Here is a 288,358-nt window from a genome sequence, read left to right on the forward strand (position 1 = left end):
ATCCATGTACATGTATCTGCAATCACTCATGACAAGATGACATCAAATCTAGAAATCTCCTAGTCTACCATGATGCATTGTCGTTCACTTTGGGATGCAGGTAACTATGAGAGACGACAAGGCTATGAAACTGCACAAGGCAGATTTCAAGTAGGATGCAGGCTCTGGGCACTGATGGTGAAAATGGCGCAGAGGTCACTAGGAGGCTAAGATGGACAATTCGGATTAGTCGTGACTATCTGCGGGATCTGGCTCGGTTGGAGGGAAGATCTGTGCAATTATTTTAGGGAGGCAGTATAGGTAGCAGAGGGGATCTGGTATAAAAAACTACACAATTTTTATGGGGATTTGGTAGCATGCTGCGAGAGTTCTGCTGGAAAAAACTGCACAATTTTTTTGGGGAACTGTCAGCGGGCTGTAGAAGTGCTTCTGGCAAAAACTACGCAATTTTTCTGGGGAGCTAGAAGCGGGTTGTGGGAGTGTTGCTGGAAAAAACTACACAATACTGGGAGCTTGGCCTATTGGACATCCTTGCACAGTTTCTGAGATGAGCCAGATGTTGGGCAGCTGGGGAACTGCTCATGAAAATTGCTCAATTTTCTGGGAAAGTGGCAAGTCAGCTGACTGGGTGACTGGCTGGAAAAACTGCCCAATTTTTTGAGGGAGACGATGATGGACACATGGTGTCTATTCATCATGTCTACGTGGTTTCTTTAGTTAGTGGAGCGGGCATTCTTTACATTTTTTGCACAATTTTTTGGGGGAGTGAGTCCCAGGGTCACTGTCTGGTCAAACTCTTTGGTTGACCAGCTGGAGGCTCGATTGATGTGTTTGCAGGCAATGCAGATTGAAGTGGATTGCTGAGAAACTTTTGCATTGTTCTGGGTGACAGTCAGTCGAGTCAATTTTAGGGTTGTGCAGTGCAAACTTCCTGAGAGGCAGCCTCAAGCTCTGTGCAATTCTAGGTAGTAGTACATAATCACTAAGAGCTAAAGGTGTGCAATGCAGCTTAGCAGATGTTTGACTATTGGAGGATGGTTTGGTCGACAAAGATTCAACAAAATGACCAAGTGTGTTAATGAGTGACTTCATGCATGAATGACCTCACGAACACACACTCAACATGACTTGACGACAAGACACCTCGAACCAACAAGACAATATACACTTAGTGTGACTAGCCGACGGTGTGAGTGACAAGCGCGACACTTGCGATAGATCATTGAACGATTGTGACAACACTTGCATGACAGTGCATACAAATTCGTGTGTGAGTGCACCGGATGTTTACGTAACATTTACACATGAAGGCAAACCTTGTGCATGGCCAGAACATGACTGCAAGCATGACATTGTGACCAACATGAAAAAATATGTCTATTGAACAGTCAAGCGAGGAGGGTGCAAAGACTCAACATGAGCTCACGGGATGAGCCCGAGTGCTTGCAAACATCAAGGAAAAACCCAAGGAAGGCTCCAAAATTGGATGCAAGCCAAAATTTTGGAGGGTGTTGCAGCCGCTACAACAGGGAGGTTCTAGAATCAAACAAAGACAAATATATGTAAACTTTCCTAGTTTATACCAGAAAACACAAAGGATGATAGATGACCTACCTCACTCTGATGCTAACATCTGTTGGAGTCGTCCTTGATTATTTAACTTCCAAGTTCAATCTCCTCTTCACCGTTATGGATGAAAACCTGCATGGAAGATCACATGCAGACAAAAAACGCACACATAGAAAAATTCATTCCAATATAAATCATGTAATAGATCAAGGAGTATTACACTAAATGAACAATCATTGACACATTTATTGAAGGCAAACACATAATGTATTATTAATAGATGGTAAAGGGAGCATTGCAACCACTTAAGCCTTGATGTTGGAAGCCTCCTTTAGGTGAGTTTTGAAGTCCTAGCCTTAGCCTTCAAGCACTCCTTTCTCCTTAGGAAAATGGGCAGCAATTGGGCATAGTTCAGCATTATGAAGGAAAGCAATCATAAGCCAACCCTTAGTGGATAGTAGGGATCTCATTTATAGGGAAGGAGAGGGAGTTGAGGATCCATGAAAGGAGGGATGAGTTCCACATCTCAAGGGAAAGATCCATGGGAGTAGGATCTAGGGCCAAGAATGGGAGGTCTCATTCCAATCCTCATCTACCTGAAACCACATCATTGTTCTCGAGCTTTCTAGTAAGGGAAGCTTCTCCTCCATTTTGGGAAAAACTACCTGAAAAGGACCAGTGCAGATTTTCCTGGTAAAAGTAGTGCTAGCAGCACTAGTCACTAGTTATGCAAAAGGTTACCAGCACAAATTTTCCTAATAAAAGTAGTGTTGATCTTTCAAAACAAGGTTTTTGACAAGCTCTTTAGAATTCTTTCCAAGCAAGTTTTATTCTTTTCTTCAGGAATTCTTCTGAACATGTTTCATGGTGAATACACTGACAACTTTTGACATTTTGCAACATTTGTGACATTAACGACACAAAGTTCAATGCTTCAAGATACGAGACAAGGAGTGTGACAAAATAATGTATAACAATAAATAATCAAGGGTTTTATTGAAAAGGGCTTATAAAGTTCTTTATAAAAATAGGGTTTTATTATTTGAAGATAAGTTTTGAAGAAAGATGGATTTCCCAAAATTCTAGCCCTAGTTCCTACCATTTACAAGGAAGGATTATGATGTGCAGGCCATTAAGATGGAGACCATGTTGAAGGCTCATGATTTTTGGGATCGTGTCCAATTTGGGTTTTTAAAACCTAAGGATGAAGCAACATAACTAGTTCTCATTAATGCAGAGAGGGAAATACGGAAGAAAGACAAAAATAAGAATGCACAATTGTTGCAGTTTATTCAACAAGGAGTGGACCGAATGTTTCAAGTGGAAGCACCCTAGGGCTTTGGGTTAGAACCCCAACCATCTCATAAATCCAATTCCTGCCTAAGAGGAGGTTATAATCCATGTGGCATCAATGATTTCTACCTCAATGTTTACTACCTTTCCCCCAACACAAATAGGAAAGGTCAGGATAATCCCGTGAGGCCTATGAGAATGTCCATCAAATGTTGTCAAAAGAGTGGGTGAAGGAACAACTGAAGGTGATCCAATGGCCTTCCAACATGACATAGAAATCACGCATGTGGAAGCTCCCTCATCTATAACTGTCCAAAAAATATTGGTTTTTCGGTATGTAGACTTTATCTAGAAATCCAAATGGTGAGGAATTGTCTTTTTGACATTCAACATATCAAAAGTGAGCACTAAAGAATTCCTTGGATATACTGCACCAATTGTCGAAAGCAAAGCATTTCTCTGAGCAAGGTGCGACTAGAGTACTTCAATGCAGACATAACACAAGGACTTTGAGCCAGATCTTCTACAATCGAGTAGTTCTGGGCTGCCCTAGCATTAGGATTAATAGTTGAGCACTTTGTGGAACCTTTCAATATCTGAGGTATAGACTCAACAAGGGGTCGCTCAATATGAAGTGGTTCAGTGGCTTCGAGAATAGATTTAGCCTTAAATGTTTCTAATTAACCATAATCGTATGCTCGCGTAGTGATGTCGATATGAGAGCTCATCATATAATCATTTGATGAGTTTTCCCCTTCTTGATTGCCCCTAGAGGAGGTATTAGAATTCGCGCCAGCAAGTAATAGTTGCCCTTGGGAAAAAGGGTTAGTCAAAATAGCTTGGGAGCTAGAGGACCCTTTCTGTACTAATAAGTGCTAAGCGTCTTGCATCTTGGGGAAAAGGTGAGTTAGATGATCTCCATTGCATAACTTGCATGGAAACTTTACCTTTTTCTTGGGCTCTTTCCTACCCTCTCCGGCACCATTACTGGGTTTGTTTGCATTTCCTTTGCCTTCTTGGTTCTTCTTCATACCTCGTCCTTTCCTCTACTCATCAGATTGTTGATTTCCTTTGGGGTTAGAGGTCTGGACGACATTTATAAAGGCAGGTTGGGAAGGTGTAGGTGTAGACGATGCTGCCTGGTTAGAAGAAGCAGTTTGTAGAGACAACTTTTGTAATTGATTCAATAAGTTCACTACGTTAATATCAATCGATCCGACTATACCATCAGCGTGGGGGCCTAGCTTCGGTTTGGCTAAATCAACCTTAGATCTAGGAGCATCAAGTAGAATTTTCTGAAGAGTCCCAGATTGAGAATATATCAGTTCTAATTGCTGGGCTCAAAAAATAGCCTGCTCTTCCGAATAAACATCGGAAAGAGACACATCCTTTGAGATCTCAGGTTGTAATGATTTGAGAAACCATTTGAGAAGGAACTCTGGTGGGATTTTAGCTTTGATAAGCCTTTTCCTCCTCCTCCATTCCTGGATGTGATCCGAAATGTGAGTTGCGGTGTCTTGCTAAAAGTTAGCTAGAAGTTCAGTTCCGGCTTCATATCGGACAGGCAACTGAAAATGGTTCAAAAATATATTAGCCAAATCACAGAAAGAAGTATAGGTGCCCCCTGGCAACTCTATATACCATTTGGCTGCATTTTTGGTTAGGGTGCATTGAAATAACCTCAACCTGATCAAATCATCTATCAGGGAGTTGGATGAGCACCATAAGTGAAATGTGGTTACGTGGTTTCCCAAATATTCACCACTCTTTCATTCGAATTTTTGGATATTCAAGGGAAGTTTAGCTGGGACCAGAGGCCAAGCAGAATTGTACCGAATCGGATCATTTGTAAATTTAGTTAAGTCTGGCAAGTTCAGCATGGCCAGAAAAGGAAGTCGTGGGGGACCTTGGGAATTCCATCCAGAATGAGTGGGGTTCCAAAAGGTCTGAAAAGAATGGCTTGGATTTTGAAAAACACTAGGTTTCCCGAAGTAACTCATAGAGCGTACTGAACCAAAAGGTGGACCTTATGGTCCAGCAGAATTCAACGTTTGACCAACTCCTGCCGAAAATCCTTCGTAACTAGTAAAGTTACCCCCTAACGAAGTATTGAAAGGAGCTGACAACCCCTAATAAGGATTCCATGCGTTAGCAAAGGGTGGAAAATTCTGAAACAAATTAACTGAAGAATACGGCACATTCCCTTGTTTGCCGAAAAATTGATTCTTAGCTCCTATCCCACTAACCGCAATGTTTGTCCAACTCTGGAAGGGGTTACTACCTTGGCTTGTAAAAGAAAAAGGCATTGACCCTACTGTCTGATTGGAATGTGGTATATGACCACTTCCAAATGGGAAACCCTAAAAAGAAGTCGATCCACTCAGCATGGATGTAGTTGCGGTTGATGGTATATTCAAGGGAACTGAAGGAATCCTGTGAGATGGCATTCCATAAGGGAAAAATCCAAAACTGGATGCAGTAGTTTGAGAACTTCCACTCGTTAACAGAATGCAAGTAGGCCCAAATATAGTCGTGTCGGGAGTAATACAAGGGATAGAAATAGTTCCTCCTCCTTGTATAGATATGGGAGTCTACATGCTCGCAACACTTGTTGTAGATGCCATGCTTCCAGCAGTGGTCATCGAAGGAATAGATGTATGTAAACCTAGGCTCAAAGGCCTATGAGTCGGAGTTCCAACATACAATAGAATGTCTGGATGATCAGGAGGAAAAGGAGAATTCAGAGCCACAGCCGACTCTAAAAGCTCTTCAAGTTCGATATTATCTTCCAATTGAAAAAGTACTCAAGAAAGAACTGGTTTGTTCCTCTCTAACTCTCTACTAGTGCCAGGTCTATCTTGTGAATCAATGACCCCAAGCGGAGGATTAATATCCGATGTGCCTGCTGCCACTAGTTGAAAACCACTTGCAGAATCGCTCCTACGCCTTCTAGGGTAAGGCTCAGGACTCGTAGGTGATAGCCCACAAAGTCTCCTAGACCGTCAAGATGGTCAATTAGCCACTTTGAATTATTTAAAAGATCTACTTAAAGACTTAAAAAATTATAGAGCTAGGCCGACTAGGAGCAAAGAAAACTCACTAAAAAGTCCCTAAAGGTATCAGCAATCAAACAACTCTCAAGTATTTCCACTCTAGGTGATTAAGACCAGACACCAAAATACAAGAAAGTTAATAATAAGGGCCTTTCGAAAATAGGCTAGGGTAATTATGCCCCAAGCCTACTAGTAAAGGTAATAGAGGTAGTTATGCTAACCTCCAAATAACAGCCTTTTCCGGTGCAATCCCCCAAGCTTCACAAGGGTGCCCTCCAAAAGTACTGTTGAATGTGATACAACGTCAACCTCAAGTGCCACAGGATTCCCCTCCACAGCCACCTATGTCGTCCCTAGGATAGGCAACTATGGTCACCAACTCATATCAGAATCCGAGCAGAACATTCATGAGGTGGGATCTAACACGTAAGAGAGGGGGTATCTCTCATCCTTATCTTCACTCGCCCTCGTGATTTACTCCCAGTTACGAAGCTTTCTTGTTCTTCCTAATGCTATTGGATTTCTCTCATTAATCAAACTTCTACCTTTTGTAATTTTGAGCAGCCTTGGAGAGTTAACTCTCCTCTTGCCTAATTCAAGGCCCTAATAAACCTAAACTTGTTGGTGTATTCTGATGATAATACAAAAGTTCTAGTTTATTTTAATTAATCGCTTGATTTTAATGGTTGTTCTTTAAGTCAAGGGTATAGATGGGAGTGAAACCAATGATGTGTGTATGACGCAACAGAAATCAATGAAAAACTAACTACATGAATGCAATCATTTTTTCTTCAATGAAAAGAGATCTCTATATGGGTTCTACGAAACTTCTAAAAAGCAAAGTACTTTTTCTCTTCTTTTCTTGAAACACACTTCACACACCCAAAAAATAAAAAACTATGAATTCTTTAACAATGCAAGATATAATGGAGATGAAAGATCCTAAATCACTCAAAAAGAAAAAGCAATTGTTTATAACTAACAATGAGCCAACTAAAGTACTGAAGAGGATACAAATTTTGAACAAAAAATTCTCTCCAAACAAGAAGGACAAATTGAAAAAGATTGCAATTCGCTTTCAACAACAAAAAGAAACCAAAAACCAAACTTGGCAAAAGAAAAACAAAAACAAAGTTTTTTGAGATCTTTTCTTTTTAAAGAAACAACCAAAAACAACTTTTTGAAAACACCAAAATGCTACTAAACCTCAAAGAGAAAAAAGAGAGCACAAGGAGTCTTTGCAAGTTACAAACTCGAAAATGAACGAAAACTTGAGCAAAAAGACTTCAACTTGTACAAAACGACTCAAATAGCAGCAAAAAGTTTGAAAAACTAACCAAGAAGCCAGGAAAGAAATACTTCCAAATTCGTCAAAAATACTTTCAAAAAGAAAGAAAAGCTACGAGGCCACAAAATGAAGGAAAGCAAAGCAATTTATCTAAAATCCGAGATTGACACTGAAACTGAAAACAATTTCGTGTTCTGGAGGACCAGAACAATCAAGAACTTCTAAACGAAGTCTTGTGTGCCAAAACACTAATTACAAACTCGCTCAAAAATCAAACCTAGGCCAAATTTTTTCAATGAGGAAGAGACTTCGAAACAGTAAGCTTGTAGAATAATTAAGTTCTTCAGACAGAAATTGACCACACAGAGACCAAAAAGACCAAGCAACAAATCTATATGGGTAGAGAGATTTGAAAAAACAATGCAAAAATTTGCATACATGACTGTATTCAAACACAGAAGGGTGCACATGCACTTCTGACAAATTAAACTCGCGTATACGCGGGTTCACTTTACAGAAACGGGCATGTATACGCTACTATAAACAAAGTAAAAAGCGTATACAAAGCTTTGCAAGAAAAATAAAAACAAAGTCTGATCCAAAAAATCAGACTTAAAGCCTGAGACTCTAGTAGACCAAATAAGACGGTAAAAGCAAGCAAACCAAAGACTAAGCCCTGATTGGTAATGAACAACCCAAACTAGGAATAACAAGATTTTATCCCCAATGGAGTCGCTAATTCTATTTCGGGTGGAAGCACCCGAGGGCTTTCGGTTAGAACCCCAACAGAGCAAAAGAAAACTACAACAACAAACACTCATACAACTCAAGCAAAATGCTTATATAATCAAACTATGTAAGAGCGACCGTACTCGAATTTCCTTCGTTTGAGTAGGTCCCGCAGGGTTCATACCCTCTGCAACTCTCGATGTTTTTCAAACCTGAAAATCATTCAATTCAAACATACATAAAAGTATAGAAGTAAAGCATATTCATGAAATTGACTTTATATCATATAAAAAAATGATTGATCATACATCAAAACATCATTCATATATGAATTAAAACATAATTTGATGCATAAACATAGTTAATTTCAGAAACAAGACAACATTTCTTTTATTGCAGTAAGCTATAAATAACATGGAGAGAATTCACCTGAGTCTTCTTCTTCTGGCTCCAAGCGGAACTGTCCTCCAGATTCGTCCTATCCCAGCCTTCAACAATCTTCTTCCATCACCAACACCATGATATCTCAAGCAAAAGGGAGAATATCTATAATCAAGGAAACAAGGGTTTCCTGAAGCTTGGGGAAGTGCATGAGGCATAGGGATTCATCAGACTCAGTCAGGGATAATCTCAGTATAATAACTCTATCTCTTCTCCTCTTTAAGGCCTGCCCATAGAAGTCTATTTATACTTCTCCCAATTAGTTTTTTAGTTGGGAAATAGTTGGACCACAGGAAATAGGAGGTAATCAATAGGTAAAACCCGTAAACTCCACCCATAATTAAGGAAAATTAAATTTTTTAAGTGTTTTAATACATATATGTGGGTTGGGTATTGACTGACCTGCGTGTACATGCTTTTAGCTCAGGGAAAAGTAGCATACAGAGAATAAAACACTATTTTTAATATATTTGGACCAAGTCTCGAAGGAGGGGTTTCTCTAGGCCATAAACAAAGCATCACAAATACCAAGAGTGGTAAATGGCACTATAACACCGAGTAGTGTTCCTCACATCTTTAGCAAAGGAAGAATGGGAGACCCTGGTGACAAGCTATAAAGGTATGGTCAAAGTAAATATTGTTAAGTTGCATAATACTAGGAGAGATTTTGAAAATCTACAAATGAGGGAGACAAAGGACATTGATTATTTCATGAATTAGGCCATAACTGTCGTAAATTTGTTAAAAATTTATGGTGATGAAATTAAATATCAAACAGTGGTTAAGAAGGTCCTCAGATATTTGTCTACCAAATTTGATGTTCTGATAGCAACCATAGAAGAAGCAAACCATTTGTCATCATTAACAGTTGATGAATTGATGGGATCACTTCTATCACAGAGGCAAGGATAGATAGAAATAAGGATTCCACTTTAAAAAACGCTTTCAAAAGCCAAGTTTCTATTTCAAGAGACAAAGGTCGAGGTAGAAGTAGATCGAGAGGCATAGGACAAGGTAGAAGACATGGTGGTCAGAGCGATGGCCGAGAAGAGCATGAACATGAAAGTGGAAGCAAAAACAGAAGCTTTAACAATAATTAAAGAGTTGACAAATCAAAAGTGAGATGTTATTATTGCAATAAATTTGGTCATTATTCCCGTGATTGCAAGAAGAGGATATATGATCAAGGAAACTAAAGAGATAATGTCACTACAGAGAGTACTATCTCTATGTTCCTAGCTTGTCATACCATGCATGAACCTTCTAATAATGTGTGGCTATTAGACAGTGGTTGTAGTAACCACATGATAGGCAAAAAGAAGTTGGTTGCAAATTTGGATCAATCTGTGAAGAAAAAGGTAAATTTGGGGACTGATAAGGCTGTGGATGTAGATGGAAAAGGAGTGTTCAACATTCTGAACAAGTAGGGGGATATGAAGACAATCTCAGAGGTATATTATTTTCCTGGTCTCAAACATAATTTAATGAGTGTTGGTCAATTGACGTAGAATGGATACCAAGTTATCTTTCAAGGACATGAGTGTGTTATATATGACAAGTCCCCAAGCAAGCAACTGATAGAAAAGGTGTAGATGACAAGGAAGATACTCTTTCCCCTAATTATGAATTACAGTGATCAGGTTAGTCTTTTTACAGTTGCATGTTCTAATGATTATTGGTTATGGCACTTTCATTTTGGATACATTCACTTTTCTAGTTTAAGACTGTTGGAGTAGAAACAAATGGTGAGAGGATTACCTCCCATCAAAGAACCTATTAGTACTTGTGAGTGTTGTATCTTGGGAAAGCAATACCGTGAATATTTTCCAAAGGGAGTTGCATACAGAGAAAAACAACCTCTTGAGCTAGTGCATACAGAGTTGTGTGGACCTATGAGGACACAGTTGATTGGTGGAAGTTGTTACTTCCACACTTGTATTGATGACTATAGCAGTAAGACTTGGGTTTACTTCTTGAAGCAGAAGTTTGAAATTTTTGCAAAGTTCAAGGAATTCAAAGCCTTAGTAGATAACTAAAGTGATTGACAGATCAAGGTATTGAGGTTGGATCGTGGTGGAGAATATGATTCAAAGGCATTCCATGATTACTGCAAACAACATGGAATCAGAAGACAAATTACAACTAGGTACACATGCAACAAAATGGTGTAGAAAAGAGAAAGAACATAACCATTATGAACATGGAAAGGAGCATGTTGAGAGGAAGAAACTTGTCTAATGAGTATTGGGTAGAAGCAATTGCATGTTTTGTTTATGTGATAAAACTATCTCCTATAAAGAGTGTGATGAATAGAGTACCAAAAGAAGCATGGTCAAGTATGTCTTGCAGTGTATCTCATCTCAGAGTGTTTGGATGTGTAGCCTATGCACATGTGCCTAAGTAGCTAAGAAGAAAATTGGATGATAAAAGTGAGAAATGCATATTTACTGGTTATAGTGAGTAATCAAAAGCTTACAAATTGTATAACCCTGTCACCAAGAAGACCATAATTAACAGAGATGTTGTGCTTAAAGAACAAGAGTCATGGAATGGGGCTGTAGAAAAAGCAGTTGATGCACAAGAACCATTGATGGAAGAGGATGATGTAGCAAACTATGAGTAGCAGGGATCAAAAGAACATACACCAAATAAATTCACACCAGCTAGGGCTCCAAGATTTTATGAGCAACATGGATCTTCAAGCAAATCAATAGATCGAGAATCTCCCAACAATCAATTAGGTGATGAATCAAGCAATGGTAAGGGAAAGATGAGAAGTCTGAAATATATTTATGATGATTTGGATGTTAATTCAAATTTTGCATTGTTGTCATTCCAACCTTCTTCGTTTGAAGAAACAATTAGAGATGAAAATTGGATGCAGGCCATGGATCAAGAAATTGAAGTTATTGAAAATAATGATACATGGGATTTGGTTGATTTGCCAAAGGACAAACATATCATTGGTGTGAAATGGGTGTACAAGACAAAGTTGAATGAAAAAGGTGAAATTAACAGATTTAAAGCAAGATTTGTAGCAAAAGGATTCTCACAGCAACCGAGAATAGATTTTGGAGAAATGTTTGCTCTGGTAAACAAATTGGATACTGTAAGAGCAATTCTAGCCACAACAACTCATAAAAAGTGGAAAGTATATCAGATGGATGTGAAATAAGCCTTCTTGAATGGAATTCTAAAAGAAGAAATTTATGTGTAGTAGTCTCTAGGTTAATATATGAAGTTTAAGGTAAAGAAGATAAATTTTACAAGTTGAAGAAAGAACTCTTTGGACTGAAGCAAGCACCTAGAGCTTGGTATAGCATAATTGATAGCTACATGATCAAGAATGGATTTTGCAGAAGCAACATTGAGCCTACCTTGTACACAACGGTAAATGAGCATGGACATATTTTGATTATTTGCTTATATGTTGATGACATGATTTATACATGTGACTTTGAATTGGATGAATTTAAAGCAACCATGATGAAAGAATTTGAGATGAAAGATCTTGGTCTCATGAAATATTTTCTTGGCATAGAAGTTGAGCAATCTAGATATATATAAATATAGATATATAAACAAATAAATTTTTTCAAAATAAATATGTTAGAAATTTGGTAAAAATATTGAGGATGGAAAATTGCAAACCTATCCCTACATCAGTTGCAACAGGTACAAAGTTAAGCAAGGATGATGAAGGATCATATGTCAATCCAACTCTATTGAAAAGATTGGTTGGTAGCCTCATGTATCTCACGGATACAACACCAAATATTATGTAAGGAGTGGATTTGATTTCCAAATTTATGGAGACTCCAAAAAATACACATTGGAGAGTAGGAAATCTTTTTTTTGAGATACATAACAAGAACTAGAGATTGTGGCATAATGTATGCAAGCACAGAAAAGAAGGATTTGATTGGATACACTGACATTGGTTTTGGAGGTAGTTTGGATGATACAAAGAGCACTTCTGGTTATATGTTCCATCTTGGTTCATGTGTGATTTCATGGGCATCTAAGAAGCAACCCATTATGACACTTTCGTCAGCAGAAGCAGAATACGTAGTAACAACTGTTGGTGAAATAGAAGAAAAATAGGAAAGAATTACACACATTCAGTTATATATTGACCACGAAAACACCATAACTAACTGGAAACCAAACACACACATAGACACAGGATTTACGTGGTAAAACCTCGACAATGTGTCAAGGAAACATCCACGGGGCAAGGGATTGGAATATATTAAATCAACAATGATTCTCCTCACTTACATTTCATGGGCATTCACCAGTTTTATATCATCGACCTCCGTTACATAACTGACAATTCGGTATAAAACTGACTAATTACATTTTACCCAAAATTACTAATTCGTTGTCAAACTAACAAACTCCACCTTGACAACAATTTTCCTAATCCCTTGCCCATGCCCATTCATCATCTTTTCTGCAAGCCAAGAGAAGCTAAACACCACCACAGCTTCTCTATTGTAAATGGCTTTGTGAACATGTCTGCACAATTCTCTCGCGTATGGACCTTTTGAAGAGCTACTTTTCCGCCATCGATCACATGTCTCAGAAAATGATACCTTACATCAATGTGCTTGGTTCTGCTGTGATAAGCAGGATTTGTAGCCAAGTGAATAGCGCTTTGACTGTCACAAAGTACATTCACTTTCTCCTGTGTCCTTCCAATCTCATCGAGCAGACCCTTTAACCAAATTGCTTTTTTACTGGCATCTGAAGCAGCTATATATTCAGCTTCGGTAGTGGACAATGCAACTGTTTCTTGAAGCTTTGACATCCAACTAATTGCTCCACCTGCAAGAGTAAAGACATAACTTGTAGTAGATCTTCTTTTGTTCAAATCACCTGCATAGTCAGCATATACATATCCGCAGACCAATCCTTCACTACCATTAAAGACCATGCAATGGTCACTTGTGCCTCTTAGATATCGAAGCACCCATTTCACTACTTGCCAATGTTCTTTAACTGGATTTTCCATGAACCTACTGACAACCCCAACTGCATGTGAAATGTCAGGTCTTGTAGATACCATCGCATACATTAAGTTGCCTACAGCATTTGCATATGGTACATGAGACATATACTACTTTTCTTCATCAGCTCTAGGACTCAAAACCGAAGAAAGCTTAAAATGGGAAGCTAGCGGAACATTAACAGGTTTCACATTATTCATAGAGAACTTTTCAAGTACTTTCTCCACATACTTCTACTGTGATAACCAAAGCTTACCATTTTTCCTGTCTCTGTGTATCTCCATGCCCAAGATATGTTTTGCTGCTCCAAGATCCTTCATATCAAACGTCCTAGAGAGTTGAGCCTTTAACCTGTTGATCTCTTCCATGCTTTTGCTTGCAATAAGCATATCGTCAACATACAAAGCTAAGATAATGAATATGCCATTGAAACTTTTGAAGTATACACAATGATCATACTCACTTCTTATAAAATTCTGGCTCACCATGAAGGAATCAAACTTCTTGTACCATTGTCTGGGAGACTGCCTCAGACCATACAATGATTTCCTAAGCTTGCAAACTAATCTTCTGTTGCGACCTCGTACAAAACCTTCTGGTTGTTCCATATATATCTCTTCATTCAAATCACCATGTAGAAAAGTTGTTTTAACATCTAACTGTTCTAACTCAATATTAAGCAACGCAGTTAGTGCCAACACAGTACGAATAGAAACAAGTTTTACAACTGGAGAAAAAATCTCATGAAAGTCTATACCTTCAACCTGAGAAATCCCTTTTGCTACCAGTCTCGCCTTATACCTTTCGATACTTCCATCAACTTTCTGTTTCAGCTTGAAGACCCATTTGCATCCAACAACACTTCTCCCTTCAGGAAGCTCTACAAGATCCCAGGTATTGTTATTGGCTAAGGAGTCCATTTCTTCTTCCAGAGCCATTTTCCATTTCTCACTATCTGCATCATCTACTGCTTCTTGATAACAAGAAGGTTCCCCATCTTCAGTAATCAAAGCAAAAGATGAAGCAGCATCTTCATACCTTTTGGGAGTTTTCCTTTCCCTTGTAGACCTTCTTAGTGCGATTGGTTGCTGAACTGGTTCAGAAACTTGCACTGGTTCAGAAGCTTCAACAGCTTCCTTTGTGTCTTAAACACTTTTTTCTCCAGAAGTCTCTCCTTCCTTTCGATTGTCACCGAAAGGTCTAGCCTCCAACTAAACCCGTTGATTCGACGATACCTGTTCCTGTTCAATTCAACATTTGATTTTAACAGAGAGGATTCATCAAATGTTACATCTCTACTAATGACTATCTTATGCAATGTAGGATCCCACAACCTATATCCTTTCACTACCTAGTCATACCCAACAATGACATAACATTTCGACTTTGGATCTAATTTTGAACGCTGATTTTTCGGAATAAGAGAATAAGCATCACAACCAAATATCCTCAAATGTGAATAGTCACAAGACTGACCTGTCCAAACTTCTTCAGGAAATTTACAATCAATTGCTATTAAAGGTGATTTGTTAACTAAATAACAAGCAGTAGATACTACTTCTACCCACAACTCCTTTTGCAAGTTAGCATTGCTGATCATGCTTCTGGCTCCTTCCATAAGAGTCTGATTCATACGCTCAGCAACACCATTTTGCTGAGGAGTATAAACAGCAGTTTTGTGTCTAACAATTCCCTCATCCTTACAGTATTGTTCAAATTCAACTGAAGTGAACTCACCACCATTTTCAGTTCTTAGACATTTAAAAGATTTGTCTGTTCTTTTCTCTACCATTACTTTAAATTGTTTAAAGACATTTAATACAATAGCATTCCTTTTTAGCATATAGACCCAAACTTTACGAGAGTAATCATCAATAAACGTTAAAAAATACAGTGCACCTCCATATGACACAATAGGGGATGGTCCCCACAGATCAGAATGAATATAGTCTAAAACATCTTTACTATTATGATTTCCAACTTTAAATCTCTGTTTACATTGTTTTCCATACACACAATGTTTACAGAAATCTAACTTCAAGGATTTCAGATCGGGAAGAGATTTACGTTTCATCAGTATCTGAAGACCTTTCTCACTCATATGACCCAATCGTTGATGCCATAGATGAGTACCTGCTTCTTCCTTTTCTGATGCAACCGCTGCTTCACTGACCTGAGTACTTCCTTTTAACCTGTAAAGATTTCCGACCTTTTCTGCCTTCATAACCACAAGGGCTCCTTTAAAGACTTTCAAGATGCCATCCTGACCTGTAAACTTATAACCATCTGAATCCAACACTCCCAAAGAAATCAATTTTTTCTTCAAATCAAGTACATGTCTAACACTAGTTAATGTTCTAACTGTGTTATCATACATCTTAATCCTGATATCTCCCATCCCAACAGTCTGACATGACACATTGTTACCCATAAACACAGAACTACCGTTTACATTTTTATACGAAGTAAACCAATTTCTATGTGGGCACATGTGATGCGAAGCACCAGAGTCTAACAGCCAGCTATCTAAACCCTGAGAGACATTACATTCAGGTGAAGTTTCATCTATCATACATAATTCTTCAGCAGATAAAACTTCGTCTATCATACCTGAATCGACCTGATTCGCTTCCTTCTTCGGGTTTTTGGATTCCTTTCGTTTCCAACAATCCTTCTTCAAGTGTCCAATTTTACCGCAGTTCCAACATTTTGCCTTACACTTCTTTCCCTTCGATTTCGATCTGGAAGACCCCCTTGGTTTTTCTCCTCTTTCCTTTGAGCGTCCTCTAGCGACCATGGCTTCTGATGCAGCTGTTTCAGTGCTATATTTCCTTCGTACTTCTTTAGACAGGAGAGCTCCCACGACTAATTCAAACTTCAAAGAATCAGCAGTGCTCAAGCTGATTGAAGTTACGAAGTGATCCCATGATTCAGGCAGAGAACACAGCAAGGTTATGGATTTATCTTCTTCCTGTATTTTAACTTCCATATCTGTTAATTGACATATTAGTATATTAAAAACATTCAAATGTTCTGCAACGTTTGAACCTTCTTTCATTCGAAGACTGTATAACTATCTTTTCAGATAAATTCTGTTGGTTAATGACTTTGTCATATAGTGGTTTTCAAGTTTTTCCCACAATCTTGAAGCTGTAGTCTCTTCAACAATATTGAAGAGAACTTCATCCGCTAAGCATAATCGGATGGTACTGAGAGCTCGGGCATCCAAGTCCTCCCAGTCTGACGTAGTCATGGTAGTAGGTTTCTTAGTTGCCCCATCCAATGCCTTGTGCAATCCTTGTTACACAAGTAAATCCCTAACCTTCAGTTTCCAAAGAGAAAAATTGCTCTTTCCGGTGAATTTCTCCACCTCGAATTTCGCATTCGACATCTTGGCCATTTTGTTCTTCTCCTAGTGTTTCAGTCTTTGTTCTTCTCCTAGGGTTTCAGTCTTTTCAGCAAAGGTTTATATTTCCTTATTTTCCAATGAAAGTTTTTCCTTCAACTAAGGTGTATATTTCCTTATTTCTCCAAAAAAAAAAATCAATTTAGATAGAAACACCTTCTTCTTTTTTTAAACTTCTTTTCTCCTTTCCTTCAAAAAAAAAAAATTGTCTTCTTTTTCTTCAATTTCACACATTCACCCGTTTATTAAAAAAATTTCTGAAACAAGATTTGTCTCAAAACTTTAAAAAAAAACCCGGATCCAACACGCAGGTCTAGTAGCACTGCTGGCAGCAACTGTGGCAGCAAACACGACGAGGTTTTGGCAGCACGCAGGTTCTCTCTGTAGCGGATCAAACAGGCTCAGTACGCACTTCCTCTGCAGACTCTGCACGCAGGAATGCAGGCAAACCACCTTTCCTTTACGCAGAGGGAGATCTGGCACTTCCACGCAGGCAACAGCTCTGCCTCTTCAGCGTCTGGCACCACTTCCACGCAGCAGCACGCAGGAAGATTCACGCAGGCAGATTCCGGCAAGGTCCACGCAGCCTCACGCAGACAAATTCTGGTAGGGTCTCACGCAAGTTCCCAGCACGCAGGAAGATTCACGCAGGCTCTGTGCCTCACGCAGGTCCTCACACAGCAAAAAAAAACACGCAGCTACAATCGCAGGTAGACTCTGGACTCTCACGCAGGCAAATTCACGCCGGTTCTGGATTGCCTCTTCTTCACATAGATTCTGGATAGTACACAGGTTCCAGTTTGCTCCTCAGCCTTCTGACAGGATTTTCCACAGCGCTCTGGTTTTCACACGCTCGCTGGCTCTTCAACCTCACGCTCTGATACCACTTGTTGGTAAAATAGAAGAAAAATAGGAAAGAATTACACACATTCAGTTATATATTGACCAAGAAAACACCATAACTAACTGGAAACCAAACACACACATAGACACAGGGTTTACGTGGTAAAACCTCGACAATGTGTCAAGGAAACATCCACGGGGCAAGGGATTGGAATATATTAAATCAACAATGATTCTCCTCACTTACATTTCATGGGCATTCACCAATTTTATATCATCGACCTCCTTTACATAACTGACAATTCGGTATAAAACTGACTAGTTACATTTTACCCAAAATTACTAATTCGTTGTCAAACTAACAACAACATCAACAACATGTCGAGCAGTATGGTTCAGAAGAGTATTTGATGGACTCAAGCAAAAACAACAAGGATCAACAACAATATATTGTGACAACACCTCAACGATCGCACTATCCAAGAATAGTTTGTTTCATCAAAAGAACAAGCATATTGATACTAGATATCACTTTATGAGAGAACTTGTGAGCAATGGAGAAGTTCACTTGAAGCCTTGTAAATCTAGTGATCAATTGGTGGATATATTAACTAAGTCATTAGCAAAAGATGTGTTTGAGTTTCATCGAAGAAACTTGGGTATCGTAAGCCTAACTGAGACATAGACCAGCGAGCATGTTTGAATTATTATGAGTCTGTCTTATTTTAGCAATCGTAATTAAGGGCGAGTGTTAAAATAAGCTAATTACTCACGCATGAAGAGTTGGCTAAATTTTGAGATTCGAGTTAAGTCAAGTCAAGTCAAGTCATAGTCCAATTTAGTGTGTGGTTACATATCAAGTTATTTAGGTGAGTTGTTAGTCGAAAAAGATTTAGATACCCCTCACCAGTTCATTGAATCATCATATTTTCGTGTGATCAATAAAAGAGTCGCAAGATCTCATAAATTACCTAAATTAAAATTCTCCGAAGCCATTCAATACAATATCCCATAAATCTTTTGTACCTAATTTAATTTTAATGTCAATAACCCAAAAATCATAATTTTTACTATTACATATAAAAATTTAATTAAAACAACCTAGATTCAAACCAGAATCCTCATTATGATTTAGGACGAAAACTTGAGATTCTTTCTTACTCGCTTCCTTTGTGACAGCTCTCTCTTCAAGTTAATACAATTTTTGGACTCTTTGGAATAGCGGTTTAGGTTGCTAGATGGTGTTTCACAAGCCACTGGTAGCCCTCACGCTTTAATACAGTGAACGAGGCAGCTGTAACTCAAACCCTTTTGGATATGGGGGCGGCTCCACCTGAAAACCCTGATGTACTGCCGTCCCTAGCGGATCACGGGCAGCAATCAAATCGAGCACAACCTAAAGCTGATAATGGCTCAATAGACATACGCAACCCACACCGTTAGAATGGATCTCCAAAATATCAAAGAAAATGTGGCGTGGATTTAATTTTTTGAATGATGTAATAAATAAAACGGCCCGGCATGTTTTTCCAACTCCTCTTCCGCACTTTGAATGACCAAACCAATGTGTGGATACGATCAATCGGAATTTTATTAGTAAAGTGAAGCACTGACAGGACGGTGACAGCACATATGATGAGCATGTGTTTGGTCAAGTTGAAGGAAGGTGACTTTTTGTTTTTTCTGGATTTTTAATACCGACAATCTGATTACAAATCTTTAAATAAACTCCATAAAGTTTTGCAAAATTACTTTATAAATTGATATATAACTATTCTTTTTAACTTTAGTCTTTAACAGATTTGGTTTCTCATCATACTAAATCTATTTTTACACTTAGAAAATATAATTTAAATCACAATCATACTAAAAATAATATTATTTTTGTCCAGCACGAAAAAAGTTATATAGATATTTTGTATTAACCAAAAAACAGAAATATGTACATCATTTTATAGATATGGCATCTGTTCTGGTAGGAGAAGAATAAAACCATAGACCTCATGGTGACGGATACAAAAAACTGGTACATAGAGTTTGAAATATAACATCCGACATATCTTCAAATAGATTTAATGGGCCAATGTATAGTATGAAAAACCACATATGTGTAAGACATAAATAGAGAAACAAAAATCTTATCTGATTGGCATTACAAAATAGTGAATTAGTGAATTGTGTACCTGTCATTTCAAAAAAAATCTAAAGTATCATTTCATTAAAAGATAATGAAAGAAGTGGTTTCATAAAACAAGTTTAAGTTAATTTTTAGGATAGGTGAATTTGCGATACGAGAATAACATGATATAAAGTTGAACATGTATTTTGTTGGGCAAAAATAAAGTATCTAGTAAAGCAGTTTTTTTTTTCTATATTTTTATCATAGATACATTTGATCACATTAAGTGAATTTTATATGTACATGGTTTTAATAAAAAATTTATAAAATTAAATTTTATTTTAAAAGTATATATCAAAAATATTTTAAAATTTTAATATATATATATATAATTTTAATTATTATTAATATAATTTAAAATATTAAAAAATAATTATTGTTATTAACATAATTTAAAATATTAATTTATGATAAAAATTATAATTAATTAAAAATAAAGATGAAAACATTATAATGCGAGTTTTTCTAACACAATGTTTAATATGTATTCATGCATTGAGATTTATCGATATATAAAATTATTTAAAAGAATAGAATAAAATCTATAATGTTAAAAATTAATAGAAATAATTAAATAAAATTATAAATATAAGATAAATAATTAAATAAAATTTATAATTTTAATAATAAATAGAAAAAAATTAAATGGTTAAAAGTGTAATTGTTATGATGATGATGGTGGTTACTATTTTCAAACTTTAATAGAGTTTATGGGAAAGATGATGATGATTAACGTGTACTAAGACCAATGTGAACTAACGAATCTCAAGAAATGAGAGTATAATTTTCATTTTTCAAAATCTTGTTTCTGTGATCAAGGAGTAGGGAAAGAAGCATTCCAAGATCGCTATAGTTGGGTTGGCTTAATAAGTCAAGAAGATTGGAGGTGTGGCTGATGATAGGGAAATGAGAGTGAGTGTGGGCAAGAGCTGGGTAGCCTAAAAGGAAGTGATTTTCATCTTCCACCTTCTTAGTATCACAAATCTAACAAATTCTATCGTCCCAAGGAGTCTTGCGACTAGACCACCACCCGGTCTCACTCCGAAACTCATGAGAGTTAGTTCTAATCCTAGTGATGTTGATTTTCTTCCTAGTACTAGTCAACATAGAGAGATAATTTTGGTTATCAAGGGTGGGGTTGATCACCTCCTTATAGTATCTTAGCCATCCCACATCTTGTCCTTAAAACTAGAGGTAATGATATCTTTGACAGTGTCCTTGCTTCCCATGATGATCTCCTCCTTAATACCACAAAGGTTGAGCCAAGATTGAGCATCCTAATGCTACCCGCGCTTGAGGCACAGGTAGGGGCTTTGACTAAATTTAGAAGAAATTTTTGGGAGCCTCTTAGATTCCATATTTTGAAGCTTCTTCTTATACATCAAATATCTAAATATAGCCACACTTTTAATGGGGGACAAGCCAATTTCGATCAAGAGGATAGGATGGGGAGTTTTTCCCTTGATCTTGAGGTTATAAGTTATGAATTTATTTTGTATCATCGCAATCTTTCTCCACAACTCCCTAGATATACTACACCCTGAAACTTCACATTTGTATAAGATAACAGGGGTGACGAGAGTCTCAAACAGGAACCCTTTTTTACTCCAAATGTAAAGATCGGCTGACTTACAATTGTTTTCAAGCTCATAATAAGCTTTCCAACCTCCAATAATTCTTTTCTCGATGTTATAATTCCCATTGAGCTAATGAGGAGAGTTAATACACAAATATTTATAAGAAGAAACATGCTCAAGACAATGGTTATCATAGACGAAACTACCATGGGTGATATTTTTGGATTTAATGATCATGACTTTAGTCTTGTCGGTATTAATTGTCATACCCATCTTGGAGTAGTAGACATGAAGAGTCTTAAGTTGCTTGTCTAGGTCATCATGGCTCCTTGCAAGAAGAACGATATCATCAGCATAAAGGAGAAGAGTAATGATAATACCAGCGAGCTCAGTGCCTTTGCAGCCTGCAGTTTCCAGACACTCCTCTAGTTTATCGATGTAAATACCAAAAAGGGTAGGGGAAAGGGGACAACCTTGCTTAACCTTGATATTACATTTAATATCTTTAGACCACCCTTCGTTGGTCTTAAGCTTGGCAATGACAGTCTCGTAGAGGTGGATCACAACAATCCTCAGTTCAGGAGGAACCATGATCTCTTCAAGCCTCTCCCAAAGCTTATCTCGGGGGACAATGTCAAAAGCTTTTCTAAAGTCCACAAAAAACATAAGAGATCGGTTTTACTATTGTGACATTCCTCTGCGATGATCCTAAGGGTGACAAGGTGGTCGATGGTCGAGTGATGTCTCCTAAAACCAACTTTCCCTTTAGCTATTTTACCCTGGTTCTCAAGCCAAAGGCTAAGATTTTTTTCCAGAATGAGCCCATAAAGCTTGGCTAGGATGTGGCTAATCATAATGGTCCTGTAGTTAGAGGGAACACTTTTGTCCCCATTTTTGAAGATAGGCACAATAAGGCTTTGCATCCAAAGCTTAGGGAAGCCATGCTTTACAACTAAATTGAGAAGCTTGTGAAGATGAGGAATGAGGATATATTTTCCCATTTTAAAGATCTCATCTTGGTAATCTTCAATATCTTTGGCCTTCCCATTAGCGAGTTTATTAATCCCAGACTCAACGTCTTCATGGTTCATGAGGCACAATACTTGCTAAGGTTTTGCAAATGGGGTAGCAAGCTAAGTGGGCTTGATTGTGGGGAAAAACTCCACAGTTAAGCGCGCTTGAGCCAGAGGCGATCTTGGATGGGTGACCTTCTGTGAAGTCCTGAAAGCCCCCAAAGTGATGCTTGACACTATGTGATTTATTTCATCAGTTACTAATGATGGTGGAAAAAGTAGTAAAATGATAATAAATTTGATCAATGCTATTATTATAAGTCTACCTAAATCCCTTAGAAAATTTACTTCTATCGAAGTGTTTTTATTCCTACATGTGGGTGGTATGTATATCAAGATTGAAAAATAAAGACAAATATAGACATAGATATAAAATTGATAGTGGCGGAATATCAAATTATAAGAAAGATCCTCGGATCAAAGATCTCAATTCAAACTAAATATCCTTTAGTTATGTGAAGGATAAATCTAAAATATTCATATATTAAATCATGGTGAAAAAACGTGGGTAGAAACGGCGAGAATTTGATCGGAGCAGATACATGACATGTGGTCATGTGAGATTAGAGTTTTCGTGTCTTAACCGGCATATATTAAATGTGTGGTCGTTGTGCTGTAACAGAGCATACTCCGAGTCGAGTCTAGGCACCCTAATTCATAGCCTGGAATCTTACTTTTCTTCTTCGCATCCTCAAATCCGGTAGTGAGAGTAACAGTGGTTTACATGAATGAAGAAAATGAAGATTAGCACTGCATTCTTTGTAGTCATAACATTGTGGTCGCAGCTTTCCTGGACAGCTGATGCTTCTTGTTACGCTGCTATTTACAGCTTTGGAGATTCCCTCGCTGATACAGGAAATTTGCTAGCCTCAACGATATCAAATGTTTCAAAAGTAGGATCTGGTAGTCTGCCATATGGCGAAACATATTTTCGCAAACCGACGGGCCGCTTTTCTGACGGACGATTAATCGTCGATTATATCGGTATGTTCTTTAAGCCTTCTAAAAGATTATGGAAAATTTATTCAAGCTTTACATATTCATGAATGACTGGAATTTGTACAGCAAATGCTTCTGGTTTGCCGCTCTTAGATCCATATCTCGGCAATAGGACTTCGACTTTCAAATGCGGAGTCAACTTCGCAGTGGGCGGAGCCACGGCTTTAGACCTTGATTTCTTTTCATCTAAGAATATTGCGTTCTTTGGGCCTGCATTTTCTCTGGACACGCAGATCCAGTGGTTTTTATCTCAAAGACCGAAATTTTGTGCAACCTACAGAGGAAAAGGTACTTATTCGTTAATTGTTTCCATTTGTCTTATGAAATAATTTCATGTGTTGTCTCATTAACCTCCAACTGCACTTCGACTCAATTTCTGACTCTTTATTTGATTTCTTTTTTGTATTATGCAGACTGTAACGAGCATTTTGCAAATGCATTGTTTCTGATGGGGGAGATCGGCGGAAACGACTATAATTATGCATTCTTGCAGCAACGGTCGATGAAAGAAGTCCAAACCTTTGTCCCTTTAGTCGTGGATAAGATCATAAACGCGCTGCAAGTAAGCGATTTTATGCCTTTCATTTCATAGAAAGCTTAAGCTAAATTAAGCTTAAGTAACAGTATTTGTTAATTATTTTACATTCTGATTTCTCTCCACCGCAATCTACTAAATCTAAGCTAAATTAAGGTCAAAGAATAAAGATTAATATTTTAAACTTTATGTTCCCTCTACGCTAATCTGATCTACATTATTATTTTTGCGGCAGACATTGATTACAGTAGGCGGCGCAAGGAAGATTTTAGTGCAGAACAACTTGCCGATTGGCTGTTCTGCAGCATATTTAACACAATTTGCAACAGGACTTGGAGAACCACTGGACAAAATGGGGTGTATGCCGAGGTTTAATGCTTTTGCACAAAAGGGAAACAATCTTCTTAGGGCGCGAGTTGCGGAATTGCAAGCTCAGCATTCGGATGTTAAATTCGTGTTTGCAGACTATTACAACGCAGCTCTCAGAGTCCTACAGTCTCCCCAATCCTTCGGTACGAAATACTTTTGATATGCTTTTACACTTTTGGGAGAAATTAGTTTTCTTTTACATTGAGCAGTCCTACAGTCTCCCCAATCCTTCGGCAGGAAATACTTTTGATATGCTTTTAAAATTTTGGGAGAAATTAGTTTTCTTTTACATTGACCAAAAATTTAGAATCTCCATTTCTTTTTTAATTATGACTGACACTGAATTGTGCAGGATTGCAGACGAATGTTTTACAGGTATGTTGTGGAGCAGGCGGGCCGTACAATTTCAATATCAGTACACGGTGTGGCGAGGGAGGAGCTGTTTCGTGTGCAAATCCTCAGCAACATTTCAACTGGGACGGGCTTCATTTAACAGACGCTGCTTACGGCAAGATAGCCAATTTATTTTTGGACGGAACATTCACTAGTCCGCCACTGAACACGTTATGCTCAAGGTAATAAAGTCGACCCTAAACCAACCAGATTACATAGAATGCACTTTGATTGCCCTCAGTTGTAACGCTATTAAATTAAATTAATATTTATTTCCAAGTATATACTAAATTAGAAGAAATTCATTTAATTAAAGATTTAGCTTCAAATATTTTAACAAAAGATTAAGGTTCTTGTATACTGGTTCCACCCCTGTCCCATATGAACTAACTTTTCATGGTATCGGGTTGGGGGATATTGACATCACGCCTGGCGGGGGCAAGCTCACTATATTGCCGCGTGACAACTGTCACTTGTCATACATGTGACGGCTCTGAAAGCTTGCCACATGACAAGTGTGCATCTATTGTATGGGGATCCTATGGTTGATGGCCGAGCTTTGCGAGCGACCACATACCTTTGATGTATGGCAAAAATGTCATATTTTGTGCATACGAAAATCATTTTCAAATTTGATAGAAATTAGATCGAAATTTCGAATATGAATGGAATAATTTATATTAAAAATTTATTAAATAGTGTGAAATAACAACATTTAGGTGGAACTAGTGACCCATCGTCAACGCGAACTTTAGAGTGATGATATGTCAGGAGAGCTTCGGGGAGAATTAAATTGAGAAGTGAAGTAACCGTAACCCTTAGAATAAAGGAAAAATTAGATGCAAATATAATTAAAGAACAATTAATGATTAAGAGCAACATAACAAAATGAAAGAGGGTTCGGTAAGAGGAAAAAAATAATTAAGAAAAGGAAGAAATATTATTATGGAAGAAATATTAAATAAATTATAACTAAAAGAAAAAGATAAATGGAGGCCAGGAAAAGAACGAACATATCAAAATGATACCAAGAATGGTTAGGGGAAGAAAGAGAGAAGAGATATAAAGAAATTGGGAGAAAGGAAAATCAAAATTCACTACAAGGAAAAAGGTAGGGAGGGGAATGGTGTTAGAACTAAGGTAAAAATAGGAAGGGAAGAAAATATTATTATTTATGAGCTAATGAATGATAAGTTTTTAAGATTGGCTTAGTTTATAGCCATTTTCATGATTAGAGTTATTGGGATGCTTTTCAATTTCAATGGATTCTCAAATGATATGAGAGGAATAAAAAACTTTAGAAGCAAAGATTTTGGTTTGTTCAAAGTAGATAAGTTGTTTGGGGTTGTGAGAATGCTTGACAATAACCAATTTAGAAGTGTGGTTGTGACAAGTGTCATCAATATGTTCTTTGATGTGGGCACTAAATGATCTCCCATATTGTTTGATGTAAGATTCTCCATAGTGCAGGGAATTTGGTAAACCCCAAGGCCAACTATCGGATCATGTTTGTCTGTAGAAGATACTAACATATGACTTTTGAGAGTTTTAAATGGTTTAAAAATAGTTTTAATTCTTCTTAGTTAGAACCTTGGAGATCAGATTGGTGGTTCCTTGGATGTAAGGAAGAGAGATGAGAGTTTGTGGGGAGGAGTTAGAGTTAGTAGTATTAGGGTTGCTACAAATATAGTTGTCATTGATGTCAAAGATAAGGGGAACATTAAAGAAATTTTAAGGTCTAAAATGGGCCTCAGATGGAATATTATAAAATAATAGTGTAAATATTAAAATAAGATTAGATTACATCATCAAATTTTGCACAGAGAAACAAAAAAAGTTACTTTTTCAACTTATCTCCATACGGTTTTACTCAAATTTCGAGCGGGAGCACCCATTGGATGTAGAGTTTAATTTAGCATCCAAGGAGTACCCATGTCGCATACTTTCGATGGACCCTACTACATAAAAAATGAGAAATACATGAAAAACGTGATTGCAATCACATTTTCATCTGTTTCTCATTTTTCGTGTAGAAAGGTCCATCGAAAGTATGCAACATTGGTACTCCTTGGACGAGGAATTAAATTCCACATCCAATGAGTGCTCCCGTTCGAAATTTGAGTAAAATCGTAAGGAGATAGGTTGAAAATACGAGTTGAAAAAGTAGTTTTTTTTTTAAACTGAAAAATGGTGAATCATCCCCATGGTTGACATCATCATCTTGAATCCTATTGGTTCTTATAAAGCTGATTTTATTTGTACATTTTTATTTTCAGAACCATTTTTTACCTCAAAGTTTCTCTAATGACTACACTACCGAGATAAATATTGCAAGATGGAGATTGATGGAAATATTGTTTTTGAGCTTTTGATGTCCAATTTGGATACCCTATATTTGAAGAACTTTTTACTCTAAATACTTAGCTCAAATGGGAGCATAAGATATATAGTTGAATAGTTTATTCTGAGACCTTTCCAGCGGTATATGACACTCCTTTTAATTCTGTGGGAATGAGGAGATATGAAATATTATGTCACATCGACCTAGCTAGTTTTACAAGTTGGTCACATGAGTGAACATAGAAACACTACAAATAAAGTATAGATGAGTGCATTTAAATATCATCCAAGTAAGAAGATATCTGATATGTGAAAAATAAGTTAAGGAATACTCTTGGGGTTTTAAAAGTGGAACAAAAATGTGATTTGTGGAGTGGACACGCCATCTTGTTATTCTCTATAACTTTTCTTCTAGGATGTTTTGGACCATGAAATTTTGAGGACATAAAGGGTATATTTTTTTGTACATTTAAAAATTATAAGAATGTTTTCACTATACTTTCAGAGACGTGCTCTAAGGAAGTTAGGGTTTCTGAATGCTTTTGAAATCTACTTCAAACATGTCATACTGGTATTTTCACTATAAAGTTTCTCTTGGGATGTTTCACATCGTGAAACTTTGAGGAGATAGAGGTGAGATCTTGTTAAAATTGGAAACTAGGGACAAACTCCACATGGGTCATCTTATTTATGACAGCTGATATTTTTCTTGGATTCCTATCTCTGAGAGGTGTAGGATTGATCTAAAGATCATTCGATTCTGACATGTACAAATGAAGTTATGAATTTATTTTGATTATGATCAAATTTTCAAGGTCGAGCCAACAAACTTATGTAGGCTCAGAAGCCCAACACTCACATCTATTCATCCTCAACATTGCATATAAATAGAAGGTGACTTAGCCTCATTTGGACACACTCATCTTCACACTTCTCTCTCTCTCTCCTCATTGATTGGGTACGGATTTCTAGGCCTCTCTCTCTCCACACGTCTGAAATTTCAGGAGGCCGAATTTCTGGATAGTTTGACCAGCGTTGATTGTAGGTAGGGTTGACCACAGGTGGGTTGTTTGATTGAACTTTGACTAGGATGAATTTGACTATTTTAAGGGTTGTTTTATATTGCTGTTTGGAGGTCGAAATTGACCGAATTCGACCAACTTGCTGAGGGTCAAATCTTCCATGTTAAATAATGTTGACTTTTCTAGTTAGGGCTCTTTTGTTGCTATTATAAATTATCATATTTATAAATTGTAGTTTCTCTATCTGTTGAACTATTGAAGACTAAAAGAAGATTTGATCAAGGGTTTCCCCGCATTGGAGTTTGTCCCTGGCTGGTGCGACATCTTGTGTCCTCTTGTATTGGTTTTTCTTCTACTGTTTATGTTTATATTCTATCTATATTTTACTATCATGTTGATGTGATTGCTAATATGAATATTGATACTAGGCTAATAAAGAAATTGAAGTAAAATTGCTCTAAAGCATATGACATACCATTGTTGTCTAAACTTAACATGGTATTAGAGCTAAGGTGAAGACAAAGCCCAAGCAAGAGTGAAAGGGAAATCACCAAAGATAGTTGGACGAGGACAAAAGGTTCAATGGGTTCCTCATCCTACTTCCCGGATGAAGACAAGCTCCATGATAAATATGACTATCATGGATGGAAGATGTCTCTTGATTTGACCTTGGAAGAAAAAGAAGTGATGGACTATGTGCACTGGTTGTAAAATCCTTGAACCTCCTTCAAATGCACTAGTTGTTGCGAAGACAAAGTATAATAGGTTTAAATTCAAAGCAAAGAAGATTATCAGGGATTCCATTGATAAGCATCTAGTGGCCTACATCTCTGAATTGAAGACCTCCAAGGAGATCCACGACAGGTTGGTTGGTATGTTCAAGGTTAGTAATTCTAATCAAATTCTATTTCTCAAGAATAAGATGAAGGATATTAAGAAGGGCAAGGACGAGGATATTCAATCCTATTTCTTGATGATTACTGAGATCAATAATACTCTCGCTTGGAGAAATCATTCCTAATAGGGAACTTACTCTCACCACCCTTGGAGCACTCCCACTTGAGTGGTATGTATTTAGAACCACTGTCCTCAACAATGATCGAATTCCAAGGTTTGAAGAATCGATGTCGAGATGGATTCAAGAAGAAACAACAATGGTGGAGCAAGAAATTCCTTCTAATAGAAGCAACCCCGCTACATTCTTCACTCATGCCAAAAGGAGAAATAATGTAGGGTCTAAAGGTCATTTCCATGGAAATCCTAGATCTAAGGGAGGAAGGAAGGGTAGGTGCTTTGTTTGCAATAAGTTTGGCCACTATGCAAGGGAGTGTCCAAATAGAAGGGACACATTGCATGATGATGATCACAATCATTTTAGGGGCAACTTCATCAACAATGATCAAAGGAATGGCAGGCCCAATGGCAAAGGAAAAAGGAATGAGGGACATCAAGGAAATGGTCGATCCTCCAAGAAATCAAGGAACTCCAGATATGAAGAATCAATTTTTTTTAACAATAAGAAAAAATAGTACTATCTTATATCAACCCTCTCCGCTACCTCTCATTTGGACACTTTGGGAAATTGGCTGATTGATAGTGGAACCTCAAGGCACTTCATTGGATACAAGGAAGCCCTCTCTAATTTGATAGAAAAGGAGAGAAACTTGGAGATCATCCTTGGAGACGATGCCACCTATCCCATGAAGGGAGTAGGGAATGTTACCCTTTAAGTGAATCAAGGTAACACTATTCATTTGCAAGAAGTATTATATGTACCTGATCTCAAGAAGAACCTGGTGTCCATTTTAGCCATGGAGGACAAAGGATTCAAGGTGGCATTAATCGATGGAAAGGTATGTGTTTGGAAAATAAATTTTAAAGATGCTTTTACTCTTGGGTTCAGGGTTGACACTTTGTATCAATTTGGAGGAAGTCCATTGGGAGCCATGTCTTGTAACACATATCTACAATCTGAACTATGGTAGTAGAGGTTTTCCCATCTTCATTATAAGGCCCTACCCAATGTGAGACAGATGGTGACAGGTATGCCCGAGTTCAAAGTAGAGCATGAAGGTGTATGTCCAAGATGTGCTGAAGGAAAATTTACAAGGGGACAATTCCCCTCAAGTAATAGCAAGACCACAGATATATTACAATTGACCCACTCTGACATATCTGGTATGATGCCCGTAAACTCTTTGGGAGGATACTTATATTATATCACCTTTACGGATGATTATTCTCACAAGACCTGGATCTACTTCTTGAAGAAGAAGGATGAAGTGTTCACTTGGTTCCGACACTTCAAAGCCTTGATCGAAAACCAATCCGAGAAGAAAATCAAGATATTGAGGACTCATAATGGGACCGAGTATGAATCCAATGAATTCAAATATTATTGCAGAGAAGTTGACATTAAGAGGGAGACTACAACGTCATACACTTCTAAGCAGAATGGTGTGGCTGAAAGGAAGAATCGCTCTATTGTAGAAGCAGTTCGTGCCATGCTTCATAATTAAGGCCTTCCGAAGTTCCTATGGGCTGAAGCTACAAATAACACCGTGTATGTTCAAAACCGATGCCCTCATCAAGCTTTAGACTCAAATACCCTTGAAGAAATGTTCACTAGTAAGAAACCCGATGTCTCTCATTTTAGAATTTTTGGAAGTCTCGTATATTTTCATGTGCCGAAAGAGAAAAGAAGCAAATTGGGTGCATCTAGGAAGAAAGGAATCTTTGTGGGCTATAGTGAAAATTTTAACGGATATAGAATTTATGTGGCTGGTTAAAAGGAAGTTGAGATAAGTCATGATATCACCTTCGACGAAGATATGGCCCTTAGGAAGATCAAAAACCTTCCTATCCTAAGGAAGGACAAAGAAGCTAACAACGAAAATCATGGTGCAAAAGAAGACGAAACGATGCCTAATGTTGATAAACCTGTGGATCCTATTGATCCTCCTCCTCCAAAAGGAGACCCTCATGGCTTAGGGAGACTCTCAAAGATGCCGAGAGACACATTTTATCAAGGGAGATTTTTTGTTAAAGCAAGAAGCCGAACAGGTATCAAGGATATTTGACCGCCATGAGGACTATCATTCAAAATGAGCCTTCATCATTCAAAGAAGTCGTGAAGCATCAAGTATGGAAGGATTCCATGAATGAAGAATACAATTCAATTATGATGAATGATGTCTGGGATGTGTTCCCTAGACCCCATGACAAATCGGTTTTCACCTCTAAGTGGCTCTACAAAATCAATCATCGAGCTAATGGAAGTGCAGAAAAGTTCAAGGCTCGCTTTATTTCTCGAGGCATCTCTCAAGAGGAAAGTGTAGATTACGATGAGATATTTTCACCTTTTACCCAATATGCCACCATCCACTCGATCATAGCCCTTGCTGCCTCACAAGGATGGAACCTACATTAGATGGATGTCAAGACCGCTTTCTTGCATGTCTCAATCAAAGAGGAAGTCTATGTGGAACAACCCGAGGGGTTTGAGGTTCATGATCGGGAATCTCATGTATGCAGGTTGAAGAAATCCCTCTATGGATTGAAGCAAGCACCTCGAGCTTGGTATGAGAGGATTGGTAGCTATCTGATGAAGCTAGGATTCACTAGAAGTGAAGTTGATACAAACCTTTACTTTAATGTTGAAAATGATAAACCTCTCATTCTGGTACTTTATGTGGATGACCTTTTTCTGACAGGTGCAAACCTTTTCATTCACAAATGTAAGAGGGTTTTGGCTTCTGAAATTGAGATGAAGGGCCTAGGACTGATGCACTATTTCCTAGGGTTGGAGGTTTGACAAAATCCAGGTGAAATTTTCCTCTCTCAAGGAAAATATGTTGTGAAGATATTGGAAAGATTTGGGATGGTGGACTACAAGAGTGTGACTACTCTGATGGAATGTAACTTTAAGAAGTTATGTGGTAGTGCTGTTGGACCTGAATTGGGAAATGCTTATGAGTATTGTCAACTCATAGGAGCATTGATGTTCTTGGTGAACTCTCGTCCGGACATATGTTTTGCAATTAACACATTCAACCAATATATGGTTGAGCCTCATCATATACACTGGATTGGTGCTAAGAATATTCTGAGATATCTTCGAGGCATAATCACTCATGGAATGAGATACATTGCCAGAGATGTGAGGCTGCATGGTTATTTTGATGCTGATTAGGCTGGAAGTGTGGTGGGTCGCAAGAGCACTTCTCGATGCTAGTTTTCTTTGGGTTTTGCTTCGATATACTGGATGAGCAGGAAGCAGAAATCAGTTTCCTCAACCACTGTTGAGGCCAAATACATAGCTGCTAGTATGACCTCTTGTGAAGTTTTCTGGTTGAGGAAGCTCTTCAGTGAGCTATTTGGATATGTGTCAGCTACCACCGTTGTTAGTGTCGGTATCTTCATCCCTCCGTCAGAGATCAAATCCTCTTGTTGCATTTCATATTAGGTGTCCCGCCCAGTCATTTGCATTCCATTAGGTGCATAGATCATCTGATGGTAGTGGCATTCCTCCAGTTTCCCTCATGTTATCTACCTGTTGGCACATATTTGCTCATTAAAAAAAACATATACAGTCTCCTTTTTATCCTGAAAATTGCAAAGATTGTCTTTAGGGTTTCATGGTCAGTTAGGTCTAGGGTTTCATTAGGGTTTCATCAAAAAATGTGTTAAATTGTCCAATAATTTCCAGCAGGCCATGAGGAGGTTTCAACATCAATAAATTGCATCGCCAAATGTTCAAAAATGTGTTTTTCCTCAAAACTCTGTTTTGAGGAAAAAACAGAGTATTTAGCTTTAATTGTTAGAAAATCATGAAAATTTTGTTATCCTCATTGTAAATTCATTCATCTGCATCTTGGTTTCTTTCCTTAGCCCAGAAGCTCCAACACCTGCAAAAACAAGCAAGCTCAGGTCATTAAATTCATCACAAAGTGAAAAAAGTAGTGAAAAAGTTCAAAAACAGAGTTTAAAGATAAAGTCAAATCCAAAACATTATAAAAGTGGGTTTCATGAGCCAAAATTTCAAAAGCTCTTTGTTTATAAGCTATTCCTTCATGTGATAAGCTCATTTGCAAAAGAGAAGCAAGATAGAGCAAATTTGGTGAGCAAGTGAGAAATTGGGCGAAAATATCTGTAAGAATACTGGCGCGACGCACTGGGCAGGAGACGCGGCGCATACAGCCAGTGCGTCACACTGGGCCTTAGCACTCAATGCATTTTAACATGGGCGTGACACATTGGTGGGGTGTAGCACACTAGGCATGCTGCGCGGTGCATACAGCGAGGAAGCCCGAAATTTACCAAATCTGCTCCAAAATCACTCAAAACACATTCATACAAGTAGGTTGAACTTCATTCATGGTTTGTCATACAAGATTAATGGTTGTTGATGGTGCATGTTTCATGGTGCTTGTGTAAAACAATCAAACCCTACCTTTTAAAATACTTCAAAGAAACTTGCTGCTAGGGTTTCAAATCACTGTTTTGTCACCAAGTTCAATCCCTCATCTCATTTGTCCTTTGATTTCATCATTCCCTAAGTTCCCCTACCCCCCTAAGTTCATTAATTCCCTATCCCAAAATCCCTTTCCCAAATTTCCAAATGTAAACCCCAAACCCTAATCCTATACAAGAACTCCCATAATATCCCATATTTCCCTAACTAAGTCTATCCCAACAGTCCCAAATTTCCCACTAGTTTTCCCCTCTCCTAACAATCCCTTGTTTCACTGTTTTCCCTTGGTGGCAGAGATCAAGCACATCACCAAAAACAGTCCACCACAGTTTGACACATCAACTCTTATTTCTTCAAGGAAATTTGTCTACCAGCAGTTATGGCATCTGATCCTTCATATGATTATGAAGAAGAGACCCAAAGTGACTCATCCACGGAGGGACATGCACCCAGGAGGCCTCATAGAGGTGGCAGACATATCAGAGAAGAACCTACCACTCTTGTCGAGTTGCAGGCCTGCCCTCTTGCCATCTTTTGTTTCCAGCATCAGTCATGTTATGAATTTTGCGAAAAGGTTGCTAATATTCAGTTTCATCATGAGTTGGACCACTTATTTGTGTTGCATTTGCATGGTGATCAAGCCACTCTTGCTGATGTTACTTTCACATTAACACCAGAAACCATTTCATTGGCAACCGGCATACCAAACATTGGAGAACCATGGAATAAGAGACAGAAGATTGACCGGCAACACTATGAACCATACATCAAACCTGGTTTTCTGAGGTAGCTCAAGAGAGTGTTTCCTTTTCGGTTTCTCGAGGATGAGTATGCTCCTTTAATGAAACTCATCATGAAGTATTTCACCTGTGAGGGCCAGTTCTCCCGCTTGTATGCTTATCACATCAGGCTGCTGATGCATTTCACTCGGGTGTGAATGATGAACATTCCTTATTTCATATGCCGAAACATAGAGAAGATGACCACTCTTGTGCAGCACAAGACCCTTCAACAGCAGTTCAACAGTCTTTATCATTTTGCTCTCATCAAAATTGTGGTCGTTCATCAGCTTGGTTTACAGGGCATCACTTGGGATGACTTCATCTCTCATGAATTTTTCAGAGCTTCACAGGGACCTTCAGAGGTTGGGCATGAGACAGGTGGACCTTCTTATTAGCAGGGCCATGAGACCGCTAGTGTGCCGGTGTTCATCTCTTATCAGAGAGGCACTAGATGGTTGTTTGCAGCAGCGAAGCAAGTGTTATCTCCACCCGGGGTGGAAGGGGCTTCACTTACTCCATCAGCACAACAGGTTCAGGACCGAGGCAAGAGGCCTCTATAGGAGGAAGGACCATCAGGTGAGCGAGAGACTGATTTCATCCTCATTGAGGGTGATGATACTGACATGGGCCCACAAAGTGCAAACCTTAGACAGATCATCAAGGAGAAGCAGGCGGACATTGATGCCTTTTCCACCAACTTGGATAGAGCCTAGTGGACTATACAATATTTGGAGCAGAGGAACAAGCATCTTGAGGATCAGCAGGTGGTGATGGAGTTACAGAACATTCAGCAAAACCGCCAAAGTGCCCGAAGGAAGAGGGTGGAGTTCACTTCCTTGGAGCAAGAGATCAATGCCGATAGGGAGTCATGGCTCGAAAGAGTCAATATCCACTTGGAGAGGAAGCTGGAGAAGGCAATAAATGAGAAGAATATTCTTAGAAACTTGTCATATCATTACTTGTCCCGAAACTTGGTGTGCCAAGCAAGAATCAAGAATTTGAAAGCAAAGCTAAAGAGAGCATCAAAGAGGCAAAAAGAGGATGAAGGACTTCAAATCTTGGCTGAGGCTTCTTTGGCCCATCACAGCACTTGATAGAGAAGACTTAGCCCAAATTTCAAGAAATTTGGAGCAATTTTTGCATTTTTGTAAATTTTTGGCACAAAAAATAGAGTTTTCCTCCCTATGCGCCGCGCCACGTGGCGCTCACTTTTGCTATAGGGCTCCAAATCAAAAAAACTTTATATTTTTGGATTTTTCATGAAAATTTATGCTTGCCTACCTATGGTTAAGAAATTTGGGCAGGTTTTGAGCCCTCAAAAGGTCGAAAAACACTCAAAAAATGACCTCACTACCCCTATTTTGACACACAGGAAGTAGTGTTAGGAAAATGGATTTTTGGGGGGGGAATGGAGGCCAAATTGAAAAATTCCACTTGGGTTGGAAAGTAGATAGGTAAACCTTTCCAGCAAGCACACCTGAAGCTCATTTGGACATCGGGAAGGCCTCCAAAAGTGGGTCCAAACAGGCACTACGCATAGAGAATCAGGCACGACGCATAAATGAAAAATTACCAGTTTGATCAAGTTTTACTCTGTTTTTCGCCTAGCTTCGCCCAGTTTGACTTTTTCACTTTCCTAATGGAAAATTTATGATGTAATTTGATGAAAATTGATGGATTATGATGTAAATATGTTTGATTTTCACTTGTAGAGGTAGATTCATCAGTTTAGAGGTTGTTTGAAACTGAATGAATCAGTTCCCTTGTTTTTAGAGGCATGCTGTTATCTTGCCTAGTTTCTAGTTCTAAGTTTAGAATTTGTTGGATCAACTCCTAGACTCATGAGCTCGACCCCTAGAGGCAAGGAGGAGCTATGTTTTTCTATATTATGTTTTTTTTCAGTCATTAGCATGGTTGGACTCTTGAGAAAGATTTGAGCTTCATTGTACATTCATTTTCAGTATTTTGGCTAAGGAATTGAGACCAGGGTTTGTAGTACTCTTTGGAATTCATGTGGAAATTTGTATTGGTACAATGCTTCTCTTTGTAATTTTGAATTTTGTTTATGTATGCCATCATCTATCTTATTTCTTCTGAACTAAACAAACAAGAGTGTAAGTAGAATTCATTGAAAGTGCAATGCTCTATTTGAGGTTTGCTTTAGTTGTTTGATGTTTTTAGCTGTTTGGGGAGGATTCTTGATTACTCTTGCCCTCTTCAACACCTCACCTATCTTTTCCCTCCATCTCAGTAAAATTTAAGTGCCAAAATGATCGCCTACCTTGCCCCATCGAGATCTATGCAGAACTGAGCCTCAATCCCGCACCCCAAAATTTTCTTTTCCCTTGATTCCAACAAACCCCCAAAAAATCAAATCAAATCCTTGTACTTCATACCTATCCTAAAATCAGTTTTTATTTCAGTCATATCAAGCCCCATCGATTATCTTTTGCTGAGATTGACCCGGAGAGAGCCCTCTCTTGTCCTCGTAGGGCTAGCTACGAGGCTGAGCGTGGTTTGATGTTGGCCCTGGATCCTACCTTTTCAGCCTGAGGTAAATCTAGGCCCTAACATAGTGGCGACCATACTGGGGAAGAAAATTTTATTTGTTTGTTAGTGTTCTTTGTTTTATAGACTATAGATGGAGCCTAAAGTTATGCCAGGTAGCCTTCGAAACGCTCTTGCTTTGCATTAGCGAAAGTAGATAAACGTCGCTTTAGTCAATCTCCCATCTAGTCTTATAAACGGGACTTGCAAATTTCCTCAGTAAAATGTAATCAAGTTCATATCTGATTGTTGATGGTGGACAACGATCAGACGTCGGAAGGTTGAAATCATTCACCCGATGACTCCAGTGTTGAAGAATTCCAAGATTCAGAATTTTTATGGCGACTCTACCCTTTAAGAACCAGTAGCCTGAAAAATTTCTTGGTCAATTCATTGTTATCAAAATGGATTTGCTTGCTCAACAATATGCTCCCATGAGCCGAGATCACATTCCAGGTTTTCCAAATAAAATTCCGAAGGTAAATTGGCAAAGGAATTTGTTTATGTTTAAAGATGATGATAGGAAGGATGCTGCTTTACATCTGGTTAGATTTCACATGCATATTCGCAAGTTGAAGGTTGATTTTCCTGAAGATTTCTTGATGAAGATATTCATGGCCACTCTGGAAGGTGAAGCCTGATCTTGGTATGAAAGTTTGTCGCTTGATTGTATTTACTGTTTGAAGGATTTTCATACCATGTTCTTTGAAAAGTATAAAGAATCTTATCCATCCTTAACCTTAGTTCAGAACTGTTGTAGCCATGTTCATAGTTTTATTGAAAATCTTGAAAATTTTTATGAAGATGATGACTTCATGGATGATGAGATCATGGAAGCCCTGTATGAAAATCCATTTCAACAGCATAAAGAGAGTGATACTTATCAAGATGATCAGGAAAATTTGCAGTAGGATCAAGATCTTAGTACGGTGGAAGATGATGAAAGAGAAGGTTTTATTTCAGATCTGTCCATAGAAGAAGATAGCATGCATGAAAGTCAAGTTTCAATTTCAAAATGTGATAGAGTCAAGTCGGTTAATTCAGATTTAGATTCAGATCATGATGATGAGGAAGATTCAGGTCGTGATGATGAGGAAATCATTGAAACCATTCACTTTGTTACACAAGATCATAATCAGGATATAGTAGGTTTTTCTTTGGTTGAGGATGAAGGAATTTTGCATCTTGATAGTCAACAAGAAACAAATGAAATGAAACAACAGTATGAGGAAAATTTGTATACTTCTGTGCTTGAAATTAATGAAGACAGTCACTATTTGAGCAAAAGAAAACAAAAAGTATTATCTCCTCTGTCTGAAGATGAGATAGATCAACTCTTGAAAGATCATGTTACAGCTCAAGTTAACGCAGGTCTGCATTGTGCACATGGTCAAGACGGTGTTGGTGAAACTTCTTCTTCTTTTGAAAATGTTGAAAGTCTTGACATTAGCCTTATAGATCAACGAGTCGATAATATTCTCTTTCATGAAAATGATAAGGCTGTCATGTTTGATTATCTTGAAGATTGTTTTCTGTTTAAGAATGACATAGACCATGAAATTGAGGAATGTGAGTCTGAGAGACACAGTAAGCCAAAATTCACGTCAGTTACTATCAATCAGCGACCCACTGTTCTTTCAGATTAGAATGAAGGGAGTACTTGTATTTTTGCTGCTAGATCTCAAGCCAAGCTACTGCTTCAGGATTTTCAAGATCCCTTCGGCATTCCTTTGCAAGAATTAGAAAATATAAATGTTTCCTGGTTCATTATCATAAGCCTTGGTTTCAGTGGTTATTGTGAGTTGCCTACATGTACATCATTCTGCTTGCTCGGGGAAAGTGAGAACATAATTTTATTGAGTAGCCATTTTTTGGATTGGTTACATTGGAAGGCTCACTACACATGATTGTACATATTTCATCAGTAGGCAGGTGGTTGTCATCAGGATTTGAAGTTCTCAAATCTCGATGGTCTGCTGCCATTTAAAAGCTTTGTAAGTACTTGTTTCAGTTAAGTCAGTCTTGAGTCATTTTTTGTTTCAGTCAGTTTAAAGATAGTTTCAGCTGAGTGTCTAGTTTCAGCTTTTCAGAGTCTTGTTTCAGTTTTGGATTAGTCAGTTCAACTATGAGTCTTGAGTCAAAGTTTCATAGTAATTGGTTTTTGGGTGTTTTGAAGTTATTGACTCCATAGCCCAATGGATGAAAGGCACTGCCTGCTTTCCCAGAGATCTGTAGTTCTTGGCACCTCCAAGGAGCTACCATCCCCATTGGAGCCAATGTTAGTGTCGGTATCTTCATCCCTCCATTAGAGATCAAATCCTCTTGTTGCATTTCATATTAGGTGTCCCGCCCAGTCATTTGCATTCCATTAGGCACATAGATCATCTAACGGTAGTGGCATTCCTCCAGTTTCCCTCATGTTATCTACCTGCTGGCACATATTTGCTCATTAGAAAAAACATATACAGTCTCCTTTTTATCGTGAAAATTGCAAAGATTGTCTTTAGGGTTTCATGGTCAGTTCGGTCTAGGGTTTCATTAGGGTTTCGTCAAAAAATGTGTTAAATTGTCCAATAATTTCCAGCAGGCCATGAGGAGGTTTCAACATCAATAAATTGCATCGCCAAATGTTCAAAAATGTGTTTTTCCTCAAAACTCTGTTTTGAGGAAAAAAACAGAGTATTTAGCTTTAATTGTTCGAAAATCATGAAAATTTTGTTATCCTCATTGTAAATTCATTCATCTGCATCCTGGTTTCTTTCCTTAGTCTAGAAGCTCCAACGCCTGCAAAAACAAGCAATCTCAGGTCATTAAACTCATCACAAAGTGAGAAAAGCAGTGAAGAAGTTCAAAAACAGAGTTTAAAGATAAAGTCAAATCCAAAACATTATAAAAGTGGGTTTCATGAGCCAAAATTTCAAAAGCTCTTTGTTTATAGGCTATTCCTTCATGTGATAAGCTCATTTGCAAAAGCGAAGCAAGGTAGAGCAAATTTGGTGAGCGAGAAATTGGGTGAAAATATCTATAAGAATACCAGCGCGGCGCACTGGGCCTTAGCACTCAGTGCATTTTAACAAGGGCGCGGCGCACTGGGCATGCTGCGCGGTGCATACAGCCAGGAAGCCCGAAATTTACCAAATCCGCTCCAAAATCGCTCAAAACGCATTGATACAAGTAGGTTGAACTTCATTCATGGTTTGTCATACAAGATTAATGGTTGTTGATAGTGTGTGTTTCATGGTGCTTGTGTAAAACAATCAAACCCTACCTTTTAAAATACTTCAAAGAAACTTGCTGCTAGGTTTTCAAATCACTGTTTTGTCACCAAGTTCACACCCTCATCTCATTTTTCCTTTGATTTCATGATTCCCTAAGTTCCCCTACCCCCCTAAGTTCATTAATTCCCTATCCCAAAATCCCTTTCCCAAATTTCCAAATGTAAACCCCAAACCCTAATCCTATACAAGAACTCCCATAATATCCCATATTTCCCTAACTAAGTCTATCCCAACAGTCCCGAATTTCCCACTAGTTTTCCCCTCTCCTAACAATCCCTTGTTTCAATATTTTCCCTTGGTGGCAGAGATCAAGCACATCACCAAAAATAGTCCACCACAGTTTGACACATCAGCTCTTATTTCTTCAAGACAATTTGTCTACCTGCAGTTATGGCATCTGATCCTTCATATGATTATGAAGAAGAGACCTAAAGTGACTCACCCACGAAGGGACATGCACTACACCTAGGAGACCTCATAGAGGTGGCAGACATATCAGAGAAGAACCTACCACTCTTGCTGAGTTGCAGGCCTGCCCTCTTGCCATATTTTATTTCCAGCATCAGTCATGTTATGAATTTTGCAAAAAGGTTGCTAATATTCAGTTTCATCATGAGTTGGCCCGCTTATTTGTGTTGCATTTGCATGGTGATCAAGCCACTCTTGCTGATGTTACTTTCACATTAACACCAGAAACCATTTCATTGGAAACCGACATTCCAAACATTGGAGAACCATGGAATAAGAGACAGAATATTGACCGACAACACTATGAACCATACATCAAACCTGGTTTTCTGAGGCAGCTCAAGAGAGTGTTTCCTTTTCGGTTTCTCAAGGATGAGTATGCTCCTTTAATGAAACTCATCATGAAGTATTTCACTTGTGAGGGCCGGTTCTCCCGCTTGTATGCTTATCACATCATGTTGCTGATGCATTTCACTCGGGTGCGAATGATGAAAATTCCTTATTTCATATGCTGAAACATAGAGAAGATGACCACTCTTGTGCAGCACAAGACCCTTCAGTAGCAGTTCAACAGTCTTTATCATTTTGCTCTCATCAAAATTGTGGTCGTTCATCAGCTTGGTTTACAGGGAATCACTTGGGATGACTTCATCTCTCGTGAATTTTTCAGAGCTTCACAGGGACCTTCAGAGGTTGGGCATGAGACAAGTGGACCTTCTTATTAGCAAGGCCATGAAACCACTAGTGTGCCAGTGTTCATCTCTTATCAGAGAGGCACTAGACGGTTGTTTGTAGCAGCGAAGCGAGCGTTATCTCTACCTGGGGTGGAAGGGGCTTCGCTTCCTCCATCAGCACAACAGGTTCAGGACCAAGGCAAGAGGCCTCTACAGGACGAAGGACCATCAGGTGAGCGAGAGACTGACTTCATCCTCATTGAGGGTGATGATACTGACATGGGCCCACAAAGTGCAAACCTTAGACATATCATCAAGGAGCAGCAGGCGGAAATTGATGCCTTGTCTACCAACTTGGATAGAGCCCAATGGACTATACAGTATTTGGAGTAGAGGAACAAGTAGCTTGAGGATCAGCAGGTGGTGATGGAGTTACAGAACATTCGGAAAAACCACCAAAGTGCCCGAAGGAGGAGGGTGGAGTTCACTTCCTTGGAGCAAGAGATCAATGCCGATAGGGAGTCATGGCTTGAAAGAGTCAATATCCACTTGGAGAGGAAGCTAGAGAAGGCAATAAATGAGAATAATATGCTTAGAAACTTGTCATATCATTACTTGTCCCGAAACTTGGTGTGCCAAGCAAGAATCAAGAATTTGAAAGCAAAGCTAAAGAGAGCATCAAAGAGGCAAAAAGAGGATGAAGGACTTCAAATCTTAGCTGAGGCTTCCTTGGCCCATCACAGCACTTGATAGAGAAGACTTAGCCCAAATTTCAAGAAATTTGGAGCAATTTTTGCATTTTTGTAAATTTTTGGCACAAAAAACAGAGTTTTCCTCCCTATGTGCCGTGCCACATGGAGCTCGCTTTTTCTAGAGGGCTCCAAATCACAAAAACTTTGTATTTCTAGATTTTTCATGAAACTTTATGCTTTCCTATCTATGGCCAAGAAATTTGGGCAAGTTTTGATCCCTCAAAAGGTCAAAAAACACTTAAAAAATGACCTCACTGCCCCTATTTTGACACACAGGAAGCAATGTTAGGAGAATGGACTTTTGGGAGGGAAAATGGAGGCCAAATTGAAAAATTCCACTTGGGTTGGAAAGTAGACAGGCAGACCTTTCTAGAAAGCACACCTGGAGCTCATTTGGACATTGGGAAGGCCTAAAAAAGTGGGTCCAAATAGGCACTATGCATAGAGAATCAGGCGCGACGCATAGAGGAAAAATTGCCAGTTTGACCAAGTTTTGCTCTGTTTTTCGCCCAGCTTCACCTAGTTTGACTTTTTCACTTTCCTAATGGCAAATTTATGATATAATTTGATGAAAATTGATGGATTATGATGTAAATATATTTTATTTTCACTTGTAGAGGTAGATTCATCAGTTTAGAGGTTGTTTGAAACTAAATGAATCAGTTCCCTTGTTTTTAGAGGCATGCTGTTATCTTGCTTAGTTTCTATTTCTAAGTTTAGAATCAGTTGGATAAGCTCCTAGACTCATGAGCACGACCCCTAGAGGCAAGGAGGAGATATGTTTGTCTATATTATGTGGTTTTTCAGTCATTAGCATGGTTGGACTCTTGAGAAAGCTTTGAGCTTCATTGTACATTCATTTTCAGTATTTTGGCTAAGGAATTGAGACCAGGGTTTACAACACTCTTTGGAATTCATGTGGAAATTTGTATTGGTATAGTTCTTCTCTTTGTAATTGTGAATTTTTTTTATGTACGCCATCATCTATCTTATTTCTTCTGAACTAAACAAACAAGAGTGTAAGTAGAATTCATTGAAAGTGCAATGCTCTAGTTGAGGTTTGCTTTAGTTGTTTGATGTTTTCAGCTGTTTGGGGAGGATTCTTTATTGCTCTTGCCCTCTTCAATACCTCACCTATCTATTCCCTCCATCTCATTAAAATTTAAGTGCCAAAACGATCACCTACCTTGCCCCATCAAGATCTCTGCAGAACTGAGCCTCAATCCCCGCACCCCAAAATTTGCTTTTCCCTTGATTCCAAAAATAACCCCCAAAAAATCAAATCAAATCCTTGTACTTCATACCTATCCTAAAATCAGTTTTTATTTCAGTCATCTCAAGCCCCATCGATTATCTTTTGCTGAGATTGACCCGGAGAGAGCCCTCTCCTGTCCTCGTAGGGCTAGCTACGAGGCTGAGCGTGGTTTGATGTTGGCCCTGTATCCTACCATTTTAGCCTGAGGTAAATCTATGCCCTAACAATCGTGATCCTCTACGATAACCAGAGTGGGATCCAATTATCAGAGAATCATGTGTTTCATGATCGCTCCAAGCATATCTATATCAGGTACCACTTTATCCGAGATATGGTACAACAAGGAGCAATAAGGCTCCATCACATTGGGACCGATGAGAAAGTTTCCGATATTCTGACAAAGCCCCTAGGGAAGCTCATGTTCTTGGCCTTTCTAGAATGACTTTGGGTCGTGGAGAGACCCTCTTATGAGGGTCTTGTATGAGATGGACATTGAGCTCTGGGAGCTCCGGCGGGCTTGGGCTACTTCTTGGAGTGATGAGAAACCATAAGGTGAGTGGTCCAGTCTTCCCCTAGTGGTTTTTTGTGTACAAGGTGAGTGGTTCAGCCTTCTCGTACGATACCCCTTTGCGACATGTAGGAAAGATGAGTGGTTCATCCTTATCCTGTTGAGGCATCCTACCTATGTAGTCTGGGACTCATCGGAAGTACCTCTCATCTGGCCAATGAGTAGGGAAATGAGGATAGGGACCATATTGCTACCAATGGACACATCTGTACTACCATACTCCCTATGCTAGCCTGATGACTGATATTGATCCGGGATCAATTGGAACTGACTTCGGGTTAGTAAGAATGGTATGAGACACTCTCTTTTGATTGGAACTGACTTCGGGTCAGTAAGAGTGGTATGAAACACTCTCCTTTGATTGGGATTGACTTCGGGTCAGTAAAGAATGATGTGATACATTCTCGATCACTTCTTCTTCTTCATAGTTCAGCATAGCAAAGTAGTGCATTGATTTCAGAGATAGTACAGATTGGCAGATGGATTAGCAGATGGAGTGCTCCCTAGTTGAGAGGAGTGTTGAAATTGGCAACTAGTGCCAAACTCCACATGGGTCATCTTATTTATGACAGATGATATTTTTCTTAGATTCTTCTCTTCGAGAGGTGTAGGATTGATATAAATATCATCTGATTCTAACATGTACAAATGAAGGTATGAATTTATTTTGATTATGGTCAAATTGTCAAGGTCAACCAACAAACTTATGTAGGCTTAGAAGCCCAATAGTCACGTCTATTCATCCTCAACGTTGCATATAAATATAAGGTGACTTAGCCTCATTTGGACACACTCATATTCGCACTTATCTCTCTCTCCTCATTGATTGGGTATGGATTTATGGGCCTCTCTCTCTCCATGCATCTGAAATTTCAAGAGAGTGAAATTTTAGGCGACCAAAATTTCAGGGGAGCGAAATTTCAGGAGGTCAAAATTTCAGGAGGCCGAATTTCTGGATAGTTTGACCAGCATTGGCTATAGCTAGGGCTATTTGACCAGACTTTGGCTAGGCTAAATTTGACTATTTTAAGGGTTTTTTTATCTTGTTGTTTGGAGGCCAAAGTTGACTAAAGTTGACTGACTTGCTGAGGGTCGAATTTGCCTCGTTGACCAGCGTTTACTTTTCTAGTTAGGGCTCTTTTTCTGTTGTTATAAATTATCAAGTTTATAAATTGTACTATCTCTCCTTGCTAAACTATTGAAGACTAAAATAATATTTGATCAAGGGTTTCCCCACATTGGGGTTTTTCCCTCGCTGGTGCCACATCTTGTGTCCTCTTGTCTTGGCTTGTCTCTACTATTTATGTTTATGTTCTATTTGGATTTTACTATCATGTTATTGTGATTGCTAATCTGAATATTGATACTGGGCTAGTAAAGAAATTGAATTAAACTTTCTCTAAAGCATAGAACATACCATTGTTTCCTAAAATTAACATCTTTTGTACATGTGGTAAAAATTTTAGATATTGGTTCTTTATACTTTCGAATATATACTCTAAGAAAGTCAAGATTCTTGAATGCTCATGAAATCTGCTTCAAATGTGTCAACTTGGCATTCTCACCATAATTTTTCTTCTAATATTTTCATGTTGTGAAATATGAAGGAGACATTGGTGAAATATCTATGTACTCATGGTAAAAATTTTAGACTCTGGTTCACTATAATTTTGGAGATATGCCCTGTGGAAGTTAAGGTTTTTGAATAGTCCTAAAATCAACTTCAAATGTCAGTTTGAAATTTTCATTATAACTTATTTTCTAATATGCTTTATATTATGAAACTTCTAGAGACCTTTGGAAAGATATATTAGTACCTCAAGAAAAAAGGTTCAAACTTTGATTCATTATACCTTTCAAATATTCCTTGTCAAAATTAGAGTTTCTAAATGATCCTAAAATCATGTTCAAATAGGTTACCTTGAATTTTTTTTTGAAAATGATTTTCTAGAAAAAATTATATAGCTGAGGAGACATATAAAACTGCCTTATGTAAAAATTTCATAATCATATTTGTGAAATTGAATACGTGTCATATTGTACAAGTTTTTTCTTGGTAAGAGGCTTGTTGTTGCTCAAATTGTATAGGCACTATGAAAACGACTCAGGTTAGGGGTTGTGACTTTGATCCCCGACCTCTCCTTTCTTGTTGTCTCCCAACAACAGGCTATGGGGGGTAGTCCCTATGGAAATATGAAGAAGAAGGACAAGTTGGCAACCAACGGGTTTGGGAGACACGATTGGATGGCCTCTGATCCAGACTTATACAGGAACATAACATAATATAGATACAAACATAAAGACAGAGGTGCAGCAAAAATAAAACTTCATTTCATTAATATCAAAGAACTTAAATATGCTTACATACACAATGGAAATAAACTAGCTCGGGCGGTGATAACTTATCTATGAGAAGAAATGTGGTGGCTACATGCCTCTGAACTGTGTTCCAATGAGGCTCAAGGGCCTTTTTCTTATTGAACAACAAGGGAAAACCTTAAACAACCAAAGCCATAACCCCAAGAGTTGGAACACCAAGAGTTTGTGGGCCCTGTTGGGGTTAGTTGGGTAGCCAACTTCCCCGGGTCATAACTTTGTCATATGATCTCCATTTGGCACATACGATGCTTAGTTGGAGATATCTCTCTGAGTAATATAGAATTTATGACAAGTCCCTACCTATGTCTATGGGCTTGCTGAGGATCTAAAGAAAACAACATTTAGGGGGTTGAAACAACTCTGGAAGTTCAGGACTTGAAAAACTGTTATAAATAGTAAATGATACTATAATTAAGGAAACATATGAGACCAACTAGAGTTCTAGGAAGAATAGGTGGGTGGCCACCAATATCCACCTAGATCAGTCCTCCCCCCTAAGGAAGCAATTGTCCCCATTGCGTATAGAGCCTCCATGAGGTGAGGAAATTTCTGTTGAACCTAGTCCCTAGTGAACCACTTTCCTTGGTGAAGGAGTTGGTTTGCTTTGGCAACTCGATATATATGGATCCTCTGTTGATGAGTTTTTTTGATATGTGTGTCCATAATCCTGTCATTTGTGGCCTGTTCTATTTGACTTTGGTTGGGTTTTGTTGGTGTTAGCTTCTTAGCAACATCGGATGTGTCTAGAAATGGGGGAAAATATAGTCACAACCGATCCACATTGAATACTAGGTGTAGGACAAGGAATGGTGGAACGCTAATCTCAATGGAATTTTCCACAATATCCTTGGTGATGGTGTACGACCCATATCAAAGCGATAAAATTTTGCGGCGTGGCCAAACAAGGTGCTTCTTCTGCAAATGTAACCAAACTTTGTCACCCACCTGGAACCTATGTGGCACCCAATGTTCATCATGACGCTGCTTGTACTTAGCATTGGCTCAGTCCAATATTCCATGGACCTATTGAATGTGCTCAATGAAGTTGTTAGCCCTGTTAGCTTCAACCTGGACGTGAGCCAAATCTTCCTGAGTAGCTACAAATGTTATGGCCACATCAATGGGACATAGTGGCTGGAATCCCAACCCCACCTGAAAGGGACTGTGTCTAGTTGAGCTATAGAGATATTTGTTGTATCTATGTTGGAAATAGGGGAGACTTTCATCCCATGTGCGTGGATGCTTCGAGTTGTACATGTGTAGAATGTGCACGATCTTCATATTAACAACCTCTGTTTGGCCATCCGTTTGGGGGTGGAAGGCCATGGACTTAGTGAGTTTGGTATCTAGCATCGAATAGAGGTTTGACCAAAATGTAGTCAGGAAGCTGTTGCCTTGATCTGAGATAATGAACTGTGGGATCCCAAAGTGTACCAACACTCCTTCAAAGAAGAGCTTAGCAGTGTCTTTTACTGTGATACTCTTCTTGCAGACTGCTAGAATTTCCATCTTAGAGAATCTGTTGACAACCACGAAATCACAAACGTTGCCATGCTTAGTAGAAGGAAGGCCTGACATGTAATCAGGGAACATTTTTAGGATGGAAATTTATCTTAAAGTTAATAAGCATTGGTGAATCTTATTGGTCCCTAGTATGAAAATTGCAAAATGTTTGGGGATATTTTTTGAAGAAATACATAGATTTATAATAATTTTATAATATTCTATATAAAATTTTGGTGATTTTATAGGAAAAATAATTTTATATTGTAAAATTTGGGCGAATAACTTCAAGAAAAGCTGGAAATTGTCAAATATTTCTTTTGGAAAAAACATGGAAAATTAGCCCACCTGCGAATATTAGCCCCTAAAATTTTTCATACATGTAATCCATGGAGATGGATTCCCAAGGCTAACTAGGAGTAGGCATAGGAGTATACATACCTTACTTCTTGACGGTTAGTTTGGAAGTGGTGCAGGCAGCGCAAGATATGATGTAATTCCCAATGTCCTCTCGAAGGTTCGGATAATAAAAATACTTCTGCAACACTACCAATGTTTTCTCTACTCTGAAATGTCCAACGACCTGACTTTGGTGTGCTTCCTAAATCATCTTGGCACGCTTGCTTAAAGGAACACAAATGTGTCCCAGGTGGCATAACAATGCACCCTATAGGTGAAAATCAGGAATTTTCTTGCCTTCCAGGAGCATCTAGTATTTGTTGCTGAATTCTGGATCCCTCTTATAAAGATGTGGCCACCCCGAAGCCTCATGTCCACAAGAGTTAAGCACAGTGGTCAATGCCATGAATGATGGTCGGTTGAGGTAATCTGCTACATTATTGGTGTTTCCCTTATTGTACTTAATGTTCAATTGGAAATGTTGCAAGTGTGTGGACCATTTCTGATGGTGATCATTCTGCAACTTTCCTTGTGTCTGTATGAACTGCATGGGGTGAAGGTTAGTGTAGATGATTATTTATTTCCATAGAATGTAATGCTTCCGTTATCGGTAATTTTGAACAATGGAATACATATCTTTGTCATAGGTGCGATACTTTTGGACTGTGTCTGAAATTGTCTCACTGTGATATGACACTGGATGCCCTTGTTGAGTAACAATTGTACCAATAGCATAGTCAAAGGCATTTGTCTCAATCTCAAATGGTTGTTTTAGGTCTGGTAATGTGATCACTAGTACAAAGAACAGGTGATGCTTCAACACGGAAATAACCTTCTATTGGGATTCAAACCAAAAGAAATTTTCTTTCACTCTACCCTTGGTGATTTGGCTCGAAGGCCAAGTGATATGAGCAAACTCGATCATGAACCTGTGGTAGAATTTGCAAGACTTAGAAAACTGCAGAGCTCTGTTAGAGTGGTTGGGGCTAGCCAATCCCGAATAACTTATATCTTGGTTGGGTCCACATGCACACCTCGCTCATCAATGATGTACCCCGTATATTGAACCTAGGTCATACCAAAAGTGCATTTCTCCAAATTGGCACATAATTTTTGTTGTTGCAGAATTTGGAGAACTTGTCGAATATGGTGGAGGTGCTCTTCCTAACTCTAGCTAAAGATTAGGATGTTGTCCAAATACACTATCATGAATGAGTTGGTGAACGGATGAACGATGTCATCCATCAACCTCATGAAGGTTGCAGGGGCATTCGTCAAGATGAAAGGCATGACCAACCATTCAAAAAGGCCCTTATTAGATTTAAAGGCAGTCTTCCAGATATTGGAGGGTTCGATTGGTACCTGCTGATAACCGAACTTAAATTCAATATTCCTGAAACATTTGGCACCCTTGAGTTTGTCCAGAAATTTGTAAATTCATGGGATTGGATATTGTTGATGGTGTTGGACCTGCCAACATGTCAGGGGATCTCCCTGGTAATAAGCCCCAACTAGACTTTAGACCGTTTGGAGTAGGAGTCCTAGTAGTGGGTAGTAAAACTATTCCATGACTGCGATAATGCGTAGAGGTAAGAAGGATATACTTGTCGAAAGCAAGTGTGTGACCTTGCAACGAGTTAAGAGAGATACATGGGGAGGTTCTAACACACAGAAGGGGAAAATAAGTGTATCCCTTAGAAACCTATAATAGTATGCAGCCTAAAAGGAACACATAAGCGAAATGAAATCACAAACTAGAAAGAAGAATAATCGAAGATCCAAAGTGATGAGTTTAACCAGCAACACGCTTCAATAAGATTCATGTAATCACATACGGAATAGTCCATACACAAATGCGTAAGTTAAAACTACATACATTGATAAAATAACCAGAATAGTCTAACTACAATAACAACATATGCATGAAACGTGCTAGCTCTGTTACTTTATATAAAGTAAAAGTTCCATCCATACATACAAACATGACAACCACTAGCCCCAATAGTGGAACGTTATAGTCAACATCACCTACTCCTCCAAAGAGACATACTCACTCTGCACAGTGGAGAAGCCAAGGTTTGTCATAATACTCTCCAAGCCCTCTCTAAGAAATGCCTAGGAAAAGGTTGGCTCCCAAAATCCTGTTATATGAGTTATAAGGTTCTATTTATAACAAAGGATGGGGTGACCCTTAACATTCCCCTTTGTGACTCTTGGACTACCCTCATGACTCTTCAATTTCATTACATAACTCTTTACATTACATATAACTGTTTGCATTCCACTAATGACACTTGGAATTTCACTTTACATCATGTTTACAAAAATGATACATTTTCCACATATACCTATGTGGGACAAAAAATGGCTTGAGTCAGCCATATAAGACAACACTAAGACTAGGACGGTTGCAGAAATACCAACTCATCGACCTCCTCTTTGTGATCCTCGGTGATGAACTGATGCCATTCTTGGTAGTGTGCTATGGTGTCTATGTAATCTTTGATGGTGTCTTTCTAGAAATGAACTCTTGCCTCCATTGCTTCCTGGTATATTGATTTGGAACTGTTGTCCTCTAAGATAATTCTAGGTTAATTAATCATTCCAAAGCATCTTTTTTGTTTTAAGATTTTTTGGATGACCAATGTTATGTACAGTTAAAGACAGGTGCTTAAACCTTAACAATTGCTTAATTTGATGAAAAGGTTGTTTGTTTGTCTCTAAACAGTTAATTTATTTTTAGTTGAATGAATAACAAAGTTGAAAGAGTTATAAGTTATAGAATATTCAAACTGAGTATTTAGTTAATTATTTTGTAGCTAAATCTTTCACCTGTCGCACAAGTGTGGGAGGAGACACAGAAAGCTCCCTAGAGACAACCTCTGGGTTGATTGTAGACCAGTGTCTAGGACATCTTAAATAGAGGAGTGCATGAAAGGTTTTATGTGAGGGGTTTGTATTTTCAACTTATCTCCATATGATTTTACTCAAATTTCCAGTGAGAGCACCCATTGAATGTAGAATCTAATTTATCATCCAAGGAGTACCCATGTTGCATACTTTTGATGGACCCCGCTACACAAAAAATGAGAAATACATGAAAAAACGTCACTGCAATCACATTTTTCATGTATTTCTCGTTTTTCGTGTAGAAAGGTCCATCTAAAGCATGTAACATTGGTACTCCTTGGATGAGGAATTAAATTCCACATCCAACAAGTGCTCCCTTTCAAAATTTGAGTAAAATCGTAAGGAGATAAGTTGAAAATACTAGTTGAAAAAGTAGTTTTTTTTTTTTTAACTGCAAAAATGGTGAATCATCCCCCATGCTTGACATCATCATCTTGAATCCTATTGGTTCTTACAAAGCTGATTTTATTTGTACATTTTTATTTTCGGGACCATTTTTTACCTCAAAATTTCTCTAATGACTATACTACCAAGATAAAGATTGCAAGATGGAGATTGATGGAAATATTGTTTTTGAGATTTTGATGTCCAATTTGGATACCCTATCTTTAAAGAATTTTTTACTCTAAATACTTAGTTCAAATGGGAGAATAAGATATATAGTTGAATAGGTTATTCTGAGACTTTTCCAACGGTATATGACACTCATAATTCTGTGGGAATGAGGAGATATGAAATATTATGTCAGATCGACCTAGCTAGTTTTACAAGTTGGTCACATGAGTGAACATAGAAACACTGCAAATAAAGTATAGATTAAAGATAATCCAAGGAAGAAGATATCTGATATGTGAAAAATAAGTTAGGGAATACTCTTCGGGTTTTAAAAGTGGAACGAAATTGTGATTTGTGGAGTGAACACACCATCTTGGTATTTTCTTTATAACTTGTCTTCTAGGATGTTTTGGACCATGAAATTTTGAGGACAGAAAGGGTATATTTTTGTGTACATTTAAAAATTACATGAATTTGTTCACTATACTTTGAGATTCGTGCTCTAAGGAAGTTAGGGTTTCTGAATGCTTTTTAAATCTACTTCAAATATGTCATACTTGCATTTTCACTACAAAGTTTTTCTTGGGATGTTTCATACCGTGAAACTTTGAGGAGATAGAGGTGAGATCTTGTTAAAATTGGCAACTAGGGCCAAACTCCAAATGGGTCATCTTATTTATGACAACTGATATTTTTCTTGGATTCCTCTCTTTGAGAGGTGTAGGATTGATCTAAAGATCATTCGATTCTGACATGTACAAATGAAGTTATGAATTTATTTTGATTATGGTGAAAATGTCAAGGTCGGCCAACAAACTTATGTAGGCTCAGAAGCCCAACAGTCATGTCTATTCATTCTCAATGTTACATATAAATAGAAGTCAACTTAGACTCATTTGGACACACTCATCTTCACACTTCTCTCTCTCTCTCCTCATTGATTGGGTATGGATTTTTGGGCCTCTCTCTCTCCACACGTCCAAAATTTCAGGAGAGCGAAATTTCAGGAGGTTGAAATTTCAAGAGACCAAATTTCTAGACAATTTAACCATCGTTGACTATAGCTAGGGCTAATTGCAGGTGGGCTGTTTGACCAGACTTTGACTGGGATGAATTGCACTGTTTTGAGGGTTGTTTTATCTTGTTGTTTGGGGGCCGAAGTTGACTAATGTTGACCGACTTGTTGAGTGTCAAATCTTCCCTGTTAACCAGTGTTGACTTTTTTGGTTAGGGCTCTTTTGATGCTTTTATAAATGATCAGATTTATAAATTGTACTATCTCTCTCTGCTTAACTATTGAAGACTAAAAGAATATTTGATGAAGGGTTTCCCCACATTGGAGTTTGTCCCTGGCTGGTGCCACGTCTTGTGTCCTCTTGTCTTGGCTTGTATTCTACTATTTATGTTTATGTTCTATCTGCATTTTACTATTATGTTGATGTGATTGCTAATATCAATATTGATACTGGGATAATAAATAAATTGAAGTAAAATTGCTCTAAAGCATAGAACATACCATTGTTGCCTAAACTTAACATGGTATCAGAGTTGAGGTGAAGACAAAACCCAAGTAAGAGTGAAAGGGAAGTCACCAAAGACAGTTGGACAAGGAAAAAAGGTTTAATGGGTTCCTCATCCTACTTCCGGGCTGAAGACAAGCTCCTTGATAAATCTAACTATCATGGATGGAAGATGTCTCTTGATTTGACCTTGGAAGAAAAAGAAGTGATGGACTATGTGCAGGGTAAAATCCCTGAACCTCCTTCAAATGCATCGACTGCTGCGAAGACGAAGTACAATAGGCCTGAATTCAAAGCAAAGAATATTATTAGGGATTCCATTGACAAGCATATGGTGGCCTACATCTCCGAATTGAAGACCTCTAAGGAGATCTACGATAGGTTGGTCGACATGTTCAAGCTTAGTAATGCTAATCAAATTCTATTTCTCAAGAATAAGTTGAAGGATATTAAGAAGGGAAAGGACAAGGATATTCAATCCTATTTCTTGAGGATTACTGAGATCAGGAATGATCTACTCTTGATTGGAGAAGTCATTCCCGACAGGGAAGTTACTTTCACCACCCTTGGAGGACTCCCACCTGAGTGGTATGTATTTAGAGCCACCGTCCTCAACAATGATTGAATTCTAGGGTTTTAAGAATTGATGTCGAGATGCATTCAAGAAGAAACAAGAATGGTGGAGCAAGAAATTCTTTCTAATAGAAGCAACCCCGCTGCATTCTTCGCTCATGCCAAAAGGAGAAATAATGCAGGGTCTAAAGGTCATTTCCATGGAAAGCCTAGATCTAACGAAGGAAGAAATGGTAGGTGCTTTGTTTGCAATAAGTTTGGCCACTATGCAAGGGAGTGTACAAATAGAAGGGACACATCGCATGATGATGATCACAATCATTTTAGGGGCAACTTCAACAACAAAAATCAAATGAATGGAAGGTCCAATGGAAAAGGAAAAAGGAATGCGGGACATCAAGAAAATGGTCGACCCTCCAAGAAATCAAGGAACTTTAGGTATGAAGAATCAAATTTTGTTAACAATAAGAAAATGGAGTACTATCTTATGTCAACCCTTTCCACTGCCTCTCCTCCAGACACTTTGGGAAATTGACTGATTGATAGTGGTGCCTCAAGGAACTTCATCGGATACAAGGAAGCCCTCTCTAATCTTATAGAAAGGAGAAAAACTTGGAGATCATCCTTGTAGACGATGCTACCTATCCCATGAAGGGATTAGGGAATGTTTCCCTTTAAATGCATCAAGGTAAAACTATTCATTTGTAAGAAGTATTATATGTACCTGATCTCAAGAAGAACCCAGTGTCCATTTTAGCCATGGAGGACAAAGGATTCAAGGTGGCATTAATCAATGGAAAGGTACATGTTTGGAAAATAAATTTTAAAGATGCTTTTAATCTTGGGTTCAGGGTTGACACTTTGTATCAAGTTGGAGGAAGTCCATTAGGAGCCATGTATTGTGACACATATCTACAATCTAAACTATGGCATCAAAGGTTTGCCCATCTTCATTATAAGGCCCTACTCGATGTGAAACAGATGGTGATAGGTATGCTCGAGTTCAAAGTAGAGCATGAAGGTGTATGTCCGGGATGTGCCAAAGGAAAATTTACAAGGGGGCCATTCCCCTCAAGTAATAGCAAGACCACAGATATATTACAATTGACCCACTCTGACATATCTAGTATGATGCCCATAAACTCTTTGGGAGGATACTTATATTATATCACATTTACGGATGATTATTCTTGTAAGACCTGGATCTAATTCTTGAAGAAGAATGATGAAGTGTTCACCTGATTCTGACACTTCAAAGCCTTGATCGAAAACAAATCCGAGAAGAAAATCAAGATATTGAGGACTGATAATGGGACCGAGTATGAATCCAATGAATTCCAATATTTTTGCAGAGAAGATGAAATTAATAGGGAGAATACAATGTCATACACTCCTTAGCATAATGGTGTGGCTGAAAGGAAGAACTTCTCTATTGTAGAAGTAGTTCGTGCCATGCTTCACGATTAAGGCCTTCCGAAGTTCCTATGGGCTGAAGCTGTAAATAGCACCGTGTATGTTCAAAACGGATGCCCTAATGAAGCATTGGACTCAAATACTCCTAAAGAAATGTTCATTGATAAGAAACCTGTTGTCTCTCATTTTAGAATTTTTAGAAGTCCTGTATATTTTCATGTGCCGAAAGAGAAAAGAAGCAAATTGGGTGTATCTGGGAAGAAAGGAATATTTGTGGGCTATAGTGAAAATTCTAAGGGATATAGAATTTATGTGGTTGGTCAAAAGGAAGTTGAGATAAGTCATGATGTCACATTCGATGAAGATATGGCCCTTAGATATATTTCAACTAACCCACCATAAAGAAGCTAACACCGGAAATCAAGGTGTAAAAGAAGACGAAACGATGCCTAATGTTGATAAACCTATGGATCCTATTGATCCTCCTCCTCATGAGCCCTCCTCCTCCTCCAAAAGGAGACTGTCATGGCTTAGGGAGACTCTCGAAGATGTCGAGAGACACATTGCACCAAGGGGGAATTTTTGTTAAAGCAAGAAGTCGAATAGGTATCAAGGATATTTGACCGCCATGAGCACTATCATTCAAAATGAGTCTTCATCATTTGAAGAAGCCGTGACGCATAAAGTATGGAACGATGCTATGAATGAAGAATACAATTAAATGATGAAGAATTATGTCTGAGATGTGGTCCCTAGACCCCATGACAAATCGGTTGTAACCTCTAAGTGGCTTTACAAAATCAAGCATGGAGCTGATGGAAGTATAGAAAAGTTCAAGGCTCGCTTTGTTGCTCGAGGCTTCTCTCAAAAGGAAGGTGTAGATTACAATGAGATATTTTCACCTATTGCTCAATATCCCACCATCCACTTGATCACAGCCCTTGCTGCCTCGAAAGGATGGAACCTACATCAGATGGATGTCAAGACCGCTTTCTTGCATGGTTCAATCAAAGAGGAAGTCTATTGGGAACAACCCGAGGGGTTTGAGGTTCATGATTGGGAATCTCATGTATGCAGGTTGAAGAAATCCCTATATGGATTGAAGCAAGCACCTTAGGCTTGGTATGAGAGGATCGATAGCTATATGATGAAGCTGGGATTCACTAGAAGTGAAGTCAATCCGAACTTTTACTTTAAGGTTGAAAATGATAAACCTCTCATTCTGGTACTTTATGTGGGTGACCTCTTTCAAACAGGTGCAGACCCTCTCATTGACAAATGTAAGAGGGATTTGGCTTCTGAATTTGAGATGAAGGACCTAGGACCAATGCACTATTTCCTAGGGTTGGAGGTATGGAAAAAGCCAGGTGAAATTTTCCTCTCTCAAGGAAAATATGTTGTGAAGATATTGGAAAGATTTGGGATGGTGGACTGCAAGCCTGTGGCTACTCTGATGGAACTTAACTTTAAGAAGTTATGTGGTAGTTTTGTTGGACCTGAATTGGGAAATGCTTTTGAGTATCATCAACTCATAGGAGCATTGATGTTCTTGGTGAACTCCCGTCTGGACATATGTTTTGTAGTTAACACATTGAGCCAATATATGGTTGAGCCTCATCATATACATTGAATTGGTGCCAAGAATCTTCTGAGATATCTTCGAGGCACAATCACTCATGGAATGAGATACACTGTTGGAGATGTGAGGCTGCATGGTTATTCTGATGTTGATTAGGTTGGCAGTGTGGTGGATCACAAGAGCACTTATGGATGTTGTTTTTCTTTGGGTTTTGCTTTGATATCTTGGATGAGAAGGAAGCAGAAATCTGTTGCCTTGAGCACCACCAAGGCCGAATACATAGCTGCTAGTATGGCCCCCTATGAAGCTATCTGGTTGAGGAAGCTCTTCATTAAGCTGTTTGGACATGTGTTGGATACCACCGTGATGCTCTGCGACAACCATAGTGGGATCTGATTATCAGGGAATCACCTGTTTCATGATCATTCCAAGCATATCGATATCAGGTACCACTTTATTCGGGATATGGTACAACAAGGAGAAATAAGGCTCCATCACATTGGGGCTGATGAGCAGGTTGTCGCTATTATGACAAAGCCCCTAGGGAAGCTCAAGTTCTTGGCCTTCTGAGAATGACTTGGAGTTGTGGAGAGACCCTCTTATGAGGGTCCTATATGAGATGGATGTTGAGCTCTTGGAGCTTCGGGGGGCTTAGGGTACTTCTTGGAGCTATGAGCAACCATAGGGTGAGTGGTTCAGCCTTCTCCTAGTGGTTTGCTATGAACAGGGTGAGTGGTTCAGCCTTCCCCTGTGATACCCCTTGGCGACATGTAGGAAGGATGAGTGGTTCATCCTTCTCCTTCTAAGACATCCTACCCATGCAGCCTGGTACTCATGGGAAGTATCTCTCATCTGGCCAATGAGTAGGGAAATGAGGATAGGGACCATAGTACTACTCATGGACACATCATGTACTATCGTACTCCCTATGCTAGGATGATCAATATTGATATGGGATCAATTGGAACTGACTTCGGGTCAGTAAGAGTGTTATGAGACACTCTCTTTTGATTAGAACTGACTTTAAGTCAGTAAGAGTGGTATGACACACTCTCCTTTGATTGGGGCTGACTTCGGGTTAGTAGATAATGGTATGATACATTCTCGATCACTTCTTCTTCTTCATAGTTCAGCAGAGCAGAGCAGTGCATTGATGGCAGAGATAGTATAGATTGGTAGATGGATTAGCATATGGAGTTCTCCCTAGTTGAGTGGGAGTGTTAAAATTGGAAACTAGTGCCAAACTCCACATGGGTCATCTTATTTATGAAAGCTGATATTATTCTTGGATTCCTCTCTCCGAGAGGTGTAGGATTGATCTAAAGATCATCCGATTCTGACATGTACAAATGAAGTTATGAATTTATTTTGATTATGGTCAAATTGTCAAGGTCGACCAACAAACTTATGTAGGCTCAGAAGCCCAACAATCACGTCTATTCATCCTCAATGTTGCATATAAATAGAAGGTGAATTAGCCTCATTTGGACACACTCATCTTCACACTTATCTCTCTCTCTCTCCTAATTTATTGGGTACGGATTTCTGGGTCTCTCTCTCTCCACACATCCGAAATTTCAAGAGAGCAAAATTTCAGGAGGCCGAATTTCTGGACAGTTTGACTAGCATTGGCTGCAGCTAGGGCTATTTGACTAGACTTTGACTATGTTGAATTTGACTATTTTGGGGGTTGTTTTATCTTGTTGTTTGGAGGTCAAAGTTGACTAACTTGCTGGGGGTCAAATCTGCCTTGTTGATCAGCATTCATTTTTTTGGTTAGGGCTCTTTTGCTGCTATTATAAATTATCATATTTATAAATTGTACTATCTCTTTCTGCTGAAATATTGAAGACTAAAATAATATTTGATCAAGGGTTTCCCCACATTGGGTTTTTTCCATGGCTGGTGCCACATCTTGTGTCCTCTTGTCTTGGCTTGTCTTCTACTGTTTATGTTTATGTTTTATCTGCAATTTACTATCACGTTGATGTGATTACTAGTCTGAATATTGATACTGGGATAATAAAGAAATTGAAGTAAAATTGCTCTAAAGCATGAAACATACCATTTTTTCCTAAAATTAACATCTTTTGTACGTGGTAAAAAATTCAGATATTGGTTCATTATAATTTCGAATATATACTCTAAGAAAGTCAAGATTCTTGAATGCTCATGAAATCTACTTCAAATGTGTCAACTTGGCATTCTCACCATAATTTTTCTTCTAAGATTTTTATATTGTGAAATATGAAGTAGACATTGGTGAAATATCTATGTACTCATGGTAAAAGTTTCAGACTTTGGTTCACTATAATTTTGGAGATATGCCCAGTGGAAGTTAAGGTTTTTGAATAGTCCTAAAATCAACTTCAAATGTTAGTTTGAAATTTTCACTATAACTTATTTTCTAATATGTTTTAGATTTTGAAACTTCTAGAGATCTTTGGAAACATATGTTAGTACCTCAAGAAAAAATTTCAAACTTTGATTCACTATACTTTTCAAATATTCCTTGTCAAAATTAGAGTTTCTGAATGATCCTAAAATCAGGTTCAAATAGGTTAGCTTGAAAATTTTGTTGAAAATTATTTTCTAGAAAATTTTAGATAGCTAAGGAGACATATAAAAGTGCCTTATGTAAAAATTTCATAATCATATTTGTGAAATTGAATACGTGTCATATTGTACAATTTTTTTCTTGGTAAGAGGCTTGTTGTTGCTCAAATTGTATAGGCACTATGACAACAACTCAGATTATGGGTTGTCACTCTGATCCCCGACCTCTCCTTTCTAGCTGTCTCCCAACAACAAGCTATGGGGGCTAGCCCCTATGGAAATGTGAAGAAGAAGGAAAAGATGGCAACCAATGGGTCTGGGAGACACAATTGAATGGAATATGATCCAGACTAATATAAGAACACAACATAATATAGATATAAACATAAAGACAGTGGTGCAACAAAAATAAAACTTCATTTCATTAATATCAAAGAATTGAAATATGCTTACATACACAATGGAAATAAACTAGCTCAGGTGATGATAACTTATCTATGAGAAGAAATGTGGCGGCTACTATTGTAGTGTTTACTTCTCAATGATGTACGAAAAGAACCCACTTAAGATTGTGGATGACAAAAAATATCAAAAATAGAAATGACTACCAAACATTGTAGATCTACAACTATTGATAGAAACAAACGCTGCCAAAATTTTGATCTATGCTACGATCATAGTTAAATAGTGAAAGAAAGAGTAATAACCCCAAAGATCCAATGGAAACCAGAGAAGCAAAGAGTAATTTAATAATTACACCTGTGAAGAGAACAAATAAATGTTACCAGTTCCCCTCTATGGGATGGGTTCTTGGCTATCCTCAAATGTCTTCAGCTTTTGTAGGGTCTCTCTTCTCTATAATGCATAAACCCAACAAAAATATCGTGCGTGACAATGAAAATACTCAGAGTTACAATAATGAGTGCAACAATGAAAATAATCAAAAGTGAATAATCAATGGAAAACCATTTTATTTATAATAAAATATTGAGTTATCCTCGAATAATGAGCAATAATAAAATATTATTGGTCCCATTCTTGGAATAACCACTTGGAATATTTTATTATATTTTTTTAGGAGGGAAAAAGTATTTAAACTTTTATTTAGAAATAATAAATAAATAAATGATTTATTTATCATCTCAATGAATTAGTTAAGAAATAATAAACAAATAAGGATATATTTAATTATTCCTAAGGGATTTAGTCAAATTTAACAAAGAATAATAATTAATTAGTGATTAATTAATTATTCTTTGAGAAATATAAGATAAATAATGGTTTATCTGTTTATTTTTCATGATTGGGTCAAATTTGACAAGGAATAATAATAAAACAGTGGTTAAATTTATTTAATTATTCTTCATGGGTTTGACTTTAAATTGCTTAATAAAGGTGGTTTATTTGGTAATTTCTCACAGTGAAAGAAATTATACTAGGGTAAAATTGGCTTTACATGGTGTTAGAAAATTATATATTACGGAACAATGGAACACATAAAATATTGCAGAAATATAAACACAGAAAACACATAAAACAAGAGAGGCACAGATATACGTGGTTCACCCAGTTTGGGCTACATCCACGGAGAAACAGCCAGTCCTTCTTTTATTATATTATCCAGCAAACTGAGGAGATACAACCTAGAGCAAATCCGCTGTAACACCCTCTTCGCTCTTAATCTCCTCTCTCTTCCTCACTCAGAATATAGATATACATAGACACAATACAATTCCCTCATATATAGTGAGGGGTTTCCTTCTAGGGAAAAAAACCCTAAATTAAACATAACTTCTACTGTCAGATCATCTGCCTAATGAATGGCCCAGATTGACTAGAAATTACTAGACTTTTACAAGGCAATTTTACATCTATTTTTAGCTTCAGGGGTGCTGCCCTCGAACCCCCGCCAGGGGACCGCTGCCCCCCGGACCCCCTAGCCGAGGGGAATTGGCCCCCGCAAATCCCCGCAGGGGGGAAAAGTCCCCCCCGCGTGGAGGGGTGTACAATCTTCCTGAGGTATACATCCGCCTGAGACCTTTGAATACAAAAGATAATTAGGCTCCACACCCAACACATGGTATACTTCGATCCATCTAGTAAATTAGGCTAGATGATCCATTTTTTGGTGATAGCAGATTGCCCCCCAATGTACAAGTGTTAGGAGAAAATTGTATGACCCAAATACATTGTAAAGACACAATCACTTAGACAACACATGCAAGTCTAGGAGAGAGAGAGAGAGAGACCAATGAAGCTGAAGCTGAGAGAGGATAGTGACAGAGGGGGTGAGACTAATGCAAGTATCCTTTTATGTTGTGGTACCAGACCTCAATGAGGTAGGGGAGGCATAACAATACCCACTGAGATAACTTAGTACAAAAATAATGGTTCACCCAAAAATATAAAACTGAGCAATAAAGTACACGCTGACATAATAGAGCCATAAAATAATACAATGTGTCCAATATACATAATGCACTTGGTAAAAACATGAGCTAGGACTGAATACAATAATATCTGAGTACATGAGATACAAATCCATTTCCCTCAAAAAATGGGTGGGAGGGAGCGTAGAAAAACCAAAGAAGCCCTGCTGAACAAGGAAGGGCTCTGCAAAAATGAATGGACCATATGGAGGAGACGTGCATGCTATGACCACTACAATCGGTAGGAACCAAACCCATCAACTCTGTGGAACTGCATCTGAGGCTGTAGAATAGTAGGTATGCATCCAGGCATGTGGGGGGCTACTTGAAGGGCCACTCCCTCATGAGGTCTTAAAACATCTCATGCACACCCGGGAATCACTGGGACAATTTGTTGGATCACTAGACCATCAAGTGTATGGATCACAAACATGAAATGGTAAAGTCAAAGGGAAATAATGATACCATTTGCTCGATCCAAGGCGTCGAACAAGAATGGAAGCTGCAACCGAGATACACTGCCCTCTAGGCCGTTCTTCTAGAATAAATGTGCTGATGTCGACAGAATAGGGCTCATGATAGATGAGGCAATAGGATCCTCAACTAAAGCAGAAGGGAAAATAGTAATGTGACTGATGGAATGACACCAAGGATAATGGGCAAAAGGGACTGAGGGAAAAGCAAGCAACTACCCTTGTCAAAGCATAAAGTGCATGGTTGACTTGGCAAAAACTGACTCAACTCCAAAGGGGATGGGGACAGTATGATTGGAGGAAAAATTGGGAAAAATAGGATGAATGATATGCAAATATGAATGGAATACTGCGACATGATATGATGGGGCATGAAATAGATTCCAAGAATGCAAGGGTGACTCATCGCTGATGCTCTGAACAAGGGTGACTCGATGACGATGCCACACAGACTAGGCCCGGTGGGGACCATGAAAACATGAGTAAATGATGGTTAATCATGATGAAAGTTGACATATGTTATGATAAGTATTAAGAGGAGGTGGACCTCAAAGTACAAGTGTTTCTTTATGACGAAATTTATTTTTGAGAGGCGACGAAGTGAAATTTCTTGGAAAAATGGTTTCCTAGTGAAGTGTCAAACCATCAAAAACTAAGGAAGACCCATTATAGAACTCAGTGAGAGCTTTCCAATAGTGCTCACTGTTCTTCAAACTGAGCTATGGTTTGGTCGCAACGGGCAAACCAACCATTGGAATCGGGATCTGCGACTTTCAGGCAAGTGGCCTTACTTGTCTAAATATGGATTTAATGCTTCTTGGAACGATGGTTCCTGGTGAAGAATAAAGGGAAGAGGAAAACGAGAATGAACTACTAGAGGAGGTCTAGAATCATCCTCACCCACAAAGTCAAACATGGGGACTATGTGGACATAGAGTAGAATATTTGAAGATGTGGTATCAAACATATACGATATGCGATGTGCATATGGCTCACCGGAGAGCTGGTAGGACAAACTATCTAAGGAATTGGAGGATAATCGACCATACCTAGATCCAGTGGGATCTAGGCTAAGGCTTAATGGAGAAGATGGCCAGGGGAAAACCATCATGCCCCCAAGCATGGGATACTGATCTAGTATGCAAAGGTGGGGATGGTGCTCCCCTAGCACAAGGAGTTTGAGAAGTGTCATTGTGTTCCGAGTGCTCGAAAAAGGGATTCAAGCATCTTAGCCTTGCTTGGCACGAGGTCCTCCAAAGGAGATGTAGGGTCCTATGTTCCCCCCAATATGCTGTGGGCATATTGGATGTATTTAGAGTTATGGGCTCCAAACACTTATCTGATACATAATATGATTATGCATTTGATATGACGATGATGGTTCACCATTTGTTTTGTTTATGGTTGTCTTTTGTGGTGTACGTGTGATAAATGACAATCTAGAATGTTGTTTGCAATGGTATCTACATAGTGATGTTGGGCTCTAGGCACATGACTGAATGTAATGGTTTCAAATTGACATACCAATAACTTCACTCAAAGATATTTTCTAAATAGGACTTGGTTATGCACATCATACACACCATTCAACTAAATGACAAGTAGCAAGGAATCTAAACAAACATGAAGATGAAGGATGCGATGAGCAAGGGCATTGACTAACAAACCTATCATTACATCATATTCGTCTTGATTATTGGTGGCAGATCCAATGCACATGCCATTTGAAGGGACTAACGTATGCAAGGGGGTAAAAATGGGCCAGGCTGTCGAGGTTAGATTTCGAGAGAAGTGACCTCGCATCATCGGCATGGCCGATATACAGTGTGGATGATGGGTCCATCTGAAAGGTGCAAAAGACAATGGATGAGATGATGTAAACTCCCTAACTTTATGGCAGAAATAAAGACATGCAAATCAAAGGGATGTGCTGTGAGCAACATTTTTGGAGGTAGAGCGCATTGGAGGAATTAGGAAGGAGATGACCTTCGAAATCCTCTTGAAGGAATGCCCCCTTAATCAAGTGTAGGGGTAATCAGGGGTAGACATAGCTTCCATGGTGTCCTCATTAGGCTGGAATATGGGCGGACGAGAGGAAGACTGAGTACATGATGTGATGGCATTACTTGGTGCATCAACCTGAGGAATAAGGTTCACATACGTATCGTCTTGAATGGTAGATGATGTAATAGTAGATGGAGGATATACTGATGTTGAGACCTGGGATTCCGTCAAAGGAGGGTTGATTAGAAACGTGCGCAACAACCTCAGGAAGGTTTGCCGACGAGGAACTCAAGGATGACGACAGGTAAAGAATGGGGCCTATGGTGTCCATCATCTTGACATCCGGGGGAGGGATCACAATGGTAGGGCTAGAGCTTCCCTGTTCTGGTTGATTGGTGGTACCAGAATCCATAGGTAGAGGAATGGAGGCTCCACTATGAGTGGCCTTGTATTCACGAATTGGCCCAAGGCAATTGTGAAATTCATCGAGATGAGGGAAATAATGGGAATAATGACCATGAAGATCACATAGGGCACAAGGGTGATTTGTGAAAAGCATTTTGAGTTTCTTAGGTGGGACCAGTAAGTTAACATGTAATTTTGGGATATTCAATTCAGGGAACGCTTCATGAACCAAAGGTTTAAGTTGAGGAAGTTTAGGACAATTTTTGGTGGCATACCCAACAACTTGACACAAAGCGCATAGGGTGACGACTTTGGGGCCTTAGGGGCTGGAGGAGGTTGGGGAGCCTTGTCCTTTGAATCTTTCCTTTTAGCTTTGCCCCCCTAACCATATGCTTTCGCAACAGGAGCTGGTTCCTATTGAGGTTGTGATGGAACTGAAGCAGTGGCAGGGGTCATGGGGACCGGTTGAATCAGGGTCAAAGCATGATATGGTCTTGGCTGACTAAGCGAAGTGTTTGCAGGGGGATCTATGTACCATACTGGGATCCCGAGAGTCATGTTAGGAAGGACCAACGAAGCCATGACAGGTACAAAAAATACTCCTGGAGGTGGGAATAAGAAAGGTATTTGGTTGGTAGGATAATGTCTCGGTGGAATAGCTCCTGGATGGTTAAGACCTGGAGGAACAGTTCCTGGAAGGAACATAGGAGAGGTACCCATGAATGGAGGAGGTCCTGGGGGAGTGGGTCCAGAGGGTTCAGCTGGAAGAGTGACAACCAGATGCTGAGGAGCTGGCTGTTGATCAGGTGTACCGGACTGCTTAAGGGTAGCTTGTGACGCTTGTAACATGCAAAAACTCATGGAAGTAGGTTCAGAAAAGGGAGGGGGAGGACTATGGAAGGCACCCAACAATGAGGAATCCTTATAGACTCTGGGCGAGACATTGGTGCAAGGAGTTGAAGACTAGTTGTCGGACATCGATGAGATGATGGACTCGGGGGAGGTCATGGATGTCGGCTCGTAGTAAGTCAACTGATCAATGGTAACGATCTTCCCTTCATGGGGGAAGCACATCTTTCGGAACACCACAAACGCAAAAAATGACATGGCATATGTGTAACTACAACCGAAGAGGATGTTGTAATCGAAAGGGGCATCAATGACTTCGATATCAGCATGGACAGTCTTGCCTGCAAGGGTCATTGGACAATTGCGATACATGCCAAGGGGCTAGGAGGAGTTTCCATCCCATGCACGCAAAGTGATGGTGGAGGGGGACAACTCAGGTGACTTGAGCTGTTTCCAAACAACAACGGGCATCACATATGTGGATGCGCCTTCGTCAATAATGCATCTGGAGATGATGGAATTATGGACTCTAACTGGTATCTGAAAAGCAACAAGTGAAGGCAATGGGGGATGATATGATGTATCAAATAGGAATATAATCAAATGATTGTTGGAAGGATCCATTACACTTAAGGCAACTAGTAGGGCCTTCTTTTGGGAAGGGCATGACTAGAGGACTTCCCGTGTTGACATGGCGGCAGGTGATTACACAAAGTCATCTACTATACTGCATGTATGGGCAGCTCTGTTAGAAGAAGCATTATAGTGTAATGGTCCCTTTAGGATCTTGGGAATGGCCTCAAATTTGGGTTGAGGGATCTGTAAAGGACCATTTAGTGTTGTAAGAGGCTCAGCGAACACGTTGGTTTTGGACTTGGTAGCTGACGAAGTGGAGGGCTTATCATATTGACACGAATGAGTTTGTAGGTTGATATTGGAGGGGTTAACCACATCAGAGTTCATCATCTGGATCTGGTAGTCATCGGGACCAGAAGGTTTGGGAGGTGGAGTACTTAACCTAGATGTGGTTGAGAAGAAATAAATCCCTACTGAGGGAAAGGATTTGTGAGCATGGTCTGTTGAGATGGCGCAGGATTCTGAGGCGATTGTTGACCTTGAGAAGCTGCATGAGCTTCCCACATTTGGCACATCTCGGGTAAAAGAGGACACTCATGTGCATAGTGGCCATGTACACCAAAACATGCACAAGGCTTATTCATACGAATAACCTTGTTCTTCTTTGGCTAGCCACCCTGTTGATGGTTCTTGGTATTAGGTTGGTTCCCCTGGGGTTCACTAGGCTAGCTACCTTGGTTACCCTAGTTACCCTTATTACCCTTCCCCTTATTATTTTTCTTCGAATTTTTGGGATCGGTAGTACTCTACTGTGCAAATGCCTAACCGTGAAGGGGCAGTGGCTGCCGAGGCCGAGGATGAATGGGAGGTTGCGACACTAATGCTTGAGGGGATGGAGCGATTAGTTGTGCATAAGGAGGAGCAATAGTTTGGTAGATGAGTTGGGATTTAGGAAACATGTTTCTAGTTTGAGGGGCAGGCAAGTTCCCTCTGTGGACAGAGACAACCCCTCTAGCCTAGAGTGGGTCTAGTCACAGCAAGAAAAAGACAGTAGCTAATTCCTTAAATATTTATCATTGAAGAGGCCTACCTTATACGGTGTTTGATGAAGTCTTCGCCACGTCGTTTCAACTATCACTTTATTCTCATTAATGAATGATGCACCTGAAAACAACATATGAAAATGAAAAAACACATAATAGAGCACAACAACGAACTATCTACTTATAGAGTCAAGGAACCATAAGCTATCAACATACATTTCATACATGATATAGGAAATAACCATTTATTATATTAATATAAACAACAGTAAAGCTTACAAGCACGCCTTGACATCGCAAGCTTCCTTGAAGGGTCCAATCAGTATGTATCCATAAGCATTCACTCTCAAAGGTTTTCCAGAAAGACTGATGACTCCCTCTCACCCAAAAGCACAAGTGTGAAACTAAGGCACTCACCACAAGGCTTCCTTCTTACAAAACCATTTTACACTTTCAATTCACAACATGAAAGGCTATTCTCATACCTCACAAGCTATTGCTATACTATTAGCAATCCAAACTGTAAGCTATCAATCTAGCAAACCAAGAACTAGCTAACTAAGAACTAGCACTCCAAAAACTAGCTGATCATAATCATGGAGGATGGTTTTATAAGAGGAGGAGCCTCCATAAATGAGGGGAGAGGAAGCTTATCTTCAAGGGATGTTACTCAAAAGGCGGAACCACCATCTCAAATGAGGAGAGGTCAACTTCTTTGACTCAACAACTAGCTCCAGAACCACCCAGAAGTATTCTGTTTGAACTAATTCGCCATATCTGGGTCGTCACTGGTCAAAAACTAAGACTTAGAGACGATGGCGTGAGACATTAGTTCATTCTGGGCTATCGTCGTAGGCAGGGTGCTTATGACCTGTGCCGATCTTGAAACATGGCTAAAAAAGGGTCAATTTCAGGAGTAATGAACTTAGGAAAAATTCTTGAGTAACATGGAAGATTTGGACACATATTTTGGTATATGAAAAAGAGAAGATGTCATTCAGAGACTGACTCTATCCAGGATTGGGGGATTTGGGGTCAGTGACAAAATACTATGGAACAGATTCCCCCTAAAGCATGAAGGATACGAGAGTGGGAGGGGTGAAATGATTTATGAAACCATAATTGAACTGGAACACCATTGTGGAGAACCTGCAGGTGCAAGTACAACTGATATCTATAATAGTGAAAGAAGTACATGTAGTTGAGGTATGGGTGCAGCCATCCAAAAGAAAAATAGAACTAGTTTGTGGCATGGACGTAGCCTTCCAGTCGAAAAGACCATATGAAAACATAGGTATGGTCGCAGCCATCCAAAAAAACTCAGATATGGTCATAGCCATCTAATCAAAAGAGTCATGTATAAATAATCCACGCAACCTAGACTTGTGTAATCTAAACCCAGGTTCTTGAATCTCGACCTGTCCATCTTACAATTTCTAATATGTGAATAGATGTGTCGAAGTTGAACATACTAGAAAATCACTGGATTACTGGCCAATGATGTGAACCGTAACAATTATGAGAGAGACCACTAGTAATGTCAATGGTTCTCAAGGTACTGCTAGTACAATCCACAACGTGTGAAGAATGATCTGGAGTTGAACACTTGTGAAATCACTTGATCGAAGACCAATGATGCAAGTCTATTGTCGAATGAGAAGAACTTGCCATTAAGGCATGCAAGCTCCAAGGTACCCGAAAGGAGTCTCTAGATCAACTTCCTAGATAATGAGTTGATGTCGACATGAAGTGATCAGTCGCAGGAGGGCCATAAGATTTCCCACATCAACGATGTGAGACAAAGGAACAAGATGAATATGGATGAAACAGAGAATCAGAGGAGGATGTAAGGGTGCAAACTGTAGAAGGATTAAGCTCTTGAATATCGATGACACGACTCGTGAATGTGGTAGCATTTTGGTACCAAGGGATCGAAGGTCATGCAGAGACAACAGGGATTGAATGGAATGAGGCAAAATGAAGAACCCAAATCTCGGAAGGTCAGTGACGAAGTGAGGATATCCCAAACCCGACAAGAAGCAAAAATCGTCGATGTTCCAGAGCGACAAGCTACTGTAGGTAATCAACAAAATATTTCCAAATTTTCCCCCACCATTACTGGTGAGTACCCCAATTATTTTTGAAGCACAAGCTTGAAGGGATAGCATATTCTTGCAATATAAGTTTGTACTTCAGACAAATCCAACCCAGTAAAAGTTTAACGAGTACTAGGGAGGAGAAGCTCGGGTCTCATCATGGCGATGAGTCTAATGTCATCAGGGTTTAACGAGTTTGACATAGGTAAAACTCGAAGTATTTTTCATATTTATAGAGTTTGAAATAGACATGGAAAAGAAAACTCCAAAGGTCCCTTTTCATAAATTTGTCCCTCGAATTCGAAAAGGTAGAAAAAAATATCCAAGGGAACCTATTGACCATGAAAGATCAATGTATACCTTTTTCGTAAATAATCTATCCCAGCCCGAAAATGGGGTAAACATATACTGGGTAGATGACACTTCGCAACCTTTAATGAGTTCAATGTGACAAGAGCTCTGCGATCTTTTCATTTTTAAAAAGGGTCGGAAAAGAGATTGAAAGTGGAACCCCCATTTTATTTCCTTTATGAGTCAGAAGGGAAAAATACTCGGTAATATTTTCATTTTTTACGAGTCAGAAAAGAGCTTAAAGGTGACTCGTCCTGGAGGAATGAGTGGTAAAAAGAGTAGCAACTGGTTCCGGCAATGGTGAACTGCTCAAAACACATAATGGTCAAGAGGTTGGCTAATAAAACCACTCATCGCTGTGGTCTCTCAAGAAAGGAAAAACAACCAAGTGAAAGCATATGATCGGCCAAAGAGATGGTGACGATGGAATGAAACAACCAAGGCTCATCTAGCAGAAATTAGCTGATAAAAATGGCGATCATGAGGGTGAAAATTGGGTGTGGGTTCATTTTTACACAAGCTTGAACCATGGAGAACTCTGCTTGAATTCAGTTTCATGTTTACACAAGCTTGAAATGAAAAACTATGCTTGTTATAAGTTTCGCATGCCCCCAACATAATGATTCAATCGAGGTACATGCCCCCCAAGCTTCATTGCATTCAACTAGGTGGATGTAATGAAGGTTCACTTTCGAGATCCAGGAAAGACTCGACTGGGATTTTATGAGATCTCAATCAAAGACTCGATTGGGAAAAGGGAGTTGTTTCATTTTTTAACGAGGTTGACATAGTGAAAGAACTATCCTCAAGACATTTGTTTCATTTTTTAATGAGGTTGACACAAGATAAAGAACTCTCCTCAAGATACCTTGATTCATTTTTTAACGAGCTTGACACAAGACAAGGAACTATGCTCCATACTCCTTGTTTCATTTTTTAACGAGGTTGACATAGGAACAAACTATCCTCACAACCCTTGTTTCATTTTTTAACGAGGTCAACACAAGAAAAGAACTATGCTCGGAACAAATGTTCATGGGCCATACGAGAACATGACTCCCAAGAGGTCTTCACTAGATGGAAGAATCATGCTCTGGGAGGAATACATGTCATGGGGAACCAACGACAGATCAGGTTCCAATGACCCCAGTACATGATGTAGGAGACCATCTGTGTGATCATCAACAGATGCAGAGATAGAACAGGTAGCCACATAATTGACCTGTGGTGGGGAGGGTACTGCTTGCATACAAGAGCTGATAGGGGACAATGGCTGCAAAGAAGGCATCTAGTGACTAATGAACAACAATTGATAAAGATTCACAATTCTTCCGTTGTGTGGAAAACCAACCACATGGGAAAGCGTAGAAACCAGAGCTCCCATGACATAAATATAGTCACGTCCAAGGAGAATATTGAAATCTAATGCACCTTGGATGACCATCACGTCTATATATATGGTTTTGCCTCCCAAAGTAATAGGGAACTTTGGAAGGATCCCTAAGGGTTGACTAGTTCCTCCATCAAAAGCCAACAGATTCTGGGTGACAGGCACAAGCTGTGGGGAGCCCAAAGCTTTCCAAGTAGTGGAAGACATGAGGCTAACAAATGCACCCTCATCCAATAGAGTGCCAGGTACTGCCATATTATAGGCGTGTACTATGATCTGGGAAGGCACATAAAATGGGAGGTGGAAAGCAGTCAAGTGACGCCAATCGAAAGAAACGACAGAACTACTTCGTGGGGGTATCGTACGATTGCCCCCATGCTCTACAGGAATCAAAGAAGGACTCTCTTGATCAGTCGGGATAGGAGGGTCACTCTTTGATTCAGGAGAATCTGACGAGACGAGAAGAACATGAGCAGTATGATCATTATGCTCTTCTGGAACAGAATGAACAACTGGTGGTGAAACCAAGCCGACACTCTCTTCGACCAATGGTTGGTCGGGAACAGACATAACACAGTTAGGCTCAGGAAGAGTAGGATGGGAAAGAGATGAATCCAAGTCAATCTCTTGACCAATCTGGGGAGGGTCAGAGGAAAGCCTCTGATAACTAACCAGAAGGTGGGGTTGAGGAGCTGTAAGGTTTTCCAAAACTGTGGAAGCTTTATCCATGAGAGGACAAAGGTGAAGAAGATGTTCGCCTTCACATAACCTATAGGGGAATCTAATCTTCCCTTTCTTCTTACCACTGCTAGCTAAAGGTGTAACATCGACATGATCTTCAGAGGTTGATAAGGATGGTCGAATCATATCTTGAGACCATACTTCTAAGATCCTGGGAATACCAGGACAATCTCGAAGGAAATGGTCACCCTTGCACAACTTACAAGGAAATTTGACCTTCTATGGAGGATCAGAAGGTTTTTCTACTAGAGGTGCACTCAGAGCAATAGTCACATGGTTGGCCTCTCACTTATCTAACTTCTTCTTCTTCATCTTCCTCTTCTTCTTCTTAGCCTCCTGGTTACTAGATTTGGAACTTTCACCAGGCGAAGTAGAAGAGGAGGGTGAAGAAATAGGGGAAGAAGGCGAAGGGTCAACCTGAGAATCATCGTGTCATGATTCAAATGAAGGAGATGACGGAGCAGGAATTGGGATGCTCGGGACCACTGAGGTTGAAAACAACCAAACAGGTAGGCCAATGGTTAACCCAGGTAGGGACAACGTTGCTATATAAGGAGCACTAGCATTTCTAAAAGAAGGAAAAGGACCAGGATTCCCATCTGAGGGAATACCTTGACTGGTAGACTCTGGAAATGTTGCCATTGGAATTGACTTTGAAAGAAACATGAACTGTAACCAGGAATATTTCATGGGTAATTAATTTTACAACATTGAAACAAAACTTTGCCTTTTCATATTTTACGAGTCGAGAAAAGGATGAAAGGTGAATCTATCACTTTCGAAGTTTAATGAGTCTAAAAGGAAAAGTTCTTAGATGATCCTTTTACTTTTAAAGAGTCGAAAAGGAATGAAAGGGACTACTCTAGAATTCTAGGGAAGAGGTTTACCAAACAAATCGTAAAACTTCATATACACCTTGGTAATAAAATGAAATAGAAATGACCAAGGACTTTCTGTATAGCAGTAAATCTTCCCGAATGCTGTGTTTGGTGCATTATGATCTGTAAGGCGGCATAATCAACTTATTTTGGATAATAGGATGATAAGCTAGTGGGGTCTCCCAATATATACGTGATGGTACGGGGAGCACAAATCCGTACTAGCATCTATTGCATCACAAAAGGAGGAATCACCCAACCTTAGTGAGAACAATAGGAACTAGGTTTAATGACACCAAAACACGTCTCTAGCCTAAACCTCTAGATTTTTGAGTATTAGGTTCCAATACGTTTTTAAGTTCATTCAATAGATTTTAACAGTTAATCTTGAATTAAGTCTCGATTTCAAGGCCTTATCGAATGTATCTTTAACACTCCTAGAATGCAACTAGATGAGCAAAAAACCATTCCTTTCGATGAATGACTACCTAAATGAGGGTAAGGAGTTCATTTCCAAGTGAACAAAAACAATAGCAAGCAAATGCAAGAACAATAGTGCAAGCAAGTAATCCAATCAATAGGAAACACAATGCATCGATCTCCACTTATCTCGCAACTACTATGACGAAAAATGAAAGATTTGAATGTCGCTTTTCAATTCCTAATCATAAAGAATCTACTAATGCAAACAAGTTTTCATTTTTGTATAATATATGAGTACAATTTTTTTTTATCTTTGGAATAATTAACAAACAAGATAATGCAGATCTTGACTGATCAAAAAGAAGATGTAATCTATGCTTCAATAACTGTTGTTGGGAAAAGTATCCAATACGGAATGACCCTATCCCACTCTAAGGGTGATAGTTCCTTAGCAACAATCAAAGCAAAGCTATCTGAGATTACTTCTTTATAAGATGTAAAAGAGGGGATAAAGAGATCCACTAACTGATGTCTTCCGCTAATGGTTGATCCAATCTTCTCTCCTTGCTGCTTGCCCCCAGCTCCTTGCTCTTTCACTGGCCCAGCTACACCAAGATCCTGCAAAATGGCAAGAGAGGGAAACTACAAGAAGCATACATTAATAATTGATTCAAGGATTAGAATAAATCAAATACACAAGTATAACAATACACCATTGAGATACATGCATATAGAAGAACCTCAAATGCTTTATTAATGGAAGAAGTAAGGTTCAGGAAGTGATACAACCATAAGAGGCCCAATCCAGCATCACCTTCCCGGCAGAAAGAAATCTCCTCTTCACCTCCTTCAAAGCAAATCACCCAATAGTTCTAAACTCAAACCAACAACAATTCTTTACATTCACAAGATTCCAGCCTCCCTAGACCTCATGAGAGAGATCTATATATAGGATTTTTGGAGAAAGGATGAGTCAGCTTGAGGCTAGCATGAAGCTGACTAGTGTCCTCTCTCACTTCAGTTATTCTTCAGTTCTTGAGTCCACTTGGAGGTTCTTGCTTCCACTTGGAGATCTAGAACCTCTTACTCATCACCAGTCGAATTCTCTGATCCAAGTGTCATTTTGGAAGCTTCCTGGGCATTGACACCTTGAGGAATGACTGTGCCACATGTCCAAACTCGCCCAGCGCAGGTAGCCTTCTTTGCAGTTGACATTCAACGCAGGTAGACAGTGGAGCAGTTGACATTCAGCGCGGATGCTCAGTGGAGCAGTTGACATGATCCAGAATTGCCTTGTTTTTGAGTGTTTTCAGGTGGAGAACTTTTATTCAGTGCTGTGGTTTGCTGACCTTGTTCCTCTAGGGGTAGGAACAACATGTTTAGGGACTTTGGATCCCTTAGATTATGGACATTTCATGCTTCATGCTGTAAGGCACAAAAATGTCTATAACAGTTGCCCCCTAAAGTATGAGGTCGTTTATCGGGTGAAATGCTTTATCAGGAGGATCCGAAGTTCATTCAATCGTTGAGAGGTGACCTGTAATAAGATACAATACAATACATTATTTTTCATACTGCTTTCATGATCTAGCTGAGGCGGGCATTCCCATGCTCAGCTTTATAAATTCATTTTGGTACATAGAACAGACGACCGTCTGATGGTAGACTGATAATTTTGGTGAAAATTATCATCCTTTGAGTAGGATGATCATCTGCTGCAATGATGTACATGTCAAATGTCTTTATATTTCCTGAATATATATCGCAGCCCGGATGGATGAAACTAGATCTGGGGTCTTCAAACTCGTTCGATCTTCACTCTAAGTACAAGTCGATCCATGTGAGAATTGCGCTGAAGTCGAACATGGAAAGACATCGCTTGATTACCGGTCAATGATGTAAACCATTAACAAGCACGAGAGGAATCACCGATAATGATAATGACCCTCAAGGTACCGCAGTACAATTCACGTGGTGTGAATAAAGGACTTGGCGTTGAACACCACGCAAAATCTTCTGGTCGAAGGTCATTGATGTATACCTGTCGCCAGAAGTGAGAAACTTGCCATTGAGGCATGCAAGCTTCAAAGTACTGAGGGGGTTGTTCCTAGATCAACTCCTTGGATAATGAGCTGATGTTGACAAGGAGCGATCCGTCAAAGGAGGGCCTTAATGAATCCCACATCAGTGACATGGAACGGAGCTAATGATTTTAATGGAGGTGAAAACAATCTGTGAAATATGATTCAGGGTGGTGGTCATGAATGGATGAAGGATAATGTATGGCAGTGGATGGGACACGATTGACTCTTTCTGAACAACATCTCTTGAACATATAACGACACTGATGCAATGGATCGGTAGCATTACCCCAAATGTGGATGGTTTGGCGAGACCATGGTGATGAGACCGGTGAATGAAACAACCCAACCCGATGTGGTACGGAGGAAAAGTGTCATGTTCAAGAGCGACTTGCTACCATTAAAGCTTTGAGGTTCTCCCAATTTTTCCCCAGTCATTTCTGACCAGTACCTCTTTATTTTTGTCAAGCTTGAGGAGGATAACATATGCTTGTTCTATAACCTGCCCTTCGGGCAAGCCCATCGCTATGTTTTAACGAGCCTAGCGATAGGGAAACTCGTTCTCGTCTAAAGACAAGTTTGTCGCTATTTAATCATTTTGACGAGTCTAACGACAAGGAAAACTCGGTCCTTTTCATTTTTAGAGAGTCTGAAAAGGTACATAAAGTTAAATCCAAAATTCCTTTTTCGTCATCTAATCCCTTAAGTCCGAAAAAGTATAAAACAATACAGAAGGGATGAGTTTTCGATAACTTTAACGAGCTGAATAAAACAAGCGCTCGACCTTTTTGTGCAATAATCCCTCAGGTCCAAAAAGATTAAAATCTAGAGGAGGGATAGCTCTTCCGGTCCTTTAACGAGCTGGAAGGCCAAAACTCGGCAATCTTTTCATATTTTACGAGTCAGTTGAAAAGAGCTTAAAGAAGACTCGTCTTTTGAGGAACGAGTGATAAACAGGGATAGCAACTGATTCCAGGTACAGGTTGGAATTTTCCAATCATGGCAGTGTCACAAGGATGGCTAGGTGAAATCACTCTTCGTAGTTGTTCCTCAAAATGGGTAAACAATCATATGGAGGTGAACGATCGGCCAAATGAAGGTGGAGGTGGCAGGTGCAAACACGACCAAGGCTTTTATGGCTGATAAATTTACGATCACAGCGGTTATTTACCGGGATAGGTTCATTTTTTATTTAAAAATGAGCTTAAACTCTGGAGGAAACATTGCTCACTGCTTATATTTATTTTTTAACGAGCATGAAGACCGCGTTAAAACTGCTCGGATCTTGCGTTTATTTTTTAACGAGCATGAACTTTATGCTAAAAATGCTCGATTTATATGGTCAATTTTTGATTTTTTACCATTACTAGCTTTTCTCTTTTCAAGGATAGTACTGCATTCTTAATTGCTGTAACAAACTTTGTTAGAAATACATAATCATGAGATGAAAACCCTAATATTTTGCTTTGAACTACGTAAAAAGCTATTAAAAAGTGTTTTTACCTCTCATTTTACCATTTCATTTGCATTTGGTTTGTTGGAGCTCTGGAGGTGCCTCTTCCCCCTTGATTTTCACCAGCTGATTCCGGGAGATTCTACGGACGATTTTCAGCGCCGTCTGGACCAGGTAGGAGCTAAACCCTAGCTCTTTCTTTTCATGGTTTCCTTTTTCAGTTTTGTGCTTGTTTTCCAGCTTTTCTGAGCCTCAGGGGTTTTGCCAGGGCGCCCTAACTTCAGCGCAGGTTTCCCATTCGAAACCTGCGTTGAATGTCAAGCTGCCTTAAGGCAGCCTGACCTTCAACGTAGGTAGGACACTCTCTGCCTACGTTGGGCTCAGAAAACTGAGTTTTTAGCACAATTTTTGATGAATTTTCGCCAGTTTCTCATTAAACTCAGGAACTTACTCTTTCTCATGTTTGTTTTGCAGGGATCTTTGAGCAAAATGTCCCTTACATGGCGAGAACGAGAACATGAAGAGGAGGACATGATTGCCCTCCACGACCCTGTCACGGTGAACGCGCTGCGGAACTGTGGCCTGCTGAAGTTTTTCTGTATCTCTAGCATGAGAGCACAGATCACTTTGCTGCAGTATATGCTTGATGCTTGGGATCCCATTAACCAAGTATTCCAGATTAGGGGAAAATCCATCCCCTTGACCATAGAGGACATTTACTTCTTGACTGGATTGTCAAGGCGAGGTGCCCCCATTTCTTTGTCAGGTTCAGCCCGGGGGACTGACTCCGTGAGAGATTATGTCTGCCAGTATTGCAGGGAAGGTTCCCAGCTGAGCAGAGACGGCAAGGTTGTTATCCGTGAGATTACTGACAGGTCTCTCAGGTCCATTCTGTATACCATTGGCAGGATGGCCGGTAGCGCAGCTCTACATGTTGCCAACAGATCTTATGTGCAGCACGCCTTGGAGTGTCTCCAACCGAAAGTATTCAACTGGTGTGATGCGGTACTTGTTCAGATGAAAAGTCAGTTGACCAAGGTAAAGGACGGGAAGCTGAAGAACTTTGGATTTGGTTCTATTCTGACTGCCTTCGCCTTGGAGAAAATCCCACTGATGCAGCCTCAGTATATTATACTCGACTTGCCTTCTCCGACTGAGCCACACATGCAGAGGTGGGTCGATCACATGTCTAGGCATGCTGGTCAACCTCAGATCACATTCACTGATGCCTTCTTCAGGTGGTTCGAGCGCCAGGAGATGGTCTTTTCCGAGTATCCATATGTGGGTATGGATTTCCGAGGTGATCCGGATTTGGTGCTACCGGATGGCGAACAGTGGGGCGCTATTGGTAAACTCTTTGACCATATCACTGTTTACTTTTTTATTCATAATGTTGCTGTGCTTTATTCTATCAAGACTTTTAATCATACTCTTGGGTGCATGCAGATGTTGGTCCTGTTCGTCCGAGACCGCCAGTTGCTGCCCCGGCAGTGGAGCCTGCTAGGAGAGTTATTCTTCGCGACCTTGACGATACTGAGACCCTTACAGCTGTGCAGGAGCAGGTTGAGAGCCTTACTCTCGGCATTCCCGATGTGAGGATTGATGAGTTACCTTTACAGCTGCAGCGACACACTATTGGTGTGCCTAGACGATGGACTCGTCTCTTGCGCATGATTGCACAGGCCGTGACGTGCTATCATGAGCACCATTAGGCTAGGGTGCCCCCTAGCACTTTTGAGTTTTTGGGTCATATGACCGATTTTGTCTTGGTTACAGAACATTATGTATGAATGATAAACAACTTATATATATTTTGATTTTCGAGTTTTATTCTGGTGGAGTTATATGATCCATATGTACAATCTTTGATGATGTGTCCCTTTTATAAATGTTGCAAATGTCTATCTAACACATAGTTTGCTAATGAGTCAGTTAATGTGTTTAAGTTTCTGGAAATATGTTGATATTGAATTGAATCAAATTGTTTTTCCAAAATCTTAACCCTTAGGAACATGCGATAAATAGCTGGATTGCGAACAGAATATATACCATTGAGTTGTAGTATTACGAGTTGTGAGTCTAGCCTGACAATTAGTCGGCATATGCCACGTGTGATGGCATCAGAGAGTAGTTCTATCAACACGCTATACTCAGTGATGTTATTCGTTGATTGCCCAATACACACACCTCTGAAACTTACTAACTCGCCGCTTGGATCAAAAATGGCCCAGGCTGCGGAGGATAGGTTCCGCGAACTACGACTCGCTCCATCGACATATCCAACACATGTCTCCAGAAGGTTCGACATCTGCAACAAATGAAAAAGGTGGATCACATGTCTCCAGAAGGTTCGACATCTGCAACAAAAGCATGCAGGTTACTATTTAAGCATAGTAACGCTTGTGGTACAGCCCGTTACGGGGCTGCGCCAGTGGAATTCCGTCATAATCCATTAAATCGTAGGCTCCTTTTGCTAACACCCTTTTAACAATATAGGGGCCCATCCATAAGGATTTGAATTTACTTGCTCCCAATTTATCGGATTCTTGGTCATAAAGCAAGACCAAATCACCTTCTGAGAAGACACGGGGTTTGACACTTTTGTCGAATTGAGCCTTGACTCGTTTCTTATGGGCTTCGTTAGCCAAAGTGGCATCACGACGGGTTTCATACAATTGGATTAATTCCAAGAAACGAGCCTCTTCTTCTGAAGTTCCGGGGAGGAGATCAATTGCGAGTTTAAGTGACGAAATTTCGCACTGGATTGGCAAGACTGCCTCCAGGCCATACACCAGCTGAAAAGATGTGAACCCGGTTGCGTTCTTTACCGACGTTCGGTAAGCCCACAAGGCTGAGTACAGGATTAGGTGCCACCTTCTTTTATGAACCCCGATCATCCTTTGCAACATACGCTTCAGGACCTTATTGATTGCTTCAACTTGTCCATTGGCTTGCGGATAATACGGGGTAGAGCTGTCGTGAGATAGCCCTAGCTTGGCAGCTAATTCGACCATCATGTGATTGCGGAAATGCGATCCATGATCTGTAACTATAGCCTGTGGTACGCCGAACCTGGCGACTACATGATTGAAAAAGAAAAGGGCAGCTGTTTCACCAGTGTTATCCAATGTAGGCATCGCCTCGGCCCATTTGGTAAAATAGTCAACAGCGACTATAATATACCCATGCCCCCGGTCGAGGTGGGGTTACATTGCATGAAATTGATGCCCCACTTGGCGAAGGGCCCAATAGCAACTATTGGCTGTAAAGGTGCGGGTGGTCTTCTGGTTTTGCTATCAAAAATTTGACAAGCATGGCAACTTGTGACTGCGGTTATGCAATCTTTGAACATGGTTGGCCAGAAGTATCCTGCTCGTAAGATTTTTTGTGCTGTTGCATATCCAGATTGATGCCCCCCACACGCGCCTGAATGACATTCATTCAGGGCTTTTTCGGCCTCCTCATGGGTAAGGCACCTCCTCAGAACTGTATCGATACCACGACGGTAAAGTGTATCACCGACAATCATGTAGTCTTTTGCTTGGTATCGTATACGTTTTTGTTCGGAGTGAGAGGTGTTCAGCCTGAATTTTTGGGTTTGGAGATAAACTATGATATCTCCATACCACTCATCGCTCGTAGATATCAGAAACAAACTTTCGTCCACGATTGACTCTTCTGATGTCTCATCGTTGGACGACGATGGGAGATCGCATAATAATTCTGCGAAAACTAGAGCTTTCTTTGATTTGGATTTTACAAATTCCAGATCAAACCCTTGGAGGATCGCTATCCATTTTGAATATTTTCCCCCAGCAACTGTCGCGACAGTATGTAAGTCATGGGGTTGCAATCTGACAAGATGGTAGTTTTCCGAAAGAGGACATAATGTCGAAACCTTTGAATCGCTTGAACAACTGCAAGTGCTAGTTTTTCAACATAAGAATATTTAATTTCTGTATCATTCAAGTTTTTACTCAAATAATATATAGGATGTTCAATTCCATCGACTTTTTGAACTAAAACCATCGCAATGGTCGTATCTGTTGGATACCTATACCAATAGGTTTCATATTTCATGATTGGCAAGGGAAAGTCCAAATATGCTCTGCTTTGATATCACAAAGATCCCATATTTCCTAGAGAACAAAAGGTGTGTAAAGTGTTTCAATGTTGATGACCTTATTTCAATTTTGGTGGATGATCCAACAGTTTAATCTGGATCATGCCATGTTTTCAATTTTCAGTTATAGAATAGAGAAAGAAGTCTGTCCAAACTGCTTAATCTTGGCAGACAACTAGTTCAGGTAGAGAAGAAAAGGCTCCCAACAGCTTAATCTGGGACCTTGGAAGAGATAAGGGTAGAAGTAGATAGGAAAAGCAAAAGAAAAAAGCCAAAGAAAAGAAAAGGCAAGTAAGGGTCTGCAAGTCCAAGTGCACCCTCCAAGAAGAAATAAAAATGCTAGGCAAGTAGCTGGGTAAGTAGTTGGGGTTGCAGAAAGCTTATCCCTACCATTGCAGAGATGGTAACTGTGGGCATCAAAGCAAAGTCAATTAATTGACAAAGGTGTTCTTCTTCATCAAATCGCAGCAGGAAACATGACTAATTTCCCTCATTCCCCTCCAATTTCATTTCTAACATCCCCCCATCAGCTAAGATTCATGGAAGAGACTACGGTTTCATGGTGGTTCTTAATCTTTAGAAGCCACATTTCTTGTCTAAAAATCTTTTCATTTTGATCTACTCTTAAAACCAAGTTTATTTCACATAAACTTAAATGGTTTCCCCTCCACTTACCCTCTCATCCATATTAACTCTAATTCTACTATGTAAATCCCCTATATTACCTTTCCCCTATTAGTACTAACACCATGGTGTATAAACCCCAAGCATTATATAAATACCCCTCCCCTTGGCAATATAGTCAATAAGTCCTATATCAGGGATCAAAGTGGCATCTGGCCACTTGGATGAACCTACAACTCATCTACCCTCCCCTCAAGTCATTCCACTCACCAAACCATTATTTGCCAAGAGAAACCTTATAAAAACCCTTTTACCCATGAAAACCCTTTGAAACTGCCAAAATTCCCAAAAAACCCACTTTCTATTCCCTAACCAAAGTTTGTGCGTACAATTTGATTTTTGAAATACATTGGAAAAATCTTTCAAAACACGTATTTATGCCTCCGCCCGCTGCCGTATACACTGGTCATGTCACCTCCCAGATGGCCGTTGGATCAGGCCCTCCAGATCCGACGGTCAGCATCCATATCGGAGCAGATCCTCTGTCCAGGCGATACCTTCCGACGGCCGTATTTTGGGTACGTCACTCCGCTGCCACGCGCCCTCGCCACAGCGCGTCGGAGGTACAACTGATAATTACCGCCATCGTACCGTAAGCGGTGCGATACGAAACCGCTGCCGGTTTCCGGTTTCCCCATTCCGCTTGCATTACGTCCTCGCCGCGTCAGCTCCCCGTCGCCTTACGTCACCGCCACCCATGCCGCCACGTCAACTTTCGCTCCAGTCATTGGCCGATCCGTCCCGCCACCTCATCATCCCCGTGGGCGAATCAGGTCTCGCCATGTCACCCGATGACGTCATCCGACCTTGACCCCACCAATGACGTCATGCTGACGTCATCGCAAGAAGGCGCCAAATTGCTAAAAGTCTATATTATGGCCAAAAATCGCATTTTTTACGTTCTTTTCATTCATTTTTCGTTCTCTCTGCTGCATGCGGTTCACGTCTGAGCTTGCTGTCAACCTGCTAAATCGACCAGGAGACCTCCAGCGTACCAGTCCAGCCTGCATATACGACCTCTGCTCACTGTTTTACCAGGTATTCTTCATCATTTATCCTCCGTGCGCCTGCAATTCTCTATAAATCACTCCGAAAGCTTAAAGGACGTTAAAACTTATAAATTCACCAGTGGATTCCTCTGCAGAGCTTCCAATTTCCAACTACCACCTCGAAAAACACCAGCCGAGCTTTGTTCTACCTACATTCTGTTGAAAAACTAAGTTCTGTCTGCGCAATCGCGGCAGGCTCAGTTAAACCAAATTTCACCATTGAGAGAGAGGAGGAAAAGCCAAACATTGGTACTAGTTGCTATAAATAGTATTTCAACTGCTATTTTCTAGGATCCCTCTCTGTTCCTCATAATCTAACCTCCCTGGTACAGAGGCATTCCCCTGTGCTGTCCTGCTCAAAACAAAATCACTTTACACTTGATTCAAAATCCTCCTGTGTAATGGAGACACCTATAGTGCTAAATGTTCAAACTCTGAATGCTCCTCAAAAGGACTTGAAATGGCAAACCCTGGCAGATATGGATTACCAAATTTCAGAAGAAAAGCTTATAAGCAGCAAGTTCCACATTCATCTTTTGAATGAGTTGAAGGCCAAGCATGAAAATGGGACAGATATATTGGGTTTATGGGACTCTTTCCTCCCTATTTTTAAGCTCCCTCAGGTCAACCAATTCCCTGAACTAATCCACCTCTGTGCTGAACAATATGATGTTTCTTAGAGAGCTGTTGTTGACCCATCTGGTGCAGTACTTTTCTATGTTACCCCTCAAGCAATCAGAGACATGCTTTGCTTCAACCCTCAGAAGAAGTTGGTTCCTTTATCACTGATAAACCTGATAAAACAAGGGGATAAACTCACAGATGCTCAAATTGTCAAATTTAATCAATTATACATCAAAACTAACATTGTGATGGGCCCTCCAATTCTTCATGTATACCTCAATGAGCTGGGCAGAGACCTAGCAGATATGATTTCTCCCATCTTAGGGTATAGTTCAATTGAGCATATTGATGCAACTGTGCTGGTATTGATGCTTATGTTTGCTCCTGGCAAGTCACCAATCTGTTATGACTATGCCACCTACATATCAGACAAGATTCATGAGCAATTGATGAATTTAAGGAGAGATAGGATGTTCAGATACACCTCCTACATTTACCATTTGATCTTATACCATCAACATGAGAAGTTTCACTTTTCAATCAAAAGAATGGATGCCCAAGGAAATCCCAGATCAGTGGTCTACTGGTCATCTGTCTTCCACATTAGACCTGAGTCTCCATATACTTACTGTGAATTCATGGATCTGTTCATCCATCCAACTATGGCAATGCTGATGAGCTCACCTCCTCCGAGACTCACTGATGACATGCAGAGGATTCTTCAGCTGTCCAAATCTTATAGCATTGGGGACTGGTACTTCTACCAAAACCACACTGTCATCAGGATATATGGGTGTGATCTACCTCCTTTCAAATTACCCAAGTATGTGCCTATGAGGCTATTTGCCCTAGAGTACTTTAGACAATTTGGCAGAGTTGATGTGCTTCATTTTTCAGGAAAAGGCAAAAAGGCACAGTTGAAGGTCAGAAGCCAACTTGGCCATATTATCTATAATGAGAGGGAGCAAGGATGGAGGGAAGCAGAGAGAATGCTTGAGGCCCTTGGCCTGCAAACCAGTTTCGTATGGGTACCCTATGACCCTAATCATTTCATATCCACGAGGAGGCTCAAATATAAGTTATCTGCCTATGATCACCATAGCATCCCTCACATTGAAAAATATGCAAACCAAGATAAATGGAGGAGAGGGACCTTAGAAGAGCCCTTGTCACAAGAAGAGCTGAACGAGAGGGCACTAAGGAATCTAAAGAAGTTGGCTGACCTTGAGCTTTGTCCACAGGTATTCACACTTCCAACCACACAAACGGGAGCAGCTGAATCCTCCTCAACTGCCAAGCAACAAACTGCCAAGGCCACTGAGAATATATCCAGCAGAGGCAAAGAAAAGGAGATGGAGACAGAGCAGACACATCAAGAGAAGAAGCAGTCACCTTCAGTGACTCAAGAGCAGACAGACAAAGAAGAACAGCAGCAGGCAGAGCAACAACAGCAACAAGATCTGCAGCAAGGAGAAGGGCAACATGGCAGACAGCAGCCCTTACAGCAGGAAAGAAAGGTTGATACTCCAACAACCACCGAGCAACAGGCTCAACAAAGAATACCTCCTAGGCCTGAAACTACAGTTGATACCTCGGTCCTCCAAAATCCCCAAAAAGAGGACTTAAGCAGAAAAAGGGACAGAGAAACTCCCCTCACTTCATCTATCAACCAAGGAGAAAAGAGACAAAGATTAAATGATTTCTCAGAGGAAGACATAGCAATAAGACAAGCATTGGGAATGGGCCCACCCAGCAGAGAAACTTCAGCAAGTTCCTTCCAGCAGGAACAGGACAGGACTATGGGAGGGAAGGTCAGATCCTCCAGCCACAAAAAGAAGGACAAGTAAGCATCAAGCAGCAATTTATAGACATCAAGAGGAGGAGTGATCCTATCAAAGTACAACTGTACAATCACCTGCTTAACATGGCTCCTACCAATCAGCAGAGACTTATGTCTGCTTTTGATGTAGGTGAAGGCAAAATGATTATGAGCCATTTTTTGCCCACAGCACTGCAACCCCAATCTACCTCGGATTACCTCAGGACTAACCTGGAGGTCATGGCCAAAGACATACACCCAATGGATAAAATTGAGCTGCATAAACAAACTGGCGAGATGGTGTATGCCTCATTAGCAGATGAAACATTGGAAAATTATAAGCTAAAAAGCAGTCTCAATGCCACAGCCTCTCAACTAGAACTGGAGAAGGCATCATCCCAGGCAAAGGACAACAGAATAAGGTCCCTGGAAGACATAATCATTGAAATTGGGCATGATCCCAAAGATCTGTCAAGGGTACAAGGAACTCTTGAAGTTGAGGGATGCTGACTTGGCCGCCATGAGGAAGAAAATGAAACTCCCAGCCACCATGCACCCTCAGACAGATGAGGTAGCCAAACAAAGACAGGAGAAGGACACCACAGATTTATTGATTTCTATTTATAAACAACTCCTGCAGACACAAGAGAAATTAGGAGAGTCTGAGGCTACTCAAGCGGCCTTACAAGCAGCACTAAAGCAAAGACAAGAGGGTCAGACTTCTCAGCCTCCTCCTCAAGTTATCAATCTTGAGGATGCTGCTCCTATCACTGTGCCTCCACCTCAACAAACTGAACAAACAGCTACATCCACTTCAGCAGCACCTACAAGTACAGAACAGGCACAAAGCCTAGACATGCAGAAATTGAAGAATGAGATACAAGTCCTGGAAGCTCAGATGACAGAGCTGCATGAAACCAGAGATAAGCTGGCCAAGGTCAATGAAAGGCATGATAAGACAAAAAGAGAGGTGGGAGAAAAGACCAGGGAAATCAAAGCCCTTAAAGATAGGATCAAGGAGCTTGAGAATGAGCTCAAGCTAGATAAAATCATATCTGAGATCAGAGCAATGATATGGTCCAATATTGGCCAATCCATCAACAACCAATGGCCATATATCGAGACAATCCATGAGCAACTAGAGCTCATCCCAAAGGCACAGAAGGAAATCCGAACATCAAGGGCCTTATTAGGAAATATGCCTGAAGTTGCTACAAGAATGATCAATGTGCTTAACCACAAAACAAGTTCTCAGTTAGCCACCATTGGAATCACAAATAGAACTGAGACTATTCAAATGATCAAGAGGGTTCTTACTCTTAGAAATCTGGTGCAGACATTGGACAGAAGAACCCAGGATATGCAGACAGAGGTAAATAGGTTCATGGAGAAATTTCAGGTATTGCAGAGTAGAGGACTCCCTAGCTTACTGAACAGCGGAGGGAAATTATTCACCCATGAACAGTATGCTAAAAGAGTAAATGTTTTTGCCTCAGCACAGATAAATGAGAAGGCCAGCACTTCAGAAGACACAGGGCCTATTACAGGACAGGTTTTCTATAGTAAGATAGAAAATCTATTTTTTATAATGAATGAAATTAATCACTTGTTTGATGTGGCCCCAAATTTTTTCAAATATACAGAAGCTGGAGAGACAATGGAGGCCATCCTCAGGCATCAGCTCCCTACACAGGAATGGTGGACAGATGCAATACAGAGAATTTTGTAATCAGTAAGGCATTCACCAAATTTCTGTTTTATTACAAATTTTTATAAAAAGCACAGTTCAGCAAAGTCAGCATGCAGCATAAATCAAAGCTGAGCCAACTCAGCGGATGTAGCGGCCAACAAAGCAGAAATAGAAGACCACAGCTGGCAAACCCGAGAATGCACTGCGCAGCCAAAAGTAAATGCGTATTCCCAGAATTAAAACAGAGTAATGCAACCGACTCAGTGACTCTCAAAAGTCAAAACAATCCTCTGACAGACATAAAGGGCATTTACGCTGCATTCAAATTGTAATAACTCCTTGCCTACTTTCTGAACGTAATAATGAAGATATTTTCTCTCTCAGATGACTCAATGCCTGAGATATTTTGTATACGCATTTCTATAAAGTCCCCTTCGCACAAGATTGCAAGGGTTGTTGTTGATTTCTCCTGAAGAAGTTCTTATGCTGTAATCCTTTTCAGAAGTTAATAGAGCAAAGCAATGGAATTTCTCGGATTTCTGAGGTGTTGGATGCGTTCTGGTGTCTGTTGATAACTACTGGATCCCTGTGTATTTCATCATACAATAAGTCTCTGTATCTCTCTCTGTTAATTAGTTGTTTTGTTAAAATCCATATATTCTATCTGTTTTCAATACTAAGCAACAATGAAAAAGAATAGCTTTCAGGATTTATTCACTGAGTACCCTGAGTTCAATCTGCGTTGTTTATCAATGTTTTCTTCAGCTGTAATCTAGTTAAGTGTAATTCTTAAATGCTGCACTTTCAGAATACATCTATCACAGTGACCTTTGTCACAGGAATTCAAGTTTTGCTCCTGTGCAGTGTGCTCACTTTCACCCACCAGCTCAATAGAAAATTCTTAATTGCTTTCTGTTGGTCGACATACATCACCATTTGATCTAGTTTGTCTGTTTAAAATACACAATAGGCCCTGCAGTTTGAACACCACCAAACCAGCGTATCAGATCATTTCACAACTCCAGACTCCATTGCCCAATGGTATTATACTGTCTAAACACTGCATCATAAGACCTGAAAGAAATCCTTCAACCAAAACATAAACCAAAACCTGAGCATAATAGCTAGCCTAAAACACCATCATAACAGAGACAAATCATAAAGAGAGAGCCCTCTCTGGTTGCAGTTAGGCTAGGAACTGTAACCCAAAGACTGGTTAGTGGTTACCCGGCCGTATTCCCTTGGGAGTCATAGGGAACAACCTGGGTGTTAACATAATTGGCGACTCCACTGGGGAACTTCTTAGGATTTTTCAATTACTTTCTGTTTTCCAAAGCTACCATCAAACCTGAAACCAGCCAAGAGGCCTTAGAACTGTTTCTGCATCACATTAACAGCTTTAAGGAGGAGCTTGTTTCAGGAATCTTCGTCTTAGCTTTGAGAATATATAGCCATTCCAAAATCTTCATCCAGTCCTTGCAAATATAAAAACTTCCTGCAAAATCCCAAAAAACAGGTTGGAAGCTGGCTCCTAAGAAAAATCCACGGCATACTAGGGCAAATCCTGACCCTAATCCACCCATCATTGTTGATAATCCAAATACCATCCGAAGAAACATCCGGAGACAGCAAAAGCAGGAGGAGCCTGCTGATGCAAATATAAGTTCAGATCATCCCAGCCGCATTCCCACTTCTTGCAAAGTTCTTTTCCGGTCCACCCCTAGTTCCCCTAGTTCACCATCAACATCGCAAAGTCCTCCTCTCACATCTTCATCCACTGCACATACTCCTTTAACCAGTCTCCCACTAGCTACTCATCCCATTAACCCTGTTATACCAGTGATCCCTGCTGTCCCGTTTGTTCCTATTAACCCTCTGAACCTCATAAATATGGCTAACAGGTATGCACCTCTGCAGATACCAGCTAATGCTGCGGCTTTACCTCAAGATTATCAAAGCAAAATCTCATAGTTTGACTCAAATGGCTCTCTAATAGCTATCCAGCATGCTAAGAAGATGCAAGACCACTTTGAGACTTATGAAATAGATGATGACAGTGTCAGAATGAGAATTTTTGTTCAAAGCTTAACTGGGGATGTTAGAACTTGGTTCAGATCCCTGAATGCAAACTCCATTACAACTCCTGATCAGCTTTACGAAGCTTTTACTGACAGATGGGAGAAGAAGAAAGATCCTCTCCACGTACTTGGTGAATATGACACTATTAAGAGAGGTCCCCAGGAGACAGTTTTGGAATATTGTGCTAGGTTTAACAATGTATATAATGCTATCCCACAGAACTTAAGGCCCCCTCCTGATTTAGCCCTGTATAAATTCCCTGATGGTTTTGACCCTGATATGGCCTATCAGTTGAAGGAAAGAGATCCTCCAACCCTTGAAGAAGCTCAAAGGGTTGCTGTCACAGTGGAAGCTAACCTAATTGCCAAAAGAAACAGGGCAAAGTTGGAAAAAAGGACTGCCTTCAAAGAAGAACCCTCGGGCTTTGATCAAAAGCTGGATGCAATACTAAATAGCATGAAGAGATTGGGTGAAAGAGTGGAATCGGTTGAAAGAAAGTCATCATGGGAAGCACCACAAAACAACCCTCCTAGAAATCCGAATTTTAGGAGAACTCAAAACCAAAACATTGGTAGGACAAGTGCTGACCAAGACATTAGACCCCCTTTCCAAGAAAATTATGCAGAAACTTCAACATCAACTGAACCCAATGAAGACCCTGAGATTAATCTAATGGGTCTAGATGGTAAAAGCCAAGTTTTCTTAACACAAGAGGATCATGAGGATGATGAAATCAAAATATTCCAAACTAAATCAGGAGAATCCTTTGATTTTAAACAAGGATATGATAGTGCTGTCTATGAAGTTCATAAACAATACAAGCTAAGGAGTAGGACTGTAAATGTAAATCAGCCTGAAAAGATAAAGGATAAACAACAGTCTAAAGGAACCATAGTCACAGAACCTAATGACAAAACAAACTTGCCTACAGAAGAAATAGTGGTTGAAGAGGTCACCAAACTTTTGTCACCACTACATCAGCCTATGGCAACGTCGTCCTCTCACCCTGATTTAAATATTACCCCTCAAGACATGAGTGAAAGGGGCAGGTCTCAAAGTCAAGATGAAAACCAACAAGAAGATTTAATGAGCAAAGAAAGGGCTGCTATCCATAACTCCAAAACCCAAGCTGATAAACCTTTTGACCTAGGCACAGAGATTGGCAAGCTAAAGATAGCAATTCCCCTCTCAGAACTGACCAAGCATGACATCTATAAGCAACAGATTAAGAAATCCCTTCAACTCACTAATAGCAAAGATGATGTAAATGTGTTAGATGACACTCCGGAATTACTGTTTGGCCCAGAGGTAGATGGAAAAACAGTAGTTACAGGGATATTACCTTTTTATGTCAGCTTGCATATTCATGACAAAATACTGCATAATGCGATGTTTGACTCAGGTGCCTCTCATAACCTCATGCCAAAGGCAGTCATGGAAAGATTGAATTTGGATATAACAAGACCATACAAGGACCTGTTTTCCTTTGACTCCAGCCAAGTCAAGTGTTTAGGTCTAATAAAAGATTTATGTGTGTCTCTGGTTCAATACCCCAACAAAACCATTCTAATGGATGTTGTAGTCGCTGATATCCCACCTAAATATGGGATGCTGTTATCAAGATCATGGGGAGCTAAACTCCAAGGCTCCCTGCAATTAGATATGTCATATGCCACCATCTCTGTCTTTGGGCAACCAAAGAGACTCTACAGAGAAACACTCATGAAATACATGGTCAGCAGTGAGGAAAAGCCTCAAAACTTTCCTGTATATGCTGTCCATTCAGACATAGATTCGTTCATTCTCTTCAATGACAGCGCAAGCCTCTCAAACAATGATATTAGGACCAAAACACTCATGCAAGAACAAAACATTAATCAAGGAAGTACCACCCATAAAACATCGATCAGTCAAGCACTGGACACTACCCCTCCTCTAGTTGTCAAAGATTTTCAATCAAGTGATGAAACTGTCCTAGAACACAAGCTAGAGAAGAAACCCCAACTCCTGCTTACATTGCCATCCCATGAACAGATCTTTAAATCTCCTGTCAAGCAAGATATCCTGTGGGTCTTAGAATTTGATGGCTCAGTCAACAAGTTAGGGGCAGGAGCTGGAGTTTGGATACATAACAAAGAGAAAACCCATGCAGAAGGCAGAGCTTGTAGATTAAACTTTAGATGCACTAATAACATGGCAGAGTATGAAGCTCTGTTACTAGGTCTCAAGCTAGTAAAGGCATTACAAGCTCCTACGGTTTCGATCATGGGAGACTCTGATCTAGTGATTCAACAAGTGAAAGGAAGTTTTGTCACCAATGACAAAAGGTTGAGGTCTTACAGGTCTGCTGTAATTGAAATATTGGACACTTTCTCTGAGTTCCTTATCACAAAAATTTCAAGGGGCCACAATCTCCATGCACACAGTTTGGCAACATTTGCCAGCACTTTCAAATTTCCACTGGAAACCAACAACTGCTTCACAGCCGAGGTCAAGTACAGACCCTCCATTCCAAACAATGTTAAAGAATGGCAAGTATTTGAGGATGATATGCAAATAAACAATTTTCTAACCTTAGAACAAGAGTTTGCAGGATTAAATATTGACACTGACAGAGCAAGTCAATCACAAATACTTGAGTCAGCAAGTCAATCACAAATACTGTTTCAACAAATGGTTCATCCAATATCACCTAGAACAGCAAAACAATTACTGAATCCAACCATCTTCAACAACGAAAACATTCAGCAAATTCACCAAATTGACTGTGAAGAGGTGACCAGCGCTGAAGCTGAAATCATACAACTCAAAGACAATTTCCTTCCAACAGGCCTTACCCCACTAGAGGACATTTTTGATTCAAATGACATCCCTAGGAAGCCAAAAATGCAGCCATTAGATGCAGCCATTGAAGAATGCAATATTGGTACCATTGACAAGCCCAAAATAATAAAGCTGTCTGCTTCTTTGCCCCCTGAGCAAAAACCCAAGTTCATTGACCTCTTTAAAGAGTTCCAAGATGTCTTTGCATGGGGTTATGAGGATCTAAAGTCCTATGATACTTCTGTCATTCAGCATACCATTCCCCTCAAGCCTAATCAAAAACCATTCAAGCAGAAGCTGAGAAGGATCAATCCTGTACTCCTTCCTTCCATTGAGAAGGAATTGCAAAAAATGTTCAAAGCTAGCATCATAGCACCAATCAGATTCTCTGAATGGATTTCCAACTTAGTCCCTACAAGAAAAAAGACTGGTGAGATTAGACTTTGTGTAGACTTAAGGAATCTAAATCAAGTATCACTCAAAGATAACTACCCTTTACCCAAAATGGATCACATTCTCCAAAGAGTGGTGGGGGCTTCAAGGATGTCATTGCTTGATGGATTCTCAGGCTTTAATCAAATCTTGGTACACCCTGATGACCAAGACAAAACTGCATTCACAACCCCATGGGGAACTTTCAAATATGTAAAAATGCCCTTTGGATTGAAAAATGCAGGGGCAACATTTCAAAGAGCAATGGATATTGCTTTTGCAAAAGAGATTCATGACTTCCTAGTCATTTACTTAGATGATCTTACACCCTTTTCAAAATCTGACCAAGAACATCTGAAACATTTGAGACAGATTTTCCTAACATGCAGGAAATATGGTATTTCCTTAAATCCCAAGAAGTCATTATTTGGCTTGGAAGAAGGTAAACTCTTAGGACACATTATTTCAAAAGATGGCATAAGAATTGATCCAGATAGGATACAAGCTATCCTACAAATGCCCCACCCAAGGAATGTCAAGGAGTTGCAGGGATTCTTAGGAAAAATCAATTTTTTAAGAAGGTTTATCCCAAACTTAGCAGAACTAATCAGATTATTAAACAACATGTTAAGAAAGATTCAAAGGTCAAATGGACTGTTGAAGCCAAGCAAGCCTTTGAAGGTATAAAACTGGCCCTTACCCAAACCCCAGTGTTGACCAATCCTCAGTTTGACAGAGAATTCATCATCTTCTCTTTTGCCTCCCAGCATACTATTGCTGCTGTTTTATTACAGAAAGATGACCAAGGGAATGAGAAGCCTATTGCCTTCTTCAGCAGGGCTCTTAGAGATGCCCCTCTAAAATATCAAATCATGGAGAAACAAGCCTATGCTTTGGTCAAAGCCATTAAAGACTTTAGGATTTACATCCTTTATTCCCATGTTGTGGCTTATGTACCAAGTCCTATTGTCAAAGACATTCTCACCCAAGAAAACTTAGAGGGCAGAAGAGGAAAATGGATTGCCAGCATACTAGAATTTGACATTGAAATAAAACCTACAAAGCTAATAAAAGGGCAAGGCCTGGCCAAATTAATGACAGAATCAAATTTCCAAGCCCTAGATATCAATCAGCTGGACAGTGAAACAGAGCTGGCGACTCCAGAGATCAATGTAGCCTTTGAACAATCTCCTTGGTACTCTGATATCTGTTATGTGTTACAAAACCTGTGTGCTCCCCCAGGACTGTCCAGAACTAAGTGTAGGTTCTTAAAAATGAAAACATCAAGATTTTGTGTGATGGATGGAAATCTGCTTTGGAAAAACCATGAAGGTATATTGCTGCACTGTTTAATGGAAAATGAAACTAACAATATCATGCAGGAGTTTCATGCAGGACACTGTGGTGGACACTTGTACTGGAAGTCCACTGTGGATAAAATACTAAGGGCAGGGTATTACTGGCCCACCATGTTCTCAGATGTTAAGAGATTCACCACCTCATGTCATCAATGTCAAGTATTTGAGGGCAAAAGACAGTTGCTGCCACTCCCCTTAAGACCTATTGCAACAGAGAGACCTTTCCAACAATGGGGCTTGGATTTCATTGGGGAAATTCATCCTTCATCTTCGGGCCAACACAGATGGATTTTAACAGCAACAGACTACTTCGCCAAGTGGATTGAAGCTGCCCCATGCAGACAAGCAAATGATTCAATAATTATTCAGTTCTTGGAGAACAATATACTGGCTAGATTTGGCTGTCCAGACAAAATAATAACAGACAATGCTGCTGCTTTCAAATCCAAGAAAATGGTGAACTTCTGCCATAAATTTCACATTACTTTGGGCCATTCTACTGCATACTATCCCCAAGGAAATGGCCTTGCTGAATCATCAAACAAAAGCTTAATAAATATCATAAAGAAGGTGCTGGAAGAGAACAAAAAGAACTGGCATAAGAAACTAGTCAATGCTTTATGGGCAGATAGACTAACAACAAAAAGATCAATTGGGACCAGCCCATATGAGTTAGTTTATGGATTAGAAGCCAAATTTCCTTCATCACTAGGAGTGCCTGTTATGAAGCTTCTGCAAGAGAGTCAAGCAGAGCCAAATGATATGCAAAGGAGGATCAATCAGATAATCTGTTTACAGCAAACTAGAGAACAAGTTTTCAGCAGAGTTCAGATATTACAAGAAAAATTAAAAAAGGCCTTTGATAGAAGAACTAAGGCAGAATATTTCAGCATTGGTGATAAAGTCCTCAAGTGGGATGCAAGGAGAGAAGAAAAAGGAAAACATGGGAAATTTGATTCCCTTTGGAGAGGACCATTTGCTGTCCAAGCAGTGCAAGGTAACAACACTTACTTCCTAAAAAGTCTTAGTGAAACTAATTTGGATGAAGGTCCTGTGAATGGCAGGATGCTGAAGCACTATTTTGAATATCACCCATGAGTGCAACCTGACTCTTCCATTGTACATACCCAAATATATAGATTAATTTCTATTCAAGTTTGTAAAATTGCAGTTTTCTTAGTCTATTGACTGTTGACAAAAGGTAAATAGAATCAGAGGTCTTCCAAGAAAGAAGCACACAATTTTGACACATCAAAGCAGCAAATTTCAAGATTGGTATGGGCAGTCAAAGAGCAAGGCAATCTGACCTGCTGTTCTTGGTCTTTCAAAAGAAAAACCATCCCCATGTGGAGCCACTGTTGGATACCTATACCAATAGGTTTCATATTTCATGATTGGCAAGGGAAAGTCCAAATATGCTCTGCTTTGATATCACAAAGATCCCATATTTCCTAGAGAACAAAAGGTGTGTAAAGTGTTTCAATGTTGATGACCTAATTTCAATTTTGGTGGATGATCCAACAGTTTAATCTGGATCATGCCATGTTTTCAATTTTCAGTTATAGAATAGAGAAAGAAGTCTGTCCAAACTGCTTAATCTTGGCAGACAACTAGTTCAGGTAGAGAAGAAAAGGCTCCCAACAGCTTAATCTGGGACCTTGGAAGAGATAAGGGTAGAAGTAGATAGGAAAAGCAAAAGAAAAAAGCCAAAGAAAAGAAAAGGCAAGTAAGGGTCTGCAAGTCCAAGTGCACCCTCCAAGAAGAAATAAAAATGCTAGGCAAGTAGCTGGGTAAGTAGTTGGGGTTGCAGAAAGCTTATCCCTACCATTGCAGAGATGGTAACTGTGGGCATCAAAGCAAAGTCAATTAATTGACAAAGGTGTTCTTCTTCATCAAATCGCAGCAGGAAACATGACTAATTTCCCTCATTCCCCTCCAATTTCATTTCTAACATCCCCCCATCAGCTAAGATTCATGGAAGAGACTACGGTTTCATGGTGGTTCTTAATCTTTAGAAGCCACATTTCTTGTCTAAAAATCTTTTCATTTTGATCTACTCTTAAAACCAAGTTTATTTCACATAAACTTAAATGGTTTCCCCTCCACTTACCCTCTCATCCATATTAACTCTAATTCTACTATGTAAATCCCCTATATTACCTTTCCCCTATTAGTACTAACACCATGGTGTATAAACCCCAAGCATTATATAAATACCCCTCCCCTTGGCAATATAGCCAATAAGTCCTATATCAGGGATCAAAGTGGCATCTGGCCACTTGGATGAACCTACAACTCATCTACCCTCCCTTTCCTCAAGTCATTCCACTCACCAAACCATTATTTGCCAAGAGAAACCTTATAAAAACCCTTTTACCCATGAAAACCCTTTGAAACTGCCAAAATTCCCAAAAAACCCACTTTCTATTCCCTAACCAAAGTTTGTGCGTACAATTTGATTTTCGAAATACATTGGAAAAATCTTTCAAAACACGTATTTATGCCTCCGCCCGCTGCCGTATACACTGGTCATGTCACCTCCCCGATGGCCGTTGGATCAGGCCCTCCAGATCCGACGGTCAGCATCCATATCGGAGCAGATCCTCTGTCCGGGCGATACCTTCCGACGGCCGTATTTTGGGTACGTCACTCCGCTGCCACGCGCCCTCACCACAGCGCGTCGGAGGTACAACTGATAATTACCGCCACCGTACCGTAAGCGGTGCGATACGAAACCGCTGCCGGTTTCCGGTTTCCCCATTCCGCTTGCATTACGTCCTCGCCGCGTCAGCTCCCCGTCGCCTTACGTCACCGCCACCCATGCCGCCACGTCAACTTTCGCTCCAGTCATTGGCCGATCCGTCCCGCCACCTCATCATCCCCGTGGGCCAATCAGGGCTCGCCACGTCACCCGATGACGTCAGCATGACGTCATCCGACCTTGACCCCACCAATGACGTCATGCTGACGTCATCGCAAAAAGGCGCCAAATTGCTAAAAGTCTATATTATGGCCAAAAATCGCATTTTTTACGTTCTTTTCATTCATTTTTCGTTCTCTCTACTGCATGCGGTTCACGTCCGAGCTTGCTGTCAACCTGCTAAATCGACCAGGAGACCTCCAGCGTACCAGTCCAGCCTGCATATACGACCTCTGCTCACTGTTTTACCAGGTATTCTTCATCATTTATCCTCCGTGCGCCTGCAATTCTCTGTAAATCACTCCGAAAGCTTAAAGGACGTTAAAACTTATAAATTCACCTGTGGATTCCTCTGCAGAGCTTCCAATTTCCAACTACCACCTCGAAAAACACCAGCCGAGCTTTGTTCTACCTACATTCTGTTGAAAAACTAAGTTCTGACTGCGCAATCGCTGCAGGCTCAGTTAAACCAAATTTCACCATTGAGAGAGAGGAGGAAAAGCCAAACATTGGTACTAGTTGCTATAAATAGTATTCCAACTGCTATTTTCTAGGATCCCTCTCTGTTCCTCATAATCTAACCTCCCTGGTACAGAGGCATTCCCCTGTGCTGTCCTGCTCAAAACAAAATCACTTTACACTTGATTCAAAATCCTCCTGTGTAATGGAGACACCTGTAGTGCTAAATGTTCAACCTCTGAATGCTCCTCAAAAGGACTTGAAATGGCAAACCCTGGCAGATATGGATTACCAAATTTCAGAAGAAAAGCTTATAAGCAGCAAGTTCCACATTCATCTTTTGAATGAGTTGAAGGCCAAGCATGAAAATGGGACAGATATATTGGGTTTATGGGACTCTTTCCTCCCTATTTTTAAGCTCCCTCAGGTCAACCAATTCCCTGAACTAATCCACCTCTGTGCTGAACAATATGATGTTTCTTAGAGAGCTGTTGTTGACCCATCTGGTGCAGTACTTTTCTATGTTACCCCTCAAGCAATCAGAGACATGCTTTGCTTCAACCCTCAGAAGAAGTTGGTTCCTTTATCACTGATAAACCTGATAAAACAAGGGGATAAACTCACAGATGCTCAAATTGTCAAATTTAATCAATTATACATCAAAACTAACATTGTGATGGGCCCTCCAATTCTTCATGTATACCTCAATGAGCTGGGCAGAGACCTAGCAGATATGATTTCTCCCATCTTAGGGTATAGTTCAATTGAGCATATTGATGCAACTGTGCTGGTATTGATGCTTATGTTTGCTCCTGGCAAGTCACCAATCTGTTATGACTATGCCACCTACATATCAGACAAGATTCATGAGCAATTGATGAATTTAAGGAGAGATAGGATGTTCAGATACACCTCCTACATTTACCATTTGATCTTATACCATCAACATGAGAAGTTTCACTTTTCAATCAAAAGAATGGATGCCCAAGGAAATCCCAGATCAGTGGTCTACTGGTCATCTGTCTTCCACATTAGACCTGAGTCTCCATATACTTACTGTGAATTCATGGATCTGTTCATCCATCCAACTATGGCAATGCTGATGAGCTCACCTCCTCCGAGACTCACTGATGACATGCAGAGGATTCTTCAGCTGTCCAAATCTTATAGCATTGGGGACTGATACTTCTACCAAAACCACACTGTCATCAGGATATATGGGTGTGATCTACCTCCTTTCAAATTACCCAAGTATGTGCCTATGAGGCTATTTGCCCTAGAGTACTTTAGACAATTTGGCAGAGTTGATGTGCTTCATTTTTCAGGAAAAGGCAAAAAGGCACAGTTGAAGGTCAGAAGCCAACTTGGCCATATTATCTATAATGAGAGGGAGCAAGGATGGAGGGAAGCAGAGAGAATGCTTGAGGCCCTTGGCCTGCAAACCAGTTTCGTATGGGTACCCTATGACCCTAATCATTTCATATCCACGAGGAGGCTCAAATATAAGTTATCTGCCTATGATCACCATAGCATCCCTCACATTGAAAAATATGCAAACCAAGATAAATGGAGGAGAGGGACCTTAGAAGAGCCCTTGTCACAAGAAGAGCTGAACGAGAGGGCACTAAGGAATCTAAAGAAGTTGGTTGACCTTGAGCTTTGTCCACAGGTATTCACACTTCCAACCACACAAACGGGAGCAGCTGAATCCTCCTCAACTGCCAAGCAACAAACTGCCAAGGCCACTGAGAATATATCCAGCAGAGGCAAAGAAAAGGAGATGGAGACAGAGCAGACACATCAAGAGAAGAAGCAGTCACCTTCAGTGACTCAAGAGCAGACAGACAAAGAAGAACAGCAGCAGGCAGAGCAACAACAGCAACAAGATCTGCAGCAAGGAGAAGGGCAACATGGCAGACAGCAGCCCTTACAGCAGGAAAGAAAGGTTGATACTCCAACAACCACCGAGCAACAGGCTCAACAAAGAATACCTCCTAGGCCTGAAACTACAGTTGATACCTCGGTCCTCCAAACTCCCCAAAAGGAGGACTTAAGCAGAAAAAGGGACAGAGAAACTCCCCTCACTTCATCTATCAACCAAGGAGAAAAGAGACAAAGATTAAATGATTTCTCAGAGGAAGACATAGCAATAAGACAAGCATTGGGAATGGGCCCACCCAGCAGAGAAACTTCAGCAAGTTCCTTCCAGCAGGAACAGGACAGGACTATGGGAGGGGAGGTCAGCTCCTCCAGCCAGCAAAAAGAAGGACAAGTAAGCATCAAGCAGCAATTTATAGACATCAAGAGGAGGAGTGATCCTATCAAAGTACAACTGTACAATCACCTGCTTAACATGGCTCCTACCAATCAGCAGAGACTTATGTCTGCTTTTGATGTAGGTGAAGGCAAAATGATTATGAGCCATTTTTTGCCCACAGCACTGCAACCCCAATCTACCTCGGATTACCTCAGGACTAACCTGGAGGTCATGGCCAAAGACATACACCCAATGGATAAAATTGAGCTGCATAAACAAACTGGCGAGATGGTGTATGCCTCATTAGCAGATGAAACATTGGAAAATTATAAGCTAAAAAGCAGTCTCAATGCCACAGCCTCTCAACTAGAACTGGAGAAGGCATCATCCCAGGGAAAGGACAACAGAATAAGGTCCCTGGAAGACATAATCATTGAAATTGGGCATGATCCCAAAGATCTGTGAGGGGTACAAGAACTCTTGAAGTTGAGGGATGCTGACTTGGCCGCCATGAGGAAGAAAATGAAACTCCCAGCCACCATGCACCCTCAGACAGATGAGGTAGCCAAACAAAGACAGGAGAAGGACACCACAGATTTATTGATTTCTATTTATAAACAACTCCTGCAGACACAAGAGAAATTAGGAGAGTCTGAGGCTACTCAAGCGGCCTTACAAGCAGCACTAAAGCAAAGACAAGAGGGTCAGACTTCTCAGCCTCCTCCTCAAGTTATCAATCTTGAGGATGCTGCTCCTATCACTGTGCCTCCACCTCAACAAACTGAACAAACAGCTACATCCACTTCAGCAGCACCTACAAGTACAGAACAGGCACAAAGCCTAGACATGCAGAAATTGAAGAATGAGATACAAGTCCTGGAAGCTCAGATGACAGAGCTGCATGAAACCAGAGATAAGCTGGCCAAGGTCAATGAAAGGCATGATAAGACAAAAAGAGAGGTGGGAGAAAAGACCAGGGAAATCAAAGCCCTTGAAGATAGGATCAAGGAGCTTGAGAATGAGCTCAAGCTAGATAAAATCATATCTGAGATCAGAACAATGATATGGTCCAATATTGGCCAATCCATCAACAACCAATGGCCATATATCGAGACAATCCATGAGCAACTAGAGCTCATCCCAAAGGCACAGAAGGAAATCCGAACATCAAGGGCCTTATTAGGAAATATGCCTGAAGTTGCTACAAGATTGATCAATGTGCTTAACCACAAAAAAAGTTCTCAGTTAGCCACCATTGGAATCACAAATAGAACTGAGATTATTCAAATGATCAAGAGGGTTCTTACTCTTAGAAATCTGGTGCAGACATTGGACAGAAGAACCCAGGATATGCAGACAGAGGTAAATAGGTTCATGGAGAAATTTCAGGTATTGCAGAGTAGAGGACTCCCTAGCTTACTGAACAGCGGAGGGAAATTATTCACCCATGAACAGTATGCTAAAAGAGTAAATGTTTTTGCCTCAGCATAGATAAATGAGAAGGCCAGCACTTCAGAAGACACAGGGCCTATTACAGGACAGGTTTTCTATAGTAAGATAGAAAATCTATTTTTTATAATGAATGAAATTAATCACTTGTTTGATGTGGCCCCAAATTTTTTCAAATATACAGAAGCTGAAGAGACAATGGAGGCCATCCTCAGGCATCAGCTCCCTACACAGGAATGGTGGACAGATGCAATACAGAGAATTTTGTCATCAGTAAGGCATTCACCAAATTTCTGTTTTATTACAAATTTTTATAAAAAGCACAGTTCAGCAAAGTCAGCATGCAGCATAAATCAAAGCTGAGCCAACTCAGCGGATGTAGCGGCCAACAAAGCAGAAATAGAAGACCACAGCTGGCAAACCCGAGAATGCACTGCGCAGCCAAAAGTAAATGCGTATTCCCAGAATTAAAACAGAGTAATGCAACCGACTCAGTGACTCTCAAAAGTCAAAACAATCCTCTGACAGACATAAAGGGCATTTACGCTGCATTCAAATTGTAATAACTCCTTGCCTACTTTCTGAACGTAATAATGAAGATATTTTCTCTCTCAGATGACTCAATGCCTGAGATATTTTGTATACGCATTTCTATAAAGTCCCCTTCGCACAAGATTGCAAGAGTTGTTGTTGATTTCTCCTGAAGAAGTTCTTATGCTGTAATCCTTTTCAGAAGTTAATAGAGCAAAGCAATGGAATTTCTCGGATTTCTGAGGTGTTGGATGCGTTCTGGTGTCTGTTGATAACTACTGGATCCCTGTGTATTTCATCATACAATAAGTCTCTGTATCTCTCTCTGTTAATTAGTTGTTTTGTTAAAATCCATATATGTTATCTGTTTTCAATACTAAGCAACAAGGAAAAAGAATAGCTTTCAGGATTTATTCACTGAGTACCCTGAGTTCAATCTGCGTTGTTTATCAATGTTTTCTTCAGCTGTAATCTAGTTAAGTGTAATTCTTAAATGCTGCACTTTCAGAATACATCTATCACAGTGACCTTTGTCACAGGAATTCAAGTTTTGCTCCTGTGCAGTGTGCTCACTTTCACCCACCAGCTCAATAGAAAATTCTTAATTGCTTTCTGTTGGTCGACATACATCACCATTTGATCTAGTTTGTCTGTTTAAAATACACAATAGGCCCTGCAGTTTGAACACCACCAAACCAGCGTATCAGATCATTTCACAACTCCAGACTCCATTGCCCAATGGTATTATACTGTCTAAACACTGCATCATAAGACCTGAAAGAAATCCTTCAACCAAAACATAAACCAAAACCTGAGCATAATAGCTAGCCTAAAACACCATCATAACAGAGACAAATCATAAAGAGAGAGCCCTCTCTGGTTGCAGTTAGGCTAGGAACTGTAACCCAAAGACTGGTTAGTGGTTACCCCGGCCGTATTCCCTTGGGAGTCATAGGGAACAACCTGGGTGTTAACATCCGCTGCAGCCAGATACAGGTTAAAATCTCTTTGATAGTCTGGGGCGTACATTAATGATGCTTTTACTAGACAATCTTTCAGAGCATCAAAGGAAGCTTGCGCCACCTGGTCCCAAACGAAAGGTACATCCTTTTTCAAAAGACGAGTATAACCTTTAGCAAGTTCTGCGTAATTTGGAATGAACCTCCTCAGAAAGTTTTCTTTCCCTTGGAGTTTCTGAATCTGAAGCAAATTTGAAGGTGGAGGCAAATTAATGATTGCCTGAACCTTGCAGGGGTCGAGACGAATCCCATCCTTAGAGACTACAAAGCCAAGTAAACGACCAGAAATGACGCAAAACACACATTTGTGTGGATTGAGTCTTATCTTGTAGTGTCGGCAATGTAGAAATATTTCTCTTAAATGCTGCGGATGATCAGTCCGCTTTCGCGAATGAGCCGGAAGGTCGTCGAGATAGGGTTGAACAATGTTCTTGATGTCATGGAAGGCATAATTCATTGCCCTCTGAAACGTCGCCCCTGCGTTCTTTAAACCAAAGGGTAATTTTCGATAAGCGAATGTGCCCCACGGACAAATAAATGCAGTCTTTGACTAGTCCTGTGGGCGGATATTTATTTGATTATACCTGGAAAATCCATCCATGAATGAAAATATTTCACATCCGGCGCATTCATCAATTATCTGGTCGATGAAGGGTGTAGGGTAGTTGTCTTTTGGACAAGCTTGGTTTACATCCCTATAATCGACGCACACTCTAATCGTCTCTTGTTTCTTCATAACAGGGACAATATTCGATACCCAATCGGTTAGAGGAACCGGGTAGATGAATCCAGCATGGAGAAGTTTTTCAACTTCCACCTTAATGGCAGCAGCTTTCTTGGGGTGCACCTGTCGAAGCCGTTGTCTTACTGGTTTGACATCAGGATACATTTTAATTTCATGTTCAACGATACTCGAGTCAATGCCTGGCATTTCATCATATGACCAAGCAAAGACATCTCTAAATTCGCAAAAAAGAGCGTTATATATTTCCAATTCTGAAGGGGAACAACCTTTGCCGACATAAATATTCTCCACAACATTTGTTTTAGTCGAGATATTTATGGCTATAGTCTCTTCAATGTTGGATAAGTTTCGCTCGGAATCCATCGTATTTACAGTATTTGTTAGGAATTCAAAAACTGAAGGGTGATAAAGGTCACTTTGAGTATCTTCTTCATATTCCGGAAGAAGGGAACGATGGTGGTGATCATTCCATGGTGTCCCCTCAATCAACATTGATTGTAAGATTCCTTCGTCAGTCCCATGTACTTTCGACCAAGGATCTAATGGGGTACCATATTCTCTAGACCTATCTACCCAAACGCTTGATGAGCGTTGACTTGGGTTCGCCTCCCATGCTTGAAACATTGATTGCTACAATATTTCTAATGGGCTTGGGAGCAAAACAATTGCATGATCCATGTCGACCTTGTCTTTTGCGACCTTCGTGGAAGATATCATGTTGCAGGTTGCTACAAACGGTCTATTTCCTATATAAATAGGAGGTGGTAGCGCGAAAGTTCCCATCAATGTGGGGTCTTTCAATAATCCTACTCTGATATCTTGAAGCGAATGGTTGCTCTCATGGATCATGGGAATGCTTCCTGTAACTTGTGAACCATTAGGGAGGAAGTTCTGTTGGTCAACGACCGTAATCCCTCCTTCAAACGGGAATGCGATCTTCCTAAAATAAGTCGACACAACAGCTGCCATGGCATAAATCCATGGTCTACCCAGTAGGATGTTGTAGTCAAGATTTCCATCGATGACCTCAACATCAATTTCTACTGTTTTTCCTCCTAGTTCAACCTTCAAGTTATTAAGGATACCATACGGGGTATAAGTCCTTCCGTCGAAAGATTTTAATGTCGTCGAAGATCGTGACAAGGTTGGAGATCCTAAAGTTTTCCAGCAACTCATCGACATAATACATGTTGATGCTCCCTCATCAATAATTGTTCTGTGAACAGTTTTGTTGAGGGCTTTCACTTGAATAAGGAAAGCTAATTGAGTTGGTAACTGAGGATCGTATCCTTTGTGATCAAAGGACACAAGATTGGAATCCTTAGGATCAACCCCACCAATTGCTGATAACAACGCCTGCCTTTGGGATGGACAATTTTGTAGTACCTCAAGAGTCGACATAGCGGATGGCGATTGTGCCAAATCTTCCACTATGTTATAATGTTGCGCCGCTCTGGCGCGAGGATTAAATGTCGACTTGTGTACTACACCCTTTGGCGGTTTGATTGTTAATTCAGGAATTATGGGTGGGACGACTTCGGTTGAAGTTGTTGTCGAACTACTTGGTTGATCTTTACCTTTGTCGTTCGACAGTTGCGGATTCCCATAATCTTTGTTCCTTGTCGAAATCAAGGCATCATTCTGCTGTTTTGAAACCGACAACATAAGTACTTGCGACGGGGAAGCATTTCCACTGTCAACCAGATTTTGACCTGGGTTGGGAAATGGATCAGTTAACACAGCTGAGGTTTGGGAACTTTTAAAGAACCTCTTTAACTCAGCTTTGAATGGGTAATTCCTTGTGTAATGATCCTCATCATCACATATTTGACATGGATAATTTTGTTTCCCTTTCCCAGGAGGGTTTGAAGAAGTTTTTCCAGGAGATGACTCGCCCTGTTTCTTCTTCTTCCCTTTGTTTTGCTTCTTCTTGCTTCCTGGTTGATTGGTTTCTTTGCCTTTATCTACTGATACGACATTTACTTCCGAAGTAAGAATCTCTTCTTTTGCATTTTGATCCGAATTCTTACGGGCTTTTCTTGACGAAGCCTTTATCGATTTCGCGTTTGCCGTGCCAATCACGCCATCACCGGCATGAGAGTCACTATTGGATTTAGGAGGAGGAGGAATTGAAAATTCTGGTCTAGGAGCGTCAGGTATTTTGTCGTAGAGCGTGCCGGACTGAGTATAAACTAAGTCCAAAGACTGTGCACGAGCGATAACTTGCTCCTCTGTTACGACTCCCCCCTTTGCCACATCTTCCGTTATAGCCGGAAGTAACGACTTGCTAAACCATTCAGCTAATAGCTGATCGGGAACGTACGTTTTTACCATCCTTCGATGACGACGCCACTCATGTATATGATCAGATATATGGGTGGCAGTTGTCTGCTTGAAGTTTTTTAATATTTCTGTTCCTGTTTCATACCTTATTGGTAATTGAAAATGGGTTAAGAAAGTCGTGGCTAGGGAACTAAAATTGTCGAACGAGGCTCTAGGTAATTCAATATACCATTTAGCCGCTGGACCTGTCAATGTCCTCTAAAAAAGGCGAAGCCTTATCGAATCGTCATTTAGGGTGTTCGACGAATACCACAGATGAAAAGTCATCACGTGATTCGATGGGTCTTCACCTGGATTTCCATTGAATTTAGGAATGTCAAATGGAAGTTTATGAGGAATCGCTGGCCACCAAGGGGCATAAGCAATCGGATCGTTGGTTAACCGGTGTAAATCGGGTAACTCTAAAGTCGCCACGAATGGTAACTGTTGATTCAGTTTAGGCGAAGCATAACCAGGGTACGATGGAATTGCTTGAGCAGTGGGCCTTTGCATACCAGCATAATGTAATTGATGTTGGTATGACTGATACGGTTGGTGGACTTGACCACTGTAAAGTGGTTGGTTTTGACCGTTTTGGATATATGGTTGTCCACTGTTCGCAAAGATCTGCTGTTCAGAACCTTGGTACACCTGCTGGAATTGTGGTTGTTGGTATTGCACTAGCCATGGTTGTGAAGCCATGTTCTGTTGTGCTATGCTAACCATTGGACCGAGGTGTGGGGTAATTGTACCCGTTTGGACCTGTGTCGCCCCACCAGTTGGCGATTGTGGTTGTGACCCATGGTCAAGGGGCTGTTGCATTACAACCTGAGAAATCAGAGGTTGACATGCAACAGGCATCGCTTGAACTTGTGACACTGTTACAATAGCCGGTGTGGTTGGGATGTTCGTCATAGGTACACACTGTTGCATAGAATATACAACCCTTGGTTGTTGAGGTAGCATAGGTACCCAACTACTTGATGCAATTCCAGTATAACCTGAATACTGTTGTGAACTCCCGTATGGGTACCCTCCCGGAGGGGGTAATGAAAGGGCATACTGCCCCCCATACGGTAGCAATCCGGAACTCAAAGGGATTGATTGTCCTTGGGGACTGGATTGCCCAAATTGACCTCCAAATGGATCAATTTGGCGAGTCTCAACATAATAGTTGCCGGATATTACTTCGGATGAACAAACTGGAACAGACCATACTGTCGAAATAGTCCCTTGGTGGACTCCTTCTAGCTGTTGTGAGCTAGTCGGGACAGCTGGTATGCTGGCAAACATTGTCGGAGTGATGGCAGGGGCTTCTACTGTCGCTGTGTCATTTGACACAGTCCTAGATGATGACGGTTGTTCAGACATTTTAAGTCTATCCAATAGATTGCCTAGCGATTCTACAGGAACCTCCACTTGTGGTGGATTAACTTCTGATGAAGGAAATAGAGTGACCCCGACTCCAAAATGGGTTGGAGTACTTGCTTGTGGATCCTCTGCAATTTCCTCTATCGCAATCAAACCTGGTGGAAGAGGACGACCGTCAGGTCCGTAAAATATTTCTGGTGCCGAAGAAGTGGTTGTTTCGACAGCGACAGTTGTTTGAGGAACAAAACTCTCTGGACCGGTTATAGATGGAACTGGTTCAGTTATACAAGTATTTGCCCCCAGACTAGGATCAGTATTACTGTCCTTCTGTGGCTGTTGAAATTCTTCTATAGAGGCAGGGTTTCCAGAAATGTTTGGAGTAACCGGAATCTCAGATGCAGTTGGAACACTTGTTCTAACTTTTATAGGAGATTTTGAACTAGTTAAACGAGTTCGCTTTGTCCGTACTGTTTTCGATTCCGGAGACAAAGACGGTTGACTCGTAAGCCTTCGCGAACGACGGGGTTTCAATTGACTTTCTTCCACGATTGCGGATTACTCGATCAACCAAAATATTAAAAGGGGAAATTTGTGTTTCCGTATTGAATGAATTTTATTAGACGCTTTTAGACACAACTTGTTTTTTCAGTTTTAAAGAGTCGAGAAAAAGCTAAAGATGACTCTAGTCTCCTTCGATGTTTTAACGAGCCCGAAGTGACAAATGCTCGGATGGACTTTTTCAGTTATAGAGTTTGAAAAAGGCCAAAAGAAACTACTTTGGAGTTCTAGGCAGAGGGTGTGCTAAACTTTTCGCAAAACCACAGAATACGTTTTACGGTACGGGTGGTCGATCTTCGTGAATGCTGTGTTCACTGCATTGCGATCAGTAGGGCGGCCGACACGGCTTCCTATGGATAAAGGCTTTGTTCCTATAGGGGTCTCCCAATATATACGCGACGGTACGTGGGAGCACAAGTCCGTATTAGTTCCACCGACTCTCAGGAGGAATCACCCACCTTCTTCGAGATCGACAGTCACTACGTTTAACGACGCCGGAACACGTCTCTACCTAGACCTCTACGATGAGCGTTATGTTGCAAAGCATTGTTAGGTTCATTCAATATATTTTAAGTTGATCTTTTTAAATTTTTCCTTTCAAGGTTCACCACGAGATGTATGATACAAATTCCTAAATGCAGTCTAAGATGAGAAGCAAGCTTTTTCAATCTTTTCAACTTATGAAAATCTTAACTACTGAGGGAAAAGAAAGACATCATCTTTTCACACAGATCATAGAGCACACACTAATGCACTTTTTCCTAAATCAACATGCAAACTTATCAAATGCAAAATGCACAATGCAGGTATTTCTTTTCTCTTTCTTAATGTTGGTGTACTACAAAAAGAAAGCTGTTGTATAACTTTGAATTCAATTTCAAGTGAAAACAAGATTTTTGTCGAAAATCAAAAGACACCTTAATATTTACTTGTTTCAACACTAGAAATACATAAATTCAAACCATATGACGAAAGCAAAAGCTCAATCAGCTATGAACAACAAACAAACTAACTCTTAAGATCAGAACGACACTTATCACAGGTTTAGATCTAAGAGGCCACAGCAAGACTAGTTCACTTTCGTTATGGGAAACTGCAAATGATGTAAGAAATACACAAAGAACAAATACAGTTTCTTTATACAACCGAGGCGGAATAGTGGCAAAGAAAGGTGGTTTCAGATAGGTACATTGACTGATAACAGGCTGCAAAAACAGGGATGAAAACAGGGCAACAGAAAGCAGAGAACCCCAGTTGCACAAGGCCACACTGGTTCAACGCAGGTAGAACACTGTCAGTTTGACATTCAGCGCAGGTAGCCCCTTCGGGACCTGCGATGAAATGCAGACTGCCTTCACAGTGCCTGCAATGAAGAGAGAAACTTTCGTTTCTCCCGGGTTCAGGGTCACAGATTGCTCAAAAATCAACAGTTTTTGGCCAAATCAAAGCTACCAATCAAGTACACACTAAAGGATGAAAAGGAGGATGAAAAGCTATCACTAAGAGCTGTTCAGAGTCCTTGTGGATCAGCTCTTCAAATCATAAACATGCCCAGAAATTGGGCTAGAGTAGCTGCCCTCTACTTTGCATTTGAAAGATCCAAATGCAGTTCGATTCGGTACTCCCTGTGTTTAGGAAATGAATAGCAAAAACACAAACAACCAACAAGATACGATCCCCAGCGGAGTCGCTAATTTGTTGTTGGGAAAAGTATCCAATACGGAATGACCCTATCCCACTCTAAGGGTGATAGTTCCTTAGCAACAATCAAAGCAAAGCTATCTGAGATTACTTCTTTATAAGATGTAAAAGAGGGGAGAAAGATATCCACTAACCGATGTCTTCCGCTAATGGTTGATCCAATCTTCTCTCCTTGCTGCTTGCCCCCAGCTCCTTGCTCTTTCACTGGCCCAGCTACACCAAGATCCTGCAAAATGGCAAGAGAGGGAAACTACAAGAAGCATACATTCATAATTGATTCAAGGATTAGAATAAATCAAATACACAAGTATAACAATACACCATTGAGACACATGCATATAGAAGAACCTCAAATGCTTTATTAATGGAAGAAGTAAGGTTCAGGAAGTGATACAACCATAAGAGGCCCAATCCAGCATCACCTTCCCAGCAGAAAGAAATCTCCTCTTCACCTCCTTCAAAGCAAATCACCCAATAGTTCTAAACTCAAACCAACAGCAATTCTTTACATTCACAAGATTCCAGCCTCCCTAGACCTCATGAGAGAGATCTATATATAGGAGTTTTGGAGAAAGGATGAGTTAGCTTGAGGCTAGCATGAAGCTGACTAGTGTCCTCTCTCACTTCAGTTATTCTTCAGTTCTTGAGTCCACTTGGAGGTTCTTGCTTCCACTTGGAGATCTAGAACCTCTTACTCATCACCAGTCGAATTCTCTGATCCAAGTGTCATTTTGGAAGCTTCCTGGGCATTGACACCTTGAGGAATGACTGTGCCACATGTCCAAACTTGCCCAGCGCAGGTAGCCTTCTTTGCAGTTGACATTCAACGCAGGTAGACAGTGGAGCAGTTGACATTCAGCGCAGATGCTCAGTGGAGCAGTTGACATGATCCAGAATTGCCTTGTTTTTGAGTGTTTTCAGGTGGAGAACTTTTATTCAGTGCTGTGGTTTTCTGACCTTGTTCCTCTAGGGGTAGGAACAACATGTTTAGGGACTTTGGATCCCTTAGATTATGGACATTTCATGCTTCATGCTGTAAGGCACAAAAATGTCTATAACAATAACGTATGGAAATCAAATCAACACAACAAGCTAGTTTGATGAACAATCACTATGGATCAACCAGGAATATGGGCAAGTAGCAAGAGAACAACTTCAAACAAATCAATAAGACTATTGTGGATGTAGTTTAGAAACTTGAAAGGATAAGCAACCCAAAACCAATGAATTCTTGACAGAACCCTAAAATACCTAGGTCACACAGTCCAAAAAGCCAAATTTCATACAAATGGAACCAAGAAGGACATGCCTTAGTAAACACAATCAAAACAAGCTTAACAAGTTGAAAGAAACAACAAAGGACAAGCTACACTAGTCTATTCAAGAGGCAGGACTGTAAATGTTAACCCTACAGGAATCGTCACAGGCTCAACACTGACAACATGAGATGATCGTTAATTGTTGCAAGCACAACATGGGCAATTGAGAGACGTCGTTGCAAGGGTACACCTGTTTTAGCGGCGGTCCAATTTTAGGAATCGTTGCAACTGTATGATGGGATAACCGTGACATACAACGAGGGTGAAGAGAGCAGGAGTGATTCGTCGCAACTGTTAGGAATTATATAGCGACGATCTCAATAAAGAGGGAAAACAAGACAAAAACAACTAAAAGACACCAGGCTTATCACTCAGATAGTGAGGTGGACTACCAAATCTACTCAAGTGGTCCAAATCACTAATGGTTTAGTCCCAAAACAAAGAGACACTATGTAATTCAATTGAAAACAGCAAAAGCAAAATCAAGAGACAACACACAAATTACTCCCCAGTATGGCCACCAACTTGTGATGCAGGTAAGTTCCCTCTATGGATAGAGACAACCCCTCTAGCTCTAGAATGGGTCTAGTCACAACAAGACAAAGAAAATAGCTAATTCCTTAAATAGTTATCACTGAATAGGCCTACCTTATACTGGTGCTTGATGAAGTCTTCATCACGTCACTTCAACTATCGTTCTCTTCTCCTTAATGAATGATGCACCTGAAACAACATATGAAAATGACGAAAAACATAATAGAGCACAACAACAAACTATTTACTTATAGAGTCAAGGAAGCATAAGCTATCAACATACATTTCATACATGATATAGGAAATAACTATTGATTGTATTAATATAAACAACAGTAAAGCTAACAACCACGCCTTGACGTCACAAGTTTCCTTGAAGGGTCTGATCAGTATGTCTCCATAAGCATTCACTCTCACAGGTCTCCCAGAAAGACTCCCTCTCACCCAAAAGCACAAGTGTCAAACTAAGGCACTCACCACAAAGCTTCCTTCTTAAAAAACCATTTTACACTTTCAATCCACAACATGGAAGGTTATTCTCATACCTCACAAGCTATTGCTAGACTACCAGCAATCCAAAGTTTAAGCTATCAATCCAACAAACCAAGAACTAGCTAACTAAGAAATAGCACTCCAAAAAATAGTTGATCATAATCATGGAGGATGGTTTTATAAGAGGAGGAGCCTCCATAAATGAGGGGAGAGGAAGCTTATCTTCAAGGGAGGTTACTCAAAAGGTGGAACCACCATCTTAAATGAGGAGAGGTGAACTTCTTTGACCCAACAAACAGCTTCAGAACCACCCAAAAGCATTCTGTTTGAACTAATTCGCCATATTTGGGTCATCGCTGGTCAAACACTAAGACTCAGAGACAACGACATGAGGCGTTAGTTCATTCTGGGCTATTATCAGAGGTAGGATGCGTATGACCTGCGACAATCTTGAAACATGGGTAAAAAAGGGTCAACTTCAGTAGTAATGAGTACTAGGAAATCTTCTTGAGTAATATGGAAGATTTGGACACATGTTTGGTATATGACAAAGAGCAGATGTCATTCAGGGACCGACTCTATCCAGGATTAGGGGATGTGGGGTCGGTGACAAAATATTGTGTAACAGATGCCCCCTAAAGCATGAAGGCTGAGAGAGTGGGAGGGGTGAAATGCTTTACGAAACCGTCACTGAACTGGAACACCCTCGCAGAGAACCTGCAGGTGCAAGTACAACTGATATCTCTGATAGTGAAAGAAGTACATGTAGTCGAGGTATGGGCACAACCATCCAAAAGACAAATAGAACTGGTCTGTGGTATGGATGCAGCCATCCAGTCGAAAAGACCATATGAAAACACAGGTATGGTCGCAGCCATCCAGAAAAACTCAGATATGGTCGCAGCCATCCAATCAAAAGAGTCATGTATAAATAATCCATGCAACCTGGACTTGTGTAATCTGAGCCCAGGGTCTTGAATCCCGACCTGTCCATCACACAATTTATAATATGTGAATATATGCGTCGAAGCCAAACATACTAGAGGATCGTTGGATTACCGGCCAATGATGTGAACCATTAACAAGCGCGAGAGAGACCACCAGTAATGTCAATACTTCTCAAGGTACTGCTAGTACAATCCACAAAGTGTGAAGAATGATCTGGAGTCGAAAAATTGTGAAATCACCCATTCGAAGACCATTGATGCAAGTTTGTCATCGAATGCGAAGAACTTGCCATTGAGGCATACAAGCTCCAAGGTACCTGAAAGGACTCTCTAGATCAACTTCTTGGATAATGAGTTGATGTCGACAGGAAGCAATTCGTCGCAAGAGGGCCATAAGATTTCCCACATCGACAACCGAAACAAAGGAAGAAGATGAAGATGGATGAAATAGAGAATCAGAGGAGGATGTAAGGGTGAAAACTGCAGAAGGATTAAGCTCTTGAACATATCGGCGACACGACTCCAGAATGTAGTAGCATTTTGGTACCAAGGGATCGAAGGTCATGCGGAGATAGCAGAGATCGAATGGAATGAGGAAAAATGAAGAACCCAAATCCTGGAAGGACAATGACGAAGTGAGGATATCCCAAACTCGGCGAGAAGCAAAAAGTGTCGATGTTCAAGGGAAACACACTGCTGTAGGTAATCAACAGAATATTTCCAAATTTTCCTCCACCATTGATGGCGAGTACCCTAATTATTTTTGAAACACAAGCTTGAAGGGGAAAGCATATGCTTGCAATATAAGTTTGTCCTTCAGACAAATCCAACTGAGTAAAAGTTTAACAAGCCCTAGGGAGGAGAAGCTCGGGTCTCATCATGGCGACGAGTGCAATGTCATCAGGGTTTAACGAGTCTGACATAGGTAAAAATCGGAGTCTTTTTCACATTTAGAGAGTTTGAAAAAGACTTGGAAAAGAAAACTCCAAAGGTCCCTTTTCTTAAATTTGTCCCTCGAATCTGAAAAGGTAGAAAACAATATCCAAGGGAACCTATTGACCATGAAAGATCAATGTATACCTTTTTCGTAAATAATTTATCCCAGCATGAAAAAGGGGTAAACATATACTGGTAGATGACACTTCGAAGCCTTTAACGAGTTCAAAGAGAAAAGAGCTCGGTGATCTTTTCATTTTTAAAAAGGGTCGCAAAAGAGCTTGAAAGAAGACCCCCAATTTTATTTCCTTTATGAGTCAAAAGGGAAAAATGCTTCGAAATATTTTCATTTTTTATGAGTCAGAAAAGAGCTTAAAGCTGATTTGTCTTGAAGGAACGAGTGGTATAAAGGGTAGTGACTCGTTCCGGCAATGGTGGAACTGCTCAAAACACATAATGGTCAAGAGGTTGGCTAGTAAAACGAATCATCACTGCGGTCACTCAAGAAAGGAAAAATAACCAAGTGAAAGCATATGATTGGCCAACGAGATGGTGACGATGGAATGAAACAACCAAGGCTCATCTAGCATAAATTAGCTAATATAAATGGCGATCACAAGAGTGAAAATGGGTATGGGTTCATTTTTACACAAGCTTGAACCATGGAGAACTATGCTTGAAATGAAAAACTATTCTTGTTATAAGTTTCGCATGCCCCCAACATAATGATTCAATCAAGGTACATGCCCCCAAGCTTCATTTCATTCAACTAGATGGATGTAATGAAGGTTCACCTTTGAGATCTAGGAAAGACTCGACTGGGATTTTACAAGATCTCAATCAAAGACTCGATTGGGAAAAGGGAGTTGTTTCATTTTTTAACGAGGGTTACAAAGTGAAAGAACTATCCTTAAGACATTTGTTTCAATTTTTAACAAGGTTGACACAAGAAAAGAACTCTCCTCAAGATGCCTTGACTCATTGTTTAATGAGCTTGACACAAGACAAGGAACTATGCTCCATACTCCTTGTTTCATTTTTTAACGAGGTTGACACAGGAAGAAATTATCCTCACAACCCTTGTTTCATTTTTAAGGAGGTTGACACAGGAACAAGCTATCCTCGAGACTCCTTGTTTCATTTTTTAATGAGGTCGACACAAGAAAAGAATTATCCTCAGAACAACTGTTCATGGGCCATACGAGAACATGACTCCCAAGAGGTCTTCACTAGATGGAAGAACCATGCTCTGGGAGGAATACATGTCATGGGGCACCAACGACACATCGGGTTCCAATGCCCCTAGTACATGATGTAGGAGACCATTTGCGTGATCATCAACAGATGCAGAGACGGAACAGGTAGCCACATAATTGACCTGTGGTGGGGAGGGTACTACTTGCAAACAAGAGTTGATAGGGGAAGATGGTTGCAGAGGAGGCATCTGGTGACTAATGAAGGAAAATTGATCAAGAGTGTGAAAGTGATCCAATGATACTGTCAGCGGTGTGAGATGCCCCCGGTGCATTGGCACTTCTGGGATGAGGGAGGCCTGGAATGACAGTATATACATAAATAGATTGAACATAAATCAGATCATATCTCAAAGCAATCTGGAGAGATTCTTCCTCGGTGTGAGGAAAATGAGATGCGATGTCTTTCCCTATGGGGGATAAAAGGCTCTTGAGAAAACAATCTAGAGAAACACGGTCTTCAAAAGGTGGGGCATGACATGTGCTCCTCCTTTGACGCCACTCTTGAACATGTCCAAAAAGGTGAGTGGTAGAGGATTGACGGAATGTGGTCAATAACTCTATACAAGTGTCGCGAATACCCTCAAACTTGGGGATGCCTGAGGGAAGCTTAGTCGGCATAGAGGGCCAACCAACATCATGTTGTATGGGGTAATTTATTAGTTGGTTTAGATATAGTATTCTTAACCCATACATAAAGGGGAGCATGGGGGCTGCCGGAATGGTGCTTGAGACTGTTCTGCCTGATGAGACCACTGGTATAACATTGGAGCCACCACTAGTTTGGGTTCCTGCACCAGTTGTGGGTCTAGACATGGTGATGATATGCGGTGAAGGAGGCTCGGAATCAGATCAGGAATCAGAAGGACCAGGAGAAGAGTTGGGATGGGGACTCAGAGGGCTATGAAATCAAACTTGACAGGGAGGAGTAATATGCCCAAGTGGAAACTGGGGGTGAAGGCCTAATAGTCTCTGTGACAAACACCTTGGTGGCACAATGATGGAAGGACACAAAAAACACTGAAATGGTGAAGGGAGATCAATAATATGTCTTTTGTTTATGATGCGGTGAGATAAATTTATTATGTTAAGTCTTGGCTTGGTAATGTAAACCAAGCGCCCTTCACTTAAGGTGTGCTTGTGTGTGTAAGTTTATTAATTGATTAAGCCCAAATTGTGTTTGTAAAAAAGAAAAAATCTTTTTGCCAATAAACTAAAATAAATAATAGAAAATGAACAAGAAAATAATTAACTAAACCCCATCCAAACTGGGTTTGCAAACACTGTTCTTATTGGTGGCTAAACCGATGGAAAATACACTGAAGCGGTCAAGAGATCTAAATGTCAGTGTGGCTAGGATCAAGTGACTCTAAGCTACTGGAAAATGGTGCAACAATAACAAAAAGCTCGAGGGGAAGATCATTGCAAATAGGTAGGGATATGGGTGAAACACCTAGGGAAACCGATGGGACCCTAAGGGAATGACCAAACAAGTTTAAATGTGAAACTATGGATGGTAGAAACCTATCTTAAGAGATCTAAAAAATAAAGTTACAGATCTGGAAAATGTGGCTAAAAGTGCTGCAGAAACTTAGACTTCTCACTCTGCTAAAATCCTCCTAGAAAGGTGGAAGTGTACTAGAAGCCCTACCGGAGGCTAAATTCGACTTCAACGAGTAAAACATAATGGATCAAGGCCTAAGCAGGATGAGACAGAGGTTAGACACCCAACAGATAGCTCTCAGCAAAACCCATAAATAGATCTGACAAAAACCCTAAAACCCATAAATCACAGGTTCTAACCTATTTTTTGATGAAATCACATTTTTTGGGCTAAAAATTGTGATTTCTATTTCAAGACTCCCGATCAGCAAATTTTAGAAAAAAGGTGCTGCCTTTGCCGTAACCAGTTCCTGTGACCCGCAAAAACAACCAGAAAGCTTGTGGAAGTCCAAAGTTTATCAAATCTAGGGTTAAAACACTAGGAAAAATTAATAGAAATGGAAAAAGAAGAAATCCTAAGTTAAAAACCAAAGGTCACCCAAGTTTCTGGATCTGAAGTATAAAACCTAGCGGAGTCGCCAATTTGTTGTAGTGTTTTCCTCTTAATGATGTACGAAAAGAACCCACTTAAGGTTGTGGATGACAAACAATCTCAACAATAGAAATGAATGCTAAACATTGTAGATGTACAACTATTGATAGAAACAAAACCTGCCAAAATTATGATCTATGCTACAATCATAGTTAAACAGTGAAAGAAAGAGTAATAACCCCAAATATCCAATGGAAACTAGATATGTAAAGAATAATTTAATAATAACACCTGTGAAGAGAACAGATAAATGTTACTAGTCCCCCTTTATGGGATGGGTTCTTGGCTATCCTCAAACGCCTTCAGTGTCTGTAGAGTCTCTCTCCTCTATAATGCATAAACCTAACAAAAATATGGTGTGCCGCAATGAAAATAATTAGAGTTACAACAGTGGGTGCAACAATGAAAATAATAAAAAATGAATAATGAATGGAAAACCCTTCTATTTATAACAAAATATTGAGTTATCCTCTAATAATGAGCAATAATAAAATATTATTGATCCCATTCTTGTAATAATCACTTGCAATATTTTATTATATTTGTTTAGGAGGGAAAAAGTATTTAAATTTTTATTTAGAAATAATAAATAAATAAATGATTTATTTATCATCTCAATGAATTAGTTAAGGAACAAATAAGGATTTATTTAATTATTCCTAAGGTATTTAGTCAAATTTAACAAAGAATAATAATTAATTAGTGATTAATTAATTGTTTTTAGAGAAAAATAAGAAAAATAATGATTTATCTATTTATTTTTCATGATTGGGTCAAATTTGACAAGGAATAATAATAAAACAGTGGTTAAGTTAACTATTCCTAGAAGAAAATCAAATAAATAATGATTTATTTAATTACTATTCATTGGTTTAACTATAAATTACTTAATATAAGTGGTTTATTACGTAATTTCTCACAATGAAAGCGATTTTACTAGGGTAAAATTGGCTTTACATGGTATACTTCGATCCATCTAGTAAATTAGGCTAGATGATCTATTTTTTGGTGATAACAACTACATGCCTCTGAACTATGTTCCAATGAGGCTCAAGGGCCTTTTTGTTATTGAAAACCAAGGGAAAACCCTAAACGACCAAAACCGTAACCCCAAGAGTTGGAACACCAAGAGTTTGTGGGCCCTGTTGGGGTTAGTTGGGCAGCCAACTTCCTGGGGTTGTAACTTGGTCATATGATCTCCATTTGGAGCGTACAGTACTTCATTAGAAATATCCCTCTGAGCAATACAGGATTTACGACAAGCCCCTACCTATGTCTATGGGCTTGCTGATCTAAGAAAAACATCATTTAGGGGGTCGAAACAACTCTGGAAGTTCAAGACTTGAAAAACTATTAAAAATAGTAAATGATACTATAATCAAGGAAACATATGAGACCAACTAGAGTTCTAGGCATAATAGGCTGGTGGACACCAATATCCACTTGGATCAATTCTCCCCCCTTAGGAAGCAATTGTCCCCATTGATAGAGATTCCATGAGGTGAGGAAATTTCTGTTGAACCCGGTCCCTAGTGAACCACTTTCCTTGGTGAAGGAGTTGGCTTGCTTTGGCAACTCGATATAGAAGGATCCTCTGTTGATGAGTGTTCTTGATATGTGTGTCCATAATCTTGTCATTTGTGGCTTTTTCAATGTGACTTTGGTTGAGATTTGTTGGTGTTAGCTACTTAGCAACATCGGATGTGTCCAACAATGGGGGAAAATATGGTCACAGCCAGTCTACATTGAATACTAGGTGTAGGCCAAGGAATGGTGGAATGCTAAGCTCAAAGGAATTTTCCACAACATCCTTGGTGATGGTGTACGACCCATATCAGAGCAATAAAAATTTGCGGTGGGGCCCAACAAGGCACTCCTTCTGCAAATGTAACTAAACTTTGTCGCCCACCTGGAACCTGTGTGGCACCCAATGTTGATCATGACGCTACTTGTACTTAGCATTGGCTCGGTCCAATATTCCATGGACCTACTGATGGACATGCTGAATGTGCTCAATGAAGTTGTTAGCCATGTTAGCTTCAACCTGGACATGAGCCAAATCTGCCTGAGTAGCTACAAATGGTATGGCCACATCAATGGGACATAGTGGCTGGAATCCTAACCCCACCTGAAAGGGACTGTGTCCAGTTGAGCTATAGAGATATTTGTTGTATCTGTGTTGGAAATAGGGGAGGCTTTCATCCCATGTGTGTGGATGCTTCAAGTTGTACATGTGTAGAATGTGCACGATCTTCATATTAACGACCTCTGTTTGGCCATCCGTTTGGGGGTGGAAGGCCATGGACTTAGTGAGTTTGGTAACCAACATAAAATAGAGGTTTGACCAAAATGTAGTCAAGAAACGATTGTCTTGATCTGAGATAATGAACTGTGGGATCCCAAAGTGTTCCAACACTCATTCAAAGAAGGGCTTAGCAGTTTCTTTTACTGTGATACTCTTGTTGCAGACCGCTAGAATTGCCATCTTAGGGACTTTGTTGATGACCACGAAATCACAGTCATTGCCATGCTTAGTAGAAGGAAGGCCTGACATGTAATCAGGGAAAAATTTAAAGATGGAAATTTATCTTAATGTTTAGAAGCATTGGCGAATCTTATTGGTCCCTAGTATGAAAATTGCAAAATGTTTGGGGATATTTTTTGAAGAAATACTTAGATCTATAATAATTTTATAATATTCTATGTAAAATTTTGGCGATTTTATAGGAAAAATAATTTTATACCATAAAATTTGGGCGACTAACTTTTAGAAAAGCTGGAAATTTTCGAATAGTTGTTCTAGAAAAAACATGGAAAATTAGCTCACCTGCGAATATTAGCCCCTAATATTTTCCATGCATGTAATCCATGGAGATGGATTCCCAAGGCTAACTATGTTAGGCCCCTATACTACTAGTGTAACCCCTTATTGTTATTAGTATAACCCACTTATTATATTGATGTACCCATGTAGTGCCCATATTGTTACTATTGTGCCCCATAAAAGCCCACTATTGTTATTATTGTGCCCTTACATTATTATTGTTATGTCGGCTCTCATTATGTTATGACCCCTTAGACTTCTATATATAGAAAGGAGGTCTTTTAATTTGTATCATCCAAGAATTGTTCATTTATGTAATTTAAAGGAGGTTACCCCCTCGAAGAGGCTAAATTCTAAGGTGTTGATCTATCTTTTCTATCTTTTCTTGAGCTAGTTACATAACATTTGGTATCAGAGCTTTGGATTCTAGGGTTTCGCTGCTCCAAACAGGCCATCGTGGCATTTTCGCTATAACTTTTTTTCTGCAACGTTTAAGAAGTTGCAAAAAAAACTCATTTGAGAAGAAATCGCGTTGAACCTTGGGTCGAATTTCAGAGCTTTTCGCGCTATATTTGCGGCGATATGATCTGAGGAAGTTGGTCTTTTTGCAGACTTCTGAATTACATTCCAAACAGGTGACCTGGGGAAATCATCATAACTTTCTCTCTGGGGATCGGATTGAAATTTCGCAAGAAGTTACAGAAAGAGGACGGACTGTAGTTTGTTGTATGCATTTTTCAGATCCAAAGGTCGAAACAGTGACACGTGGCACTTCATAAAAGTTCGCTCTTCTAGAAAGGTATATAATCAGGTCATCTTGGGAGATTGTACATAACTCTTTCTTAGAGAATCCAATTTGGATCAGACTAGTGGCATTGGAAAGAGGACACAGAGGGTTACTATAGGTCGCAATTTCAGAACTTAAAGATCCGAAAGTACAGAGTTACAGTCATTTCAAGGTCAAGCTCCTAAAATCAAGAAAAAGCAAGATGAGGAAGTTTGATGGCAAGGATTCGGTAAATTGGATACTTCAGATGGAACAATATTTTGATCTACATGGTGTACAACTGTTACAAAAGGTATGCATTGCATCTTCATATTTAGAACCAGATCAATTTTTATGGTATGAAGGGCTTTGTTCTCATAAATGACTTGTTACGTGGTCAATTTTCACGGAGGAAATGATAGCACATTATGAGGATACAAAGAACAACACCTTCTTTAGAGAAACACCACAACAATTGGAAAGAGTAAAAGGGCTTTGTGACATAGTGGAAAGCAAAATTATGGAAACCAGGAAGCGTACCCCTCACAACTATAAAGATGGAAGTGTTGTTTCTCCTAGCCTTCCACAACCTACAAGGGTTACACCACAACAATTGGAAGAAAAAAGAGAAAAAGGGCTTGTTACAATTGTGATAGCAAATGCACTAAAGGTCATAAGTGTGCTGAGAAGAAATTATTTTACATAGAATATGAAGAGGAGGAAGAAAAGGATTAAGAAACATCAAAAGAAGAAGATATACGCCAGGACCCCACCCCAGAGAAAGAAGAAATGAATCAGACCATATCTTGTAAAGCATTGGCAAAAATTACCACTCCTCAAACTCTCAAGATAGATGGACATATCAAGAAGAAAAAGGTGCAAGAAGTGAAAGATAACATCAAGAAAGAAGAAATGAATCCAACCATATCTTGTAATTCATTGTTCAAAATTACCACTCCTCAAGCTATCAAGATAGAAGGACATATCAAGAAAAAAAATGTTCAAGAAGTGAAAGATCACATCAAGCATCAAGAAATGAATCCGACCGTATCTTGTAAAGGATTGGAAGAAATTACCACTCCTCAAACTATAGAGATAGAAGGACATATCAAGAAGAAAAAGGTTCAAGTAGTGAAAGATCACATCGAGCATCAACAACAAGTTCTCCAACTTTTAAAGGATAACCCCACTTCGGTGCAAAATCAAACGAAACAACGGGTATATCAACATCGTAGTGAAAAATGTTTTGATGTAGGTGATTGGGTATTTTTACTGCTACATCTCAAGCAAGCTATTTATGAGAAGGAAATGTTGGCAATACTACATTCACTTAGAAAATGGTGACCTTACCGAATGGGAAGACTCTTCAAGGATGAGAATGTGGAAGCATTGTTTTGTGCTATTTATATTATCCAACCAGATTGGATAAACGAAGCAAGGGTTGAATGGAAGAAGGACAAAGAAGTATGGCCACTTATTCAAAAGTTGCAAAAGATCCCAATTCAAACAATATTGCCAGAAATTGAAGAGGAAGGAAAAATCATATTGGAACCTGGAGCAGTCACAGAAAAAAGAACCCGACAGCTACGAAATCGATCAATTTCAGAGTATCTCATCAAGTGGAAGAACTTACCCACTAAATATTCCACATCGAGGACAAGAATTTTATACAGAAGCATCAAGAACTACTCAAGCGTTGAGGACAACGCTTTTTGAAGGAGAGGGGCATGTTAGGCCCGTATACTACTAGTGTAACCCCTTATTGTTATTAGCATAACCCACTTATTATATTGATGTACCCATGTAGTGCCCATATTGTTACTATTGTGCCCCATAGAAGCCCACTATTGTTATTATTGTGCCCTTACATTATTATTGTTATGTCGGCTCTGATTATGTTATGACCCCTTAGACTCCTATATATAGAAAGGAGGTCTTTTAATTTGTATCATCCAAGAATTGTTCATTTATGTAATGTAAAGGAGGTTGCCCCCTCGAAAAGGCTGAATTCTAAGGCGTTGATCTATCTTTTCTATCTTTTCTTGAGCTGGTTTCATAACAAACTAGGAGTAGGTAGAGGAGTATATAGGCCTTGCTTTTTGATGGTTAGTTTGGCAACGGTGTAGGCAATGAAAAATATGATGTAATTCCCAACATCCTCTCGAAGGTTTGGATAATAAAAATACTTTTGCAACACTGCTAATGTTTTCTCTACTTTGAAATGTCCAATGACCTGACTTTAATGCACTTCCCAAATCATCTTGGCACGCTTGCTTAAAGGAACACAAAGGCGTCCCAAGTGGCATAACAGTGCACCATGGGGGTGAAAATCAGGAATTTGCTTGCCTTGCAGGAGAATCTAGTATGTGTTGCTGAATTCTGGATCGTTCTTGTAAAGATGTGGCCACCCCGAAGCCTCGTGTCCACAAGAGTTGAGCACATTGGTTTGCGCCATGACCAACGCTTGGTTGAGGTAATCTTCTACATTATTGGTGTTTCCCATCTTGTACTTAATGTTCAATTGGAACTATTGCAGGTGTTTGGAACATTTCTGATGGTGATTGTTTTGCAACTTTCCTTGTGTTTGTATGAATTGCATGGGGCGATGCTTAGTGTGGATGACTATTTCCTTCCCTAGAATACAATCAATCTATTAATGGTAAGTTTGCACAAGGGAATACAACTCTTTGTCATAGGTGTGATACTTTTGGATTGTGTATGAAATTGTCTCACTGTGATATGCCACTAGATGCCCCTACTGAGCAAGAACTATACCAATAACATAGTCAGAGGCATTTGTCTCAATCTCAAATGATTGTTTTAGGTCTGGTAATGTGACCACTAGTGCAGAGCATAGGCGATGCTTCAACTCAAAAATAACCTTTTGTTGGGATTCAAACCAAAAGAAATTTTCTTTCACTCTACCCATGGTGACTTGACTCAAAGGCCAAGTGATATGAGCAAACCCCAGCATGAACCTGCGGTAGAAATTTGCAAGACTTAGAAAGTTGCGGATCTATGTTAGAGTGGATGGGGCTAGCCAATCCCAAATAACTTGTATCTTGGTTGGGTCCACATGAAAACCCCGCTCATCAATGTTGTACCCCGTATATTGTACCTGGGTCAAACCAAAAGTGCATTTATCCAAACTGGCACATAATTTGTGTTGTAGAAGAATTTGTTGAATATGGTGGAGGTGCTCTTCCTAACTCTGGCTAAAGTTCAAGATGTTTCCAAATACACTATCACGAATGAGTTGGTGAAGGGCCTAAAGATGTCATCCATCAACCTCATGAAGGTTACAGGGGCATTTGCCAAGCCGAAAGGCATGATGAACCATTCAAAAGGGCCCTTCATAGATTTAAAGACAGTCTTCCACACATTGTAGGGTTCAATTGGTACCTAGTGATAACCAAACTTCAAATTAATATTCCTGAAACATTTGGACCCCTTGATTTGGTCCAGAAGGTCATAAATTCATGGGATTAGATATTTTTGATGGTGTTGGACCTGCCAACATGTCAAGGGATCTCCCCAGTAAGAAGTTCCAGCTATAACTCAGACAGTCTGGAGTTGGAGTCCCAGTAGTGGTTAGTAAAGCTATTCCGTCACTGCAATAGTGCACAGAGGTAAGCATGATATACTTGTTAGAAGCATGTGTGTGACCTTGCCCGAGTCAAGAGAGATGCATGGGGAGGTTCTAACACACAGAAGGGGAAAATAAGTGTATCCCTTAGAAGCCTATAATAGTATGTAGCCTGAAAGTAACACACGAGCTAAATGACATCACGAACTAGAAAGCAGAATAATTGATAATCCGAAGTGATGAGTTAAACCAGTAACACACTTTAATAAGATTCATATAATCACATATGGAATAGTCCATACACAAATGCATAAGTTAAAACTACATGCATTTCTAAAATAACCAGAATAGTCAAACTACAATAACAACATATGCATGAAATGTGCTAGCTCTATTACTCTATATAAAGTGAAAGTTCCATCCATACATACAACCATGACAGCCACTAGTCGTAATAGTGGAACGTTACAGTCAACATCACTTACTCCTCCAAAGAGACGTACTCACTCTGCATAGTGGAGAAGCCAAGGCTCATCACAATACTCTCCACGCCCTCTCTAATCATTGCCTGGCAAAATAATTGATCCCAAAAGCTTGTTCTATGAGTTATGAGGTTCTATTTATAACAAAGGGTGGGGTAACCCTTGACATTCTCCTTTGTGACTCTTAGACTACCCTCATGACTGTTCAACCTCATTACCTAACTCTTTACATTAAATATGATTGTTTGCATTCCACTAATGACACTTGGAATTTCACTTTACATCATGTTTACAAAAATGATACATTTTCCACATATACCTATGTGGGACAAAAAATGTCTTGATGTTAAATTATGGTATGTTCTATGCTTAGAGCAGTTTACTTATTTTTCTTCTTATTAGCCACAGATTAGCAATCACATATACATTAATTAAAGTGTATATAGAACATTAAATGATCAACAGAAAACAAGCCAAGACAAGAGACACAAGATATGGCGGCTAGCCAGGGACAAAAACCAATGCGGGGAAAACCTTTGATAAAATATTCTTTTATCCTCAATAGTTCAGCAAAGAGAAATAGTACAAAATCTAAATTCTGTAATTTTATATCAGCAGCAACAAACCATAGATTAGCAAAGTCAAAGTTGGTCAAACTAGCTGAATTGACCTCTAAAATACTTGGTCAATTTCCGGTAAACTTGTCCTTAAACAGCCTAAAGAAACAACCCTTGAACAGCCCCAAAAGTTCAGTCAATTTGTAAATTTCTGAAGTCAACTTGTAGCCCTAAACTAGGGTAGTCAACACCGATCAAACTAGGGGTCAGATCACCTCGATTTTCATGCCAAAAATTGTGGTCTGCCTAGGAGAGGCAACCACACCCAATCCACACTCTTGGAAGGTCAACGCTTGGTCAACATTGGTCAAAGAGATGACCTGCTGCCCTAGTGTCCTTCTTTTTGCATCTTCCTTGGCCTAGGACATCTTCCTTTCAACCACACGTGTGAGAGAGAGAGAGGCTCCTTTTATGCATAGGAGAGAGAGAGAGAAGATGAGTAAATTGAATTGTCCAATTGAGGAGAATTCTCCCTGTATTTATATGCAAAGATTGAGGTTGAATAGACATGACTGTTGGGCTTCTGAGCTTACATAATTTTGCTGGCTAGCCTTGACAATTTTTCCATAATCAAAATAAATTCATATCTCCATAAACACTTATCGAAATCTGATGATCTTTAGATAAATCCTACACCTCTCATTGAGAGGAATCTAGGAAAAATATCAAAAGCCATAAATAAGGTGATCAACATGGAGTTTGACCATATTTTCCAATTTTAACACTCCTTCTCAACTAGGGAGGACTTCATCTGCAATCTGTTAGACCGTCGCTGCTATCCATCCATTAAATGCATTGTCCTATACAGCTTGACCTCACTCTGCTCAAACTATGAAGAAGAAGAAATGATCGAGGATGTATCATACCATCCTCCACTGACCCAAAGTCAGTCTCAGAGTGTGAACCACTCTCACTGATCCAAGATCAGTATCATTGGTCCCAGATCAATGGAGGTCATCCTATCATATGGAGTACATTAGATACAGTGATACATCCATCGATAGTACTACTATGGTCCTATTGATGCCTCGAAAATCGCTGCAAAAATAATGGGGGATAACCACCCGGTCCGGACCTTAAAGCAACTCCTTTTCCGTTTGGTGTGGTGGCTCCGACTGGTTTAACTAGGTCCAGTTACCTTCTCCCTATCGCTATTGGTTTATAATGTATTTTTAACTACCAATAGACAGGGATATCAGATCACTTCTTCTTGCTAATCAGGCAATAGAATGACCCTTAAGCTGATTTGGGTTCAGCCAAGCCACAACTAAAGTTTTGCCTCTTTGAGAAGAGGACTTAAAAGAATATAGAAATTACTCTAAATGCAAGCTTATTCTATAATGTAATCAAAAGAAACTAATCTAAATCCTATCTTAATTAGGTAGATATAGATCAAACCAACTAAGATCAAGATAATTAAAATATTGAGATTTAAACATGCCTTGCTTATAATGAATATCAAGTTAATGAAGTAGTTCAATTAAATGATATTGTGGATATCAAAACAAATCCTATTTAGACCTTTTAACTGAAATAATAAACAACAACATTCCAGGAAGTAGTTCACAAAAATGATATTGATTATCAAATCAATAGCTCCAATAATTAAACAATAATATGCAGAAATAGTTCATAACACATTACTATTTAATAAATCAGTTTTATAAGATAGATTTCTGAGCAAGTAGTTATTCAGAAATCAGAATTTAATCCATAAGAACAGAGATACATAATAACATCATTGAGACAAATTACCCATATTGACAAAAGAACACAAACATGAATAAAATGAGACATTCCTGTTATCATAAAAATAAAACTGATATTTGAAACAATAGTATTAGAAATACCAATTTATTGCATTCATTTCTCTGATCTCGGTCTCCAACAGTCCTTTATATTGCTTGAACTTCTGCTTTCAAAACTACAACCACAATAGTGCAAACTCTGCCTCTCATACATAATTCAAGATACAAAGGAAAAATCCTCAATAATCCCCAGATCTGAGATTTTCTCTCATCTCTCCTACAACTCTAAATTCCTATTACAGTAGTGCTTTTAGAAGTCTAAAATTGTAGAGGAGAGCAACCTCCTAATTACATTATGCAATCTATTATTTATACTATTTGCAAAGGAATTCTTGAGAGGAAAGTTTGTTGAAGGCAAATCTGTTAAATCTAATTTTATTTGCTCAAAAATTCTAATCTCCAATTGCTGGAGCATTTTTATTGACTGAGATCATTTTTTCCATATTTCTTCCACTGTTTTCCTGCAAAAAGAAATCAAAATAAATTAAAATGCAACAATAAAATCAAAATGTCATTGCTGGCATTTAAAACAAATCCAATCAAATACAATTAAATAAATAATTGAAAATAAAATGTAAGCTTTCTATTGATGCTTGGGATGGTTTAATTGGCCAAGGATATCATTGACGAGTGAATCTGCAATTGGAAGAGGCTTGGGCAAATGAAAATGAAGAAAATAAAACTCAGAAAATTGATTTTGTTTTTATAAATTCGGAGCTTAATCTTCTGCCTGATTTTCGACCCAATAAATGACTAAATCTATTAGTGAAACCTCCTCATAAATGTTCTCCTTGATTTTATCTTTCCAATGAGCTGTCCTGGGCCTCATTTGGCTAAGTAAAACTCATTCTATGGGCTTCCAAAGTAGATGAGTTAAGTCTCGCACAATTATGGAATTTCTGTTGTTGGGCTAAAAATCAGTTTTTTTAATTAAAAATTAATCCTAAATTAGAATTCTAATTATCTAATAATTAATTCTAATTTAATTGTTAATTACAAACTAAACTAATTATTAATTAATATTAATCTAACTAATTAATATAATTAACTATTTATAAACTAATTAATATAAATATAAATAATATTTAAATTTAAATTTAATTAAATTAATTAAATATTACATATATTAATTAATATAATATATTAAATATTAAATATTGAATATGAATATTTAAACTAATATTAAAAAATAAATATAAACTACCCTCCATTACCTTACTTCTTAGTTCATTCCACTCACGTATGAGTGAGTTTGGAATTCCAAAGTGTAATAAAACTTACGCTTAATGCCCCATTGCCCTTTGGTTAATCGGCGATCGACATCGGGAGGTGTCGGGGGTTTCATTAAACTTGTCACATACGAAACCTCCGATGCGATGCATTTAACTTTAAACAATTGAATTTTAAACTTTGGTTAATGCTTGAAGAGCCTTCGCATATCGGCAATCAGGGAAGTGTGGTGTCGGGGCTTTTGTTAAATAAGTTGCGCTTAAATCCTCCGATCCGATTAAAAGCCTCAATGCAATCGGAACAATTTTTAATTATATGTTTTTTTTTTTTTAATTTTAATTTAATTAAATTAATTATATTCAATATATTAATTAATTTAAAATTTAATACTAAACATCAATTTTTGTTTTGGTTTTATTTTTTATGAATTTAATTTTCTAAACTACAGCCATTTGGAAAATAAAAGTAAAAATAAAAATAAACTATAGCCACTTCGATTTTCTGGGTTTTCGAGATTAGTGATCTTATTTTGAAAATTGGAATAGATTACTAAAATCCCAATGCTTCATGATTTGGCTGCGTAACTAAAAATGGAAAAATGTTAGTAAAAACTCACTACGGGTTAATATTTAAAATGAATGCATTATCGAACTAATTTATTTACAAAATGCAATATTGTACATTTTATGTATTTTTAACCCACGTTACATAAATAATCAGACTTTCAAAGGAGTGCCATTTTCGAACCAGTTGACCGAATGAGGCGAAACAAGTGTCAATGGGAAGCTTATAAAAAAACGATTTTAACAAAGCAATCAAAACAAGAATCCAAAGAAAATGAAAAATTAACAAAAGTGTAGGGCAATCAACTAAATAAAAATCCAAAAAGGTGTTTAGCCAAAATTTTTATAGAAAGGGTCCCCATTATTTGAAGTGAACAAGTCAAAAATGGGGGGGTTGTGTTTTTACCACAACAATGGCGACACACGGGAGAAGAACCAGTTATCTCTGTTTAATATGAATGAGATTTTCCTAAAATTAAAGTAAAAATAATTAAAGAAGAGAAAATTATATTTGAAATGCTTGACTAGGTTCATTAGTCTGAATAAAAATAAGAATCATTTAACTGTAATTTTTCTCAAAATTTCTCATAAATTAAAATATTGCAAAACTCTAATTCAGCCATTAATTAGTTGTACAGATAAAGCAGGGGTCACTTTATAGCTTAGCTTTTAAAATATACTCAATTGTCACAGGTAGAGCCGCTGCTGCCAACAAACATCTGTAGTCTCGACAGGGTTACCTTTTAATCATAAATAATTCAGAATCCCATCTATTTAAGAATTATTGATCTGAAGATAAATCCATTTATATATGTTTATTTTCTTTGAATTTTTTATTTTTTATTATTCTTAAAAGCCATTGTCCTCATTTGGTAGCCAGATAATTGACAATGCCATTCACTAGTTATAATTGGACTGAACAAGCTAGCTTATGATGAGACCCCTTGTCTTATAATTGTTGGCAATCATAAGCCATTACCCTGATTTGTTTAGCAGTGTTGGTAATGTCAGCCTATTTTTCCCCTATGATCATGGTAAGCAGGCTCATGATGAGACTTCTTATATTTTAAGTTTGAATATACTTCTAGATCACACTCTAACAAAATAAGACTTTCTGGGATAGGGAGAATCATTGCTTCTTTAAGAGTTAAGAATGACAATTTCAGAGTTAAAGGTGCTTTGATGTAAAGTGTCTTTACTTGGTTAAAAATAACTTTTATTGACTGTTAATTGAACTTTGAAAGATCCTAATAAAATTTTGAAATCTCAAAATGATTACAATTCCGATGAAAAAGAATTTCTTCAGATTTTATAATACTTTGTCAACTTCTCTAAATTGGTAATCTCTTCCTTAAGTATGTCTACCTTTATAATAAGAAAATCAAACTTTACCAAGAGATTTAAGAAAAAGCTAATAGGTGACTATTAACTATTTTTCTCCATGTATGTTGACCATTGTTAGGTAACAAGTAGGCCTTCCATATAAATCACGGCAAAGTCACCAAAATCAAAACTGAAAACCAAAAGAAAAGAATTCTTATGCTAAAGTGAGAAAAGAAATCAGCAAACAAAACAAAAATGAAGAAATTTTAAAAGTGGAAAGGAAAATCCAAGTTTCAAAAGATAAACTCAAACAAGAATGTTTATACCAATGTCTCAACAATATGAAGAAAAAGAAAATAATCGTGTAATCATTCCTTCTTATGTCGAGATTTAGAAAAATCATACCTTGTAGGGTTGTAAGTGTTTTAGGCTTTTAGATAGCAGCGACGATAAAATTCAGCCACAATGAAAACTTTCTGTCTGATATCAATCTTCTTGTTTCAAAACACCATCTTAATCGTTTTATAAAAAATGAATGCTTAAAGAAACAGATTAAAGGTTCAGAAACTTCCTGGTGTAGCTGTTTTGACGAAGATTATCGCTGCTTCTTGAAATGGAGTCGGAAGAAAAGTATAAGACTTCGAAAATATGATCCGGTAGAGGATTGAAAGTTTTTTATGAAGCGCTGCAAAATAGATTTATATATCAGAAAACTAAAACTAAAGTAACGAAATGGAAATTAATGAAAGTGGGTACATGAATCTTACCATTGGATAATTGCTTTTGATCTTACCTGAAAGGTATCAGTTTCTCCAAACTAGCTGACTTCTTATTTTAATTAACATTAAAAACATAAAAAAGTCAAACTAACCAAAATCCTATAACCCAAAATCATTATTTATTTTATTTACACTAAAGCAAGCAGTAAAATGTAAAGATGGAATGCTTAGTGTTCAAGGGAATTGAAATTAAAACAAATGCATCAGAAATGAGAATGAGAATTTGTAGTAATGACTGTTTCTCAAAATATTATAAGTTTCATATAAATTCCATGATTTTATAAATTGTTCAGAATCAAGACCAAATCCAAGATGATAAAATTTAAATATGAAGATAGAAAGGTCTTGAATTCCATATTTAATTATGGAATTATATATTTAAAACTGAAATATATGAGACATTGAAAAGATTTGAATTTACTGCAAATTTGTCTTCAATTGCTTTTTTACTATAGTGGTTACTCAAGCTTGCTTTTAAAATAACACATCACCGTATTAGATGATTCACATCACATGTTTCTTTACCATGCTTGAAGTTTAATTTGCAAGACTTCACCTTTGTTGCTATGCCATATATCGATTAAATGTTAATGGCTCAAAGGCATGCATTGGAAGCTATTGCATCGGCGGTTGAAATAGCAAATTGCCGATATGAGATCATGCGAAGAAAATATGTGTGATGAGATGTAGTGATCACACTATTGAAGAACTGTTATAGCGCGAATCGGGGACAGTCATGCTGCAATTCGTAGATCGCACACCGCATCTCGCGATTTGTATTTTTCACATTGCACATTGCAAATTTGAAATAGTGGTATGGCCATAAATAAAAATGCGAGGAGGTGATTGTGATATTGGTGATGCGATGAATGACATAACTAATTGACGATTGGCAATCTTAGACACATGATGTAACAATTCTCGATACATTGATATGCGATGAAAAGTGGACCCGATAATTTTATGATGAAAATTTAATAACATATCGGATCCAAGACATCGACCCTTTAAAATTATGCCCTTACTTTTATTGCGATTGAATGGACGCGATATTTTATAAACTTGATTTGAATTTCATATCGGATCCAGAATTATGTGGTCATCGCAATATCGGTAAAGTCATTTATTGGAGATCAGCGATTCATGATGATGGAAGTATATTCAACTGCAAACCTCCGATATGAAAAATGCGATATGACATATGAGCGAGGTAATACATCAGAGATATTTTATTAAACAATTTGTTATCAAAAATGCTAAAAGCTACTTCCGATGAAATATTTTGCTACAAATGGTTGCGATATGGATGATGTGATATCGGAATGAAATTATTGACGAAGATGAGCGGGATGAGAATATTACAAATATTTTTATTGAAATATCAGCAATATGAAAATTAAGTCAAATCATATGATATTACTTGAAATTTCAATTGGGTTTTCTGATGGTTGAAAGCAAAGTTAAAAATGTTCAAATTCTAATGAATCACAAAATAAAATTTCCCTGAACTTGTTGCAAATTTGAAATGGGTTTGCTGCTTACTTCAAGTTTTGAAAACAAAATGAAAACCTGCAAATAAAACAGAACAAAAATAAAAAATAAACTAAGGAAAAGATAAACTAATAATAGATGAGAATAAACTTGTAAATGCGTACCTGGAAAGAAATTGTCTGCAGATTTTACCTCATGAATCTTTAAATCCTTTCTAGGATTTGTCAAAATTCTGACTTTGTTCAAAATTATCTCATCATTTATTCTAAATCAGAGTGAGTAATCAGCCTAAATAAAATCCACTTATTCATGTTCAGGAAATATAAAATTTACCAGAAATAAATATGAAAATAGTCTTCCCTTTTTGAATTGAAACAACAATTTATTACCTCTGCTCATTTCGAATTAACTTGAGAGAAATCTGTATTGTTATAGTGACTGTTTAATAATGCCTTTAGTAAATCAATATGATGCGTATTGCAGCATCAAATAATAAACTAAAGATCAGAATGGGATAAAGCCACTAATTGTGGAAAAATGTTAAAACAGATTTGAATGTGTGCACACAGCAAAATGGACATCCTTAAGGTCAGCTTAGCAAATTTCGAGGGAGATAATATGAACTTCATATGATTACCACGAAAGGTTAGACTGACTAATAATGATTGAGTCAGAATTAAGCTTATCATAGACAGTCATACATTTCATGGGATAATGAGATCATGAAGCTTTTATATCCTTAAAACCTTTATCATATAAATTTCAAAAGAAAATCTTAGAAGGAAATCTTGAAATGAAGAAAAGTGGCTTTGAGGTGATTGATGCCAAGTGCAATCTCAATTGAATTTAATCAAGACATTATTCAAAATAGGCAGAGTAGAGATATCGCTGCAATAGATTTTGATTTAAAAATGGGAAGGAAGAATTAGAAATTTTCTGATGAGAGGTAAATATTTCCCTGAACATGTATATGATATGAGAAGGGCTGATTGCTTCTTTTATTTTTGATCTGCAGAACTATTAAAAACAAATTAACTACATAAAACAAACAAACTAAATTAATTCTACTCCTATTCTAACCATATATATAAAAATGGCTAGGTATAATCATATTTCCAATGTAACCATTTTCTCATTTTAATTCCTGCATGTATGTACAATTCAAATGTTAGTAATAAAAATACAAATCTAACTAAACTAAGGAAATTAAATATGAAGTCAGAATATACAGTTATTGCTAGCAACTTAATTAAAATCTCCTTCTCTTGAAATTTCCTTTCCAATTGAATACCAATTGGATCATAGAAATCTGGATGGATTTCTATTAAGGATTGGGAAATATTCAAAAGAAGAGATAACAGGCCAGATTGTGAAGATGAGCTTTTAAATTCAAAGGCCTGGAAAAAATTGTTAGTGTTATGTACAAATGTTAAATTATTAACAATCTTCTTTGAGGGAAAAAGTTCCAAATATTTTTCAAATGAATTAATAAAAAATGGATGGAAATCTTTCAAATGAAATGGAAAATTATTAATTAAATTTGATTGCTAGCATATTTCTAAAAATACATTCTTTTGTTGATATTGTATTTGAAAAGATAGAAGCTTTTGATGAAACATTAGCATTGATTGAAATTGAAATATCGTTTGTTGCTCTTGATTATAATATAAAACTTCAATTTTCCAATAGGGCAATGTATCAATTGAACGTTTGACAGTAAAGTGCTCAATATGCCAGCGTAATGTATCAAAAATCTGAAAAATAAAATTTGAAAATAAATCTAAATTTAAACAAAATAAGTGAGGAAACAAAAATAAAATGAAATCACAATTTTTACAACTAATGTTACAACACAATTGGGATCGTTTTGAAATAATTTCTTTTTTACAAGGATTGGCCAGAATTATGGAATTTGAGTAATTTTGAATTCGAACTTGTGAATTAGAAAATGAATCATGATTATGAGTAGGAATGAGAGCTCGATCATGATATGAATCATAAATTGGAATGTTTTTTCGAATAGTGAAATCATGAAGATAATTTGCTGCTCTAAAATGAGGATTGGTTGAAATAATTTCTAAATTGAAGCGTTCCTCATTCTCAGATGTTATTTGAATTTTATCATGAGGATTTTCTTGAGAAAAATAGAAATCAACATCCTCGATGTCAGAGTAATTATCATAAATGACTTTACAAGATTCTTTAGAATTCCCTTCAATCTCATCCAATATACCAAAACAAGGAGGAACAAGGATTTCATGTTCATTAATGGCACAAGAATGATCATTTATTATTTCTCTATCTTGATAAAAACTTATTGGTAATTCATTTAGATCAGCCTTTGTATTTTCTGAAATATCATTAATACCAAGAGGGGAAAAATTACCATTATTAAAAATATCAGGATAAAGGGAAAAATGTGAATCTGAAATAATGCAATTAAAAATGTCTCAGTTTGAGAACTCTCGTACATTATACTGATTGTAAATTTTAGATTCTAAATCATTCCTTTGTGTGCTCATGCTTTCTTGAAGAAGGTTGCTTTGCTGCTCTGATTTCGGCATTTGCTCATCATAGAAAAATTCAGAAATTTGTACAGCAGTTTGCATGTTATTATTTACTTTGATTGCTGCTTGTACTTGATGATTTGCAATCTGATTTTCTGAATTCACTGTAGAGTAGCTTTCAGATTTCAAGGCGGCTCTTTCTTCAAAATTGTTGTTGTTGTCTTCTTGCATTTGAATAGAAATGTTTTCCAAGCTTTGTGAAACCACTTCATCACAATTTATTTGCACATCCATATTGGAATTCTCATTTATATTAGAAGGGGATGGAACAAAGCTTGAACTAATTTCATATGAATTGGGAATGGGAGGAAGAGAGCAAATATGTTCAAACCAATCTAGTGATTCTTCTTCCGTAGGTTTATCTTCAACTTTAAATCTTAAACAATTCAAATGAAATCGAATATTAAAATCTTTAACGGACTCATTTTCAAATCTTCGTAAATATTCAATTTCATCACATACCTGTTCATAATCGTAGCCATCAAATTTAGAAATAAAAATTGTAACAAATTGATCTCAGCTGTGAATTGAAGCAACTGGAAGAGTTCTACACTAGTTTCTGGTTTTTGCTGCAAATGTGAGAGTAAAAATTCTGCATAAAATGCCTTCACCAATTCCTTGAAAATCATAATTTGAAACATTTTGAATAAATTGAAAGACATGACTAAAAGCAGAAGAATTTCTCTTACCATTGAACTTTACCAGAGACAAGAGTCTTACCACTTCGGGTTGAGTATTAGAAGATATACGTCCATGGATACAACTCCAAATTGGAAGTTTAAGAGGAGCCATCATGATTAAATAAAATGTTAAAATTGAAAAGACTCCAATAGACAAAAAGTCTCAGGCCCTCCTTCTAGCGCCAAAATTGTTGATGCCTCGAAAATTGTTGCAACAACAATGGGGGATAACCACCCGGTCCGGACCTTAAAGCATCTCCTTTTCCGTTTGGTGTGGTGGCTCCGACTGGTTTAACTAGGTCTAGTTACCTTCTCCCTATCGCTATTGGTTTATAATGTATTTTTAACTACCAATAGACATAGATATCAGATCACTTCTTCTTGCTGATCAGGCAAGAGAATGACCCTTAAGCTGATTTGGGTTCAGCCAAGCCACAACTAAAGTTTTGCCTCTTTGAGAAGAGGACTTAAAAGAATATAGAAATTACTCTAAATGCAAGCTTATTCTATAATGCAAGCAAAAGAAACTAATCTAAATCCTATCTTAATTAGGCAGATATAGATCTAACCCAACTAAGAGCAAGATAATTAAAATATTGGGATTTAAACATGTCTTTCTTATAATGAATATCAAGTTAATGAAGTAGTTCAATTAACTGATATTGTGTATATCAAAACAAATCCTATTTAGACCTTTTAACTGAAATAATAAACAACATTCCAGGAAGTAGTTCACAAAAACGATATTGATTATCAAATCAATAACTCCAATAATTAAACAATAATATGAAGAAATAGTTCATAACACATTACTATTTAATAAATCAGTTTTATAAGATAGATTTCTGAGCAAGTAGTTATTCAGAAATCAGAATTTAATCCATAAGAATAGAGATACATAATAATAGCATTGAGACAAATTACCCATATTGACAAAAGTGCACAAACATGAATAAAATGAGACATTCCTGTTATCATAAAAATAAAACTGATATTTGAAACAATAGTATTAGAAATACCAATTTATTGCATCCATTTCTCTGACCTCGGTCTCCAACAATCCTTTACATTGTTTGAACTTCTGCTTTCAAAACTACAGCCACAATAGTGCAAACTCTGCCTCTCATACATAATTCAAAATCCTCAATAATCCCCAGATCTGAGATTTTCTCTCCTCTCTCCTACAACTCAAATTCCTATTACAGTAGTGCTTTTAGAAGTCTAAAATTGCAGAGGAGAGTAGCCTCCCAATTACATTCTGCAATTTATTATTTATATTATTTGCAAAGGAATTCTTGAGAGGAAAGTTTGTTGAAGGCAAATCTGTTAAATCCAATTTTATTTGCTCAAAAATTCTAATCTTCAATTGCTGGAGCATTCTTATTGACTGAGATATTTTTTTCCATATTTCTTCCACTGTTTTCCTACAAAAAGAAATCAAAATAAATTAAAATGCAACAATAAAATCAAAATGTCATTATTGGCATTTAAAACAAATCCAATCAAATACAATTAAATAAATAATCGAAAATAAAATGTAAGCTTTCTATTGATGCTTGGAATGGTTTAATTGGTCAAGGATATCATTGATGAGTGAATCTGCAATTGGAAGAGGCTTGGGCAAATGAAAATGAAGAAAATAAAACTCAGAAAATTGATTTTGTTTTTAGAAATTCGGAGCTTAATCTTCTGCCTGATTTTCGACCCAATAAATGACTAAATCTATTAGTGAAACCTCCTCAGAAATGTTCTCCTTGATTTTATCTTTCCAATGAGCTGTCTTGGGCCTCATTTGGCCAAGTAAAACTCATTCTATGGGCTTCCAAAGTAGATGAGTTAATTCTGGCACAATTCTGGAATTTCTGTTGCTGGGCTAAAAAATCAGTTTTTAATTAAAAATTAATCCTAAATTAGAATTCTAATTATCTAATAATTAATTCTAATTTAATTGTTAATTACAAACTAAACTAATTATTAATTAATATTAATCTAATTAATTAATATAATTAACTATTTATAAACTAATTAATATAAATATAAATAATATTTAAATATAAATTTAATTAAATTGATTAAATATTACATATATTAATTAATATAATATATTAAATATTGAATATGAATATTTAAACTAATATTAAAAATAAATAGAAACTACCCTCCATTACCTTACTTCTTAGTTAATCCCACTCAAGTATGAGTGAGTTTGGAATTCCAAAGTGTAATAAAACTTATGCTTAATGCCCCATTGCCCTTTGGTTAATCGGCGATCGGCATCGGGAGGTGTCGGGAGTTTCATTAAACTTGTCACATACGAAACCTCCGATGCGATGCATTTAACTTTAAACAATTGAATTTTAAACTTTGGTTAATGCTTGAAGAGCCCTCGCATATCGGCAATCGGGGAAGTGTGGTGTCGGGGCTTTTGTTAAACAGGTTGTGCTTAAATCCTCCGATCCGATTAAAAGCCCCGATGCGATCGGAACAATTTTTAATTATATGTTTTTTTTTTTTTTTTTTTTTTTTTAAATTTTAATTTAATTAAATTAATTATATTTAATATATTAATTAATTTAATTAATTTAAAATTTAATACTAAACATCAATTTTTGTTTTGGTTTTATTTTTTATGAATTTAAGTTTCTAAACTACAGCCATTTGGAAAATAAAAGTAAAAATAAAAATAAACTACAGCCACTTCGATGTTCTGGGTTTTCGAGATTAGTGATCTTATTTTGAAAATTGGAATAGATTACTAAAATCCTGATGCTTCATGATTTGGCTGCATAACTAAAAATGGAAAAATGTTAGTAAAAACTCACTACGGGTTAATATTTAAAATGAATGCATTATTGAACTAATTTATTTACAAAATGCAATATTGTACATTTTATGCATTTTTAACCCAGGCTACATAAATAATCAGACTTTCAAAGGAGTGCCATTTTCAAACCAGTTGACCAAATGAGGCGAAACAAGCGTCAATGGGAAGCTTATAAAAAATCAATTTTAACAAAGCAATCAAAACAAGAATCCAAAGAAAATGAAAAATTAACAAAAGCGTAGGGCAATCAATTAAATAAAAATCCAAAAAGGTGTTTAGCCAAAATTTTTATAGAAAGGGTCCCCATTATTTGAAATGAACAAGTCAAAAATGGGGGGGTTGTGTTTTTACCGCAACAGGTCCCTATCCTCATTTCCCTGCTCATTGATCAGATGAGAGGTACTTCCCATGAGTCCTAGACTACATGGGTAGGATGCCTCGACAGGAGAATTAATCATCCTATCCACAGGAGAACGAATCATCCTGTCTAGTGGATGCCACAGAGAACTAATCATCCTGGCCTACAGGAGAACTAATCATCATGTTCCATAGTCGCCACGAAGAACAAATCATCCTATCCCATAGGAGAACTAATCATCCTATTCCACAATCACCATGGAGAATGAATCATCCTGGCCCATAGGAGAACTAATCTTCCTATTCCTCAGTTGCCATGGGGTGTCACAAGGAAAGATTGAACCTTTACCCTGTACATAGTGCACCACTAGGGGATGGTGAGTCGACCTACAGTCACATGTCGCTCTAAGAAGTACTCCGCACCCCCTGGAGCTCCCAGAGCTCAATAAATCATACTCGACCCTCATATGAGGGTCTCTGAATGCCACCAAGTCATTCTTGGAAAGTCAGGAATTTGACCTTTCCTAGCGGCTTTGTTAAAATGTCGGCAGCCTGTTCATCTGTACCGATATGTTGGAGCCTTATTTCTCCTCGCTACACCATATCTCGAATATAGTGCTACCTAATATTGATATGCTTGGGGTGATCATGAAATACAGGATTCTCTGCTAAACGGATCCCGCTTTGTTTGTCACACAGAATCACGGTGGTATCCAATGTAAATCCAAACAGCTCACTGAAGAGCTTTCGCAACCAGACTGCCTCATAGGAGGCTATGCTAGCAGCAATCTACTCTGGCTCGGTTGTGCTCAAAGCCACCGACTTCTGCTTCCTGCTCATCCAGGATATTGAGGTAGATCCCAAAGAGAAACAACAATGGGAAGTGCTCTTTCGGTCCACCACATTGCCTGCCCAATCAACATCAGTATACCCAAGTAGTCTCACATCTCCGCCAGTGTATCTCAACCCATGAGTGATTGTGCCACGAAGATATATCAACAGATTCTTGGCACCAATCCAATGTGAGTGGTGAGGCTCAACCATATGTTGACTCAATGTATTGACTGCAAAGCATATATCCAGACTGGAGTTCACCAAGAACATTAATGCTCTGAAGAGTTGACGATACTTGGTAGCATTTCATAAAATAGGTCCGTTAGCACTACCGCTTAACTTCTTAAAGTCAAGCTCCATCAGGGTAGTTACGAGCTTTTAGTCCACCATGATGAATCTTTCCAATATCTTCACCACATATTTTCCTTGAGATAGGAAAATCTCCCCTGGTTTCTGCCAGACTTCCAGTCCTAGGAAATAGTGCATAAGTCCTAGGTATTTCATCTCGAACTCAGAAGCCAACTCCATCTTATATTTGTGAATGAGAGGGTATGCACTTGTTAGAAAGAGGTTGTCAACATATAGCACCAGTATGAGAGGCTTGTCATCTACAACGTTAAAGTAAAGGTTAGGGTCAGCTTCACTCCTGGGGAATCCCAACTTCATCAAGTAGCTATCGATCCTCTCATACCATGCTCAGGGTGCTTTCTCTAGCCCATAGAGGGCCTTCTTCAACCTGCACACATGAGATTCTCGATCATAAATCTCAAATCTTTCAGGTTGCTCCACATAGACATCCTCTTTTATCGAACCATGTAAGAATGCAGTCTTGACATCCATTTGATGTAGGTTCCATTCTTGCGAAGTAGCAAGGGCTATGACTGAGCGGATGGTGGTGTATCAGGAAACAGGTGCAAATATCTCGTCATAGTCTATACCTTCCTTCTGGGAGAAGCCACGAGCAACAAAATGAGCCTTATACTTTTCCGTACTTGCATCAATTGCATGCTTTATCTCGTAAAGCCATATTGAAGTGACTTCTTTGTCCCGGGGTCTATGGACCACATCCCAAACATCATTTTTCATAATGAACTCATATTCGTCGGTCATAGCATCCTTTCATACTTGATGCTTGACGACATCTGTGAATGACGAAGGCTCATTTTAGATGATCGTGCTCATGATGGTTAGGTATCGCTGATACCTGTTCGTCTTCTTACTTTCAAGGAATGTTCCTTGAGGTGAAATGTGTCATTTAGCATCATCAAGTGTCCCCCTAAGCCACGAAGGCCTCTTCCTAGAAGAGAAAGGATCTTGCAGAGGAGGATCAATAAGATCCATAGGTTCTTCCACATCGGGCATCATCTCATCTTCTTTTTCCTTCGGTTCCCCGATGTCGGCTTCTTTAGATCCCCTTAAAGTAGGAAGATTGTTTACCTTGCTAAGAGCCATATCTTCATCAAAGGTGACATCATGACTAATCTCGACTTCCCTTTAACCAGCTACATAGATTCTATAGCCCTTAGTATTTTTGCTATAGCCCACGAAGATTCCTTTCTTTCTAGATGCACCCAATTTATTCCTTTTTTCTTTAGGCACATGAAAATATACAGGGCTTCCAAAAATTCTAACATGAGATACGTTAGGTTTCTTACTGGTGAGAATTTCTTCGGGAGCCTTGGAACCCAATTCTTGATGAGGGCATCAGTTTTGCACATATACGACGTATTTGCAGCTTCGGCCCATAGAAACTTTAGAAGTCTTTGATCATGGAGCATAGCACAGATGGCTTCGACAATTGTACGACTCTACCTTTCCACGACACCATTCTGTTTAGGAGTATATGGTGTAGTACTCTCCCTCTTAAAGCCAACCTCTTTGCAAAAGTCATGAAACTCATTAGATTCATATTTAGTCACATTATCAGTCCTTAAGATCTTGATCTTCTTTTTGGTTTGATTCTTGATCAAGGGTTTGAAGTGCCGAAACCAGGAGAACACTTCATCCTTCTTTTTCAAGAAGTATATCTAAGCCTTGCAAGAATAATCATCTGTAAAAGTGAGGTAGTATAAATATCCTCCCAAGGAGTTCACAGGCATCATACCAGATATGTATAAGTGAACCAACTACAATATATTGTAGGTCTTGCTTTGGCTTGAGGAGAATGGTCCTCTTTTGAGCTTCCCTTCGACACATCCTAGACATACACCTTCTTGTTCTAATCTGAACTCGAGCATCCCAGTCACCATTTTTCTTACATCAGGTAGAACTTTATAATGAAGGTGAGAAAACCTTTGATTCCATAGTTCGGACTGAAGAGATGTGTCACAAGAAATGACACCCAGCGGACTTCCACCAACCTGATATAATGAATCAACTCGAAACCCAAGAGTAAAAGCATCTTTAAAGTTATTTTTCCATACACGTACCTTGCTATCACTGAAGGCCACTTTGTATCCTTTGTCTTCCATTGCCAAAATGGACACTAGGTTCTTTTTGAGATCAGGTACATATAATACATCTTGTTAGTGGATGGTATTACCCTAATTAAATTGAAGAGTGACATTTCCTACGCTTTTCACGGGATATTTTGAATTATCTCCAAGAACAATTTCTAGGTTGGTTTCCTTCTCTATCAGATTATAGAGAGCTTATTTGTAACCAGTGAAATGCCTTGAGGCACCACTATCAATAAGCCAATTCCCCAGCGAGTTTGGGGGAGCAGTAGTAGATAGAGCTGCTAGTAGATAATAATCATCTTGCTTATTGTTAACAGTGTTAGATTCATACCTGGAATTTCTTGCCTTCTTGAATGGTTATCCTCTTGATTTCTAGAACTTCTTTTACCTATGCCATTTCACCTGCCATTCATTTGATTTCCTTGAGAGGGATTTTGATCATCATCTTGGTGTGAGTCCCTTTTATAAGGGCACTCCCTTTCATAGTGACCTGTTTTATTGCAATTGTAACATTGTCCTTTTCTTCCACCCTTTGGTCGAACCCTTCCTTTGAATTTAGCCCTGGAATTGATTCTTCTTTTAGTATGAGAAGGAAATGCAGAGGGATGACCTTTAAGTATGGGAATTTTTTTCTCTTCCATCCTCGTTTCTTCTTGAATGCATCTGGCCATTAATTCCTAAATCTAGGAATTACGTTATTGTTGAGAAGAGTAGTCCTGAATATATACCATTTAGATGGCAGTCCTCCAAGAGTTGTGTGTGTCATTTCCCTGTTAGGAATTATTTATCCAATAGATAAGAGATCATTCTTGATCTCGGTGATCCTTAAGAAATATGCTTGCATACTCTCATATTTTCCCTTCTTAATTTCTTTCAGCTTATTTCGAAGAAACAAGACTTGATTTACATCATTAACTTTAAATATATTCACCAGTCTGTTGTAGATTTCCTTGGAGGTATTCAGCTCAGAAACATAGGCCACCAAGCGCTTGTCGATAGAGTCCCAGATGATCTTCCTTGCTTTGAATTCTCCCTTGGTCCATTTGTTCCTTGCAGTAGCAGATGCATTTGATGGAGGTTCAACAATCCTGCCTCTCACATGGTCCAACACTTCCTGCTCTTCTAATGTTAGATTGAGAGACGTCTTCCATCCGTGATAGTCATACTTCTCATAGAGTTTGTCTTCAGCAGGGAAGTGTGTTGAGGACCCCATGATTTGTTTTTAAGATAGCCTTGCCAACCTTCTCTTTGGTGATTGCTCTTGCTTGGGCTTTGTCTTCACCTTAGATCTGATACCATGTTAAATTATGGTATGTTCTATGCTTAGAGCAGTTTAGTTATTTTTCTTCTTACTAGCCACAGATTATCAATCACATATACATTAAGTAAAGTGCAGATAGAACCTTAAATGATCAACAGAAAACAAGCCAAGACAAGAGACACAACATGTGGCAGCTAGTTAGGGACAAACCCCAATGTGGGGAAACCCTTTGATCAAATCTTCTTTTATCTTCAATAGTTCAGCAGAGAGAAATAGTACAAAATCTAAATTCTGTAATTTTATATCAGCAGCAGCAAACACTATATCAACAAAGTCAAACTTGGTCAAACTAGCTGAAATTGACCTCTAAAATACTTGGTCAATTTCTGGTCAACTTGTCCTTTAACAACCTGAAGAAATAGCCCTTGAACAACCCCAAAAGTTCAGTCAATTTGTAGATTTATGAAGTCAACTTGTAGCCCTAAACTAGGACAGTCAACACCAGTCAAACCAGAGGTCAGATCACCTCAATTTTCATGCCAAAAATTGTGGCTTGCATAGGAGAGGCAACCACACCCAATCTGGACTCTTGAAAGGTCAACTCTTGGTCAATGCTGGTCAAAGAGATGACTTGCTGCCCTAGTGTCCTTCTTTCTGCGTCTTCCTTGCCCTAGGACATCTTCCTTTCAGCCACACGTGTGAGAGAGAGAGGTTCCTTTTATGCATAGGAGAGAGAGAGAGAAGATGAGTGCATTGAATTGTCCAAATGAGGAGAATTCTCCTTGTATTTATATGCAAACGTTGAGGTTGAATAGACATGATTGTTGGGCTTCTGAGCCTACATAAGTTTGTTGGCCGACCTTGACAATTTGTCCATAATCAAAATAAATTCATATCTCCATAAATACTTAATGGAAGCAGATGATCTTTAGATCAATCCTACACCTCTCAATGAGGGGAATCTAGGAAAAATATCAAAAGCCATAAATAAGGTGATCCACATGGAGTTTGGCCCTAGTTTCCAATTTTAACACTTTAGTCAACCATACAAGACAACACTAAGACTCGGGCGGTTGCAGAAAGACTAGCTCATCGACCTCCTCTCCGTGATCCTCGGTGATGAACTGATGCCATGCTTGGTTGTGTGCAATGGTGTCCACGTACTCTTTGATGATGTCTTTCTAGAAATGAACTCTTGCCCCCATTGCTTCTGGCTATACTTATTTGTAACTATTATCGTCTGAGATAATTCTAGGTTAATTAATCATTCCAGAGCATCTAAAATGTTTTGTTGTTTTAATATTTTTTGGATGACCAATGTTATGAACAGTTAAAGACAAGTGATTAAACCTTAACAATTGCTGAATTTGATGAAAAGGTTGTTTGTTTCTCTAAACAGTTAATTTATTTTTAGTTGAATGAATAACAATGTTGAAAGGGTTATAACTTACTGAATATTCAAATTGAGTATTTAGTTAATTATGTTGTAGCTAAATCTTGCACCTGCCGCAAAAGTGCAGCAGGAGACACTGAAATTTCCCTAGAGACAACCTCTGGGTTGATTGTAGACCAGTCTAAGACATATTAAATAGAGGAGTGCATGAAAGGTTATATGTGAGGGGTTTGTAGCACTCCAATTGTCACGTAAAAAGGTTATAAGAGGGGCTTAGTTTAGTAAGCCTTCAATGAGGTAGATTCATGCCAACTCATGGATCCAAATGCTGGAGGTATATTGGGGAAATCTCAAAGAGAAATGGCTTCTTCCTCTGGTGGCCAACACACAGAAATGAGACAGCTTAAAATTGAAGTTGTAGGAATAGTGGAGAGGAGGAAAGGAAGGAGGGAAGTAGATTCATAGGGCCATAACAACATAATCCTAAGCAACAATGTTCCAACAGAAAGTGGAATTCGATGGATAGGGCTGTAAACAACACAGAATCCTAAACCATGGTTTTTTGTTGAAATGATAGAAATAAAGGAGTGTGAAAGAAGGTTTTAGAGCAAACATGACATGGGTATCATTCTCCGTGAAAATCTAACGTAGATATGGACTAATACAGGTCCTACAGGTTAATCAAATGCACATGTAAATCTGTAATTTTATAGGTACTGCAATGCTAGTGAATAACACATATAGGTTTGTGATAAGCACATGTACTGTCTTTTATTGATCTATTATTGAATGTTTTTGTTGTGCTAATTTCAATTTCAGATTTTATAAACAAATGCGTGTCCATTGCTTACTGTGCATAGGTTTCCTTAGGTTGTTTGTAAATGTAAACAGGTAAATTTGATCAAGTTTAATGTGACATTCATGAGAGAAATAGCATGAAAAACAAGTGTTGAACAATAGCAATGAAAATTACAACAAACCATCAAGAAGAACACTTAACACAGTGTTTTGATAAAGGAGTTCACCCCTCCTGGGCTACATCTCCTTGGTCTAGCTTCCATGGATTGGGCCTCTGTATTTTATCAAAATGGAAAGAAGTACAGTTTACAATGCTCTACAGCTCCTGAAACCTGCTTCAATGTACTCAGAGCATCCATAAACCCAAAAAATGACTCTCCCAGCTCTGTAATTGGACTCTGGTTGATCTAGGTTGACCTCCTATCCTGGTGGCCTTGGGATTCATTAAGCTTCAACATGGAAAAATCACGCACAGAATTTCCTCTTTGCCTCTACAACCTATTCCATTGTGTTCAGAGACTCAAAATTAACTAGGAACACCTTTTCTTGATCCTCGTTTGGTCGAATTTTTCCTAAGTTATGACATAAAATGTTTTCTCCTAGTAATCCTCCACTAAAACTGGAGGAACTCTAGTTAGCTCTGCTAATTTTGGAGTTAGGGCCGAATTTGGAGGCACCGCCAAAATTTCTGCCAAACTTAACTGTGGGTTAATTAAAGTTAATCTCTGATTAATTAAGTGCTAATCCACAATTAACACTAATACCATGTTTAGTGGCCAACCGCTAGCCTTAACCTAGCGGTTTGAGGGGAGAGGTTACATGGGCAGTAACTACTGCAGTTTAAGCCAACGATTTAGTTGGTGTGGTTTACTGACCATTTTGCTGGAAGTTACGTAACTATCCACATGTAGTGTTCACATGGGAGGGCTGGCCCTCCTAACCCCTAAACCTCAAACTGTTACACTTTAATTTTATGTAGCAAACTATAAGGTTAAGAAACAAAGCGTCGTGGAGATAATTATGTGCTTGGTCTTTTCCATAGGAGGTCGCAGGGTCAAACCCTAGTGCCTCCATAAAAATTTTGATGCACGCCATAAACGACCTTTGGGGAGGGACAACTGGCTGCCTTTGAACTTGCCACTTGTCCCCTCCTCATTGGTCCTCTCTAAACCAATGAAAACACACCACATCTCCACCTTACAAACCAATAAAAACATGCCACTTGGAAAATCCAGATAGGCCATTGACCAACCTTGAATTTGCATAGTCACCTGCCACATCAGCAGTCTGTACTGCTAACTCTACATTTGTTTTTAATTTCTTCTGTTTTGCAAAGTAGTCAGCGGGCTCTATATTCCTCATACGAACTCCGTTTTGAATGAAATGAGTTGTGTTGGGATTGTTTTTCTGAGACAGACGCAATTTTTCAGGTTTCAAGCGATCCTAAGCAGTTTTATTTTTGAGCTAATTCTTGCTCCTAATCCATATTCCGATGATTTATGAGAAGCTAAGATAAATCTATAAATTGAAGAGGAACCAACTGCATTCATTTTACTATTTCAAAGGAAGAAAAACACAGATGAAATGAGATTACCGAGAGGAACATACTACATGTTAATCATGCTTGGAATCAACAGGAAAATTCCATTTATCTCAAAGGGTCAAAATAACCAGTCCATACATTCAACAAGATATCAATGAATTCCCCCATGAATAAGCAAATAGGACCAAAATGGCTTCTTAGAATTCAGATGCTCTGGTGAGAAATTCCAAAACCTCTCTATAATATTGCTCCCCCCTATTTATAAGAAAAGGGTGAGAGCTTGAGTTACAATCACAAAAAATCTCTGAGCCAGAGCACCAACTATCTGCTAGACTAGTTGTCTTGGCCAGTTTAAGGCTCTGTTACGTAAAGATTACAATTGGGATCAAATCACTTCTTGGAAATATAAAACTACAGAAAGTTAAAAGAAACAGGAGGAAGAGTGGAGGAAGGGGTCCTTTGTTGTCTCTATGAAAGCTTCAAATTAGGCCCTGTCTATGCCATAATGTGCTTCCCATGCTTCTTGGGCTGTTTACTATCTATTCTCCCTTAAATCCCTTCGATGCCAACTCTGGAGAAGTGTAGCAGAATATTTTTCTCATGAATGTGCCCACACTTGGTTTGAGTGCACCATCACCAATGATTTACTATCAAGGCTACTGTTAGGACTGACTTTGTCATTTCAACCTTTATTTCATTCGATGCTAACTCCCGAAACAGTGTCACAGTGGGCTTCTTCTAGATCAACCCATCCTGTGCTTTGAAAGCACCACCTGTTCTTCTTAATACCATAGCTATTGACCCATCCACCCATTTAAAACTTTTCAAAACACTACCAGAGCACCATGACCGTAGGACCTTATTCTTTAAGAATAATGTGAAAAACGCGAGTTCCAACTTCCCTTAAGCCCCGTTTAGTATAGCCACGCTTATGCTATTCTTTTCATGTAACCAAGGGCTAAGACTAAGGGCTTCACCTTTAGGCGCTAAGGCCTTCAGACTAGCATCCAGGAGCCTTTTTCATTTATAACATGGAGAGCCCTTTGATTGGCCCTTACACCACATCGACTGATATCCCAGATGCGAAATGTTTATAGATCATGTTGTAATAACTTATCGCATTCGAGGGGGGGCATTTTTCCTTTGTTACTTGGAATGAAGCATCCCAGTGCTAGTTGCTTTTTTATTTAAACTTTTCCCCTAGGTAGTTGTGATTGTCGATATGCAGGATGACATCATCATTGCCATGTCACCCTATGAGTGGTGATACGTGTCACCCTGTGAGTGGTGACATGTGTCACCCAAAAATGGCCCCATAGGACCCCTAAAAATGTCAAAATTGAGTGACACATGTCCCCTATCACGTCGGCATCTGTACTACCACGTGTCCTCCGTACTTCCATGTCATTGATGATGTCAGCTACCATGTCAGCTCTAAGGATCATTCATATTGCGCCACATTTCCCCTAGGAAGAGAGAGAAAATTGCTTGCTCGACCTTGTTTTTGCATGGGTTTCCTTTGTATTAAGCTTTCGGCCCTTCCTGGAACATTTACACTATATCGAAAAATCAGCCCCCCACACGGTCTTGTAATGAGAACACCCCCCGATCGCCGATATTATGGGATTGTGGGATGCAGGATTTCCCATCGCCGATATGTCGTACTACCATAATACCACATGGAGGAGAGAGAAGGGGGTAGCCCGGCCTTTGTTTTGTCGAGCATTTTCTTTATTAACAATTTTTTGGCCTCCCCAATGATTTACCAATATATTGCAAGATCAATTTGCCGCAAGGTTTTGGAGTGTGCAAGACTATTGTGACTACGGGATAGTGGGATACGGGACCTGTGGGATGTGGGATCACCGATATGCGATTTGTGGGATGCAGGACCTACGGGGTGTGTTAGTGCGGGGCCCTCTAATGTGATTTTCCTTTGTCTTTTAGTGTTTTTTCTTGGTTTTCTAGGCTTTCCAAAGGCAATCTTCAACAGGCTCTAAGTTCTGATCCAAGAGTCCTGTTTTGGACTTCTATATACCATTGGAAATATCTTTCCAAGAACTATGCAATGGGGAGGGTCTGATTTATCCATGCAAGTTTTTGTGGCTCAAACATTAGCATTAAACATCACTATTATTTGGCATTTGAAGCAACTAATGATTGATAAAGCAGTGATGACAACATTGGCTCCTACTAGGGATAGTGCCTTACTGGCAAGGTGATGAGAACCTGTAGACCAGTATCCTTCACCATTGGGCATGGAGTCAGTAATATTTGAATCTCTGTAACCAAAAAAATATCCATGGGACTTTCATCCTTAATCTAAAATGCAGATATAAAAATTCTAACAACTGGAAAGTAAATGCTCAGTTAGTGAGCTTATTTATGTACATTCCTACTTATGCACATAACTTAATTAAGCTAAGTGTTTTCAACCCTCCAATGGAGCCAGGCCAGAATTAGAGTATTGGACCATATGCCTTTACACTGCTAAACAATAAAAATTAAAATGAGCATGCACCATGAAAAATTTTCAAACAAGGAACCTGATACATGCTCTTGGAATGATCTCTGGTGCTGACTTCAGAATAGGCTCATGTACTTAGCGACAGGGTCATGGAATAGACAAGGAATGCTTGCAGTAGCCTCTTCTTCAGATAAATTCTGCTGACCGATGTCTTTTTGTTCATGGCAGCCACAAACAATATTCAGCTCCTCAACTTCAGCTTTGAGCTCTTCTTGAAAAATTGTTGTTGGGAGCTTGGTGCCCCCTTGCTGGTAAACAACTCCTTCTAGACGTCAATGACCATCTCTCCCTTCTCTGAATAATATGAATCAGAAATTGGACGAGATCTTGATCATGCTCTCCATGTGAAAGATATGCATCATGTACTGGAGCCTCTTTGCTGACCTCCTGATGGCCCTCACTTGACTCTCCATCAGAGTCATATTCATCAGAATAAGGGGAAACATCAGAAGCAATTGAATAAACCCTTTGAGAGTTTATTTGAATCTCAATGGTGTTTCCTTCTCTTTCCTACTCATGGGGTGATGCATCTTGATGTGAGTGGATATCTTCTTGGAATGGGCTCTCACATACATCTTCAATAGGGTCCTTAACCTCGGGAATGTCTTCATCATTAAGATGTGTGCAACAATATTCAAATAAAGAATTAGGTGGGTATAATTCTTTGCAATAGTGATTGAAAGCTTTATGAAAACTTCTTAGGGAAGATATGCTGCCACGAGGTAGTTTTCTGTACCAGACTGTAGGACCTTCCTCTAAAGAATACATGAACAACTTCATTTGTACATCTTTAAGAGAAATACCTTATTTCTCCATGCATTCATGAAAATATATAAGTTGTTGGTAAGGCCTTCTCTCTATGTTTCCACTGAATTTAGGCAAGTAGGTGTCCCATTCATGAAATAAAGGAACATTGTTAGGATAACTAGCAATGGAAGAAAAATCAAGTGGGGAAAATTTGTTAGCCATAAATGTAGGGATGGCCATCTTGAAAACGTCCCTATACAATTTATTTTAGATTCAAAAGTAGCAATAGTTTTCAGTTGCTTTATCTTTAGAGTGAGTACGAGACAGTTTGAAAGCTAGGATGATCAAATAAATGTATGGACAGTGGAGTCACCAGAATGTTTACCATAAAATTGGCAGTGGAATCGCCAAGTTGAGAGATATTCAACCCACACTTACCTTGCTCACCTAACAGAGGAACTGTAATAATTTGTCATACGTAGGGAAATATATTCTAATCCGTTCCCCATAGACGACACTAGAAAGATGTTGTAGCTGAATATTGCACCTGCTGCACATGTGTAGCAAGAGACACAAAAATCTCCCTAGAGACAACCTCTGGGTGGATTGTAGACCAGTGCTTAGGACATCTTAAATAGAGGAGTGCATGAAAGTTTATATGTGAGGTGTTTGCAACACTCCAATTGTCATGTAAAAAGGTTATGGGAGGGGCTTGGTTCAATAAAAATTCAATGAGGTAGATTCAGGCCAACTCATGGATCCAAATGTTGGGGGTTTATTGGGGCAATCTCAAAGAGAAATGGCTTCTTCCTCTGGTGGCTGACACACAAATGAGACAGCTTAAAACTAAAGTTGTAGGAATAGTGGAGAGGAGGAAAGGAAGGAGGGAAGTAGATGCATAGGGATGTAACAACAAAATCCTAAGCAGCAATGTTCTAGTAGAAAGTGGAATTTGATGGATAGGGTTGTAAACAACACAGAATCCTAAACCATGGTTTTTAAGTGAAATGATAGAAATAGAGAAGTGCAAAAGAAGGTTTCAGATCAAACATGACATGGGTATCATTATCTGCCAAAAGCTAATGTAGATCTGAACTAATATAGGTCCTACAGGTTAATCAAATGCACAAGTAAATGTATACAGGTGCTACAATGCTAGTGAATAACACATATAGGTCTATGATAAGCACATGTACTCTCTTTTATGAGAAGCTAAGATAAATCAATAGATTGAAGAGGAACCAATTACATTCATTTTACTATTTCAAAGTAAGAAAAACACAGATGAAATGAGATTACTGAGAGGAACATGTTGCACACTAATCATGCTTGGAATCAACAAGGAAATTCCATTTATCTCAAAGGGTCCAAATAACCAGTCCATACATTTAGCATGATATCAGTGAAGTAGCCCATGAATAAGCAAATAGGACCAAAATGGCTTCTCGTAACTCAGACTGCTCAGGTGAGAAATTATGGAACCTCTCTATAATATTGCTTCCCCCTATTTTATAAGAAAAGGGAGAGAGCTTTAGTTACAATCACAAAACATTTCTGAGCCAGAGAACCAACTGTCTGCTAGACTAGCTGTCTTGGCCAGTGTAAGGCTCTGCTACCTAAAGATTACAATTGGGATCGAATCCCTTCTTGGAAAAAGAAGAAAGTAAAAAGAAACAGGAGGAAGAGTGGAGGAAGGGGTCTTTTGTTGTCATTGTGAAAGCTTCAGATCAGGCTTGGTCTCTGTCACAGTGTCCTTCCCATGCTGCTTGGCCTGTTTGCTGTCTATTCTCCTTTAAATGCCTACGGTGATGACTCTGAGGGCATGTAGAAGAACAATTTTCTCATGAATGCGCCCACACTTGGTTTAAGTGCTCCATCCCCCATGATTTACTGTCAAGGTTGCTGTCAGGACTGACTCTATCATTTCAACCTTTATTTCATTTGGCGGTGACTCCTGGACCCATGTCACAATGGGTTTCTTTTGGATCAGCCCATCCTATGCTTTGAATGCACCGCCTATTCTTCTTCAGACCATAGCTATCGACCCATCTTCCATTTAAATCTCTGCAAAAAACTTCCGAAGCACCATGGCTGAGATAATGTGAAACAGGCAAATTTCAACCTCCCCTTAAGCCCTATTTAGTATATCCCAGCTTCTGATGTTCTTTTCATGTAACTAAGGGCTAATACCAAGGGCTTAACCTTCAGGCACTAGGGCCTTCAGACCGGTGTCTGGGAGCCTTTTTCATTTATAACACGGAAAGCCGTTTGATTGCCCCGTACACTTCATCAACCAATATCCCAGATGTGAAATTTTTATAGATCATGCTGTAATAACTTATCACATCCAGGGGGGGCTTTTTCCTTTGTTAATTGGAATCCTTCATCTCGATTCTAGACGCAATTTTATTTAAGATTTTCCCCTAGGAATCTGTAATCGCTGATATGTGGGTTGATGTCATCATTGTCATGTGTCACCATGTGAGTGGTGACACGTGTCACCTAGAAATGGCTCCATAAGACCCCTAAAAATGTTGAAATAGAGTGATATGTGTCCCGTGCCATGTCAACATCCGTACTGCCATGTGTCCTCTATATTGACACGTTGTTTATGACGTCAGATTCCATGTCATCTCTGAGGATCAATCATATTGCACCATGTGGCCCACAGAAAGAGAGAGAAAATGGCCTGCTCGACCCTATTTTTGTATGGCTTTCCTTTGTATTTGATTTTCAGCCCTTCCCAAAACTTTTACACTGTATCGCAGAATCAACCCCCCACATGGTCATGGAATGAGAAACCCCACCAATCACCAATATTCTAGGATTGCGAGATGTAGGATTGCCCATTGCTGATATTTCGTACCACCATACTGCCACGTGGAGGAGAGAGAAGGGGGCATCCCAACCTTTTCTTTGTCGAGAATTTTCTTTGTTAACGATTTTTCAGCCTCCCTGACATTGCCAATATATCGCAAGATAGACCCCCACAAGGTTTTGGAGTGTGTGGGACTACTGTGACTATGGGGTGCAGGACCTGCGGGATGCAGGATCGCGGGGTCGCTGATATGGGATTTGTGGGATGCGGGAATTGTGAGATGTGGGACTGCGGGACCTGCTGGATGCAAGACTGCGGGAGTGCGGGGCCCTCAAATGTGATTTTCCTTTGACTTTTAGTGCTTTTTCTTGGTCTTTTGGGCTTTCCAAAGGCAATCTTCAACAGGCTCTAACTTCTGATCCAGGAGTCCTTTTTTGGACTTCTATCTACCATTGGAAATATATTTCTGAGCACTACACAATGGGGAGAGTATGATTTATCCTTGAGAGATTTTTTGGATCAAAAATTAGCATCAAATTTCACTGCTATTTGGCATTTGAAGCAACTAATGAATGATAAAGCAGTGAGTGACAACAAATTATAAGACAGAGTGCAGGTAAACAATGTTTACGTGCTCACAAAATTTATTTAATTTTATGAAGATGGGTGTGACAATTTATAGATATAGAGGAGTTTATAATAACAAACAGTTATGTAAACTAATCTCTAATTATTGATTATAACTTCATGGGGATTTTAGATAAACTAACATTCAATTTAATCTTACCCAAAGTTATCCATTAAAATTTAATACATGAAGAATAACATAATGAAATGAAAACATGAGAAAAACTCACAAGGAGACAAACTATTTGAGGAAAATCTAGAATCCTTTCATTAATTTGAAGAAAATCTCTAGTTTGATTACAATTCTACTTTGAAAATCTCATCCAAGGGTTCAACCCATAATAACTCGAAGGAAGAGTTATTTATACAAAATATTGATTTTCTAGAAAGATCCTTTAACAAAATATAAAAATAGTACAAAAATATAGGAATCTAAAAACTGCTAAGCTGCTGGCACTATCTTCAAGGAATTTGTTGAAGATTTGGCCCCAAAAATGTGTTGCCTCGTTGTATGTCAATTGGTTATGAAAGTTACTGAATGATTTCACACAAGTGATCCCATTTGTCTTCTCTTGGTATAGAAAGATTAATTAATTTCCTGTAGACTTCATCCACCTCAGTATAATTTTCAAAGGTAGGCTTATTGAGAAAGATATGTTTAATTTCATGTTTGATCATTAAATCAAAGTTTAAAGCCTCTAAGAAAGCCTTCCCTATAAGATGAATTTTGATACCTGCAAATTTAGCTTTATCAGTTAAAATTGTATAAAGCTCTTGGCAATACTCCAAACTGATCAATATGTCATCAGGTGCTGCAAATTTAGCTTTATCATTTGCAATTGTGTAAAGATTTTGGAAATACTCCTGAAAATTGATAAATCTATCATTAGGTGACACTAATCCTGGCAATCCTCTTTGGTTGAGCAATCTGAACTTAAAATGAAACCTTTGGACAACAGTTTTCAAAGTTTGGCACTTTGTCTCCAACTGAGTCATGAGATTTTTCTTCTGCAAAACTTTCTTAATCTCAAGAATAGTTTATGTCATGTTTGCAATCTAAATTTTTTCTAATTCAACTCTATTTTTTGAATTGATCACCTTAATCATATCTGTGGCCTCACTTGGTTTATCTTTAAGAGCTTCTCTGACCTCTTCAATAGATGTCTGGAATCTAGTAATAAGCTCTTCCTGTTAAAAAATAATTTGTATAGAAGGCCAAACTTTAGTTATAGCTTGACTTATATATGCACAAATGTTTTCCTTGACTTGGACCAAGGTATGAACCATTAATGACTCATCTTCCAACTCTTGAATCTTATTGGTCAGTCTGTGGGTCTTCTACATCTCTTCAACATAAAGGGTATCATTTTTTTATCTTTTGCGTCTCCATATTTTTGAATTTCTTTTGAAGTTTTTCATTTTCTTATCTCCAGACAGACAACTCCTGTATAACTTTATTCATATCACCTATAGTTGATGTATACTTTGTCGTTGTTGATGTCAACTCCCCTAATATCCTTGCCATTGGGATTGGTATAACTATAATTAGAGCTATGGATAGTTGTGTAGATTTTTCCTTTTCTTTGAGCAAAGTTTCTATTTGTCCCTCCATCTTCTTTATTTGTATATTCTTCTCAATGATTAGTTTGAGAATTTCTTCGTTGTGTTGATCACTTTTTTCAAACTCCTTGGTTTGGGGATCCTATGTAGAAGGTAATTTGAGTTGCTTCCTTAGTGTTGTGATGTATGCATTCTTCTTCTTGATAATTTCCTCTACAACTTTAACATTAGTAGGATCATATCCAATCTTGATCGCTAAATCTTCTAGTTGGAAGATGAGTCACTAATGGCTCAGATTGTTGGTTTAAGGGGGCCTAACATAGGTTCAACATTGTTCGTGCCAACCAACAAAACCCTAACTACTGGTGTTATAGACATTTTTGTGCCTTACAGCTCTAAGCATGAAATGTCCATAAACCAAGGGCTCCTAAGTCCCTAAAAGTGTCGTTCCAACCCCTAAAGGAACAAGGTCAACAAATTACAGCTTCTCCCAGAAGTTCTCCACCAAAAACTGCTCAGAATCAGTCAAAACAGGATCATTGCAGCTGCTCCACTAGCCAAGTGCGTTGCATAGCACCTAAATCCACTAGCTAGGTGCATTGCAACGCACCTAAATGCACTACCAGGGTGCGTTGAGTGGGAAATGACAAATGGCAGTGTCATTCGACGAGGTGGAGAGACAATGGAAGCTTCCAGAATCTTCTCCAATGACACTTGCCTCACTGAATTTGACAAAGGATGAGTAAGAGGCTCTCAGTCTCCAAGTGGAAGCAAGAACTGAAAGAGAGAAGCCACTAATCAAATCATGAGCTGACTCATCCTCCTTGCATACATTTATATATGGATCCCTCATCCCAGAGATCCAGAGGCTGGAATTTTGCACATTGTAAGGAATTGCTGTTGGTTTGAGATACATATCAGAGGATTGGGTGATCTATGCTTTGTTGGGGTTGAAGAAGGGACTTCTTTGCTGGGAGGTTGATGCTAGGTCAGGAATCATCGGTTGTAACTCCTCCTGGATCTTCTTGTATATCAATAAAACTATTTGAGTTTCTTCTCCATGCTTGTGTTTCATTGATGCTTGTTACATTTGTATGGTTAACTTAAATCTGATCCTAAGTTATTTATGAATATAAATCCATGTCTTTGTATAGTTTCCTTCTTTTGTGATCTTACAGGTACTTGGGAAGCTGGGCAAGTAAGGGAGCAGGTAGCTGGAAGCTTTCAAAGAGGAGAGAGATTGGATCAAAGGACTAGCGCAAGACACAGGTTGGTTCATCCTATTCCTCTTTGTTTATAGTTCATAAAGAAGAATACAAAAGTAGTTTTCTCTGTTTGTCTCTAAGGTAGCTGTCACACCTTAGTGGGATAGAGCAGTTCTAAATAGACACTTTTCCCGATAACAAAATGGCGACTCCGCTGGGGAGCGTGTCTAGTTAGTTTTTTTGTGTTCCTCTTGTTGTTTATTTCATAAACTTATAAGTAGCAATCGAACTGCATTTGCCATTAGCAAATGCAAAGTAGACATCTGCTGCTTCAATCCATTCACTGGATCTGTTTATGATTTGAACAGCTGATTCATAGACTAACTGGTTTCCCTTGTGATAGCTCTTAGCCCCCCCTTAGATCTACCTCTGATTGTGCATTACTGATTGCTTTTACTCGGCCAAAAACCAAATATTAAACTGCAAACCATGACCCAGAACCCGGATAGAACTCTCGTTTCTGCCCCAGCGCAGGCTCTGTGAAGAGGTTCTGCATTTCAACACACTTCCCGAGAGGGCTACTTGCGCTACAATGCAGTTTCTCTGTGTAACAGGTGCACTGATCAACCTAGCCCTGTGCAGCTGAGGTTCTTTGCTTCATTTTTTCCAGTTTTGTCTCTGATTTTTGCAGCCTGTGATCAGTATAGGACTGTTTCAAACCCCCTTTTCCTTACTAATATTCCGCCTCAGTTGTACAAAAGAACTGTAGATGTTTTTATGTGTTTGTTGAGTCGTTTACAGTTTTCCATTGCAAAAGTATAATAGTCGTACTGTCGTCCTTTGATTTAGATCTGTCGCAAGTGTCGATTTTGATCATAGGATAAAGTGTATTTGCTGTTGATAGTCAATTATGCTTTTACTTTTGCCTTTGGTTTGAATTTGTGACTTTCTAGTGTCGAAACGAGTATTTATTTCAAAATCATAAAGTGTCGTAATCATCTCTACCTTTTGATTTCGAAAAGAAGCTTGTTTGTGTTTGTCACTTGAAAGCGAATTCAGATTTGTACATCAACTTTCTTTTTAGGCATCGATATTAAGAAAGTGAAAAACAAATACATGCATGTGCATTTGCATATTGACAGTCTATTTGGCTTGATTTAGGAAAGTGCATTTACAGTGTGCTCTTTGCTCTTTGCGAAAAGATTGTGTCTTTCTTTTCCCCTAGTATCTAGGATTTTCATTGCTGAAAAGAGATAAAAGTTTGATTATCATATTTATATTGCATTTTAGGAATTACATCTACATATCGTGGTGAACCCAAAAGGAAAACTTCATAAGAAAGATCAACTTAAAATAAATTCAATGAACTTGACAACGCTTTGGAACTTAACGCACAATATTTAGAGGTCTAGGCTAGAGACGTATTCCGGCGTCGTAAAACCTGGTAACTGTTGTCCTCATTGATGGTTGGGTGATTCCTCCACTTTGAGACGATAAGCGCCAGTATGGACTTGTGCTCCCACGTACCATCGAGTATATATTGGGAGACCCCTATAGGCTTAAAACCTTTATCCATAGGAAGGCGTGTCGGCCGCCCTACTGATCGCAATGCACCGAACACAGCATTCGGGAAGATTGACTGCCGTACCGTAAAAAGTATTCTGCAGTTTTGCGATTGGTTTGGTACTCCCTCTACCTAGACCTCCAGAGTAGTCCCTTTCGTTCCTTTTCAGACTCTTTAACGGAAAAGGTCCATCTGAGCACTTGTCACTTCAGGCTCATTAAAAATCGAAGGAGACTAGAGTCATATTTTGTTTTTTCTCGACTCTTAAAAACTGAAAAAACAAGTTGTGTCAAAGCGTGTTAAAATTTATTTTAAACGGAATATTCATACCCCTTTCCTACATTGATCTTGGATTGAGAAAATGGAGCCTACCAACCAAGGAATTCCCCTTGGTGGAAATCCTAGTCCGTTCTCCTCTTGGGGAGATGTTGGTGCGCCCCATATGGCCACATTGTCGCTTCCAAGACTGACAATTGGTCTGCCCGTATGGCTCTTCTCAACCTCTGTTGTTCAGAACACCACTATTCCTGAACAATCGAATCAGCAATTAGATGAGTCCAGAGTTGCCCATCAGCCTTCTACCTCCTCTAATTCTTCCTCTCCTCCTTCCTCTTCGCTTGATGGGGCTGGTAAAGCCAAAAGTCAAGTTCCTAAGGAAAAGAAGGAAAAGAAGTAGAAAGAGAAGAAGAAGAAGGAGCCAAAGACGAATGGGGGAAAACGAGTGTCGTCTAACGAAAATCCACACACTGCACCGACCAGGCCTAAATTGCCATGTTCCATTTGCAAAGGAGACCACCTTCACAGAGATTGTCCTTGCATCCCCCAGATACTAAGAGACTGGTCTCCTCATTTGCACAACCCGGTGTCGTCAACCTCTGGTGATCATGTTGAAAGCACACCGTCAACTAGTGAAAGTGAAGCCCCAGGACAAAAAGGGAAAGCTAGATTTCCTTGTAAACTGTGCGAAGGCAATCATGCCCTCCACCATTGTCCCTTCTTAGATGAAGCTAAAAGAGTTTTGGATGATCGTCCGGTTTCACCGTTACGACTTCCTCCTGGATATAAAAAACTCTTCCCGAGTCCGTCACTAGTTGAGAATCCAGCTGGCCCGCTCAGGTGGTCAGCTAAAGCGCCTATCATTGATGATAAACCATCTGGATCCATACCAGACAAAAGTCAAAAGGTCGAGGCGGCAGTTGACCTGGTCTTGCCTTCAGAGGTTTCATCTTCAGATGATACAGTCACTGAAGAGAACAAGGATGACACCGTCCAAATTCTCTTCATAAACACAGACTCCAACGAACATGGGGGCAATTTACCCGTTCCTTTACCGCAGGAAGGAAGTTCGTCAGAGCCATACCCGGCCATCTATTCGGTCCCACCTCCAAGCAACCTAGTTGTTTCCTTCGACTGGAATCAACTAGGCAGACCCCATTTACCAGCAAGTGTACCATTCCGAATTATCGTTCAAATATATAGAATGGTCATGGCTGGTACCATCATAGATGAGGGGGCTTCTGTGAGTATCCTTTCTTCGACTGCTTGGAAAGCGCTTGGTTCACCATCGCTTTTTCCTAAGATGAGAAATCTGACAGGCTTTGATAAAGGAACCAGTCGACCTTTAAGGATCCTTCCCGATGTGCCCATAACATTGAGAAGGAAGACAGTTCACATGAACGTAATGGTAGTTCAAGGACCCTTAGATTACAATCTACTCCTTGGAAGAGACTATATTTATTGCATGGGAGCGATTGTCTCCTCACTCTTTAGAGTAATGTGTTTTCCGCACGAAGGAAGAGTGGTCAAGCTCGTGGACCAGCTTTCATTTCCCGGATCACGCATAGAAAATAGTCATATACCGTCCCTAAATGGTCTTTTCACGCAAGAAATGTCTCAATCTCCAGTCTGTCCTCCCGATGAGCGCGAGTAATTCGGAGGGATATGACTGAAACCCAGGGGGCATGCATCCTAGCCTGCTTCGGCAGGAAAACTTCGGGTATAGGGTAGGTTTCCGCGGGAGAATATGACTAGTCTGTACCCCGTCCGTGATTGGAAGAGGGGTTATTCTAGAACAAGATTCTCTTGTCAAAGTTATGTGAGTTGGCGGGCATCGTTTCTCACCTTTTGTTTATCTCGGTAGACATCGGCGAAGAAGTGTTCTGTTTATGCCGTAAATAGAACCATCTTTGGGTAACCTGTAAGAGGTAGGCCTCTCTCGGTAAAACAAATGTTTTAACGGAAAGAAGTAGAGGTAACCTTGAAACTCTACTTTATGCCTGGGGGCATGCAAACCTTTTGGAGTGCAAGCGAAGGGCAACTATTTATTTTTTTAAATTTTTAGGACCTCTAACCCTTTAAACTCGTAGGATTGGTCGTCACCTAACTTGCATAAAGAAAGGATGTGGGGCAAAAATCTAAAAGTTGCCATTTTTATATGAGACATTCTTATCATATGACTGGATTAATCGAGCAGTGTTTACCGCGAGGTTCAAGCTCGTTAAAAAATAAACCCGGACCGAGCAAATGTTTCCACCCGCGTTTAAGATCGTTAAAAAATGAACTATTCCCCGGTAAATAACCACCGTGAATGTAGCATTTCAGCCATTAAATCCTTGGTCGTGTTTGCACCGTCACCTCCACTTTTCCATTGGCCGATCATTCACCTCCATTTGATTGTTTACCCATTTTGAGGAACAGCTTCGAAGAGTGATTTCACTAGCCATCCTTGTGACACTGCCGTGATTGGAAAATTCCAAACCTTACCTGGAATCAGTTGCTACCCATTTTATCACTCGTTCCTCAAAAGACGAGTCTTCTTTAAGCTCTTTTCTGACTCGTAAAATATGAAAAGATTGCCGAGTCCTTGGCCTTCCAGCTCGTTAAAGGGACATGAAGTGCTATCCCTCCTCTAGATTTTAATCTTTTTGGACCTGAGGGATTATTGCACAAAAAGATCGAGCGCTTGTTTTGTTCGGCTCATTAAAACTATCGAAAATTCATCCCTTCTGTATTGTTTTATACTTTTTCAGACTTAAGGGATTAGATGACGAAAAAGGAATTTTGGAGTTACCTTTACATACCTTTTCAGACTCTCTAAAAATGAAAAGGACCGAGTTATCTTTGTCGTTAAACTCGTTAAAAATATTAATAGCGACAAACTTGTCTTTAGACGAGAACGAGTTTCACTATCGCTAGGCTCGTTAAAACATAGCGATGGGTTTGCCCGAAGGGAAAATTATAGAACAAGCATATGTTATCCTCCTCAAGCTTGACAAAGATAAAGAGGTACTGGTCAGTAATGACTGGGGAAAAATTGGGAAGAAAACTCAAAGAATCTTTATTGGTAGCAAGTCGCTCTTGAACATGACACTTCCACTCCGTGCCTGAGTCGGGTTGGGTTGTTTCATTCACCGGTCACATCACCATGGTCTCACCATACCATCCACATTTGGGGTTAATGCTACCAATCCATCACATAAGTGTCGCCGACATGTTCAAGAGAAGTCATCCAGAAAGGCCACCTGTGTCCCGCCCACTACCATACATTATACTCCATTCTTTCATGACCGCCACCCTGAACCATATATCATCAGATCGTTTTCACCTCCATCAAAATCATTTGCTCCGTTCCGTGTCATTGATGTGGGATTCATTAAGGCCCTCCTATGACGGATCACTTCTTGTTGACATCAGCTCATTATCCAAGAAGTTGATCTAGGAACACCCCATTCAGTACTTTGAAGCTTGCATGCCTCAATGGCAAGTTTCTCACTTCCGGCGACAGGTATACATCAATGACCTTCGACCGAAAGATTTTGCGTGGCATTCGACGCCAAGTCCTTTATTCACACCACGTGAATTGTACTGCAGTAACTTGAGGGTCATTATCATTATCGGTGATTCCTCTCACGCTTGTTAACAGTTTACATCATTGACTGGTAATCAAGCGATGTCTTTCCATGTTTGACTTCAAAACATTTCTCACATGGATCGACCTGTACTTCGAGTGAAGATCGGACGAGATTGAAGACCCCGGATCTAGTTTCATCCATCTAAGCTGCGATATATATTCAGGAAAATAAAGACATTGAAATGTACAACATTACAACAAAGATAGTCATCCTACCAAAAGGATGATGGCTCTATCAGAATCATCAGTCTACCATCAGACGATTGTCTATCCTATGTACATGAAAATGAATTTATAAAGCTGAGCATGGGAATGCCCGCCTCAGCTAGATCATGAAAATAGTATGAAGATAATGTATTGTATTGTATCTTATTACAGGTCTCCTCCCAGCATTGAAAGAACTTCGGATCCTCCTAATAAAGCATTTCACCCGATAAACAACCTCATACTTTAGGGGGCAACTGTTATAGACATTTTTGTGCCTTACAGCTCTAAGCATGAAATGTCCATAAACCAAGGGCTCCTAAGTCCCTAAAAGTGTTGTTCCAACCCCTAAAGGAACAAGGTCAACAAATTACAGCTTCTCCTAGAAGTTCTCCACCAGAAACTGCTCAGAATTAGTCAAAACAGGATCATTGCAGCTGCTCCACTAGCCAAGTGCGTTGCACAGCACCTAAATCCACTAGTTAGGTGCGTTGCAACGCACCTAAATGCACTACCAGGGTGCGTTGAGTGGGAAATGACAAATGGAAGTGTCATTCCGCGAGGTGGAGAGACAATGGAAGCTTCCAGAATCTTCTCCAATGACACTTGCCTCACTGAATTCGACCAAGGATGAGTAAGAGGCTCTCAGTCTCCAAGTGGAAGCAAGAACTGACAGAGAGAAGCCACTAATCAAATCACGAGCTGACTCATCCTCCTTGCATACATCTATATATGGATCCCTCATCCCAAAGATCTAGAGGCTGGAATTTTGCACATTGTAAGGAATTGCTGTTGGTTTGAGATACATATCAGAGGATTAGGTGATCTATGCTTTTTTGGGGTTCAAGAAGGGACTTCTTTGCTGGGAGGTTGACGCTGGGTCAGGAATCATCAGTTGTAACTCCTCCTGGATCTTCTTGTATATCAATAAAACTATTTGAGTTTCTTCTCCATGCTTGTGTTTCATTGATGCTTGTTACATTTGTATGGTTAACTTAAATCTGATCCTAAGTTATTTATGAATATAAATCCATGTCTTCGTATAGTTTCCTTCTTCTGTGATCTTACAGGTACTTGGGAAGCTGGGCAAGTAAGGGAGCAGGTAGCTGGAAGCTGTCAAAGAGGAGAGAGATTGGATCAAAGGACTAGCGCAAGACACAGGTTGGTTCATCCTATTCCTCTTTGTTTATAGTTCATAAAGAAGAATACAAAAGTAGTTTTCTCTGTTTGTTTCTAAGGTAGCTGTCACACCTTAGTGGGATAGAGCAGTTCTAAATAGACACTTTTCCCGATAACAACTGGCCCTATCAGAAATAACCTGCATAGCGCAGGATGCAGTCTCACCCGAAGCAGTATTGGGGGATGCTAGAACCAAGTTTCTACATACAAAGACAACCTGATAATTGGTCTTAGCTCTTGTAGCTTAGATCTGCCTTCATCATATCGATATCCTTCTATGGTCTAATACTATAACTCTAAGGAAATGGCTTCTAGACCTTCGCAAAGGTCTGCAATCAGTCTTTACAGACCCTAAAGAGGCAAATCATCCACTTTCGCACACTAATTATTAAACCTAGATCTGCCTTCGCGCAGATCTACCGAATTTTCCAGAAATCATAATAGAATTAACCCTTAACTTCGCAAACACAGATAATCACTTTATTCATGCATAAATATTATAGATTCAACAGATTCACGCAACAATTACACATTATTTCATGGAAAACACATTAGTAAGAGACAAAACATAACATTAACATAATTCACAATAATATTTAGATGTAAAGTATTTCTTCAGAATCAATCTTTATTAAGCTTCAATGTTTAGTTTATAGACTCCTTTACCCTGCGCACTTAGCTATGGACTTACTAAGGCCTCCTGTGCACTCAGCTGCAAGAGCCTTCCCCTTTCACCTAAGTACAGGAAGTGGAGCCTTCTTGCCTTAGCACTTGCCCAAAACAATCTCTATCTTGACTTAGCTACTCTTCACTACTTCTTAGACTCACTATGAATCAACTATATATAACTTCAATAAAATACCATGGTTCATGGACCATGGGTGAGTCTTCAAACTGACCTATTACTTACCCAAACAAGAGGCTAAAACCTCTTTGACTCCTATCTAGATGTGCGCTCTAGATTCACATTTCGCGGAGACTTTATGTCTTTTACAAAACTTTTACAAAAATTAGATTAACTAACCCCAAAACTGACCCTAGGGACTTTATCCAACTAGGCCCCCAACACAAATATGGTGACTTGCCCTCGAGTCACTCAGCCGATGCCACTATCTTGCTGCAAAGACCACCTAGCTCGACCTATAATGCTACAAAGTTAGCAATTCTCTGCACTGCAGCCTGTTGCACTTCTTCTACCAACTTCTTTGTTGTCGGGCCTTCCACTACTAGGCGCGTTGTCTTCTATGTCTGCTGCAACACCTTTAGCTTTTCTTGAAGTGAAAGAGTAAGCTGGCAAGCTTCCTCTATCGACAACTATAATCTGGCCTTTAGAAGGACCTCCTTTCTATGTAATTCTTCCATCTGTGCTTGCAACTATTTGCCTTCCTGCAACTTGGTGAGGCATTGCACTGGTGCCAAAGTGCACGCAGTCACTTGAACTTCATCATACTTACGTTGCATCTCCCTGACATCTATGTTCAACCTTTGCAAGTTCGGGTCCTCTTGCAAGTTTGTCCACAACTCCATTACTTGATCAAACATCTTTGCACAATTTGTGACTGCGGTATCCAATGTGTTCATGTTCTCCTTGATTGTTGCTCCACGTTGCTCCTGAACCTTTGGTAGAGTAGTTGGCTATAACTTGACCTACAGCTTTGATATATTCATTTGAAAATCAAAAGTGACCCTGCCAATCTCATATTTTGACACACGAATTGCAGTAGTTAATTTGCAAACTTTTGCTGAAGCTGTGACATCCTTTAGCATGTTCAATTCCAGAAATGATTTGCAGGCATGCTCTATTGTGTCCCTAGGCTCTGAATTCGTGTCTGCATCTCCTCCTTTTCATTTAGTGCCTAAGATTTCTCCGCTAACATCTGCCCATTATTCACCTTGAAATCACTTATGACTGCAAGGGCACGCTGCTCCCGGATCCTTAGCTCATCCGAGACCCCCTGATGCAACACATGGAGAGTTTTAAGTGGCAACGTGACCAAGATAACTCCCATGTCCTTTGCTGTGCTTAACATGGTGTGATACTCATATGAATCCGTGCAAATAGACCCTTCTGGTAAAGGTATGACTCTGAGGTCCAGAGTCTATTCCAGTTCTACTACTATTCCACTTCCTTGTGCCATGCTCGCTTGCACCCCACTCACTTGAATCCTGCCAGTCTAGATCTACATCTTGCACAAATCCTTTTGGACGCTCCTCAATGTCTGCATATACTATTGCTCAAACTGCTACCACAACTCAATTGTTGTGTCTCTAAAGTTTTCACTGATCTCGTCGAGATCCCCCTCTGTCAAGACCATTGGGTCAATGCACGTCTGCTTATCTGACTTATGCTTATTGTGTTCCCCAACAACCTGCTCCTTTCTGCGCTTCTTCAAGGTGAAGGGAGTGCTTTGTCCCTCACTACCACCTCCTTCATGGCCTGAAATTCCTGCTCATTTGTGCGTTACGAAGTTGATGCTTCGACTTGTTCTATATCCGGGAATTCTTTCTCAGCCTGCTCTTTTGCTACGTGCTCTTTCTTCGTAGCTTCCTTAGTATCAAATTCCTTCTTCTTCTCCTCAGCCAGAGCTCGCATGATCTTCTGAGCTGCTTCCTTATGCTTCTGCGCAACGGTTGACTGTGTAGAAGAGCTCTCTACAGATTTGCTTGTACCTACACCAAGCTCTATGGGTTCATGCCACTCTTCTGGCCAAATCCCCACGATCTCCTACATGTTTGTCTGAGATATCAAATATGGCAGCTTTTTCCATAGGTTCTTTAGATCCTTTTGTGCCCTGATTGAAACATTGTGGAAATCGGCCTTGAACTCCAAAAAAGCCATCAATTGCTTGAACAATGTTGGGGACAGCCTTGGCCTCTAGCTGATAACCATTCAAAGGTCCATCTCCATCAAGATCCAAATTTTTTTTGACTCCTTGATCCTTTTAGGATCCTTTGTGGCCCACAGCAAAGCGAACTTCGCTGCTTCTAGTAAATCTTCTACCTGTAGAGGAAACTGTCTACCCTTCGACAATTTCCATGCTACTAATACAATTGACAGTGAAAGCCATGCATAATGGAATGACTTTCTCTCTTCCTGAGCTTCAAGATAGTTCGCGAGGAAATCCTTGCACAGATACCTCACCTAGTTGTATTGAACTCCCTTCGCGCACTGGGAAACTAATGATACTACCGACGCTGGAGCTTCGTTTTCACGACATTTCCTCATGATTTTCCCTGGAATAATTTGGGCAGTGAACTACACCACCTGGTCCTGAATGGAGCAGATAGAATATCTGCGTGACTTATTAATGAGCCCATATTTTTCCTTCATCTTATCTGCTAATTCTGTCTCCCCACTTTTCCCTCCAAACACCTTGGTAGGGTCCACCCCTTTATAGGGCCGTTTTGTGATCCGATGAATTAGCATCTCTGTGATCGGAATGGGCTCCCCAAGCCATAGGTATCCATCATACACCAACGTGAGGAGCTAGTGCACACACACCATGTTGATTGTTGACCTATGAAAATGCAGCACACAGAGCATGTATAGCAAGTCCGCCTTCCCAACACCTCTGACCCACTTCATGGGCTCCAAACGCGTAACTCCAGTCTCTTCGTAGTAAATTTTCATCACATACTTGCTAGTCACCAAATGTGGGAACCTTTCATGGTTCACGAGGTCCCAATCCTCCATTTTCAGAACTTGAATTCCACCTTTTCAGGCAACAAGGGTGTCAAAATCATAAATTTCCCAGAATTTAGGTCTTTGGTAACTTCAGTTTTTCCCTTTCACGGAGGGATATACTCGGGGAGCCATGTGATAGGCTCTAATTCTTCAGCATCCAATTCCTCTATGCCTTGCAATTCTTCCTCCTCCAAATCAACCACTTTCTTTGGTTGTTTATCTTTTTTCTCCTTCTGTCGCACCTCTGAGTTCTTCCTCGATGACTGTCTCACCGACATTGAATTCTTGTATTTTTCTTTGGCAGCAGATTGCTTCGGCCTAGGCGACCTTGACATGGTAGGCATAGGGGTTGTAGCTTCTATAATTGAGATCTTAGGGGTCACTGCATCAGAGATGGCAACTTCAAAACTCATGGATTCTGCAAGGTTTATGCCAGTCATTTGCTGGAGAATGACCTTCTGGTTCAAATAAAGTAAGGCTGCAAATGTTGGGTTTGACACGAAGTCCTCCCAAAATTGATGACTCATAAGCTTCAAACAGTAAAGTTCCCAGACAACTCTAAGAATGCAAAGTGTTCTTCGGTGGACTAACATGCTCAGGTTATAGGAGGTTTTGAATTCAAATCTAACGATTCCCCCAAATTCTGATCATAAATGCATCTTTGGTGGCAGATCTCGAAATATTTTCACCATAAATGGCACCTACCCACTCCTCCTAACTAAATTTTGGCCATCAAATCATGAATAGTAACTCCAACGGCTACTTTTGGATTCCTCTGCGTAACACCATCCTCCATGGTGCAACTCATCCAGTGCAGCTTCACCTGTTTCACTTCTATCGTCCATCATGCAACCTCCCTACCACGTTTTGCACTTAACCAAGCAGTGTAGTTTATAGTCCGTCAATCCCTTGCAGTTTCCTTGATGACTAAGACTGTCTTGCTTCCATAGAGTCATTGCGCAGAGGAAGGATCCCCTATGTACAAGTTCAACCTACTTTCGTTCACTTTTCCATGGAATGGTTCCCCATTCAACTTTACGAGCTGAACTACGCCACCATCTGTGATCTCCTTAATAACATATGGCCCAACCAGTTCATTTGAAACTTTCCTGGAAATTTCATGAAGTTGTCATATAACAACACTAAATCATATATCTTAAATGTGTGCAACTTAATATGTCGATCATGCCATGCCTTCTAGCATTCCTTTTGCACTTGCTAGTGAAATCCTGTAAGAAAGTGGTCTTCTTCTAACTCCATGATCTACACGAGTCGTTCCTCCAAGGTCTCGAGATCTGCAATCCCTGTTAATGCTGCAATACGTAAACTTGGGACAATATACTCCATAGGCATTACTGCTTCAATTCCATAGACCAACCTAAATAACATTTGACCTATTAAATTCTTGCAAGTCATCCTATAAGCCCATAAAATAGTAGGTACATGCATCTCCCAGTCATTCCTTTGCGCATTGCATACCTTCGTAAATGCATGCTCCAAAATATTGTTAAAATATTCCACCATTCCATTTGCCTGTGGGTGATAGGGCGTGCTCTTTTGATGATACACCTAGAATTCTTCAAGCATCGCGCTGATCGTTTCATTCAGGAAATGTGTGCCCCTATCACCCATCAAAATATTATGGCATCCAAACCGTGTTAAGACATATTCAAACAAAAATTTCACAGCATTGACTGTTGTACAATCCTTCAATGGCTACGCTTCTGCCCACCTGGTTAAATACTCAATTGTAGTAATGATATAGTGCATGCCCATATTCTTTCTTGGTGGTTATATTGGACCTATAAAGTCAATGGCCAATTTATCAACTACCTGCAATGAAACTTGAGGGTTTAAAGGTAATTCATACCTACACAAAGGCCTTCCCCATTCGTTGGCAAACATTGCACACCTTGCAATAGGCCTTAGAAACCTTGTGTAATGTTTTCCACCATCACCCAGCACAAAAAATCTTCTGAGCGATTGCTTTCCCTGCATAGTTACCTCTTGCCACTCCTCCATGGGCTTCAGCTAGGATACTAGTGCATTCAAACTCTGGAACATACCAATGTAGTATCTCATCTGTTCCCATCTTATACAAATGACTCGTAATCACTGAAAAATTTGTAGCGTGAACTACTAACTCCTTCTGTTGAGTGGATTAACCTTTTGTAGCTGTTCCCATTATTAAAAATTGAATGATATTAGCAAAATGATCATCCACAACCTGCACCCTAAAGAGCTACGCATCTTTCAGTCCTTCCTCCAAACTACTTGGTTCTTGGCCTATTTCAATCCATGATAGATGGTCTGGACCTACATTCAGTCTTATAGGCTTCACAATCACTTCAAAGTCATACTCCTGGAACAATAGTAACCATCGACATATCTCCCCCCCCAACACAGGCTTATTGACTACTTACTTCATCGCGGAGTGATCTGTATACATTTTTAAGTGTCGATACAACAAATAATGCCTAAACTTCTATAGCATGTAGACCATCACCAACCCTTTGTGCTTTGTAGTGGTGTAATTCTTCTCAGCTTTGGATAAATTTCTGCTCGCGAAGGCTATTGTATTATCAATCTCTTCCTCACTTTCTTGTGTTAACACTTCTCCTAGCTTAATGCAAGAGGAATATACATTCACATGGAACTCCTTCTTCCAGTCTGGAAATACCAAAATAGGCATTGTCACCATTCTCTCCTTCAAGAAATCCAAGCCATGCTAACAATCTTCATCCCAACAAAACATCACATCTTTCTTTCACAATTTCTCCATCGACATGGTTATTTGAGCATATGAATTGATAAAATTTGGTAATATCAAGTGTGCCCCAATGTCACACACAATTGTTTTACATTCCTAGGAGCCTTCAAATTTACAAATACAACGATCTTCACAGGGTCCACCATCAATTCCTGTTTACATACGACATGGCCAAGAAAAATCCCAAAGGGCACACAGAATAAACACTTCTTCAAGTTCAACACAATATGATAACTTTAACATGTATCCATCATGAGGTTCCGACTCACAACATGGCACTTTACCAACCCAAACACAGTCCAATCATCAAAATGTACCTTCAGGAATTTATGAATAAACTCCTTGAACGCCACGATCACTACCTGTGGAAATATTGCAGGCATGTTCTTCAATCCGAATGGCATAACTATATATTGAAAGCAACCCCACATAGTTGCGAAGGTTGTTTTAATTCAATCTTCCAACACGATATTTATTTGATGATATCCTGAAAACCATCAGTGAATAGATATGCCTCCTGTCTGCCAACATTATCTAACACTTCATCAATAAACAGTGTTGGAAATGGAACATGCACACAAGCGTCATTTAACTTCTGTAGATCTACGCATATGCATATTTTTCCTTTCTGTTTATTTTCTTGGACCACCATTGGGCTCAACCAATCTGATTCTTCTACAGGCTCAATAATACCAGCATCCAACATCTTATCCAGTTCTTGGCGCGCCTTCTCTTTATATTTCGGATTCAACTGATAAGGCCTCTACTTAATAGGCTCCGCATCTGATTTCAATGCAATCTTCATAACACCTAAATCTTCGTTGATCCCTTTCAAATCTGAAAACTTAATTGGGAATAAATCCTGGTACTCGCGCAATAGCTCAACTACCTTATCAACCGTATCTTCATCCCAATAGTCTCCTATCTTCACAAACTTAGGTTCTTCTTCAGATCCAAAGTTTACTTTTCGAGTTTTCAGAGGATTTGATATATCTGGATTTTCCACCTTTGGCCCTTCAACTTCACATTGTCCTTATGTTTGTAGAATTGTAATATTCTGTGGATCCTCCTCATCTTCTTCAAAAGTCACATTATAACATTCCAGTTCATGGTGCAGCTATGTACTCCAATTTGGCTGAGTCCATGCGACTAGTTCCTTTGGAATTCATAATATAGTTGCTTTTATCTCTTGTAGTGCTTAATCAATGCTCTCAAACCCATCCTCAAAGCTGAAATTTAATAGGAAACTTTCCCTTAAAATGCCCCATTCAACTATTCCATGGCGAATTTCTGTCTCCAAATACTAGTTGTATGTAACATATGATAGAAAACCTACACCCATTCTGGTTGTGATTCTTTTCCCCAGGCCTTAGTCCATCGTGCCAAATGATCATGCGGATCATCCTTCACACTATATTTTTTTGTCATTCTAGTATTAGCATATACAAACCTTAACTTCATCATTCTTTTGTATTCTTTCCATCCAGCAAATCTCTCCTTGTTCGCACCCCACCAATGGGAAGGCATAGCACGCAATGCCAACTCTAGTGCTTGGAAGTGATGTTCTTCCCATAATTCCCTTTCAAATTCATCTAAAAATAGTTCCACATCAGTAAAATCATCATAATGCGGAAGATTTCTTACCTCAGTCGAGACACATCGCAGTGACTTGGTCATCATATTACAATGGAGCGTAGATACTTCATGCAGCCGATTCTTCTAGTGTTTAAGCTCTTCATCCGAATCTGAGGTGCAAGAGCTATCCCCATCCCAAAAAATTCTTCCATCAACTGTAGGATTGTCCAATCCTCATCTCGTGCTATTATATTTTATATCTAATCCATGTCATCATCAATTTCTACATTGTCGTGAATAGGTTCAGTATAATGCGCTCCTTCTGTAGGATCTAGTGGCACTACAACCCGGAGTGACTTCTTGTCAAATGTCATTTTGCGCTTTTTCAAGTTGATTACCCCATTCATATCAATAGCCCAATCAATCCCTCATAGTGTGGGGTAAGGGTTACTATCATCCACTATTTCAATGACCTCAAAGTTAGCCAGCACGCTTGCACCCTCAATGTCCACCATTACACCGTATAAGCACCCCATTGGAATAATCTTCTATTGATTTTCCATGCGCAACTGAATAGGAGACCACTGCAATGCAGGTCTCCCCATCCTCTCCCAAATATTCTTAGGTAGGACATTCGCATCAGATCCTAGATCCAATATTACCTTGTCCATTTCATATTCTCCTATCTGCACAGTTAACCTCATCTCGTGTCCCATTCACGTTTTATGCTTACTAATATTTCTTACTATGCATTGTTCAGTACAAGTCTTTTCCTTATTAGCGCACTTTTCTATTAACTCTTGCAACACTTCTACTACTTTCTAATCATGCAGTAAATTCATACAAGTCTTCAGGAAAGTAGTGAGTGTTGAAGGATCTACTTCTTATATTGCACTAGGTTCTAGAATTTTATCAAGACTTCCTGAGGTGGAGGCCTCAATGACGTTCTTCTTGGATTCCATGAAGGTTTCTTTAGCGTGATTAAGATCAAAATCTACTTCCTTCTCAGCAACCTTACACACCCATCTGTCTTCCTTAGGCTTCTTTCCTTTATCTGCACCAGTGGTCATGCCACTTCTCAGTACAATATTTATACTCTGACCCTCTTCGCAGGGCTCAACCCTCATCATTTGAATATTCTGTGTAGGCTGCTAAGGCCGTGCCTTCTTTTCTTACATCTTAGCCATAAGGACTGGACATTCCTCTATGATATGGTCAAACTGTCAACAATACTGACATGAGGGATGCATGGGGTTTGTACAATGTCGCGCGAAGTGACCTGCTTCACCACAATGATAGCAGATTACCTACCCATGCCCTTGACCTGAACCAGTGCCTCTTCCTCGTCCCTAGCCTTGGAATCCTCCACGTGCTTATTCTGCACCTTGATCCTGAGGCCGGTTCTCTGCGTGCATCCTATAGGTAGAGGTTCTAACCATCATTAGCTTATAACTCCTACAATGGCGTTCATCGTTTCTTACAAACTTACAGAAATTGCAAAACAACTATTGAGGGGTCTGTACAATCTTATGCAGTAAATGGAAGTTATCAGTAGCAGGCTGTCCTATAACCTGACAGATAGCACACCATAGAACAACTCCTACGCTCATCCCAATGCTATTCTTTGCTTTCATGGGGACAAGCCCTCCCCCTATAATATAGTTCTTATAGACTGGGCAATGATCCTTATCATGTCCATGGATCTTACACTTCAGACACTAGACCTTAGCATGCACCTTTGGTTGAACTTCCTTTCCTTTCTTCAATCTTTGCAACTCCAAGTGTAGGCTTTCCAACTGTGAATGAATCTGTTGCACTCCTAGGTTCATATCCTGTATAGGCGAGGCATCCAGCCTCATCGCGATCTCGAAGGCTTCCTCTTGTGTTGCTATCTTCTGTTGTGATAAAGGTACTCTTAAATGTGGCAAGAGTGACACTATAAACCAGTCACAATGCTGGGAATCTGTGATTACCATATTGGCCTGCCTGATCAGGCACTTCAACCTATGATCAAAGTCCCAAGTAGTCTCATCTATCTTCTGTCAGATTTCCTTAAATTCAATTACCGACTGTGCCTCTGACTTGGTCTTACTGAAATCCCAGTTGAGAGCTAGCTGGGTATCTGCCAACATCACGTTGGGGTTATCAATGCAATACTTGATATACCATGTTAATGCACGATCTTGTAAGGTTGTAACCAGCTATGTTTTCTTAATATTATCATCCATAATCTGCTATGTTGTCCAAATAATTCTTGTGAAAAACCAAAACTATTTTGGATATTCACTTTCTATTCCTTTAAAAATTGACATCTTCATTGCATTTGCCATGTTGGATGGTGGATGGATGAGGTATCCTCAGAATACCCTGCATAATTAACTAAACTGCAATTCACGACGTAGTTAGCACCATTCCTTCATCGTCACTTGAAGGGGGTTCAATGAGCGGACTATATTCTGGGCTGGATCCTCGATTTCTTCTAAATAATCTCCTACTTCGCATAGCCCCAAACATCAAGGTAACTGCATAACTCTCTTTTCACATAACAACATTTTAATCATAGTCTTTAATGACTTCAGATACTTACCACGCGATCCTTAAAAGAGCCTTCATTCCACTTCTCTATAAATAATATTCCTATATATCGCGAAATAAGTCACAAAGATTCCCAATGTGGGATCAATCCAGTGATCCACATCTTGCACGATATTAATTTCTAGTGCTTCCAGGCGTCACACCAGCTTAGAATTCCACACTAAAGGGATGTTAAGCCATGATGTCCCTTGACTATCAACCAATTTAGACAACAATTTTGATAGTTCTCTAGGGAGGAAACTGAAGTACGGATCGGTCTCCTCAGTGTACAAAAATATCTGTAACTACTACTCTTTGGACAATTTAAGGCTTCTGTTCTCTTGAGCCGTGAACGCATGCACATTTTGATCAATCCACTTGGCAATCTCTTATTTTGTAAGGAATCATTTATCACACATCTCTTAGATAGAGCTGGGTCCTGGTAACATAACCATTTGTTGGCTTAAGGGGGCTGGACCTAGGTTCATAGTTGTTCACGCCAACCAAAAAATCCTAATTTCTAGCCCTTTCAGCAACAACCTACATAACACAAGTTGCAGTCTCACCCGAAGTAGTATTGGGGGATACAAGAACCAAGTTTCTCCACCAAAGACAACATGATAAGTGGTCTTAGCTCTAGTAGCTCAGATTTACCTTCGCACAGATCGATATCCTTCTATGGTTTGACACTGTAAATCTAAGTAAATGTCTTCTAGACCTTCACAAATGTCTGCAATCAGTCTGTACAGACCCTAAATAGCCAAATCATCCACTTTCGTGCACTAATTACTAAACCTAGATCTGCCTTCATGCAGATCTACCCAATTCATCAAAAATTGTAACAGAATTAACCCTTAACTTCACGAACACAGATAATCACTTCATTCATGCATAAATATTATAGATTCAATAGATTCGCGCAACAATTACAGATTATTTCATGGAAAATAGATTAGTAAGTGACATAACATAACATTAACATAATTCACAATAATACTCAGATGCAAAGTATTTCTTCATAATCAGTCTTTATTAATCTTCAATGTTCAGATTACAGACTCATTTACCTTGCACACTCAGTTGCAGGGGTCCACAAATTTAGCTACGGACTTACTAAGGCCTCCTGCTTACTCAACTTTAGGAGCCTTCCCCTTTTGCCTAAGTACAGGAAGAAAATCCTTCCTACCTTAGCACATGACCAAAATAGTCTCTATCTTGACTTAGCTACTATTTCCTACTTCTTAGACTCGTTATGACTCAACTATATATATCTTTCTTCAATATAATACCATGGTTTGCGGAGTCACCATGGGTGAGTCTCAAAAATGACCTATTACTTACCCAAAAAAGGGGTTAAAACCCCTTTGACTCCTATCTAGTTGCGCACTCCACATTCACATTTCACGGAGACTTTATGTCTTTTACAAAACTTTTACAAAAATTGGGTTAACTAACCCCAAAACTAACCCTAAGGGCCTTATCCCAACAGTTTCCTATCTTTGAAGAGACAACTCTTGTATAACTTTATTCAGATCACCTGTAGTTGATGTAGACTGTGTTGTTGTTGTTGTCGATTCCTCTACTATCCTTGCCACTGTGATTGGTATAACTGTAATTGGAGCTATGGATAGTTGTGTAGACTATTCCTTTTCTTTGAGAAAAGTTTCTATCTGTTCCTCCATCTTCTTTATTTTTATATTCTTCTCAATGATTAGTTTGAGAATTTCTTCTTTTTGTTGCTAACTTTCTCCAATGTCCTTGGTTTGGGGATCCTCTGTAGAAGGTAATTTGAGATGCTTCCTTAGTGTTGTGATGCATGCATTCTTCTTCTTGATAATGTCCTCTGCAATGTTAACATAAGTAGGATCATATCCAATCTTGATCACTAAATCTTCTAATGATTTGACCTTGTTATCCTTTGCTAAGGAGGATATCTTCTCTATCTTCAACCGTGACTATACATTTGAAAGAGTTGTTCTCAATTTTGACAGTGCCATGGAAGTGTTAGTCATGGTAGAGAAAAGCATCTCCCCAGATTGTCTATGGATGTCCATTTGGTCAGTAGGATGTATTTGATTCGTATCAAAATAAAATATAGTTTTCTTATAGTCTAAAGAAGCCTTTGGAAAATACACTTAATCCTGTAAGTATGTCATTTGCATCCTTCCCTTTTCACTGTCAAATGTTGTCAACAATATGTGTTCTAAAGTAGAACTCTGCTTCCAGAATTGAGCATAGACATTAGCCTTTAGAGATTCATTCTTTTCTTAATTTCAAGAAAAATTGTGAAAATTTTTGGTTCCTCTTGTTCACCTGCTCCTGGTGACTGTGTAATTTCCAATAAATTTCATGAAACTTAAGAGGAAGATGGAGTGTTAAGGAAATTTTCCTCTGATCCCGTAGAAACCTGTGAATCATCCAGATTAATAACTATGGGTTCTTTCTGACCCTGAACAATGGTAACTTTAGAGTTAGTATTGTGTTTCTTTTGATAAATGAGAAACTCTTTTGCACCCTTTGCTGAAGATGATGATTCTTCTCTCGGCCTCTTATCCTACTTACTTTGAGAAGTGGGAGTCTGGAGGGTAGAAGGAGGTAGAATTTTCTCTTTTGGTTCTTGAAGTGTGTTCTCCTCCCACTGTTCTTGATTCCTGTATTTCTCAATCTCTAGTATTGGAGTGTGATTGTGGCTTTAAGTTCCACCCTTAAATTAGTGATTATATTGAATGGGTCATAAGACTAGGTAAAACTTGGTTGAAATACCATCTACTTGGGAATTGAATTTGCTTCAATTCCTGCTGCTCTGGTATTACAAATAAAGGGTGGCACTTGGGACTTGATTTTGAACTGATATTTTCATTTCCCTGAAACAAAATGTAGCTAGTCCATGTTGATCATTTTCCTGATATATTCCAGAGAGAAAATTCTCATTGGAACATATTTAAGCAATTTGTATGGAGCTAACACACCCTAATATTTGTGTAATTTTGGTAAAGATACCAGTCTCTAATATTAGGTTGGTCACTTAGGTGTAGGATCCTTTTTATCTCTGGGTTGATTCTTGGTTCACTTTGGTTGCTAAGAATCTGTGCAACTACATAAATGAAATAGTCATTGAAATCTGAAAATTTAAACTCAGTTGAGTTTCTCTTGACCAATGAGGTCCATTATGTAACTATTTTATTTATTTTCTGATCATCCTGATTGTGTAAGGTTATTGATAACATGTATCCTTGTTGAAAAAGGAAGATATGAACTAGCACAGAAGAATACTTGAATACACCCTCCATATTGATTTTCATTAACTGTTCATGCATATTTTTAGCCAAAATTTGGCTCTAATTATACATGAATGTTGGCTTGTGTTCTTTGGAGAAGATGGATAGATAACCCAGGATAGGTTCATCTACCCATTGGTCTGTCTGGTAACCTAACAGGTAAGAAACTAGAGAGATAATGTGTTTAGCTCTTTATGGGATCATTGAGGATGGATGTGGAAGGATGTTTTTGGGAAGCTTAGAATCTTCTGGAAGAAAGATCTAACAAATTTAAGCTCTTTGGGGGAATGTAAGCTTATGGTATAGATCCATGAGGATAGTAGCAAAAAAATGGCTAAGGGAATAATTATCAGGAATCAAAAGCATTCCTTTTTATGGTTTATGGTGTGAGAGATATTAGAATTTCTCCATTATGAGCTACCATAGTTCTCTATAGGGGATTATACCTAGCCTCACACCACACAACTAAATCAGGTAATGGATGAGTTTGAGGGAACATGAACATTGGAAATAGGGATTCCCTTTGGTTAATTTCATCCTCTGAGTCCTGATATGTCTATCTTAACCAATAGTGTAATTCGAAAATATTGAAGTTGCACTATGTGTCCACAATCTTAAAAAATTGGTAAGCTAAGGGGATGCGGTGAAGGTCTAGGGTAGTAGTGGCTTTTGGATTTTCTTGAGTAGGGATCTTGCTACCAGAGGGTTAGTCCTTTATTTTGGGTGCCATATTCTAATAGATAAGGAAGAAGAGTAACATGATGCTAATGAAATGGGTACCTGAATAGAGATCAGTCCCTACAAAAAACTGGTGAGTGCACTGTCAGCTTGAAATATAGGCACAATTTGTGGCAGAGTTTAACCAAATCCAAGTTTAAAAACTTGCAATTGAAATAGTGGTAATGAAAACAAGGGAGTCACGTGAAAGGGATGGAAAGTTTATTTATAACAATGTAACGATTACCATTAATATTGTACTGTTATCCTATGAAATTGGTGTGCATTAATGGACAACAAGAAGCAGGTAACAGGTAGGTAGAATGAGTATGAGGAAAGGGGATGAGTGTAATGGATAGGAGAATGGGTAGGGATACCTGGAGGAAAATGATTTGAGGGAGGAAGGCAAGGGAAAAGAAAATAGCCATTGGTGGAGTGACCTATAGATGAGATGGGATTTGCGGATTTCAGAGTGGGGTGGTGGTAAATGGTATTGCACGGGGGGGGGGGGGGGGGGTGGTGGTGGGGGGGGGGTGTTGCAAAGTGATGAGGAGGCAACATGTTGCAATGGGCCCGCCAAAAGGAAAACCACTTTTTGGACCCCCCCCCCCCACCCTTTCCATTAATGTGAAACTGTAGAAGGGGGTGCGAAATGGCTTCCCCATCGTTGATCTGGGCAAGGAAGATGATCACCGTTGAAAAGTATCCACTTGATAGCGCTCCATGACAAAATGCTTTTGTCGTTTTATGAAATTAATCTAAACTTTATAAAGCTTTTTTTATACAATATTAATCACCTATAAAGGTAACTAACCCTAATTAAAGAAAAAATTATCTATGAATTGGCACATTTGATCTGACGGCCATTTATTTTCCCTAATCCTATTCTAATACATCATTTGGCTACGTTTTGAGCATATCGGGCCAAATTCTATTCTATTCTATCCTATCTAATCATGTTTTACCAGGATTAAACAATTTAGTGAACTCATTCACTAATCTAGAGACATAAATTTAAATAATTTGATCATGGTTAAACTATATGATTCAAATCAAAACATTAGGTTGTGGCATTTTAAACAAGCTGCACACAAAACCCTAGTTTATTTGCGATGTAATTTTACTCTTTTCTAGTGGAATCTAAATTTTCTCACTTATACGGATTTTTTCTTTTGATGGGGTTTCATTTCATCATTTTTTTATTGCATTTTCAATTTTTTTTTTTTTACCCTCTTTTATAAACATAAACTAACTTATCAAAACTAAATATGTTACAACTTCGGCTCCAGCTGGTGATTGCTTCCTCTTGCAGGATGCAAATAACTTTTAGATCCATGTGCCTTCTCCTTGGTCTATGGAGTCTTTGTTGGAAAAAATTACACATTGCATGTAAAATAAAATACTCTAGTGATGTAAAAATGATGAATGAATGAGGAACTCCTCAATATTGAATATAATGCTTCAAGTATTTCCCATTGATAGGAAATGAGGAAAATTTTCCTTCCTAGTTCTGCAAGATAAAAGTATTGTTGTAAGAAGAACTTCGGCGTAAATCACATGTAGACAGACCTTTGTCGACGCCTTTCAAACCAACTAGTGTGGTTCATCGTCAGGACAAGTTAAAGACACAGATCCAGCTTTGCATGTTAAATAGTCTAAGCATAGCCTCCAACGGCTACCTTGACTAACGGCTAATTTTGACTTAGGGACCAGAGTCACAAAGTCAATTTTATAATTTAGTTATATTCGGTGACCATACCTTTAAAATATATATAAAAAATATTTTATAAATAAAAGGTCCGAACCAGAGATTATCAAACTTTTCATGTTTCACTTTATCCTCTCTCCTAACATCCCATCTTAAGACTAAATCTCCTTCTTTAAAATCTCTTTCTCTAGCCTTTCTATCAAACATACTTTTAATTTTGTTCTTATATTTCCGAAGATTATAATGAACTTCATCTCTGTTTTCATTAAGTTCTATATTCTGATTTATTCTTCTAGAAAAATCATCAGGTTCTTCATTTTATTCTTGTAAAAATCTCATGACAAGAAATCTAGATGTGTAGCAAATACAGCTTCCTTGCGATAAGCATGTTGAAAGGAGATTTACCTGTTGATCTCTTTGGAGAGATCCTGTTTGGCCAAATTGCATATATGAGATGGTTGTCCCAACTCCTTTTGTGGTCCTCCAATGTTTTCTTAATAACTTTAACCAAACTCTTGTTTGAGGACTTTGCCAGTCCATTTCCTTGTGGATAGTCAGGAGTAGTGTTAGGGCCTAAATCTACCTCAGGCTAAGAAAGGTGGGATCTAGGGTAACATCAAACCATGCTTAACCTGGTAGCTAGCCCTACCAGGTCGGGAGAGGGCTCTCTCCTTGTCAATCTCAGTAAACATGGCCTATGAAGCTTGAGATGACTGATGTAATGACTGATTTTAGGCTAGGTATGTGTACAAAGGTGTTTGATTGAATTTGATGATGTTTTGTTGGCTCAAATGTGAAACGCAGGTTTGGGTCCGGGGAATGAGGCTCAGTTTTGCAGAGATCTATATGGGGCAAGGTAAGCAAATGGTTTGGTTCTTAAAATTGATTGAGATGGAGAGCTTTTAGATAGGTGAGGAGTTGAAGAGGGCATGAAAAACTCAGGGATCCTCTTCAAATAGCTGAAAATATAGATAACTAAACAAACCCTAGGTAGAGCATTGCACTTTCAATGTATTCTACCTTTTATCCTTGTTTGATTTAGTTAAGATGAAGCAAAGAGAGATAATGGCATACAAAAATCACATGTAAACTTGAAATTATAGAAGAAAACACAATACCAAATCAAGATGCCACAAGAATCCCATAAAGTGCTGCAAAACCTGGTCTATTCCTTTGCCAAACTACGAGTATACAATGAAGCTCCAAGCTTTCCCAAAAGTCCAACCTTTCTCAATGACTGAAAAACTACTAGATATAGGCATTAAACAACTCATGCTAGGATTTAGGGGCCAAGTTCATGAGTTTAGGAGCTGTTTCAACAAGATCTAAACTAAGAACTGAAAAGTAGGTAGTGGAATAGTATGCCTCTAAAACCTAGGAAACTGATTCATTCAGTTGCAAACTACTTTTTCCTGATGAATCTACCTCTATGAGTGAAAATTTAGCATAATTACATCAAAATCCATCAAGTCACATTAAATTACATCATGATTTTGACTATTAGAAAGAGAAGGGTCAAAATTTGAAGAAACTAGGTGAACAACAGAGTTATTTGGCCAAAATGAGCAAATTTCCTCCTATGTGCAGCGCTGATTTCCCTATGCGTAGTGCCTTTTTGCAGCTGATTTTGGAGGCCTTCCTGTGTGCCAAATTTGCTCCAAGTGGGCTTGTTGGAAATTTCTACTTGTCTACTTTCCAAAATAAGTGGAATTTCTAAATTTGGCCTCCATTTGCCAATCCAAAATTGAGTTCTCCCAACATTGCTTCCTGTGTGTCCAAAAAGGGGCAGAAAGGTCATTTTTGAGGTGTTTTTGACCTTTTTGGAAGCTCAAAACCTATCAAAATTCCTTGGCCATGTGAGGGAATTCATATTTTTCCATGAAAAATCTAAAAATGCTGAGTTTTCCTCAAAAGGAGGTCTCTAGCAAAAGCGCGGGCAGAAAAACCTGTTTTTTAGGCCCAAAATTTCAAAATTGCAAAAAGTTTCCCAAATTTCTTGAAATTTGGGCTGAGTGTTCCTCATCAGGTGCTGTGTTGGGCTAAGGAAGCCTTAGCCAAGATCTGGAGTCTATTTTTCTCTTTTCTCTTTGTCATGGCTAAATTCAATTTGGCCTTCAAATTCCTAATTCTCGCTTGACACACCTTGTTTCTCGCCAAGTAGTGGTATGCCATGTTCCTCAACATATTTTTCTCATTGTTTGTCTTCTATAGAATCCTTTCTAAGTGCATTTTTTTCACCTCGAGCCAATATCTACGATCAGCTTGAATTTCCCTTTCAAGTGTTGTCAATTTGGTTTTCCTCATCTTGGCAGCTTGCCGGTTTGTCATTATGTTTTTGAGCTCCATGGATGAGTGGGATCGATGAGGGGAGGATTTGACGCTATCTGTAGGGTTTTTGGAATGAAAGGGTTTAGGGTATAACATTTAGAGATTAGGGATATTTGATTAGGGTTTGGGATAGTGGAATTAGGGATTTAAGGTTGGTAGTTTAGGGATATGGGGAATATGGAAAGGGTCAATATAAATGAAAAGGGAGGGAGAAAATGAAATGAGGGAGTGAGAATGATGGGAGTGGGATTTAGCAGCAAAAAATGCAATTTATAAACCCTATGCAATGTTTTTCATCAAACTGCATGGAACTAGGGTTTCAATATTTCCCTATTAAATCACCAAGAGGACTGAGACAAACTCATGCATTGAGAATATTGGAGTGTGAACTTACTTGGGAAATGAGGAATTTAAAATTTTGGGAGCTTTGGAGGAATATTTGAATGATTTAAGGCCTTGAAGTCTTGTGCGCCGCGTTGCCCCAATGCGTAGCGCCCGTTGTAAAATTACACTGTAAATCACTGCCCAATGTGCCGCGCTGACTCAATGCGTCGTGCATTTTGCAGGAGACTTTTGGAGGCCTTACTAGTGTCCAAATTGGCCGTGAAATAGCTCGTTAGAAATATTATTGCGTCTAATTTACAACACAACTTGAATTTTTCAATTTGGAGTTTATTTTCCCTGTCAAAAGTTAAATCTCCCAAGACTGGTCAAAATGTGCAAAGTGAGGTTGCCTAAAGGCAGAGTGCTGTTGCAGTCAAGTTTTGAAGGTCTTCCTCAACTCCAAATTGAGCTCATGATAGCTCATGAGAAATCAATTTGTGTCTAGTTATAATTTGACTCATCAAGAAAGTCATTTGGAAAACCAAGCTAGGAGAAATCTTGATTTTCCCAAGGTCACTTCAGAGGTGCATCAATTCTCTTGAGGCAACTGTATTTTTGACATTTCTCTAAAACCATGACACCTGTGTAAAAAGTGAAGGAGGTGTTTCTTCCTTGGCCTATTTTGGACAAAAACCTCTCTCAAGTTTCCAAAATTCATCTTTTCCTTCTCAAAAACAACATTGGAGTAAAACCTATCCCGATGTGTGGAACAGGCGATTTGTCGAAATGAAGTGAAATGAAGGGGATAAGGGGCTTATAAATTCTTGAGAAAATTTTGGGAAGTAGGGAGGGATGTTAGGAAGTAGGGGAAAGTTGAATTTCAAAGATTGAGTGAGGGGAAGGGGTCCAAAAGGGAAAAACATAGGCCTAGCCTAGAAAATTGTCAAGTTGTAGCAAGAAACTAGGGTTTGTGCGAAAATGAGGAATTTGAGGGATATTAGTGATGGGAGGTGTTTACTAAGGTACATTAAGGATATGGGAAGGTGTATGAACATCAGGATACAAGTTTTGTTGATGATTTTACCATCCAAGAGAAATTACCTTCAAAACCCTAGGAGAGGGAAATGAACCTTACCTAAGCACGACTGAAGCATGAACAAGGTGTAAAATGACCCATTGGAACCTAACATGATGATGAAAACCCTCTGAATGATGGTACACTTAGATGAATGGTGACATGGACCAACATTTGGGAAACTTTGAAAGGAGTGGAAACAAACCCTAGACCTAATACCTAGTGACCAAATTTTTCTTGAATACTCACTGAAATGACAAAATTTGACCTTGACACCTTAAAATCACTTTGTAAGAGCATGTTTGATCACTGGAGGAAGGCTGAAAAGGCTGACACTAACAGGTACAATGATGCAAAAAAATTTGATACTTTTGACAAAATTGAATCATCTTGACACTCTTGAATGTTGTTGCATTATCTGTAACTATCTGTTGTGGGCGTCCAAACCTGGACAATATATTCTCTTCAATAAATTTAATAACTACAGTGTCAGTTGCATTTCTAACTGGAATTTGTTCTACCCATTTGGTAAAGTAATCTATGGCAGCCAATATCCACCTTCACTAGCTACTTGATGGTGGATGAATTTCCTGAATGAATTCCAATCCCCATTTTAGGAAAGGTGCTTGAATTAGTACTGGAACTAGAGGAAGTGTTTCTAATCTTTTTTTTCCAGCAAACAATTGACATTGGGTACAACTTCTAACCTTTTCTCGTACTTGTGCAAACAACGTTGGCCAATAAAATTCTACTCTTAAAATATTATATGTTGTATCCCTCCAAGCATAGTGTCCTCCACAAATACTTGCATGAAATTGATCAATGATTCCTTTTGTCTCACTTTCTGTTAAGCAAACTAAAAGGATGTTGAGCGGATCCTTCCAATACAATCTTGCATTGATAATACAATATTTTATGGCCTTCAACTTCAGTGTTTTACATTGGTTCTTTGTAAATCCAGATGGACACTCAAAATCTCTAATAAAATGCACAATAATAGAGTACCATTCAGATAACAAAAATTTCTCCTCAATGTGAATCGGAGTTGGTTGGATTGAAGAGGAAGATTCTTGTGAATTATTCTCCATTGAAGATGAAAGTTCTTGTCGATTTTTCTCTATTGAAGATGAATTTTCTTGTGGATTCTTCTCTATTGAGGATGAAGGTTCTTGTGGATTATTCTCTATTGAAGATGAAGGTTCTTCTGGATTCTTCTCTGCTAGAATTTGAAAAACAGAATTAATTCCCAAGACTTTACAATTTGACTAAGCTAAGAGTTTATCCAATTCTCGACCTTTTACTAATTTTGAAGTTTTGATAATAATATCAAACTCCAATATCTTGGTAAATCATCTCCCTCTCCTTCCATCAGTATCAGGTTGAGTTAACACGGTTTTAATAGCACTATTAGGAACATAGGTAATAATGTAAGAGTTAAGGACATAAACTCTAAAATCTTTTCGAGCTTGGAGTAAAGAATATGCATGTTTTTCAATGATATCATATTTAAGTTCAACATCTCTCATGACTTTACTAAAAAATGCAATAGGTTGGTCATCTCCATCCTCATTCTTTTGCAAAAGAACTACAACTAAGGTCGTTTCATTGGCAAAGGAAAAGATACTAAATGGTTGAGAATAGTTTGGAGTTGCCAGTATGGGCACTTCTAAAATCGCCTTTTTAATATGATCAAAATCATATCTTGTTGGAATGGTCCATTTAACTTCATGATTATTTATTAACATATCAGTGATATCCTTAGCTATTTCAGGATAATTAGGCATAAACCTTCTTAAAAATTATCTTCCCAAGAAAAGCTTGAATTTCCTTCTTATTTCTTGGTAATGAAAGTTCTTGTATAGTTGAAATTCTTTTAGGATCAATGATTACTCCTTCCTTGGAAATAATATGGCCAAGCAATTTTCCTTTCTTGAGTGCAAACAGGAAATTTTTGGGATTAAGAGAAATCCCAAACTTCTTGCACTTGTCAAAAAGTTTCCTCAAGTGCTTTAAATATTTTTGAGTAGAATTAGAAAAAATAGTTAGATCATCAAGATAAATGACAACAAATTTGTTTGTCTTACCTGCAAATGCTAAATCCATAGCTCTTTGAAAGGCATCTCCAATGTTGGTTAATATAAAAGGAATCCTTGCATACATAATTGTACACCAAGGAGTTGTGAATGCTGTAATTTCTCTATCTTGTGGGCTCACCATGATCTGATTATATCTAGAAAAACCATCTAACATTGAAATTCTATTATCACTTGAAACTTTTTGAAGTAATTGGTCCATCTTGGGTAATGGATAATTATCTTTCAAAGAAGATTTATTCAAGATCCTGAAATCCACATAGTTTGAGTTCACCATTTTTCTTTCTTACTAGAACTAAATTAGCTACCCAATTATAATATTTTAATGGAACTATAATCTTGGCATATGGTAACTTTCTAAGTTCTTTTTCAATGGTAGGAAGAAGGACATGATTAATCCTCCTTAACTTTTGCTTAAAAGGTTTAGCTTCTGGTTTTAAAGGGATTTTATGCTCAATGAGAGATGTATAATATGTCTTCAACTCAATATAAGACCAAAAAAAAACATATTTATAAGATTTAAGAAGAGCTAAATATTTATCTTTTACTTCCACTTGCAAGGATGCAGAGATTTTAATATATCTGATTTCTTCTAAAGTTCCAATATTACATTCTTCTATATCTTCTTCTAGTGAATTTGGTAATTGATTTTTAGGGACATTATTTTGATAAAACATCTTTTCAAGAGGGAGAAATCCCATAGGAATGAAATTGTTGGATAACTGAATAATACTGTGATCACTAATTTTTTAGTCAAATTGAGAAGTTTGACTTTCCTTATTCGACTCATTGTTATCTAGATGTTCTTATTCAATTTGTTAAGATAAAAATTCATCAATTACTTGCAAAAAGGATTTAAATTGCTCATGATCATCAAATATTTTCCAATATTTAATATTGTCAGGTATTGACGGTCTATACTTTTTTTTTGGTAGGTAAGTAGCCATGGGGGGGTTTGAACCAGTGACCTATCGCAAGGAATGCCTTAACAGTGCACCCATTCACCGTCAATCCAAAGCCCCGTGGGCTATTGACGGTCTATACTTAACTTGCATTTGATAATGGACAAGCATTTGATAAGGAATTTTAAAACAACCAGCTGAAACAACTAAAGAATCTGCATGAATATTTTCATCCCTAGGAATAACAGTGATGTTAAATGCTTGAAATAGATTATCCACTGAATCCCACACTTCATTCCTATAATATCTAAGTCTAGGATGCTTAGTTTGACAAAGATTCCTTACTTGTTTGACAATGAGTTCTGAGTCACTAAATACACTTAGATTCTGCACTTTAATACTTTTGACTAATTCCAATCCTAACAAGAAGGCTTCATACTTTGCAACATTATTTGTCACATCAAATTAAAGTTTTTGGATTGAGTAATATGCTCTTTGTATGGTGAAATTAATACAATTCCAGCTCCAACTCCTTATTTTGAGCAAGAACCATCAAAGTATAATCTCCAAATATCAATCTTAATGGTTTTTGGCTTGTCTACAATGTTTTCAATACTAAGTTGAGTGTTTTGTGAATTATTTGATGATAATTCAAAACATCCAAATTCTTGATCCACTGCATAAATGGGATGATTCCTTTATTGATCAGATTTACAAACAATATTCATGAATCTTACTTCTCTGTATAATCTGAGATGTTCAACCCCATATACAGGATTAGTAGCATAACACATGTCCATTTAAAGACTTCCTCCTAATTTGGCACAACAAGATCTTGATAATAACATGTAAAATTTAGGAGGGATACCAGTGACTACAATGTCTAAAACCACACTCTTAACAAGGATTTGAGCTAAAGTGACCACTAAATTTTTTATAAGTCCAAAACAACGTACTTTCTTGGAGTCCAAAGTATAAAGATCATGATAAGTTCTGGTAACCTCTAATTGAAGCTGGTCCATGATAACCTTTGGCATCAGATTATGGGAGGCTCTAGAATCTAACATGTAGTTATATAAAAATAAATCATGAACCTTTAGAGTCACCTAAAAAGGTGGTACATTTTCATCAATCATATCTGAGCTGGGACCAAAGACTACTAAAGGCTTTTCACCTTGTAAACTTATTACATCTCCTTCAGCATCAACACTATATGACTGGATCCATTTAGAAACTTGGTTTTTGTATCCCGGATTCTTTGAAAGTTCAGATAAAGGAATGGTTATTTTGACTTTCTATTTTCTTTTCAACATTGAAAGTGATTAAAGCAGTTTTATCAATTGAAGTTGCTTCACTTGATTGATTCAATGGTTGAATTGTTGTTGTTTGAGATTGATAAGTTTTGATTTGTGGTTCATTTACAATGGAATTTTTGGGAGGTCTACCAGGCCCTCACCTAGGTCTTAAGTCATATCTCTGATTTAGTTCAGGAATTAAAAACTCAGAAAAGGCCTAATACCTTGAAACTTGTGAGTCTTCTTGATCTTGTTGAGAAGACTGATTTAAAGGAACATAGACAATAACATTTTGTATAGATGAATGATCAAGATTATTTATATCCTCAATAATCAAAGGACTAGTGTCTTTAGGTTGCTGATCAGCAATCATCAATGGAGGTCGAATTTTTTGATTAGTATTGGTTTTTTTAAGATTTGGGTTTGAGGAGGTCTCTTGAATTGAGTTTGAGGTCTAACAACAATTTGTTGAATTGTTCTAGGTTGGGTTTCCATTTAAAAGGTTTCTAAGTAATGAAGTGATTTCATCTATCTTCTGATCTTTATTTTTAGTTTTTGAGGAAGAACCTTCTTTCATAACTTTCATTTTCCTTTCATCTTTTTCTGCCTTAGCTTTAAGTTTAGTTGATGCTGACCTATTGGCTTCAACTTCTATAGCATTTTTTTGCATGTCTTCTGTTGTAGCATTTTTTGGTTTGGTAAGTTATTATCAATTACAAAATATTTTTGGAAAAAACCTGTTATCATTTAATAACTGAAAAAATGGAAAAATATATTAGCCAAAAAATGAAAATATATTTCAAAAAATGTTAAGTTAGGATATGGACAAAAAAATATTCAATTTAAAAAATGTTAGGGATTTTTGATGAATAAGTCCATATCAAATAAAATGATAGAATAGATGCCCTAAAAAATGGAGGCAAAAATAAAATGTTATGTTAGCAAGAAAAGAAAAAAAATAATAAACTCTGAAAGTGTTGCAAATCCACATGCCACTACTCTTAGTATAGTTTAATTTTGCAAATAAAATTGCGTGCAAATTGTTTAAATGCCACACTAGTTCATATAATCCAATTGTACAGTTTAACCATAATTCGATTTTATTTGAATTATTTGTGAATAGGTAGCAAATAAAATTGGCTCAACAATTTAATCTGAGCCAATGGACGAAATAAGGGATAGACGTGGATTAGTCATTAAAAGGAAATATTGAGTTGCTAGCCTAAATGCACTCGGATGAATAAATGAAAATATTAGGAGTTTAAAGGGTAGGTAGACATATGAAAAATAATTTAATTGGAGCATGAAAGGATTTTATCCTAAGTTGTAACATTGGATAATGCGTGCATACGATGTTGCATTTTAAATTAACTATGAATTCTAAGTACCAATGTATTTTACGATATCCTAACTTCATTCATTCGTTCGCCATAACACCAACCTGTCACATCTACCAAAATCATGACCCCACAATCACTTGTCACTCACATGTTAAAACCTTTTCACCTTACCTTACATCTCGCATGGTCCTCCGAGATCGGATTGTCCACATCGCTCCTTGGCCCTCATTTTTCGTCCAAACTTTATCGGCGGGGGGGGGGGGGTGTCCGAAGTGGGTAGTTTCTGAAATGCCTTCTTAAACCACCTTATCCTCAATTTATTCTTTTAGGACTTAAAATCCCGAAACAACTTACCGCCTCAAGTTACTCCCAAACACGGTTTACATGTGACCGTTTGCCGCTGCTCCATGTTAATATTTACGTCCGTTCCATGTCACTTCTTCTATCCAATCAAATTCTGCCTATCCATTATTCATTCAATTAATAACTCTTGCAAATTTATTTCCCAAAGACCCGTTAATTAATCCCGTTGGATAATTAATGCAGATTCAACTGTTCTTTCAACAAATCCGCTCCAATTTTTCCATTAAAAGCTCTGTTCCTCCATGAAAATGGTTACAAAGTGCATTTCTGTAATCAAATTGATCACTCAAAGATTTCCTCCTTACAAATCAAAGACAGTATGACACTTAAGCAGCTAGTTTTTCCTATTTAGAAGAAAGTCGACATCCAGGTCCACTTGTTTCTATTCAGTCATACTGTTTTTATTGTTATCACTCAGTTTCAGAGCAATTTTTCCATTTCCATCACTTTCAGTCTATAATTCATTTGATAAGATGCCTCCTAAGGGAAAATAAATTGTAGAAATCCCAAATCCTCTTATTCATCCACAGGTTGACTTCCATCATACTCCCCTGGTCGACAAAGATTGTAAAATCATTGAGACTTCTTCTCAATTTGATTTATATGAAATTTACTGTTGGATGGATGATCAATTAATTGATCAGATAGATGAAATAGGACTGTGGGACTCCCTCCTTCCCCACTACATTTTCCCTCAGATACATAGAGCACCTGAATTTGTTAGGAAATGCCATGAGTCCTATGATCCCATTCAAAGAGAAACCATTTCACCCATAGGGGAAATCCTCTGTTTCATCAATGTTGAGTCCATTGAAAAGATGTTGCAAGCTCCATATATTACACTAACCCATCCTTTTTTTCATGAAAGCCTGGTCGAAGCTTATCAAAATCTATATTTTACTAAAATATCCCAGACTCTTGAACTTTTCCTAGCTATAGATAGTCCTCTACCTAAAAGAAACCCTCCCTATGTTTCCTCCATGTTCCTTGAAAAAACCAAGCAAATCACTGCTATTTTGTCCTATCTACTTGGTTACAATTATGATCAATATGTTAATGAAGCTATCTTAGGTTTATTATCCATGTTTTCTGCTGATTCCAAACCCACTGTTCTCTATAACTTTAGACAATTCCTAGCTGAAGCCATACACGAGCAATTTGTCCAATTTAACACTGAATAAGTATTCAATTATGCTTCAGTACTTGTGTACCATTTTATATATTTTTAGAGAGACAAATTTCCATTTACCTTACAGAAGCTAGATGAGGAAGGCAACCAACAATCAGTGATATTTTGGACTACAAAGGGAATGAAGGAGACATAAGAGTTTACCTATAAACAATTCATAGAATTGTTTATTCATCTAGCTATTAGTCTTATGAGCAGCACTCCAGTACCAAGAATCAATGATGAAATTGTGAAAGTGTTTCATCTAGTTGATTAGGCCACAACAGAAGATTGGTGTGTTTACCAAAACAACATAGAAATTAGGGTTTATGGTTGTGAGCTTCCCCCCTACAAACTTCCCAAGTACCTCCCCATAAGAATATTTGCACTAGAATATATTAGGCAGAGGTTAAATGCAGATGAAGTACACTTTGTGGTAGCAAAGAAGAATCTCAATTCAAGCTAAAAGCTCAAGTTGGTCCATTCATTTGCAATACCAGAGCAGCAGGAGAAGAAGGAGACAGGCTACTAAAGGAAATGAGGTTTGGTCTCAGTTTCACTTGGTCTTATGACCCAATGGGAGTGATTTCTAAACTCAGGGTTGAAAATAAGTTTACTGCATATCACCACACAGCTAGACTTGAGATAGAGTAGTTCAAAAATCCGTTGGAATGGAAAGTGAACACCCTTCAAGAAGCTGAAGAGCAGACAATTTATACTTCAAATGTGCAAACTCCACTTGCACAGGAAAATACAACTAAAAGAGCAAGGGAAGAACAATCATCCCCTACAACTAAAGTATCAAGCCAGGGCTTTAGGATTGTGCATAGGAAAAAGAGACCTAAGATCTCTGTGATTGTTGGAGCAACACATGAGTGTCAAAAAACAACATTTGATGGACTTGGAGAGACTGTGCTTTATACACACATTCTGGTGGACAGTCTACCTAGTCCCCAACTTACTCCACTACTTCTCATGAATAGCAGGTAATTCAGACCAGTGGAAGCATTTAGAAGGACAAGGAGGAGGACATATTTCATGTTTTCAGTGAGATTAAAAATAGGAATGAAGAGTTGAAATTGAACACCTACACCCAGTCCTGGAAACATTCATCCAACTCTCAGGCTCAACTTCTTTCAGTCTTTGACTCTGAGAAAGGGAAAATGTAGATAGATTTCCTACAAGCTCAAATTCCATAGCCCAGGAATCATGCACATTATCAGAAGCAGTCCTCATTTGAGTTTAATGTAAAGGATGCACATCCAATTGATCAAATTCAGATGCACAAACAAACTGGATAGATGGTTTCTTATACTTTAACTCATACTTCCATGAGCTTATCAAATTTGCAGGTCACCTTGGCCAATACACAGTCAAAAATAAAACTGGAAAACATTTCCTCACTGAAAATGGTCACCAAGATCAAATCCTTGGAAGATCTGGTGCTAAAGATGGGATATGATCCCTCAAACATAAATGCAGCAGAAGAACTTGTTAAAAATAAAAATGCTGATCTCTCAGCATTAAGGAAGCAGCTCAAACTGCCAACTTCTGAGGATCCAATGACCAAGGAGATTGAAGAAACCGAGACTTAGAAATTTGACATGATGAAGCTCATCATGGAACAGAATCTGCAAATAAAATAGATGGAGGAGAAAATGGAAAAATTAGTCAAAGAGAAGGAAGTAGCTGTTAAGAAGGCTCAAATTCCAATGGATGTATTTCCTATTTTAGCAATCTTGATAACCAGGGTTTCTACTTCAGGAACAACATCAACTACATGTACAACAAAATGAGATGAACACCTTGTAGAAGCTGTTCAAAATTTGTCCATTCAGACAGTTGAAATGAAGAAGTTGCAGGACGAATTGAAAGAATTAAAACACATGAACGCAGTTGCAGATAGTTTACATGCAATCAAACTGCAAAGGACAAAAAGTTAGATTAAATTTTTGCAGAAGGAAAACAAAGATTCCTACTTGGAAACAAAATAGGTTTGGCAAAGGAAATTCTATGGGAAGAAATTACTGAAGCAGTCAAGGATATATGGCCCTATATCAAGATAATCTTTGATCAAAAGGACTTGTTGGAGAAGCTCAGGAAGCTGTGGAAACTATTTCTAAAGAACTTGAGGACATGCCAGAAATTTCTTTTGAAATAATCAAGTTCCTCAATTCTAAAGACATATATGAACTTGAACAATTGGGTATAAATGATAGGACAACAACTATACTGGAGGTAAAGAAGATCATTACCAAGAAAAACCTCACCCTACAGTTGGAAGAAAAGTGCAGCAGTGTGAATACTATAGTTCAAAGGTTTTTTAGTAGGTTAGAAACCTTGACCAACAAGGTTTTTCCCTCTATGTTAGTAATAAAAAACAAATTAATGCCCATGGAAGATTATGTTCGAAAGCTTACAGAGGTGGGTACTAATGCAGCTTCAATTTCAAACGTTAGAGGTGCAACAACACTAAGGGTTGTGCTGAATGCTCTTAGAGATTCCTTTTTCATCCTAGATGAAAATAGGCATATATTTCTAGTAAAACACACTTTCACTAAGTATACAGAGATGGATGAAATTTACAGGAGAGTAACTAAGTTATCTATCCTAGATAAGAAATTCTAGGAAGAATTAATTGATTTACTGGACTAAAAGGGTGATCAAGGATCATTCAATATTTATAGGGACAATCATCACCAGCTCAAAAGTTCTTAGTTTTTCCAGCAACAGTCATCAATAGCTCATCACTAGAATAGTGACAGATTGATTATTAGTTTATATTCCTGATTTTGTAACTATCTATTTTTGTAAAAAAGTTTAAGATATTTTCTCAATTCTCAAATTGTATAAATAACTCTCTTTCACGAGTTATTAAGGGTTTCACCCTTGAAGAAGCATTTCTAAGCATTGAATGTACTTGACTTTTCTGAATCATTAATACAAAAGCAAATGGATTCTGAATTCTGATTCATACAATTTCATTTTTCTGTAAGTTTTTTCCAGTTTTATTTCGCAGTGTTTTCTTCATGTTTTAAGTTTTACAAAGATAACCAGGTAGGAGTAATTGTGTTTCAATTATTCTTATAAGCTTCTCAAGTGATAATCAATAAAGATAATGAATTATATAAATTGTTTGTTTCATTAATTCCCTCTAAATCATAAAATCATCAGCATCTGTTGTAAGCTTAAGCATATTTTGTTAAACCTTCTGAACATGGTTTAAAGGTTTTCTTACTTATGATTATTTAATTTTCAATTTGAAGACTGTGATAGTCATACCATCTCTCTATTTCTGCTCACCACCATGCAAGCTATATCACTGTGTGATTAATAGCAGCCCTCTACTTAAATATTAATACTATTCAAAAGGTTAGGCATCACTGTTTTAAATCTGTTTCATACATTGGTCCTCCAAATTAAAACAAAACCCGAAAAACAATTATCTTAGATGCCTTGGCATGATAGCTGACCATTATCATCTAAGAGATACAACATCTTCTAGGGTATGTTGTGTCCTTTCACTGAGCATAACTACAAAATCATCTTCAAATGATTTATAAAATCTAAATTTAGTTGCTCCAACTGGTGGTTTACAGTCATGTGGCATCTTATGATAAAGTATATTGAATCTTTTTATGAAATCTACCACTGGCTCACCATGGTTTCTTTTTAGTTCTTCAAATTCCATGAGATAGTAAACATGATCCTTCTAACCCCCCATTGATTCTGAAATATGGCAGTTAATTCATTCTAAGAGCGAATTGAATTATCTCTTAGTTGTCTAAACCAAATACTAACATTCACTTCTAGTGATTGAACAAACAATCTCATATATACATCTTCATGTTCTATGTTCATGTTATCAACGAAATCCGAGAAGGCAACTAAATGATCTTCAACAAACAAACTAGTTTCTCCATTAAACCTTGGTAGGTGTTTTAAATACCCATCAGGAAAATTATTGAGTACATTAGGAAGCTGTAAAGCAGCATACCTAGCTTGAATAATAGGTTGAAAAGTAACCATAGTTGAAGATGAAGATGAATTAGTAGAAGATGTGGTATATGGTGAGGTAAATGATGAGGTAGAGGATAATGAGTTGTAGGTGAAGATGGAGGTGTAAAAGTAGGAGGAGGAGGAAAAGAAGGTGGAGGATCTCTAAAAGCTTCAAAAGGTGTTTTTATAACTAACTTCTGAATCTTTGTTTAAAATTCTTCTTTATTTTCAAACAAAGGATTTGAATATACAGAAAAAGTTTCCTCGGGTTGGGCAAAAGTAGATGGAAATGTTTTTCAAGTAAGAAAACTATGAAAACTACTAAAGTTGGGTTTTTGAAGAGTACCCAAAGGTCCTATGTTTGATGTTGATCTCATAGGGTCTAAAGCCTCTGCTTCCTCCAAAGTGATCATACCTACAACACAGTTTAGAGACGCATATACATAACAAGTACTTCAAAGAATGTGCATAATAAACATGTTAGATCATCAAGGATAAATATATAACGCATGATATATTAGACATGAATTATAAAAAACATGAGACCATAACTTTTTGATAACAAGACAAAGATTCTTTATTGATATTAGCAAATAGGAGTGGAAGAATACAACCTTATCTGACCACGGAACCAACAAAACCTTCCTCTAGATCTGTCCAACCCAATCCTCAAAGGTAACCTCTGAACATGTGAAAAAGTATGTCATATAATGGAATATGAACATCTTTGCAAGGAAACAAGGGTTTCCTATGACTGGGAGTGTAGGAGGCACATGGAAAATCAGACTTGATCTCGGGACAAAGGGACTATAATGTCAATATCCTATCTCCTTCTATCCTTTAGGCCTTCCCATGAGGTATATAAATACCACCAGAAATTAGTTGATTCATTTAGGCCACAAGCTCCTGTAGGTGGGATTTCGATGAAACTTGTAAACCATGCCCAATAAATAGGAAATAATTTTTTTCATATTTTGAATTATGTACACGTGTTTTTTTATTATGGTACCCATGTGTACATGAACTTTTATAAGGGATGAGCCATGTATGGAATTCAATTTTTTTTTTAATGAGTGATCAAATCTGAATGGGAAAAGGCTGCCCAAGACCATATAAGAGCATCAAAACTATAAGAGTGATGAATGATTCTATAACACCAGTTCATGACAAAATTTATTTCTTTTGTATGTCTTTCCAGTGATTCCATAATATGTTTCTTCATATGTTTGAGGTAATGTAGAAGTAGTGGGTAAGGCTAGATTGAGTTTTGATCTCCTTGATAGCCTCGACAAATTTATTATCATTACTGAGAATAGCTAATTGAATAGTTTATTTGGATTAGTAGCCCCACATCTGTAAATTGTTGTCTTTTGTCATCCCTTAAATATATTGTTGTTATTTGTAGAAATTATTCTACACGTTTTAGTTCTTGATTAGATAATTAGATATTTAGTGAGGATATTTAATTATTTAGTTTCTCCTCTATTCCTTTACTAAAACCTTTCTAGTTGTGTTTTTCTACCATAGTTGAACATTGACACTTTGATAAGGCCTCTACAAGAGAGAGATTTGTTTGTAACCAGATATTTGGGACTCATCAACAACTACCTAAACAACAAATATTAGATTTGGTTGTCATGATTCATAGGTTATTATCCAGTGACAATGGACAATATTAAAAGGGATCGTAACACTTGAGGGAGTCCCCTCTAGTTTTAGGGCCAACTTGAACCTAAATATTGGACGAGTTGGTTCCTCAACGCAATTTTGTAGCCAATAACTTCCTTCAAGAAACAATCACAACACCACACATCATTCTTCATTATAGAATCATATTATATGGCCATAGCATCCTTCTAGACCTACTCTTTCACTGCTTATTCAAAGGAGTGTAGTTCAACCTATTGATGGTGCTCATAGCTAAAAACAACCATGGTATCGACATGGATTCGTACTTTATTTGAAGCTTCCTCTAGAAACAACATGTATTTCAACATCCTGTAAGGCATCATGAATCCATAATGGTCACTTCCTAGTAGGAGGATCACATGGAGAAGGATCCATGGGTTCCAAAGGATCATTAGAAACATCAGTATCAGGTTTAGGCACTGAAAGAATTTCTAATGGGTCCATATCATCATCCTTCTTCTCAACACAGGGAGGAGGAGGAGGAATGTCCCTTTCTTTTCCAAGGGAAATATTTTCATTGAATGTCACATCCTTGCTAAACTCAATATTCCTTTAACAAGACACATATTCTAAAAGCTTTAGAATAATCACAATACCCAACAAATATACCTTTCTTCCCTAAATCCCCCAACTTTTTCCTCTTGTCCTTTTGCTCATGAAAGTATAGAGGGCAACCAAAGATCTTCAAGTTTCCAACATCGATATTTACACATGTGAAGACCTTTTCGGGGGTCTTGTCACCCAGGGTTTAATGAGGGGTCATATTTTGGACATAGACCGTAGTGTTGACAACTTCACCCCACAAACAACTTTTGATCATGCAACATGGATTGGGTATCTTCCATGATGGTCCTATTCTTTATTTTAGCCATTACATTTTGTTGAGGGTTGCAAGGTACAATAATCTCCTTCTTAATTATTTCTTTCTTGAAAACGTTGATGAACTCATTTGAAATGAATTCTCCACCATTATTGGACATGAAGACCTTAATTCTCTTCCTTGTTTGATTTTTTATTAGTGCCTTGAAGTCCTTAAACATATAAAATTCCTCATCCTTTTTTTTCAAGAAGAATATCCATGTCTTTCTTGATAAGTCATCTACAAAGATTATATAGTAGAGGTAGTCACCAAGATATTTCACTCGCATGGGTCCACATAAATCAGAATGTATGAATTGTAGAATATCGCTAGTCCTGCTTCTACTAGAAGGGGTTGGTCCCTTTGATTTCTTTCCACTTTCACATCATAAAGATACTGCATCATGATTACCTTGAGCCTCAAACGTTCTAGAAACTGTTCAGAAATCTAGGGGGAAACAAGTGTAGGTGATTTCTCTTACTTTGATAATTTCTTGTGATGATTAACTTCTTCTTTCCTTTACTATTATTAGTGTTCTCTATCATCAAACAACTAACAAATCATAAAGGAAAATGAGACAATAGGACATAATATATAGGTGATCAATTAGGACCAAAACCTCTCCAACTTAGAGGAAAACCCACCATAATTCCTCTCTTCTTATAGAACTTCAATTGATGAATTCCAAGACCTATGACCCTTGACTAAGACCCTCCAAGAAAAATTCATCCTTGATCCTTGATGAGATTTCCTTCCATAGCTTCCAGCAACAAACTTCAACCTTCCAACGACTTCTCCCGCAACTTCAACCCGAACAACAATTTCTGCAACTTTGACCTAACAACTATAACAACTTCGACCTAGAAACTTCATAGCTTCGACCTTGATGTAGCTTCAATAGATTTGACCTAGCAGCTTCATATATTTCATCTATATGTAACTTCATAGCTTCGACCTTGCGTCTTCACAACTTCAACCTTGCAGCGTCTTCACAACTTCAACCTTGCAGCTTCACAACTTCGAACTTGCAGCTTCACAACTTCGATGCAACTTCATAATTTCATCTAGCTCGGAAAAAGTAAAAACCATAATGAAAGAGAGAGGGAGAGATGCCCAAAAACTTAGATCTTGATCTTATTCTTCTTCTTCATCCTTTTCTAGTTTCTATCTTGAGGATATCAAACTTTCTTGAGTGAGTGTGCAAATGCGGTCAAATTCCTTCTCCTTTATAGGTTTGTGAGGGGTATAAATTGTTATCTTGAGGCCAACTCATCCCTTCATGTAGGTCGTCTTGATATGTGTGCCATGACGAGGTCATGGAGGGTATAATGACTCTATTTTGACGTAATTTTTTTTCTTTACAATATGTAACATATCCAAATGGGTTTTCAATACATGAAATGACTCAATTGACTTTATGATAAACCTAGAAGCGCTCAATGGGTGCTTGACATAAAAATACATTTCCCTTGAGCATGAAACCCATGCCTCAATAATACAAATAATAAATCTATTTTTCTCTTTTAATTAAATACATAAAATCGTGATAACATATGCCATTACGAAGACTGAAACTAGCTACATATTTCAACACCCCCTCTTAACTATTGAGGTATTCATAATCCATACAAGGTACTTGGACATTCTCAATATGAATAATTCTCATAAGAAGAGTTAGATTGGTAACCCATTTTTATATCATCATATCATCCAACATTGTCACATAGCAAGGCATTGACTAAAAAATCTATCTCTACACAAGATCAGAGCATAATGCTGGCAAGACTAATGATATATAAACACCCTCATCATTATTGAATTGAGACTTTTGTGATCCATATCCAATTTTTTGAGATAGGTTTTCGGTGATAATCACATCAAAATTCATTTGTTGACGCGTTTCGAACCAACAAGTGTGGTTCATTGTTAGGACAAGATGAAGAACCATATCCAGACATAGGTTACATAGAGAGATGGATCATTCAAATAGTTAGAAAGAAACAACTATAATTGACCACAGGGAATGGGTACAATTGAGAGGGAAACAACTATATTTGACTAGTCCAAGTGTTAGTTAATTCATTAATTAATTTGTTAGATATATTTATTTTTAATTCATATGTACCTAAATAAACCTATTTTTTTTAACCTAGGAACTATAAGCCTAATAATTTAATTACCTTCTTTATCTTTACTAATAATAAAAATTAAATAAACTCATAATAATATAGGAAATATGTTATGAAACCAGCTCACAAAACGATAGAAAAGAGAGATCCACGCCTTAGAATTCAGCCTCTTCGAGGGGCCAACCTCCTTTACATTACATAAATGAGCAATTCTTGGATGATACAAATGAAAAGACCTCCTTTCTATATATAGGAGTCTAGGGGGTCATAACATAATCAGAGCCGACATAACAATAATAATGTAAGGGCACAATAATTACAATAGCGAGCTTCTATGTGGCACAATAGTAAGAATATGGGCACTACATGGGTACATTAATATAATAAGTGGGTTGTACTAATAACAATAAGGGGTTACACTAGTAGTATCGGGGCCTAACATGGACCTCTCCTTCAAAAAGCGTTGTCCTCAACGCTTGAGTAGTTCTTGATGCTTCTGTATAAAATTATTGTCCTCCCATGTGGAATCTTCAGCGGGTAAGTTCTTCCACTTGATGAGATACTCTGAAATTGATTGATTTCGTAGCTGTCGGGTTCTTTTTTCTGTGACTGCTCCAGGTTCCAATATGATTTTTCCTTCCTCTTCAATTTCTGGCAATATCGTTTGAATTGGGATCTTTTGCAACTTTTGAATAAGTGGCATACTTCTTCGTCCTTCTTACATTCATCCCTTGCTTCATTTATCCATTCTAGTTGGATAATAGAAATAGCACAAAGCAATGCTTCCACATCCTCATCCTTGAAGAGTCTTCCCATTCGGTAAGGTCGCCATTTTTTAAGTGCATGTAGTATTGCCAACATTTCCTTCACATAAATAGCTTGCTTGAGATGTAGTAGTAAAAATACCCAATCACCTACATCAAAACATTTTTCACTACGATGTTGATCTACCTGTTGTTTCGTTTGATTTTGCGCCGAAGTGGCGTTATCCTTTAAAAGTTGGAGAACTTGTTGTTGATACTCGATGTGATCTTTCACTGCTTGAACCTTTTTCTTCTTGATATGTCCTTCTATCTCTAGAGTTTGAGGAGTGGTAATTTTTTCCAATCCTTTACAAGATATGGTTGGATTCATTTCTTGATGCTTGATGTGATCTTTCACTTCTTGAACATTTTTCTTCTTGATATGTCCTTCTATCTTGATAGTTTGAGGAGTGGTAATTTCGACCAATGAATTACAAGATATGGTTGGATTCATTTCTTCTTTCTCGATGTGATCTTTCACTTCTTGCACCTTTTTCTTCTTGATATGTCCTTCTATCTTGAGAGTTTGAGGAGTGGTAATTCTTGCCAATGCTTTACAAGATATGGTCTAATTCATTTCTTCTTTCTCTGAGGTGGGGTCCTGGTGTATATCTTCTTCTTTTGATGTTTCTTGATCCTTTTATTCCTCCTCTTCATATTATATGTAAAACAATTTCTTCTCAGCACACTTATGACCTTTAGTGCATTTTCTATCACAATTGTAACAAAGCCATTTTTCTCTTTTTTCTTCCAATTGTTGTGGTGTAACCCTTGTAGGTTGTGGAAGGGTAGGAGAAACAACACTTCCATACTTATAGTTGTGAGGGGTATGCTTCCTGGTTTCCATAATTTTGCTTTCCACTATGTCACAAAGCCCTTTTACTCTCTCCAATTGTTGTGGTGTTGCTCTAAAGAAGGTGTTGCTCTTTGTATCCTCATAATGTGCTATCATTTCCTCCGTGAAAATTGACCACGTAACAAGTTGTTTACGAGAACAAAGCCCTTCATACCATAAAAATTGATCTGGTTCTAAATATGAAGATACAATACATACCTTTTGTAATAGTGGTACACCATGTAGATCAAAATATTGGTCCATCTGAAGTATCCAATTTACCGAATCCTTGCCATCAAACTTTCTCATCTTGCTTTTTCTTGATTTTAGGAGCTCGATCTTGAAATGACTGTAACTCTGTAATTTTAGATCTTTAAGTTATGAAACTGTGATATGTAGTATCCCTCTATGTCCTCTTTCCAATGCCACTAGTCTGATACAAATTGGATTCTCCAAGAAAGAGTTATGCACAATCTCCCAAGATGACCTGATTATAGACCTTTCCAGAAGAGAGAACTTGTATTAAGTGCCACGTGTCACTGTTTCGACATTTGGCACTAAAAAATATAAACAAGAAACTATAGTCCGTCCTCTTTCTGTACCTTCTTACAAAATTTCAATCCGATGCTCAGAGAGAAAGTTATGACGATTTTCCCCAAGTCACCTGTTTGGAATGTAATTAAGGAGTCTGCAAAAAGACCAACTTCCTCAGATCATATCTCAACAAATGTAGTGCGAAAAGCTCTGAAATTCGGACTCAAGATTCAGCACGCTTTCTTTCCAAATGGGTTTTTCGTTTAGCTTCTGAAATGTTGCAGAGAAAAAGTTATAGTGAAAATGCAACAATGACCTGTTTGGAGCAACGAAACCCTAGAATCCAAAGCTCTGATACCAAATGTTATGAAACCAGTTCACAAAAAGATAGAAAAGAGAGATCCACGCCTTAGAATTCAGCCTCTTCGAGGGGGAAACCTCCTTTACATTACATAAATGAGAAATTCTTGGATGATACAAATGGAAAGACCTCCTTTCTATATATAGGAGTCTAGGGGGTCATAACATAATTAGAGCCGACATAACAATAATAATGTAAGGGCACAATAATTACAATAGTGGGCTTCTATGTGGCACAATAGTAACAATATGGGCACTACATGGGTACATTAATATAATAAGTGGGTTTTACTAATAACAATAAGGGGTTACACTAGTAGTATAGGGGCCTAACAAAATAAGATATTATGTTTATTTGATAAATAACTGATTAGTTAATTTTATTACCAGACCTATTTTTATATAACCAAATATGAATAATTTTTTATTAAGAATATATAAAGTCATAATAATTCCAATGCATGAGGTATTATGGTATGAACTAGAATAAATTTATAAATAAAGGATTAATAATTACTAAATAAATTGGTTAACTCTTTTATTCAAATTATTTATTTATATTAATTGAAAGAAAAATATTAAGGGAACAATAAGGATTAAACTTAAATGATAATCAATTAATTAGTTGTTTTGCTATCTAAAATAAATAATTATAATTTTAAACTTATTTATTTATATATCATATTACTAAGTAAAAATATACTAAAATATTACCATAATGTGACCCTCATCATTGTTTCTCTCAGAACATACCCCACCCAAGATCTTTTAGAGTATGTTCCACCAAGACTATTATTCTCTTGAATTCCCAGTCCTTAAAGAATATTGGTCCTCTATGACTACTCTTACCTTGTATCCCCTACCACATCCTCAAAGAGTATCTTATGCCAGATGCTTACCCAATCCTCCATTCTATCTTACCCAGTTAAGACAATAATGATGTTTCTATCTCTCCCTCTCAATTAGGGAGGATATACCCATTTCAGTGAAGGAATGTACCCATTCCTATAAAAGGAATGTAACCAAGCTCCCTCTTGGCCGGGGAATTGTTTCCAACAAATCATTAGATGGAGATCATGGGGCAACCAACTATTTGAAGAGATCCTCCTTTCGATGTCATTAAATTTATTTTCTTTATTCATGGGTATTCATATTTTTGGGACTTCTTCATAGGGAATCTACCATCCATCACTTCCATACATGAATCATGTCAGTCATGTCATCCTTTCTTTCATTGGAAAGTGACCCATTAGGAATCATGTCAATCATGTCATCCTTTCTTTCATTGGAAAGTGACCCATTAGTCCATATCTCGCCTTTCCTTCATACCTTTCTACCTTCTTTGCATCATGTTTCCTTCAAGATCTTTCATCCTACCATATGGGTGTCAGTTGTAGATGAGATTTACAAATCTTCCTTTGGTAGCCCTACATTATCCGATCCAAATATTGTTTAAAAATAGAAAATTAAAGTTAAATAAAAAATACCTTTGTGATGGTTTCTTTTATCATGACATCTCCTTGTTTTCATCAACATCTTTCATATATATTAACACATATCCAAAAATATATAGAATGTCAAGGGTCTTTTTTTTCAAAAATTATCAGGATCTTCATATATTTCCCATGGAGATATTATAGTAAAATATTCTAGTCCTTGGATGTTTATTGTCTTCTCCATAGTTTCATTTTTCATGATCTTGTCCTTTCTTTATCCACACATTTCCTCCCAGGAACTTCCAATCATAGTTCCTTTGACTTTGTCAATGACCTCATATTTCATATGAGGAAATATTATGTTGATTTAATATATTCAATGTGTGAATCATGCCTTCATGCATCCTTTGATAGAAGGAGATCCTTTCTTTTGATCATGCTCTTGAGGTAGAGCACTCATTCATGATATCTGCAACTATATGATATGAATCTATTTATCAAGTACAAAAATACATACTTCATCTCTTTCTTTTGTTTGTATAGAATTCCTTCAACAAATTCCTTGATTAAAATAATTTCAATCCCTTGATATGCTTCACTTCTTTTGACATCATACCATCATCCCATGAATCACATAAAAGTTTGAATTCTTGGCGAGACACTTTCTTCTTCTAGAAGGTGAACCTTCCAATGAAAATTCTAGCAGAGGATCTTGATCATCCTCATGCTGCAAATGCTCCTTTTGAATGATGTATAATGTTCTCTATACTAAATTACTTTATGATTCTAGTGAGGTTACCAAGAGCTACATCCTTCTATTGGTGACATCTGTAGACTTCTATTTCAGCTATCTTTCATGCTTCTTTATGAAGTCATGATATCTTGCTTTCAATCGTATGTTTCTATGATGTCATCTCCTAACATGATGCATCTTATCATGCTCCTAATGATTTATACAATGATAGTTATACTTTACAAAAAGAATTGAAACAAAAACTTGAAAATAACTAGGTGAGGAAGACTATCTCAATCATAGTAGAGATATTTTACTTCCTTCTTCTAGAATGTCTTCCTTTAATATTCTTCCACTTCTTTAGTGATATGGGCTTCTTACCTTCCTATTTTTTTTGTTTTCCTTCTTGATATTTGGACAATATCTCTTGTAGTACTCATATTCATGATAGCCATAGCTTTGAACCTTCGACATGTTCCTTTTCTAAGGCCCAAGCTTCCGAAACTTCCCTTTTCTTGTATACATTGAAGAAAATGATCAAGTTTTTCTCATTTGATCCTATTTCATTATTTTCCTTAAATATGGTTCCTTATATCTTGCATAGTGACTATAGTTCATTGAATTTATGAACTTCCTTCTTCCCATAGATGCTTGATTTGAAGTTGCCTCATTCCTCCGGTAATGCATTTAGCACTATGGTAGTCATTTCCTTGTTAGATATTATTTTTCTCAACTCTTGAAGTTGATACCTTATTTTAAATACCATTATAAAGTATGAGGCTATTCCTTCTTCTTTGATATCTTCATCTTGTCTGTATATTTTCACTTTCATGTATTTTTCTGGAGATTTAGCTTCTTCTTTTGGTGGTTAGACAACTAAACCCTTAACATGCTCAATGACTTCATTTTCTATGAGGATCAAATCTATCATCTTCTTCCATGCAAGAAAAAATTGACGACCCAACCAATTTGTTTCTTTCCTTACAAAATGAAGTCATCTTGATAGATAAGTATAGATATAAAGATACTTGTCAAGTGAAGATACTCCTAGATGATGAAATATTCAGCTTGATGCCTTCTCGATTTTGATGATGATGTATGTAGTAGAATATGTCTTCTTGGTGAAGATGTGTTCCTTCAAAAATGATCCTTGGCTCACTGGGTGATCACATTGATTTCTTGATGATGATAACACTTTTCCCTAATTTTATTTCTTCAAGTCAACGCTAGTAAAACTTATTTCACAACCTCAAATTTGTGGCCGTTTTTCAGAATTTCGGCTTGCTATAGTAAGTCTGTAATTTCAACCTTTTCTGTAGAAACCCTATGTCACACGTGTGGCTTGAATATGGATATATTTTCCTCCTTTTGACTTCAATTGACCTTGAATCCTTCTCTTCACAATTCGACTTGCTAAATATTCCTTCTTTGACCCAAACTTTGGCTCCTTTGAGCGATTACAATTTTTAGCTTTCACTGTTGAAAATGATGCCCTAACCTTCACACGTGTGGAGAAGATTTATCCCAAAAAAATTAGAACATGGTTCACTCTTCTTTATTGTTCCTTCGTTTTGTATTAGGTTCATTTATCTTCCTTGATCGAACTCTTATTGATGATTGATGCTCTTGATGTTTCCAAGATGATTTCTTCATACTTCTACCCTTGAGTATCCTTCTTTATGATTCCCTTCATTGATGCAGTTACCTTAGCTCTGATACCATGTTGACAAATCTAAGGGGAAACAAGTGTAGGTGATTTATTATACTTTAATAACTACTTGTGATGTATTTTTAATTTACTTGATTAAATTCTTATTTCCTTTATTAGTATTAGTGTTCTATATCATAAAAAAAACTACCAAATCATAAATAACAATGAGACAATAGGACACAAGATATATGTGATCCTCTAGTGCCAAAATATCTCCAACTAAGAGGAAAACCCACCAGAATCATTCTCTTCTTATAGAACTTCAATTGACAAATTCCAAGACCTATTACCCTTGACCAAGACCCTCCAATACCAAGTCATCCTTCCTTCTTGATGAGCTTTCCTTCCACATCTTCCAACAACAAACTTTGACCTTCCAACAACTTCTACAACAACTTCAACCCCAACAAAAATTTCTGCAACTTTGACCTAGTAGCTTCGAAAACTTCAACCTAGAAGCTTCACAACTTCGACCTTGATGCAACTTCAGTAGCTTCTACCTAACATCTTCACAACTTCAATCTAGAGGGAGCTTCACAATTTCGACCTCACAGCTTCACAACTTCGACCTTGAAGCTTCATAGCTTTGATGCAACTTCAAAAAATATTCTAGACGAGAAGCAGTAGAAACCCTAATGAAAGAGAGGGAGAGAGAGGTCTAAAAACATCAATCTTGATCTTATTCTTCTTCGTCGTCCTTTTCCATCTCCTATCTTGAGGAGATCGAACTTTCTTGAGTGAGTTTTCAAATGAGGTTGAATTCCTTCATATTTATAGGCTTGTGAGGGGTGAAAATTACTATCTTGAGGCTGAATTGTCCCTTCATGTAGGCCAACTTGATATTTGTGCCATGATGAGGTCTTGGAGTGTCTTTTGACTCTATTTGACTTCATAAATGTTTCTTTACATTCTGTAGCATGCCCAAATGGGCCTTTGTTATCGAGAAAACTAATGTCCATTCAGAGTTGTTAGTCCCACTAAGACATGTAGCTATCTTAGAAACAAACAAACTAAAGTTACTTGTGTTTTCCTTTCTGAGAGATAGATGAGAGAGAAGCAGAGAGTACCAACCTCAGTCTTTCGCTAGTCTCCTTGCTCATTTCCTCTCTCCCTTGATAGAGCTTTCACCACTCCTTTCTCACTTGTCTCACTTCAAAGAACACCTATAGAGTCAAGGTAGCAAAATACCATCAAAGCATAGAGATCTATAACCATAAACAATGTAGGATCAGATGTACATTAACCATATAAATGCATATACAAATACAAGATTCAGAGATATACAAGCATATGGAGGAAAGCTCAAATAGCTTTATTGATAGAAGTATTAGAAGAGAGGATTACAACCAGGCTGTCTGATCCAACATCATCCTCCCAACATGAAAGCCCTCTTCACATCATATAAAGCAAGATCACCCAACAATGTCTTCAAAGAGAAACCAACAACACTTCCTTGTAAATTACAAAATTCCAGCATCTGGATCTCTAGGATGAGGGATCCATATATAGATGTTTATAGGAGAGTGAGTCAACTTTTGGGATTTTGATTAGTGTCATTTCACTGATAGTTCTTGGTTCCACTTGGAGATTTCAGATCTCTTACTCATCCCTGGGTGAATTTAGAGAGGCAAGTGTCATATGAGCAATTTCTAGAAGATTCTCTGGGTTTCCACCTAGCAAACTGCTTTTGCCATTTGTCTGCTCTCACTCATCGCACCCTACAGAAGGCCTTTCTAGTATGCATTGCACCCCCGTGTATAATAGGTGAGATGCATCGCACCCTATGCATGGAGTAGTCTGTATGGTCCAGTTTTGACCAGTTTTGAGTAGTTTTTCATGGAGAAATTAAGAGATGATGTAATCAGCTGACCTTGTTCCTTTAGGGTATGAAAAAACACTTTTAGGGGTTTAGAAGCCCTTGGTTTATGGACATATGTGATTGGGGTTGCAGTGCCCAAATATGTTTATAACAGTGGCCCCCTAAAGCATGAGGTTGTAAATCTTTTGATGTCGGGTGACATGCTTTATAATGAGGATCCGAGGTTTTTCGAACTGGAAGGTGACCTATAATAAGATACGATACAATACGTTATCTTCACAATATTTTCATGATCTAGCTGAGGCGGGAATTCCCATGCTCAGCTTTATAAATTCATATTTATGTACATAAGACAGACAACCGTCTGTGTGGCAGACTGATGATTCTGGTAGAGCCATCATCCTTTAGTTTGGATGATTATCTGTGCAGCTGTGATGTACATTCGATGTCTTTATTTTCCTGAATATATCGCAGCCCGAATGGATGAAACTAGATTCAGGGTCTTCAAACTCGTTCAATCTTCGCCTTAAGTACAAGTCGATCCATGCGAAAGATGTTTTGATGTTGAACATGGAAAGACATCACCTGATTACCAGCCAATGATGTAAGCTGTTAACAGGCGTGAGAGGAATCACCGATAATGATGATGACCCTCAAGGTACTGCAATACAATTCACGTGGTGTGAATACATGAATTGATGTCGAACACCACGTAAAATCTTTCGGTCTGATGTAAACCTGTCACCGGAAGTGAGAAACTTGCCATTGAGGCATGCAAGCTTCAAAGTACTAAAAGGGTTGTTCCTAAGTCAACTTCTTGGATAATGAGCTGATGTCGAAAAGAAGTGAGCCATCATAGGAGGGCCTTAATGAATCCCACATCTACGACACAGAATGGAGCAAATGATTTTGTGGAGTTGAAAACTATCTGATGATATAAGGTTTAGGGTGGCAGTCATGAAAAATGGAGAGTGGAGGTATTGCAGCAGATGAGGCATTAGCTAGGTTGGTGAATTCTCTGAGCGACTTCTCTTGAACATACCAGCGACACTGAAATGGATTGGTAGCGTTAACCCCAAGGTGGATGGTATGGTGGACCAATGGTGATATGACTGGTGAACGGAATAACCCAACCTAACTCAATCATGGTGTCAGAATGAAACTGTCATGTTCAAGAGCGACCTGCTACCAATGAAGCTAATCAAGTTTTCTTCCATTTTTCCCCAGTCATTTTTGACTAGTAGCTATTTATTTTTGTCAAGCTTGAGGAGGATAACATATGCTTGTTCTATAATTTTCCCTTCGGGAAAACCTGTTGCTATGTTTTAACGAGCCTAGCAACAGTGAAACTCACTCTTGTCTGTATGGACAAGTTTGTCGCTATTGTTTTAACGAGTTTAACAACAAAGATAACTCAGTCCTTTTCAATTTTAGAGAGTCTAAAAAGGGACGGAAAGGCAACTCTAGTAGTCCTTTTTCGTAATTTAATCCCTTAAGTTCGAAAAAGTATAAAATAATACGAAAGGGATGACTTTTCGATAGTTTTAATGAGCCGAACAAGACAAGTGCTCGATCTTTTTGTGTAATAATCCATCGGGTCCAAAACGATTAAAATCTAGAGGAGGGATGTCACTTTTGATCGCTTTAATGAGCTGGAGAGGCCAATTTCTCATAAATCTTTTCATTTTTTACAAGTCAGATGAAAAGAGCTTAAAGGAGACTCGTTTTTTGAGGAATGAGTGATGTTTTTGGATAGCAACTGGTTCTAGGTAAGGTTTGGAACTTTTCAGTCACGACAATGTAAAGAAGGTGGCTAATAGAATCACTCATCACAGCTGTTCCTAAAAAGGGTAAACAAGCAAATGGAGGCGTATGATCGGCTAAAAAGGAGTGGAGGTGATGGTAAGAACACGACGAAGGTTCAAAAGCTGATAATTATGTGATTACAAAGATTATTTACTGAAGGTGGGGTTCATTTTTTAATGAGCTTAAACTCTGGGGGAACATTTGCTCATTGCTAGGTTTATTTTTTAACGAGCTTGAACTTCGCGTAAAACTACTCATGGCTAGGTTTATTTTTTAACGAGCTTGAACTTCGCGTAAAACTTCTCGTGATAATAGTCAGAGATGTTGATTTCACCATTAACACTATGTTCTTTTGACGGTCATGCTGCCTGTTCAATTACTCCATCAAATTGATTAGAAATGTAAATACATGCTTGAAAAATGAGTTAAACAACAATATTTTACTTGAACTACGTGAATAGTAACATAAAAATAGTTTTTACCTCTCATTTTTACCATTTCATTCAAATTTGGGATCTTTGGAGCTCTGGAGGTGTTTTCCCCTTTGATTTTCACCAACTGATTCTGGGAGTTTCTATGGACCATTTTTGGCGCTGTCTGGACCAAGTAGGAGCTAACCCTGAGCTCTTCAAATGCATTCTTTCCTTTTCTGATTTTGAGCATGTTTTCCTGTTCTTCCGGGCCTCTAGGGTTTGAATAATTCGTTCTCTCCCCATCAAACCTAATGTACATCGAAAGGTGCGGTGCATACTGAGCTGGCCATTGGCCAGTGAGGATGCATCTCACCTAGTACATAGCCGGGATGCGATGGGCATAAAAAGGAAAGTTTATGCATTATTTTTTAATGGAAATTTTGCTTGTTTTTGCCTGAATCAGGATCCTAATTTTTCTCTTGTTTGTTTTTCAGAGATTCATTGGATCAATACGGTTGTTACATGGCATCAACGTGAGCATGAAGAAGAGGACATGGTTTCTTTACATGATCCAGGTATGGTGACTGCTTTGCGGAACTGTGGTTTGCTCAAATTCTTCCGCATATCCAGCATGAGGCAACAAATCAATTTGTTGCAATATTTTCTCGATGCATGGGATCCTACCAATCAAGTGTTCTAGATTCGAGGTAAATCTATCCATTTGAAAGTTGAGGATATCTACTTATTGACTAGTTTATCAAGGCATGGTGCCCCTCTCTCACTATCAGGATCTGCCCATGGAGGTGAATCCTTGAGGGATTATATTCGTCGATTCTGTAGAGATGGATCTCAGCCGAGCAAGGATAGCAAGATCAACATTCAAGATGTCACTGACTGGTCCTTGAGGACTATCTTATTCACCTTTGGTATATTGGTTGGTAGTTCAGCTCTTCATTTGGCCAACAGGTCCTATATGAAGTATGCTCTAGAATGCCTTAAACCAAAGGTATTCAACTGGTGTGATGCAGTACTTCCGGTTATTAAAGAATAGATTACCAAGGTGAAGAATGGAAGATCTAAGAACTTTGGTTATGGTTCTATTCTGACCACTTTCGCCTTGGAGAAGATCCCACTGATGCAGCCACAGTACATTTCACTCGGACCGCCGGTACCGATGGAACCATGGATGTAAAGATGGGTCGATCTTATGTCAAGACATGCTGGTCAGTCGCAGATTTCATTATCTGATGCCTTCTTTGAGTGGTTCGACTGTCAGGAGATGGTCTTTGCTGAGTATCCATGTGCTGGGATGGATTTCTGGGGTGACCCAGATTTGGTGCTGCCGGTTGGCGAGCAGTGGGGTGTTATAGGTAAAATATCTAACCATATCTATGTTTATTGTTTTTATAATGTTCTTATGTATTTTAAATATTATCAAGATTAATCAAACTCATATATTCGTGCAGATATTAGACCAGTGCGACCAGCAGTGTGCCCGAGGGTAGCAGTTGTCGTTCTAGTAGGAGAGGCTATAGGGAGGGATGTCTTTCATGATCTGGACATAGCCGAGACCCTTGCAGTATTGAAGGATCAGATCGAGGGTCTCACCCTTGGTATCCAGGATGTGAGGACCGACGAGTTACCTCTGAGGTTACAACGCCATATTACTAGCGTGCTAAGTCGATGGACTAGGCTCTTACGTATGATCGCATAGGCGGTGACTTGTTATCACCAGCACCATTAGTCTAGGGTGCTTTTCTGAATTTTTGAGTTTTTGGGTCATGTGACCGATTTTGTCTCAGACATAGAACATCTTTGATAAACTATAAACAGTTATATATATTTTTTTATTTTCGAAGCTTTATTTTGGTTACGTTATATGATCCTGATGCAAATGTTGATTAAAATGCTTTCTTTTATAAATTTTGCAAATGTCTATCTAACACATAATTTGCTAATGAATCAGTTAATGTGTTTAAGTTTCTAGAAATGTGTTGATATTGAATAAAATCAAACTCTCTTTCCAAAATCTTGACCCTTAGGAACATACGATGGATAGTTGGATTCCAAACAGAATATATGCTAGTAAGCTATAGGATGACAAGTTGTGAGTCTAGCCTGACAAAAAGTCGACGCATGACACATGCGATGGCATCAGAGAGAAGTTCTATCAACGTGCTATACTCAACAATGTTTTTCATTGATCAACCAATACATACTCCTCTGAAACTCACTAACTCGCCACTTGGCCCAAGCCGCAGAAGATAGGTTCCGCATACTACGACTATCTCCGTCGGCATATCCAACAAATGATTCCAATAGGTTCTACATCTGCAATAAATGTAAAAGTGGATTACCTAACCAAAATGATCACTCTTGACAAAAAAAAAAATGTAACAAAAGCATATAAAGAGGTTACTACACTTAGTCAAGCATTGTAACGCTTAAGGTACAATCCATTTCAGGGTTGCACCAGTGGAATCCCAGCGTAATCTACTAGCTTGTAGGCTCCTTTTGCTAACACCCATTTAACAATGTAGGGACCCATCCACAAAGATTGGAAATTACCTGCTCCCAATTTATTGGATTCTTGATCATAAAGCAAGACCAGGTCACCTTCTAAGAAGACACGGGGTTTGACATTCTTGTCAAACTGCACCTTAATTCGTTTCTTATGGGCTTCGTTAGACAAGGCAGCGTCATGATGGGTTTCATCCAATTGGATTAGTTCCAAGAAACGAACCTCTTCCTCTGAAGTTTCAGGGAGAAGGTCGATTGCAAGCTTGAGAGATGAAATCTCACATTGAATTGGTAAGACGGCTTCCAGGCCATACACCAGTTGAATGGGTGTAAATCTGGTCGCATTTCTTACCGAAGTTCTGTATGCCCACAAGGCTGAGTATAGGATTGGTTGCCAACTCTGTTTGTGGACTCCAATCATCCTTTGCAGCAGACGCTTTAGGACTTTGTTGATGGCCTCAACTTGTCTGTTAGCTTGCGGATAATATGGAGTAGAACTGTCGTGGGACAATCCTAGTTTGTCGGCCAATTTGACCATCATGTGATTGCGAAAATGTGATCCATGATCTGTGACTATCGCTTGTGGAACACTAAACCTATAGACTACATGATTGCAAAATAAAAGAGCAGCCGTTTCATTGCTGTTGTTTAATGTAGGAATTGCCTCGGCCCATTTTGTAAAATAGTCAACTGCGACTATGATATACCCATGCCCTCGTCTGAGGTGGGGTTACATGTCATGAAATCTATGCCCCATTTGGCGAATGGCCCAACAGCAACCACTGGATGCAGAGGTGCGGGTGGTATTTTGGTTTTACGGTCGAAGGTTTGACAAGCATGGCAACTTCTAACTGCGGTTATGCAATCTTTGAACATTGTTGGCCAGAAGTAACTTGCTCGTAAAATATTTTGTGCTGTAGCATAACCAGATTGATGCCCCCCACATGTGCCTGAATGACAATCATTCAGGACTTTTTCGGCCTCCTCATGGGTGAGGCACCTTCGTAGAACTGTATCGATACCGCGACGGTAAAGCGTATCACCGATGATCATGTAGTCTTTTGCTTGGTATCGAGTACGTCGTTGTTCAGAGCGAGAAGTATTAGGCTTGTATGTTTGGGTTTGGAGATAGATGATTATATCTCCATACCACGGATCGCTTGATGATATCAGAAACAAAGATTCATCCACGATTGTTGCTTTGGATGTTGAATCGTTGGACGACGATGGGAAATCGCATAATAACTCCGCGAAAACTAGATATTTATTTGATGTGGATTTTACGAATACCATATCAAACTCTTGCAGAATAGTTATTCATTTAGAATATTTTCCCCCAAGTAACTGATGTGACAGGATGTAAGTCATAGGGTTTCAATCTAATAAAATGGTAGTTATGCGAAAGAGGAAATAGTGTTGAAATCTCTGTACTGTTTGAACAGTTGCAAGAGCCAGCTTTTCAACATAGGAGTATTTTCTTTCTGTATCATTTAAGTTTCAGCTTAAATGATAGACAGGATGTTCGATTCCATTTTCTTCTTGAACTAAAACCAATGTGATGGTTGTATCTGTTGTAGCTAGATACAGGTTAAAGTCTTTTTGATAATCAGGTGCATACATTAATGATGCTTTTATTAGGGATTCCTTTAGAGCATCAAAGGAAGCTTGTGCAACTTGATCCCAGTTGAAGGGTACTTCCTTTTTCAAAAGACGTGTATAACCTTTAGCAAGTTCAGCGTAATTTGGAATGAACCTCCTCAGAAAGTTTGCTTTCCCTTGGAGTTTCTGAATCTGAAGCAAATTTGAAGGTGGAGGCATATCGATGATTGCCTGAACCTTACATGGTTCGAGTCAAATTCCATCCTTAGAAACCACGAAGCCAAGTAAACGACCAGAACCGACACAAAACACACACTTGTGTGGATTGAGTCGTATCTTGTAGTGTCGGCAACGTAGAAATATAGCTCTCAAATGTTGCGGATGATCAGTCTGCTTTCACGAATGAGCCAAAAGATCATCGAGATATGGTTGAACGATGTTCTTGATGTCATGGAAGGCATAATTCATAGCCCTCTAAAACATTTCCCCCACGTTATTTAAACTGAAAGGTAATTTGTGGTATGCAAATGTGCCCCACGGACATATAAATGCAGTCTTTGACTGGTCCTGTGGGTGGATATTTATTTGATTGTACCCAGAAAATCCATCCATAAATGAAAAGATTTCGCATCTGGTGCATTCATCAATTATCTTGTCGATGAAGGGTGTAGGTTAGTTATCCTTTGGATAAGCTTGATTTACATCCCTGTAATCAACACACACTGTAATAATTCCTTTCTTTTTCATCACAAGAACAATATTTGATACCCAATCAGTTAGAGGAACTGGGTAAATGAAACCAGCATGTAAAAGTTTTTCAACTTCCACCTTGATGGCAGCGGCTTTCTTTGGGTGCACCTGTTGAAGCCATTGTCGTACCAGTTTGACATCTAGATACATCTTGATTTCGTGTTCAACTATGCTCAAGTCAATGCCTGGCATTTCTTCATATGACCATGCAAAGATATCTCTAAATTCGCGAAAGAGAGCGCAATATATTTCCAGTTTTGAAGAAGAACAAGATTTTCTGACATAAATATTCTCTACAACATTAGGTTTGATCAAGATATTTATGGCGATATATTCTTCAATATTAGACAGATTTTGCTCAAAATCCACCGTATTTACAGCATTTGATAGAAAATCAAAAACTAAAAGATGATCAAGGTCATTGGAATAATCTTCGTTGTAATCTGGAAGATGGGAACAATGGTGGTAATATTCCCATGGTGCCTCTCCTATCATCATCGACTGAATAATTTCTTCTTCTATAGAATGTACATGTGACCAAGGATCTGAAGAGGTGCCATATTCCTTTGACCTATCTAACCAAACACTTGATGAGAGTTGATTTGGGTTTGCCACCTAGGCTGAGAAAATTGATGGCTACAAAATCTCTATTGGGCTTGGAGGCAAAACCTGTTGATGATCCATGCTAACAAAATGTTCGGAAATCTGAATGGAAGATATCACATTGTAGGTTCCTACGGTTGCCACTTCCACCAGATTACTCAGAGGTGGTAGGGAAAAACTACCCATTAAGGTAGGGTCTTTCAGTAGGCCTACTCCGACACTTTGAAGCAAATGAGAGCTTCCATGGATCATTGGAATGCTTCCTGTAACTTGTGAACTGTTGGGAAGAAAGGTTTTTTGATCAATGATTGTAATTCCTCCTTGGAAAGGAAATGCAATATTTCAAAAGTAAGTTGATACAACAACAACCATGGCATAAATCCAGGGCCTTCCTAGGAAGATATTGTAATCGAGGTTTCCATCGATAACTTCGATGTCAATTTCTACTATCTTTCCCCCCAGTTCAACTCGCAAGTTACTTAAAATTCCATATGGGGTGTATGTTTGTCTATCGAATGCTTTTAATGTCGTTGATGATCTTGAAAAGTGTGGTGATCCTAAATTTTTCCAGCAACTCATTGACATAATGCAGGTAGATGCCCCCTCATCAATAATTTTTCGATGAACAGTTTTGTTGAGGGATTTCACTTGGATGAGGAAAGCGAGTTGAGCTGGTAACTGAAGTTTGAATCCTTTATGATTAAATGCCACTAGATTGGAATCCGTTGGGTCAATCCCACCTATTGCTAATAATAAAGCTTGCTTTTTGGAGGGGAAATTTTGTAGTACTTCAAGTGTCGACATAGCGGATGACGATTAGGCTAGATCCTCTACTATATTATAATTCTGTGCTACTCGGGCATGAGGATTAAATGTCGATTTGTGTACTACTCCCTTTGGTGGCTTTATTGTTAGCTCAGGAATGATGGGTGGCACAACTTCGGTTGAAGTTGTTGTCGAACTACTAGGTTGATCTGTAGCCTTGTTGTTCGACAGCTGTGGATTCCTGTAATCTTTGTTCCTTGTCGATATCAAAGCATCATTTTGCTGTTTTGAAATGGAAAACATAAGCACTTGGGATGGGGAAGCATTGTCGCTAGCAACCATATTGGTTTCTGGGTTTGGAAATGGATCCGTTAAGACTGCTGAGGTTTTTGAAGTCTTAAAGAACTTCTTAATCTCAGCTCTATATGGACAATCACTCGTCCAATGGTCTTCATCACATATGTGACATGGTGAAGGAGGTTTCTTTTTCCCAAAAGGGTTTGCAGAAGATTTTTCAGGAGATGAATCATCCTGTTTCTTCTTTTTGCTTTTCCCTTTCTTCTTGCCCCCTGGTTGCTTCGGTTCTTTGCCTTTGTCAGCCGACATGGCATTAACCTCCGAGGCAAGAAGTTATTCATTTGCATTTTGAATAGAAACTGTACAGGCTTTCTTAGATGTAGCCTTTGTGGTTTTCGTGCTGGTTGTACCTATCACACCATCACTAGCATGAGAGTCTTTGCTTGATTTAGGAGGAGGAGGAAAGAAAAACTCTAGTTTAGGAGCATCAGGAATTTTGTCATAGAGCATGCCAGACTGAGTATAGATCAAGTCTAGATATTGCACACGCGTAATGACTTGCTCTTTAGTGACAACTCCCCCCTTAGCCACATCTTCTATAATAGAAGGTGACAATGACTTAATAAACCATTCAACGAGCAGCTGATCAGGAACATATGTCTTTACCATTCGACAATGACGTCGCCACTCATGAATATGATTAGATATGTGAGTGGCTATCGTCTGCTTAAAATTGGTAAGAAGCTCTGTTCCTATTTCGTACCTTATGGGTAACTAAAAATGGGTTAAAAAGGTTGTGGCAAGGGCACTGAAGTTATCGAATGAAGCTCTAGGCAATTTGATGTACCATTTTGCTGCCGGACCAGTTAACGTTCACTGGAAAAGGTGAAGCCTAATCGAATCATCATTGAGAGTGTTGGATGAACACCACAGATGAAATGTCATCACATGAATCAACGGATCTTCACTCGGATTTCCATTGAATTTAGGAATATCTGATGGAAGTTTATGAGGAATCGCTAGCCACCAAGGGGTGTAAGCAATTGGATCAGTTGTTAGCTGTTTCAGATCTGGTAATTCCAACATTGCGACGAAAGGTAACTATTGATTCAGGTTTGCCGAAGCATACCCAGGATAAGATGGGATCGCCTGAGTAGTGGGTCTTTGCACACCAGCATAATGTATTTGATGATGGTAACTTTGATAAGGTTGATGGGCAACCATTATGATATGATTGATGGTGACCGTTTTGAATATACGACTGCCCATTACTTGCAAAGCTTTGTTGCTCAAGTCCTCGGTAAGCTTGCTGGAATTGCGGTTGTTGATATTCCATCAGCCATGGTTGTGAAGCCATTTGTTGTTGTCCAATACTGGATGTTTGACCAAGATGAGGGGTGATAGTACCCATTTGAGCCTGATTCTCCTTAGTTAAGGAGCCACTAATCAACAATTATGGTTGATTCGTTGAGACAATAGGCTGTTGTATTATGACTTGAGAGACTTGGGGTTGACATACAATAGACAGCGCTTGTACTTGCGACAACGTTACAATAGCCGATGTAGTGGTAATATTTGACATAGGTAGATTTGATTGCATTGAATATACAACTCTTGGTTGTTAAGGTAGTATTGGCATCCAGCCACTAGATGCAATTCCAGCTTGACCTGATTTTGTTGTGAACTCTCATATAGTTGTACTCTTGGAGGGAACAATGAAAAGGCATACTGCCCCCCATATGGCGGCAATCCAGTGTTCAAAGGAAAAATTGGTCCTTGTAGACTAGACTGCCCAAATTGATACTGTTGTGGAGGATCAATCTGCTGAGACTCAACATAAGAAATTCCAGATATTATTCTGAATGAACAAACGGGAATAAACCATACTGTCGAAATAGTCCCTGGGTGGATTCCATCTAGCGGTTGAGAGCTAGTTGGGACAGATGGTACACCAATGAACATTGTCGGAGTAGTGGCAGGAGGTTTTGCTACTGTTGTATCGGATGACACAGTCCTAGATGTCGATGGTTGTTCAGACATATTGAGTCTATCCAAAATACTTCCTAGCGATTCTACAAGAACTTGCAATGAAGGTTGACTATCTTCTAAATTAGAAGGATATAGGTGGATCCTAGTTCCAAAATGTAGTGGGGTACTGGATGGAAGATCCTCCACAATCTCTTCTATCGCAATCAGTCCAGGTGGAAGAGGCAGACCGTCAGGTCCGTAAAATATTTCTAATGCCGAAGAAGGTACACACTCTGCAGTGACAGATGTTGGAGGGTTGACACCTTCTGGATCAGTCCTAGATGGAGTTGGTTTAGGAATAGTTGTGTTTACTGTTACACTAGGATCAGTTCTAGTTTCCCCTTGTAACTGCGGAAATTATTTTGTAGAGGCAGGGATACCAGAAATAGTTGGAGTAACTGGAGTCTCTGAGGATGTTGAAACACAAGTTTCAAACAAACCAGGAGACTTTGATCCAGTTAAACGAGATCGCTTGGCCCGGAATGGTTTCGTTTCTGGAGTCAAAGATGGTTGACTTGTTAGTCTCTGCGAACGACGGGGTTTTGATTGACTTTCTTCCACGATTGCGGATTACTTGATCAACTCAAAATAAAAAGGGGAAAATGTTATTCCAAATTAAATGAATTTTATGATGCTTTGACACAACTTGCTTTTTCAATTTTTAAGAGTCGAGAAAAAGCTAAAGATGACTCTAGTCGCCTTCGATTTTTAATGAGCCTGAAGTGACAAGTGCTCAAATGGGATTTTTATTTTAAGAAGTCTGAAAAGGAACGAAAGTGACTACTCTGAGAATCTAGATAGAGGGATTACTAGACCAATCGTAAAACTACAAAATGCTTTTTACGGTACGACAGTCAATCTTCCCAAATGCTGTGTTTAGTGCATTGCGTTTGATAGGGCGACAGACATGGTTTCCTAAGGATAAAGGATGTAGCCTATTGTGGTCTCCCAATATACTCGATGGTACATGGGAGCATAAGTCCGTACTGGCATTTTTTGTCTCAAAGAGGAGGAATCACCCAACCTACGATGAAAGCGATAGTTACCAAGCTTTACGATGCCAGAATACGTCTCTAGCCTAGACTTCTAAATGTTGTGTGTTAGGTTCCAAAGCGTTTTTATGTTCATTGAAGTTTATTTTACAGTTGATCTTTCTTAAGAAGTTTTCCTTTAATGTTCATCGTGTGATGTAGATATGAAATTCCTAAATATGAAATCTAAGATGATAAACAGTCGTTGATTTTCTTTTTGCAATGAAAATCCTAGCTACTAAGGAAAGATAAATGAAATTATTTCAACATAGAGCAGAGAGCACACACTAGATGCACTTTTCCTAAATCAACTTCAGCATGCAGTCTTAATGCAAATGCACATGCATGTATTGTTTTTCATTTTTCTTAATGTGAGAATGAAAAAAAGAAAACTAAGTATAGATCTGAACTATCTTCTTTCAAAGTGACAGTACTAACAATTTTCTTTTCAAAAATGAAAGTAAGGTCAAGTCGACACTTTGCGATTTTGAATTTAAAACTACTTTCGACACTTTAAATACTAATGATTCAAATCAAATACAATGGAAAAAGTGTAATCGACTATCTAAAAGAGGAATGCTTTGTGACACTCTTTTTCTTGACTGAAAACGACACTTGCAACACCTTCAAATAAAAAAACGACAGTTCGATTAAGCTACTATTTGCAAAGGAGAACTGTAAATGATGAAAAATACATAAAAAACCATTCATAATTCCTTCTGATGGAGGCTGAATAATGCAAAGGAAGATGGTTTCAACAATGATATACTGATCATAGACAACAAAACTATTGAATAAAGCTGAAGATAATGAAGAAAAAACCAAAATTTGGAGGCAGAAATAGTCTCACTATCGCACCTATAACACAGGGAAACAGGGATGCATCTCACCTGCAACACACAGGAGGTGCGATGCATCCAGATTACCAAGAAGAGACAGTGTGATGGACAAGGGACGAGACTAATCTTGGTTTTCACTCACAATTTGCAGCTAAGTTCAGGCATTTAGGCTGAGCTAATGATTGTTAGTAAACACAAAGTATAGGGGCGAATCTAATGAGGTTATTTGAGCTACCACCAGGGCACTTATGATGTTTGCAGGCTAGATGTTTAGTTCATAAACCAACCTAGATATTGACTGAAGCAGTGTTGATCTACTTTGCAATTGCATAGCAAAAGCAGTTCGAAGGCTAGATGGCTTAACTTCAGGCTCCGTCTGTGGTTTATAAAGCAAACAACAATAGCAAAAGAAACAAACTATTCACTCCCCAACGGAGTTGCCATTTTTTTATTGGGAAAACTAGTGTCCATTTAGAGCTGCTAGTCCCACTAAGACGGGTAGCTATCTTAGAAACAAGCAAACTAAAGTTACTTGTGTTTTCCTTTATGAGAGATAGATGAGAGAGAAGTAGAGAGTACCAACCTTAGTTTTTCACTAGTCTCCTTGCTCATTTCCTCTCTCCCTTGATAGAGCTTTCGCCACTCCTTTCTCACTTGTCCCACTTCAAAGAACACCTGTAGAGTCAAGGCAACAAAATACCATCAAAGCATAGAGATCTATAACCATAAACAATGTAGGATCAGATGCACATTAACCATATAAATGCATATACAAATACAAGATTCAGAGATGTACAAGCATATGGAGGAAAATTCAAATAGCTTTATTGATAGAAGTAGTAGAAGAGAGGATTAAAACCAGGTTGTCTGATCTAGAATCATCCTTCTAGCATGAAATCCCTCTTCACCTCATACAAAGCAAGATCACCCAACAATGTCTTCAAAGAGAAACCAACAACACTTCCTTTTAAATTACAAAATTCCAGCCTCTGGATCTCTAGGATGAGGGATCCATATATAGATGTTTACAGGAGAGTGAGTCAGCTTCTGGGATTTTGATTAGTGTCATTTCACTGATAGTTCTTGGTTCCACTTGGAGATTTCAGATCTCTTACTCATCCCTAGGTGAATTTAGGGAGGCAAGTGTCATATGAGTAGTTTCTAGAAGATTCTCTGGGTTTCCACCTAGCAAACTGCTTCTGCCATTTGTCTGCTCTTACTCATTGCACCCTACAGAAGGGATTTCAAGTATGCATCGCACCCCCCATGTGTAATAGGTGAGATGCATCGTACCCTATGCATGGAGTAGTCTGTATGGTCCAGTTTTGATCAATTCTGAGTAGTTTTTCATGGAGAACTTCTGGGAGGTGATGTAATCAACTGACCTTGATCCTTTAGGGTATGAAACAACAATTTTAGGGGTTTATAAGCCCGTGGTTTATGGACATATGTGATTTGGGTTGCAGTGCCCAAATATGTCTATAACAATCTTCAACACATGACAATGACTCAATTGACTTTATGACAAACCTAGAAGCACCTAATGGGTGATTGACCTAAAAATAAATTTCCCTTGAGAATGAAACCCATGTCGCATGAATAAATAAATATTTTTTTTTCACTTTTCATTAAATACATAAAATCATGATTACATATTCCTTTATGAAGACATAACCTAGTTACATATTTCAACAAAAACCATCCTCAATTTAGGTAGGGCTCCATAGTGAAGATGAGAAAAACTTTGATGCGATAGCTCACTTTGATGATTTCTATCATGCACCAATGCTCAGATTGGTCTTCCATTGACTCTATAAAGTCCTTCAATTCTTGGTCCCAAAGTAAATGCATCCCTCATGCGAGATTCCACAGGCCAAGTGATGACCTTTCCTCTTATCAAGTAAACTCTCATCCCTTTGTCTTTCAAGGAAGATATAGATACATGATTCTTATTTAATCTTGGTACATAGATAACATCATATAGATGTATGATTTCACCATAATCCAAATGAAATGAAATAAAACCAAAATCCTTCACAAAATAAGTGGGATTGTCACCAAGAATGATCTTTAAATTTGTCTCCCTCTTAACTAGATTTGAGAGGACTTCACGATATTGAGAGAAGTGTATAGATGCCACACTATCCACTAGCCAACTATTAAATGAATCAAGAGACGACGAAATAGAAAGAGAAGAAATAATAAAATATTCAGATTGAGTATCAGCTGCATTACTTCCATACCTTGAATTCTGTGATCGCTTTTGAGGACTGTGGCCTTCATCATGATCATTAGGAACATCTCTTATTATTATATTAAAATAATATTTTCTTCTTCTATTCTTGAACCTGTTGTTATTAGTCCATTATTGTTGTTGTATTTGGACATTGGTGCATCTCTATTTTCTGGAAAGTCTCGAGCATAATGACAATGCTTGTGGCAATTGAATTATTAAATTCTCCTCTTCTATTGGATTCCTTTGATTCAGGGACACACCTCCTTGAATTGGATGGTATTTCTTTTCCTTTTCTCTTCTTGTATTGAGCAATAAATGCAAAGGGTTCTCCTTCTCCATTCTTTTGAATTCTCCCTCTAGAAATCATCTTGGTTTCTTCTTGAGTACACTTTCCCACTAGTTCATAAAATGTTGGGAACTTTTCATTATTGATTTCAGTAGTAATAAATGTCTCCCAAATCAGAGGAAGGCCTCCAAGTGCAATGAGAACCAACTCTCTATTAGACATAGGTTCTTTAATAGTTAATAGTTGATCCTTGAGTTGGCATATCCTCATGAAATATGACTGCACAGTCTCTCCCTTGTTCATTTTGATGTCCTTGAGTTTATTTTTCAAGGAGAGAATATTGTTCAAATGGTTGACCTCATACATCCTAACCAACTTATCATAGATTTCCTTGGACTTATTCGACTTAAAAATATAAGTAAGCAAATGATATCTTAAAGAATCAATAATGATTTTCTTTGCTTTGATATCACTTTTCTTGTACTTAGCCTTAATAGAAGTAGAAGCATTCTCCAGAGGCTTAGGTACTTTTCCTTATGCATATTCCAAGACATCATTCTCATCGAAGGTCACTTCCAACTTGATTTTCCAAGCAACAAAATTTGATGAGTCATTCAAATTCCATCTCTCCTTAAAGTATGAGATAGACATATTGACCAAGTCAAATAAGCTTTCTTCAAATATTTCCAAAGGTGATTGCTTGTCTCTTGTCTCCTTGGGCTTGTATTCACCTCATATTTGATACCACGGTAATTTTCCAGTGTTATATGCTTAACAAAATCAATTTTCCAGCAACAATAAGAAATTGTAGATAGAATAGTGAACCAATTCATAATAGAAGAAAACCAAGAACAATAGAGACACAATATTTGGTCAAAGGCTAGGGAAAAACCTGACAAGGGGGGGAACCCTTTCAAAATTATTCTTCTTTCACATTATCATCAAATGTTCAAAAAAGAGATACAATGTTCCAATTCATCAACAAAGAGTCAAAGTCAAAACCTTGACTATCACAAATACCAATCCAATGTTCAATCAAAATGAGTTGTTGGGATGGGGTCCCTGCGGTCAATTTGGTCAAGTTTTGGGTCAATTTTGGAATATTTTTTTGTGACGAATGTAAAGTCTCCGCAAAATGTGAAAGTGGAGCGCGAAGCTAGTACGAGTCCAAGGGCATTTAGTCCCTTAGGTGGGTAGGTGATAGAGTGGTTTTGAGACCCATCCATGGTCCGCAAACCATGGTATTGTAAAGAAAATGCTATATATAGATGAGTCATAACAAGTCTTAAGAAGTAACGTTTTGTGAAGAATCATTGTAAGGGCAAGGTGCTAAGGTAGGAAAGGTATGTTTCCTGTACTTAGGAGAGAGGAGAAGGCTCCTGCAGCTGAATGCTCGGAGATCTTGGTAAGTCTATAGGTTGAGTGTGTGGGCCCCTGCAGGTGAGTGTGTAGGGAAAATAAGTCCGTAATTGAACGATTATACTCAATAAATATTGTTTTGAGCTAAATTTGGTGCATATGTGTCTTATTATTTACTTCTACAAATTTTATGTATCTTCACTCTGTGTTATGATTTACATGAATTAAAGCTCGTTTATCGTGCAAAAGTAGTAGATCTGTAATATTTATGCATGATAAGTTAATTAGGAACCTTCGCAAAAATTTGGAAGTTGTTTAGATATATTTGCAATAGTTATCTATTTAGAAAGGTTAAAGGTGCGAAGGTAGATCTAATCCATAAGGACTGGAAGAACACATCACATAGGCCTCTTGATGTAGAAACCTAATTCTCAATACTGCTTCGGGTGAGACTGCAGTTGGCGCTATGAAGGTTGTTGCCAAAAGGGCCATAAGTTAGGGTTTTGATGGTTGGTGCAGATAATGTTGAACCTAGGTCAGGCCCCATCAAGCCAACATGAGCCCAAAAATTCAACTTTGGTTAACAAGTCAAATCTACAATTCCGGTCAACATCAACAGTAGCAACAACCCTAACTAGTCAATGTTCAAAAGTCCCAAACGATTCTATCAATCTACTAGAATATTCAACCTCCTTCTCTTAGTCAAAATTGGTCAAAACAATCATAAATTTTGTTCAGAAGAATTTGGTTAAAGTTTAACGTTTTAGCTATGGAAACCCTAGCTATGGGATTGCAGTCAATTTTGGTCAAACTACTCAGAAATATTTGGTCTCTTACTCAATGAGTCCAACCTTCCAAAATAGAAATAAATTCTATGTTTCCAAATCAAACCAAGTCAAATGTTGGTCGAAGTTGTCCCAACATATATTTAAAGCATAAAAATAGAAAACTCCTCCTTCCCTTCGCACATGAGAGCTTGGACCTCCTATTTTAGACTTGTACAAACCAATCAAATCAAGAGAGAGAAGATGTGATGTGTCATGATGTCCTTAAAGTGATGTGATATGATGTCTATTTATATGTGTTGGAGGAGTACAATTTTCCTTGCCTAGGTTGGCTTGTAATTTTGAGCACATGTGGGTTTTACATAAAAAATATATATTTTTCCTTGTCTAAATAAAATTCTTCCAGGGGCTTGTTGGGACTTCTACGGAAGAGGAGGGATTACCAATGGAGGGAATTTCTCCCTAAGATTCCAAATTTCAACACAAGGATAGGGTAACTAAGCTTGAAGCCTCCCTAGAGAGACTCCCAGGTAATATGTGTAGGCCAATGCCACCAAGACTAATGAAGCAGGGTAAATCACTTTTTTGGCCTCAATGTGACCTTGTGATTGAGCCTTGTGTGAGAAGTGATTCCCAATAAACATTCCACTAAAAGTCGATTTTCTCTCCCTAAATCAAGATACTAGGTTTGTTTTCATCATCTTGGAGAGTTTACCTCACCTTTGGAATCCAAGGCCATAGTTTAAGCTACCATGGGTTTTCTACCATAGAAATTAAATGTATTGAATAAATTTTAATTGTGTATTAATTTTATTGGTTGTTTATTATATCAAGGGTATATGGATGAAACATATGTGGTGTTTTAGACTCATCTTTTAAAGGAAAACACGTGAATAAATGTTCACATAAATATTAATCTTTGATGAAACTTAGACAAAGAAGTGTAGGTTATTTTTCTTTTAAAATTAAATGATGAAAATAATCCTAACATAATCTCATTAAGCTCTCAAACACAAAAATTTTTGATCAAAATCATACATATAAATGAACATCAAAATAAACCAAAGGAAAATAGTCAAAAAGACTCTCTCAAAAAAAAACCCCTAGCTTAAAAGTAAGTATGTACTAATACAAAAATCCAACTGGAAAACAAACTGGCAAGCAAGAAAATGAAAGAAGGTTTATAAGACAATAATGATAGAGAGGTATCTGGCCACCAATGTCTCTGTTGGGAACCAAACTCATGAGAGAGTTCAAAACCCTAAAAAAAAATCACTTATTGTAAGAAAATCTGAGTGATTTATGGAGTAAAAACACACAAAAATATGGATCTGACAATAAACACGAGGTTGGAAAAACTTGTGTAAAAGAAATTGAATAAATTCCAAGTAAACCCTTATAAAAACCTAAAAAGGAAGGCTTCAATGCCTTGGTGCAGCATAAACTATGCAATATTAGAAAAACTACACTCTAGTGCAGAGTTAACTGAGCAACAAAAGGGCCTTCAATGCTCTGGTACTAACTAGAGTGGAGCACTATAAGGGGAAAACATAGATCTCGAAATTTTTTGCACTAGGGTTTCAAATCCAAGTTAATTCTATTACTTATGACAACTATATAATGCTAAGGAAAAAGAAAACATTATCATAAGTGTAGACGAAGACTACAAAACGACTTCCATTAGGATCTCCCCAGTGTAGTTGCCAATTTTGTTTAAGGGAAGATTTTGCTTGCATTAACAAACTACTTTAAACCCAACAAGCCTACCCAAGACCTACCCAAATAGAGGGTGTTGTAGTCAAATAAAAATGCAACTAAATCAAATTCCAATCATGCACATTTGGACTAAAAATCATGTAGAGAGAGGCGTGGGTTTATATCTCTGTATTGCAAGAAATATATCTAGCTCATATAGTTGGATTGAGAGAAATACTTTAAAGATATGCACTTCTATCCTTACTCCCAAATACCTACACACAGTAGAGAAACCAACAAGACTCTGTACCTTACAAAAAATATTATCAATACAGTACAAATGTATCGATAATCAACATGCAAATATAAATGAAGAACATAAGAAAATTAGGGAAAATATCTTAATATTAAATTATACCAATAATCTGATGTACATAGTCATGCTCCCTTGAGATTCTTTCATGTACTCTCCTCCTTACCATCACTCACTTTCTATTGAAATTTTTATGTTATCTTATCACATAGAGAAATTATAGGTAAATACTCCAGCAACACTTCGACATATCTTTCTTTTCCCTCCATTTTGATCTATGGAGAGCTTGCTTTTATAGGTTTTCTTAGGGACTGATCACATCAAATGTAAACACTATCTTGATCATGTATGGCCCTTTGATCCTTATTTATGGGTAATTTAATTGGTAGTTAAATTACTTCAGTAATTTTCAACCAAAATTCATGTAATTATGAAGTGCATGTGCACAATATATGTTAGGAGTTCTATTTTTTATTTAGAAGGGAAAAGTAGTTAAAGGAAATTGTTAAAAATGAACTATCAAGATTAACTCATTTCAAGTTCACTCGCATGTTCTTTCTATCATACTTGAAAGGACGAAATATTCTTTCCAAAACAAGGTCAAATTGAAAAAAATGCATTCTATTGAATTGAAGAAAGGACTATCTAATGGCATTAAATTGAAAGGATTATTTGAGTTACATGGAAAAAGAAAAAAATAAACTTTTTAATAGCATGGAATTGAAAGGACTTATCTAATTTCATCAAATGGAAAGGTCTATTTATGACTACATAGAATCAAAAGGATTATTCTAATAGAATCAAATTGAAAACACTAATTTACTTGCTATAATGAAATATTAATCTACTGCAATGAATTAAAATCCTATTCTATCAACAAAATCAAAGCTTGTTTCAAAATACAGGTAATCAAAATGAAATTTCAACTTATGACAAATTAATAATGTGTGCAATGGAGAACTGAATTAATCCAAACAATGAAATATGAGACTAAGTAAAAAATAAACAATGAAATATGAGACTAAGTAAAAAATATAAATGAAGAAAAGTAACAATTCAAAATATTTTATTATTGTTTTTAAATTTAGTGAACACTCAATCTTATGAAACAAAATTAATAAGCGAATGAAAATGAAGATAAACTAATATGTAAACCCAAACTGTAACTAATTTAAACAAAATAAAATCATAACACTAAACTATCTTACAACTCTCCTAGGGACCTTCTTGTTGGGTGTAAGTGGTGATGGATTCAAATCAGATCGACTAAAGACACATTCCAATTTTAGGAATATATTACTTGTATTAATACAAACAAATAGTCTCCAATATCAACAAAAAGATTACAAACTTAATGTCCCAATTGTCTTGTTTCAAGGCTTATTTATAATGCCTTTCAAATAATAGCTCAAAGACATATAAGCCGAGAAATAAGTTTAGATTTGACAACTAATTGATTAAATCAAAATAGGAATTGTACTTCTCATGATTTGCTACAGGAAGAGAAAATCATGAGAAAATCTCAGATTGACACATCATAATTTCGATCCCAAGCCTTTCGTGTTCATTCCTATGCTCGCTTTATGATGCTATAATCTACTACGTAAGGTTTGGCTGTTATAACCAGAATTGATTTCTAGTTTGACCATCAAAATTCTCAAACCTTGTGAGTTTCCAGATAAGAAAAATAGGTGGATGTCCATGTGTCAAACAGTTTCCATCCACCTATATCCTTTATTCTTCTTCAAACGCATTGGAATGAGTCTAACCATTGATGTAGCTGCAAAATCTTTGGTTAGCTGCAAAATGAGTGTATTTTGGTAGCTATAGAGATTTTTGATTAAATTTCTTAAAGAAACAATAGACTATAAAACATGAATGATACCTTTTATTATGTCTGAGCATATTTGAAGTGACCTCTTAACTTGACAATGTAGTCAAATTATCATGAAAAAGGATGGAGATGAAGTTAAAACGATATCGAAAATAAGACAATTCAAAAATTCAACACTTATATTCTCAGAGTGATCAATGTTGAATTGATCCAACCTTATCCATGAAAATCTATGCTATGTTCCTGTAAAGTAGTGTTATTGGGGCATTGTTGGCTCTCTGTTGTTCGAATCCAGTGTACAGATAACATCGTTAGACCTAGTGTTTTTTGGCTACAACTACAAGGGAGTGTTGAAGGGACCAATTCATGATTTTTGGAGCATTCGACAAACCACTTTTGACTTTCTAAGTTGGCAGATGATGCTCCCTTCTAGTGGACCCAAGGGGATGGATTTTGAGCTATTACAGTTCACCTCCTAAAAAGAATTTTCATATCCAATTTAATGGGCATTTCCCACCTCTTCCTTTGTTGGCTACTTTAGAGGAACCCCTTTAAATGACGATGTTTTTAAATATTTTCTTATACAATGAATTCATACATGTTATTTAACATGGGTTTCTTAATGATTTGTTTTAGTGTATTAGGATTTTTGTTGAGAACATTACATAATGAAATCAAACTATTCACTAGGTTTGTATAGAAATTATATTAGAGACATACACAATGAAACTATTCTAAATTAGTTATTGAAAATATATAATAGAAATAACATGATGAAATTGGTCTAAATATAACTTTTATTGATATTTTATTATAGACAATATATAATGAAATAAATATACTCACTATGATTGATTTTTGTTGAGATTTTATAAGAAACATTACACAATGAAATTTCTCTAGATCTTGAGAGATTTGGTAGGATTTTTTATTTTTTATTTAAGTTTAAGAAGTACGAGCTTCTCCCTTCATACATTTTTATTTTTCTTCTAACTTCCTCCGCATAAATAAGGTTTCAAAATTTTTATTGATATTCCATGATCTCCTATAAAATCATGTTGTGAGTAGCTTATTTGACATGATCAAAGTTGTTTAGTATTACATTTCGAAAGATAATTTAAAATATTATGTTCTTGTTCTTCTTTATTTTGGATACTTATGGAAATATTTTGTTTTTTTTTTTTCAGCTTTGAGCCATGTACTTCTGGATTTGAGCATCCAATGCTATTCTTTTTACTACAAGGGGTTTTGATAATATTTGTTGGTGTGTTTCTCTTAACCCCATAGGTGAGGTGGCATACCCTCATGTTATTTGAATTCATTTTAGTTTTCTTTAAGGTTTTAATATTTTGTTCACAAGAAAATGATGTCAACCTATGCTTTAGTAGTTTATTCTAGGTAATTTGTACAAGCTCATGAAATCCATGTGCATCGTACTAGGATGGGTTGAATATAAAAGGGAGAATAATGATTTTTTTTTTTATCTTCACCACACCTAGAGTGATTGGCCTATGGAAAAAATCCAAATTGGAGATTAAATACAAGACTATTTGAATATTATGATTCAAAAAAGAGTCATGGGTTACTAAAATCCAATGGAGTCTATGAATTGGGACATTATTATTTTATTGGTCCAAATGTGTTTTCCCATTCTAGGCTAAACATCTATTATATTCAAGGAAAGGAGTTAGCTCCTATGCTATTTCTTTGCAATTCCATTTATGAAATACCCATTGGCTTGACCCCTTTTCATTTTTTATCAATAAATAAGTTGAAATGTTTTCTAAGGATTTTGTTAAAATAAATTTAAAATTGGGAAAGTATTTTAAAATTTGTAAATACTCCCATTAGTTTTATTCTACCCTTAGTTATTTTGGGTTTATAGATTTGTAACTTGAAATGATTACTTAAATATTCATCATTAAAAATAAAAAAATCAATCTAATAGGATTCTATTATTTCCTTTTCTAATGTCAAGATGGTTAGATCCCATAAGGATGTTGAACCTATAGAGGCACCCTTAAATTCTTTTGGGGATTCATATTTAATAATCTATATTTATTTTTTTCAATAGGGAAACTTGAGAAGGTTCCTTATTATTCTCAATTGTAAATTTTCAATAGCTCTCAAGAGGTGGGAAATCATTTACATTTTAATGCGTGTGATCACCTGAACTAATCTAATGACCGTGACTTAACCAATTACAACAATCCCTTTGTGGGAGTGTGATCTATAAACTACCATGGATATTCTACTAAAATGGTTTATCATGATAAATCTTTCAATATTATGATATCTATTGTTATTTTTTGTTTTACTTATTTTACAATTGTAATATTATTCAACTAATGCCTAAAATACTAAATAAAATAAAATTGAAATTAAAGAGGCAGGCAAAGAACACAACAACCACATAATGAACAAAAGACATGCAAAGAAAGGTACCACTGACACTATGGTTGGCATGGTATGTAAAGGATATTATTCCTCCTTTGTTATATATCAATATCCCACTCTAAGATGCTATGCTCAAATATGGGACAATAAATAATAAAATAATAAAGTAACCACTTCCTTTACTAGTTGTACAATATTTAGCATATCCTAATAATTGTCTATGGTGAGGGTTAAGGATTTTACATGCCTTAATACCCAAATAATGTTAGTGTTTTGAAACTACTAGAATATTTTTTAAATTCCATATGTGACTAGAACCACATGCTTGAGTAATGGAAGCTAAATTGGCATCCACTTAGTTTAATGGTGGTGAATAAAATCGATGAAATTATGAGAGTAATTACTTCCCTATATAAAATTTCATTGGAATGATCTTCACACTATTGTAAGGCTCTCAATCTGTAAAAAAAAATAGAGAGGTTGAGAGATATGATCAAAAGTTTTAACCCCAAAAGTTACCATATAAAGCCTCAAATAGGCTGCAAAATATTCTAAACCCAAAATCACCAAAGTGGTACCTACCCATAAAATGGGTCTTACATACCTCACCCAAAACGCACCAAAACTGATGAAAAATTATATAGTGAGCCATTTAATATCAAAAATCACCATTTAAGGAGACTTTTGATCTTGAAAAACTTTTATTAAAGAAGGTGAAACAATTTTCCCTTTAACATCTCCCTAGAGTACCATTTAGCCTTTCCTAGAAGTCATACTCTCAATTCAACCTACCAAAGTTCATATTTCCTTTATCTAGTTGGTCTATAATTTTATGTAAAAAATTATCTTGTATTAACATTGCCCAAGACTTTTTTGCTAAGTCTTCTTTGGTAGGTAATAATTACTTATTGGTTTTTTGATCCAACATGAAAGGCTCATAGAGTTTCACATGTTCTACATTCACCACTAAGTAAATGTGTATATATGGTGGTAGAATAAGTTTCTTGACATTATCACCCACCTTCTACAACAATTTAAAATATAAATCTTATCCAACACTTCTCTAACTCTTCCTAAGCATCTAGTTGTAAGATTTCTATGGTAGGTAATAATTACTTGTTAGTTTCTTTGGCCGACATGGAAGGCCCATATAGCTTCAAATTTTCCATATTCACTACTAAGTAAATTTGCATATATGGTGCTATGATAAGTTTTTTAACATTATAACCCTCCTCCAACATTGTAAAATGAACATATCATAGATCATTGATATACTTGCAATGGCCATGCAACATTTATATACTGTAACCACCTCCTGCCACACTTACCCAAATTCACTAATCCACCAGGGTAAATATGTGACAAAGAGTTACAATGACATGAATCAACCCACATTCACTGGTCTGCCAGGGTAAACATGAGATGAGGGCTACTATGACATGACTAAAAACCCTAATTATAGTTAAGGAAGTGGAATTGACAAACTGAAACTTTCCTGACCCTCCTTAGGAGCTACAGGAACCCCAAAAGCTAAAAACCAACTCTAGGTTCCCAAACCCTAAGTTAACATTATTTTTTAGTGACCTAGACTACTAGTTTCTTGCATAAAAAGGAAATCCAACAACTGTAACCCTCCATTCATGTGGATAACCTTACCTCCTAGTGAATACAGTCTAAATTCCTTAGTTATTTGCATGCGACCATGTAATTTGACCAACTTTTTCAGGGCTAGGATCCAAACCTTTTCCCTGAACTTGATAGAACTTCCCAGAATGATAAAATACAACAAGACAAAGAAATATATACAAAACTTAGTCAAGCACTTGACCTAACTAGGCATAACCATGATGGACATTCCATCAAACACATTGTGAACATGTAGTCTACAAGTTATAAATTCATATCTGAACATAATGGTCTCATACTTGTCTGAAAACCATCAAGAAGGTCTAATTCCCTCGCATAATAGATGCAATAACATCTATTAGGTCGTGCATTCAATAACCATTCATTCATCAATCAAAACATGTTAAGATCCATATCTAGAATATGTCATGAAACCATGATTATAACCAACATATAACCATAATAACGACAATATAGAATAACCATCAAAACCACAACATAACAAGTACATTTACTCATGAAATACAAGAGGAAAAGAGTTATTATTAACATATACAAAAGCCAACCAAGTCAGGGACTTCCACGTACCACTTGGCCATAGATTGGGCTGAACCAAATCTTTCTTTCAACCACTCACCCTCGTGCCATATTCTAAGCATGAACATGGGACTCATAACAAAAAGTCTAGGGATTCCTCAGGCTTTACGCAGTCCCACCAAAACTGTTCAAGAGACTCCTAGGGCCAAAACCCTCATCTATATAACCAGAATTTACCGTAATCCCACCATTACTGGTCAATAGATCACTAGGCCCTAAACAAGCTTGGATGCCTCCATATTTCTTCACCAATACCTTGAGGAATTTTGTAGTCTCCACCCTCAAGCTTTACTGCAATCCTGCCATTATTAGTCAAGGGATTCCTATGCTTTTGGAAATTGTCTTGAGACCACCTTGCCTGGTTCCAAAACCATTTGGCAATCCAAACCTAAGCCACATGAAAGAACCCCATCACACCATGAATATTTAGAAATGGTAGGGAAAATATGAAACCACTATCACACCTAGAAAAACCCATGCCAATGAGAAAACGATAACTAAATACACAAATGCATGTACCATGCATGCCAAAAGTAGCAAGGAAATCATACATGTAACTCAATAGGTGCAACTAATCCTGCTATAGCTACATGATCCAACTCTTCCTTGCTTGATCGTTTCTTTCCTTTTTCTTTCTTATCCTTCCTTTTCCTTCCTTTCTCCAATGCCAGAGTGCTCCAAGAATGCTCTAAGTGTGCAAGAGTATGAGAGAGAATAGAGAGAGGTCCAACCCAAAACTGTCAAAACGATGTGAACTAGTCCTCAGAAGCCTTTTTATTATTGAGGACTCTATTTTTGTCAATTTACTCCTCACATGCAACCTTTTACCTTTTACCTTCCTTTTCTCCTATTTTCCATTATTTCATAAATAAAATATCAATTAATGCCACTTTTCCTTTTCAAATCCTTTGCCCTTGCCTTTTCCATTGCCTTTTCCAATTTCCTTAGCCATAATAAACCAATGAACACACACTAGGATGTTTTTCCCAACATTCAACTTAGAATAGGAGTCCCATGACCTTGGTATTATTTTTCCTTTATTAAATTTATTTCATGAAATTTTAACCCAGGGCTATTATAGACCCCTCCCCCTTAGGGGAACACCATCCTCGGTGTTCAATGAAACCTCCAACCAACAAGACTTCTAAAAACAAAAACATACTACTTATGGATCATTATAACTTAGGTGGATGTAGTATTTACAATGATCAACCTACTGAAATGAAAAACCAACCATGACAAACATGACAACATAACTGTTAAGATTAGGTATGTTCTATGCTAGAGCAATTTATTTAAATTTTCACAGTTAGCAATCACATCAACATTACTATAAACTGCAGATAGAACATAAATATAATATGCAGAAGACAAGCCAAGACAAGAGGACACAAGATATGGCGCAAGCCAGGGACAAACCCCACAATGTGTGGGGAAACCCTTGATCAATTCTTCTTTTATCTTCAAAGTTCAGCAGAGAGAGAGATGGTACAAATACATTTGAAGTCAACACTTTGACTTGCCAAAATAAGAGATCAGACATCAGAGATATTTCATCATGAAGATGACAGGATAGTTCTGATGACAAGGACTACAGATCTGAACTCAGGTGAAGGCACACTTCTCAGTCCTCATACTTCAACTGATTCACCATGCTGCATCCAACCATGCTGCGTCCATCACTATGCTTATCCATGCCTTAGAACAACAGTATTTAACACGTTGTTACAACGATTTCCATGCTGCTCCTTTACATCGATCTTCTCCTTGTGACTATTTTTCCTTTAAGATCGAGATCATAACTATGCTTAGATCATTACTGTACCTTGAAATATGTCAAGACAGTATATGCTATACCGAGACCATAATTGAGATCTTGACTGCATCTGGAGGTTGTTAGGACTCCAAATTTACCACTTTTGACCTTGTATTTTTGCTATAATATTACCCTTTTCAGTCCATAAGTTGAAAGCTTTGATTATATAATGACCTAATCATTCCAAGGTATGAAGTAACTCTCTGCATTACTATATGTTTAATTATTCATTACATATTCATGTTATCTTTATAATTATCTTTGGAGAAGTTAACCAAGTTGCTAAGTAATCGTTGAACTGTCTAAAGTCTGAAGAAATTCTAATTCATAGTTGCTGCAACACCAGAAACGAAACTTTTAAGGAATATTTTGTCAAATTCTTAAGGTTAGATAGATCAACTTGGTGATGTAAAATCCAAAAAACCTATTAACTGGTGGATACGATGGAGAAGGAGGGTTTCGATCCTGGAACCCTAGGCCCTAGGCCTAGGTGATGCAGTACTATGCAGGTGACACGCAGGTACGGGGCCTGCAGAGCTGGCGGCAGCACAGAGGTTTGCTTAGCTGCGCAGGTCAAAGGTGCTGTTGACGGCTGGGTAAAGGAAACTTACTATCAGGCAGGCGATTTTTGCTTTCGGTTTTGTTGGTGCGAGGGCGGTTTCAGGCATTTTCAACCCCGTGAGTTTTCCTTGGAGGTTTGTGGTCCCGGCGTAGCTGCTTTAGTCTGTGCTTTTTGCCTGTAGGCGGTTCTCCCAGCACCTGTCTCGGGTAACGGTTGCAAGGTGCTATTTCCGGTTTTCATCTTTTACCATGGTAATTTCGAATGAGTCGGTGGAGCTCGACCCATCTCCAGAAGATCTGCTTACTGTTTTGGGAAAGGAGATCAATGCACAGACCCTTGGAGAGCTTTTCGCCAAGTCTGAAGGTCATGGAACTGCTACGGCCGCGGGGACTGTCTCAAGAGTCTCAAGCTATGCGAAGGGTTTGTTGGACGAGAGCTGGGATCTGTCGGGGAACCTGGGCTTTCCAGGAAAAGAACCAGTGAAGGACATCATCAACACAGAGCCGAACGCTTGGGGAGGTAGGGGTTTTTCTACGCCGACTGGTAAGTCTTTTTCGCCTTCAAAAATCTTCTGCCCATCTGGGGGTTTAGAAGATATCATTAATTCGGTGCAAAACGTTGGGGTTTGGAGACCCGTAGGGGGCTTAAAAAACTCAAGGAATGAAGCCGGAGGGAATTCTCATCTGTCGCCGGTTAGCAGAGGCCTTTTTGCTAAGGAATCCTCTCAGGACATTGCTGGGTCGGAGGGTTTGGAATCGGACAGGAGTGCTAAGCAGGGTTTTGGAGTAAGTGAAGGAGTAGCGAATGACCTCTTGGTGGCAGGGAAGGTTGACAGCCCGATAGAAGGACTTATCGAGCCCTCGACAAGCAAGGGGTTTGAACATGCAGAAGGAGCAGAAGATGGGGCGCGGAGGGGAGTTGGAGAACAAACCCATGCTCCCGGGGCTAAGACTGTCGAGCCGGAATTGAGAAGGAAAGGGGAAAAGAGAAAGAAATCAAAGCCTTTGAAGACAAAGTGCTTTGCGGAGCTGGTTCTGGGCATGGATGTGCAGGTGGAGGATGTGCTTGATGTGGCTGAGGTCACGCTTGTGGGCAGGATCAGAGGGAGGCCTGTCTCAGGCAAAGCCCTAAGGCAGTGGGCGGAAAGTCAGTGGGCGGGCACTCCAGCGGCTTCTTTCAAATCAAATGCCCTGGTCAAAGGATGGTTCATGGCCAGCTTTGACAGCAAGGAGGCATTAGAGTGGCTCGAAGGGCGGAATTGGGCTTATGGGAACAGGCCGGTATTCTTCAAAAGATGGACACCACTTTTCGATGCTGAAACAGAGAAGGTGGACGAGTTCCCTGTTTGGGTTAGGGCACCAAGTTTACCCCCGTTTCTATGGGCGGATTCCGTCTTCAAGTCGATAGGGAACCTGTTGGGTACATATCTGGATGCCGACAGATCATATCTACATACTTATGAGAAAGGAGTGGCAAGAATCTTGGTAAGGCTCAATCCCAAGGAAGGCTTAGCAAAATCTATTCCCCTGCGATATAAGGAGTATAAATTCGAACAGAAACTTGATTATGAACTCCTCCCTTTCCGATGTCACCGCTGTCATGAGTACGGGCACCTGGTGAGAGACTGTCCGCTGGGAAGGCGAAGGAGGAGGACGCAAAAGGATGATGAGGGGTGGGAAGGATTCAAGAGGCAGGATGAAATCCAGGTGGAGGAGCATATCCATATGGGAGCAAATGCGGATGAGCATCTGTATCAGGCGGAGGAAGGTAAACCCAAGGAGGATGGCGACCCGTTGCGCCCCTCAGATGATCAGCCGATGATGGACTCTCCCCCTCTTGAGCCGGATGCCGTCGTCGACGATGATCAACCGGGTATGCAGTCTTCTCCTCCGAAAAATTCTGCCTTCTTGTCTGATTCTTTTGTCGGGGATATTTCTCTGTTGAATAAATGTAATGATGTAATGCATAAAATTGATAATCTATCTATCAATTCGATCTCCAAAAATCTGAACTGTGAGGATTTCCCCCCTCTGGGTAATGGGGCTGGGCCTTCTTCTGTTGCTCGGCATTATAACCTGAGATCTTTAAGTAAGAAGTCGGTTGTTTCGACTGCGACCGTGGAACCTGTGGGAGGATTAGGGATTGAGACTCCTAAGAGCCATTCTAAGAAGAGTAGAGGGCGAAAATCGATGCTATCTAAAACTCAAGCTAAAGCCATTTTTGATGTTGCTGATGGGAAACAGATGACAATTCCTGGGGCGCTTAGAGCAGCAAAACCCCCTGAGACGGTTATTAAATGATCTGTCTTTCCTGGAATTGTAGGGGTTTAGCTAGTAAGCCCAAAAAACTAGCTCTTAAAGACCTCATCACGCGTAGTAACCCAGACATAGTTTTTCTTCAAGAGACATTGGGCAAAAGCACGGATATTGAATCGTCTCTTTGCTCTCTTTTTCCGGGCTGGGAATTCATAGCTGTGGATGCTTCAGGTCACTCGGGAGGACTAGCCACAGGTTTTAAAAAAGGAAAGCTGAAAGTGTTAAACACATGGGGATTATCGAATGCACTGGGAATGGAGGTTGTGTCACCTGACTTCGATTTCCCATTGTCAATTGTCAATGTTTACGGCCCATGTCAGGGAAGGGCTCCTTTCTGGAATGATCTTCTCTCAAAAAGTCTGTTAAAAGATAAGAATCTCATCTTAGGGGGAGACCTAAATTTCTCTCTGGGGTCCTCCGAAGCTTGGGGGCCTCTCGCAAGGGAGGATCCCCTGACAGATTTCTTTTCAAGCGCTCTTCTGGCTCATCAGCTGATTGATGTAAACATTATTAAAGCCAAACCAACATGGAGGAACAGAAGGACGGGGGAGCATAGAATCGCCAAAAGGTTGGATAGATTTCTTATCAGCGAAAGGTTGGCGTCCATGGTTCCGTTGTTTAGGCAGTGGGTTGGTGAAGGAGGAAACTCAGACCATTTACCCATTCTTCTAGAATTCTCTAAACCCCCTCCAAAGCCAGCCGCACCTTTCAAATTCAATGCTCAATGGCTACAGGAGGACTCTTTCATAAAACTCTTCAATGAAACCTGGAGACACCAGGGGTCGGAGCAGGTGGGGAACAAAGCTGGTCACTTCATGGAAAATCTTAAAAGACTCAAGAAAGCAGCCATTGAATGGGCTTCAGCTAGAAGGAAAAAACAAATTGAAGAGCTAGTAAGTATTGATGAGGCCTTGAGGGTTCTTGAAGACCCAGAGTCTGATGCTTATGCATCTCTGGAATCAAAAGATAAAATCCTGGCATTAGAAAAGGAAAGAGCGAAGATTTTATTGGACAGAGAAGAAGAGTGGAGATTAAAAAGCAGAGCTATCTGGTTGAAAGCAGGGGACGAAAACACAAAATTTTTTCATAACTATGCAAAAGGCAGGAGGAATGCAAATACTATTTGGAAGCTGAGGGACTCGGAAGGCAGGGAGGCTTCCTCATTTGAAGACCTGTCTGCAATGGGAAAAAATCACTTTCAGACTCTTTTCTCTGATCCTGGGGGGATTAATTTGCCTGAAATAATCAGAACTGCCCAGGCTTTTCCACGTTTTGTGGAGGAGGAGGAAGCTGAAGACCTCTTTAGAGAAGTGACAAAGGAGGAGGTGGAGAGCGTGATAAAGTCTATGGCGAAAGAAAAAAGTCCAGGTCCTGATGGTTGGACCATAGAACTCTTCACACACTTTTTTGAGGCCATCGGGTCAGAACTTACTGAAGTCATGGAGGAGTCTAGAGTGAAAGGAGAAATCTATGGACCTTTTAATGCAACATTCATTGCTCTGATCCCAAAAATAGAAGATCCTGGCTCTTTTGAAGACTTCAGTCCTATCTCCCTGTGCAATACCATTTACAATATTATAGCAAAGATTATTGCGGTTCACCTGAAACCCATCTTATCCTGTTATATTTCAAAGGAACAATTTGGATTCCTGGATGGGAGGCAAATTCATGAAGCCATCGGGGTAGCTCAGGAAACTATTCACAGTCTCAGGCAAGCAAACAGGAAAGGGGCAGTGCTCAAAATTGACCTATCCAAAGCATATGATAGGGTCAGTTGGACATATCTAAAGATGCTCTTGACACATCTTGGCTTCCACGTGGGCTTCATAAAATGGATTATGGGGTGTATCACAAATGTAAATTTTGCTGTTCTGATAAACGGAGCTGCTTCTCAATTTTTTAAGAGTCAAAGAGGTCTTCGCCAAGGGTGCCCACTCTCCCCTCTGCTCTTCCTCCTTGCTGCAGAAGGCTTAAGCAGGCTCATGTCAAAGGCAAAAAGTTCAGGTTTGGTCAAAGGTTTGGAAGTTGCTGTTAACCTGTTCATTACTCATCTGCTTTTTGTTGATGACATTCTGTTGTTTTCAAATGGGAACTTGTCTGAGATAATAGAAATTAAGCTCATTCTTGATCAGTTCCTGAAAGCTACAGGGCTTCAAATAAATGATAGAAAATCTCAATTAATATTTGAAGGCTTTAGTAGACAAGAGGAGACTTCAATTGCTGCTCATCTACCCTTTGGGACATGTAATATGGAGCAGCCTTTCAAATATCTTGGTTTTTGGCTTAAACCATCCTCTTACAGGAAGCAGGACTGGAACTGGCTAATAGCAAAGATTGAACAAAAAATATCCCATTGGAGTTTCAAGTGGTTGTCCAGGGCAGGAAGACTTACCTTGATAAATTCTGTACTTCAGGCTATTCCAGTTTTTTGGGCAGCTTTGACCTGGATACCCAAAGGGATACTTCACAAAATAAAACAGATTTGCAGTAGATTTCTGTGGTCAGGGTCTAAGGAGGAGTCTGTCCTCCCATGGGTGGCGTGGGATAAGATTGCAAGACCAAAAGACTGGGGAGGATGGGGTTTGAAAAGTCCCTGCGACTTTAGCCAAGCTTTAGCAGCAAAATCAGGATGGCGAATCATATCTTCGGAGAACCTCTGGACTAAGGTGGTAAAAAGAAAGTACATTGACCCCACCCCGCTTGAAGATTGGATTAGAACCCCAAATAAGAAAGGGAGAAACTGTTCGGTCATCTGGAAAGCCACTTCTGAGGCTTTTAAGGTAATTGAACAAGGACTGGCATGGCGGGTTGGAAATGGAGAAAGCCTGAGGATTGGCAGGGACCCGTGGGTTGGATGCAGCGAAGGTTTTGCTCTCCCCCCAGGACTGCTTACTCATTTGGATGATATAGGAATTAGAAGCCTAAGGCAGATTGCTAGTATGGAGCAGTCATCTATTTGGGGGCAGGCTTGGAAGTCTGAAGCTGAGCTAGGAATAAATCCCACTTGGAGAAATGATTGGCAGCGTTTTATTCAGGAGTTGAGAAGATCAAATGTCAGATTAAAGGATAGGCCGGATTCGCTGGTGTGGGCACATGCTGAGACAGGGCACTATTCTCCAAAGGCAGGTTACAATTTCCTGATGAAGAATAAAGGATGGAATCCTCCTGTTTGGTGGTCAAAACCATTGTTCAAATTAAAGTGCCCTAAAAAATCTAGAATTTTCTTCTGGTGTGCCTTAAATCATAAGATTCCTACATGGGAAGTACTACAAGCCCGTTTTAAGCAGGGACCCGGAAGATTCCCTCTGTGTTTTGCGGATTCTGAAACCATTTCCCATCTTTTTTTATCATGTCCGTTTACAAAACAGGTATGGACTGAAGCGGAAAGGATCTTAAATATAAAATTAAGATGGGAAGGGGTTAGTTTGACCGCAGCCTGGGAATATTGGTGGAACCACTTTCAAGAGAGGAACCTGAGGAATTTGCCTCCCATCATATGTTGGGGTATCTGGCTTGCAAGAAATCGTAGCATCTTCAGAGAAAAGTCGACCCCCGTGGCTGCTGTTGCCATTCAAAGTAATGCTATTCTAGACAGCATCCCTTTACAGGAGGAACCTGCAAATCATAATCAGCGAAAAGAGTTTCGTATTAGAGACGGGATTCCGTGGGCCTTTTTTGACGGTGCTGCCCAAAACAATTACACAGGTGCTGGATTATGCATTCACCTTAGTAATTCACACTCTCTCAAGGCTTCAGTAGGAATTGGAATGGGCTCAAATAATTTTGCTGAACTCTCTGCATTAAAGCTTCTGCTTTGTTGGCTCATTCACAAAAATATCCTTACAGTTCAGATTTTTGGAGACTCTATGAATGTTGTAAACTGGGTTATTGGGAAATTCAGATGCCAGCACTATATGTTGATGCCTCTATTAGAAGAAATACATTCACTAAAACAGCAGTTTAATGTTTTTTCCATTGATCACATATACAGGGAATTCAACGAAGAAGCAGATGGGCTTTCTAAAGCTGGTCTGCAACAAACTGTGGGCGCGTGGAGAGTAACCGAACAGATTCAGGATCAGATCCGTGTGTCGGATCTCCCTCCATATGTATAGTGATACTTGCTTTTATCTATATGCACTAGTTTATCTGTGTTCCATATGATAACAGGTGGCATATGTATATCTCTTTTGACTTTGATATTTTCCTATATATGTTGATGCTCTGTTTTTGATGGAGCGGACTGTGGATTTATCTCTTTGTATGGGTTTCGCTGGGTTGTTTTCCTCTTGAAAGGAGGCCCAGTTGTTACTCGGACATCAGTTTATGTCTTTACTGGTTACGGCTATACAGGCCGAGTTCTGGTGTTTTTTGACCAGCACTGTGTAGGGGTGCTGACGATCCTCTTTAGAGGAGACGGGCCTTGCCAGGCAGTCCTTTTCAGAATGTTAACTCATATGCTTTGTAACTTTTTTACCTCTTATAAAAAAGTTCGCTTTTTTCCTTGGAAAAAAAAAACACCAGAAACAACAACTACATAGTTGCTGCAACACCAGAAACAACAACTACGCAGTTGCTGCAACACCAGCAACAACAACTATCTAAAGCAAGAAAAACATTATTTTGCAACAACTGGAATACCGGAAATGACAAACAATAACTATCAGAAGATCGGCAGAGTTCCATGCTGACACAGCACGATCAACAACTGTCCAGAAAGGGTAAAACACGGTTACAGTTGCTAAAACACTAGGAACATAATGAGTTTACTAAATCAGCAACAATGGGGAAGCGGCAAAGGATAGTACGAGGATTCCAAGAAGACGGTTGAAGTTTGTTTACCAGCTGTGTAACAGTAAGAGACCCAAGAAAGAATACACCGTCACACTGTTGTAACGGCATCCTGTAACAAGGATGGATTTCTTATTTTTGACAAAAAGGTTTAACTGAATGAACTATGATGGTCTATTGTAATAGATGTCTCCTCTATAAAGAGGAGACATCTACATTAGAAAGGGGAGAAAAAAAAGGAAACAACTTGTAAGGGAATTTTTGAAAAACAAAAGCAAGTCTGAATCTTTATTGTAACTAGACATTTTGGAAGATGAATAAAAGGTTGTTCTGAGCATCTAATCCAACATTTGTGTTCTAGGGAATCTTGTGAGAGGGACAGGGCCCACCTTCTTCACAAGATTCACCCATTTATTTCCTGTTAGTGTGTGAGTGTGTTTGATAATTTCCTTTTGCTGGTACTCTGTTTGGATTTTGTAGAATTACCTCTGATAATTTCCTTTTGCGGATACTCTGTTTTGTTAATTGCTTGATATTGTAAAAGAACACTTCACCGGTGATTTGGAATTGCAGTGTGTATTAGCAACCTGGTTACAGGGGCAGGTGCTGAACATCCTTACCCTTAGGATAGGGTCCTGATCCTCTGCTAACAGAGTAGCCATTATTTTTCTTTGCAGATTTGTATTCTTAGTTAACTTCTTTCGTTTCAATATACTTTAACTGTTATAACATAGAGTAAGGAGTTTGACAGAAAATAGAATTGTGTATACTACAGCTTTTAATGCTTTTAGAATTAAGTACATACAGTACGAGGTCACCTTTGAAATAAAAGGACTTTCCCAGGTTGACAAATTAATGTGGTACTTGACTGTTTAATCAATAAACAATTCAAGTAACCAACATTTTGGCGCCGTTGCCGGGGAAGGCGACTAAAGATTTTAAAAGCATTAATGATTTCTTTTTAAGAATAACAGGTGCATGAGAGGACGCAGGAAACCTAATTTCACAGGCGGCAAAGGCGGAGGAGGAAGAAAAACCTTTATTGATGAAATTATTTCAAAGGCCGAGACATCACAGAGGACGAGTTCCCGGAGACCTCAGATCCAATATTCCTCACAAACATATCGACAGACGGAGGAAGTACTAGGACCTGAAAGGAAGCTGGAAGTACCAGAATACACTGAGGAACCGGTAGAAGAACCTGAAGATACAGAAGATACATAAGATAAAGTAAGCGATTCAGGAAAAAGACCAATGGAGGATAACAGAGCAGAAGGAAGGGGGGAAAACTCACTCTCTACCCTGGAGTTCCCTATTGGGGAGCTCCCGAGAGGAGCAACCACTATGAAGAACATTCCACTTTCAGCATTACCCAACTTTCATGGGTTATCCTTTGAAGACCCGGATGAATTCCTCTTTGAATTTGATATACTATGTAGGAGTTATGATTATGTGAGCCCTAATCAGAAACTAAAACTGTTTCCAGCAACACTGAAAGGGAATGCGTCAAGGTGGTTTATGAGCTTAGGAGCTCAGGCAATCACTACCTGGGATCAGATGAAAGAAAGCTTTCTGGCCAAATATCAGGATTACTGCCGAACAAGAGAGAGGAAGGAAGAGTTGTTTAAAATGGTTCAGAAGGAGGACGAGAATCTGGAGGACTTTGTGGAAAGACTGCAGTATAATCTGCAGCGGTCTGACCACCCTACCATGAGTAAAGATATTCTGAAAACAATACTGCTGAAAGGGGTACGAGATGACTGCTTGGACATGTTGAATATGCTTGGAAAAGGGGACATTTCCAAGGAACCATTTGATGAAATTATCAACCTCTGCATGAGATGTTCAAGAGGAGCAGTAAGCAGATCAAAAAGCAGGGACAACGTATATTCAAGAGTCCAGAAGTCAGCAAGTGGAGGAGCAACAAGGGCTGAAATAGGTAATTTGTTGGAAGAATTTAAAACTGAGATGTTAAGCTCTTTTGCTTCACAAATTGATGCTCTGTAGGTAAAAAAGAAACAGGCAGAAGCAGAAGCTACCCTAGCTATTTTTTGTTCTAAATGCAGAGAAAAACACCCACTCAGGGAATGCCCACTAGATAAGGTACCAATCTGCACGATCTGTGAAAAGGACCATGAGACCCAGCAATGCCCCTCTCTGCCTGGAATAAAAGCAGCATTGCAGTCAACTGAAGAAGAGGCTGAAGCAATGTACCTGATGACACAGAGGAGGCAATGGCCACAAAGACAAGGTATGAATTCTAACATAGCATTTAGTCGTTGGAATAACCATTCTCCTTTTCAAACAAATTACCCACCCATGAACCAAATGCAGTACCCACCCTTTAATACGATGAATTTTCTACCCATGCAGCAACCAAGTCTTCCTTTTCCTGATCCTACCATATGGAATCCTTGGGCTCCCCAGCAATCGTATTTTAATCAATGGAATCCGAACTGGGCAGGCCAGCAGATGCCATTTCCTCAGCATCAACAATCTCTTTCCTTACCATCCAATACTCCTCCGAATAACCAAGCAATTAGACCATAGCTGCCTGTGAAACCCAACCCCAACCCAAATAACAATAAAGCTCTGCAAGTAATTGATATTCAAAATCAACTTGTCTCCCCCATGCAATGTAACGATATCCATCTTCGCTCAGGGAGAATTGTTGAACCCATCATTGATGACATTACTGACTCTGATAAAGAGGAAGTTGGAAAAGAAAAACCAGCTAACAATAATGCTGAAACAGTTGAATCAGCATCTAACAACAATGCTCAAACAGTAGATCCGCCATTCCCTGAACGTCTGGCTCTCACCAAAACACTTGAGCAACCTGCTTTTAACCTTTTAGGCGAACTACAGAATTTATATGTTAAAATTCCATTATTTCAAGCGCTAAGAGATGTTCCCATTTATGCTAGGACTATTAGAGATATTTGCATAAAAAAACCTGGAAGAAAAGCTAAGGACCCCCTCACAGTTCATGTGATGGGAGAACTGACTGCTTTAATGACAGAAAAAGATCCTCCTGTGAAATATGGTGACCCTGGTCACCCTACGGTAACAGTTCAGGTTGGAAAAACTTTTGTCTCTAAAGTTCTAGTAGATTTAGGTGCTGCAATAAACATTATGACACTTGAAACAGCACAATTGCTGTAGTTAAAAAACTTTATTAGGGAAACTCCAACCATTCTAGAGCTGGCTGATCACTCTACAATTAAACCTGAAGGAGTCATTGAAGACCTAATAATTTCTGTAGAATCCTGGAATTACCCAGCTGATTTTGTGGTGTTACAAACTAAAAAAAAGTTGGGGGGTCATCCACTGATTCTAGGAAGACCTTGGCTAGCTACAGCGGATGCTTTCATCAGTTGTAGATCAGGATCAATGACCATCTCTAATGGGCAGGAAACCAAACAGCTTACCCTTTATCCTCATGCTACACCCATGATCAATAATGACAACTCTGTATGGGTAGATTATGAGGATGAAGAAACCCAACCTATCTTGACTATTGGACAAGCTTTAACTTTCAAAGACTCTACCGAAGATGAATTAATCAGTAGCTTCATTTCTGAACCTTCTTCGGTCAACCCATAAATGTATAATCACTTCACTGCAATCTTGGAATCTGAATCTCAGCAGAACCTGAAAACTAAAAATTTATCTCAGACAATAGTAGGCAGCTCCTCCAAAAGTACAACAATAGAAATTGAGCCTGGAAAAACATTAAATATAAATCCTAACTTAACTGATAATGAAAAACAACAGTTAATAAAGTTACTCCGGGAAAATAAAGAAGCATTTGCATGGGATTATATAGACATGAAGGGGATTTCTCCTGAGCTATGCACCCACCACATTTATATTAAAGAAGGATCCTGCCCAGTCTGTCAACCCTAGCGGCGGATGAATCCCAATCTAAGGGAAATTGTGAAGGAGGAACTTCAAAAACTGTTGAATGCAGGATTTATATACCCTATATCTGATAGTGAGTGGGTTTCCCCACTTGTAATTGTACCCAAGAAAAATGGCAAATGGAGAGTATGTGTGGATTACAGAGCTCTGAATAAAGCCACCCAGAAAGACCATTTCCCTTTACCATTCATTGATCAGGTATTAGATAATTTGGCAGGTAAGAAATTATTTTCATTTTTGGACGGATTTAGTGGATATAATCAGATTAAGATTGCACCCCAAGACCAGGACAAGACCACGTTTACTAGCCCATGGGGGACCTTTTCTTACAGGGTTCTTCCATTTGGGCTATGTAATGCTCCAGCAACATTTCAAAGAGCAGTGATAGGGATTTTTTTCTGATATGCTAAATGATTCCTTAGAAATATTTATGGATGACTTTACTCCTTATGGAGTGACTTTTGAGGATGCACTGCAGAATCTTGAAAAAGTACTTAAGCGATGTGTAGAAGCACACCTTGCCTTAAGCACTGAAAAATGTCATATGATGATGAATCAAGGTATTGTATTGGGTCACTTCATCTCATTCCTAGGAATTCAAGTCGATCCAGCCAAAATACAGGTAATTCAGACCCTCCCTATCCCCAAAACACAAACTGATGTAAGAAGCTTTTTAGGACATGCTGGATACTATAGAAGATTTATCAAGAATTTTTCCAAAATAGCTTCTCCTCTATTTGTGTTATTAACAAAAAATGTTGAATTTAAGTGGAATGATGATTGTGAAAAAGCATTTAATGAACTTAAACATCAGTTGTCTACAGCTCCCATTTTGAGAGGACCTGATTGGGCACTACCCTTTCATATATCCTCTGATGCCTCAGATACTGCAATTGGAGCTGTCTTAGGCCAAGAAGAAAATAGTCTTCCCTATGCCATTTATTTTATCAGTAAGAATATGACACCAGCTGAACTGAATTATACAGTCACTGAGAAGGAATTGCTAGCAGTAATTTATGCTATCAATAAGTTTCGACATTATATTACTGGCTACACTACTTTTGTGCAAAATGATCACTCGGCCATTAAATATCTAATGAATAAATCAGTTACAAATGCTCGAGTTACCAGATGGTTATTATTATTACAAGAATTTGACATCACAATTGTAGATAGGCCAGGAAAAGAAAATGTAGTTGCTGATTTCCTTTCTCGATTAAAAACTGATGAAAACATTCCAGTAGATGATTCTTTTTCTGATGAATATTTATTTGCAGTATCTGCTCACTCACCTTGGTATGCAGACATTGCCAACTATTTAGTTGCAGGAAAATTACCGTCGCACCTATCACACAGGGAAAAAAGAAAGATCATCCAGCAAAGTGCTAGGTACAGCTGGATAAGCGGGTGTCTTTTCCACACAGGACTCGATCAAGAAATCCGGAGATGCATTGGTGAAGATGAAATTTATGATGTATTAAAATCTTGTCACGGTGGCCCTTGTGGAGGGCATTTTGCAGACAAAAGAACAACACACAAGGTACTCAGAATGGTTTTTTATTGGCCCTCACTCTTCAAAGATGCAAGGAAATATGTGAAGGCCTGTGATAGCTATCAAAGAATGGGCCAGCCTAATCACAGAGATGAAATGCCACTCAATCCCCAGGTAATTCTTGAACCTTTTTAGAGATGGGCATTAGATTTTATGGGTCCCATTAATCCCCCATCCAATCAAAGAGTGTACATATTTGTATGCACAGATTATATGACTAAATGGGTAGAAGCTAAGGCACTCCTTAAAGCTAATGAAGAAGTAGTACTAACATTTTTATTTGAAGAGATCTTTGTTAGGTTTGGATTGCCTAGAGAACTAGTCACGGATGGAGGACCTCCTTTCAACTCTCATGGCTTCAAGGATACACTTCACAAATATCATATTAAGCACAAAATGACTACACCTTATCACCCCCAGGCAAATGGGCAGGTAGAAAGCACCAATAAAGTCATAGAAGCCATCTTGACAAAAACAATAAAGGAGAATAGAAGGGACTGGTTTCAAAGGTTGCCTGAGGCATTATGGGCCTATAGAACTACTTGGAGGAATACTACGGGCTTTTCACCTTATGAATTAGTTTTTGGAAAAAATGATGTTTTTCCCTGTAGAGTTTGAAATCAAAACTTTAAGAACTGCTTTAGCTGTTAACCTTGACTTGATTGATGCACAGACAGCCAGGTTGCAGCAACTTCAGGAATTGGACGAGAAGAGACTGGATGCCATCCATCAAACAACCATGATACAGCAGCAAAGAAGTAGGTGGCATGACAGAACCATAAAGCAAAAGCAGTTCCAGAAAGGTAACTAGGCTCTACTCTATGACTCCCGCTTCGAGAATTTCCAAGGTAAGTTAAGAACAAGGTGGTTAGGGCCTTATGAAGTAGATGCTGTTTTTCCAAATGGGACAGTCAGACTTTTAACGATTGATGATAGCAGAACACCACTACTAGTGAATGGGTATCGACTCCATTTGTATCAGCGGCCTGTTTCTAAAGAAGATTTTAAAGCTACTTGCATGGCAGATATACACTATGCTTTCCTAGGGGAACTTGCTGTCCCTCAAGGCACTTAAATTTCTGTTCATTTATGCATTTTTTTTAGATTAGATATTCTTTTCAACTAATAATCCCTGCCAAGGGTTGCCATATTACAATTCATTATTTTGCAGATCTTAGCTTTGGAAAATGGCTGAGAACAAAAGCTTCAAAGGAATCACTTTGTGGACTTGGGAACCCCGGTGCTGCAACATCAGCTCCCGTTTCTGCAACACCACTCCTCGTTGCTGCAACACAACTCCCGTTGCTGCAACACCATTTCCCGTTGCTACAACACCACTCCCCGTTGCTGCAACATCAGCTCCCGTTGCTGCAACACCACTCCTCGTTGCTGCAACACAACTCCCATTGCTGCAACACCATTTCCCATTGCTGCAACACCACTCCCCGTTGCTGCAACATCAGCTCCCGTTGCTGCAACACCACTCCTAGTTGCTGTAACACAACTCTCGTTGCTGCAACACCATTTCCCGTTGCTGCAACACCACTCCCCGTTGCTGCAACACCATTCCCCGTTGCTGCAACACCAACTCCCGTTGCTGCAACACCAACTCCCGTTGCTGCAACACCATTTCCCGTTGCTGCAACACCAACCCCCGTTGCTGCAACACCAACTCCCGTTGCTGTAACACCACTTCCCGATGCCGTAATGCCTTTTTCAGTATTTCTCTCATTTATAAAAGCACCAGTTTCTCCACTTCAGCTCCCAAGAAATGAATTATTATTTGCATAAAACATACCATTTCCTACCAAAAGAACCAGCCATACACTATGATGATTACAATCCTCCACTATTACTTCCCGTCAGTACTAAAAATCACCGGTATTCTCATACTTTTAGACCCGCTTTAATCATTATGAATCCAGCAAAAGACAAGACAAGACTTTTCGACGCAGCAACTAAAAAGGTAAAATATAAAGGTACGCATGATTATGCATGGATATTAAATAATAGTTAATGTGGAGACGTTGATAGGACTACCGAATAATTGTACTTCCAATCATATCACTTACTCGTAGCTTTTGGGGGGGGATTACCAAAGCGCTGTCATAATTGTATAGCACGCCAACTGCCGCCGCCCTTAACTCTCCCGGTAATATGTAAAAGTCACCTCATCATGTCATGTTACCATTTGCAACGATTTACTCTGGACTGAACTCGGAAGCTCGGCTCTGTACTGAGAATTTTCACTGAAACAACAGCTATGGGAGGAAATCTCATCACATACGAACTTGGCACAACAGCACTTCTTGAGCTCTATCCCGAGGCCTATCAAATCTTCCTGCAAGCGGGATGGCTAGATTATTTTAGGAGACTTCCAGATTTCGACGCATAGCAAGTCCTTGAGTTTGCATGCAATTTAACAGAGGGTTTTCCGTCGTTCAGGGAGTTCAAATTCCAGTCACAGAGGAAGTCATAGCCCAAGTTACCGGGCTACCAGCTAATGGCACACGATGGTTCAGTAGGAAGCACCTAATCCTCAATGCGCAGCAGGATTTTCTTCAACTAGGTGAGCAGGTGGAACCCAAGGGTAGAGGCGTAGCACTTCAATCACTGCCTCAACCATGGCCGAAAGTTGCTGAGTTTGTAAAGCAATACCTGACGTGTGAAGGCCGGTACCAGGTAATTTACCAGCACGATTTCGTCTTGTTGAATCACTTGAGGCATGGTCAGTTGATAAATATGCCATATTATCTATTGGGATGTCTTAAAAATATGTCACGTTACACTGTCAACGCAAAGCGTCCGCTCCATTCCTTGAAACACCACCGTCTAGCTCACTTATTGATAAATAAAGGCCTTGCCTTAAATAAACCCCCTCCCCTCATTAATCCCCACCAAGAGGCAGAAATCCCTCAGCCAGAGCAGGAAATTCCTCATCAGGAAGAAGAAATTCCTCACCAAGTTGAGGACATACCTCAGCAGGATGAAGAAATCCCTCAGCAAACAGAGGATATTTCAGAACAAATACCCGAAGAAATTCCTCAGCAAACAGATGATATTCCAGAGCAAATACCCGAAGAAATCCTCCAGCAAAGTCCCCCACAAGTTGCTGAAAATGTACAATCAGCAGTAGAAATACCCATGCAAACAACCCCATCCCCCAATAAAACCGACCCATCCGTTCCTATACTTGGTATTTCTACCGACGACTCTGATGATAACATCCCTATTACCCTTCTCAAACGAAAGAAGCAGCAGAAAAATGAAACCCCACCGAAAAGAAGAAGAACTAGGGCTTCGGTTAAAGCAGCTGCTATTTCCGCCACTGCCCCTATTTTAAAGAAAGCTAGCCGAAAAAGAAAAATATCTGAATTCCCTGCTTCTCTACCCAAGCAAAGGACTCGGTCGTCTGTAACAGCTGAATCCCCTAGCCCCACTCTCCCCAGTTCTCCACCCATCATGTTAAAAACCCGTACTCCCACTAGCCCTGGAAACTCCCCTCCCTCACCCTCTAGGGTTGAGATGCAGTGTGTTCACAGTGTCATGACATTATCTTTTGAGGCAGCTGTCACACAAGAACCAACTGCCAACACCCAAGGTAATATTGGCCAAGTGACTGCAACACAAGAAACATCCACTACCCCACCAGGTGACACACAAGAACCACCTATTGGGGGTATAAATGTTCAAATGAATGTTGAAACACAACCTCTTCCTCCACTGGAACCTGCCGCTCCACAAGCTCAGCCTACCATATCTGCCCTGCAGGAAGAAATTGAATTTCTGAAATCCCAAATTCAGGATCATCAGGAGGAAATAATAAGGGTCAAAGAAGCTTATCAAAATGAACGTAACCTGCACATTTTAGCATAGGTAGCATCTGCAGTGGAGAAGAGTAAAGAGAGTGAATATATGTGCGCCAAGTGTGGTGAGATATACACTCAAGCAGGATACAAGATAGTTGCAGAACCAATGACTGGAGTCATTCCAGAACCTTCTGCTATTGTAGTTGAAATGAAAGAACCTGCTGTTACACAAACTGCAGAAGCAAAAACAGAACCACCACAACCCTCTGTTGAAACAGAGCAACCTGCTGCAACACAAGAACCAACAGGCTCTCCAAAAATGGTGCAGGAGTAAACAGAGCAACCTGTTGCAACACAAGAACCAACAGGCTCTCCAAAAACGGTGCAGGAGCAAACAGAGCAACCTGCTGCAACACAAGAACCAACAGGCTCTCCAAAAACGGTGCAGGAGCAAACAGAGCAACCTGCTGCAACACAAGAACCAGTGGGCTCTCCAAAAACGGTGCAGGAGCAAACAGAGCAACCTGCTGCAAGACAAGAACCAGCAGGCTCTCCAAAAACTTTGCAGGAGCAAACGGAACAACCTGCTGCAACACAAGAACCAGCAGGTTCTCCAAAAACTATACAGGTGGAAACAGAGCAACCTGATGTAACACAAGAACCAGCAGGATCTCCAAAAAGTGTAAAGAAAGAAGTAGAAGAACTTGTTGTAACTCAAGAACCAGCAGGTTTCGCAAAAGCTATGGAACAAGAAGAAGAAGCATTTACACAAGAATCAGCAGGGAATGGAGAAGAAGACATAAAATCACCCCGGCCTACCCAAACTGTTATGGAACAAGAAAAAGAAGCATTGGCTGTTACACAGGAATCAGCAGGGAATGGAGAAGAAGACATAAAATCACCCCGGCCTACCCAAACTGTTATGGAACAAGAAGAAGAAACATTGGCTGGAAATGGAAAAGAAGACATCGAATCACCCCGGCCTACTCCAATTATCACAGAGCAGAAAATTCTTGTTGATGCCTTTACACAAACTGAATCTCCCTCTGTCAGTGATGCATGCATAGAGACCGCTAGTTTTCAAGAATTAAAAGGAAAATGGTGGAGAGAATATGAGCTGTCACAAGGGAAAGCATTCCAACAGCAAAAGGGAATCTGGTTCAATTATGCATATAAGAATTGGGAAGCACTTGAGCAGTCTAGAGCTCAGTACAAAGAAATTAAGGAACTAAAAGCTAGACTGTCCCAGATTTTTGAGTTGGTTCAAAGAATACTTGCTACAAGAAAACCCTCTTTCAACTATGCAGCATTTTTGAGGGAACGACTAACATTCTTACAGATAAAGGCAGTTAGGGATGGTAGACCTCATCAGGTGATTACATCAGAACAATTTATTGAAACCTTTGCAGAGGCACCCAAGAATGATCAGAATTTGTTGTGTGAGCTTTATCTCCACAACGAAGCCATGTCTGAAGACAGAAAAATGAATATACTCCCTCTTGTTGGCGACATACAACTCAGAGCTTTCATTTATTTTCTAGGCAACCAACTCACTTGGAAAAACGCTTTCATTTCAGCACAACATAATGAACAGAACTGCCTCCTTTGGATTAGGGCTGAACCTCAAAATGCAGCTACTTTCATTGCACAACACCAAAGAATGTTAAGTGAACTTGGAATGACTGATCACATTAGGAAACTACAAGCAGTGGTCTTGCGAGATTGCCAACACTATGTGAAAACGAAGGCACCTTTGGCTATTAAAGCCAACAACCTATTCTGGGAAAACTGTCCCAAGGAAAGGCAGGAGTATCATCCCTACAATCCCCCTAATCTACCGGCAACAATTTCGAGGGTATCTTACTATGTTAGATGTATGGAACAATGTGCTGAAAAATGGATTGGCTACAGATTTAAATTTCCCCTCTTATGGTTATCTGGTCAGCAATACAAGGGTCAGTTTGGATCATCCAAAAAGGAAGAGGCGGCAGCATGGAGGCAACTAGAGACTATCTGTGGGTTCAAAGACAAGTTTGATAACACTTCCCATAGCTACTGTATCAGTAATTTACACTGTTCATCCCAGTACTCCGACTCAGATTCAGAGTAAGCATTGCATGAGGACATGCAACCGTTTCAGTTGGGGGGGATGTTAGGACTCCAAATTGACCACTTTTGACCTTGTATTTTTGCTATAATATTACCCTTTTTAGTCCATAAGTTGAAAGCTTTGATTATATAATGACCTAATCATTCCAAGGTATGAAGTAACTCTCCGCATTACTATATGTTTAATTATTCATTACATATTCATGTTATCTTTATAATTATCTTTGGAGAAGTTAACCAAGTTGCTAAGTAACCATTGAACTGTCTAAAGTCTGTAGAAATTATAATTCGTATTTGCTGCAACACCGGAAACAGCAACTACGTAGTTGCTGCAACACCAGAAACAACAACTACGTAGTTGCTGCAACACCAGCAACAACAACTATCTAAAGCAGGAAAAATGCTATTTTGCAATAACTGGAATACCAGAAATGACAAACAACAACTATCAGAAGATCGGCATAGTTCCATGCTGACACATCACGATCAGCAACTGTCCAGAAAGGGTAAAACACGGTTACAGTTGCTAAAACACCAGGAACAACATGAGTTTACTAAATCAGCAACAATGGGGAAGCGGCAAAGGATAGTACGAGGATTCCAAGAAGACGGTTGAAGTTTGTTTACCAGTTGTGTAACAGTAAGAGACCCAAGAAAGAATACACCGTCACACTGTTGTAACAGCATCCTGTAACAAGGATGGATTTCTTATTTTTGACAAAAGGTTTAACTGAATGAACTATGACGATTTATTGTAATAGATGTCTCCTCTATAAAGAGGAGACATCTACATTAGAAAGGGGAGAAAAAAAAGGAAACAAGTTGTAAGGGAATTTTTGAAAAACAAAAGCAAGTATGAATCTTTATTGTAACTAGACATTTTGGCAGATGAATAAAAGGTTGTTCTGAGCATCTAATCCAGCATTTGTGTTCTGGGGAATCTTGTGAGAGGGACAGGGCCCACCTTCTTCACAAGATTCACCCATTTATTTCCTGTTAGTGTGTGAGTGTGTTTGATAATTTCCTTTTGCTGGTACTCTGTTTGGATTCTGTAGCTTTACCTCTGATAATTTCCTTTTGCTAATACTCTGTTTTGTTAATTGCTTGATATTGTAAAAGAACACTTCACTGGTGATTTGGAATTGCAGTGTGTATTAGCAACCTGGTTACAGGGGCAGGTGCTGAACATCCTTACCCTGAGGATAGGGTCCTGATCCTCTGCTAACAGAGTAGCCATTATTTTTCTTTGCAGATTTGTATTCTTAGTTAACTTCTTTCGTTTCAATATACTTTAATTGTTATAACATAGAGTAAGGAGTTTGACAGAAAATAGAATTGTGTATATTACATCTTTTAATGCTTTTAGAATTAAGTACATACATTACGAGGTCACCTTTGAAATAAAAGGACTTTCCCAGGTTGACAAATTAATGTGGTACTTGACTGTTTAATCAATAAACAATTCAAGTAACCAACAGAGGTATGCCAAGACAGAGTGTTCTCTATTGGATAACATCATTACATATATACTGAGACCATGATTGTGTTTTCTTCCTACACCGAGATCTTCATGAGATCGTTCATTATGCCAAGATAAGGATCATTGAGAGGCTTTACTTCTGAGTTACCCATCCGAGAAATATAGGACCACTGTACTCATCCGAAGTACTGAACCACTACACTTGTCCGAAGTCCTAAACCACTATAATTTCCTTTGAAGAATATCAGATGAATCCTAGTTCTGTGTGATTGTAATTACCCCGAAGTTTCATAGATATTCAAGATTCCTGTACTACTGTACTTGTTATGATTATGCCGAGAATGTATACCGAGACTGCTACAGGAATATCTGCATCAAAGATGTGTCGAGACCAAAGTTATGCTTGGAGAGAATGTCGAGGTTACTAGAGGCAAATCCAAACCCTTATCCGCGGTTGCTTCTGAGATTGAATACCCTTCATTGTAATGTCGAGGTTGTCATGATTATGCCGAGAATGTATACCGAGACTGTTACAGGAATATCACCTAGATCTACTTATGCCAATATAGTATTCTTATCCGAGATTTGTCTCATCGTTCCGAGTTTTGTGCCTTCAATTCATAGGTATCCCAAGGTGAGATCTCTGCTCCAGAACTTAGATCAATTTTGCGTCATTATCAAGATCTGGCCATGACTATGCCGAGAGTATCTATCCCAAAACGCATGTCAATACTGTATCTATATCCGCAGGTTTCTCTGCTCTATCCATTTGATAACTTCACCTTCAAATCACAGGTATGCCGAGCGTATATTAGCTTGGGTTCTTCTGCTCCTTATACCCATTCGAGGTAGGAGTTGAACCCTAGATTTATTTCTCCATTTATGCAGATCTCTGCTCCTTCAATCACCTGAAAATTCAGAGAGGAATGCGAGTTTTTCCTTATCTTCTTAAGCTACGTCAACAAGTATCTATGTACAGCGTATAAGGTCTCCTCCTGAACAGCGTATAAGTAATTGACTGCGTTGGATCAGCTAGGGCATCATCTGCAGCTAGGGCTCCTTCTTAGGCCAGCGTATTCTTTTGGTTCTCTCCTTCTCCAAAAACCTAGACGTGGAGAGGAGATCACCTCAAGAATACGTGTGTGCAAATGATATCAAATCCTCATCTATTTATACCAAAATGAGAATGATGAATAGACACGTCGGTTGGGCTTCTAGAGCCTACATAAGCGCTGGTCGGCTTGACTATAATTACATAAACAAAATAAATTCATATCTCCATAAATACTTATCGGAATCGGATGATCTTTGGATCAATCCTACACCTCTCGACGAGGGGGATCCAATAAAATTATCAGCTGCCATAAATAAGCTAACCCACATGGATTTTTGCCCTAGTTTCCAATTTAACACTCCCTCTCAACTAGGGGAAACTCCATCTGTTGATCCATATGTCTGACTGTACTATCTCTACCATCAGTGCCCTACACTGTTCTGCCCAGCTCTGCTCAGCTCTGCTGGCTCTGCTCTGCTCTTGCTCAGCTCTGCTGGCTCTGCTCAACTCTGCTAGCTCTGCTCTACTCAGCTATGCTGGCTCTGCTCTGCTCAACTCTACTCAACGCTGCTGGCTCTGCTCTGCTCTTGCTCAGCTCTGATCTGCTCAGCTCTGCTGAACTATGAAGAAGAAGAAGAATTGATCGAGAATGTCTCATACCATTCTCCACTGACCCGAAGTCAGACTCAGAGTGCGTAACACTGGTCCCAGACCAGTCTCAACCGACCCAAAGTCAGCATCATAGTAGGTACGACTCTCACTGGTCCCAGACCAGTCCTGCACTGACACGAAGTCAGTCTCGGAGTATGTACCACCGGTCCCAGACCAGTCTCAGCCGACCCGAAGTCAGCGTCATAGTATGTACAACTCCTACCACTGGTCCCAGACCAGTATCATTGATCCCAGATCAATAGAGTACATCCTAGCGTAGGGAGTACGGTAGATACAACGATGCGTCCATCGGTACTACTATGGTCCCTAACTTCATTTCCCTGCTCATTGATCAGATGAGAGGTACTTCCCATGAGTCCCAGACTGCATGGGTAGGATGCCTCGACAGGAGAACTTAATCAATCCTGTCCTCACAGGAGAACACATCAATCCTGCTACAATCGCCATGGAGAACACATCAATCCAGGCTGCCATGGAGAACACATCAATCCATGCCTCACAGGAGAACACATCAATCCTGCTACAATCGCCATGGAGAACACATCAATCCAGGCCTCACAGGAGAACTAATCATCCTGCTACACAAGAGAGTGAATCATCTTGTCCCACAAGAGTGCGAATCATCTTGTTCCAGCGCACACCACCAGGGGAGGGTGAGTCACCCTGTGGTCGGATGTTGCTCCAATAGAACTGCAAGCCCCCCAAAGCTCCCAGAGCTCAATGTATGCAGGACCATTTTACAAAGGTCTCCCGACGACTCCAAGTCATTCAGGAAAATCACAAATTTGGTCTTTCCACGGGGCTCTAACCTGAACATCATCTTAATGTGATGGAGCCTCCTCGATCATCGACTTACCATAGATAAGGCAGTATTCAATGTCTATCTGCTGGAGCAATTTTCAAATACGGGATTCCTCAATAATCGAATCCCATCTTTAGTTGTCACAAAGAATCACAGTGGTATTCATCATGTGTACAAACAGCTCACTGAAGGGCTTCAACAACCAGACTGCCTCACAGAAGGCCATACTATCAGCAATGTATTCTGCCTTGGTGGTGCTCAGAGTCACCGACTTCTACTTCCTGCTCATCCAGGATAACGAGGCAGATTCCAAAGAGAAACAACACTGAGAAGTGCTCTAGTGATCCTCCACACTGTCTGCCCACCCTTCATAATCATGTGGTTTCATATTTCTGGCAGTGTATCTCAATCCATGACAGATTGTGCCCTGAAGATATCTAAGAAGATTCTTGGTACCAATCCAGTGAGGCTCAACCAAATATGAGCTCACCATGCTAACTGCAACACATATGTTCGAACGGAGATTCTCCAAGAACATCAATGCAAATGAGTTTATGAAACTCAAAGGCATTTCCCAAATCGGGTCCGACATCATTACCATATAAATTCTAAAAGTTAAGATCCTCGAGGTAGTCACAAGCTTGCATCTTATCTTCCCACATTCAGAATCCAACTCCCTCTGTCTCCTATAAATGAGAGGGTCTGCACCTGTCAGACATAGGTGCCAGTACGAGAGGTTTATCATCCACAACCTTCGAGTAAAGGTTTGGATCAGTTTCACTCCTAGTGAATCTCAACGGCATTAGACAGCTATCAATCCTCTCATATTATGCCTGAGGTGCTTTTCTTCAAGCCATAGAGGGCTTTCTTCCACCTGTATACATGAGATTCCTTGATCATGATTCTCAGACTCCTCGGGTTGTTCCAAACCTATGAACTTGCTGCATGAGGGGAATGGTACCCTTATAATATTTTCTTTCGGTACATTTCAGACATGTACCTTCATGCTCCTTTTTGAATTCAGGCATCCAAGTCACCATCTGACTCACAGACCTCCAATGTTGAGTCAATGGACATGGTCCCCAGTGGACATCCTGCAACTTGATACAACCTTGAACTCAAAAACATCTTTGAAAGATTTTCAAACACGTACCTTTCCATCGATAAGTTCCATCCTGTAACCTTTGACTTCCATTTCCGAGATGGACATCAGGTTCTTCATGTGATCAGGTACATAAAAGAGATTTTGGGGTTCCTTGCTTTCATGGAAGAGTCGACCATTGTCTTTGATGACCCGCATCTCTGTCATCCGGGCACTCCTTCGCATAAGGGCCGAACCAACACATCTACCTTTCCTTCCTATCCTTAGATCTGAACTTCCCAATGAAGTGATGCCATCAGAAGTTTTGCTGCGCCATTCTAATAACATTCTCTGCTTCAACTTCACCCTAGGTGAATTATGAGGAACCCATTGATCCTTTTGTCTTGTCCCAACTGTCTTCGGTGATTGCTTTTTCACTCCTGCTTGGGCATTGTCTTCACCTCAGCTCTGATACCATGTTAAGATTAGGTATGTTCTATGCTAGAGCAATTTATTTAAATTTTCACAGTTAGCAATCACATCAGCATTACTATAAACTGCAGATAGAACATAAATATAATATGCAGAAGACAAGCCAAGACAAGAGGACACAAGATATGGCGCAAGCCAGGGACAAACCCCACAATGTGTGGGGAAACCCTTGATCAATTCTTCTTTTATCTTCAAATTTCAGCAGAGAGAGATGGTACAAATACATTTGAAGTCAACACTTTGACTTGCCAAAATAAGAGATCAGACATCAGAGATATTTCATCATGAAGATGACAGGATAGTTCTGATGACAAGGATTACAGATCTGAACTCAAGTGAAGGCACACTTCTCAGTCCTCATACTTCAACTGATTCACCATGCTGCATCCAACCATGCCGCGTCCATCACTATGCTTATCCATGCCTTAGAACAGCAGTATTTAACACGTTGTTACAACGATTTCCATGCTGCTCCTTTACATCGATCTTCTCCTTGTGACTATTTTTCCTTTAAGATAGAGATCATAACTATGCTTAGATCATTACTGTACCTTGAAATATGTCAAGACAGTATATGCTATACCGAGACCATAATTGAGATCTTGACTACATCTGGAGGTATGCCAAGACAGAGTGTTCTCTGTTGGATAACATCATTACATATATACTGAGACCATGACTGTGTTTTCTTCCTACACCGAGATCTTCATGAGATCGTTCATTATGCCAAGACAAGGATCATTGAGAGGCTTTACTTCTGAGTTACCCATCCAAGAAATATAGGACCACTGTACTCATCTGAAGTACTGAACCACTACACTTGTCTGAAGTCCTGAACCACTGTAATTTCCTCTGAAGAATATCAGATGAATCCTAGTTCTGTGTGATTGTAATTACCCCGAAGTTTCAGAGATATTCGAGATTCCTGTAGTACTGTACTTGTTATGATTATGCCGAGAATGCATACCGAGACTGCTACAGGAATATCTGCATCAAAGATATGTTGAGACCAAAGTTATGCTTGGAGAGAATGTCGAGGTTACTAGAGGCAAATCCAAACCCTTATCCGCGGTTGCTTCTGAGATTGAATACCCTTCATTGTAATGTCGAGGGTGTCATGATTATGCCAAGAATGTATACCGAGACTGCTACAGGAATATCACCTAGATTTACTTATGCCAATACAGTATTCTTATCCGAGATCTGTCTCATCGATCCGAGTTTTGTGCCTTCAATTCATAGGTATCCCAAGGTGAGATCTCTGCTCCAGAACTTAGATCAATTTTGCGCCATTATCAAGATCTGGCCATGACTATGCCGAGAGTATCTATCCCAAAACGCATGTCAATACTGTATCTATATCCGCAGGTTTCTCTGCTCTATCCATTTGATAACTTCACCTTCAAATCACAGGTATGCCGAGTGTAGATTAGCTTGGGTTCTTCTGCTCCTTATACCCATCCGAGGTAGCAGTTGAACCCTAGATTTATTTCTCCATTTATGCAGATCTCTGCTCCTTCAATCACCTGAAAATTCAGAGAGGAATGCGAGTTTTTCCTTATCTTCTTAAGCTACGTCAACAAGTCTCTATGTACAGCATATAAGGTCTCCTCCTGAACAGCGTATAAGTAATTGACTGCGTTGGATCAGCTAGGGCATCATCTGCAGCTAGGGCTCCTTCTTAGGCCAGCGTATTCTTTTGGTTCTCTCCTTCTCCAAAAACCCAGACGTGGAGAGGAGATCACCTCAAGAATACGTGTGTGCAAATGATATCAAATCCTCATCTATTTATACCAAAATGAGGATGATGAATAGACACATCGGTTGGGCTTCTAGAGCCTACATAAGAGCTGGTCAGCTTGACTATAATTACATAAACAAAATAAATTCATATCTCCATAAATACTTATCGGAATCGGATGATCTTTGGATCAATCCTACACCTCTCGACGAGAGGGATCCAATAAAATTATCAGCTGCCATAAATAAGCCGACCCACATGGAGTTTTGCCCTAGTTTCCAATTTAACAATAACAACCATACCTTTTATTTGATCTTTATAAAATAACTCCTTGTGGTATTTACAATTAAAACCATACATAAATATATACTTATACCAAAACTTAGTTTCCTTAACTAGAAAACATTGAAGGATACATAGCCCATGTATAATCAACCATCTCCCTTGTAGCTTCATTGGGCCCAAAGTGCTTCCATTGCCTTTTAACTTACCCTATTTTGCGGATCTGAATTATGAGCATCTTTCGCAACATATGCACTGAGGTTGCAAATGGAATTCTCCTTTTGGATCCACTTGTAATACAGACCATTCAATCACATAATCAACATATTTCACATACTTATTAAGAAATGACACATGGAAAACATTATGGACTTTCACTGTCGAGGGCGATGCAAGTGTGTAAGACACTGGTACAATCCTCCCAAGATTATTGAAATGCTTGCAATATCAAGGTGCCAACTTCGCACATGACCTAATCCTCAAGGAGCTCTTCTTGGTCTTGTTGTGCAAGTGCACATGTTCCCTAAGCTGAAACTCCTTAAATTCCCTGAACTGATATGCATAAATTTTCTGTTTTTCTTGTGTCACCTTTAGATTCTTATTGATAACCTACATTTCTTGTTCCATATCTGCCAACATGTCTGGTCCTATCAACACCATGTTCACTGGATCACACAAGCTGATAGGACTATTAAAACTCCACCCATAAAGTGCCTCAAACAAACTCATTCTCAGTTGCTCTTGATACCCATTGTTTTAAGCAAACCCTACCAATGGAAGCTACTCCTCCCACCTCCTTTGTTGGTGCATAACATAAATTCTCAAAATTTCCTCCTAAATCCTATTGACCTTCTTTGTCTATCCATATATCCATGGATGATAAGTTGTGTTGAAGGCCAAATTTGTACCCAAAACTGCAAATAACTCCTTCTAGAACTTGGAAGTGAACTAGGAATATTTTCCTGATACAATCTTCTTCGAAACACCATGCAACCTCACTATATCTCTGATGAATACCTATGCTACCTCGCTAGCTGAATAAGTAGACTTAGTTGGAATGAAATGTGCTACCTTGGTCAACCTATGAACCACAACCATGATGAAATCATGTTGTCTAGATGTCCTCGCGAAACCTGTAAAGAAGTCCATGGAAACAACCTCCTATTTCCACTTTGGAATCATAATTGATTGTATTAGACCACCTGTATGCTTACACTCTACTTTAACCTATTAACAATCCAAATCTCTAGCCACAAAATATACCACTTCCTTCTTCATATTCAGGTAGTAGTAGAACCTATTCACCACTGTCAATGTCTTTTTGCTGGCATTATGATACATGTATGATACAGGTGTTGTCCTTGATGACAACTCACTCAGATGACAAATCATAGTGCAGTAGGTCAATAGCAAAGAATTAATGATCATAGAGAAGTATACGCAGGTTCACCGTGACAAAGTAGCATATACATGTAGGTTAGCAGACCAAAAGGGGCGTATAACGTACACACACACTTTCACAGAATGAAAGGTGTGTACATGCTGGAAAACTAAGTTTTGGTCCATGGTATTTTGATCCAAGGTATTGGTCCAAGGTATCTGATCCGAAGTGTTGACCCCAGGTATTTGGTCCAAGGTATTGGTCCTAAGTGGTTTTGGTCCATGGTATTGAGTAAGGCCTAAGATTATAAAAGGAGAAGAAGATCATTAGGAAAATGCACTCAAGCATTGAATATCTAATAAAGAGCAAGATCTAGAATACAAGTTATGGGGTTATGGTGCATAGCTGGATCTGAATCAAGGATGAACCTTAGCACTTGATGAAGGATAAGATCTAATGATGGGTCAAGATCTTTAGGCTTGAAGTGAAGTATCTTTGTGTGGTTTTGATATTTTATCTGAATAACTGGTGCATGTTGTAGTATGTAAATATGATGATCTGGGTATAACTGAAGTCTGGAATTGTTGTAAAGATTGAATCATCATTTACAGATATGTATGCAGGTTCACTTTGTTAAAAGTGCGTATACACGCTAGTTCGGCTCATCAGAGTAGCGTATATAGTATGAAGTATGATATTTGAAGTTGCAGTTAGATTTGGTTGTTGTTGGAGAATTCTATGGTCTGCTCTGTATTCTGGTGACTGTTTTTTGTTGACAGGGTTTCAGTGTTTAAGTGTTGGGTGATTCAGAGATTAATGATGCAGATGTAGTTGATGGGTGTATTGCTGTGGTGATTAATTTTATGCTTCAATGTTGTTGATGGGTCCAGTATGAAAATTGGATGAAACGTGGTCTTTATATTATGGTGTTGTGCTTCAGGAGTATCCAGTATGAAAATTTATGAAACGTGGTCCCTGGAGGAAGAGAGAAGGTCGTAGCCTTTTGTAGGTCGGCGCCTACGTACTAGTAAACATATCGGCCAATACAAGAGCCAGGGGGTGGAGCTCCCTTCTAGTAGTAGCTGGAAAACGAGTGAAGGTTGGAGCCTTTAGTAGGTCGACACCTATGTACTAGTGAACATATTGGCTAGTACAAGAGCCAAGGGGTTGTAGCTCCCTTCTAGTAGTAGTCGGAGAATGAGAGAAGGTCGTAGCCTTCTACAGGTGGGTGCTTGCGTATTTGTATGAGTCTTCACCACTACAAGATAGTAAACAGGTTTTTCTTATATCAAAGGAAGACAACAATAGGTGGTTTTTGTCCCACATTGGGTTTCCACCTTATATCATGGTGTTCATGTGTGTTTCTTATGTGTGATGATCTGTTCTATTTTACTGCCCTTGTTTACTATTTATATGGTGAATGAAGTTCTAATGCACTGATTAAAGATCAACATATAATGGATTAATTGAATCATAAGTTTATTGGATATACGCTAGTTGCATTAAACACAGTTGTGTGTACACGTGGGTTACCTTAACTAAAGTAGTGTATATGAATCTGATTATGGAAATGAAAAAGTTAGTGATTTTCTAACACTGATTCACACCCCCCCCCCCCCCCCTCAGTATTATTTCCAACAATTTGAATTAGAGCAGGTCCTTTGGTAGAAGCTTGATTGGTTGAAGGAGATTCGTAGAACAATGGGAAAGAAAGCACGTCAGAAGAAGAAGACAGCTCAAAGGAACAATGACAGCTTTCCATTAAGTGGAAGCAAGTATTTAGATTCTGAATCACCTCAGATTGAAGATGAACAAGCAAATGAAGCATCAGATAAAATCATAGATCAACAAGATCTATTTAACAAAAGGGAGAGTGCCCTCAAAGAAGAAGTTATCAGCTTAAAAGCTCAGCTGGAGTGTGCCTTCAGAGTATGTCAAATGCTGCAGGAGCAGAATGAAGAACAAGAAAATGAGATTCTAAAACTAAGGCAACAAGTGGAAGAAGGAAGAAAGTCTGAAGAAATCTTGAAGATGCAATATCTGGAAAAGGAAGAACAACATCAGGTTGAGGTAAATATCTTGAAAGGTAAATTAGAAGAAAAGGATAAACAATTACAATTTCAAGACAGTACTAAGATTTTGGATGATATTCTTAGTAGTCAAATGTTGCCGTCTATCAAAACTAGTCTTGGTTTTTATGAATTTGTTGAATGTGAATCTAGCTCACAAGGTGAGGCAAGGAACTCTAATACAAAATCTGAAATGCTCAACAAGGAGATGAGAGGTCAACCCCATCAACAACCAAAGAAAGAAAGTCTTCAAAGAAAATCCTTTACTATTAACTGTGGAAGTGATAGACGGCTATTTCCTCCGATGAATAATGTTGCATTTTTTATATGTCATAACTTTGGGCATGTTGCAGCCAGATGTAGAAGTAGAATGGTTCAAGACCATCACATAGAAAGATCATCACCCAGGGATACTATTTTTCTTGCAATATGTTTTGTCACAAAGCTATTAACTGCTATAGAAGGAATATGAAACATATAAGATGTTATGCATGTAACAAGCTTGGACATATAGTAAAGGAATGCAGGAGAAGATTTTGGGCACCATACCAAAAGGAGAAAACATCATCATAGTCAAAGATATGGAAGAAAAGGGAAGTACAGTCAGAAAGATGTGGCATAGCAGAGTATACAGACATGACAGACTCAGAGGGAGCTGAAGGTGTGGAACCTCAGTGTTCTAAATATCATATGCAAGTTTCATAAAGACAAGTCGCATGTATACATGAGTTCGAAGCTGCACAGTTGTGTATATGTTGGTTTGAGGAAAAGCAGTGGGACAGACTCAAGAAAAAGGGTCTGATATGATTCAATCAATTATTTGCTCTATTTGATAATGGTTACAATCTGTTGATGATGTGTGGAAATGTGTTGGTATTCATAAAATGTTGTTTAGAAGTGCTTTTGATCCTAACTTGATGATGATGATTCCTTGATGCTTCTTGCTGATATATGCATGATCAGATCTGACAGTGAATAGATGGAACAGGTTTAGGGGGGAGCATATGCTTCGAATAATGCTTTGTTGGCATTATGGTTAGAAATCTTTGGTGATGATGCTTATGTGGGTAAATGATACATCTTGCTACTTGTTTTTGGTTGGCCAAGAGAATGGTATTGCAGGTTACAGGTCTGGATGCTGGTGACAGATGGTTATGGTGTAGATTATATATGGTGTATGATAGTTGTTGATGACTATCATGGTCTTGTTTAGATTGTTGGTCATTGTTATAAAAGTCATGTATATCATTTGATGTAAAGGTCATATTTGTAACCCCACTTTGCATGGGAAGGATGATGTAATAATGTCTATTTCAGTCATGTATAAACATTTGGTATATCCCCACTTGGTTGGATGGATGAGTATCCCCATTTTGTTGGGGGATTCATGTATGTATGAGTCATTGGTGATAGGAATGTCATACTCACTTAGTTGAGTTGTAGAATCATGCTATTCTTTTAAAAAATATTTTTTTGCAGACTCTGCATGCGCTCAGGGGGAGCATGGATGGATTGGTACATCTTGGCATGTACAAAGGGGGAGTTCGATCAGAGAATTCAACATGTGCTCAAGGGGAGCATGGAAAAATTGGTACATATCAGCATGTACAAAGGGAGATCTCAATCAGAGATTTCAGCATGTACCCAGAGGGAGTATGGACAACCATATGTATATCAAGGGAGAGAATATCTTGGTCTGCCCTTTGCCCTTAATGTCAAAGGGGGAGAGTGACTTGGTGTGGTTGTTGCCATCAAGTCCAAAGGGGGAGATTGTTGGAATTATGATACAGGTATGATAGAGGTGTTGTCCTTGATGGAAACTTACTTAGATGACATATCATAGTGCAATAGGTCAATAGCTAAGAATTAATGATTAGAGAGAGGTATACGCAGGTTCACCGTGACAAAGGAGCGTATACACGTAGGTTAGCAGACCAAAAGTGGCATATAATGTACACACACACTTTCACAGAAGGAAAGATGCGTACATGTTGGAAAACTAAGTTTTGGTCCATGGTATTTTGATCCAAGGTATTGGTCCAAGGTATTTGATCTGAAGTGTTGACCCCGGGTATTTGGTCCAAGGTATTAGTCCTAAGTGGTTTTAGTCCATGGTATTGAGTAAGGCCTAAGATTATAAAAGGAGAAGAAGATCATTAGGAAAATGCACTCAAGCATTGAATATCTAATAAAGAGAAAGATCTAGAATACAGGTTATTGGGTTATGGTGCATAGCTAGATCTGAATCAAGGATGAACCTTAGCACTTGATGAAGGATAAGGTCTAATGATGGGTCAAGATCTTAAGGCTTGAAGTGAAGTATCTTTGTGTGGTTTTGATCTTTTATCTTAATAACTAGCGCATGTTGTAGTCTGTAAATATGATGATCTGGGTATAACTGAAGTCTGGAATTGTTGTAAAGATTAAATCATCATTTATAGGTCTGTACGTGGGTTCACTTTGGTAAAAGCACATATACATGCTAGTTCGGCTCATCAGAGTAGCGTATACAGTATGAAGTATGATATTTGAAGTTGCAGTTGGATCTGGTTGTTGTTGCAGAATTCTATGGTCTACTCTGTATTCTAGTGATTGTGTTTTGTTGACAGGGTTTTAGTGTTTTAGTGTTGGGTGATTCAGATATTGATGATGCAGATGTAGTTGATGGGTGTATTACAGTGGTGATTAATTTTGTGCTTCAATGTTGTTGATGGGTCCAGTATGAAAATTGGATGAAACGTGGCCTTTAGATTATGGTGTTGTGCTTCAGGAGTATCCAGTATGAAAATTTATGAAATGTGGTCCCTGGAGGAAGACAGAAGGTCGTAGCCTTTTGTAAGTCGGTGCCTATGTACTGGTAAACATATCGGTCAGTACAAGAGCCAGGGGGTTGGAGCTCCCTTCTAGTAGCATGTAGAAAACGAGTGAGGGTTGGAGCCTTCAATAGGCTGACGCCTATGTACTAGTAAACATATCAGCTAGTACAAGAGCCTGGGGGTTGTAGCTCCCTTCCAATAGTAGCTGGAGAATGAGAGAAGGTTGTAGCCTTCTGCAGGTGGGTGCCTGTGTACTGGGATGAGTCTGTGCTAGTACAAGATTGTAAACATGTTTTTATTGTATTAAAGGAAGACGACAACAGGTGGTGTTTGTCCCGCATTGGGTTTCTACCTTATTACTGTTTATATGGTTAATGAAGTTCTGATGCATTGATTAAAGATCAACATATAATGCATTAACTGGATCATAAGTTTACTAGATATACGCTAGTTGCATTAAACACAGTTGCATGTACACCCAGGTTTCGTTAACTGAAGTAGCATATATGAATTTGATTATGGAAATGAAAAATTTAGTGATTTTCTAATACTTATTAACCCCCGCCTCTCAATATTATTTCCAATACTTTTGATATCCTAGGTGACCTGAATGTGGCTTAACTTGAAATTACCTCAAGATATGATTCTTGAGCTCATTATTGTCTGACACAGATCATGTCCCTAAATATCGCCAAACCATCTTCCATAATATGATAATCCACATCCTAATCCCCTATACCCTATTGTTGTAACCTTTTCCTAAGCTCCTTATACCTATAATCCTACTGTCCTCCCTGTATGATTCAATATTGTAATTCCATCCCATAATAACTCATAGCTACTATGTGGTTCATGTGCACTCTTCTATTAAGCGCATCTAGAATCCTATTCTCTTTCCCTTAATTGACCGGATCTCGAAGTCTAACTCACTAAGTGTGGCCAAGCATCTAGCTTGCCTGAAATTAAGATTCATTTGGTCAAATAAGTACCTAAGACCACTGTGATCACTCATCAATACAAACCTCCTACCAAGAAGATATTGCCTCCATATCCTCAATGCATGAATGATTGCTACCAACTCAAGATCATGTGTCACATAACTTTGGTCATGCTCATTTAGTTTCCTTGATTCATAGCATACCACCTATCCCTCCAACATCAAGACCCACCACGTCCTTATTGGGTGTGGAGCCTAATTATCTTCCTTATTGTTTATAGGATTTTTGGTTTCATCCATGACAAATCCTTGTTCCTAACGGGGTGAAAATGCCACCCATATGATCACTGTTACAGGGTCCAGGGGGGTGATGCCAATTTTTATGACCACCCACCAAGCGCGGGTTTAAGTTAGTCCCCTCGAAGCTAAAAATAGATGAAAAGATTCCTTGTAAAATATTGTAATTTAATAGCCAATCTGGGTCGTTCATTAGGCGAATGATATGACGATAGAATTTATGTTAATTTAAGGATTTTTTCCCTAAAAGGAAACCCTCAGTGTATTGAGGGAATTGTATTATGGTTCTGGATTATTATTCTGAGCAAGAAAGAGAGAGGAGACTTTATGAGAGCGAAGAGGAAATTAAAGTGGATCTATTGTAGGCTGTATCTCTTCATTTTTCAGGATAATATAAAAGGAAGGACTAGTTGTTTCTCCATGGACTTAGCCCAAATTGGGTGAACCATGCATATCTGTGTCTCTCTTGTTTTATGTGTTTTTGTGTTTGTGTTCTTGCAATATTGTACGTGTTTCATTTTTCCGTTAATTATTTTTCTAACAACTGATATCAAAGCCAAAGGTGTATTTGGCTGATAAACTCGCAGGAGAGAAGGGTTCCTAGTTTGAGTGGGAGAAATGGCGGAGGATGGTAGGTTTAGGGTTGATAAATTTAACGGCAAAAGCTAGGTTGAGGGGATTGTATTATGGTTGTTTATTATTATTCTGAGCAAGAAAGAGAGAGAGGAGACTTTATGAGAGCGAAGAGGAAATTAAAGTGGATCTATTTTAAGTTGTATCTCTTCATTTTTCAGGATAATATAAAAGGAAGGACTAGTTGTTTCTCCGTGGACTTAGCCCAAATTGGGTGAACCATGCATATTTGTGTCTCTCTTGTTTTATGTGTTTTTGTGTTTGTGTTCTTGCAATATTGTATGTGTTTCATTGTTCCATTAATTATTTTTCTAAAAACTGATATCAAAGCCAAAGGTGTATTTGGCTGATAAAGTCATAGGAGAGAAGGGTTCCTAGTTTGAGTGGGATAAATGGCAGAGGATGGTAGGTTTAGGGTTGATAAATTTAACGGCCAAAGCTATTAGTTGTGGAAGATTCAAATGGAAGATTATCTATATCAGATATATTTGTACCTACCATTAAGGAAAAAATCAAAGAAGTCGACAAGTATGACATGTGAAGAATGTGATCTTCTCGATAGAAAGGCACTAGGAACAATACTACTGTGTCTGGAAAAATCTTTGGCATTCAACATTTAAAAGGAAACAACAAAAGAAGGTTTAATGATGGGAATGGAAAAAATATATGAAAAACCCTCAACCTCAAATAAGGTATTTCTTATGAAGCGTCTATTTAATATGAATATGTCAGAAGGTGGATCTATTGCTAATCATTTAAATGAAATGATTACTAGTTAGTTAAGTTTTGTAGGGGAAATTTTTGATGATGAAATTAGGGCTCTGTTATTTCTGTCCTCATTTACAGAAAGTTGGAATGACCTAGTTATGGCTATTAGTAACTCTATCTCTAGATCTAGTACTTTAAAGTTTGATGATGTTGTTGGTGCTATCCTTAGCGAGGAAATGCGAAGGAAATGCTTAGGTGAGACATCAGGTAATGCTTTGAATGCAGAGACTAGCGGAAGAAAAATAGAAAGACTAAAGAGCCCAGGACATCGTAGTAGGTCAAGGAAAGGCATATCCAAGTCTAGATTTGGGATAGTGTGTTGGAAATGTGGGACGAAAGGACACCTAAAGAAATAATATAAGTCTCGAAAGGGAAAATAAGGAGATGGACATCAAGACAACAATTAAGAAGTTAATGTAACAAGTGATGTATTGAAATATGCTCTTCTTCTTTCATTAGAAAATATTATTCATTCCTAGGTATTATATTCAGGGGCTTCATTCCATGCCACACCTGATAGGAGAAATTTTCATGACTATGTTCAAGGTGATTTTGGACATGTTAATCTTAGTGATGATAAACCCTGTAAAATCATTAGAATGGTTAAAGTTTTTATAAAGAAACATAATGGACACCAATGGCTATTAAAGGAGGTATGGCATGTTCCATATTTCAATAAAAATATAATTTCAATAGGGAAGTTGGGAGGTGAAGGCTATGTTACTACATTTACAGACAAAACCTAGAAGGTCACATAAGGAGCCCTGGTAATAGGAAAAGGAGAAAAGGTTGGTTCATTCTATTTATGAAATGGTATTTGTATTTCTATTAATGCTTTAATCTCCATAAGAGAAGATATGGAACTCTCGCATCATAGGCTCAGAAACATGAGTCAAAAAGGGGATGTAGATTATTCACTCAAGAAATTTGTTTCCAGGTTTGAAACAAGTTGATTTGGATTTTTGTGAGAATTGTGTTTATGGAAAACAAAAGAGAGTCAGATTTATCAGAGTTAAGAACGAAAATAAGAATGTGAAATTAGAGCTTGTGCATACATATGTATGGGGACCTACTCAGGTATCATCTCTCAGTCGCTCTCACTATTATGTTACTTTTATTGATGGTGCAATTAGGAAAACCTAGATTTCTTATATTTAGAATAAATCATATGTATTTGACATGTTCAAGAAATGGAAAGCTCTGGTCGAGAATGAGATAGGAAAGAAGTTGAAGTGTCTTAGATCAGACAATGGAGGTGAAAAATGCAGTAAATAGTTTGATAACTATTGTTCAATGCATTGAATTCGAAGAGAGAATACAATTCTAGGAACACCACATGAAAATGGTGTGTTAGAAAGAATGAACAGGACAATCATGGAGCATGCAAGGTGCATGAGATTGCATGCAGGATTTCCCTTACAATTTTGGGAATATGCTTTAGATATTATCATTTTATCTAGGGCCTTAAATTTACTTGGATGGTGGTATTCTAGAGGATGCATGGACAAGGAAAAATTTAAACAACTCATTTTTAAAGAATTTCATTTGTGAAGCCTTTATCCACATTAATAAAGAAAATAGAACAAATATTGAGGCACAATTAGAGAAATGTACCTTTATTGGATATGGTGTTAATAATTTTGGTTATTTCTTATATGATTATGAAAATCACAAAATCATTAAGAGTAGAGATGTCATATTCAATAAAAAGGTCTTGTATAAGGATTAAATGTAGGGAGAGAAACAGTAAAAAAAAGAAAGAATACACAATACTTGATGAGATGACAGAAAGAGTAAAGGTGTCTGAAAATCATAATGATCAACAACCACAATAATAATAACAACCACAATAGCAAAAATCACCTGAAACACTTGAAAGTGGTGTTAGAATATCTACCAAGATAAGTAGACCCTGTGAACGATACTCTCCTTCATTATATTATGTATTTTTGACTGATTATGGTGAAATAGAAAGATATGAATAAGTAATGTAGGTAGAAACCAGGAAGAAGTGAGAGAATCCATGGAATAAGAGATGGAATCCTTGATGCATAACCAAATTTGGGACTTAGTCAATTTTCTTAAAGGTAAAACAACATCGTAGAATAAATGGGTTTACATGTTGAAGGAAGAAGATGGAGGTAAACAGAGGTATAAGGCTAGACTTATGGTGAAGGGGTTTGCACAAAAGAAATATATAGACTTTGATGGAATTTTTTCTCCTCTTGTCACAAATGACTTCAATCAAAACTATTTTAAGTCTAATGGCATCAAATGATTTTCATCTTGATCAATTAGATGTAAATACAACCTTTCTCCATGGGGATTTGGAGGAAGAAATATATATGCAATAACCACAAGGGTATGAGCTCAAGGGAAAGGAGAAATTAGTGTGCAAATTGAAGAAGAGATTTTATGGATTAAAACAGGCTCCAGCACAGTGGTATCTAAAATTTGACAGGTTTATGTCTAAACAAGGTTATACTAGATGTCACTATGACCATTGTGTTTATCTTAAGGAAAAATGATGGCAGCGATATTGTGTTTCTTTTATATGTAGATGACACGCTTGTCGCATGAAATAAATGTGCTCAAAGGAAAATTGGAAAATTATTTGCAATGAAGGATTTGGGTGTTGCAAAACAAATCCTAATTAACATTGTCTCAAAGAGAGTACATAGAAGAGGTGATGGAAATATTTAATATGCAAAATGAAAAACTATTTAGTACACCTTTGGCTAGCCATTTCAAACTAAGGATATGTGTCCTAAGACATAGGAAGAGATGGGTTGTATGTGTCAAGTTCCATATGCATTAGTAGTTGGAAGCTTAATGTATGTAATGACTTGCACAAGGCCTGATATTGCACATGCAGTGGTAGTTGTAAGCAGGTATATGAACAATCCACGAAAAGAGCATTGCATGATAATGAAGTGGATTCTCAGATATTTGAGGGGTACCACAAATCAAGCATTATGTTTTGGAGGTTCAAACATTTATCTACATGGATATGTTGATATAGATATGGCAGGTGATAGAGATTACAAGAGGATCACCACAGGTATGTGTTTAGTCTAGGTGGAAAAACTATTAGTTGGGCAAAATTCCAAAACATAGTTTCACTTTCAACAATGGAAGCAGAGTATGTTGCTGCTACAAAGGCTAGTAAAGAAATGATTTAGTTAGAAAGGTTTATGGATGAAGTAGGCAAGAAGTAGGATATGGGAATGTTATATTGTGGCACTCAAAGTGCCATTTATCTTGCAAATAACTCAACATTTCATTCCAAGACTAAGCATATACAACTCAAGTACTATTTCATATAGTAAGTGTTGCAATATGGACAGTTGAAGATAGAGAAGATACACACTAGAAAAAATCCTGCAGATGTGTTAACAAAAGTTGTAACTAGGATAAATTGCAGTGTTCCACGGGGTCTCATCCCCCCACCTAGGGGTCGAGCTTCCTAGCTCCCTCGCGCTCCAGGGACTTGGGGACGAGAGGGGGACGTTTCCCCGCACTCCCAAAAAACAGGGTATGCAAGGAAACTTGAAAGGGGTTGTTTCCTCCAATTGAAAAGGGTCTTGAGGGGTCATTTCCCTAGAAAAAATTCACAATTTTTTTTATGAAACAAAAAAAATCATAATTTTTAATATTTTTTGACCGACCGTGAACGGTTTACATTATGTTCATTTCACATTTCATTTTGTGTTTGCTCCTTCGTTGAACTGGACCCTTTCACCATCACCAAGCAACCTTTTGTCTGCTCCTTCGTTGAATGGAATGCTACCGCTCATGTATCAAACTTGACTTTTATATTATTCAATATTCATAATTGGAAGTGGAACATCAATATGGTTTAAAGTTTAAAACTTTAAACATTTATAGTTTTATAATTTATTTTCATTGTGCATTGTTAGTAAGTTAGTAGACTAGTAGTTACACTATACAATGACAAAATTGCATGTATGATGTATGATTATAATTTATATGTTAATGATATCAATGATCATTCTTTTCGTTTTAATTTTGCTTCAGTTATATGATTCATTGATTTATATTTTATATTTATAAGTTTTTAAGACCCTGACGTCCCCCCACGTTCCCTAAAAATTGGTGGGGAGCTTTTGCATATGCCGCTCCTGCGTATCCCCGCTCCCTCGCCTCCTCATCCCCAAAACTTGGTGGAACATTGATGAATTGAGATTATTCTCAATTTCAATTAGTATTCAAGTATGATGGTTAAGATGAGAAACACCCAAGTCCAAGTGGAGTCATTGTAAAACAAGTGAAGAAATGATGGATTTTATATAATCAGTCTCAAAGTGGGAGATTTTTGGGTGTGGAGCCTGATTATCTTCTTGATTGTTAAGAGGTTTTTTGTTTATTGTCGTGATGGATCCATGTTCCTAGATAAGCATAAATAATTCTCGTATGATTGCCATCAAGGGGGTCTAGGGTGGGCGATGCTGATTTTTATGAGCCCCCCTTAGGCAAGGTTTGGGGGCTGTTCCCCCCAAGCTAAAAATAGATGACAAATTACCTTGTAAAATATTGTAATTTCATAGCCAATTTGCATCATTCATTAGGTGTATGATGTGACTATAGAAGTTATGTTAATTTAGGGTTTTTTCCCCTAGAAGGAAACCCTCGGTTTATATGAGGGAATTGTATTATAGTTGTGGATTATTATTCTGAGCAAGAAAGAGAAAGGAGACTATGTGAGAGCGAAGAGGAAATTACAATGGATCTATTGTAGGTTGTATCTCTTCATTTTTAATAGACAATATAAATAGAAGGACTGGATGTTTCTTCATGGGCTATGCAATGATGTGATAGGATAAGAAATTTGTGAGAAGTTCCTCATGAACCTCATGTAATAACCATTAACACCATGAATGATCTGGCCTCATCCACATTCCTAGGAGCTACCCATTCCATGATATTCTAATCTTTTCCATATCAACTGCTATGCCTTCCTTGGAAAAAACATATCCCAAGTAATGCACCTGTGTCTGAAATAAATTAAATTTACCCAGCTTGGCATACAACTGATGCTCTCTTAGAAATATCAGTACTTCTTCTAAGTGTTCGACATGCTCTTCCTCATTCTTATAATATATCAATATATCATCAATAAATATAATCACAAATTTGTTTAGATAAGGATGCAACACACTATTCATCAAACATATGCATGTAGTTGGAGCATTAGTCAAACCAAAAGGAACCACAACAAAATCATAATTCCCATACCTGGTCCAAAAGGCAGTCTTTTAAATGTCCTCTTATTTAATGCATACCTAATGATATCCTGATCTCAAGTCAATCTTAGAGAACATTGTTTCTCCATTCAACTGGTCAAACAATTCATCGATTGTTAGCAACATATACTTATTCTTGATGGTTACATTTTTTAGTTTCTTGTAATTGATACACAACCTAAGAGTGCCATCCTTCTTCTTCACGAACAAAACTGGTGCACTCCAAGGTGACACACTTGGCATAATGTATTCCTTTCCAATAATTTCCTTGAACTGCAATTTTAATTCCACTAAATTTGGTGTGCTCATCCTATAAGGTGCCTTTGATTCTAGTGTTTCTCTTGGTAATAACTCAATAGAATACTCCACTTCCCTGTGAAGCGGTAACTCTGAAATCTCTATTGGGAACACATCCTAAAATTGCTATGAAATTGGGTACCTCTTGAAGACTTCTACATCCTCAATGTCCTTACCTTTATCAATGGAAATATGCACTAAAAATAATACACACCCTTTGTTGTTACTATGCTTTTCCTACATAGCCATAACCATTCTAACTGATGTTGCCTTCTTCTTACCCTACAAGATTCTCTGTTCTCCATTGTCATCCAGGAACTCAATATCCTTGTCATAACAATCAACTTTGGCCCTGTGAAACTACAACCAATCCATACCTAGAAGCATATTGTATGATCCCAACAGAATTACATTCCGATGTGTTAATGTAGGCATATCATTCAACTTAAATGCACAAGATATTACCCAGTGATGGACTTATTTCTTAGTACCTATAGCCAAATTTACTATCCAAGACTTTGCATGCACTTCTTGTCTCAAACCACACTTATACACTAGGTGAGGATTAACATAACTAGAATTAGATCCAGTGTCAATCAAAATAGAAACAAATTGATCACAAAACTTACCATCCATCTTGATAATAGATTCCTAGTGATCCGCCTTCTTATTATCTAATGCTGCATAGATATGAGGAATTATCTGCCCAACATCCCCAACCATATGTACCTCTTGAGAACTCTAGATCTAAGGCCTACGATCCTGATATAATGGAAAACACTTCTTGAGATGCTCATTGCCACATATCCAACACTACAACTATACCCTACCATCACCTTCATTCTACTGCCATCAAGGATGTGACCCATGTCCCTTTCCAACTGCATTAAACTTCTTATAAGTAACAAAATTATCTTTCTGACCTACATCCTGAGGCCTTGTTCTGTTCGGTGGTCATTTACCCTTGGTATTTTTGTTCCCTTTCCAACCATTCTTAGAATTGGTCTTACGCTACGATTGCTCATAACAGTTATTCAACTTCCCTGTGATTTCTTCCAGCAATTGAGGCTCATTATACTCAATCCAATCCTTAAATTATAATGGTAATCCATTGAAAAATCTATAAAACTTAGCCTTCTCATCTTTATGATATGGTACATACCTCAGCAATGCCAATAAATTAGTCATGTACTCCTCATCTGTCATCGATCCCAAATTTAGCTCATAGAACGCCTTGAAATTACTGTCATAGTACCTCTCTGACAAGTACTTCTTCTTGAAAATTCTCTTGAACTCATGCAAACCCAAATCCTATATCTTTATGTCTTTGACCCACTTCACATATTCCCACAAGATGTCTGCTCTCCCTTTAAGACTTAATATAGCTATCTTGGCCTTCATGTTCTTTATGTAGTCATGCAACTCAAAGAACCTCCTTATTCGAGGAAACCATGCCTCTACATCCTTGACTTCTTCAACTCTCCATAAAATGTAGGTGTATTTTATTTCTTGAAATCATCTGGAAAATATCCCATGTCACTCCTCCTATAAGGATGATAATGATGATGACCATGATACATGTTGAAACCAAAGCTAGAGTAGAGTCCATGTATGTTGCCTCTCCTACTAGGAGTATCCAAGAAATTTCCATCTCTGACGGTATCATCCTCCCCATTAGTACTGTCATCCTGTCCATAATTGATCCATGTCTCTGCAAGTATGACAAAATATGAAGGATAACTTTATTGACCTCTCTTGCTTCTCTTGTGCCCTAGCAAGTATCTATTGTGACTGAATGATTCTATCATTATTTGCTTACAACTTCTTATTTCTACCTTCAAACTTCTTAATGTGTTTGATATGTCTAGAGAGTACTCATCTATTGGCTACTCATTTTATCTATAAGGGGGGTCTCATGAACTGTAATTCACCAATTCGCTAGTCATCTTTGATCTTCTTCTTCCTACAAAATACCATGTTAGCTAAAACAAAATATAAACATAATCCACATACCTCAAAGAAGTTCAAGGGAGGCAATATCATTTTCAAAGTTAGCCTAGATTACCATGATACATGTATATATAAATAATCACATCAATATACCAACATCATACATGACAATACAAACTCAATACCATGACCTCATGCACTACAACCATGACCATGGCAATACATGCATAAAAACCATATAGACAATTGAAATGCATAGTGAATACATATATAAATGTAATGCATGCATAAAAGCGAATTATTCTCATCCACTCCAATTATTGAACCATGCTCTGATACCAATTTGTAACCACCTCCTCTCACACTTACCCAAGTTCACCAGTCCACCAAGGTAAATATGTGATAAGAGTTACCATGACATGTATCGACCCAGTTTCACTAGTATGCCAGGGTAAACATGATATGAGAGTTACTATGATGTGACTCAACCTCCTAAGTATAGTTAGAAAAGTAGATTGACAATATGAAACTTTACTGACCCTCCTGAGGAGCTACAGGAACCCCAAAAGCTAAACAACCACTCTAGGTGCCCAAACCCTAAGTTAACTTTCCTTTTTAGTGACCTTGACTACCAATCACTTGCATAAAAATGAAATCCAATGACCGTAACTAGTCACACGGATAACTCTACCTCCCAACAATTACAGTGTAAATTCCCCATTTTTCTGCATGCAATCCCAGAATGTGAGCCACTTTTTCAGGGCTAGGATCTAGACCTTTGCCAAAAACTTGATGTAACTTCCCAGAATGATAAAATACATCAAGAAAAAGATAGATATACATAACTTAGTCAAGAACTTGACGTAACTAGGCCTAACCATGACATGCATTCTCTCAAACACATTATGAATATGTAATCTATAGGTTATAAAAGCATATATGAACATAAGGGTCTCATACTTATCTACAATTCATCAAGAAGGTCTAATGCCCTCTCATAATAGCTGAAATAACATCTATTATGTCATCCATTCAATAACCATTCATTCATCAATCAAAAAATGTTAAGAGCCATAGCTAGAATCTTTCATGAAACCATGCTTATTGTTCGCTTGAGGGGTCTCGACCCAAGTTCAGAGTTAGTTGCGCCAACCAATAAAACCCTAAAATGTTGGCCCTTTTAGCAACAACCTACAAAGCGCAGGCTGCGATCTCACCCGAAGCAATATTGGTGGATGACAGAACCAGGGTTATGCATCCAGAGGTCTATGTGGTGGGTTCTTGCAGCTTCTAGGGCTTATATTTGACCTACGTGAACCCTAACCCTTAAAATACAGATAATTGTAGTAACTTGCAGAAATAGAATATAATCTTTCACGAAGAACTGTAAGCATTCATAACATCAATTAAATGAGAATATCTACTAATTTCGCATATCAATTAAACAGTTCTTTATATGAATTCATATATAGAAATTGCATAATTAAATACAAGCACACAAATACATAATTATGGCTCCAAAACAATATTTATTAGATGTATTCCTTTTTGTTACAAACTCTTCTTCCCTGTGCAAACAACTGCAAGGGCTTGTGCACTCAGCTTGTGGACTTACCAAGGTCTCCGCACACACAGTTGCAAGAGCCTTCCCCTACGCATAAGTACATGAAATAAAATTTCCTATATCAGACTACTTGCCCATACAATGATATTCAATTCTTGATTGATTTCCTATGACTCACTAAGACTTCTTTATATAGCTCTTTCCATTACAATACCATGGTTCATGAACCATGGGTGGGTCATAAAACATCCTACTTTCTAACAAACAAAGGGGCTAAAGCCCCTTTTAATCATATAACCTTCATGCTCCACTCCATCAAAATGCAGAGACTTTATAGAATTAACAAAATTAGTTAAAAAAATTACCCCAGGGGACCCTGTCCCAATAGGCCCCCAACATAATTTGGTGACTCATCCTCGAGTCACTCTACTGGTGGCATCTCGATCTTTTCTTGCAGCTCACTAAACTCAATCTTCAAAACCTATAGGTCTATTGTTCCTCGTGTAGCATCTTGTTGCACTTATTTGACCAACTTTTTAGTAGTTGGGCCTTCAACTGCAAGGCCCATGTACTTTGCCTTTCTAACTATCGGGCAATGTAGTTTAAAGTCCCATACCTCCTTACAGCTGCCTAGAGTACTAAGACTATCCCACAATCATATATTCATTGCACAGGGGCGGGATCACCCCTATACAACTTCAATCGACTTCCATTGACTTTTCCTAGAAATAATTCCCCATTTAGCTTCGCGAGCTGCATTGTTCCTCCATCTGTAGTTTCCTTAACAACATAATGTCCTAGCCAATGCATTTGAATTTTTCCAGGGAATTTTTTAAAATTACTATCATAAAGCAACACTAAGTCATCATTCTTGAAGGTGCATTGTTTGATATGGTGATCATGCCAAGCTTTTTCACTGTCCTTCTGCACCTGTTGATGAAATCCTTCCAAGAAGCGATCCTCTTCCAAGTCGATGAACTACGCAAGTCATTCCTACATGGTATCGTGATCAGCCATATCTGTAAATGCTGCAATCTGCAAACTTGGCATAATATATTCCAAGAGAATTATAGCTTCCTGCCCATACACCAATTTGAATGGGGTTTCGCCTGTCAACTTCTTGCAAGTAGTCCTGTACACCCAAAGGACCGCTGGTATGCACACATCCCAGTTATTCCTCTTCACTTTGCAAATATTTGTCAAATCGCTCTCCATAATTTTGTTGAAGGCTTTTGTCATGCCATTTGCTTGAGGATCATAAGGCATACTTTTTTGATGATATAAGTGGAATTCCTTAAGCAGCACAACAATTCTTTCATTTAAGAAGTGCATGCCCATATCACTCATTGAAATATTTAGGGAAAATGAACCAAGACAAAATATACTAAAAAATAAACTTCATGGCGGTAGTAGTGCTACAATATTTTATAGGTTGTGCCTCTACCCACCTGGTCAAGTATTCAATGGTAGTAATGATATACCTGGCCCCTATTTTCTTCCACAATGGATGCATTGCTCCCACAAAGTCTATTTCCAACTTATCAAACACCTGCAACAATGCTTGTGGATTTAGTGGAAATTCATCTCTTCGCAACAGTCTCTCCATCCTCTCACAGACATCGCACACCATGCAATAAGTTTTGGAGTCCTTATGCACAGTCGACCACCAAAGTCCTGCACATAGGATCTTCTACACAATTGCTCTTCCTGCATAATGTCCTCTAGCTACTCCTCCATGTGATTCTGCAAGGATACTTGGCTGTTCATAGTCTGGGACATATATGTGCAAAATTTCATCAGAGCCCATATTGTATAAGTGTCCGGCTATCACAAAAAAATCAGCATCTTAGACCACCAGTTCTTTCTTTTGTTGCATCAAATATCCTTCCGGAGTGGTACGTTTGGAAAAAAATTGAATTATATTTGCGAAGTGATCATCTTTAACACGAAAAATGAAGAGTTGTGCATCAAGAAACCCTTCCTCCAAATTTGTAGGGTCGTCACCATTCTCAATCTATGAGAGGTGATCTAGACCAGCATTCAGGTGCCCTCTCTTCACAATTACTTCTCATATTATTGGAACAACAACAACCATCTACAAATCTTCCACCCCAACACAGGCTTGTTGACCAATTATTTTAGAGTAGAATGATTTGTATACTTGTTGAAGTGTGAGCCCAATAGATAGTGCCTAAATTTCTATAGTGCATACACCATTGCTAACCCTTCTCACTCTGTCGTTGAATAGTTCTTTTCCGCCTTTGACAATTTTCTACTTGCAAATGCTATTGGATGGTCAATATCTCCTTTGCCTAGTTGGGTTAACACATCTCCTAGCGTGATATAGGAAGCATCTTGTGGCAGAACTTGTACGACGTGCCACGAGTCACTGTTTCGACCTTTGGATTTGAAAAACACCCACAAGAAACTACAGTCCGTCCTCTTTCTATACCTTCTTACGAAACTTCAATCCGATCCCCAGAGAGAAAGTTATGACGATTTTCCCCAGGTCACCTATTTTGAATGTAATTCAGGAGTCTGCAAAAGACCAACTTCCTCAGATCATATCTCTGCAAATATAGCGCAAAAAGCTTTGAAATTCGGATCCAAGGTTCAGCACGATTTCTTCTCAAATGGGTTTTTTTTAGACTTCTGCAACGTCACAGAAAAAAAGTTATAGGGAAAATGACATGATGACTTGTTTGGAGCAACGAAACCCTAGAATCCAAAGCTCTGATACCAAATGTTATGAAACCAGCTCAAGAAAAGATAGAAAAGATAGATCAACGCCTTAGAATTCAGCCTCTTCGAGGGGGCAACCTCCTTTACATTACATAAATGAACAATTATTGGATGATACAAATGACAAAACCTCCTTTCTATATATAGGAGTCTAAGGAGTCACAATATAATCCAGCCGACCTAACAATAATAATATAAAGCCACAAAAATAACAATAGAGGGATTCTATGGGGCACAATAATAACAATATGGGGGCAATAGGGGCACAACAATATTAATAAGGGGTATAACTACAATAGTAATGGGGTAATCACTAGTATTATAGGGACCCAACACATCTACATGAATGTCGAACTCCTTCTTCTAGTTGGGGAACACTAAAATGGGTAGGTGACCATTTTCTCCTTTAAAATTTCCAAACTCTTCTAGAAACCCTCGTCCCAACAAAATGTTGAATCTTTTCTCAACAATTTCTCCATGGGTGTAGTGATTTGCACATATGCTTTGATGAACTTCCTGTAATACCCTGTATGGCCCAACATTGTGTGTCGTTATTTAACATTCTTCAGGGCCTCCAACATGAGGTGCAGACTAGAAACATGGTGCTTTACCAATCCAAACACTGTCCAATCATCAGATTAGACCTCCAAAAATTTGTGGATAAACTCCTTGAAGGCCGCAATTAAAACTTGTGAGAATATTGCATGTGCATTTTTTAATGCAAAAGGCATCACCCTATATTGGAAAGAACCCCACTCAATTACAAAGGTGGTTTTACTATGATCCTCCAGCGTGATCTTGATCTAATGATACCCTGAAAATCCATCTGTGAATGAATATGCTTCTTGTCCTCCAACATTCTCCAGGACCTCATCTATGAATGGCGTAGAGAATGGATCGTGGACACATGCCTCATTCAACTTCCTTAGGTCTACGCATATGAAAATTTCACCCTTTGTCTTCTTTTCTTAAAACACCATAGGACTAACCCAGTTTGATTCCTCCATAGGTTCAATGATCCCAGCTTCAAGCATCTTATACAATTCCTTACGCACCTTTTCCTTATAGTTGGGATTTAATCGATAGGGGTGCTGCTTTACTGGCTTCACATCTAGCTTCAAAGTGATCTTCATGACACCCAGATTCCCTATTATGCCTTTTAGATCAGAGAACTTGGTGGGAAACAAGTCTTAGTACTCTCGCAATAGCTCCATGACCTTATCTACTGTATTTTCGTTCCAATAGTCTCCTATGTTCATGAAATTTAGTTGCGCTTCTAATCCAATATTTTCCAACTTGGTCTTTAAAGGCTTTGACATATTAGGGATCTCTGCCTTAGGTCCCTCGACTTTGCTTTGTCCTTCAAACTTAGGAATGTGGATGTTCCTTGGGTCTTCCTCACCATCTTCTACGGTCACGTTGTAGCATTTGAACATGTGGCACAACTGCATACCCCAATATGGTTGTACCCATTCAACCAGTTCTTTAGGCATTCTAAATATTACAGCTTTAATCTCCTTGTTGGCATTATGATGCATGTGTTGTACTTGATGGAAACCCACTTGTAGCAGAACAAGTATATGGCAACTAGATGAATCTATAGGACAAATCATAGGTGACAAAATGATGGAAAAGAATAATGGTCAAAGGTTTGATACATGGAGATTGTTAGTGTGTGTTGTCCTTGATATTTGATGAATGAACTAATTGATAAAAGTATAAACATGATGTGACAGAATGCATGGTAGTTGTGTTTATATATGTGAAAAAATGTAGGGAAGTTCAAAGAAACTAGTTCAAAAGTGATGTATGATGGAAAATCACATTATAACAGGTCAATTCAGAGGTAACATGGAAATGGTACAGAAGAAAATGATGTTGGAACAAAGGATTATAGATCAGAATCAAGAAGTTGAAGAAAAAGGATGTTTTCAGGTATGTTAAGTTGTATACATGGGTTCACAGTATAAAAAGAGCATATACATGAGGGTTCACTGTACAAAAAGAGTGTAGACGTATGCATGCACTTTCACAAGAGGAAAAGCACGTATTGGATGAAACATTAAGGACATTAAGGTGAAAAAACACCAAGGGTTAATACCATGATATTAGCCCACAATATTGAGTGAAGTAACGTTTTTTTGATCCTATCTAATAATACCACATGTTCTAAGCATTGTTTTGGTTCGAGTTATTGAGAAAGGATAAAACTATATAAGGAGGAGAAGATCAAAGGACTAAGTGCACAAGTAATGAATATCTTATGAAGTGTTAAATCAAAATAAATTATGCATGTTATGGGTTTCTGATGCTTTGCTTTATCTAGACTAAGTATGCACTTGAATGTTTGATGATGGATGAGATCTAATGATGGATCAGGATCATAATGAAGTATCATTATGATATCTGATAATGGATAGGCTAGATATGAGTGTTAACAAATGTTTTGTGCTTTAAATGCTATGATATGGGTATATTTGAAGATTAGAATAGCTGCGAAGTTATAAGTTTTTATCTGTAGATCTGTACACTGGTTTGCCTTAGTGAAGGCATGTATACATGCAGGTTCAACACTTCCAAGTAGCGTATGAAAAAGAAAATCATGTTGTTCAAAGATGATTGATCTATCTGATTAGTGTTGTTGTTTTACTCATGTCTGCTAATGATGTCTTCATAGATCTGAAAGTATAACTAAATGCATAAGGAGATTGAGTCTGATTGATTGATTGATTAAGTGAGAAGGGTGATCTTTGTTGATGTCTATTTATATATCTATAATTTGACAATAGATATTCAAATTGTTATTGGTTGGTATAGTTTTGATTCAGAAGTTTTTATGGTTCAGTAATTTTGGAGGTATACATAGGTTTTATTAAAGGAAGTAGCGTATACACATAGGTTGGCTTCATTGAAGTAGCGTATACATTCTAAAACATAATTTTTGAGGTTACAGTTGGTTCTGGTTGTTGATGTAGTGTTCTAGGTTTAGATCTGTTTACTAGATACAATGATATGTTTGTTCCAATTGATTAGTTGAATTTTGATTAAGGTTTGAATGAATGATTGATTCAGTTGTGTCAGAGGTTCAATGATTGTTTGATTTAGTGTGTCAGAGGTTTCAATGATTGATTGATTTAGTTATGGTTGATTCAGAAGTTGATGGTTGGGCTTCAGTTATATTAGAGATTGATGATTGGGTTTCAATGATTGATTGATGCAGATGTATTTGTTAGATGTATTGTAGTGGTGATTTATTTTGAGCTTCTGTTATGATCTTAACCTGCAAGACGATACTAGAATACCAAATATGCGAAGAAATATACCCAGAACATAGAACAATGAGAAATAACAGAAAATATTTTATTATTTAGAAAGCAAAGTTCACTTGCCTCTTCGAGGGGGCAACCTCCAATAGAGTTGGACTCGGTTACAAAATAAGACACGATGCTCCTCGAAGGGAGTCTCTATCCTTTATATAGGATTCATACATGCAATACCATGGGGAAATGCCATGGTTCTTATTAATACCATCTATCTAATACCATGGCCCATTTGCAACTAACCATGGAAAATTTTAGGGGCTAATGTTCGCCCAGCGGGCTAATTTTCCATGATTTTTCCACAAAAAAGATTCGCCAATTTCCAATTTTATAAAAGACGATTCGCCCAAATTTTAGAATATAAAATTATTTTACCTTAAAAATCGCCAACATTGTATAGAGGCTATATATAAAATCATTATAAATTTGAATAATTTTACAAATATATCAATAAACATTGTATAGTTTGCATATTAGGGATTAGTGGGATTCGCCAATGTTTTTAAACTTCAAGAAAATTTTCCATCCTTAAAATTTTCCTTGCAACTAACTGTGGTCCCGTCATTAAATGCGGGTTAACCACTTAAACTTATTAATATGGGCTTTATTGACTCTTAACTATAAATATGACTCGATCCTATTACATAAATAAGGGGGTTAGGGTGGGATCCTAACATGCCCTCCCCCATAAGAATAGCCTTGTCCTCAAGGCTGAAGCTGCGGAAACCACTGAAGAATAGTGGCTGGTTCTCAGGTGACATCTTCCGGAGAGGTATCTTTCCACTTGACGAGGACTTCCTTGATCATGCGGCCATGCAGGTGTCACTCTAGTGTGTCTAGGACCTATTCAGGTTGAAGCTAGATTGACCCTTCTTCATCCAGTTTAGGTAGATTGGTTTGAATTCTGCAGTTGTTCCCAATCACTTTCTTGAGGCATGAGACACGGAAAACTGGATGGGTTTTTGCAGTGGGTGGCAAAGATAGCTTGTAGGAAACTTCTCCAATGTGCTAAAGTACTTGATACAGTTCGTAGAATTTTTGAGATAGTTTCTGACAACCCTTTTCTTTGAGTGATGTTTGATTATATGGTTGCAGCCTTAAAAATACCTGATCCCCTTATGGAAATTGGCATTCTGAGCGATGTTGGTCTACCTATTGCTTCATACGAATTTGAGCTTGATGAAGATTCTCTCTAAGATGGGCCAACATGGTTGTGCGGTTCTATAGGAGTTGATCCACTACTTGTACCTTTGAGCACCCCTTGATATAAGAAGTAGGGGAAGGAGGGAGTTGACCATAAACTGCTTCATATGGAGTCATTTTGGTGGTGGCATGATAGTTGGTGTTATACCACCATTCAGCTAGAGGTAACCACTGTACCCAGAGATGTTGCTTTTTTGAAGTGAAACACCTAAGGTAGGTTTCTAGACATTTGTTGACTACTTTAGTTTGACCATCAGTTTGTGGATGATAGGAAGTATTGAGTTGTAGTTGGGTACCTTGTAGTTGGAAGATTTCTTGCCAAAAGTTACTGGTGAATATCGGGTCATGATCAGACACAATGGAAGTGGGCATGCCATGCACTTTGAAGATTTTATCCTTGAAAGATTGAGCGGCCAAATTCGATGTAAAAGGGTGGGGTAGGGCACAAAAATGAGCATACTTAGAAAGTTTGTCCACAACCACCATGATGACTGACTTGTTTCCTTACTTTGGAAGACCTGTAATGAAATCCATAGAAACCTCTATCCATATTGATGTCGGGATGGGCAATGGTTGTAATGTGCTTGGTGCTTTGACTGTTTCTCCTTTGTGGCACTGACAGACATCACATTCAGCTACAAAAGTAAGAATGTCCTTTTTCATGCTTGTCCAAAAAATTGATCTTCGAGTGTGAGCATACATCTTCTAAAAGCCTGAATATCCTGCAGTGGGAGATGAGTGCAACTCCGCCAAAATGTGGCTTTTGAGGATGGATGTTGGTGATATTACGACTCTGTCCTTGTAGCGAAGAATCTCATCGTGCCATGAGTATCCCTCTGTGGAATTTGGATCCACCTGCAATTGAGTAATGAGTTGGGAGAGCTAGGGATGTGAAAACCATTCCTTGCGAGCCTCTTCAATCCATTCTGGAATGGGAATGGAAATTGCGAGAAGGGTACTTTCCTCCTCAAATTGGGGGGATAATGCATCTGCTACAATATTTTCGTGCCCTTTCTTGTAAATTATCTCATAATAATATCCCATCATTTTGGCGAGCCATTTATTTTTTTGTGGTGAGGATAGGCATTTCTCCAAAAAATATTTAAGGCTTTGATGGTTTGTACTGATTTGGAAACGTCGCCCCAATAAGTATGGTTGCCAGGTATCTACTGCATGTAAGAAGGCCATCTTCTCCTTCTCATAGGTAGATTGTCCTAGATTCTTCCCACTTAGTTGTTGGCTTGTGAAGGCCAAGGGTCGACCTTCCTGCATTAAGACTGCCCCAAAAATTGTACCAAAGATTTGGTGAAGTCGGGTAGTGCTAAGACTGGGGCGGAACACATGGCATTTTTTAGAGCTGTAAAGGCCCGTTGTGCTTCATCATTCCAGAGAAATGAATTTTTCTTGAGGAGTTGAGTGAGGGGCCTCGCAATGTGACCATAATTGTGGAAAAATTTGCGATAGTAGCTTGTGAGACCCAAAAATCCTCTCAGGCTCTTCAAGGTCTTAGGTTGAGGCCAATATTGCATTCCCTGGATCTTTTTGGGGTCCACCCTGAAACGTTCACGCCCCACAATGTGGCCCAAATACTCAACTTCTTCCATGCCAAAAGAACACCTGGAAATCTTAACAAATACTTTATGCTCATGGAGCAGTTGCAAGAGCAGATCTAAATGCTGAAGATGTGCGGCCAAAGTGCGACTATAGATGAGGATGTCATCAAAGAAAACAAGGACAAATTTTCTGAGATATGGTTTGAACAGGTGGTTCACAAGGCTCTGAAAAGTGGATGGGGCATTACAAAGACTGAATGGCATGACTAGGAACTCATAATGGCCTTCATGAGTTCGAAAAGTAGTCTTTGGAATGTCGACTTCTTTCATGCAAATTTGGTGGTAGCCTAAACGAAGATAAAGCTTAGTGAAGAATTGAGCCCCATTTAGTTCATCTAGCAAATCATCAACAACCGGAATGGGAAATTTATCTTTGACTATCAACTTATTAAGGGCCCTGAAGTCTGGACACAAATGCCATTCCCCATCTTTCTTGAGCACCATGACCACTGGTGATGAATAAGGACTGATGCTGGGACGAATGACGCTCGCGTCCAAAATTTCCTTGATTATTTTTTCTATTTCATTA

The 288,358-nt window shown here is 38.6% G+C and overlaps 1 protein-coding gene across 3 annotated transcripts; it reads left to right on the forward strand.

Annotated features, from left to right (window-relative positions):
* Window positions 1–23,026: 23,026 nt before the first annotated feature.
* On the forward strand, window positions 23,027–229,515 carry LOC149146110 (GDSL esterase/lipase At1g28650-like). 3 transcript variants are annotated; one of them, XM_089447770.1, is made up of 6 exons: window positions 23,027–23,447; window positions 23,529–23,750; window positions 23,876–24,024; window positions 24,233–24,509; window positions 24,727–24,941; window positions 229,061–229,515. In XM_089447770.1, exons 1-5 carry the CDS (start codon window positions 23,192–23,194, stop codon window positions 24,912–24,914), a joined length of 1,092 nt encoding a protein of 363 aa, XP_089303896.1. In that variant the 5' UTR covers window positions 23,027–23,191; the 3' UTR covers window positions 24,915–24,941; window positions 229,061–229,515. The 3 variants fall into 3 exon arrangements, with proteins under 3 accessions (XP_089303896.1, XP_089303894.1, XP_089303895.1); XM_089447768.1 differs by having other exon boundaries at window positions 23,028–23,447; window positions 24,719–24,941; window positions 229,061–229,506; XM_089447769.1 differs by lacking the exon at window positions 229,061–229,515 and adding an exon at window positions 27,036–27,099 and having other exon boundaries at window positions 23,028–23,447; window positions 24,719–24,941.
* Window positions 229,516–288,358: the final 58,843 nt, after the last annotated feature.

The sequence above is a fragment of the Pinus tabuliformis genome, chromosome X (genome assembly GCF_031772625.1).
Source record: "Pinus tabuliformis cultivar Carrire ecotype Pingquan chromosome X, CPIR1, whole genome shotgun sequence".
NCBI classification, from domain to species: domain Eukaryota; kingdom Viridiplantae; phylum Streptophyta; class Pinopsida; order Pinales; family Pinaceae; genus Pinus; species Pinus tabuliformis.

What these genes read in the sequence shown, in the direction of transcription:
- LOC149146110 (XM_089447768.1), top strand. Translation starts at nt 23,192, where the DNA reads ATGAAGAAAATGAAGATTAGCACTGCATTCTTTGTAGTCATAACATTG. An exon ending in AGATCATAAACGCGCTGCAA is followed by an intron (nt 24,025 to 24,232) that starts GTAAGCGATTTT and finishes TTTTTGCGGCAG; the next exon opens with ACATTGATTACAGTAGGCGG. An exon ending in CTGAACACGTTATGCTCAAG is followed by an intron (nt 24,942 to 229,060) that starts GTAATAAAGTCG and finishes TTTTTTTTTCAG; the next exon opens with CTTTGAGCCATGTACTTCTG.